Source organism: Elephas maximus, chromosome 8 (genome assembly GCF_024166365.1).
Source record: "Elephas maximus indicus isolate mEleMax1 chromosome 8, mEleMax1 primary haplotype, whole genome shotgun sequence".
NCBI classification, from domain to species: Eukaryota; Metazoa; Chordata; class Mammalia; order Proboscidea; family Elephantidae; genus Elephas; species Elephas maximus.
Genome location: NC_064826.1, coordinates 31,695,567 through 31,964,168, shown reverse-complemented (window position 1 = coordinate 31,964,168; position 268,602 = coordinate 31,695,567). Strand labels below are relative to the sequence as shown.

The window sequence follows — 268,602 nt, the reverse complement described above, 5'->3', positions numbered from 1 at the left end:
GCTAACCAAAAGGTTGGTGGTTCAAACCCACCCAGAAGCTCTGCAGGAGAAAGACCTGAAGATCTGCTTCTGTAAAGATTACAGCCTAGAAAACCATATGGGGCAGTTCTACTCTGTCACATGGGGTCACTATGAGTCAGAATCGACTTGATGGAACACAACAACAAGACAATGGCCTCTTGAATTGTTTTGGCATTAGCCATCGTTGCCAATAAAGAGGATTTACGGTTGTCAGGAGCCCACTGAGAAACAATTGAGTGGACTCAGGACTCAGCTCAACCTCCTAGGACTTATTAAATTATCATGCCACATATGCCACTCCAACATTCACAGCTGATAGAGGTATTTGGCCTTGGCCAGTGTTTTCTATTGGCAGTTGGCCTGGGCCATGATGAAGCCTAACATAGTATGAACAGCCTTCTAAGCCATAACAATCCACATCATTAAGATACATGTGCACTGGGGTCCAGGATTCAAAGCCTTCTCCATGGGTCATGACTACTTTCATACCAACTATGCAGGATCCTTTAGCAAGGATACCATTCTTTCATCCCATGCTTTTGCAACTAGTTGTTCAATTTTAGCCCCTGTTAGGTAGGGCTCACTCACTGTCAAATACATTCTGTAGAGCTTAGTGGCCTCTTTTTCATGTGGTTCCTGAGGGGGGTGGTCCTTAAGGAGAGCCTGGGCCTTTGAGTGAGAGAGAGGATGGGTTTCCTCCTCCAGCTGAAAACTGGCCCCTCCTTTCCTATTGTTGGAAACCTTGGTGGCTAGTGGTTAAGAGCTGCAGCTGCTAACCAAAAGGCCGAAAGTTCAAATCCACCAGGTGCTCCTTGGAAACTCTATGAGGAAGTTCTACTCTGTCCTATAGGGCCGCCATGAGTCGGAACCCACTCAACGGCAACGGGCTTGGTTTTCTGGTTTTTCCTGTTGTTGCGGGAGCCCTGGTGGCACAGTGGTTAAGAGCTCGGCTGCTAAACAAAAGGTCGGCACTTGGAATCCACCAGCCACAACTTGGAAACCCTAGGAGACAAACTCAATGGCAACGGGTTTGGGCTTTTTTTTTTTTTTCCTGTTATTAGATTCCATTGAGTTGATTTAAACTCATAGTGACCCCAAGTGACAGAGTAGCAATGACCTACAGGGTTTCCTAGACTGTAATCTTTAGAGAGCATTTCATCAGGTCTTTCTGCCGGGGAGCCACTGAGCGGGTTTGAACCACCAGCATTTATTTGGATTAGCAGCCAAGTTCTTAACCGTTGTACAACCAGGGCTTCTCTTTTCCTGTTGTTAGGTGCCATTGAGTCGGTTCCAACTCCCAGTGGACTTGAACTGCTGACCTTCCAGTTAGCAGCAGAGCTCTTAACCACTACGCCACCAAGGCTTTTCCTTTCCGAGCCCTCCCTTTTTGCTTTTTCTCCCTTTATCACTTTGTAGGTGATTACAGGCAAAGGAGAGAGTGAAGCAGACCATGCTGCTTCCTCCTCTGGGAAATCCTCCCTATGCCCCCAGTATCCTCCCCTCCTCTAGGCCCCTTGGCAGTTTAAACTCCTATACCCTACTGAAAAAAAAAGTCCAAACCCATTGCCATTAAGTTGATTCCAACTCATAGCGACCCTATAGAACAGAGTAGAGCTGTCCTATAGGGCTTCCAAGTCTGTAATCGTTACTTAACTGAGAAAATTCCTTGAATTTCCCTTAACCTTTCCTTGAAATTTTCCACAAAATTATCAATTCCAGAAATGAGAGAGGGAATCTTGTCTAAACCTCTGCCTAGAGGTAATTCATTTTGGAAAAATGATTACCCAGTTTCTTCAAGGCTCCCTCCTGAAGCCTCTTTATTAAATCTCCTTTCTGATTTGAACATTGATCCAAGTCATAAGCAGCCCACATTCCATCTTAATCTTACGTATCAGGATATGAGCCTTTGCTATGGATGTGAGGGTCAGTGTATGCAAATGCATATGTATATGAATGTGTGTGTGTGTGCATGTGCTGGGATGTCTGCAATGCTCTTTAGGTCTGATTTTTATGAATTTGCATAGTATTTCTATTTCTAGCGACCTGTGTGACCTGGGCAATGATTCATCTTGATTAATATTGTTTTAAAAAATGCTGTGCATTGATGGACAGCTCGAGAATTCCAGGAGTCTGCCCAAGTCCTAATTAAGATGCAATTCCCCACCTTTTATTGGCCAACATTTGTTAGCATTTTTTTTCCAAGTTTCCAGATTACTCATTTCAGAGCCCAATTACTCAGAAACTAACTACTGCCCATATGCACAATAAAAAGCACAAGAAGTTTCTGCAATAAAGCCTGTCAGTATGTAGGATAAGGGCTAGCATGTGAGGTGGTCCCATCTCTACTGTGAAACTGCACTAAAGTTAGGGAGGAGAGAGGCCAGCTTTCCTACAGGCTGTTGAGCAACTCCTATGGGATATCCCATCTCCCATCTTGACAACTTAATTAGTTGGGCTTCAAGATCACAAGGAGTCATAAATCACCACCTTCAGGGATGGGAGTTTATTATCAGAATATGTTGAGACCTTGAGGTAGGATGTGAAACTTCCTCATCAACTGCACAGTTCCTCCTGGTCTCACGGCTTCAGAACTGGGAAACACAACAGACCTAGCTGCAATCAAAGGCAGAGAGGTAACATGTTTTCTCTTTGTTCCCCTTGTACAAGGGAGAGTGTTTGATTGACTCCACTTTCTCCTTCTTACTAAGAGGCTCCCCTGCCAGAAATGGTCACCAACAAACCACGTCGGAGATGGGCAGCTTCCCTATCATCAGGATTTCTGAGTTGTTGGGGGTGGGGGTTGGCAACCATGAACCTTCTGGAATTATATGCCAAAAATGAGGGTAAGTATACATGGGCATTTTCTTGAGAGAGGATACGATCATATTTCCAATCCTTCGTCCAATTAACTGTGGCTAGTGTTACAGATTTTTTTTTTTAGTGTTACAGATTAGGGTTTTATTCACACCATGACAATGTAGGCAGGCAAGAGTCCATTTGAATCTCTCCAAGAGGTCTGTGTCCTGATGTCTTAGTTTGCTAGCACTGCTGTAACAGAAATACCACAAGTGGGTGGCTTTAAAGTGTAGAAGTTTATTTTCTCACAGGTTAGGAAGCTAGAAGTCTGAATTCAGCATGTTAGGGGAAGATGCTTCTGAGACTCCTTCTGCACCTGGCCACATATCACAATGTTGCACAAGGTACTTGCTCCCCAAAACTGATTTCTGAAACCTCCTTCAGGTTCTTCCGTTAGTCACAGAAACTCTCCTGTCTCCCCTGGCTGTCATGTGCTCATACACCACCCCCTGCCTCCATTACAGAATGTAGGAAATTTTTCTTGAATGGCTCTATGGCTAAATAAGTTCCTTTTATGCTATTCAAATGACCTTGGCAATGGGTTCAGTAGTGCTGTACTCAGTTCTATTTTTCTCCTAAGTGTTCAAGGTTGAATAAGCGAAAGGTATTCCAGGATCTCCACTTCGTAGAAAGCTGGCAGATTAGATACCAATCTTTCACACTTTCATTAAAAAATTCTGTGATAGCATATACAAACTTTAAGAATTTCAGGCAGTCCCACAACTCTATCTGGCCCAAACCTCTGTGCAGAGGTAAATTCTTAACTACCTTAACAGGGTATTCAGTATTTCCAGAGTTGACTCAGACCCAATCAACAGCAGCACCAAAACAAATGAACATCAAGTCTGAGAAGGAAGTTCAAATGCTGTTCCTCAACCACAAAGATGACATGAGTGACATGAATTTGTGTTGCTTTCTCAGTGGGTTTTTCTAGGTCAAATTCACTTAGTCACCGGATGTAATCAATAACTTTCATAGTGAGGGGCTGTGTGGGCTTTACAGCACAGAGTTGAAGCAATGGAAAGGAAGTTTGTGTGCTGTTTGGTTTTGGGGCAGTGCAATATGTGGCTCAAATTCATCTTGATCTCATAACTCTGTAACTGAATTAACCAGCTCCACCTACTAATGCCACCATGCCAGGAAAGAAAATTTATTTCACCAGTGAACGTTTTCCCTTTACTGAGGGACTTTGAAGACCCAATAATATGGGTAGATCATACGGGTCTTACAATTTTTGAAGACACTTATATAGAGAACAAGGGATGATCAACATTCTATTCAATTCCATTGGCATCAATGACCATTCCCAATCTTGTATAACTTTTTCATGCAAAGGTCACTGTCACTTGTAAGAAATCACCTATAGTTTTCATCCCTGGAGAAAGCTGAACTCTTTGTGGAAAAGGAATGAAAATTCATTCCAATCGACAAAGTATTTAGGGTTTCCATTTATATATTCTGCATTTATTTTGGAGGAATTTATGTATATTTATTAATATCAGCTGTTTTATATTTTATATGAACGAACAAATCTGTCTTGGAAGAAGTACAACCAGAATGCTCCTTAGTAGCAAGGATGGCACAACTAAGTCTTACATACTTTGGACATGTTGTCAGGAGGGATCAGTCTCTGGAGAAGGACATCATGCTAGGTAAAGTACAGAGTCAGTGGAAAAGAGGAAGACCCTCAACGAGAGGTGTTAACACAGTGGCTGCAACAGTGGGCTCAAGCATAACAACAATTGTAAGGATGGTGCAGGAACAGGCAGTGTTTAGTTCTGTGGTACGTAGGGTCGCTATGAGTTGCAATCGACTCGACGGCACCTAACAACAGCAACAACAACATATTTTATATTCTATCCTTTGAGGTTAAAAAAATAAACCAATATTCAACAACATGTTTTATACAAACCTTGAATAAAGTTCTGATATTAACATGTAATAGACTCCAGGAAAAGCACATAAGGCATGATGATTTGCCCTTTAGAGTTGGAAAGGGCTGGGGTAATGTTTAATTTGAAACTGGAAGAGACATTATCCACATGAAGAAAGACAGGTCAACAAAACCAGCTGGCATCATGTTTATCTTCTCAGCATTTCTTTCTTTATTTTTGGTAGATTTTGGCCCTGCTCTAACCTTTTATACTGTTGTTCATGTGGTTTTTAGAGGAGCTTAGTTATTTGAACACATACCCCATTTGTTGGATGAACTTCCATTAAATTATCTTGTCAGCTTGCCCTAAACTTTCTTTTCACGCTCTTGCTGTCTGGGTTGTAAGAAGCCATGGCAAACACGAGAGGCCCTGAAGGAATGCGTGCTGGATCTTCGTGAAACATTGCCTGGATCCTGTGAGTGCTTTGCCTCCCGAAAAGCAGCTGGGAGAAAGTAGGTTGGCCTGCATAGAGCCTGTCGTAGTGGATGAGTTTTTTTTGTTTTTTTTTTTTTCCTTTTTGGAGCAGCCATGTGAACTGGCAGTACCCCAGGGAATGATTAATATCATCTGAGGAACACAGAATGTCATTACTAAATGTGAAATGAGTGACTCTTCAGCAGGTACTTCTTGGATAGTGTTTATCCCTATGATTTTCATCCAGTGTTTCTTTCCCTCATCCTGTTCATTACATCCTCTCAGAGTCTAGAAAAGTTGCCTCCTTTCTTCCTCAGGTCAAACGAGCTATTGCTTTCAAACATTTTTTATATAAAGACAAAAATAACTACATCTTGAAGTCCCTACGTGGTGCAAACGGTTAACATACTTGGCACCTAACATACAGATTAGCAGTATAAGTCCACCCAGAGGTGCCTTGGAAGAAAGGCCTAGCAATCTACTTCTGAAAAATTGAAAATCCCATGGAGCACAGTTCTACTCTGACACACAGAGTCTCCATGAGTCGAAAATGATTCAAATGGCAACTGGTTACTTGTTCCTACATCTTACTTCCACAGTCAGTTCTATTTCCTTTAATGAATGATTATGGCAGTATGACTTTGAATACTGGATTAGGTTAGTGTGGGTGACAGGAAGTATGAGACAGTCAGCTCTCCCTAGGCAGCTGTCTGTCCTTGGAGGGCAGCCCCAGGAGGACAGTGGCATCCGTTTAGGCTTGCTTTAGTTGTTGAAGATACAGGGGAGAATAATGAACCTATTTTTTTATACTTCTAAAACTAAAAGGGTCATTTTAACTAAAATAACATAGTAAAATGAAAATTTATATTTAAAAAAGTGATTTACAACGTATAAAAAAAATGGTACCTCCTAGTTTTGATTAAAGCATTCCTATTCCTAGAATAGGAACCCTGGTGGCTCAGTGGATAAAGCTCTCGGCTACTAACCAAAAGGTCTATAGTTTGAACCCACTAGCCAGTCCATGGGAGAAAGAAGTGGCAGCCTGCTTCTGTAAAGATTATAGCCTTGGACCCAGATGTAAATCCACCCACCTATGGCCACCTGATCTTCAACAAGGGCCCAATGTCCATCAAATGGGAAAAACACAGTCTTTTTAACAAATAGCGCTGGCAAAACTGGATGTCCTTTTGCTAAAAAATGAAACAGGACCCATACCTCACACCATACACAAAAACTAATTCAAAATGGATCAAAGACCTAAATATAAAACCAAAAACTATAAAGATCATAGAAGAAAAAATAGGATCAATGCTAGAGGCCCTAATACATGGCAGTAACAGGATACAAACCATAGCCAACAACACACAAACTCCAGAAGATAAACTAGATAATTGGGATCTTCTAAAAATTAAACACTTAAGCTCATCAAAAGACTTCACCAAAAAAGTAAAAAAAGAACCTACAGACTGGGAAAAAAAATTTGGCTGTGGCAAATCTGACAAAGGTCTAATTTCTAAAATCTACAGGAAAATCCAACACCTCTACAATAAAAAGACAAATAATCCAATTAAAAAATGGGCAAAGAAAATGAACAAACACTTCACCAAAGAAGACATTCAAGCAGCTAACAAACACAGGAGGAAATGCTCACGATCACTAGCCATTAGAAAAATGCAAATGAAAACCACAAAGAGATACCATCTCACCCCAGCATTACTGGCACAAATAAAAAAAAAACAGAAAAGAACAAATGTTGGAGAGTATTTAAGGAGATTGGAACTCTTACACACTGCTGGTGGGAATGCAAAATGGTACAACCATACTGGAAAACGATATGACGCTTCCTTAGAAAGCTAGAAGTAGAAATACCATATGATCTAGCAACCCCACTCCTAGGAATAAATCCTAGGGAAATAAGAGCCATCACATGAATAGACATAGGCACACCCATGTTCATTGCAGCATTGTTCACAATACCAAAAAGATGGAAACAACCTAGATGCCCACGAACAACCTAGATGAATGGATAAACAAACTATGGTACAGGCACCCAATGGAGTACTATGCAATGATAAAGAAAAGTGATGACCCTATGAAGCATCTCACAACATGGATGAATCCAGAGGGCATTATGCTGAGTGAAATCAGTCAACTGCAAAAGGACAAATATTGTATGAGACCACTACTATAAAAACTCATAAAAGATTTACACACAAAAAGAAACAATCTTTGATGGTTACAAGGGAGGGGAGGGATGGGAATGGAAAAACACTAAATAGACAGTAGATAAGTGGTAACTCTGGTGAAGGGTAAGACAGTACAAAATACTGGGGAAACCAGCACAACTTGTACAAGGCAATATCATGGAAGCTCCATAGACACACCCAAACTCCCTGAGGGACCAAATTACTAGGGTGAGGGCTGTGGGGACCATGGTCTCGGGGAACATCTAGCTCAATTGGCACAATATAGTTTATAAAGAAAATGTTCACGTTCTACTTTGGTGAGTAGCGTCTGGGGTCTTAAAAGCCTGTGAATGGCCGTCTAGGATATTCCACTGGTCTCACCCCTTTGGATGCAAGGGAGAATGAAGAAAACTAAAGACACGAGGGAGAGATTAATCCAAAGGACTAAGGGGCCACAACTACCATGGCCTCTACCAGACTGAGTTCAGCACAACTAGATGATACCCAGCTACCACCACCGACTGCTCTGATAGGGATCACAATAGAGGGTCCCAGACAGAGCTGGAGAAAAATGTAGGACAAAATTCTAACTCACAAAAAAAGACCAGACTTACTGGTCTGATGGAGACTGGAGAATCCCCAAGAGTATGGCCCCCAAACACCCTTTAAGCTCAGTAATGAAGTTACCCCTGACAGTCACCCTTCAGCCAAAGATTAGACAGGCCCGTAAAACAAAAGGGGACTAAATGGGCACACCAGCACAGGGGCAAGGACTAGAAGGCAGGAGGTGACAGGAAAGCTGGTAATAGGGAACCCAAGGTTGAGAAGGGAGAGTGTTGACATGTCATGGGGTCCATAACCAATGTCATAAAACAATATGTATAAAAAAATAGTGACTGTTTAATGAGAAGCTAGTTTGTTCTATAAACCGTCATCTAAATACAATTTTTTTTTAAAAAAAAATTTATCATTCAGAAAAAAAAAATTATTACAGCTTTGGAAACCCTATAGGACAGTTCTACTCTGTTCTATAGGGTCACTATGAGTTGGAATCGACTTAACAGGAGTGAGTTTCCTTTGCTTTGGAATCCTAAAATTAAGAAGCACTGGTGGTCTAGGGGTTAAGTGTTTGGCTGCTAATGGAAAGGTCGGTGGTTTGAACCAACCAATTACTCCACAGGAGAAAGATGTGGCAGTCTGCTTCCGTTAAGATTACAGCCTTGGAAACCCTAGAGGGCAGTTCTACTCTGCCCTATAGGTCTGTCCTCTAGGTCACTGTGAGTCGGTATTGACTCAACAGTTATGGATTTAGTTTTGGATTTTGGGTAGCAAAAACAGGCTATTAACTGAAAGGAGCAGAGAACGAAGCCACCAGAGAAGTCCAGTCAGGATGTTGAACCATATGTAACAGCTGATATTTGACTATTTTGCCTTACAGAAACAGTAATTTCATATTGCTCAACACATTTGAATCAGGAACTTCTTCTGCAATGCAGGCTTTGACATTTTCTACTTTTCCTTTTTGCTGTGCATAAGCAGAAATTGCCAGAAGTGAGTAAAGCCTGCTCTTCCACTAGGAATATTTTTCTTCCCCCCATTCTTCTGCAGCATCAAGAAATGTCTTGGAGAATCCCACCAGTACTCAGCACCATGCCTCGTATTTCCTGGATACCAATTGTCCTCAACTTTCTCTCCTAATTAAGCCACATAAGTCTACTGTGGAGGGAGGGGTATATTGGGCTACATGTATAAAATTATTATCTATAGGGTGAGTTTAGTTTTTCTCAATTCTTCTTGTTTCATAAAGTCTTGGGTTAAGGAACTCCTTCAGGTATTAGTGATCTGTGTCTATAACCCCAACTGATTACTTTGGTGAAGAGTTTGGTATTCAATATGGATAGGCCAAGTAAGCATCACCCCTTACAGGATGCTGTTTAATGAGTGTTATACCTGTCTAGGTGTGTTACATGTTACACCTACATAAATTTTCGCTTTCTTAGAGGCTGTCTCTGGATATATTCACAGCTCTGGCTCAACTATTTACATGATCTTGGCTGTCTGTCTGCAAAGGTAATAGCAGCTTGTGTTTACTCACCTCACCTGCTATTAATTGGAGCTCTTTTCCAGTCACCTCTGCCTGGCATGGGGAAATAGCTTCTAATTTTTTCACACAAAGTCCAACAGGCCAGACCAGTTTGTAGTTAATCCCTCACCCTGGGCTGCCTCCTCCTTTATGGAATCTCAACATACAGAGTGGAGGGACTTCCAGATCACTATCAAGCTCTGTCTCTTTTGATTAGTAGCAATTTCTTAGAGGTAGTCTTGCAGATTTTTCTCCCTAAATATTCTAAATTTGTTTAAACAAAACTGAATATGTTTCAAACAAAAACATGTAAATAGACAATGATCACTGTGTCCCAAGCTCCACCAGCCTCGCGTTTATATTCATTCATTCGTTCATTTAACAAATATTTACTGAGGTTCTATCACATGCCAGGAACAGTGCTGCGGACACAGTAGTGAACCAGAGAGATGAGATCCCTGCTCTCAGGAAGCTTACATTATAGCTGGGAAAGAGATAAACAAGTATAATTTAATTGTTCATTCAAGCAATATTTATTGAGAACCAACTATGTATGTTCCAGTCACTGAGGATAAGAGCTGAGAAAAAAAGAGCAAAATCTATGACCTCATAGACCATACATCTATTGGTAGAGGGATAGCACATAAATAAGTTTATAAATAAATGAACAAATAAAATACTTTTAGCTAGTGGTAAGTGCTATGAAGAAATAAAAGGCGGGGCAGAGAAGTACAGGGTGAGAGGCTATATATCTTTTGATCTGAGCCCTGATGGAAGCCAGAGCGTGAGACTTGTGACTGTCTGGGTTTACTGTGCCTAGTGGAAGAAACTACACGCACAAAGACCCTGAGGAGAGAACCTTTGTGGTATATTTAGGAACAGGAACAGCAGGGAGGCCAGTGTGGCTTCATAGAGTGAACCAGGAAAGAATGGAAAGTCCAGGGTTGAGCAATAGCTTGGGGCTGCAATGGGCCTGGTAAACCCTGATGAGAGTGAAAATTCTGAGCGCTATGCAAGGCAATTGAAGCATTTTGAGCAGGGAAGTAACATGAATTGCTTTGAACATTAAAAGGGACCCCCATGGCAGCTGTGTGAAGGTAGTGAGCTGTAGGGAACAAGGGTGGAAGCAGGGAGTCTGCGTAGAGACTACTGGAATCACCAAGCAAGAGATGATGGAGCTCAGACCAGTGTGGCCAAAAAGAAGCTGTGAGAAGTGGTTGGGCTTGAGGTAGATTTGAACACAGAGCCAATGGGATTCAGAAAGTTAAAAGTTCTGTGAAGTAAAAATTAGGTGATAAAGAGTGAGGGATATGAACCAAAACAAAAAATAAAACAAACCCATTGCCATCGAGTCGACTCTAACTCATAGTGACCCTAGAGGACAGAGTAGAACTGCCCTATAATGTTTCAGGGAGTAGCTGGTAGATTTGAACTGCCGACCTTTTTGTTAGGAGCCAAGCTCTTAACCACTGCAGCACCAGGGCCTGGAGGCACATGAGGGAAGGTAATCACATGGGATAGCCAGGAAAAACTTTCCTGAGAAGGTGACTGCCATAGTCATCTAGTGCTGTTGTAAAAGAAACACCACAAGTGCATGGCTTTGACAAAGAGAAATTTATTCTCTCACAGCCTAGGAGGCTAGAAGTCCAAATTCAGGGTGCCAGCTTCAGGGGAAGATTTTCTCTCCCCGTTGATTCTGGAGGAAGGTCCTTGTCATCAATCTTGCCCTGGTCCAGGAGCTTCTCAGTGCAGGAACCCTGAGTCCAAAGGATGTGCTTCATTCCTGGCACTGATTTTCTGGTGGTATAAGGTCCCCATGTCTCTTTCTGCTTGCTTCTCTGTTTTATATCTCAAAAGAGATTGGCTTAAGACACAACCTAATCTTGTAGATTGAGTCCTGCCTCAGTAACATAACTGCCAATAATCTTGTTAACATCATAAAGGTAGGATTTACAACACATAGGAAAATCACATCAGATCACAAAATGGTGGACAACCACACAAGACTGGGAATCATTGCCTAGTCAAGTTGACATGTATTTTGGGGGGACACGATTCAATCCATAACAGTGATGTTTTAGCTCATACCTGAATGACTAGAAATTGTCATCCATGTAAATATCTTGGGGAAGCTATTTACAAGTTGAGGGAACAGAAATTGGAAAGCTCTAAGCTTGGGGTATTGGAGGAAAGAAAGAAGGACAGCTGAAACCTAGTAAGCTAGAAGATGAGCCTTAGGGAACGAAGGAAAAGAGGTAGGCAGGGCTGGATCAGGTGGGTCCCTGTGGATTTTGACTTAGTTGTCTGAGCTTCCTGAATGCAAGAAATGGAGGCTCTGTGGCTGCCTACCAGGAGCAGAAAACTTCACTGCAGTGCTGCAGGGGTGGTTGTTTGTGGCATGCTGCCTCCCACTGCAGTGCATGGTACAATGGTTTTGCAATGTGAGAGGGGGGAGTAACCACCTTCTACCACACATTCAGTCAGGGCATATCCTTCTGCAGTGTTATAGCTCTTAATTTAAAAATACCTGTGCCTTTTGGCACAGCAAAACCAGGTCTAGGAATCTATTCTACAGAAACAAAATTACATAAATATAGAATATAGAGGTTTTACTGTGGCAATAATCGTAATAGCAAAAACAACAAGCAAAGAACTGAAGCAACTCGAAGAAAGACCCCCATCGGTAAGAAAATAGATGGATAAATTATGGTACATATATGTGATAAACTTCTATGCAGCTATTAAAAGAACGAATTGCATCTCTATGTGTTGACTTAGAATAATGTTCACAATATTTTGAGTAGGAGACTGGGATATAAAATTAATATATAAATGTAGAGTGCAATAATATACAAAATGATTAAAACATAAAAACACCGTGAGGTGATGAACATGCTTTGTATCTTGATTGCGGTGGTGGTTTCATGGGAGTACACAGCTGTCCAAACTCATGGACTTACACTTTTAATGGATGTAGTTCATTGTACATCGATTATTTCTCAACAAAGTTGATTAAAAACTATTCTATCCCTAAAAGAACCTCTCTGTCTCTTTCTCTCTCTCATCCATCTATCTATCTATCTATCTATCTATCTATCTATCTATCTATCTATCTATCTATCTATCTATCTATCTATCTATCTATCTATCTATCTATCTATCATCTATCTATCTATCTATCTATCATCTATCTATCTATCTATCATCCATCCATCCATCCATCCATCCATCCATCCATCCATCCATCCATCCATCCATCCATCCATCCATCCATCTATCTATCTATCTATCATCTACCTATCATCTATCTACCTATCTATCTACCTACCTGTCTGTCTATCTATATCTACCTATCTATCATCTATCATCTGTTTATCTGTATTTGAGAAGGTTTGTATAAGCAAAGGAAGAAAATATAAAAAGATACACTGATTACTTAAGTGATGTGTTTGGAGAGGACGCTTAATTCTATAATCATGTAGTGTCCTTAGCCCCGAGCCCCTGTCCAGCCAAAGTGTCTTAATGTGAAGATACACATTTATTTTCTAAGGAGCAAAGCTAGGTAAATATTTGGGCAGGCTAAGCCGCTTCTATGCTTTTTTTTGGTGGGCATGGGTGAGAGGTGATTAGCATGGTGGTGGTCAGCAAAAATTAAACCTATGCCAACAGTTGGATAATCAGGAAAAGGATAGTTATCCCTTTACAGTATATCTTGGAATACAGCAGAAGAGCAAGATCTTTGAGGACATAAACACCTGAATCTGAAGTCCAGCCTTTTCCCTTCCCGGTAGAAAGTTCTGTATGGCTTTGGAAAATTAATTTAATCTTCTTTGTCTTCACTTTCCTCAAATGCAGAATAGTAGCAATCCCCATAAGGTTGTAGTGAAGATTAAATCAGATTAAGTAGTCACATGGCCATCTACATTGTAGAATGTCAGCACATGATATTATCTATTGTTGAAAAAAAAAGACTGGAAAGTTCCATGGATTGGTGAATTTAGTGTGCTTATTTGCATGGCTAGTGTCTTAGCCATCTAGTGCTGCTATAACAGAAATACCACAAATGGATGGCTTTAACAAGGAGAAATCTATTCTCTCATAGTCTAGGAGGCTAGAAGTTCGAATTCAGGGTGCCAGCTCCAGGGGAAGGCTTTCTCTCTCTGTTGGCTCTGGAGGAAGGCCCTTGCCATCAATCTTCCTCTGGACTAGGAGCTTCTCAGCACTGGGACTCTGGGTCCAAAGGACTCAGTCTTCTCCTAGTACTACTTTCTTGGTGGTACAAGGTCCCCATGTCTCTCTGTTGCTTCTCTGTTTTATATTTCAAAAGAGATTGACTTAAGATACAACCTAATCTTGTAGATTGTGTCTTGCCTTGTTAACACAACTGCCACTAATCCCACCTCATTAACATCATAGAGGTAGGATTTACAACACATAGGAAAATCATATCAGATGACAAAATGGTGGACAACCACAAAGTACTGGGAATCGTGGGCAGGCCAAGTTGACACATATTTTTGGGGGGACACAATTCAAAACATAACAGCTAGCCTAGACATTGTCCATTAAAAAGTACTACTTATACTCTGCCATGAGCCCACGATACAATACTGTGATTTGGTAAGATTTCAGAAATTGAATTGGTAATGACTTCAACACACTCTCTAATATCTCAATGAACTCATTGTCATATAAGGTCAGAGCAGTGTGTAATTCTCTGAGCTTTGTTGTGCAGGTTTCGGGTAGCCAGAACTCCCTCCACCAGGATTTCTTTGCAGCCAATGTAATTGCTGTGGTGAAATGACCTTCACGGATGTGCACGGCTATTAGAAGGATGACTCACTCCAAGGGTCCTCTCTGACTTGGTGCTGCAGTTGGTTGCTATCCAGGCAGACAATACTGCTTTCTTTCAGGTGACAAGCAGAGATTAAGTTGCCTTTTGATCTGTTTATACAGATGCTAAACTGTGTGCCAGATGGTGTTTGAGATTAAGCAGTGTGCTCAGAGACACAAGGAGCTAGGAAAGGAAACTTCCTTCAAAGATGTCCTTGTGTCTCATTGCTGTGGGACAGCCTCTATGGCAAGACCTGGCCTTCCTGGCATTTACTGTCTGCCAGCATTCAGTCGCGCTCGGGTAGTATGGGTTGCACTGCACTAATAAACCCAAATCCTGGGTCTACGTTTCCCTTTAACAATTGACGTGGTGGGCAACCTTGAGTTAATCACTCTGGGTCTAAACTACCCACTTGTAAATTGGGGATAAAGATTTAAAAAAAACTTGTTGCTGTTGAGTAGATTCTGACTTAGAAAATTGCCATATCTGCCTAGAGGCAGAGGAGTGAACAGGTGGTCCTTCCAATGTTGTTTAATCATTCCCAAATTTATGTATTTATCTATTTGCTTTTCTCTTGCTATTTTCTTCCTGGTTGCCCTATCCTTTTTATACAGGACACTTTAAATATTTCATCCTTCCCTGAAGTTAAGATGTAGAGGACTGAGTTCAGCATTTTATGCCAGAAACTACCGTCCATGCACGTTCTAACTTTTAGAGGGAAGAAATAAGCGTGACTTGTAGGTTTATTCCTTTATACTCCTGACAGCCAAGACAGGGAACCCAGGATAAAAACCCACGTGGGTAAGGGAGGAGGAATGAGTTCAGGTTTGCACATCCCAACTTTGAGGTGATTGTTTGACATTCATTTCACAGCCAATTAGATCTAAGAATTTAGAGTCCACCATGCAGATAGGAGGACCCCTGGCCGGGCAGTGGTTAAGAGTTTGCCTGCTAACCAGAGGGTCAGCAGTTCAAATCCAGCAGCTGCTCCTTGGAAACCCTATGGGGCAGCTTTACTCTGTCCTACAGGGTCACTATGGGTTGGAATCGACTCAATAGCAACGGGTTTTTATGTAGATAGAAGGAGCCCTGGTGGTGCAATGGTTAAGTGCTTGGCTACTAACTGAAAGGTTGGCGGTTTGAGCCCACCCAGCAGCTCTGTGGGAGAAGAGGCTTTGCTACTTGCTTCTGTGAAGATTACAGCCCAGGAAACCCTATGGAGCAGTTCTACTTTGTCACATTGGGTTGATAGGAGTCCAACTCAATGGTACTTAACAACAACATGAAGATAGGCATTTTTTGTAAACTTCAGCATATAGGTTGTTGAAACCACGGACTGGAGGAGATAGCTCAGGAAAAGTGCATTGAGTAGAAGAGGAAGTGTCAAGAGCAGGTGGGGACTGGACATTTGGGGTGAGCAGATGAAGAGGTTCCAATGAAGGAGGCTGAGAATCAACCATCAGAGAAGAGGAAGGAGACCAAAGAACTTGGTATCATGGGGACCATGGAAAGAGAAAGACTCATGGAGGATGAAGGGGAGGTACATGATCAATATTGTCAAATACAGCATGGAAATCTAGTAATTTAGGGCCTAAAAACTGCCCATTGGTTCTGGGAATTCGAAGGTCATTGGTGGTGTTGGGAAGAGCATTTTCACGAATTAAGCGGACATAGAGCACATTTAGTTAACTGAAGAATAGAGAAGGAGAGGAAGCAAACTCTTTTGAGAAGGCTGGTTGAAAAGACGTGGAAAGAGATAAATCAGTTGCTAGAAGGTGATCATTTTTTTTTTTTAATTGTCTTTTATTTTTTAATGGGGGCATACATGCAAGCTTAAGGAAGGATGAAAGAGACCAAGGACATCATTGAAGGTGAAAAGTCCTGGAGAAATTGCACAGATGAAAGTGAAAACCTCGACTTCTGGAATAAGAAGTATGTTGGTTTGGGTTCTGTGAGAAGCTGGCACCAAGATGTGATACAGTAGCATCACTAGGGTGTTGGGGGAGTGTGTATTGCCCTCCCTGATACTGTTAGAGGGGTGACACCAAAATGACCCCAGGGTCCATGGTGGCAGCGGTGGTAGGTGAGCCTGTGCTTCCAGGGGAGGGGCCGCTAAGGCAACGGCATCACTAGGGTTGGTGTCACCCATCACGCAGTGTGGTAACTCATCATCACTACCTCCACTCACCAGTCAGGGTGAGGGCAGCCGGGCTGTGGCTCCTGCCATTGGATGGAAAGGAGGGCCTAAGCCAATGGAAGAGGGGAAGAGCTGTGGGAGGGTGGGCAGGGCCAGGAGAGGTGGGGCTGCAGGTACCAAGCTCTGCCCTGCACAGGGCCAGGGACAGGTCATTCCACCCACAAGGCAGGGAGTTTCTGGGTCTGCCCGCCCACCCCAGACAGAAGGGAGGGGGAGTGACACTATGAGTTACCTCACTGAAGGACACCAACCCTAGTGATTAAGTGAATGAAATTTACATATTGAGGAAAAGCTTGTGAAGGATAAAGGTGGGAAGACTCTTTAGACACCGTTGGAGGTCTGATGCCTATGAAGGAGAGGAGGAAGGAAAGAGTATTTAGTAGGAAGGATCTTGGGCTATAGCACCTTTCCAAGGAAGCTTTGAGCAGGCCTATATTTTTGCATTTAATAAAATGAAGGACACGTTACTAATAACTTAAGAATTATAAAACTGAATTATATAACCCTGGTTGTGTGTGCAGGTCAAGGAAGGAGGCGACCAGGAAGAAAAGAGCCCTATTTATCTTTGAAGTAAGAAGTGTCATGGTTTAGTCTGGCTAGGCTGAGAAAAGAGAGAATAGACTTGGGGAAGGGACTTGAGTGATGAAAGTTTGGAATAGCAGAAACTGAGAGAAGATAAAAGATTTTGTGCCATTCCAGGATACATTGAGAATGGAAACTGTAATAGACTCTGATGTATAGTGGCATTAACAGGACATGGTTATGCATTTTCCTCTAGAGGGATGAAGTTAGAATAGAGGGGCTAGATTTTAGGACTGATCCCTTTTGTTAATGCCACTCCTGATTCCAAGGCTGCTTCAGTTTTATAATTCTTAAGTTATTAGTAACGTGTCCTTCATTTTATTAAATGCAAAAATATACATTTATGAGTACTTACTATGTATAAAAAAGCACAGAGGAAAACATAAAGATGGGTTTCTGCCCTAAAGGAATGTGTAATTTAGCACTCATAACTATAATGCAAGGCAGACTTTGATAGTTGGTGTAAGAGAGAGACAAATAATGCTATGAGACTTCGTAAGAGGTCTAGATACCTGAGTGGATGGTGGGAGTGGATCAGGAAAACCTTTGTGGTGATGGGTTTGGGTTGGAACTCATAGAGTGGGTGTAATTGTGAAGGTTTGTTCTCTTCAATATCTCATATTGTACCGGGCACCCTTCCTCTTTCCCTTTTTAGTTGCCCTATTCAGGGCCTTGCACTGGCCTGGATGGGTGACCACCTTATGCCTACATTACTCATCAGCCACTTAGTCACTCTTTAAATATACTCTATCATATGCTCATTACCCAAAAACAGTAGCGTAAATTATATTGTCCATGAAGCCTTTGGAGCTCTGGTGGTGCAAGTGGTTAAGCGTTTAGCTGCTAAACAAAAGTTTGGCAGTTCGAATCAACCAACTGCTCCTTGGAAACCCTATGAAGCAGTTCTACTCTGTCCAATAAGGTCGCCATGAGTCGGAATTGACAGTATAGCAATGGGTTTATGCAGCCTTTGGAGACCTTTCCTCTAGTGCCAGCATAACTGATGCTACTGCACTTTGTACTTTTATCTTAAGCCCTATGACAGCTTATTGCACAAAAGCATTTCCCTCTACTAGACTGTGATAACCTTGTGGGTGGGAAATTACACATGCTTGGTACACAGTAGTGTTGGGGCTTAGTTACAGCTTTTCCACCTGCCAAAGAGTAAGTCATAGTCAAGATCTAGGTTTGGAGGGATGGAAGTAGCCCTGCTATGTTAACTAATCTACCTTTACTGTAGACAAGCTGATCCTGAATTTCTCTTAATCCTTGTGTTGGTTTCCAATGGGTTGAGACCTTAACTGCTTGTAATATGTGGGATTGTTTAATTATATCAGCATTAAAACTATAATAACTTCCTCTTCCATTTTTCTAGTAACTTGGGGGTAAAAACCACTGGAAGATACAAGAGGTGCAACACCAAATAATCAGGGCCTAAACCTTGTAACCAACACCTGTCTGTCAGTTTGTCATAATGTGGTGGCATGCATTTTGCTATGATGCTGAAAGCTATGCCACCCATACTTCAAATACCAGCAGGGTCATCCATGGTAAACAGGTTTTGACACACTTCCAGACTAAGACGGACTAGGGAGAAAGGCCTGGTGATATATTTCAGAAAATTAGCCAATGGAAATCCTATGGATCACAACAGAATATTGTCCAATAGCGCTGGAAGAAGAGTCCCCTAGGTTGGAAGATAACTCAAAACTCACAGTGGCGGCAACAATGAACTCAAGCATACTAATGATTGTGAAGATGGTGCAAGACTAGGCAACATTTCATTCTGTTATGTAGAAGGTAGTCATGAGATGGAGCCTACTCAATGACAACTAACAAAACAACCACAAGTTTTGTATAAGTGTTTTGTCAATTGTTCTGGTAATTGTACTTATCATATAGTATGGAAGTTATTCAAAGCCACGTTCTTCAGGTGAAGCTGAATAGAGTCCATCAAGTAACTATGCCTAGCCTCATCGTCTTCATTGTTAATGCTACACAGTATACTCCAGTCAAGAAAACATGTTTGAGGCCTTTCACACTTGACTGATTCACTCTAGGCTTTCCAGTGTCATTCAGAAATATCAGTAAACAGATGTGAATGAAATTAAAGTCATGGAACCCTTGTCCAACACAATCCCCTCCAAGAGACTCTTCTGATGCTGTTTACTCACACAACCAATGCTTAGATGTGTCATGATTAATGGTTTTACAACCTTTCTGCAGGTTAATATATTGTTTTCCATTTAGACATAAATTCTGAGGGCGGTGATTTCAGCTCCAGTTTCTACCTATTAAATTGTTACCACTGGTCTACCAAGGTTCCTGTTCTTCAGAGGAAAAGACATCTTCTTTTAGGAAACTTTGTGAAGGTCAACAGAACACAGAGTGGATTTATTTTAATAATCCTTTTGTATTAACAGTATTTACTTTTAGGATTATGAAGATATATTTTTCCTCCCAGGCAGCAACCTGGGTTGTTGCCACTTGGAGGAAAAAAAAAAATGTGTAGTGCTTAGAGGTGAAGAATAGGCTAGAAACTTAATGCCATAAAAAAAAGATGTAAATGCACAGTTCCTTAGAGCAGGTAAGCAAAGGGCTGTAAGAGACCTTTACTGTCCTCTGTCAGATGTGCTAGAAACCCATGTGACAACATTCTCCGAGTTGAAAATTTTTTTTTTTTTCATTCTCCATGGTTTAACTCTAAGCTTTTCTTTACATTTTATTTTATTTTTTGAGGGCGAGGGAACTGAGATGTCCTTCCTTTGATTTTGATTTGAAGTTCTCACCTTTTTTAGCTTAAAATTCTCAGAGTCTCTGGCTATCTGGATCTGTACACAGAGGCCATTCAGTGCTCCATTTCAACAAGTGATTGCATCTTTGATCCAATAATCCTCTAGAACCAGGATTTGGCAGTACTTCCCTAAATCTTTTCCAAACAGTGCTTACAACCACCCCTTTTTATTAGGTAAGTGCCAAGTGAATAAACATGGCCAAACACTTTCCATGATGCCTTGGCAAGAAAACATCTAAGACGTGAGTAATTGATTGATGCATGGTTATAGGGGATTCATATAACAGTATTCAACCACCTCTCAAGTTTGCTTGTGAACTGCTAAGTTTCTGGTGACATTGGACTGACACCATACCTTTAGACTTTCTTGTTCTCATCTATAAAATGAGATAAAAGATTTGCTTGATCAATATCTGAAAATGTCCAGGTGATAGACTACTTCCTCATGCCCAAGTTCAGCCTTGAACTTCCTCATGCCTGCCTTGATGGCTGGATCCTCTTCCCTTCCCTTTCCTCCGGACTCACTTTTGGAGACCCTTGTAGTTAATTGAGATAAATGGCCGATTCTCAGGTCACGGGTTAGGCATTCATCAAAGGAATTTAAAATGAAGCTATTGAAGCTTAGGTTCGTGGACCTTCACTTGTACCAGCCCCTTCCAAGCTTTCAAAATTCTCCTCAGAAGTTGCAGGATGATAATGTAATCCCAACCCTGTGCCAGAGACAAAGGACACTTCCTCAGAAGCTCCGATGGTGATTTTAGACCAGCTCTACCTCCACACCTCCACAATGTGACCCTGGTAGATCTCATTCAGCATCAAACCCTATCTTTAGCCCCAAAGAGAGGGATCTGAATAAGTCACTGCTTTGCTCTCTGGTCTAGGCCACAATGACTCAGCATACATGGCCTTTTGGCCCACCCTGCCCATAGCCAGAAACACCACCTTAGGAAGGTATTTACAGGTGTGGTGTTACCAATGAAGCTGAAAAAATTTTTTTCAGAACTGTCAATAATCAAAATAAATTGTGACCAACTCTGCTAGAGGCAAGCCTGAATTACCTTTATAATCTTTTAAAGGAAGTTTTATAAAACCAGTGTCATAGGAAGAGTAAAACAATTGTGTGTAGCCTATGGAAGAGAAAGCGCAATTCCTAGATTGCGATTATTTGTTAGGTTTTTTTTTTTTCTTTTCTTGGTAACAGCTTTACTGAGATATAATTCACGTACATACAATTTACTTAAAGTGAACAATTCAATGGTTTTTAGTATATTCACAGGGCTGTACAACCATTGCCACAACCAATTTTAGAACATTTTCATCACCTCCAAAAGAAATCCCCTGTACCCCATACCCTTTAGCTATCATCCTCCAATCCTCTCATCCCCCTCAGCACTAAGCAACCACTAATATACTTTCTTTCTCTATATATGTTTTAGCTTTTAAAAAAGACACTTAGAATGTTCTATGGAAAGATTTTCTTAAAGGTTTCTTAACACATTCTCTGGCTTGAATTTCCCACTGTTTCAATATCTTAGTGTGGATAAACACACTGGGTCCTGTACTCTGCTCTCCAATTGCCCAGCATCCATAACTAAATTCACCATTTCCTTCAAAATGAAGGCAGAATAAAGGGCTTTCAACCACGAGAAACAGAAGTGTAACCTGACTCTACAAATGCCAGAAAATTTCTATTAGTCCTTAAACTAGCCCAAGCCAGATCTGGCCTGCCTCTCACATGCAGAAGGGTCAGCTGTGACAGCTAATTGACCTCAGCAGAGGACACAGTAACAGGAGGAATGAATCGGAAGGAAAGCCATTGCCTGAACCCTATTCCAAAGTGAGAGGTCCAACAAGAACCACATCACCTCCTGTTTCCTGGTCACTTTATAGAATTTTCCTCCCCCAGTATGCCGGTACAGCCACCATCTTACTGCCCAAATCACGTATAAGCCCTGCTTCCCCGTAGCTCAGTGAGTCGGTTCGGAGGAACTTCTGGCTCTTCGTTCTGCGCATTGCAATGAAGGTACTTTCTCTTCTCAAAGACCGGTGTCCAGATTATTGGCAAGTCTAAGCATGCCAGACAAAGACCCAACTTCTCATGTTTGGTAACAGAAGGGCAACTCACAATGGCTTAAGCAAAAAGAGGAAATTTATTGGCTCATGCAAGCCTAGGGTTGGATGTGACTTCTTTAAAACCAAATCAGTTTCTGTTGAGTCGATCCTGACTCATTGTGACCTCATGTGTTGCAGAGTAAAACTCTGTGCTCCATAGGGTTTTTTAGGCTGTGAACTTTTGGAAGCAGATCACCAGGCCTTTTTTCCAAGGTGCCTATGGGTGGGTTTTAATTACTGACCTCTCAGTTAGTAGTCAAGTGCTTAACCAATTGCACTAGCCAGAGACTCCATATGGCTTCCTTAGATGCTGTCAAATGTTAGTACTCAAATCCTATCATCCAGGCTCAATCTCATTCTGTTTTTCTTTGTGCTGACTCCATTCTAAAGCAGGGTTGTCCCTTGCATGGCAACATGGCTGCCAGTAACTCCAGGTTTATAATCTGCTCTCTTGGTAGATAATAATGGGGAGAATGCCTCTCTTTAAACCTAAACATGGTCCTATAATTGAGTATCTGGCTCTCACTGACCTGTACTGGGTCACACACCAGCTTTTAGTGCTCGGGAGGGAGTTAGGTCTACCTGTCCCACTTGGTTGAAAACAGAATGAATGGTTTCCCAAGGAATAATGTGGTGCGTTACCAGAAGAAGGGGTTTAGGGTATGAATTTTGGGCAGGCAAAACCAAAGGACTATGATGAAAGAATGCTGCAGTGTGAGTCATAAAGTTTGGGCTTTAGTCTAATATTGCCACTCAGTAGTTATATTACTTAAGCAAGGCAGTTAATCTCTCTAGGTTTTGGTTTCCAATTCTGTAAAATTACAGACTTGCATAAGATGTCCTTAAAGGTCTCTGCTAATTTAAAATTCTATGTCCATGATAAATTGACTAGTTATTTTAGCATTAAATATGTATGACTAAACCTGATTTTCTTTGACAAAACCAATACAATCATTTTCATAGAGAAGCAACACAGTCTACAGCAGAGTTATGACTGGAGTCATGAGGTTGTGTGTTGTCTTTGATACCAAGTGTTTCAAGGCTTCTAACTCATTTTTGAATTATCTAAGTTGTTCAGAGACATTTAAGCCCTTCTTTTCAAGAAATAGAAATCCTTAATGTCAAGCTGCTTCCAGTACTTTCTTCATGGTTATATTAACCCTTGTGATGTTACTTGGAAAGCCAAAGCATTCTTGGAAATAGCAGGAGACAATTAGAAAAAATGAGATTGAATCAGGTTGCTAGCATAATTGATCCTTCTGATAAATTAAAAGACAAAAAAAACCAAGAGAAAAACAAATAAACAAAAATGTGAGCTATTGCAACTTAGGAACTACAGAATTGAGCTGGACAATAAAGTGAGCCCAAAAGAAAGGTCTTGAGACATTTCATTAGTTGGGAAAACCTGGTGGCATAGTGGTTAAGTGCTACGGCTGCTAACCAAGAGGTCGGCAGTTCAAATCTGTCAGGCGCTCCTTTGAAACCCTATGGGGCAGTTCTACCCTGTCCTATAGGGTCACTATGAGTCGGAATTGACGGCAGTGGGTTATGGCTAGTAGACAATGAAAGCATCTAGGCTAACTCATAGGGTGATTGAGAGGAGCTGGGAAAGACCATGGGGGAGGGGGGATAAAAAGAATTCTTTTTGGGTATGGCATATGGGTTTTCTCAACTACAGATTCTTGCTTTGGGTATTAAAAGCCTTTTATTTTTATAATTTTTCAATCAAAATGCAAATACTTGAGTGCTCCACAGACTATTGGGACTTAGATAACAATTAAAAATAAAAAATCATGGCTGTCTTAGAGGTTCCATCACACCCTGTATGCTTCATCTGTCTTTAACATTGGCAATTTACATTTTGGCTTTTGGCTTTGGTATAGATGAGTCATTCATTTTGGGTTTCAAAGCAACAACTCTTTAATTCAGAGTAGGCCCTTCTCACCTTGAACAGGAATGATAGACACTCTGGGCATGGGGACATTTTTCACAATTCAAAGGAGGTACCATCCATGGAATTCCATGTGAATGGTGTCTCCTGAAGCATCGGTCTGTAGATGTCTCTTTAAAGAGGCTACACTGGTTGTTAGGCTCTATAATATACCAGTTGGCTATTCCCAATGAGAAATGTGTCTTGGTTTGAAATTAGAAAGCAGGCATTCCAATGATTAATCTCAGGCCTGCCTCGACGTGCTGTGAGATCCCATGAAATTCACTAAACCTATCTGAGCCTCATTTTTGAAAAATCTGAAGTGATTATGAAGTAGATCTGTCAGAGAGGTGTGAGAAAAAACAAAATAATGATCCATCTTGGCAGTGCAAATGCTCCAATAAATGGGGAAGTTGGAAGATACGAGTTTAACAGGGTGCAGGCTTAGTCTGGGAAAAAAAACCCAGGACTTCCATGACTGACATGACAGCCCAGTTGTGAACACTATACAAAGAATTAGTTGGTACAGTAATGCTCTTTGAGTATATTGGACAAATATTAGACTTAGAGGCAAAAGTACGTAATGTAAGAGTATTTAAAGTTTACATCAGGTATAAATTAGTATTTAGCACCTCAAAGGAAGGGAAAGAAGATGGTGCTGTGGGCCCCCTGCGGAGAAAATGGACCGCCCCCACAACCAAAACCGAGACTGATGATGCTACCCATACACCAAGAGGGTATGAACATTTTTTTACTCACGTAACGAGGTCTTCTACGGAGAGTAGGGCAGGCTCCCAAATAAGTCCAAAAATGGCTTAAGAGAAAAGGGAGGGGTAACTAGGTTGCGTTTTTATTGGTTTAGGGAGTGGGCTTGGGGTGAGGGTTCCCTCCAGTGGACCAAGGCTTGTGTGGTTTGAACTTCCTACCAGTGTCAAAGAACTTTCCAGGCTTTCTTAGTTGTAGGCACAGAGAAAGGGGAGTTGTAGGGCTTGAAAGCTGTCAGCAGCTAAACATCAAAAATGGAGTCAGACCCTACAATTCCCTCCTCTCCCTGCTCCGTCTCCCACAACATGTACCTGGGCAGCACCTGATGTCAGTCATCCATCCCCATTGCCTTTGTTCTGTTTCCTTTGCTTTAATGAAATATAGGGATCTGATTTCTGCTCCCTCAGGTATCAGCTAGGAGAAAAAAAAAAAAAAAAAGTTAATCTGCGATTACTTGAGGTGCCTGATTGGTAGAAGCAGCCCTGGCAGCACAGTGGTTAAGTGCCCGGCCGCTCATCGGTAAACCGGCAGTTCTAACCCACTAGCCACTCCACGTGAGAGGTGTGGCAGTCTGCTTCTGTAAAGATTTACAGCCTTGGAAACCCTACAGGGCAGGTGTACCCTGTCCTATAGGGTCACTATGAGTTGGAATTGAATTGACTCCGTGGCAGCGGATTTGATTTTGCTTTTTGGATGAATGGTAGAAGCAAAAAGTTTTGGAGTCAGCAGGTACCTTAGTCACAAATAAATAAACCTACACCCCAGAAAGCTAAGTGTCATGCGTCAATGCCACACAGATCTCTCTCAAGGGAGAACAGGGAGTTTTATTACTTTAATTCCTGTGCTCTAATCATCCTATCACAGAGGAGAGGACTACAGTGTATCACATTTTAATAAGACAATTCAGAAACTAGGAAGAAAGACTGAGGCAGTAACATCTCTTGCCTCACAAATTACACCACACAAGTGCTACATATTACCAAAAAACCAAACCTGTTGCAGGGTCGCTTTCAACTCATAGTGACCCTATAGGACAGAGTAGAACTGCCCACAGGGTTTCTGAGGAGCGCCTGGTGGACTCCAACTGCTGACTTTTTGGTTAGCAGCCTTAGCTCTTAACCACTATGCCACCAAGGTTTCCCACTACAAATTACACTAGTTCCTATTTCCTTACTCAGAAGACCTGTCTTGAAAATTTTAGGGTGAAGCAAAATCGATTGTCAGAAAGGTTGGAACAAAAAACTGGCTTGGCAAAACCAACTTGTGCTGCTTTTGCTTTAAACAAAATAGTGAAAATATTATTGTATTTGGACTTAAACACCACTGGAAGGATTTGTCAGGAAGAAAACAGAACACTGACTGTTTATACCCTTTGGCACGAAGACCTGGACACCAAATGAACTTGGTCCGACTGTTTTTATTTTCTAAAGAGAGTAAAGTGCCTCAAATCAACAGGTCACCAAAAATAAATAAATTAAAAAAAAAAAAAAAGGCATATAGCTGAGCCACAGTGACTTGAATATCTGTGTGCTGTCTCCAGTTCTGGGAGGCAAGCAGATATACCAGAAACTTCTGGGTTATAAAAGAAGTTACCTATATAATGAGCTTATTGATTTCTAAAATTAATTCCTGCTTGGATTTTGATTGAGATGGCTTTACATTTGTAGGTTTAGGGAGATGAGGTCAGAACTTGAGCTCCTGACTCCTGCTCTTCCAGTGTTACTTACCTTCACTACTAAGTGGACATAGTGCGTGACTCTGCATATCCCTTCCCAGTTTATTTCTGTAATCCTTTCTCTTTCTCAAGTTAACACTGAAAAGGCATCTTGGTCCACAAGTAAACATATTTAGTCATAGTTAAAACCAGACTAAACTAACAGAGGATATCTACTCACTCATTTACTACTTTGACAAGTGTAGGATGCTCTCTGAGAAAAAGTATCTTGCGAAGGGGTGAAAACAATTCAGAAAGCATCCTAACTTTAGACAGTGACCTTCCTGTAATGGGTCATACTTGTTGTGAACTGATATCTTAATAAGGCTAGGCTATAGCCAACTGAATTTAATTTTTATGAATGACTAAATGCATAGAAAAAAAATTGTACTTGTGTAAAAGAGACCCTATCAAAATTGGTTAGTTTTCTTCATTAATCATTCATCAAGGTTTATGCAGCCTCTACTTTTTATCTCTTACGTAAGCAATTGCAAAATGTATTAGGGTATTTTGCAGGAACTTACCTTCAAGCTATGTTATGGATTGAATTGTGTCCCCTCAAAATATGCGCTGTAAATCCTAACCCCTATACCTGTGGTTATAATCCCATTTGGGAATGGGGTTTCTTTGTTGTTAACGTGACAGTGACAGTAGAGTATAAGGTGTGCTTTAAGTTAATCTCTTTTGAGATGTAAAAGAGCAGATTAGGCACATAGAAGCAAGCAGACATGGGGGAAGGGGAATGCCAGACCACAGGAAAATCAAGGAACCAAGAAAGAGAAGCTGAAAAGAGACAAAGACCTTCCTTCAGAGTTTAGAGAAAGAAAGCCTTTTTCTAGAGATGGTGCCCTTAATTTGGACTTCTATCCTCCTAAAATGTAGAAAATTAATTTGTTAAAGCCACTTACTTGTGGTATTTCTGTCATAGCAGCACTAGATAACTAACACACCCTGTGACACATCTTGTGTTTGCAAGATACCAGCAGTTTTGCAATGTTTAATCCTGTATGAACGCAGGTGTAAACAACTATTCTGGCCAAAAAATGGATTTAAACACTCTTAAACAAGTAAATGATTCTTGGGATAAAACCATACTTTTTTTTTTTTTTTGGTATTTACGGAAAAAAGGGGGGAGGGTGGAAAATGTTTTTGTTCAGTGAGCACCTAATTCCTGGAGCTCCACTTAAATGTCTATTTTATTTTTATTTAAACCAATTACCTAACACTCCTGTAAGAGTGAGTCTGTGAACAGCTTGTTCTGTGAGGACAAGAGTTTTATGAATGTCTCTGAAGTTGCACACAAATATCTACCGCATGAATAAACTAAGAACTACAGATTGAAACTGCAGCAAAATTGTTTCACTAAGTCAGTATTTTATTTGATGTCAAAGCATCTCACCTCTGAGTTGTATAAGTAAAAGTGATTTTATCTGCAATTTTAGAAGAAACAGTTCTAGAAAATATCAGTTGTGCTACTAGAACTAAAGTTGAAGAGGAAGTTAATTCTGAATTAATTTATTGAAGTATTTATGAATGCAGGTATTTTTCATATCCATTTAGGTACAAAACTTTTGTAAGAAAGATAACACTTTTATTTCATTATAATTTCGTATTTTATAGGATTTATAATGCAAACTCGTTAAGCATAAATATACACGATGCAACTAAACAGCAATGTAACCATTAAAAGATTTAAAATGTGAAACTAGAATTTAACAGGCAAAATACTTAATATGGCTTGTAATGAAAAGAAACTGTTTAGAAATGATTTATTATTGCCCCATTCTAGTTATTCCTCATCAAGTGAACAGAGAATTATGATTTCCATTTAAAATGGTACATGTTTTCTAAGCCAATGCTGTACACATTTTGTAACAAGTAGTATACAATATGATTTACGGATTTTCTTCAATATACACATACATATATGTACAAATATATACAGATATACAGTACACAAACAACTCTGCTTTGATACCCCTGAACATCTTCATTAAAACTATTATAATTTTTCTATTATAAAACTACTTGAAAAGCTGGCGTAACTTCTTAGTATTGAAGTTTGACCCTACAGAATAAAAAAAAAAAAAAAATGCAAAAAAAAAAAGTTGGTTATAAATACATTCTTTACAAAAAATTGAATAGTGGTCCCGCACTCATACTTTATATCACAATGAAACACTAAGTTATTTACACATTCTTGTCCTTGGTTTGGTGTGAAATATACAGAAAAGTGAGAAAATTGTAGGCAGGCCTATTTGTTAGGTTTTTCTACTTGTTCATTTTTGCGTAAGTTCCAAATCTCGTCTTTTGAGTTGTTATTTATTTCTATTTGCCTTGTATTACTGCTGCTGCTGCTTCTTCTGGTGTTCTGGGAACACTGGGCGACTTTACTTCTAGGAACAGGAAGGAAAGATTTCACTCTTGAAACACCCAACTCGGTCTTTAATTTACTGTTGCTGCATTCTGTAGTTTGATGGCTGCTGAGAGGACTGACCTCCTGCAAGAGAAGAGAAACAAGACAATGGTTGTCACATTTGCCAAGCTTACCAACTTCCTCTCCTGTAATTAGTCCTAATTCTTCCTCTGAGCAAGCACAAAGGAGTTTCTCTCTAAACTCAGGTTCCCATGAAAAAAAAAAAAGATAAGAGAAAGGAGAACATACATGATTAATTTCTTGTAGACTCACTGCCTTATTTTCATTAGGCCTTTCCTCGTATCACATAAGTCTGAGACACAGGAGTCAGTGAATCAAATGCTGATGAATCTGGGCTATCCTTACCAACAGGAGCTTCACAAAATCCTGAATCTGTTGTTGTTGAGTTGATTTTGACTCATGACAACCCTATCTGTTACAGAGTAGAACTGCTCCATAAGGTTTTCTTCGCTATCATCTTAATGGAAGCAGATGTCAGGCCTTTCTTCCATGGTACCATTCGGTGGAGTCGAACTGCCAACCTTTAGGTTAGTAGTTGAGCACAGACCATTTGCACCAACCAAGGAGCCAAACAAAATCTTTGGCCCAAGGAAATCACCAAATTGGACTAGTCCAACTGACTAGGAGTAGACAGCTCTACAAATAAACTATGTCACTATGAGTAATTCACCCAAATTTTCTGCCTTTTATTTTCAGATCTGTAGAATGAAAATTGGACGACAAATAATCAACCAATATTTTTTGAGCATTTACTGTTCTAGGTGCTTGGCATATAACAGGCAACATAACAGAGAAACATTCTTCCTTTATGGAGCTTACATTCTAATAAATTAAGGCTCCTGTGCAGAAATTCTATGATTAGGTGGCTCAAGATCTTTTATACTTGGAAATAGCATGCTTTTTTTTTTTTTTTTATTTAGTGTCTCAGAACCTTATAATCACCTGGTGCCTGTTTCTTATTTTACCTACTAGAAAACAGAGGTAGGTAGGTAAAATAATATGCCCATAGTCACAGAGCAGTGAGGCTGAGATAAAACAGGCCTCCTAACTTTTACTCAAGGGCTTTTCCCCTACGCTACATTAAATTCTGCAAACTGGCAAAAGTGAAATTAAGCCTACTAAGTGAGCTGCTCCACATGCCTCTGAAGCAGTTGACATTGATTACTTTCCCTTCCGGAAACTCTCTCCAGCTCATCTTTGCACTCTGCTAGGTTTCTTCTTAAATTGGTAGTTCTAGACCTTGGCTGTGACGTTGGAATCTCAGGGGAAGCTTTAAATAACATTGATGACTGGGCCCCACTCCAGAGATTCAATTGATCTGGGGTGTGGCATGGATGTAAGTTTTAAAAAATCTACAATTGATTCTAATGTCCAACTGAAGTTGAGAACCTTGACCTTAACTCCTCAATGTCCTTTTTCTCAACTCTGTTCACTTCAGATCACGCAGTATTACTTGATGACCTTTCCCCTTTCTGCCCATTCTTAGTGTTTCAATTATCATCTCTGATCAAATAGCTCCCCAAGTTATAGCTCTGGTCCTCCTTTATCTACTGAGCTGGGAACTGCATTTCTAACCGCTAATGGATAAATTCATCTCTATGTCTGGCCTGTGCTTCAAACTCAATTTTTCTAAAGCCAAACTTTTATTTCCCCAATTCCATCCCTTTCTAAAGCCTTTCCTCTTGGCTTATTACTGGTTAATGATGCTGTCCCAGTTAATTCAGCTGGAGACCTCAGTTATCTTTAGCATCCACTTCTTTCTCCCCTACCCAAACCAATGTTGCTTTCAAAAGGGGCAGAGAATTACGGCTGTGTAGTGCAGACAGAAAGGAAGGGGATGCTTTCAGGCCTACTAACGCAGTATCAAATTCCTCAGCATGTCACTAAAGCCCTTTTTAAATTTGGCTTCAACCTCTCTTTTAAACCCATTTGCCCCTCCATTTCCATGTATTAAAATTCTAATAATTCTTTAAAGCCTAGCACAACACCTCCATTAAATCCCTAATCACCTAAGTAAAATCTGCTGACACCGGATCTTCAGACACACCTAATCTTAAATGGCAAGTCAGCTGTGCTACTCCAACATACTTTTGGCTAGAAGTTTCAGTGCTTTGAGTCTTCCCAAACATCAAGTATGTGTAATGAGTGAAGAATAAAGATGGGACAAGTATGGAATTTAGACTGCATGTATTTAGGAGAGAAGGATGGCTAGGCTGGAAAAGTTTGACTTAGAAAGGAGATAGCTTCCTGATAAAAGTTCCCTCATCAGGGAGTCATGAAACAGCTGGGTTCTGTCATGTTAGAAGGGCCAAATCTCTCCAAGGAAGCATAAGAAAGTGGCTGAGGTGCAGTTGCTCAAAGGCACACACATCTCAGCAGCCCCTGTCACCTCCCATTTGTACTTTACAACAGGTTAAGAGTCAATGGAAAGAAAACCAAAACACCTATTTTTGTTTTGTAGGGAAGCTTATGCCATCAGGCTACCAGAGAGAAAATCTGAGAGAAATAATTATATTGCTTGATGACCTGAGTTGCTGAGGTAGAGAAAAGGGTCACGTGCTGACAAATAACTGTGAAAAGATAGTTCAGATACCATAATCCAGCTCCATTTCGCTGTACAAGAAATTACTTAGCCATGGGCCTAGTTAGGCCAATCCCAACTTCTAATTTTGCCTAGAACACCAGCAAAGTCAGCACATACATATTACCCAAACATGGCATCTTCCTCTAATCCTGATGCCCCATTCTTCCTCATATAGACCAGCTTCTCGGATTATTCGTTCAGCATACAGATTGAATAGGTATGGTGAAAGGATACAACCCTGACAGACATCTTTCTTGACTTTAAACCAATCAGTGTCCCCTTGTTCTGTCTGAACAACTGCCTCTTGATCCATATAAAGGTTCCTCGTGAGCACAATTAAGTATTCTGGAATTCCTATTCTTCGCGATATTATTCATAATTTGTTATGATCCACAAAGTCAAATGCCTTTGCATAGTCAATAAAACACAGGAAAACATCCCTCTGGTATTCTCTCCTTTCAGCCAGGATCCACCTGACATCAGCAATGAAATCTCTGGTTCCACATCCTCTTCTGAAACCAGCCTGAATTTCTGGCAGTTCCCTGTCGATATACTGATGCAGCTGTTTTTGAACGATCTTCAGCAAAATTTTGCTTGCGTGTGATATTAATGATATGTTCTATAATTTCCACATTCGGTTGGATCACCTTTCTTGGCAATAGGCATAAATATGGATCTCTTCCAGTCGGTTGGCCAGGAAGCTGTCTTCCATATTTCTTGGCATAGACGAGCTAGCACCTCCAGTGCTGCATCTGTTTGTTGAAACATCTCAATTGATATTCCATCAATTCCTGGAGCCTTGTTTTTTGCCAATGCCTTCAGAGCGGCCTGGACTCCTTCCTTCAGTACCATCAGTTCCTGATCATATGCTAACTCTTGAAATGGTTGAACATCAACCAATTCTTTCTGGTATAATGACTCTGTGTATTCCTTCCATCTTCTTTTGATGGTTCCTGCATTGTTTAATATTTTCCCCATAGAGTCCTTCACTATTACAACTTGAGGCTTGTGCTTTTTCTTCAGTTCTTTCAGCTTGAGAAACGCTGAGTGTGTTCTTCCGTTTTGGTTTTCTATCTCCAGCTCTTTGGACACGTCATTATAATACTTTGTCTTCTGGAGCCACCCTGTGAAATTTTCTGTTCGGCTCTTTGACTTCATCATTTCTTCCTTTTGCTTTAGCTGCTCGACGTTTGTGAGCAAGTTTCAGGGTCTCCTCTGACATCCATCTTGGTCTTTTCTTCCCTGTCTTTTCAATGACCTGTTGCTTTCTTCATGGATGATATCCTTGATGTCATTCCACAACTCGCCTGGTCTTCTGTCACTAGAATGCAATGCGTCAAATCTATTCTTGAGATGGTCTCTAAATTCAGGTGGGAGATATACTCAAGGTCATATTTTAGCTCTAATGGACTTGCTCTGGTTTTCTTCAGTTTCAGCTTGAAGTTGCATATGAGCAATTGATGGTCTGTTCCACAGTCAGCCCCTGGCCTTGTTCTGACTGATGATATTGAGCTTTTCCATCGTCTCTTTCCACAGATGTAGTCAATTTGACTCCTGCGTGTTCCATCTGGCAAGGTCCACGTGTATAGTTGCCATTTATGTTGGTGCAAGAAGGTATTTGCAACAAGAAGTCATCGGTCTCGCAAAATTCTATCATTTGATCTCCAGCATTGTCTCTATCACCAAGGCCATATTTTCCAACTACTGATCTTTCTTCTTTGTTTCCAACTTTCGCATTCCAGTCACCAGTAATTATAAATGCATCCTGATTGCATATTTGATCAATTTCAGATTGCAACAGCTGATAAAAACCTATTTCTTCATCTTTGGCTTTAGTGGTTGATGGGTAAATTTGAATAATAATAGTCTTCCTTGTAGGAGTATGGATATTATCCTACCACTGATGGCGCTGTACTTCAGGATAGATCTTGAAATGTTCTTTTTGACAATGAATGCAACACCATTCCTCTTAAAGCTGTCATTCCCAGCATAGTAGACTATATGATTGTCTGATTCAAAATGGTCAATACCAGTCCATTTCGGCTCACTAATGCCTAGGATATCGAAGTTTATGGGTTCCATTTCATTTTTGACGATTTCCAATTTTCCTAGATTCATACTTCGTACATTCCAGGTTCTGATTATTAACAGATGTTTGCAGCTGTTTCTTCTCACTTTGAGTCATGCCACAACAGCAAATGAAGGTCCCGAAACTTGACTCTATCCACGTCATTAAGGTCGACTCTACTAAGGTCAGCCTTCAGTATGAATTATACCACAACATAAAGAAAACAAAACATAAAGAAAAAAAAATCCTCACAACTGGACCAATGAGCAAGACCATGATAAACAGAGAAAAGACTGACATTGTCAAGGATTTCATTTTGCTTGGATCCACAAGCAACAGCCATTGAAGCAGCAGTGAAGAAATCAGACGACGCATTGCACTGGGCAAATCTGCTGCAAAGGACATCTTTAAAGAAAAGAAAAGATGTCACCTTGAAGCCTAAGGTGTGCCTGACCCCAGCCATGGTATTTTCAATTGCATCATACACGTGTGAAAGCTGGACAATGAATAGGGAAGACTAAAAAAGAACTGACGCCTTTGAATTGTGGTGTTGGCAAAGAATATTCAATATACCATGGACTGCCAAAAGAATGAACAAATCTGTCTTGGAAGAACTACAACCAGAATGCTCCTTAGAAGCAAGGATGGCAACACTTCGGACATGCTGTCATGAGGGATCAGTCCGTGGAGAAGGACATCATGCTTGGCAAAGCAAAGGGTCAGCAGAAAACAGAAAGCCCCTAAAGGAGGTGTACTGACACAGTGGCTGCAACAATGAGCTCAAGCGTAACAACCACTGTAAGGATGGCGCAGGACCAGGCAGTGTTTCGTTCTGTTGTGCTTAGGGTCGCTATGAGTCGGAACCAACTTGACGGAACCTAACAACAACAAACATGGCATGCTATAAAGTAAGGATTGCCACTAGTTGATACAGAGAATCTACAGGTGTGTGTATGTAGATCCGATTGTAAATAATTTTGCTATGATCTTTGAACCTCCTCTGGAAATCTACATGGGCGGTACCAAGAACCAGAGACAGGAAAGGAGACGCACAGAGCTTTTTCTAGTCTGTTCCTTTCACTACAACATGAAGGTAAGGAGAATGCTCCTTCATGGTCTGAGGCAGGAAATGCCACACGAAATAAAGGACCAAGAAGCACCTGCAACAGTGAAAAATGTGGTTAGGGATACAGAGGCTGGATGTGTAGACCTGTGAGGCAGAGTCAGTCCCTAGATGCAGGAGGACAGAGGATGAGGAGGCATGATGAGAACGAGGAGAAGCACTTGGGCTTAGTGAGAGCCATGGCAATTCAAACCTGGGAGGGCAAGAAAAGAGCAAGTGACTGAGGGACAATGTCCTGAACCAGAGGGTGATGCTCCTGACACTCTGGCAGCCAAGCACAAGTTTGGAGGTGTTTTTCCCAAAGCTATGAGGTACCTGAGTCTGGGTGTAGGAGAGTTAAGGGCATTTCCAAACCCCCAAAATTCTCTGTATTAAACACATCAGGTTACTATCAATGTTGCTATGCATATTAAACTCCAAGATGAGGTATAATTTGTATAGAAAGGCACTGCCCCTGGAGTAGATGTTCTAGTTATTTAACTTTAAAGGGTTATTGTGAAGTCAGAACAATTCATTCATCCATTCATTCAATACTAAGTATCTGCTAGAATTTAAGAGGATACCGTAACTTCTGGCCTCTAGGTTGCAAAGCAGAAAGCACAGAAAGCACTGCAGAGGAGATGGTGTTAGAGGCGGGCCTTTAGGGACGTACATGATTGTGACAGGTGAGGAGGAGAGAAAGGGTCCTAAAGGAAAGGAACTATGTACGATGAGGTTGCCGGAAGAGTAAAAAGTAAGTTACATGTGAAAGGTTACAGTATCAACCCCTTAGAAGATACATTTGGAAAGAAAGAAATGGGATGGCAAGTGAGGAGGGTGATATATCAGAGCTGTGTTTTAGAGCAATGAGTCCCAGCCCTGGTTTTGAATGAGAATCACCAGGGAACTCGTAAAAAAATCCTAATGTCCATTATGAACCTCAGGCCAATTATGTCAGAACCTTTACAGGGTGGAAACTAGACATAGGAACTTCAAAAACTCCTCAGGTGAGACACACACAACAGGCAAATGTATAGAGATCAGAGTTTGACAGTGGTTAGCAGGGGCAGGCGGGAAGGGGAAAGAGGGGAATTTTAGTTTAGCTTTGAGCACTGGGGTTTAGCACTGAGCTTCCGTTTATGGGATGGAAAATATGGCAATGGGTGTTGGTTGTACAATATGATTGATATAATTGATTTCAATGAACTGTACAAGTGAAAATGTTGAACTGGCAAATGCTGTGTTATCTATTTTTACAACAGCAACAAAAAAAAATTCGTTAGAAAAAAAGAATTCCTCAGGCAGATTTCATTATAACGTCAAAGATGAGAACTCTTGCTTTAGGGAGATTAGTTTGCACACGTGGGAAGAAAACATGTTTATTAGTCTCTGCTCTTTCTATAGGGTTGCTATGTGTTGGAATCGACTTGATGGCAATGGGTTTGGTTTTGGTTTGCTCTTTCTATTGATGGTTTAAAAAATTGTGTCTGTGTGTTTAATTTAGAAGGCTGTCTAACATGCCATCTAACTGATAAACCCAACTACATTCCACTCCTGTTGGAGCAGTAAGGAGTTATACTACGGCAAGTAATGAGGTTAATTCACTCAGTGTTGCCTTCTAAAGGGTGATGGCAGCTGTAAGGCCCCTCTCTGGCGAAGGCATAGCCAGTCTCTTGCCATGCAGGAGAAAGTGGTTTCAAATAACCCAGAGAGCTCTTAGCTCTGAAGGGAGTTACTTTCTGATAACAGAAGAAACTGGGCATCTAACCAAGAAATGCTAGTTGAGTCAGAAGTGAGCCTACCTTCCCCAGGAGAGAAAAGGAATGAGCCCACCACACTTTGAGAAGGCTGCCAAATGAGTGTGACTTTGCCCTCTGCTGGCAGGTCTTGAGAAAAACATCTTCTACTCACTGGGGATGAGTCCCTCCAAGAAAGGGTGGGGGCCAGCGTTCAATGCATGCTTGTTTTTATTAATTGCTGTCCTATTAACTGCACATTTAAATAACCTGGAGTCCTTCTGTAAGAACCAGGCAGTATAAAGCTCATTTTTTAAAGATCGCTTTTAAAGCTGCCCTGAGCTGCACTAAGCTTACCCTACTTTCAGTCCTTTTTTAAAACTTTTTATGGACAGTACTTTCTTATAAAGGAGCCCTGGTGGCACAATGGTTAAGCACTCACTTGACTGCTAATTGAAAGATTGGTGGTTTCAACCTACCCAGTGGCTGCTTAGGAGAAAGACTTGGCGATCTGCTCCGATAAAAGATTACAGCCTAGAAAACCTTACAGAGCAGTTCTGCCCTGTCATAGGGGGTCACTGTGAGTCGAAATTGGCTTGATGGCACCTGACAACGACAATCTTATTATTGAAAACTCAACAGGGTCATGGGACAGAGAAGTAGGATACAAAAATGTATCTCATTAGATATTCACACAACCCAGCCAGTCACTGCTTGTCAACATTTGTGTACAGGACAGTGACTCGGCCCTTCTTGTTCCTCCTCCCAGACCTTCACAGCCCCTTCCACTATGATCCACAAGGAATGCTGCAGAACTGATGTGTAAGCTCAGGGAATGTGTTCTGGTCTCCAGTGAACCAAAGCTCAAGGTGGGCCACCACACACGGGCAAATAGTGGAGGCTTTAAAGATGGCAAGAGGCAACTCTTAAAGTATTTTCCAACCAGAATGCTCAGTAGAGGCCCCAGGTCACCTCTTTAGGTCATCTTCCCTAAAATGTCTCCAAATTTTGCTTTTGCTGAGCGTCTAAATTGTTCCCCAATTGAGGAAAAAAAAAGCCGACACTGTGATAGAGTGGGCCTGAAAGACCATGTTCTTCTTCAACACAGGTCATCATGTCGTGTATTTTTTACTGGGGGCCTCAGCCCTGCCAACTTCCCTAACCCCCTCCTTCCTCCAACACACATAGCTCGCAAAGTTTTACATGTAACTAGCAGGGCCTGCCATGAGACCAGACAAGGATTAATAATTTAATAGTCTCACTGTGCTCCATTATAACCCTGCTCTCTGCACTGCCCCCCGGCCCTGGCCTTTGTGTGCCACCAAGGGAGGAGATGGGAACAGGCTGTGAGCTGAATCGCTACGCCTTGGTGAATAAGCCACATATAATTAAACGCCTGCACGAAATCTGCATCCTCACAAAATAATTAATGGATAAGAAGTTGTTTTATTATTTCCATCCACCCAGGAGTACCATGCAGTGCCATCTCTTGCCACTTACTAACTGATCAATAATGGTCCAGCACCATGCAGTGGAATTTCTCTCAAGACGTTAATGAAGTCTATTTGAAGCCTGGCTTTTCCATTTGCTATTTTGACTTTGTCTTTAAAGGAAAGCCTCTCATTCAAACACATTGCATGTTATGACAAGTTAGGAAAATGAAAACAAAAATTATTAGATTTGTGTAAAATATCTTTATGTTACCACTCAGCCTGACTTTCCTTGGCTGTAATTAACTCCAATTTTCCAAAAATGCAGGAAATCTTGTTTTTCAGTTGAGGACTGAAAAACAACACATCTTAAAATGGAATAACCAAGAAAACCGAAGTTCTATTACTTCTAGTTTTGGCATGCTCCAATGAAAACAAACGGAGACCTTCTCAAAAGAAATGCACAGTTTTGGAGTAAAATCTTGGGCATCGAATAGAAAGAAAAAGTAATGCTTTTTTTTTTATGTCATTCTTTCAAGATATCTCAAATAACAATCTTTCTTTAATCTTGGTTAACTCTGAACATTTTTATCCTTATCTTATCCCCGTTGTTTTAAAGTACCTGTGTTTCACATTCAAAGTTCGTGAAGTCGATTCCAGAGCAATCTTTCTCGGCCCCATTTTGGGAGGTGAGAGACACTTACCTTTTGTGACACTGGCATTCGTGGATTATTAACAGTTGCTGAAAATGCAGGGCTGTTTCTGGAGCTATCAAATCTCCTTAAATCATCCCTGGAATCAGCAATCTGGAAAATACAGTTTATCAAGTCATGATCCATTTCTCACTCTATTAAAAAAGTCAAGAGAAGACCGGAAGAGTTTTATAGGAAAAAAAATATAACTAGAAAAGAGTGCAAGACTTTAATCACAGCCTTACTTCCCAGTGGACAATTATTTCAGCTCATTTCCAGCAAGGTTTAGGTAAGAGCATTGCTTCTACTTTGTTCCAGAGATTATGACTATTCATATACAATAGCTGAGTCTGCAGTGGAGCCTGCATTGGTTCTATCTTCTTACGTTCCTTTTCTGGTAAAAGGCATTTACGAAGGAAGCCTGGTTCAACTTGGAGATATCGGAGCACCAAAACAGGTTGAACTTGATGCTGTTAATGTTTTCTTTGGAATTTCAGGTCACTGGTTTTCATATTTGGATCTCAAATTTCACTGCTTACGGACTATGATTATATGCATTTTACAGGCCAATTCTTTCTATTGGTAAAGAAAGTTGTTGCTGTCGCAGTCTCCAACACAGGATTGCCATGATGCTTGCTCTAATTATCTCTTGCTCCTAGACGACTTATGTGCACAAAGTTAGGGATACAATAAGGAAAAAAAAAACCTGGGGAAACTCAGAGTGAAGCTCAGAAAAATGACTCCCAAGTGTGTTGGTGTTCTTTGTGCTAATCCAATTAACATACACGACATAAGTTTTAGGTCTTTCAGAGTGGGGTAAAACAAACTTTACCCAATCAGGCTGCCTTACTGTACAAAAGATATTTCAGAAGAAATGGCTATTCAAAGCAGGTGATGGATGGTTTAATTTCAAGCAATAAGGACTTTCTTTCAGGGAACAAGTGTTATGCTGTGGCTCCAGAAAGTCTCTCCATTGCTGGAGGGTCTCACTTGATGTCCACACCCACTGGTGTTGCTCACCTTGCTTATATCAGATTCAGATTTGCTGGAACACATGCTCTGAAGTTCCTTAACAAGGTCGGCTTCATCATCTGAACCCAGAGAGAGTCTTTGATCCAGATTCAACGTCAATGACAGGTCATTCTCTAAACACCTAACGTGAAGTTCAGAAAAAGGTTTTTAAAAGTGAGGGCAACAACCCAAGGCCCAATATGGAAATCTAGACATGGTACCTCTTTTCAGGATTTGGTGTAGATTGGGGAAAGGGTTTTTTAATATACTTTAAGGCATGTCATACATGCCATTTAGTGTAGCAACCCACTCCCATACCCTGAGAGCTTAGCATAAAGGGTTTTGATCCTAACTCCTACTCAAAATTCTCCTCAATGGATATAATTTTATTTCATATAGAAATCTACTTTGACTGATAACATTTCAGTTTTTTTCTTCTGTCTTCCAGATGATAAAACTAAGACAATAAACACTGTGTTGTATGGGGGCAGTGTGATATATTGGAGCAAACAGGAATTTCGGCTTGGCTCTATTACTTACTAGCAATATGGATATAGGTCCATATATGTACGTACACATACACACACACACAGAGCCCTTGTGGCACAGTGGTTAGGTGCTAGGCTGCTGACCAAAAGGTTGGCAGTTCGAATCCATCAGCGGCTCCTTGGAAACCCTATGGGGCAGCTCTACTCTGTCCTACAGGGTGGCTATGAGTTGGAATTGACTTGACAACAATGGGTTTTTTAGTACATACATGCGTGCATACATACATACTTATCTATACATCCATGTATCTATGTATGTACGTATGTATGTATGTATCTATCAAACATCTCAATTCCTGGTTTCCCTTGTCTATAAAGAGACCCTAATGCCCACATCACAGGGTTGTTGTGAAAATTATATAGGCTATTTTATATAAGATATCTAGCAGTGGGCCTGGCAGAAAGTAGCTCTGTGATGTAGTTTCCTTGTTCTTCCATCTCGCTCTTTACTTCTTCCCTTCTATAACGCTGAGAATGAGGGTACAGGGTCCTAAATGTTACCTGTCAAGCTGCAGGGCACACAATTTATCGGGCTACAATGGGGATGTATTTACAATTGCCCAAACATTTTTCTTTTAGCCAAATCATTCTTACACCTCAAATTTTGTAAGCTGAAGTAATCAATTATCTAGGAACATTATGAATAATAAATACGTAATGTAAAAAATAAATATAATTATCACTGTAAATATTTACCACTTAAAAACATGTCATGCTATATTTCTATAAATCTAGAATTTAAAAAAATCAGTCATCTAAGGCCTGTTTAAAAGATTATGAATGCATGACTTTACCATATCTCTTATCAAAGACATTGAGTTATTATTAACTTGATTAAAAAAATAAAGCCAGTAACAGTTCTGACCTTACAAAAAAATTAGGCAGTTTTATTAAGCTTAAGGAACATTTTTCAGATTCCATTCAAGTATATCAGCATTTGAATGGTCTCTGTTGCTTTTAAAAATATCACATTAACAGTATAATAGTTGCACAGACCATTAATAAGAGCATATAACTTGAAAAATAGTGACTTTAGTTACTTGATTAATCTTTACTGTTTGTTATGAAAGGGGAACTTACTTTTGTCTTGACAGAGAAGCATTCCTGTTACAATTCAGCTGTGATACGGTCTTATTTTTTATACCTGTTTTAAAAAGAACTGTAATTACTTTCAACAGAACAGGTGTTTGTCCCTGTGCATCTTGAACTCTGGTATTTATGAAACAGGTTGTGGGCTCTGCAGCACTTTTGTGCTGTTCCTAGATTAATATCCATCTCTTGAGGAGGTTCTCTTCGGGGCAGTGGCCCTGTGCGTAGCCTCCTGCACAAGCATTGTGGCTGGCAGGGAACAACTATCTTATTTACATTTGTTACTGAAGTCAATACAGCTAAGACCACCTGAAGGAACCCTGGTGGTGCAGCGGTTAAGCATTCTGCTGCTAACTGAAAGGTCAATGGTCTGAACCCACCAGCGGCTCTGTGGGATAAAGATGTGGCAGTCTACTTCCCTAAAGATTACAGCCTTGGAAACCCTATGGGGCAGCTCTACTATGACCTATAGGGTCGCTGTGAGTTGGAACTGACTTAATGACAAAGAGTTTGGTTTGGAGACCACCACAAATTCTCAACTTTGCTTGTATCAACTGTCCTCTTCTCGCAAGTCAAGTCCTTATTTCCCTACGTCCTTGTTCCCAAAGTACCAGAAATTGAGTTTAATAGCTGCCTTTTGATGATGGTATTCTCCCTTTCTCTACTTTTGTTTCTCCTCAAACACTACTATTTAGATCAAGCGTAGTTTTTGATCTGTGGGCCTATAATGGATAAATAGTGTGTGTGGCAATAACAGTGTCTGGTGTGGTTTGTGGTCCGGCATTAACAGAAAGACAGGTGGTTCAAATCCACCTGGTGGTGCTGCTGAACAAAGGTCTGGAGGATCTACGTCTGTTAAGATTACAAACATTGAAAATTCTACGGGATGCAGTTCTACTCTGAAACGCATGGGACACTGACTTGATGGCAGTGTTTTTTTCCTTTTTCTGTAGAAAATTAAGTTTTAATTATCTTTGTATATACAGAAAGTATAAATGGTACACAAAAAGGCATGAGATTTTAAAAATAATACTACCAATCACAGGAATGTTTTTCAGACTACAGGTTATGGCCCATTTAAAAAAACAAACAAACAAAAAATGAAACAGCTAATATTACACTGCATTATATGCAGTAAATATATTGATTAGTATCAATTATACATGTGTACAAATGAATAGGTTTGTGTGTACTGCTTATGATGTAAAACGTATTTCTCACTGTGGGTTATGGTCAAAAAGGTTTGAAAAACACTGTTACAAACCATTTTAGACTCTAAAAATATGACTTTCTCTAATACTTCAAATTTTATGGGCTCATTAAAACATTTAGTTTCTTCTGAGTGAATTCTAAAATTGTACGAATATTGGTAGTAAAATTTTCTCTAAAGAGTGTGTTTGGGAAATAAGTTGAGTTTTATATATCCTCATTAAATGTATATCAGCAGAAATAATGTCTGTACTAGTTTCTTTGTTGATAGTTTTATCATCATCAGAAAGCCATAATGAGTAAGCTCTCTGCTAACTACTCTATTGAGTTCATAGACACCAGTCCTGCCCTCCACAAGCCTGTGATCCAACAGAATTGACCTCTCTGTTTTAGGTGAGAAAAGAAATGGGTTGTATCTCTACCAAACTGGATACGTTTAAGTGATCGGCATGGTATGCAAAGGGGTTTCTATTTTGGTATTTTTTTCAACAATGGTGTCAAAAAACAAAATCGACGCAACCATTACTGGGTCCTGAAGATCTAAAATTAATTATATATGTCAGCAATCCACAACGCACATGGGGTTGATGCATTGAACCATCTTTTCATTCTTGTTCAAATATGGATTTCCTTTAGGGAGACTATTTATAATTCATATAATTGTTGACCATCATATTACCAAAGTCAAATAGATTAGGTGTAATACTGGTAGATGTGTTGCACCTTCTTTGTTAGAATGAATACTTAAGACATTACTCTCCTCACTCCCAATACTGTGAATCTGAAAAGTCTTATTTGCCATTCATTGTAGTTCAGCTTACATGGTGCTAAGGAAAGGTGACCTATTCTCTAATAACTTATCCATTCATAAATAAATATTTATTGAATGTGTATGTGTAAAATAAGTAAATATTTATGGAATGTGCACTATGCTCTATTCCAGGTAGTACAAATTAAGCAGTAAAAACAGTGGACGATCCCTGCCCTCATGGAATTTATATCCTAATAAGTCATTAAACACACTGCACAGGATACAATGTCATGTATGAAAAATAAATTTGTAAAATTAATGCTTTATAAAGGCTTTAAATTGTTATCATATAGGGTGTACTTACACTTTTAAAAATTTAAGGTTGCCTCAGGAAACCCTGGTGGCATAGTGGTTAAGAGCTATGGTTGCTAACCAAAAGGTCGGCAGGTTAAATCCAGCAGGCACTCCTTGGAAACCCTATGGGGCAGTTCTATTCTGTCCTATAGGGTTGCTATGAGTCGGAATCGATTTGACAGCAATGGGTTTGGTTTTTTTATTAGGAATGACACATAAAAGGAGAAAAATATGAGATAAAATGTGACAATTTTATTACATAAATTTAACTGTTGATGCCAAGTAAAACAAATTAAAAAAAATAAATGATCACTAACAAGATAAAAATAAATTTGATTTCAGGATTCTCATAAAAAAGATGTATTTTTCAGGTAGGATGCTCCTAGTATTTCTGAAAATACCACTTACTACACTCACATATACCAACAATCATGAAGACAGTGCAAGACTAAGCAACATTTTGTTCTGTTATACATAAATTCATCGTGAGTTGGAGCCAACTCAAACCCACTAACAACAATAAACCTACTACATACTTTGTTTATTCCTTGAGAACGTGCATTGAGATAGTCAGAATTTTGTGTTGTTGAATGCATAATGATAAAAATAAAAGTGCATCTGCATCCAGAAACCAGACCATGAATACAGACACTTCTAAGCAACATCCTCACACTGCCCTTACCTTCATCACTCAGGTCTGGCTTACTCCAGGTGGGTGAAGGGAAGCGGCGGCCAGACTTCTTGCGAGGACTGGTGCTCACCTTTCTCCAGGCACCATTCTCCCCTTTCTTCTTGCCACAACTGCTATAACTTGAAACTATGGATAAAGGGAAACTTCCTCCTTTGAACTCAGCAATATACTGGTCTAGCTCTGAAACAACACAGATCACATTGTGCCAAAAGGAAGGCAGTGATAATATCGTTTTATACAGCAAAGCAAAATACAGCATTTCCAATTCTCAAATAAATGGACTCTTAAACATCATGGGCCTGCACAATACCCAAACAGGGGTTTTATGAACCAGCACAAACTTGACTTGGAGGTAGGGAATTCAAATATGAGTCAACAATTACAAGTGGAGACCAAGATGTGGAACGAGGTCATGAAATGTCCATTAATGTGAAGATAACTTCTCTAGTTACCAAGAGGGAAAAAAGAGCTTCTGGAAAGAGTGTGACTTTCCTCTTCACCCAGCATGAGGTCACATACCTGCTCTTGGGAGGGGACAGCCGTGCAGAACAGCTTTATTAAGCAAGATGCTGAGAGCAGCTTTAACGACAGCCTGCTGTCCTTGGCTGGGGTGTTTTTTAGCATTTGTTTGTCCAAGGCCAGGTTGTCTTTTCACAGAGGCTTTTGACAATATTGCTTCTTGAACTCTGGGTGCAATAACGGCATTCCACAGCTTGGACATCCACCTTGCAAGAGAGGACCAGATTCACCAAAGTCAAGACCAGACCCTCATGAATTACACACAACTGTGAAAAGGTTGTAAGACCATTGTTTAGTAAAGAATTTACCCTTGTCCAAAAAGATGTCTGGCCTTTGCCCTTGGCTTCTGGGAGGTAATCTTTGTCTGGGGCCTTAGGGCCACCTGGTGTCAGTTTACCTGGAGACTGAGGTCTACCGCATGAGCAAAGAATCATGTTAATGTAATGGACCCCCAATAAAAACTGGACACTGAAGCTCCTGGTTGGCAATACTCCGGAAGTATTGTCACACATCTTCACTCCACGGGAAAAGCTCTGCTCTATGTGTTTCTTCCCTTGGATGATTTTAACCTGTATCCTTTCCTGTAAAACTGTCGTCTTGAGTGTAATAGCTTTCAGTGAGTTCTGAATCCTTCTAGTGAATTAATGAACCTGAAGGTGGTTTGGGGACCCCTCTTCCTGGGGATGGACTGAATCGTGCCCCCCCGCCCCCCACCGAGTATGTTAGAATTCTAATCCCTATACCTGCGGATATAGCTCTGTTTGGAAATAAGGTTTTCTTTGTTATGCTAATAAGACCATATCAGTGTAGTGTGTGTCTTAAACACAATCACTCTGGACTTATGAAAAGAATGGATTAGAAGCAGGGGCAAGCACATACTGAGGAAGACAGATGCCATGTGAGGGGGCTACCAACAAGGAAGGACTCTACATGGCTGAGACCCCAATTTGAACTTTTAGCCTCCAGAGCTCTGAGAAAATAAATTTCTGTTCTTTAAAGCCACCCACCTGTAGTATTTGTGTTACAGTAGCACTAGGAAACTAAGACACCCCCTGAGTTTGCAATTGGTATCAGAAGTGAGGAGAGCCTTGGGACTGTTCCCTCTAAGAGCACAGGTGGCCTAAATTCTTTCGACCATGGAAAATCATAAGTGTTTCTATAGACTTGCTACCTTTTCCAGGTAGTTTTGCAATAAGTAAGATTATCCAATAACGAAGTAGTTAAAATTTGCCTCAAAATATATACATTTCCAATGAAACTGACTGTTTACATGTCTCCTACTTGATAAAATCCTTGGGAGCAGGAATCAAGGCTTGCGTGTTTGTTAAATGAATGAATACATGAATAAATATACGGGAAGGAAGATAAACTTACAGATGAAAAAGGCTAGACAAAATTTCCTGCAAGTCTGTGTCTAAATAAGCATCAACTCATTTGCCACTTTTCCTTACTAAGACACACACATTTTATATTTAAGTATTTCTGAAGTTGGATGTAGTTTATAATTATTGGTAAATTAAATTTGCCTGCCCCTAGGCAAGGGATCACGGCTTGCAAGTAGGTGGGCTTAGCCCTGCAGAGAGGGGATATGGTAGACCAGCCATCTCTTCAAGCAAAATTTCTACATTAATGGCTGTAAGCAGCTATTAAGTCAAACCATCTTAACCTAGGCTTGGAGCACTCAATGCCAATTAAAATTCCTTCAAAAAAGATTACGCTTTGTTTCAGAATTAAAAAAAAAAATTAATACAATTAAAGGCTGTAGAAGCAAAAGCAAATCTCCTAGAATAGGAACGTTTTCAAAGCTATTACATATTAGCATAAACCATTCAAGTATTGTTACAACTACTACCCAGACATCAAACATCCACCTGTTGTAAGCTTCTCAGTTTAATTTCCAGTGATATGTAATTCAAGAAAAAAAATGAAACTACAATAGGGAATAGAGACGAAATTCTTGTATTCTACCACATGAGTCAATATTATTTTTTTTTTAGTTGTACTTTAGATGAAGGTTTATAGAACTAGTTTCTTGTTAAACAGTTAGTGCACATATTGTTTTATTAAATTGGTTAACAACCCCACGACATGTTAACACATTCCCTTCTCGACCTTGGGTTCCGTTTTACCAGCTTTCCTATTCCCTCCTGTGTTCTAGTCCTTGCCCCTGGGCTGGTGTGTCCTTTTAGTCTTGTTTTGTTTTACGGGTCTGCCTAATCTTTGGCTGAAGGGCGAGCCTTCATTACTGAGTTAAAAGGGTATCTGGGTGCCATACTCTCGGGGTTTCTCCAGTCTCTGTCAGACCAGTAAGTGTGGTCTTTTTTTGTGAGTTAGAATTTTGCTCTACATTTTCCTCCAGTTCTGTCTGGGACCCTCTACTGTGAACCCTATCAGAGCAGTTGGTGGTGGTAGCCGGCACCATCTAGTTGTATTGGACTCAGGCTGGTGGAGGCCGTGGTAGACATGGTCTACTAGTCCTTTGGACTAATCTTTGCCTGTATCTTCAGTTTTCTTCATTCTCTTTTGCTCCCAAAGGGGTGAGACCGGTAAATCAATTACAGTTATTCTTAATGGTGCTAATGGAGTAAAGATGACTCGTTCTGGTAAGTAACAAACCTGGCTGTTGGGGGACAACTATTCTCGGCACATGTGCACCAGCATCTTTTCAAGGATGTCAATACAGGTAGACCCTGACTTATGACAAGGTTCTGTTCCAATGATTCCATTAGTAAGTCAGCTCTACCTCATTTTTTGAAAATTTTTCATTATTACTGCCTTTTATTAACAGTATCTTTATAAATCCAGCAGTTTTGAACAAATCATAAAATTGAACACCTGCAAGTGAACACCTGAGAAACATCAGCAAATTACGTACTGCAACGTATTACTAATGAGATGTTAAAAAAAAAAAAAAAAGAAATGAAAAAAATGGACGGTCATAAGCAGCTTTTGATGTAACTCGCATACGTCATAAGTCAGGGACTACCTGTTTAGCAAACAGTCTTAGAAGACAGAGACAGTGCCTCCTGGAGTAGAGGCAAATTTGCTTCCTGATCAGGATAGTAAGGATAGTCTCTTTTTCCAGGGCAAATGGTGGGCAGATTCGCTATCAGCCCCTTTAAGAGACTTAAATATTTCTGAGCTTGGGGTTCCTCAGCCGTGACACAAACCTAGGATCCATCTGGGCTGTTCTGCATCACCCCCGGGGGACCTGAGGGCAGGAGAACTTATGAAACGTGAAGCTCACGCTGCCCGCCATGCTGAGTCATAAAGTCCTTTGTCTGAGCGTGGTACCCATGAAGCTGTGGCAAGCTAACCTGTCAGTGTGCAAAAGGGAAAATTCTCAGACTTCACATTCCTGACAATGACTGTGCTCATCTAGGAAAGGCCAAAACTGGTTCCAAAGAATCTTGGGACAAGATGCAAAAAGAAATTAGATTTAATTGTGATGCTGGTGAAGGGTCAAGTATATGAATAAATGTATTTCTGGTTTTATCAAGAAAATACTGTGTCTATTTAATATGGGGGCAGTGGTGGCTCAATGGTAGGATTCTCGCCTCCCATGCAGGAGGCCTGGGTTTGGTTCCTGGCCAATGCTTCTCATGTGCAGCCACCACCAGTCTGTCAGTGGAGGCCTGTGTGTTGCTATGATGCTGAATAGGTTTCACCAGAGCTTCCGGACTAAGATAGTCTAGGAAGAAAGGTCTGGCAATCGACTTCCAAAAATCAGCCAATGAAAACCCTATGAATCACTATGGTCCGATCTTCAACCAACAGAACTGGGCAGCGTTTCTTTTCACGTGCGTGGGCTTGCATGAGTTGGGGGCTGACTTGATGGCAGCTGACAACAACAATATTTAATATAGCACTCCCCACCCCCGCAGTTGAGCCCTGGTGGTGCAGTGGTTAAGTGTTCTTATTATAGAGAAAGAGAACATTTATCATAAAGATATATTATTTATATCATGTCTTCCAAAATGGATTTCAGCCCAGGAAGTACAGAATCACATCTAGTAGCTAATTATAAAAACCCTCAGTAATTGGCATGTTGACAAATTTTTTCTTCCTTTCAATTTGCTCCTGATTTTCTATTTCATTAACTTTGTTGTCTATACGCCTATTCTCATGAACTGCTTCAGAGAAAAACACAGTAAGTATGTAAGTCTCCTTAATAAATGGAGGAAGCCTTTTGCTTAATAACATGCAGTTTTTACATTTTTTTTCCTGGCATAAAATATTTGATGGAATTTCTCATGTGGAACACTGCCCGAAAGACAATGAACATGTCTTTGAACGTGTCAAAGCTGAACACAATTTTGGTGAGGGTTTTGTAATAGAGGGAAAACTCCTATCTTGTTTTTATCAAGAATACAGTTTCCTCAGGAGCCACTCAGCAGAGAAGTCATGGTTACCCTCTGCCAGGAGTGCAGAGCATTGTCATTCCACGTTGATGACAGGAGGTGGCACAAGGCAGACAGCATTCTCATTTGTAAAATAGGCCATGGGTCTATCTCAAGTAGGCAAACGAGGAGCAATGACACTTACTTCACTGTTGCTTGGGCATGTCCTGGGACGACTGGACAAGACAGGAAATACTTTGGCCCAAGAAGCGCTTCAGGTGTGCCCAAGCGGGCCAGGCAGGAGTTGAGCTGGCGCCAGACCGACAGGGCCCAGTCGACTGTCTTGCACACAGGATCTCGGGGAGAGGACAGCTTTCCTCGGAACTAGAGACAGGGAGGCAGAATGGAGGGCTTGACTCAGAGCAATGTTTCTATTTCTTTTGTTTTTAAAAGTCCAAAATTAGAAGTATAAACACTTAAGACTACGAAACAATTTAAAATGTAGCTGAATCTGATTTTACCTTCACTTGAGATGGCTGAAGGAGGGACAGCTAGTAACGTACAGTATTACGTGCGCTAACGTGCTAGTGTGCTAAGCGTTTTTCTCATTTAATTCTCACAAGCCTGAGGAAGGTATTTTCACCCCATTTTACATATCAGGTAATTGAGGTACAAAAAAGTAATAACTTGTCCACAGTCCCACTAGTAATATGAGAAATGACAGTCCTAGAGTTTACTTTTAATAGAAAATAGCAATAGGACCGAAAAAGAACATTGTTTGGCATTTAGCTGAAAGGATAAAGAAGCAGTTTATCAGATTTAAAGTAGAATTGGTAATAACTATTGTTGTTGGGCCCCATCACAAGTCGATTTCGATTTATAATGATTCCACGCAACAGAGGGGAGCTGCCCCACAGGGTTTTCTTGCCTGTAATCTTTACGAAAGCAAATTGCTAGGTCTTTCTCCTGTGGAGCTGCTGAGTGGGCTCAAACTGCCAATCTTTAGGTTAGCAGCCAAGTGCGAAACCATTTGCACAACCTCCTAATAACCATTAAGCTAGATAAAGAACTTCCTTTTCTTCCTTGAGTTTACCATTTCTGACGATCTCTATTCATGCTTCGCTCCCTATGGCCAGCCAGGGCTGAGGGGAAAAAACAGGCTTAGCTTTGGGGCAACTGACAGAGGGGGAGGTGTCTCCTCTGAATATGCCCTGGGGTCCCCCAGCTGCCTAGTCAAGGAGAATGATGACAGATCTTCCATTTTCCCTCAGTGCCCAGGGAAACATCATTCCTTCCTGGAAGACTGCACTGTTCTCTTAATGACTGTCTAATAAACTACTTCCAGAGACCAGACTATTAGGTGTACTGGTAGAGAAGCATATTTCATAATGCCCAAGGCAGGATGAAATCTGCCTGCCCTGCAGACATGAAGAAACTGGTAGACATCCCTTCTCTCAAAAGTACAGATGTTGTTTATATGAAATTTCTCATCTTGCGAGTTTGCTGTTACATGGAAACAGTGGTTATTATTTGAAAGTACATTAAAAACTGGTGTTTCCTTAAAGGGACTAGCCAAAAAATAGAATTTCTAGTTATTACAGGTTTTTACTTCCTTTTCTTAGTATATATTCATTTAAAATGGAGATAATTTTATGAAGATGTTTTGAGGTCTATAAATAAAAATACATTTATTTCCATATCCTCCTATTCCTGACTCTCCCCTTCTTTCTCTGATGCTCCAGGTGAATAGAGACCAATTGTTGTACCTCGGATGGTCGTTTACACGCTTTTAAGACCCCCAGCACTACAGAGTAAACTAGGAGGTAGAACAGAAGCACTAAACCCAATATTATGCCAATTAACTGGGATCTTCCATGAAACCATGACCCTAAACCTCCAAAGCAAGAAACCAAATCCCATGAGGTATTTAGTTATATATAAGCAGTCTCAGAAGCTGCTCTTTTTGTTGTTGTTGTAAACACATAACATTGGCCAATTCAATTTTTTACAAGTATACAAATTATTGATACCAACTACATTAGTCAGCTGTGCAACCCTTAGCCTTAATTTATTTATCACCTTCATGAACAACTACCTCCTTTGCTACAAATCTGGAAGAACTAGTTGGCACTCAGCTCCTATTACTAAGCATTTTGATCAAAGATTCTATAAAGGAGTTCTGATCAAAAGGGGGAAAGTGGTTCAGAATTTCAAATTCTCACAGGATCTAGATTTTCTGGAGCCATTGTGGCTGGATGAACCTCTGACACTATTGCCCTGAAATCATCACCTGAAGTCTTCTTTAAACCAAACAATAGTTCAACTTAACTCATAAAGAATGTCTGCCTTGAGCATTACGCTCTTTTAAGATCTAACTCTATGGGATCAAATTGACAAAAGCAACTTGAAAGATGAGACAGAGATCTTAGGGGGCAGTAAGACCATATTAACGGGGGAGGAACAATTTGGAAAATGAGGGTGAAAATGGTTGCACAGCTTGAAGAATGTAATCAATGTCACTGAATTGTACATAGACAAATGGTTGAGTTGGTGTATGTTCTACTATGTATATTTTCAGCAAAAATAATTAAAAATATATATATATATATATTGCATGCCTGATAATTATCACTGCTAAGAAAGAAGAGAGAAAAAAAAGCAAGACAAAGTTTATATACTCAAAAACAATAGAGGAGAAAACAAGAACAGACATGTCCTAAGGTCATGGAGAGCAAGGGGTCAGTGTTGGGAGGGTGAGATGTGATCTTGTAGAGCACGGGCAGGGTCCAGGTACTGTGAGTCCCTTCCATTTTCTTTCTTTCTTTTAAGTTGCACCATGTGTAAAATGAAGATTGAGGCAGGCTCATTATCGCTAAGGTCCCTTCCAGATTCAAAATCTTAAGTACAGATACAAACTGCTATGGGACTATGACTAAATCCTGAATGGTAAGGAAAGGTAAAGACGTGAGGTGGGACTTCAGCTGGGTCTCAAAGGATGTAAAGGATACTTATCTGGTGAGGAGGAGGCAGAAAGAGCATTTCAAGCATGGAATGAGGATGGAAATGTGGGAGAGGGGCAGGTGTATGCTGACGTTTACAAATAACAAAATGGGTGAAGAAATGACAAGGTGTACATGAAAACAATCCATTGAACGGTTACTAATTCAAGGTGCTGAACCTGACCTGTCCCTGCCTAGCTCTGCTGCGAAGCCCATAATTGCAAAACCACACAGTGTCCTTCAGTCTCCCCACACACCAAGCTCTTCTTCCCTGCAATCAAGATTTTTATGTGTGACTTTGGGGTCTGTTACCATAATTTCTCTTTTCTTCAAAAGAGGAGCAACCAACCAAAGACTCAAAGAAAAAACTAATCCACAGGACTAACAGTCTACATGAACCAAGGCCTTATCTATCTACCCTGAGACCTGAAAAACGAGATAGTGCCCAGCTACCACTACTGACCATTCTGATGACAGCCACAAAAGTTGGACTCTGATAGAATGGGAGAAAATTGTGGAATGGAACCTCAAATTTCTAAAATCAAGCAAACAAAAAAATGAGACTTATTGGACTGGTTGTGACTGGGGGACTCCCTTAGACTATTGCCCTGAGATACTCTTTAAACCTTGAAATGAAACTAGACCCTGAGGTCACCTTTTAGCTAAATAACAGATTGGCTCAAAAAATAAACAATATCACCCATGAGTACTGTGCTCCTTTAAAAAAAAAAAAATCATCTATGTAACACCAGTCAACAATTACTTAAAACAAAGATGAGAATGTAAGCGGGCAGGGAAATTGGATGAATGCAAACAGAACAACAAGAACGGAAATATTGAGAATGTTCATGCATTGTGCAGAATGTAACCAATGTCATTGAATAATTTGTGTAGAAATTGTTGAATGGTAACCTAAACTGCTATTTGAACCTTCACCGAAAATGCAATTAAAAAAAAAAATTTTTTTTTTTTTTTTTAAAGAGCAGCAATTCATCCACCTATGGTCACCTGATCTTTGAAAAGGTCCCAAAGTCCATCAAACAGGTAAAAGACAGTCTTTTAAACAAATGGTGCTAGCAAACCTGGATGTCCATCTGCGAAAAAAAAAAAAAAATCAAACAGGACCCACACCTCACACCATATACAAAAACTAACTCAAAATGGATCAAAAACCTAAATATGAAATCAAAAACTATGAAGTTCATAAAAGAAAAAAACAATCAATGCTAGAGGCCCTAATACATGGCATTAACAGGCTACAAACCACAAACAACAACATACAAGCTCCAGAGGATAAGCTAGATAACTGGGATCTTCTAAAAATTAAACACTTATGCTCATCAAAAGACTTTACCAAAAGAGTAAAAAGAGAAGCTACAGGCTGGGAAAAATCTTTTTGGCTATTACAAATCAGACAAAGGTCTAATCTCTAAAATCTACAAGAAAATCCAACACCTCTACAACAAACAGACAAATAATCCAATTAAAAAATGGGCAAAAGAAATGAACAGACACTTTACCAAAGAAGACATTCAAGCGGCCAATAGACACAAGAGGAAATGTTCATGATCTCTAGCCATTAGAGAAATGCAAATCAAAACCACAATGAGATTCCGTCTCACCCTGGCATTACTGGCACATATCAATAAAACAGAAAATAACAAATGATGGAGAGGCTGCAGGGAGATCAGAACACTTATGCACTGCTGGTGGTAATGCAAAACGATACAACCATTTTGGAAAATAATATGGTGCTTCCTTAGAAAGCTAGAAGTAGAAATCCCATATGGTCCAGCAATCCCACTCCTAGGAATATATCCTAGAAAAATAAGAGTTGTCACATGAATAGACATATGCACACCCATGTTCACTGCAGTATTGTTCACAATAGCAGAAAGACGGAAACAACCTAGATGCCCATCAAAAGATGGATGGATAAATTGTGGTACATACACACAATGGAGTATTACGCAACGATAAAGAACAACAACGAATCTGTGACGCATCTCCTAACATGGATGAATCTGGAGGGCATTATGCTGAGTGAAATAAGTCAATCACAAAAGGACAAATATTGTACGAGACCACTAGTGTAAAAACTCATGAAAAGGTTTACACACAAAAGGGAACAATCTTTGTTGCTTATGAGGGAAGGGAGGGGTGGGGATGGAAAAACACTTAACAGACAGCAGATAAGTGGAAACTCTGGTGAAGGATAAGACCGTACACAATACTGGGGAAGCCAGCACAACCTGTACAAGGCAAGGTCATGGTAGCTTCACAGACACATCCAAACTCTCTGAGGGACCAAATTGCTGGGCTGAGGGCTGTGGGGACCATGGTCTCGGGGAACATCTGGCTCAATTGGCATGACATATTTTATAAAGAATACGTTCTACACTCTACTTTGATGGGTAGTGTCTGGGATCTTAAAAGTTTGTGACCGGCCATCTAAGATACTCTACTGGTCTCACCCCTTCGAGAGCAAGAAAGAATGAAGAAAACTAAAGATACAAGGAAAAGATTAGGCCAAAGGACTAATGGACCACATCTACCATGGCCTCCACCAGACTGAATCTAGTACAACTAGATGGTGCCCAGCTACCACCACTGAGTGCTCTGACAGGGATCTCAATAGAGGGTCCCGGACAGAGCTGGAGAAAAATGTAGAACAAAATTCTAACTCAAAAAGAAGACCAGACTTGCTGGCTTGACAGAGAGTGGAGAAACCCTGAGAGTATAGACCCCAGACACCCTTTCAGCTCAGTAATGAGGTTGCTCCTGAGGTTCGCCCTTCAGCCAAAGACCGAACAGGCCCATGGAACAAATTGAGACTAAAGGGGCGCACCAGCCCTGGGGCAGGGACTGGAAGGCAGGAGGGAACAGAAAAGCTGGTAATAGGGAACGCAGGGTTGAGAAGGGAAAATATTGACATGTTGTGAGGTTATTAACCAATGTCAAAGAACAATGTGTGTACCGTTTGATAAGAAACTAGTTTGTAAACCTTCATCTAAAGTACTATAAATAGAAAAAAAAGCAGCATTATTGTATTTCTCTCATTTTCTGATATTCTTCCAGCAAGAATTCAGCGATCATATACTATAATTAATGATAGTTGAATATTAATTTCCTACTAGTAAAATTATTTCTTATTAAATACTAGTAGAAAGGCTATTGTCTATTTTCTTATATCCCTGTAAGAAACTCGAAGAACGAATTGTGATAAAGCGCTAGCGTGTTTTTCAGTGCTCCCAAAGACTTGGCTCTGTTCTGCAGTTACAAGATTTCTGATGTTTTGCAGTAGTAATTTATTCCCATTGTATGCTTGCCCCAGGAATCCGTTTTATAAACCTACTTGAATTGATTCTTGGTAAATGAAAGGCATTACCCCCTTTTTTTTCCCCCTCTCTATTCTTCACACAACACCCCATACTCCCATTCTCAAGCACAATGAAAAACAGAGAAAGCTTGGAACTTTCCTTTCAAAATAAGTAAAACCAACTCTTATTTTTTCCAGAAAGCTGGGGAGCAGCTAAAATAGCCCCAATTCTACAAAATGGTACCTTTTGTGATTACTTATATGAATTTTTTGGCAATGAGATATTAATAATGATGATGTTAACAGATGTATCAGTAATGTGAAAAGCTACAGGTCTATGACTGTCTTTACCTCACCTTTCTACCTACTCATTCGGTTCATGCAATGCCTTGACTGTTCTTTGACCAAAAGCATATATTTACAATCAGGCAACTGACTTAACTTGGGGTGGAAGACCTGATTAAATTGGGGATTTCATATACCAATTCAAATCACTAGTGGCAGGCACTTCCCCATACTTGTCCCCTCACCCACCAATATGCCTCACGTATAGCCACAACCTTTCAGTGGAGGCTTGTGTGTTGCTAATGTGCTGAACAAGTTTCAGGAGAGCTTCCAGACTAGGATGGACTAGGAACCGGTGGAGCTCAAGCCCAGATCTCCTGACACTAAAACCCCCTCTTCCAGAGATAGGGCCCTGCCTCCATGGCACAAGGAGACTACCTGGCTTGTTTGTTACCTTATTCACAGCTTTCCTTCTTAAGAACCTCTGCAGCAGACCCTGCATGGGCTCGCCATCCCACCGCAGCTGGACCCAGCGGAAATGCTGCTGCACCAGTAGGTCGGAGCCCTGGAGACATGCCTTTGCAATGGTTCCCATCAGAAAACAGTTCTCGTGGAAGTAATAACATTCAGATGTTCCATTTCCTAAAACAAACCAAATGCTACAGTCTATTCACGGCAAGTCATATTACGGCACAAATGCAAACTAAGTAAGTTAAAAAAAAGGGAAACGAAGCATGGCTTGTATTTTGGGGGCTAGAAAGTAGAATGACACTGCAGAAGCTTACTTCTCAGCATGAGCTCTTCATCTCTTTACCTTTTTGAAAAGTACAGGGGCTTTCAGTGCTGCGATTTTCAAGAGGCGCCAGAAAGTCCCCCAATAACTCAGACAATGACGATTTCTCCAAGTTCTCCAAGATGACGATGACTTTCTTGTTACCAGGAGATTGTTTCACTGGGATCAGACAAGCTGTGGTTGAATGGGAAATTCAGGCATTAAAGCTTTTACAAAAACCTACACAAGTCGGCAAAAATTTAAAAGTCTAAAAATATAGAGTTGGCAAAGATGTGGTGCAATGGGAACACTCTTAAATTGCTTGGGGTGGAGCAGGGTAATGACTGGAAAACAGTGTGGCATTATTTAATACAGTTGAAGATAGGTACACACAATGGTCCAGCGTTTCAAGTTCCATAACAGAACCCAACTGGAAACAACCCAAATGTCCATGAACAATAGAACAGATAAATATATAGGGGTATATTCATACAGTGGATGTGAAAGTCAACGAATTACAAGTATAGGCAACAACACAGAGGTCTGTCACAAGCGATATGTTAAGAAGCAAATCACAAAAGAATACATACAATATGATTTCATCATGTAAAGGCCAAATACAGGTAACAGTAAATACACATAATTTAGGGGTTCATACATGGGTAGCAAAACTATAAAGAAAAGCAAGGAAATGACTATCACAAAAACAATTACCCTGAGAAGGAAGGGGTCATAACCAGGGAAAGGGGTACATGGGCACATTCTAGAAGCTGGGAATGTTCTATTTTTTGACCAGGTCGGTGGCTAAATGGCTATTTTATTATTCATTAATCTAAATAGATGTAGCATATATTTTAAGTATATAGTGCTCACAACACAAAAGGTCAAAGTCCTTAAATGACCTTTACATTACACATGAATTACTACATAATTCCTTAGAATTATGTAGACAGAACCTCAGAGAAATAACCAGATCCTTGCCCTCACTTTGTAGAAGAGGAAACTAAACCTCAGAGAGGTTAAACAGATTTGACCAAGGATTCTGATACCGTGGTAGAGGAAGGATTAAAATCTAGAATTTGTGAGTCTTATTTTAGTGTTCCTCCCACTAAGAACGGGGCTGGGGGGCGGGGGGGGGGCACAAAAACTGATGGCATATCAACCCAAAATGAAAGATGGAAAGTAAACAGAAGATCATTATTATATATAGGAAACAAATAAAGCAGTGCACAGAACATACTTAACACCCTGCCTGGCATGTGGTAAGCACTCAAATGTTATTGACATTTTAATTAAAATATGCACAGCATTTCTACGTTTAAAAAAAAAAAGTTGCCGTCGAGTTGACTCTGACTCATGGCGACCCCACGTAACATAGTTACCCAGTGTTGCTGTAACAGAAATACCAAAAGTGGATGGCTTTAACAAATTTATCCTCTCACACCTTAGGAGGCTAAGAGTCCAAATTCAGGGTACCAGCTTCAGGGGAAGACTTTCTCCCTCTGTCAGCTCTGGGGGAAGGTTCTTGTCATCAATCTTCCCCTGGTCTGGGAACTCAGTGGCAGGGACCCCAGGTCCAAAGGACGCGCTCTGCGCCTGGCTCTTCTTGCTTGGTGGTAATGAGGTCCCCTTCTCTCTGTGTGTGCTTCCCTCTTTTACATCTCAAAAGAGATTGACTCAAAATACAACCTAATCTTATAGATTAAGTCCTGCCTCATTAACATAACTGCCACTAATCCTGTCTCATTAACATTATAAAACCGAACCCACTGCTGTTGAGTGGATTCTGACTCATAGGGACCCTACAGAACAGGGCAGAACTGCCCCACAGGGTTTCCAAGGAATGGCAGAGGATTTGAACTGTCCACCTTTTGGTTAGCAGCCAAGCTCTTAACCACTGTGCCACCAGGGATCCGTTAACATCATACAGGTTAGGATATACAGCACGTAGGATAATTACATCAGATCACAAATGGATGACAACCACACAACACTGGGAATCACGGCCTAGTAGGTGCGTATTTTTGGGGGACACAATTCAATCCATAACACCATGTGTGTCAAGAGTAGAACTGTGCTCCACACGGCTTTTGATGGCTGATTTTTCGGAAGTAGACTGCCAGGCCTTTCTTCTGAGGAGTCTCTGGGTGGACCTGAACCTTCAACCTTTCAGTCAGCAGCCAAGTGCATTAACTATTTGCATCACTTAGGGACTCCACTTCCTATATACCAATGAATTAATGAATTTATTTTGAATGTTTTGGAAGATTCTCAGATGCCACAGTCTTAGCCGACAACCTCAAAAGAATAAGACCAACTTAAAATACCTGAGAGAATTGTCAAGCATCCACTTTTCACTATTGGCAATGGGTTTGGTATTGGCTTTTCTGCTTGTTGCTATAGACACAATGTATTTTCACTCCTGAAAGAACTCCTTGAGCGTTTTAAGTCAATCTCTTCGGAGACTGAAATAGCTTTTTTGGATGCTTTAAAGCCTAGAAACAACAACCACTCCTCCTTTAGCTGCACCTATAGGGCAACTGCCCTGGTGTCTGCTGGATTTCCTTCCACATGGCTGGCTATTCAGTGAAGAGGGCTCTAATACAATGCTTCTCAGGGTTCAAATATTTCAGAAACATATTACAGAAATAAGAAAAACCTATATAGCTGGTTGAAACAATGACGACCTAACGAACTTTTTCTCTTCCGAGATAAAACACTGCCTAGGTTGAATGGTTGATGTATCTGATTCTCTGTAACTTGGGACTGAAGGTCTCCAGTTTTTCCTTGTTAAACATTTCACTAGTTTGAGTGGCCCTGAAGCTGCGCAACCAGCTCGAATGGATCTGCAGGAACGTTTAGCTGCATCTCGACAAATGTGTACCCAGCGTTGCCTTGCTGCAAGTCCAGGCTGAGTGCTACGGAATGCCAGAGGTGACTGATTTTAACTGCGGAATGTGGCATTTTAAGCTTGGCCTATCACGGGGAATGGCATTTTAACAGCCGGGCAGGTCAGATGAAGGTTTTCCAAGTTTAAGAAATGGTGCAGGTAAAAGAATGGATGCCAGGATACCAGCAGGGGTCAGTCCTAGGAGGGACGAGGCATCAAATCATGGCCAGAATAGTTACAAGACTGGCATGATAGTGAGCTCAGAGCCCCTAAGGACTAGGCTGAAGACTTGGGTGGCAGCCAGGTCCGTGGAAGGGAATTAAACAGGCCCAGCTGCAAGCACGGAGAGCGCTACAGGCAATGCCCTTATCCCGGGCTGTACAGTAGCATCACCTGGGGCCCATCTCCAGTGAGTCTGATTTAATTGTTCTGTGCTGGTCCAGGCACTAGTATTTGGAAAAAGCTCCCTGATGACTGTAATGTGCAGCCAGAGGGCAACTTGCTAATATAAAGCCTCAGAAAACCCAAGCGCAAACCAAACCAGTGTGTACTATTGCTTCTTATCATGTCATCCTTCATGTATTTACATACTGTCATTTACACACTTACTCAGTCTTTCTCCTCACATTAAACCAAAAACAAAAAAAACAAACCCACTGCAGTTCAGTCAGTTCCGACTCATGGTGACCCCATGTGTTTTCTTGGCTGTCATCTTTATGGGAGCAGTTTGCCAGGCCTTTCTTCTGCAGAGCCACTGGGTGGGTCTGAACCACCAATCTTTAGGTTAGTGGCCGACTGAAAGCCTTAGAACCCATTCAAAATGAAAAGTGGAAGACCCAGAATGCCATGTTAGGAAGGAGAACCTGCCAGCAAGGGGAGTCAATGAAGTCTTTGAGGAGGGGATAAACGGAATTTGACTCTGACTTTGAGATCCTCACTCTGGTGTAGAGAACTGACAGAGGGGGAAAGGAACAAGAGGATGCACCTACTAGGCTCTGATTGCTGTGCTTAGGGCAAGAGGTGATGGGAGCCTCATCCAGGGCCAGTGCATAGAATGAAAAGGTATTCTGAGACAGAATCAGGGAGACTCCGTGGTTGACTGCATTGAGAGAGAGGCAGAGAGGAAATATCAGACAATTCTGAAGTTCACCCCCCTTGGGTAGGAGAAGAGGTTGTGCTATCGACGGCGGCCTGAGTGCAGGAGCGTACTTGGGATAATGAGTTATTTTTCAGGCCTGATGTGGGTGAGGCATCCCTTCTGAGATGCCCAGCAGATGGGCGGGAGTAAGGAGAGAGGATTCAGGCTGGAGATACAAATACACGCTTTGACTGGAGTGCAGGAGGTCTCTCAGAAAGACAGTAAACTCATTTTCCTAAGTCAGCAAGCAAGGATTATATTGCTGATGAGTGAATTCCACACTTAATGGGCAGCTTGTGCCCCAGACACAAAGGGGTTACTGTTCTTCGAGGTTAGATTTCTATCTCATCTTTGTTTATCTTGACCTCCTAGAAGGTACCCATCAGGGGTAATACAGTATGGGTTCCTTTGATGAAAAGCTCTGTCTTCAATGTTGCCTGCCTCATTTATTTCCTCAATTTTCAGTAACACCCGTTTCTCCACTTGACCACTTAAGTTCAGCATCTTTATACAAGTATGTCCACAGGTAAGTTTTATTTTAGTTGAGAAATAGCATGTGTCTAGTTCGGGTCACTATGAGTCAGAATCAACTCGACAGCAACAGGTAGTTCAGGTTATTTAGCATAGTTTCAGGTTGAAAATTCTAACCAACCACAGAAGCAGTGACTCATTACAGTTTCAAGATTGAAGGATTCACCAGTCTCTGACCAGGATTTATGGAAATGTAGAAAGTGGCCACCCCATGTTACATAGCTAGAGAGTCCTTTTAACCCATGGCCAAAAAGTCAGCCACACTGGGATTCTCGTTGCCTTAGGCTACCTTCCAAGCCCTACTTCTGAAACTGGTCTACTTTTTTGGTCCTTTTTTCTTCCAACTTATGGCCTCCGTCAGCCCTGCCCCTATTCTGCAGGTTACTAATCTTAATAAAATACCCCTTTACTGGGCTGAGGGCCCAGTTTTGTACATCCTAGACAGTTCTACAGCAACGCCTGTTGGTTTAAAAATAATTAACATATCACATTTAACAGTTAACCCCAAACTCCTTTGTGTCTAAACAACAACAACAAAAAAACCAAACCCACTACAGTTGAGTCGATTCCAATGCATAGTGACCCTACAGGATGTGGTAGAACTGCCCCATAGGGTTTTCAAGGAGCAGCTGGTGGATATGAATTGCCAACCTTTTGGTTAGCAGCTGAGTTCTTAACCACTATGCCACCTTTGTGTCCAGGGTGACCCAAAATCTATTGTCTCCCCTTTGGGGATAAAAAGCAGCCCCTACAATGTCAACTTAAAACAAGGCTCTGTGGGGAGGGTGCTCTCAGAGGCCAGTGAAAATAAAGGGTGAGCCTTTAGGAACCTCCAGCAAAGCAGGATTCAAGGAGGTAAAGTCACTTATGCACATAACGATTGTCGTGTTCTCCTAGTATTACTACAGTAATTTCACTCATTAATTCTAAAAAGGAACGTTCTCTCAGGAATTCAAAGTATTATTTTAAAATAAAGATCTACTGTTTATTTAAACCACTCACTGCCACACAGAATTAAAAGTAGGTCTCTCTGTCTTGTAAGCCAACTCCATCTCTTACATAGAGGAGAAATTCAACCTGATTCTAACGTGTATTCATACCCTCCTTACCCAATAACAGAACCATGTGATGTCACTGTCTCTCACGAAAGGCAATATGAGAAGGAAGATGTTATTTTAAAACAAACACAAATCAACCCTTACTAGCATAAGTGCCATGCCATTCTTTCTGAGGTGTTCTTTTGTTCTACATTCTTTTCTTCACTGTCACCATTTTAATCTCCATGTAAGTTTCAGATTTTAAAACTGATTATTTAAAATACATTTGCTACTCCGCCTTGCACGTTTTGCTCGTACACCCCTTTCCTTGCTCTGTGACAGTCTTTGCTGGCTTTCTTCTACAGAGCTGTCAAGAGGAACAAATAAAGTAATATATGTCCCATGCTCAGTGGAAGATAAAGGTTCAACAATAGAATCATCACATCTACTCCAGCCCAATCCAAACAGTTCAAGGCTCTTTCTTTAGAGAAAACAAGGTTAACAACCAGGAGTAAATGTAGAATACCTACGAATCAGTGTATTCTTTATTTGTAGTAATGCGCTTTAATCAATTTAATTTGATTGAACAAAACAAAAACAAAAAAAACCTGAAGACAGTAGCTGACAAACACTTCCTGTACCCTCATAATTCCAAAAGTATGACTGGAACAGCCTAGGGACCCCTTTTTCCTTGTTCAGATCTCTGCCTTCTCAACGCTCTGTTCTTTTCCATCACCTCTTGACTTTGTTCATCCTTCAAAGGATCCTCTGGCTACGTGCTCTCTGCACATAGAAGAATTAACCCCACAGCCACTGATGGAGCCTTTCTTTTGGCTCACTGCTCAGCAGCCTCTCGTGCCCTTGCCTACTTGACTACATGTTTTCTTCGTTATCTCTTCGTTGCACCAGGCAAAAGCAGTGGGCCCTACTGAGGAAATGGTGATGGAGGTGGTGGGAGTCTTAGGAGATGAGGATGGACAACAGTAGAGACAAAATTAGAGGACAGATCATGACATCCTGGACATACATTCAGAGAACACTGGCTTCTATTTTGGAGCCATTGAAACACATAGCAGGGGGCTGTCCCCAGTGTTTTTGCATTCTAGAATGAATGCTCTGAGGCCCAGCAGAGGGCGGCTGGGAGAGTGAGACCACGGGAAATAAGATGCGTTAGTGATGTGATGAGGCCTTTTTTTTTTTTTTTTTTTTAGTGATGAGGCCTCTGCATTCCCTTGAACAAGAAATGATATGTGGTAGGGGGTATGGAGAGGAAGAGGTGGAGATGAGATATAGGATCAGATTCAACAGAATTAGGAACTTCAGGCTTTCCCTGTAGTTCCCAGAAGGGCAGAGGCTGGAGAATAAGGCAAACTGAAGAATCACCATGATTCTCAGATTACTCACCTGGGCAACTGCATTCGAGGACTTAACAGATAAACTAATATTTGTGCCTTAGTTTTGTTATTAAAAAGAGAAGGAAGATACTTCTTAAAAATTAGAAGTTTTAATAAATTACTTATAAATTTCTGAGCCAAATAAAGAATAAAATTCCCTTTGTATTTGGAGATGACACACCGTTTCCTACATAAAAAAGTAGTGATCGTGGAGACTCTTTAGCCTCAGTCTTTTACTGAAGAACCTCGTGTTTCAAATCCAATCCACCTTGACTATCATCTACTCCCTTATTAACGTCTGTCCTCGCTAATCTTTCTTCCTCCACTCCAAGCAAGACCTTCTACTTGCTGACATGAATGTAACTCAGAATTTCTTTATTCTTTCCCAAGTTATTTCCTGCATTGGGAAATTCACGCAGTCATTCAACAAATAATTATTGGGAATCAGTGTACAAGGCTAAATAGGAGAATAAGCTACAGTACTAGCTTTCAAGGAGTGCATCACGCAGCATGTATGTGGGTGGTAGCAAGACAGACAAATACTCCTCTCACTGCCTTGACCTACAGTCAGGTGGGGCACAGAGGTGTAAACAAAGTCTACTGCTGTTCACTAGAGAGATCAGAGAAGGCTTCGTGTGAGGTGGCCTTAAATTTGACAGGGGCTTTTCCTGTAGTCTCCAGAAAGGCAGAGACTGTGTCTATTTTAATCAGTACTGTACAACATAGTACTTTGAATGGTTCCTGCCAGGGGCAGTAATAATGTGTGTATGGGTTATGTTTACTTTGTGATTCCAGATGAAAGACGCGGCATAAGCAAACACATGGAAAGCGGGAAAGTAAAGGGCACACAGGAAAGAAATACTGTATCAATGAATGACTGGTTGACTTTTCTGATGTAGGAAAGAGCTGGAGCAGAGACACTTATTAAAAAGGGTCAGATAAGCCAAATACGTAGACCAATGCCCTAAATGGAAAGCTTTGAACAGCATGGACTTAATTCAGTGAGCAACAAAGGGATATGGGGGGGCAGGAATCACAGAGAGCTTTAAATCAGGGGCTGGGTGGCCTGTGACGTACATGCAGGGAAGGGAAGCAGTGGGCAGAGACACCACTTAAGGAAAGTAGATGAGGTATAGGAACCAACCAAGCAGTGGCTGTCAAGTCGATTCTGATTCATGGCAACCCCATGTGTTTCAGGGTAGAACTACGCTTTATATGGTTTTCATTGGCTGTGATCTTTTGGTAGTAGCTTGCCAAGCCTTTCTTCCAAGGAACTTCTGAGTGGATTCAACCCACTAACCTCTAAGTTAATAGCTGAGCACTTAACCGATCGCACCACCCAGGGACTTTAGGAAATGGGGGCATAAGCTAAGATGGTGCCAATGAGGATGGATGAAAAAGGAACGCTGAAAACAGACCTGACAGGGCCTGACCATGGACTGACTAACTGTGGGGACAAGGGTGAAGGATCCATGAAGGAGAGGACCTGGCAGTTCTATGTGGTCCTCATGTTACTTTTAAAAAATGGAAACAATTGATAACATTGCAAAAAAAAAAAAAACTAAGAGTTTTCATGTAAAAACCTGGATTTCTGGCTTCTTCCAAAAAGTTACAAGACTTCTAAACACTGGATCTACACTTCCGCCAGCAATAAGCTACCAGAGTGGAGAGCTCCAGCTGATGGGGACATGCCTTCCCAAACTTCCCCCAGCCCGCTTCACCCCTTAACATGGTCTGGTTGGCACTGGGGGCATTTAGGCTTTCAAACCTGCCAATAAAACCAGAGTTTTAAGTGTGGGTGGCCAAGAGAATTGTATCATTCACCAAAGCTGCGAAGTCAGGAAGAGGAACTCTCTTTGAGAAGATGCTAACCATAGATTTAGACATGCTGAGTTAGTCACCAAGGCACAAGGGGGCATGGTGTTGATAAACAATAATAAAATTGACTAAAAATTGCTCTGCTTTTTATTGTTGCCATGTTCCAGCAATTCTAAACAGCATTAATGATACAATATTCTGCCCCACGGGGTACAGGGGATGCATCTACCACCTATCCCCATAGGCATACCACTAGTGGCAGTTACACAGTACGCCCACAACAAATTATGACATAGTCAAAGAGAAGGAAGGACGAAAAGAAAATGTAGGTCGCTCAACAGATGCAATGATACATACATGAAAATACTTCCTTGGACGTGTTCACTTGGGTTCCCAATTTTTATATCCCACTAGCTGCTGAATAACTGAAAAGTTGACTTAAACTTATCCCCAAGCCACAAAGTGTATTTTTTTTTTAAGCATGCCTGGTTATCACAATCCAGTCCACCGAAACGGTCTTACCGTGTCTGATAAACAGGTCGACTAGCTGTTCCTTGGAGAAAGCAGCATCCACTTCAGCTCTCACTATTTCACAGGAGAAACCCACAGCCATTTGTCTGTGCTGTGATGAGAAAACAGACTGATTAGTTCTCTGCCCTCTCAAACTGTCAAAGAAATGCAGTGAGCATGCAAGTAATCAATACCTTCATGCAGAGTGCAAGCTGATGTGCTATGTAGTCTTGCAAGCTTCCTTCTGGGCCATGGAAAATGACGTTATGATATTGCTCGACCTATGGATAAACCAAGAGGAGAGCTTAGGTGAAAATGCTAAGCTGAGAAGAAGAGGGGAAAAAAGGTGGAATTCTCTTTCTGCTTGTTCCAAGCCTTTCAAAAGATTCAAAATAATCTTTTAGGAATTTGCTTTATTCACTGGGCACTTGAAGTCTGTCGTTGCAATGTGAAACAGTGGCGAAGTACAGTACTTATTAAGAGCTTACATTTTATGAAACAGCATAGCAGTACTCTTTCTGTTTTCTGCAGTAAGGTTGAGTACGTTAGGTGAGAAACATACTTCTTAGTGTATTTTGTCCCTTGCTGATGCTCTGTTATATTTTCCTTTATCATCCCTTTCAGATGTTCCTTGAATTTTTCCAACACTTATTGCACTTTCCCTTTTACTGGATAAAACAGTAATGCATTCCACTAGGTAAATTTTGGAAAATACAAAAACTTATAAAGAAGCAGAATAAAAATCACTGATAGTGTCACCACCCTGAAGAAACACTATAAATAATGGTTTTTCCTTCACATAATTGATGCTATATATTTGAGCTGTGTATTTGTTTTCTTAAAGAAGGGTACATGGCTGTCATCTTTTTGCAGCTAATGTATCCCAGAGAATACCTTTATGTTGGCTTCTTAGGCCTTGGATGGAAAGTCAATTCCTGTCTGTACAAGACAAAGGCAGTGATGTCTGGAGCCAGTGTGGGAGGGGAAAATCAGCCACTCACATCCGTTATTCCAGGGTGAAACCTCCACCCCCAGGCCATGTGCTTGGGAGAGGTTTTCTTCTTAGGAAGGTCTTGCAGAACAGGACCTGGGTAGGTGAAGCTCAAACATAACCAGTACTGTTGATGTCACTCATGTATGAAGATTGAGCCTTCCTGACTTAGGGAAGTGTTAAACATGAAAATGTTCTTTTTTTTTTTTTTTTTAAATAATTTGGAATGGGACAATGTAGGATATGTATTTGTATCTTTGTGCTGGTGATGATCTATTGTGCTCTCTGATAAGGCTATCCCTCTGAGATCACAGGGGAAGCCACATCCTTGTGGGTGGCTGGCATGGACTTTCAGGAAGAGAGTATACATGCACATGGTCCATAATTAGATAGGCAGATTATGAGATATGAAAGGAAGGCTGAAGGGGCAACCTTTAGCATGGAAGGCCACTGAACCCCTTCCTTGCCTGGAACCTTTAAGACCTGACCCTGGAATCCAAACAGACCAAGAAGGGCTTGTGGGAACTCCTGGAAGGTAGAGGAAAGCTAGGCTTAGCCACTGGGCATCAGGTCATGAGTTAGGGAGGGATGTGATCTGGACACTGGACTAGGGACTGGGTTTTTAGGTTTTAAAAACCAACATATCTGGTAGTGATTTTCTCTAATTTTGAATACCATTTCATTATTGTTAAGCCTTCAATAAAAAAGGGAACAGCTGATATTCACGTGTAGGCCAGGATGGCAATGAGAAGTGTGCCTTGGAAGAAACATGACAGTAGCTGCAGCTGGATGAATTCAACAGTGGCCTGGGCTGTATACTGTGGTAGTGGTGGTCTGCCAGCCCAGAAGTGGTGCAGGTGCAAATAAGGACCAAGACTGGGACAGGAGACTACCTCAGAGATATGGGGGAATAGAATACCCTAGAAAATTCAGCCAAGCTTCTGTTCCATAGTTGGAACCAAAAGCCTCAGATGTAAAGGATGTCCTCATTTGTACTTGAGATGGGGAAGCCTAGGGAATGTGCAGTTGTGGTTATAATTAAAAGATGTTACTCCGAATTGTCTAGTGGTGGCCTCTTTCTCCCAATCTTAATTGGAATATGGTAGGCCCTTTTGATATGCACATTAAGGCCTTTTTTGGCTTAGGATACTTTTCTTCAATTATGTTTTTGGTAATTGCTCCTATTTCCACTCTATTTATTCCTCAGGAACAGCTATAATGCTTAGCTTTCCTCTCTGCTCTCTGTGTGGATATCTATCGCCTTATCTCATTATAACAGATGGAATTGTATTCCCCAAAAATGTGTCAACTTTGTTAGGCCATGTGTGGTTGTCCTCCATTTTGTGATTTTCCTGTGTGTTGTAAATCATAATCTCTGCCTGTGGTTAAAAGGATTAGGGTGGGATGTAACACTCTTCCTCAGGTCACCTCCCTGACCCAATGTAAAGAGAGTTTCCCTGGGGTGTGGCCTGCACCACCTTTCATCTCTCAAGAGATAAAAAGTAAGGGGAAGCAAGCAGAGTGGGGGACCTCATACCATCAAGAAAGCAGTGCCGGGAGCAGAGCCTATCCTTTGGACCTGAGGTTCCTGCGCTGAGATGCTCCCAGCCCAAGGGAAGACTGATGCATCATTCAGACTTCTAGCCTATTCTACTGTTGAGAGAATAAACTTCTCTTTGTTAAAGCCACCCATTTGTGGTACTTCTGTTATAGGAGCACCAGATGACTAAGACGCTCATCATTGTCATAACTTTGTCCTTCTCTTCTAAATTCTAAAAAAGCCCCTCAGCTTAGTCTTTCACAACACTGAATACAATTTTCCCTCTCTCGCTTCGGTTCTTTACTGCCTCAAATACAACTTTAATTTTTCCACTGCATGTTTGGTTGTTCTTATAGTCTTCCTTACCTCATCCAGCTCCTTTTCCAACACTTTTTTTTTTTCCTTTTTAATGCAACCTGGACTCTACTATGGTTTCCTTAATCTGCTTCATCATCTATCCCCATTGCATTCTATGTTGTTGTTGCATACTATTGAGTTGATTCCAACTCACGGCCACCCTGTAGGACAGGGAGAAGTTCCCCGTAGGGTTTCCCAGGCTGTAATCTTTTACAGGAGCAGATGGTCAGGCTTTTCTCCCGGAGAGTGGCTGGTGGGTTCAAATAAAAAATGATTTTCCAAATTTTTTTTTCTGGATTTTCCAGTAAATAATTTTTAAGGAACGCTTTTCCTCCAGTCCAAGTTTTTGGAATGATATTCCTTTCCTCTGTCGTGCAGTATTTTTTCATAGGTACATGCTAATTTGTTGTTATAAGTTTTTATATACTAAGAAACCACAGGAAGAGTTCTGCAGTAAAGCGGGATATACAGACTACCACTGTCCTCACTCGCTGACCATTTTTTTTCTCTGCCTGAATCCTCTCCTTAGGCCACCAGGTGGGTGGCAGGCCGATGTCTATAGCCACTAGGTTAAACTAAGGAACCAGCAATGGCTGCAGTGGGAGGAATTCCTGCTGTCCAGCGTGGCAGACAAATGAATAAGCTACAGCCAAATGAAGCACTGCAGCCGAGGTACTTATGAGTAATACACCTTCAGGGATGCACCACATTCTCACCAATCCCACCAACCACCTGCTCAGGTCATTCTGGGAGTTGTGGTCTCTCAATGGATGTGAAAGGATTTGTACTGACAGAGGGCTGGAGGAGAATCTCATGGTGTGGCAAAAAAAATACAGCCTATGCGGTAAAGTCCCTGGGTGGTGCAGATGGTTAATACCCTTGGCTAGTAACTGAAAGGCCGGAGGTTCTAGTCCACCCAAAGGTGCCTTGGAAGAAAGATCTGGTGATCTACTCCAAAAAATCAGCAATTGAAACCCTATGGAGCACAGTTCCACTCTGACACACACCAGGTTGCCATGAGCTGTAGTTAACTCAATGGCTACTAGCTCATACAGCAGAAGGATCTATGTCTACTTGTCTAAGTGGAAAAATCTTCCCTTTTTTGAATCATCAAAAAGATGGCAAGAAATGGATGAAAGGACTTTCCTTCCTAATTCCAGGTTCAGTGTTGAATAAGTGGGTTTAACACTCTGCTGCCCCTAAACCAAACCGAAACCAAACCCATTGCTGTTGGGTTGATTCTGACTCACAGCGACCCTACAGGACAGAGTAGAGCTGCCTTGCAGGGTTTCCAAAAAGTGGCTGGTAGACTCAGACTGTTGACCTTTTGGTTAGCAGCTGAGTTCTTAACCACTATACCACCAGGGCTCCACTGCCCCTAAAGGTACTAGAAATATTTTTCCAGATTCTTGCCAAAGGAGAACACAGTTCTAATTTTCTTTATTGTGAGGTTTTACTTTTCAAAAGTACCTTAGTAGGAAATCGTATGTCTGGTACTAGCCAGTTTCAATTTTAAAGTAGAAGTCTTGAGCTCTTCAAATTAATCCCAAGGGGCCATGATTTATGGGGGAGGAATTCTCTCACAAGGAATGGATTGTTTCACACCAGTAAACAGGATCAAGATTTTCAAGATTTACTGACTATTCTACCCATGAGATTTTCAACTTGTACTGCTACTTAACCTTGTCTCACGTCTGAAAACAAGAGTGCTATAGTCGTTATAACCATGCTGTCAAACTGCCTACACACTCTTAAGATTGATTTTGTAATGACGAAACAGCAAGAGACCCAATTTCATAGATAAGCTGTCTTCAATTTCAACACCTCATTTGTTCTCAGATTGTAGGTTCTCAGGAATATAGACAGGAAGCATTTAATTTAGAATTTCATTGGAAAGGCCATTCACTAGCAATAAGCCCTTTGTGTTTACATAGTCTAATATCTGTTGTGGAATAAGGTCAAATATAAATCAGTAAGTGAATTAAGTATGTAAACAAAGGGATAAACAAATGCACAGATGGTTCCTACATTCTATGAGTAGGTTTCTCACTTCAGCCATTGTCCATTTTTAGTTAGTGATGTTTTGTTCTTTCTTCTCAAATAATATCGTTTACCATTAAGATCTGAACAACAACAACAAAATTAACTTAATAGCTGGGAGCCTGTTACTCTTCTGAGACTGGTGTGAACACGCAAAGCTCTGCCAAGAGAACATATTCATCCATTCTAGCATTGCCATATTACATTTCCCCAAATAGCAAGACCTTGGATATAAGGAATATACATGCCCCTGCTTCGAGCAGAGGGCTCTAAAGATATGTGTATGTGTGTATATATGTGCCTATATAAACCACACATACATATATGTTTATAAATATATTTTATATTGTATATATTAAATATTTCAATTGTGTTGAAAGGAGACCTCTGTTCTTTGAAAAAGAAAACTAACTCAACTTCTAAAAATTATGCCCTAAGTCATGCCTACAACATGTCATTTCTGTTTATTAGTGAAGGGACACTGCCTTCTTTATCTCAGTGCTATCAAATCTCCCTTATATTCTTGTTTTCACTGCCTATTCAGGAAGCTCATATCACATGTGAATTAGTGCTTTGTAAGGCAAATGATTCCGGATTAAATGGAAACAAATGACCTCAACAACGGACTGGCCATTCCTTTATTGCTATTTTTTTTCCTCCTCCATATTTTTCTGCAGAATTTGGTTTAACTAGAGGAGCTGGGGTTTCCACTATTTTCCATATGTTTTCAGACTTGGGAAACCCTGGTGTCATAGTAGTTAAGAGCTATGGCTGCTAACCAAAAGCCTGGCAGTTCGAATCTATCAGGTGCTTCTTGGAAACCCTATCGGGGTAGTTCTACTCTGTTCTATAGGGTCACTATGAGTCAGTATTGACTCAGTGGCAACGGGTTAACGGTTTAAGATTGATTTTGTAATGACGAAACAGCAAGAGACCCAATTTCATAGATAAGCTATCTTCAATTTCAACACCTCATTTGTTCTCAGATTGCAGGTTCTCAGGAATATAGACAGGAAGCATTTAATTTAGAATTTCATTGGAAAGGTTATTCACTAGCAATGGCATTTTTTACAATAAACCTCAACCTGTGTTTGACACTTCCCTTATCAATGTCTGAGTAAAGGCTTCCACTGTCCAAAGTTTTAGGCCAGGTTGTGCCAAGACACTGAACTCAAAAAAAGAATGAAAACTGGAAATGCTTTACCAAGCCGATAAAAATTGGTATGACTATAGCTTAAAGTCTCATGTTTTATAGCTAGGAATATCACTCCAGCTTCTTCTGACACTCAGTTTTAAAGAACTAATTTATTTATGACTTTAGAGCCACAAATGTCATAGTTACTGTCAATTTATTCATATAATATTCCCCCAAACAACACTGGCACATCAGCGTTCAGGATACAAAAAATGGGAGCCCTTTGTTAGAGAGGATTTTACGTATTTGTTGAGGTCCCTTCTTTACAGAATAGGTATAAGAGAGCAGTGAGAATTCAAGAGAAATTACAGTACTCATACACACAATTGCCCCATAGGGTTTCCAAGGTGAGCCTGGTGGATTCAAACTGCCAACCTTTTGGTTAACAGCCATAGTTCTTAACCACTATGCCAACAGGGTTTCCCACTAACACACGTATATATATATATATGTATGTTGTTGTTAGGTGCCATCTAGTTGATTTTTGACACAAAGCGACCCCATGTGACAAAGTGGAACTGCCCCACAGGATTTTCTAGGCTGCCCCGTTGGATTTTTACAGCTAAGGAAACCCAGTGGGGCAGTTCAATGGGGTCACTTTGCGTCGGAATCAACTTAAAGGCATCTAACAACAACATTACATGTATATTTATTCATTTGCTTTTTGTCTTCTCACCAGAACAGAAGCTCCAGGAATGTATTTAGGAGGCTCTTATTGGGAAAAAAAAAAAAATTTTTTTTTTTTTCAATAAAAGGCTGACAAACGAAGAACAAAACAGGATATAAAAACGCATAATACATGGCAGTGGTTAAGAGCTCAGCTGCTAACCAAAAGGTCGGCAGCTTCAATCCTCACCCGCTCCTTGGAAACCCTATGGAACAGTTCTACTCTGTCCTATAGGGTCGCCGTGAGATGGAATCAATGGGTTTGGGTTTTTTTTTTGTTTGTCACCAGTAGTTAAACTGTCTTATGCATAAGGGGGCACACATATATGTGTACTTGGAATATTCTACTCGCATTGTGACTAATAGACTCTTTTACACTGCATGTAATTCAGTGTCACTGCCTTTCTATTGACTTATCAGCTGCACGATGAATGGAAAGCCCTGGGCCATTTGTACAGAACCTTGTCTCCTCAAAGAAGCTGAGAAGGGAGAGAGGAGAGAAGTAGCTGTATCAGGTGATCCAGCTCAGGGCCTGAGGCTCACATTCCTGAAAACCAGTTGGTCACACCTTTCAACCTCCACTGAAGCAGAGGAATGAGATAGATCTGCTTCCCTTTCAAAGGTGACCCTCAGGCGTCCTTTGATGCTTGGGGGAGACGGGGGCAAACAGCAAAAGAAATAAAGTGAAAATAATCAGATTCAGAGCTCCATCTCTCCTGAATTTTAAGGCCTTTGAATGTTTATACACTACTGTGGCTGCTTTTACAAAGATCAACCCCAACTTTGTGCCTAGCTAGAAGTTCTATGGAATGGTTTTGAATACTTCTTTTCATCAGAAGAAAAAACAAAGACATCAATTCAGAGTTTATGGGAACAGCTTTCATAAAGGGCCTTAGTCCAATCCATTCACGTTTGTTTTTTTAAGACTTTACAAATTAAAGTGGCAAGCAAAAGTGTTTACTTAATGTTCTGTACCATCAATATTATCAGTTTTAGATAGAAACACACACGTATTATCAGACACACAATACCTGGCCTCATCACTCATTATCTGTATGGCCTAGAGGAAGTTATGTTACCTTTCTCTGCTTCAGTTTCCTCATCTATTAAACATGATACACCTACCTCATAGACATGCTTTGAGGAATAAAATAATACATTTAAGTGCACTTAGCAGATTGCCTGGCATACAATAATTGTTCAATAAATGCAAAGCACTGCATTTATCCATTTTGTATCTAGAATTTGCTACTTCCCACAATAATCATACTCCCCTTCTTCCTTATAGTAACAGAAGCACCTAGTTTTTAGCTCGGTGCATGGATACCCAACAAAAGACCAATGCCCAGTTAGGAGGTATCATGTGTCTAAATTCTGGCCAATGGGATGCTGGCATTAGGGATGTGTGCGACTTCTCTAGATGCAGGAGCCTGTCTTGTAGAGTCTCTTCCCTCAGGCAAGAATGGAGTGTAGCAATGCTGAGCCCTCTTTGACCAAGCTGACAAAGTCAACCCCTTAAGGGACAGCAGAGCCATGAAAGAGAAGGTGCTGGGTCCCTGAACCACTTACCAGAGCAGTCACCTGCCCTCCCTCTGACCCCTGGACCTCTCACCCACTGGGATTTCTGTGTATAAGAGAAATAAACTTCTATCCCTTAAGCTATTGTTGTTTGGTTTCTGTTAAAGTGGCCAAATCAATATGCTAATTAATGCTGCCATATTTATTCAATTTTTAAACTATACTGTATTTTACGCAAAGAACGCACACCATATTTTTTCCAACTGCACCCTCCCCCTGTGAGGTATTTTTGCGAACACGCTATGCTATTTTACAGCAACACATAAAAAAGAATTTCCACAGAGTACTTATGAAAATACCTTGGGCGGAGGGAAGGCATGGCTGGTAAAAAAAAAAAAAGTATAAAACACGTGTTATTTGGGTAAAAATACAGTATGTTTATCGCACTGCATCTTGATACTTATAGCCGTTCCCTTCTATGTTGATGATCATGTATCTGATGTCAAGTCTTTGTTCATGGAAGACAACCTCCTTCTGCTCAAATTAAAATATTCTGCAAGTCACAGGTTGTCTTTAGGGCCAGGCAATCGACATCTGGACATGACACTAACCAAGATCCAGAACTAAGTGATGAGCAGGGAACTGCTGGGGAAGGCAATGGTGCCAGGGTGCAGGGCACAGCATGGGTGGGGCTCACCCTCTTCTAAATATAAAAATAGGCCAGCAATACTCCAGTGTCAAGGATGGGAAACCTAAGACTCCACTCGGCAGCATGGACCTACCAGCCTGAGGTAGTTCTGCAGCATTGGAAGAGGGATCATAGATGCGTAAGTCACACTACTGAGGCAGCCTTCTTGAGGACCTGTAAGAAAAGAATGTGGAAGGAAAATTGTCTCTTCTTTGCTAAATGCAAATGATCAAAATCCAATAGAATCCCTCATGAAAGACACAATGTGTTTGTTGACTTATCATAGGCAGGGCTGATATTTGGCCAGGAAGCACCCGTAGGCCTTCAACACTGTGAAAATATTGAAACATTTCATACCACTTGGTAAAAAGCCACTGCTCCTGCCCTCCAAGAGGTCCCCAGCTACTCCTTCCTCTCCCCCAGGATGCCCACCCATCTCCTGTCAATCTAAGCCAGGGGTCTCTAGATCCCAGCTCCAATACTGAGGCTGGTATCTACTCTGATGGGTGGGTTCAATATCCTAGATCTGAGAAAGTTTTAGTGTTGCCCAGCATTAATGCACGGGTCTGGGGTATCCTTGTAGACGCCCTGTTGCCTTGCTGCCAAGTTCTGGCACTCTCTTAAGACACTGTTTGAACCTAAAGGAATTTTTTTTGGAAGATCTCACACTTTTTTTTTTTTTTTTTAATTTCAATAAAACAGTTTAAAGAAAGAAATAAAACTTTATTAGTTGAGACTGAATTTTTTTTTAAGACCCATTCACAATTATGGGAAATACATGTTGAAATCAGTAGCCTTTTCAAATCAAGGGCTGAGAACCTGAGAATTCCTATACCATTTACTAGCTGTATGATCTTAGGCAAGAAAATTAATCTCTCTGAGCCTCTGTTTCTTGTCTATAAAATGAGTATAAACAGAAATACGTGCCTCACTAGGTTCCTATGAGGATTAAATTAATTTATACCCATTGCTGTCAAGTCAATTTCAACTCATAGCGAACCTACAGGACAGAGTAAAACTATCCCATAGAGTTTCCAAGGAGCATCTGGTGGATTTCAACTGCTGACCTTTTGGTTAGCAGCCGTAGCACTTAACCACTATGCAACCACGGTTATGTAAACAACCTCTTAAAAACTAAACCCACTGCTGTCGAGTCATTTCTGACTCATAGCGACCCTATAGGACAGAGTAGAGATACCCCATAGGGGTTTCAAGGCTATAATCTTTATGGAAGCTGACTGCCACATCTTTCTCCCTCAGAGCAGTGGAGAACTGTAACCACTGTACCACCAGGGGTCCTGTGTAAACAACAGGGCCTAGCAAATAGGAAGTGCTCACTAAACATCAGCCTGTCCCATTATAACAGCCATATATACACTTGAGGAAATCCTGGTGATTAACAGCTCTGCTGCTAAGCAAAATGTCTGCAGTTCGAATCCACCAGGAGTTCCTGGAAAACCTATGGGGCAGTTCTACTCTGTCCTACAGAGTTGCTATGAGTGGGAACTCACTCAATTGCAACGGGTTTATATACACTTGACGGTAACAAAAGATGCTTGTCTTAACATGGTCTCTGTCACTCTCTTGTCAGCATGTCAGAGTGGCCTCTGATTTGTTCCTAATGACTGACGCAATCAGAATGGCAGGAAGCCGACAGTGGTGAGAGCCACACAACGTGATTCGTGTAATTGGTGGCACTGAGTTGTATATGTAAGAAATGTTGAACTGGCAAATGTGTCATGGGGACAGGCATCACCATAGGTGTCAGAAACAAAGGCTTTTAACTTCCCTCTCTTAATCAAGTATTCAAAAACCATCCCATTACTAGTAGGAGTCATATATGCACGGCTAGGGGTCACAGGACAAAAATATGCACATTTAAAAACTGGTACTGGGAGGCAAGCGTGTAGCACTCTTTAAATGTCACCTCAGTTTGGCACATCTTTACCTGACAAAAGCACAGTAACCTGCTCAGCTTTATTCTTCTTCAGAAAGTCCCATGGGGACTGGGCGAAGCTCTGACCAGGTGACCACGATACACTTCCTGTTCCAAAAAAATAGCCAAAAACAAAAAAAAGTTAATTTTTATCGTAAGTTAATATATGACATTCTCTGTGAGAATCCTAAAGAACCCAGAGCTTATGTTGTCAGAGGCAGTACAGAATATGTAAAGGGTCACATGAGGGAGTAATTCCCTTGTTTGCTGAAAGTCAAGAGGAAGGCCTTCAATCTACAGACTTCTCCAAAGCAGTCTTTAAGAGGGATAGAGAAAGAAGCCTGAAGAGTAAAAATATTTCTAGGGTTAAGTTTTCAAGAGCAAAGCTGATCAAGACCTAAAACTTTTCCGTGGCTCTTCCAATGACCACTTCACAAAGTCCAAGCACTTTGGAAGGGACATCAGGCCCTTTATGATCTGTTCCCTGTCACCTTTTCCAGCTTGAGAGAGAACAATTTTTTATAGTCCAGAAAAACCAGGTAACTTGAGGTGCTCAGAATAAGGTAAGCTTTTTCATACTGTGGACCTTTTGATTTTTCTTGTTCAGGATGGGTCTCACTCCAGAGATGTCTTCTCTAAGGGCTGTTGTTAGGTGCCGCTGAACTGATTCTGACTCATAGTGACCCCACGTGATAGAGCAGAATTGCCCCATTGAGTTTTCTTGGCTGTAATCTTTATGGAAGCAGACTGCCAGGTCTCTCTCCTGTGAAACCACTGGTCGGGTCCAAACTGCCAACCTTTCTGTTAGCAGCTGAGTGCTTAACCTTGGTACCACCAGGACTCCTTTTTCTCTAGGAAGGGATTAGTAATATGTATTTGGTCTCACCTCTTCTCTTCTACAGATCGATTCATTAGATTCCTATTGTCCACACGCACCGTAACACATATGCAAACGCCCTATAACTCTGTTTATCTGTTGGTCTAAGGTTCTTTTAATCTACCTTAGGCTATCGAACCAGCAAAATCACATACATGCATATATCAATAACAATAACACCATAGTTACCAGTTATAGTCAGGCATGAAGCTAAGCCTTTTACCCACAAAACTTAATAAATTTTAGATCTGAAATACTACTAGGTTTCAGTGTATAATTGTATACCTCTACACTGCTGTGATAAGCATGGATACTGGACCAATCAAGCCCTAGCATCCATTACTTATAGGGGTTAATATGTCCAATGGTAGTGATTGCTCATTTACTTTTTCCAGTCTCCAGTTGGCTGAGTGCTCACTAATGCCTAGGATATCGATGTTTATGCTTTCCATTTCATTTTTGACGATTTCCAATTTTCCTAGATTCATACTGCATACATTCTAGGTTCCAATTATTAATGGATGTTTGCAGCTGCTTCTTCTCATTTTGAGTCATGCCACATCAGCAAATGAAGGTCCCGGAAGCTTTACTCCATCCATGTCATTAAGGTCGACTCTACTTTGAGGAGGCAGCTCTTCCCCAGTCATCTTTTGAGTGCCTTCCAAGCTGGGGGGCTCATCTTCCAGCGCTATATGAGACAATGTTCCGCCGCTACTCATAAGGTTTTCACTGGCTAATGCTTTTCAGAAGTAGACTGCCAGGTCCTTCGTCCTAGTCTGTCTTAGTCTGTCTGGAAGCTCAGCTGAAACCTGTCCTCCATGGGTGACCCTGCTTGTTTCTGAATACCAGTGGCATAGCTTCCAGCATCACAGCAACACCCAAGCCCCCATAGTACAACAAACTGACAGACATGTGGGGTGAAATGGACTGGTATTGGCCATTTTGAATCGGACAATCATATGGTCTATGCTGGGAATGACAACTTGAAGAGGAACGGTGTTGTATTCATCGTCAAAAAGAATGTTTCAAGATCTATCCTGAAGTACAACGCTGTCAGTGATAGGATAATATCCATACACCAACGAAGAAGACCAGTTAATATGATTATTATTCAAATTTACGCACCAACCACCAGGGCCAAAGATAAAGAAATAGAAGATTTTTATCAGCTGCTGCAGTATGAAATTGATGGAACATGGAATCAGGATGCATTGATCATTAATGGCGATTGGAATGCCAAAGTTGGAAACAAAGAAAAAGGATCAGTAGTTGGAAAATATGGCCTTGGTGATAGAAACAATGCCAGAGATTGAATGACAGAATTTTCCAAGACCAAAGACTCCTTCATTACAAATTCCTTCTTTCACCAAAATAAACAGCGACTATACTCATAGACCTCGCCAGAAGGAACACACAGAAATCAAATTGACTACATCTGTGGAAAGAGACAATGGAAAAGCTCAATATCATCAGTCAGAACAAGGCCAGGGGGCTGACTGTGGAACAGACCATCAATTGCTCACACGCAAGTTAAAGCTGAAAATGAAGAAAATCAGAGCAAGTCCACAAGAGCCAAAATATGACCTTTAGTACATCCCACCTGAATTTAGAGGCCATCTGAAGAACAGATTTGATGCACTGAACACTAGTGACCAAAGACCAGGCGAGTTGTGGAATGACATCTAGGACATCATACATGAAGAAAGCAAGAGGGCATTGAAAAGACAGGAAAGAAAGAAAAGACCAAGATGGATGTCTGAGGAGACTCTGAAACTTGCTCTCGAACATCGGGCAGCTAAAGCAAAAGGAAGAATTGATGAAGTAAAAGAACTAAAAAGAAGATTTCAAAGGGCAGCTCAAGAAGACAAAGTAAAGTATTATAATAACATGTGCAAAGAGCTGGAGATGGAAAACCAAAAGGGAAGAACAAACTCGGTGTTTCTCAAGCAGAAAGAACTGAAGAAAAAGTTCAAGCCTTGAGTTGCAGTAACGAAGGATTCTATGGGGAAAATATTAAACGACCCAGGAAGCATCAAAAGAAGGTGGAAGGAATACACAGAGTCATTATACCAAAAAGAATTAGTCAATATTCAACCATTTCAAGAGTTAGCATATGATTAGGAACCGATGGTATTGAAGGAAGAATTCCAAGCTACTCTGAAGGCATTGGCGAAAAACAAGGCTCCAGGAATTGATGGAATATCAATTGAGATGTTTCAACAAACAGATGCAGCGCTGGAGGGGCTCACTCATCTATGCCAAGAAATATGAAAGACAGCTTCTTGGCCAACTCACTGGAAGAGATTCATATTTATGCCTATTCCCAAGCAAGGTGATCCAACTGAATGTGGAAATTATAGAACAGTATCATTAATATCACACACAAGCAAAATTTTGCTGAACATCATTCAAAATCGGTATATTGACAGGGAACTACCAGAAATTCAGGCCGGTTTCAGAAGAGGATGTGGAACCAGGGATACCATTGCTAGCGTCAGATGGATCCTGGCTGAAAGCAGATAATACCAGAGGATGTTTACCTGTGTTTTATTGACTACGCAAAGGCATTCGACTGTGTGGATGATAAAAAATTATGGATAACAATGTGAAGAATGGGTATTCCAGAACACTTAATTGTGCTCATGAGGAACCTTTACATAGATCAAGAGGCAGTTGTTTGGACAGAACAAAGGAATACTGATTGGTTTAAAGTCAGGAAAGGTGTGCGTCAGGGTTGTATCCTTTCACTATACTTATTCAATCTGTATGCTGAGCAAATGATATGAGAAGCTGGACTATTATGAAGAAAGGGGCATTAGGATTGGAGGAAGACTCATTAACAACCTGTGTTATGCAGATGACACAACCTTGCTTGCTGAAAGTGAAGAGGACTTGAAGCACTTACTAATGAAGATCAGAGACCACAGCTTTCAGTATGGATTGCACCTCAACATAAAGAAAACAAAAATCCTCACAGCTGGACCAGTGAGCAACATCATAATAAACGGAGAAAAGATTAAAGTTGTCAAAGGTTTCATTTTACTTGGATCCACAATCAACAGCCATGGAAGCAGCAGTCAAGAAATCAAAAGATGCATTGCATTGGGCAAATCTGCTGCAAAGGACCTCTTTAAAATGTTGAAGAGCAAAGATGTCACCTTGAAGACTAAGGTGCACCTGACCCAAGCCACGGTATTTTCAATCGCATCATATGCATGTGAAAGCTGGACAATGAATAAGGAAGACTGAAGAAGAACTGACGCCTTTGTACTGTGGTGTTGGCAAAAAATATTGAATATACCATGGACTGCCAAAAGAACGGACAAATCTGTCTTGGAAGAAGTACAACCAGAATGCTCCTTAGAAGCAAGGATGGCGAGACTGCATCTTACATACTTTGGACATGTTGTCAGGAGGGATCAGTCCCTGGAGAAGGACATAGTGCCTGGCAGAGTACAGGGTCAGCAGAAAAGAGGAAGACCCTCAACGAGGTGGACTGACACAGTGGCTGCAATGATGAGCTCAAGCATAACAACGACTGTAAGGATGGCTCAGGACCGGGCAGTGTTTCGTTCTGTTGTGCATAAGGTTGCCATGAGTTGGAACCAACTTGAGAGCACCTAACAACAACAACTGACTGAGTGAGGGCTGATGCACATGGCCTGCTGACTTAGTTTATGAGACCCTGGAGCAAGACCACACCTTGAACAATACTTTGTTGTATGGGCAAAAAGGGTTCCTGAAAACCATTTATGATTTATTTTTCTTAATGCAATTATTTAACAGTATAATAATGCTTCTTTAAAAAATTTTTCATGATCATACCAAAGATCTGTAAGTTGTAACAATCTGCTCTAAAATTGTGTGATATTAGCACATCCAGCAAGTAAACAGAATAAAACACTTTCTTATATAATAAGCTGGTACGTTAATAGCATGCTAACAGGCTGCCCTTCCTCCAACTTGGTCATTCTTCTGCAATAAAGTGCAGTTGAAAGTACACAGGCTTTCAGATCAGACACACTGTGGTTTGAATCCTGGCTGCTTTGCGCACTAGCTGTGGACTTCGGGCAGATTATCTCGTAAACTGCCTAGTTATCTGTACAATGAGGCTGTTGTAAGGACTCACTGAGGTCCCATTTATGGAGTGCCCAGCACAGTCCTGGCATAGCTATAGGTGTCCCATGGATGTTAATTCTTCTGGTGCAAGAGGGAAGAAACTAACCAGGGTCAGCTAACATTTATAGAGCACTTACTTTTCTCACCCAAAAGCAAATCTTATCTTTATAAGTTCTTTGGGGTCTGTTTCATGGTATCTACCCAACAGAAATAACCAGTTGTCACCCAACTCGTGCCATGTGGGAGTTGTGAATGTATCATCATTGAGGTGCTTCTTCCAACTCTAGAAGAGGGCTTCTGTCCTAGAGGTGAGGTGTCAATGGACTACGGCACCTTGCATGGCCCAAGGATAAATCTGGGGCTGTGCTCTGAACTTGTGTATTAGAAAGCAGCTGCAGTGTGATTCATTTCTTGCATTTATCTAGAATAGCAAGCACAATCACAAGCCTCATCAAGGCCTTTCATGTTCTTTACTCTCTGCATATTATTTGAGGCATGAAAGCCAACAGACAACATTACGTAATGGCTGCGCTGTGAATATTCAAGTGTTTCAGCACCGGCAGCTGCCACAAGCGAGCCTTGAATGTGCTTAATCAATGAACTAAGTATCACGTTATGTAGCCCACGAGCATAAATAAACCCAGAATTTTAACTGTTTTCACTGCAGGATTGCTGATACCTAGCATGATGGATAGTACGCTGCTTGCACCGAGGCCGATGCTGGATTCAGTGGTGTTATTAAACGTCACGTCTTCCAGACTCCACCACCCATCAGAAGAGATTGCTTGGAAATGATTTGTCAGAGCTTGAATCACTCCTTTTGAAAAATCATCCCAGGATGTCTGTCTGCGGATAGTTAAAGCCCATATTGTGTTTTCGCATTCGAAGTCATCAGAACCATAGCTGTCTCGTTGGGTCTCACTCATTGAAATCCTTAAGGGTATTTTAAGAGCATCTGTTGAAAGAATAAAAGAATTAGAAATTTAAAAACAAAACAAAGCAAAAAAACCCTGATAGCAAGACAGCAAAACTGTTATATAAAACAGATATGAACATTTTTTAAAACAAGCCAAAGCACAGCTATCTTATTTCTTTAAATAACATTAAATAGACTGTTCTTATACTGGAGTAAGTTTTGGTCTCTGAACCCCTTCCCAGTTTCTCTGCTACCATGTTGCATGAACTCATTTTCTTTGTGTTTTTGAGCTCTTCAGCTTCATTGACCCTTTCCCTTCAACAAGATTTCTCAAATTCTCAAAAAAAAAAAAAAAAAAAAATTGGAGAAAACCAGAGCCCTCCCTTGATCCTGAATCCCCTGTATTGCCGTTTCTTTCACTTTCAAAGACAATGTCATGAGTGAGACAGCTTATAGCTGGACAGGTCAGTAGGCTTAGCATGGTGGCTTCAGAATCACACAGAGATGTGCACCAGGTCAGCCTGCTACTGGTTGTGTGTCTTGGTAAACTGCCTCAATCTTTCTATCCCTCAACTTCTTTTATAAAATAGAATATGTATTGAGTTGTTATGAAGAGTAAATGAACTTATGTTTACAACAGATTTAGCACACTGTTACATGGCAAGTGCTGCTGTTGTTAGGTGTTATTGCGTCGATTCCCACTCATAGTGAATCCATGTGACAGAGCAGAACTGTCCCATAGGGTTTTCTTGGCTGTAATTTTTATGAATTTAAGCCCTTAAAACACTAGAAATCATAGACAATACATTAAAGGTGTGGTTTATTTTAAAAAAGAATATGTGGAACTTCCATCAGCAAAACCGTATAAAGCAAAGACTTCCATCTAAAAGTGGGTGAACTACTTTGTATGTTTTAAATTAAAATAAAATGTTTAAAAATGTGTATTTTTATGATTCTCTTCTTAAACCGGCTTTTGCAGTTAGCTGACCGACTACCGGGTTATTTTATTCTCAGTTCTCCGTCCTCATCTTTCTTATCAACAGCATCTGAAGCAACAGGTCTCTCTCCTCTTGATAAATTTCTTTCTGATTTCCTTGTACCTCATTAACGGCTCTTTAATTTTACTCCTTTACTGGTCCTTTCACTTTTTCCAGATCTCTTATTGGTAGAGTGTTCCATGGCTCATTTCTTCTTTTTCTATGTATATTCTCTCCTTAAGTGATCTCATCCAGTCTCATGACTTTAAATATCTATAGATGGATGACTCAAAGTTTACATATCCAGTTCATACTGGAATTCCTGCTGACTTGACATCTCTACGTTTCCAGATATCCTAAGAGCCATCTCAAATTCGTACATTCAAAACTGAACTCCTAACTTTATTTAGCAATGCTTGCTTCACCCATAGCCTTCCCCTAGCAGCTGATGGTATCTCCATCCTGGCAAGTACTTAGGCCGAACACACCTCAGAGTTACTTAGGAAGCCCTAATCCCTCATACGTCACATTCAATCCAAAAGAGGTCTTTTTGGCTCTACTACTTCAGCTATATCCAGAACCCAACCACTTCTCACTGCCTCCACTGCTCTAAGCCTGGACTGCACCACCATTATTCTCTCTCATCTGGAAGACTATGGTGATGTCCTAAAAGGTCTCTTAGACTCAACTCTTTCTTATATTGAATGTGAAGCCTGGTGGTATACTGGTTAAGAGCTTGGCTGCTAATCAAAAGGTCTGCAGTTCAAATCCACCAGCCGCACCTTGGAAACCCTATGGGGCAGTTCTACTCTGTCCCATAGGGTCGCTATGAGTCGGAACTGACTTGAAGGCACCTAACAACAACATTCACAATCTAAAAGAATAAAAATCTACGTGTTTAGTTGAAGCTAAAAGCATTTCAATTTTTAACCCTCTGGATATCTTAAAGTAAAATTACTGATACAATTGGCTGATTGGGTAGACTGGGCGATAATCTTGATATAAGAGGTCAGAATATTTGGTATGATCTAGCCCACCATATTCATAAATCCACAAGGAAATCTTTCATAAAATGTGTTGAGGAACATATACTCTTAGAGCTGGAAGGACCCCAAGATATCGTCAATTATTTTGACGTATAGGTACTCAATGAGGTCCTGATAGGGCAACTGACATGCCTAGGTTCATAGGATCAGCTGATGGCAGAGTACTCAGCTCTGATTTCTCATGCACTGCTAGTCTAATCTGTAGAAAAAACAATCCAGGTCAGAAATAAAGAGTAGTAATTATTTAAAATGCTCTCTGAGGTCAGTAAAATGCAAGAAAGATCTAGCATTATTTGAATACCAGCTAATTCTGCAAAGAGAGTTGCTGAGTGGTACAAACAGTTAACGTGCTTGGCTGCTAACTGAAAGGCTAGAAGTTCAAGTTCACCCAGAGGCATCTTGGAAGAAAGGCCTGGAGATCTACTTCCAAAAAATCAGCCACTGAAAACCCTATGGAGCACAGTTCTACCCTGACACACATGGGCTTGAAATGAGTCAGAACTGCTTCAATGGCTGGTGGTGGTGATAATCCTGCAAAAAGCTATAAGCTACTCCACATGGAAAAGGAAATAATTACCCCATTTATAATCTATAAAGTGTTTTTCTAATAGTGAGGGTTCAAATCAGGTTATGAAGCAAATAAGAAAACCGCAGTTGCACCATCATATTCTTCCCATTGCCCCAGGGGCCCACCAGCGTAGGCAAATGATGAAGCTGTAAACGCCACTCACTCAGATTCTCCAGCAGATGCTTGCAGTCATCAGTGGCAACGTCGTGAACAGTCCGATTGCACTTATCTTTCCTTTCAGGCTCCAGCCCTCCATGCTGACACAAGATTTCTAAGCAGTTCTGTAAAGACAAGAGCTCTGTCACCTCCAGCTCAGAATCAGCTAACTGGGGCCAAACACCCAAGAAAAAGTCAGTTGCCTGTAGCAAGCCAATCAGGAACTCACAGCAAAAATTTTATTTCAATTCCAGCAACCCCAACGCACTAATTAAACAATGTCTAGAAATGGAAAGCAAAGAATACTTCATTTCAATGCGAGTCATAGGATCAAAACATTGTGCCACAGAATAGTCTCTTAGGTTTCAAAAAAAGTTAGCTTACTAGTTACTCGGTTTCCCAAGGGAAATTAAGAAAGAAACTGGCTTCATCAGACAAGATACTTTTACGGTAATTTGGCAATATAAACCAAAGAGACTTCTGCTACAAATAGATGCTTCTTGCTCTCTTCTAGATTATAGCTATTAACTGCTTCCTGGTAGGCGAAGTGCCGACTCCACTTTAACAATTACATCCCAGAGTCCTCTTAAGAACAGTTATACTTAGATTGTATGCTGCCTTATTTGAACACCTTAATATGAACACCATGTTGATTGAGCCTTTAGAAAAGCATTCCCAATAGATGTTGAAAACTGTGTTCCTTCTGTTTTTCAACTTTTTCCTCCTCCGTGCTCCTTAAGGAAACCCTGGTGGTGTAGTGGTTAAGTGCTACAGCTATTAACCAAGAGGTTGGCAGTTCGAATCTGCCAGACGCTCCTTGGAAACTCTACAGGGCAGTTCTACTCTGTCCTACAGGGTTGCTATGAGTCGGAGCCGACTCGACGGCAGTGGGTTTGTTTTTTTTTTTTGTTTTGTGTTCCTTAAGGAAGTTTCCATTTAAAAAAAAATCAGTGACCCAGGGACTGAAAAGTCTTAGTTCTTCAGATTTTTTCAAATGCCAAGGAGAAGACAAAATAAAATGCATACATTTTCTAATAAATAATTGCACAGCAGGATGCTCCATCAGGATATTTACCAAGGAACTCTGCTCTGTCAACTTTTATCACTTCATGGTTTGTTTACTGATTCTCCATAAGAAGAAACACAAAACAGACCGGACTGGAAACTATAAAGGAAAAGCAATGTCCTTCCTACCACTAACCCCAATTACACACACATATGTACAGACACACGCATGCACACACAGGTTCTGACAATATAGTAAACCAGGCAGTCTGAAAAGCCTACTCTTACTATAAAACATGCAATGCTGCAAAAATGGTCAAAAAGGTATTTTTCCCTTTTTTGTAAATATTTTTACTGAAGTATAATATACATGTGTAAAAGTTCACAAATAAGTGCACAGCTTGAAGAATTCTCACGAAGTGAACATACTTGTGTAAGCAGCAATCCAGAACCCCCCTTTATGCTCCATCTCAATCACTAGATCGCCCTTCTGCCCCCAGAGGTAACTACTGTTCTGATTTCTAATACCAGATAGTGGCTTAGCCTGCTTCTGAACTCTATAATAAAGCAAATAAGTGGAATCATACTTCGGGTATTTACATGTACTTCTAATTCAACACAACATCCGTAAGATTTATCCATGTGTTGGGAGTACTCATAATCCACCCCCTTTTTTTAAAATTTCTGTATGGTATTTCATCATATTCTATATTGAATGATAGAATTTTGCAAGACCAATTGACTCCTTCATTTCAAATACCTTCTTTCACCAGCATAAACGGCGACTATACACATGGACCTCGCCAGATGGAACACACAGAAATCCAATTGACTACATCTGTGGAAAGAGACAATGGAAAAGTTCAATATGATCAGTCAGAACAAGGCCAGGGGCTGACAGTGGAACAGACCATCAATTGCTCATATGCAAGTTAAAGCTGAAAATGAAGAAAATCAGAGCAAGTCCACGAGAGCCAAAATGTGACCTTGAGTACATCCCACCTGAATTTAGAGACCATCTGAAGAACAGATTTGACGCACTGCACACTAGTGACCAAAGACCAGACCAGTTGTGGAATGACATCAAAGACATCATACATGAAGAAAGCAAGAGGTCACTGAAAAGACAGGAAAGAAAGAAAAGACTAAGGTGGATGTCAGAGGAGACTCTGAAACTTGCTCTCAAATGTTGAGCAGCTAAAGCAACTGACTGGAAGAGATCCATATTTATGCCTATTCCCAGGCAAGGTGATGCAACCGAATGTGGAAATTACAGAACAATATTATTAATATCACAAGCAAGCAAAATTTTGCTGTAAGATCATTCAAAAACGGCTGCAGCAGTATATCGACAGGGAACTGCCAGAAATTCAGGCTGTATTCAGAAGAGGATGTGGAACCACGGATACCATTGCTGATGTCAGATGGATCCTGGCTGAAAGCAGAGAATACCAGAAGGATGTTTACCTGTGTTTTACTGACTATACAAAGGCATTCGACTGTGTGGATCATAACAAATTATGGATAACAATGTGAAGAATGGGAATTCCAGAACACTTAACTGTGCTCATGAGGAACCTTTACATAGATCAAGAGGCAGCTGTTCAGACAGAACAAGGGGATACTGGTTGGTTCAAAATCAGTAAAGGTGCGGTCAGGGTTGTATTCTTTCACCACACCTATTCAATCTGTATGCTGAGCAAATAATCCAAGAAGCAGGACTATATGAAGAAGAATGGGGCATCTCATTAACAACCTGCATTATGCAGATGACACAACCTTGCTTGCTGAAAGTGAAGAGGACTTGAAGCACTTACTAATGAAGATTAAAGACCACAGCCTTCAGTATGAATTACACCTCAACATAAAGAAAACAAAAATCCTCACAAATGGACCAGGGAGCAACATCATGATAAATAGAGAAAAGATTGAAGTTCTCAAGGATTTCATTTTACTTGGATCCACAATCAACACCCATGGAAGCAGCAGTCAAGAAATCAAAAGACACATTGCACTGGGTAAATCTGATGCAAAGTGTTGAAGAGCAAAGATGTCACCTTGAAGACTAAGGTGCGCCTGATCCAAGCCATGGTATTTTCAATTGCATCATATGCTTGTGAAAGCTGGACAATGAATAAGGAAGACTGAAGAAGCATTGACGCCTTTGAATTGTGGTACTGGCAAAAAATATTGACTATACCATCATGGACTGCCAAAAGAACGAACACATCTGTCTTGGAAGAAGTGCGGCCAGAATGCTCCTTAGAAGCAAGGATGGCGAGACTGCGTCTTACATACTTTGGACATGTTGTCAGTAGGGATCAGTCCCTGGAGAAGGACATCATGCTTGGCAGAGTACAGGGTCAGCAGAAAAGAGGAAGACCCTCAATGAGATGGACTGACACAGTGGCTGCAACAATGAGCTCCAGCACAACGACGACTGTAAGGATGGCTCAGGACCAGGCAGTGTTTTGTTCTGTTGTGCATAGGGTCACTATGAGTTGGAACTGACTCGACGGCACCTAACAACAACAATCTCATCATATGTCTATACCACAATTTATTTATACATTTATACATTTATACATTCTTCTGTTGATGGACATTTGGGTTCTACCATAAATATTCTTGGACATGTCCTTTGGTGAACACATGTCTGCACATCTGTTGGGTATATATAGCTGAGCTGGACTGCTGGGTCATAAGGTACATGTACTATGCGAGATTCCACTTAGAACCCTAGTTGAAAACTTGCATTTCTAATAAGTTCCCAGGTGATGCTAGTGCTGCTGGTTAGGGACAAATTTTGAGAACCATGAGTAGGGCAATGGTTCTCAAAAATTTATTATACATAAGAACCACCAGAGGCTCTTGTTAAAATGTAGATTCTGATTCAGTATACCTGGGATGGAAAAGCAAATTCTCTGCAGAGGTTTGAACTGGAATGAAACGATCTGAAGCTCTGGTTCTATGTTAATAGATACTGCAGAGTTTTCTTAAGTGGTTATACCAATTTCCACTCCCATCAGCAGTATATGAGTTTCAGTTGCTTCATCTTGCCCCCCTAAACATACTTTTAGATGCAATAATGAGTTCACAAGAAAGTACAGAAAATTCTCAAGGGCCAGAAAGAAAAATAACGAGTAAGCTGAAACCACCAATTTAGTGAAACTGGAACCAGGAAGCCAGTGCTGGTTTGAAGGCAAAGATGATATGGAGAACCTAGCGTTTTGGGGATTAACGGACCCTGGGGAGATGGGAGACTGACTAGACTTTTTGCCCCACAAAATGGGGAAGCTCCATGAGGGGATCTCTGACTAAAGCCAGGGAAGTAGAGAAAATCTGCCTACCTACAAAGGGAACCAATGAGAACATCTGCTTCTTACTACTGGCCTGCTCAGGTTGCAGGGATCTGCTTTAAAAACTGTAATCAAAGTCTGGCTTCCATGGGCCTGGAGTTACATGTAAGAAATCACTAAGCTAAGAAGTTAAGTGATAACAAAGCCAATATATAAATAACAGCTTTTATCAAGCAGTTGTTTTTTTTTTTTTTTTTTCAAGCAGTTGTTACCAATTTGTACAAAAATCAGTAAATCAATGATAAGATACTTAATAGGACAAACAATGTCGATTTAGAATGGAACTCTAATAAGAGGATTAAATAGAATGCACTAAACTTGTGAATTCCCAAAATGACAAGAGATAAAAATAACACAACTATTAGGCAGGTTAGCGCTCGTAGCAAAAGCAGGTAAAAGCCAAACAGGCTTAGATTCCAATCTCACTTGTACAAATTATTATGTAACCTTTTGTAAAGCATTCAACATTTTCTGCTTCAGTTTCCTAACAGGGTTGTTATGTGACAAATGAAACGATGCATATAAAGCTTATTCTTGGCACATTCTACACTCTCAATATTTATTAGCTGCTGTAATTATTATAATCAACATCATCAGCATCAATTAGCAAACAACCCAAACATTCAGTTAATTGGGGAGTTATGGCACCTCTCAACAAATAGCACTGATCGCTCAAGATAATTCTAGGTGATGTTACTTCACAAACTACCAACAGAGATGACAAAGGACACAACAGATGTCTGCAATTCTTCTGAATTAAGATTCTTTCATTTCTCACCTTCAAAGTGGTTACTTCTAATTTTTATTACACTGAGGTAGGTCAGTGGTATACGAGCAGTGACTTCCTCGTTAAGGAAGCATGAAATGTCAGTCCCCCAGGGGTAATGTGTATCCACACACTGCTTCAAGTGTGAATTCTACAGCACTGTGCTGGGCTCCAAGGGGAACACAAAGAGGATTAAACTTTAACCAACTGAACAACAACAGCTATGACAACTACTGAGCATGTCCTAAGTTCCAGGCACAGTTCTAACACTCTGCAAGTATTTAAAGTTCACTTAATACTCACAATCATTTTATGAAATTAGGGCTAAGCACCTCTGTGCCAGGCACTGCGCTCAGGGCTGTGATAATGATTAAGATATAGTTCAAGTCTCAATGGAGCCCTGGTGGCACAGTGGTTAAGTGCTCAGCTGCTAACTGAAAGGTTGGTGGTTCGAACCTACCAGCCACTCCATGGGGGAAAGATGTGGCAGTCTGCTTCTGTAAAGATTACAGCCTTGAAAACCCTATGGGACAGCTCTACTCTGTCTTACAGGGTTGCTGTAAGTTGGAATCGACTTGACGGCAATGGGTTTAGTTTTTTTCCTTTTTTCCATTTCTCAGGGAGGAACTCAAAGTGTAGTCAAGAGACATGGGGAAAAAATACATAAGAAAGGGTGTTGAGGTAATGAGCAAAAATTCACTACGAGGAGGAGGAAGAGGGATGGCGGAGGAGTGGGAGAGGGAGAGCAAGTTGGGGGGGAAGGTGGAGAAAAGTACCTAAGCTCTCTCCTTGAGATGTGGGATTGCATGACGAGGACAAATGCTATGGTGCCAGGCACTGCTTTGGGAAACAGATTCCCAGGAGGCCTAAACTGGGCAGGGTATGGCAGCAAAGTGATGTGAAGCAAGGATACAGGTATACCTTTGATAACAAAGACTTAAATAATGCAATAGCTTAAACTACAGCTTTTACTTCTACTCACATCCCACTGGCCAGAACTTAGGTACACTGGTGGTTACCTGTAATGGAGGCTGGAAAATATAGTCTTAACTTGGGTGGGCATGGGCCCAGATGAAAACTGAAGGATCCATTATTACAGATAAAGTGTAGAAGAGATATTGAGGGACAATGAGAAATCTCTGCCAGGGACCTTTAGGGAGAGATGAGAAGCAAGGTACCAATGCCAGGGAAACTAAGTAGAAACCCCAAGTCTAAAAGGCTAGAGATAAAATCAAAGCCAGGGCAGGGTGCCAAGTTTAGAACAGGGCAGAGAGAGAAAGTGAAAGCAGGTGGGGTGTGGGTGTACTTGATGTTTTTGCAAAGGGAGGCTGGGGGGCTGGGAGTGCAGAGTGGAGCACTGGGGGGCTGGAAGACACTATAATGGGAAATAATGGCATAAGCAAAAGGGTAGATTTTAGTGTGAGCAGCCAGAGATGAAGTTGGCTGAAGTCAGCTGTGAAGGGCTAAGTGCTAAGGAGCTTTTCTGTAGGTGTGGGGATGTGTATGAGCAGCAGAGTACCTTGATCAACTCTGTTCTAAACCAAATGGTGCATAAGGAAGGTATACCGGTGAGGACAAGGGTGATGTGAAGGAGACCAGCTAAGAGAGAAATCAGTGTCATCGTCCATTTATTCATTGATCCAATAAATATTTAGTCTTCTTGGCTCAGAGACTCAGTAGGCCACGGCATATACAAAGATGAAAGAATATTTTTTGAAGGTGGAGAAAGGGACAGAGACATGCAACCAATTACAATACACTACGAGTTCTCTAAGGGAAATGCGGAGAGGTGCCCTGGGAACACCTAATTCCTGGAGGCCAACACTTAAGCTGAGTTGTTTTCCAGGCAGAGAATGGTCAGGACAGGCAAAAGGCCATTTGAGGTAATGGGAACAACAGATGCAAAGGCAGGTAGAGAAGAGCGAGCACAGGTGTTTGCCCAGCAGCCTGCAGTGAGTGGTGAGAGCACAGGTGCGCCAGGGAAAGAGACAGAAGTATACCTCTGGAAGTAGACACAGACCAGACCAGGAAGGGACATAGCTATCACAGTAAGTGCAAGGCACCCTGGAGGGGACAGAGCCTTAGAAAGATGTTCAACAGGTAAATGGCGTAACAATATTCACCTATTAGAAAGTCCATTCTCTTGGCAGTGGAGGGACTAGAGACAAGGAGACCAGGAGGATGGTCCCGCAAGAATCCAGGTAGCAGATGATGAGGGCTTCCCACGGGCAGTGCCCATGAGACTACAAAGAGGCAACACAGTCAAAAATCCTCTATGAAAGTTATAAAATCTAGAGCTGTATGATCACTTAAATGTATTAAGTTAGGGAGAAGGAGCAAGGAAACATGACATCAGGTGATGTTATTGGATTAAGAGAGGAAAAAGAGGAGATGGAGCTCAGTGGTTAGGGAGCATGAATGTTGGAGCCCAAGGATACACCCATGAGGAACTCTCTTGTGGAAGCAAAAATGAATATGGGCATCAATGGGGTTGCCATATAATTTTATTGTCAAAACTGGGACAATTTTAAGAGTAAAAGGAGACACTGTTAATATTTGCACTGGAATAACAGAAATAAACAGAGAGTATAAAGGAGGATCTCCCAGATAGACTTCCTGGAGAGACTCAGGAAGAGGTTAGGAAGGGCTAGAGATAAGATTTGGGAATCACTACAGATTACATTCAGGGGATCAATAAGATCACTCAAGGGAGACAGTATAGAGTGAGGGGAGAGGAGGATCAAAACCCCGTACCTGAAAGGTGTTGGTGGAAAACAGTAGTAGGTCCATGTCTTGAGTGCAGGGTGGGCTCTGGATGGCTAAGTTTACCTTTCCTCCAGGGTTCTGTCAATCATATCTGCCCAAATTAAGTAGGGATGTAATACTCTGTACTGCACATTCTGGCTTGTGGATAAAATTACACTTTCCTCTGTTTACCATACCACAGCCAAGTTAGCTTGGCTTTCTCAAAAATAATTTTACTAAAAATTAAGGAAAAAAAAGAAATAATCACAGAGAACCAAAAGCACTAAAACAGGTTCCAAAGAACATTTCTATCTATCACGGCTAACCTCCAGTCCCAAAGACTTGGTTCAACTTTGCAGGCATCTTATCTGACTTTCTCTTCTCCTAGACAGGGACCTAACTCTGCATGACAAGGAAAAATTTCAATAGCTACTCTATCTTGATTTTTTTGCAGCAAGATTTAGGAAGGGGGAACCCAAATCTCAGGGTTCCATGTGGGTTTTGCATGAGAGAGAGAGGCTTCATTCAGACTGCTTGGCGAGATGGGGGTAAATGCTACAGCACGAGAAGAAACATCGGACTCTCACATGGCAGAGTCTAATAACACGTCAGGCAGACCACAACCCGCTGCTGTCGAGTCGATTCCCACTCATAGCAGCCCTATAGGTCAGAGTATAACTTCCTTATAGGGTTTCCAAGGTTGTAAATCTTTATGAAAGTGGACTGCCACATTTTCCTCCTGTGGAGAGGCTTGGTGGGTTCAAACTGCTGAGTTTTTAGTTAGCAGCAGAGTGCTTTAACCTCATACAAGAATGACCTACAGGTGGTGACCAGAGGGCCACTGCCAGACGAGGGGAGGGTGGCCTGCCTAGATATGACGTCTAGGATGCTGGAGATAAATGTCTGGAACACAGAGAAAAAGTCAGGGCTGGTGATATGGGTTTGAGACTAGTTAACATAGAAACCCAAACACACTGCTGTAGAGTTGATTCCGATTCATCGTGACCCTAAAGGACAGAGCAGAACTGCCCCATAGGGTTTCTAAGGAGCAGCTGGTTGACTCGAACTACTGACTTTTTGGTTAGCAGCCACAGCTTTTAACCACTGTGCCACCAGGGCTCTGTTATCATAGAAGTCACCGCTAAAACCAAAAAGACTGGATAAACTCTTAAAAAAAAAGGAGCTGAGGTCTAAGAATGAAGTTTGGGAGTTACTTAGAGTTAAAACCAAAAGAGAAAAAAATCAGTTAAAAAAAAAAATGATGATGAGAATGCCTATTCAACAAAGCAGGAGAAGAAGTCAGGAAGCCTCAGTGTTCTGGAAGCCCGGGGAAGGTTTGTATTAAATAGTCAACATGTTAAACAACTCAGAGAGACTGAGGAAGAGCATGCGTGGTAGAAAGCTACTTTCTTTGGCAATATATAATTTAGAATTACAATCCACTCTTGTAGTCAAAAATACAAGTGGTCCATCAAAAAAATTCCTGGGTATGAGAGCTTCGACAACAGAGATGCTCAAATCCAGTCTCCCTAATTTGTTTCTGTTGCAGGAACTTCGCGTGTCAAGTCTCACGACAGAGCACAGAGCTTCACTAAGAAAACCCTTCTATTCACAATGAGTGACTAAAAAAAGATTTATCCTTAGTGATTACTAGTTCAACAGTCTCTCTGGAGTAGTCACAGGCCAGCTTTAGCAAGAGGTACTCCTAGTACCAAATGCTAGATGATGATTTATATAAATTTCTTAACTGTTGGGAAAAAGACCAAAGACTACAATGGAAAAAGCACCGATTTGGGAATCTGATCTTCTATGACTCGACCTTGGGAAATGAGTTACACCATTTTAGAGACTTAGTTTCTTCATCTGCAACATGATGTCAGACTGGATGAGTTATAATGTCCGCTCAAGCTCTGAAACTCCACTATTCTCTACTGAAAACAATGTGGAAACTGAAGTCGTCTTCCTCTTGGGTGGCAATGGTGCTACCACCTCATGAATAAAGGATACATATAAGTTACTGTCAAAAGAAAAAAAGTAGTTTTTAAAGTCCTACTTGTGGTCAGTGTATAATCTTTTCACCAATACAATGGTTAAGTCAGATTCATTATTTTTTCAGAAAACCAGCCTTAGTAATTTAGTTGTAAGTGGACCGCCTTTCTTGAGAACTATCTCAACCAGAATATAAACATTAAAAGCAAACAATAAAAAAATATTTTCCAATATGTTTAAGCAGAAAGGCAGGCAGCATGGTATAGTGCAAAGAGCGATAAAGTCAGGCAGTCTGGGCTTCATTCCCAACCTCTATCTAAGTTGGTGATTTAAACCTCTCGGGCTTAAATGCGCTAATCATAAAATGATTACATTAGACTGGAAAATTAAATACCCACTCTGGGGCTAAAATATCTATTATTTTAATAGCTTAGCAGTGTGACAATGTTGTCATGCTCACTTTTTAAAATCTCTCTATTCTTGTCCAAAATTCATCTTACTCCTCTTAAAATAAGAGAGTATGGAAGAGTCATGTTCTATGAGAGTGAGGTCTTGTATTTCCCTTCACTCAATAATGACTGACCATTCATGGGGTGCCAGGGGCCTGAGCATCGATGATGGTACCATCCTTGATCATAATTAAGTTCATAATTAAGGAGCTGAACAACACCACAATTACTTTACACTGCAGAGGGACTCAATTCTGGGGAGTGGGCTTCACTTTCTGCCCTAAGGAGAGAGGTTCAGTGGCTGAACATCCTAGACGAGTAAAGCTCACAACGCAATCCACTCCTCTTGGTAACATCTCTCATTACACTCAGATTTTCTTGCAGGGGGGTATGCAGGTAGGTTGCAATCTACCCCTTCTATGTACCTCTCTACCATCAAGAGAGATTCACTATCCTAGATAAACTGCATTTTCACATTTAAACTTCTCACATTTCCCATCCTTGTCTTCTAAAAACTTTGATGTCAAATGCAATTGCATTCCATTTAAATCAATATACGATATGCCAAGTTGCCAGACTTTCTTTGTTTAAAATGGACAAAACCTAATGCTAACAAACAATACATCTACACTGAACTGAGTCATTCCTTTTCTTACTTTCTTAGTTTTTAAAATCTAAGTCCAAGACGAACAGCTTCTGCTATTGATCACGACAACAGGAAATTGCCCAACCAGGAGCTCCAAAAAACATTTCCAGCTCTTCCCAGCTATTTCCATCTGGATGAAGAAACTCAGTGTGTCTAAAATCCCATTCTATCTTCTTGATCACAATGGCGCTGCTTCCTTTCTCTTCCTGAAAATATTACTATCTTTCTACTCAGCTCCCTTATTTCCCATATGTAATCGGTGTTCAATTCCTAGGCATTTCTAGTCCATAATAGCTCTCATTACTCCTACTGCTGTCATCCTTTACCTAGTCTCTCTCTCCTGCCACCAACATTTTAATAACCTCAAATCTTCTAAATATTATTGCTAAATCCATCATTTTAAACTATAGAATCAATTATTTAGCTCCTTTGTGCAATGGCTTTGTTTCAGTAGCTTTGTTTGCCTACTGAATTAATTCCTTAATTTGGCATGGAAGGTCCCACGTCCCATACTCTACTAATAAACCCCTAGTCTGGTCTTATTTCTCACCACTCCTTACTAGTTCAAATGGAGCTGTTATCCACCTCCCTGCTTCCTTATCTCTGTTCCTGCTGCTCCTGTCACCTGAACTGCTCTCTTTCCAGTGCGGAATGGGAAATCTGCACCACACTGCAAGGTCCCCAAAAATTTCCACTGCCTCCAAATGAGCCATTCCTGGCCTTCACATCCCTGTAACTCTGCCCTCTGAAATACATGTGTTCTATTTTACACACAACTATAGCATTTTTATACTGTATCAATATGTTACTCTTGTGTTAATTCTTTGTGCTTCTCTTAACCTACACTTGTACTTCTCACCCCTGCCACTGGACCAGAAGAACCTAATGGCAGAAACAATATCTGCAAATGTTAGCACACACAGTACCTTGCACCCCTATTCACACCCACTGAGTCGATTCTGACTCATGGCGACCCCATGTGCTTCAGAATAGAAGTGTACTCCATAGGGTTTTCAATGGCTAGTTTTTGGGAAGTAGATCACCAGGCCTCTCTTCCACAGTGCCACTGGGTAGATCTGAACTGCCAACTTTTCAGTTAGTAGTCAAGTGTAAACCTTTTGCACCACCCAGGGACCTTGCCTTGTACTCAGGAGCTTCCTAATAGCGTATTATTGCTAATGCATTATTATTGCTAAAATGATCTAAACAAAAAAGTATGAGTGAATGACATGCTATAGCATGTTGTTTCTTTAGGAATCAGAATTTTTTTACTCTGATGACTTTTGTTGTTCATAGAGTCGCTATGAGTTGGAACCAACTCAACAGCACCTAACAACAACAACAACAACAACTGATGAGTGAAAGCTAGTGCTTCCTCTTACATATCAGCAAGACAGCACAGGTAGGACATAAGTCAGGCAGCTCAGGGCATGAGGAAGAGCGTGAACTCCACAGGTCAGGTGCGGATCCTGGCCCTACCCCTAAGCAGTAGTGTAATGAAGCAAACAACCCAATGGACTAAATCACTACCAATGTTCTGCTAATTGTAGATAGGATAAAATATTTGAAATTACCCTCACATTTTTTTTACTGATAAACTCCAAATAAAATGAGGTTTATGAAAAGTCTCTTATTCCCTTCACCATAAATATCTTCTGAATAGGAAAAAAGTCAATTCACTCTGGTGGCCAATAATCTTCTGCAATGGTATCACTCATTTTCCAATTACTCAATTTAAATATGCTCAGTCAACAGCAGACGACTTTGCCACTTGTCAAATTATAATGGTAGGATGAGGCAGGTGCTAGCAGACACACCTTAAAACCTTTTGAGGCAGCAATGTGGGCAGCAGTCCAGCCTTCTCTGTCAGCATGGTTAATGAGGTCTGCAGGAACAACAGGCTTGACTGTGCCTTCAGGACGTTCTCCTCCTCCATCCAAGTCAAAGACATCAGACTCGGGCTCCTCCTCGTTCAACCTGTCTCCACAAGCTGGTGCTCTGTGGTACATAAGAAGCTTGAGGCTATCCACATTACCAGTGTCCACAGCTGCGTGAACTGGTGTCCAGCCATCCTGAAAACAAAGTGACCGGGGGGAAGGGGTGATTACATTAAGGTTGAGAAGAATGTTCTTTAAAGTTCACCTCTACTGTTCTTGGGCATGGATCATTGAGCTGGGAAAAGCAGGCATTCAAATCCTAAATACGGCCTGTGAGCTGAGTAACGTTCCTTGACCTGAAAATTGCTATATTTCTATTTCTATGGCTTAAGTTTGATATTCTGTAACCATTTTTGCCCAAAAGCTAACCATGTGAAGTCAGCAGGCATCACCTAAGACCTTAACATTGTGTATGGTAAACCAAAGCCTCAATTTAATACTAAGGAAGAGAACAAACTTTAGCATAAAGAGATTTTTTAACACGAATAGACATATGCACCCCTATGTTCATTGCAGCATTATTCATAATAGCAAAAAGTGTCCTAAGTGTCCATCAACGGATAAACAGATAAACAAATTGTGGTATATACATACAACAGAATACTAGGCAACTATAAAGAATAACGATGAGTCTGCAAAACATAACATGGATGAATCTGGAGGACATTATACTGAGTGAAATTAAGTCAGTCACAAAAGGACAAATACTGTGTGGTCTCACTTTTATAAAAAGTCAAAAATAGGTATACATAGAGAAAGCAATGTTCTTTGATGGTTACCAGGGATGGGAGGAGAAGGGAGAGGGAATCGCTTTCTAGACAGCAACCACTTGTTATCTTTGGTGATGGGAAAGGCAATACTCAATATGGGTGAAGTCTGTACAACCTGACCAAGGTAAATGAAGACAACAAGAAGTACGCAAGAATAATGGCAACTTCAGTAAATGCTATAACATAAAATTTTGCAACAATAACCAAAAAATATGTGGTTACATGGGTAGATATGTATGTATATGTGTGCATAGGGAGGCATATGTGAGTACGTGTGTGCATGCAGAGGTATACCTGTAGGCATATATATATACATGTTTGTATGTGCTGCATATGCACTCATATATATAATAAAGCACATGGGGGCATAGGAACGCAGACTTCCTAGACATATCCAAACACCTCGAGGGTTTGGGCAACTGGGCTGAAAGGCTTAGGACCCCAGACTCATTGGGCGATTCGGTCAATTGGCATAGCTTAGATCATAAAGATAATGTTCTACATCCTAGTTTGGTGAGTAGCGTCTAGGGTCTTAAAAGCTTTAGAGTGGCCATCTAAGACACAACCAGTGTCCTCTACTCATCAGGAACAAAGGAGAATGAAGGAATGAAGGAAATCAAAGACTCAAAGTTTCAAAGAAGAAACTAGTCCCCAGGACTAATAGTCCACACAAACCACGTTCTCATCTAGCCTGAGACCAGAAGAAGTAGATGGTGCCTGGCTACCACTATCGACTGTTCTAAGGAGGGACACCATAGAAGGTCCCAGATAGAATGGGAGAAAAATGTAGAGCAAAGCTCAAATTCCTACAAAAGGCTTGCTGGACAGATAAAGACTAGAACCCCTGAGACTACTGACCTAAGATACCCTTTGAACTTGGAACTGAAGCCACTCCCAGAGGTCACCTTTCATCTGAACAATAGATTGGCTTATAAAATTAACAAAATCACTTGCGAGTACTGTGTTTCCTTAAATAATCAACTATATGAGACCAAATGGTCAATATTTACCCTAAAACAAAGATGAAAAGGTAAGAAGGGGCAACTCACTGCCCTCGAGTCTATTCCTACTCATAGCAACCCTTTAGGACAGAGTAGAACTGCCCCCGTAGGTTTCCAGGGAGCACCCGATGGATTCAAACTGCCGACCTTTTAGTTAGCAGTCGTGGCTCTTAACTATTATGCCAGAGTTTCCAAGCTAGATTAATGGAAACAGAACAAACACAATGGAAATAATGAGAATGCTGACACATTGTAAAAAACATAACCAATGTAACGGAATAATCTGTATAAAAAACGTTAAATGGGAATGTAACTTGCTGTGTAACCTTTCATCTAAAACACAATATTATATAAGAAAGGTTTTAAAAGTATACATACATGTATGATGTCATTATTAATGTACTAAAAGAATGCAGTTATTGTTAATGTATTAAAAGAATGTTTTTATAAACCAGTTTTACTTATAAGGCACTGTCCCAACATTACTGATCTTAAAATTTTATGCCAACCATTCCAATAGGAAAGTTTCCATATAATAAGAAAAAGGTGGACATGCAGGAAAAAAACAAAAGCCAAATAATTTCATTATTTTCTATAAGTCTCTACTAAGTATTCTGTGACTGCAATGGGATATTGATAAACACAAACTTAGAAAATGTTCTGACTAAAATTATCGAGCTCATTCCCTATTATTTCTTTGGAGACTCCTCACGTACTTAGCCGGCTGCTAAAGTAGAATCACATCTGTTTTCTAGAGAAGTTCTCAAAGTGTGGTCTTCAGACCAGTGGCAACAGCTTCACTTGGAAATACATTAGAAATGCAAATTGAGTCCCACCCCAAACGTACCTACTCAATCAGAAACTCCCGGGGCGGGGCCTGGCAATCTGCCTTAACAAGCCTTCCAGGTGATTCTGATGTACTAAAGTTTGAGAGCCACTATTCTAGGGAAAATCTTGGTCCTTTCTATAGTCTCTCATTTTTATACAGAGATGAGTCTGCCCTCTTTTCAGGTGCCCAACTTCATAAGTTTTCTTTATTTTTGTAAAAGATCTGAGCCTAATTCTGGTGATTTGTATTTTGGCTTTATTTTATCTTTCTACTTTTATTTTCCCTTTGGTGTATTTTTTCATGTATTATTTCATATTGCTATACTAAATGCATTTCAGTGAGCTACAGCAAAGCTTACATATATATATAATCAAAAATAATATATATATACTCCCACACACACACATATATAATGGGGTGGAAGACAGAGAGAAAGACAAATTGTAATGATCTAAACTTAGACTGAATCATCTGATCATTAGCTAAAGCTGTGCTGGGCAGTAAGGGCACACCGAGCATGTTTCCCGTGCACCAGTCAGGTAAAGCGGTTTCATGGCTTGTTCTTTACTCGGCTGCTGATGACTTGGCTTGGGTACCAGTCTTCTACAGGCACCAAAGTATAAGTTGTCCACTCCAAGTGACGGTTCCCTTTCCCCTCTCTATTTTCTCCACATCATTTTTTAAACATCCAACTTACTATCTAATTCTTGCTCATTTGTTTGCTGTAGATTCTCCCCCTCCCTGCTAGGATGTAAGATCCATGAGGACAGGGGCTGTTTTGTTTACTGCTGTTGTCTCTGGTCCCCAGAATGGCTGGTGCTCAGTAAGTCATGTTGAATGAATAAAAACATACCGATATCATCTCTCTTAATTCTGAAAGTAGGGCAAATAGAAAATACACCATTACAGATGAATGACCTGAGGCTCAGAGGTTAGAGGGCTGGCTAGGCTATTGGACAAGGCCTTAATTAGCAGAGAAGAGATGCAACCAGAAGTCAGGCATTTCCCAAATCCATATCCAAAAAGTAAAACAAAACAAAGGAACCTCTGTTTTAACACATTTTGTTTTTCTAGTTTTAGAGTTTTGCAGGCACACTATAAATTGCATATACAGAAAAAAATCACAAAACTGGTACTCACTCTGGTTTTTACACTTCGGTCAGTTCCAGCTTCCAACAAGAGTTTAATACATTCTTTATTTCCATTTTTACAGGCCAGGTATAGAGGTGTCTGTCCTCCATCAGCAGCATGGTTAATGTTAGCACGATATGCAATTAGTAATTCTACACACCTAAACACAAGATTACAATTAATTTCATAAAAACAGAGTTTAACCTTTGAAGTATTTAAGATACTAAATACAGAAAAACGCAAAAGTAATCCTGCATTTTTACATGTATGCAGTGTCTGTGTGTGTGTATACATACATTCATATCTCAATTATTGTGGATCTTATATAACCAAAAAAAAAAAAAAACCCTGTTGCTGTCGAGTCGATGCCAACTCATAGTGACCTTACAGGACAGAGTAGAACTGCCCCATAGGGTTTCCAAGGAGCAGCTGGTGGATCTGAATTGCTGACCTTTTGATTAGCAGCCGAGATCTTAACCACTGCACCACAGGGCTCCGGATCTTATGCAGATACTGCTATTTTAACAGGAGGGGGTGACCATGAATTGGAGTCAACTTGATGGCAACTGGTACTGGTTTTAGTATTTCAACAAGGCCAGGAAATCTATTTCAACTGCAAAACTTAACTACACCCATGAAAATTTAAAATAGCAGCTTTGATCAAGTGCTAAGCCCTAGTTTGTGACATTTCTCTGTAACCAACTTGTAAAACTGGAGTCCTTGGAATATCTGTTTGACTTACTGGAATGAACGGTTTAACTGTGCTTGACATATATATTATTTGCGGTTCAGTATAGTTTGAACCTTTTTTAAAAAGTCAGGCTGCTGAGTTATTCTGAGATTTCACTTGAGAAAATAATTATAAATAGCGTAGACAGTAGGGCACCCGTGCTCCGCTATAAAAGGCAGAGAGAGGCAGAAAAAAGTGCTGCCCTGTGGAGCAAAGGCGGCAGAGGGTGTCCTCTCCTGCGGGGGGCTAGTTTACAAGGCAAGAGACACAGCTAGGCAGAAACTCACTGCCTGAGAATCAAAAAGGGAAGAAATGAGGTAAATCCAAGACTTCATGGTGCTTACAGTAACTACGTAAACACCAAGAGCTTAAGTTTGTAAAATTAGTTGAGAATAAACTTAGCAAGGTGGGCTAAATCATAAGCAAATTAGAAAATAATCCACAACATATTCATTTATTTTACTTAAATGTATGTCTTCCCTTCCCTTGGACTGCCAACTGATTAACATATATTTTTGAAAAATAAAATATGTTACATGTTGATCTATGTGAGGTATGTCATAAACCCAACCTTACACATTTAAATTAATCAACCCCTGAATTCCCCAGGTTCTCCCTTTTTGCAAAGCTATTCATGCCTCTGTGGTTCCTGGGTGGTCATTCAGTTAATGTGCTCAGCTGCTAACCAAAAGGCTGGACATTCCAGTCCTCCCAGAGGTGCCTCAGAAGACAGACCTGGTGATCTACTTCTGAAAAATCAGTCACTGAAAACCCTGTGGAGTGCAGTTCTACTCCGACCCATATAGGGTTGCCATGAGTTGGAATTGACTCAACAGCAACTGGAAAAAAGAGGAAGCAACATAGCTATATTTTATTATTAAAATAGAGTTCTTCATTTTAAGTCATGCCTGTATTCAACTGACTTAGTAAGCTACCAAAGAAATAACTACTCAAGTTATACGTATTTTAATGAAGAGGCTCTTTTTAGTTTTGTGCTTTTACTATATAAAGCCCCTGCTCCATTGTTTCAAATGGTTAAAAAAAGATGTGTATTTAGAATGTAATACTGAAAAAACTGCCTCTAGGGAGTTAAGATTATTACAAATAATGTTAATTCTATGCTTTATTTTGGAAACCCTGGTGGTGTAGTGGTTAAGTGCTAGAGCTGCTAACCAAAAGGCTGGTAGTTCAAGTCTGCCAGGCGCTCCTTGGAAACTCTATGGGGCAGTTCTACTCTGACCTACAGAGTCACTATGAGTTGGAATCAACTTGACGGCAATGGGTTATGCTTTATTTTTAATGCCATTACAATCTATACACACACATAATTTTGGAGGGTGTCACAGCAGTGGAAAATAGTGAATGACCAACTCCTTAACGTTCTCTTCCATCACTCTGTGATGATATACTAGAAAGAGATTATCTTCCTCAGGAGAGAGTTCATTTATGTGAGGTTTTGACACCGTATATTTCTCTTCTTCACTTCCCTCTATCCAACCATTTATCATTAAGAAGAGCAAGTCTGGATTCCTACTTTGAATTTAAACCCTCAAATGTGTTTAGTAAACTGATTTGCCAATGGATTTGAAGCACCAGTTTACATAGTCAGCCAGAACTAAAACATGTGCAGAAGTATTTAAAAAGGTTCTTCTCATAGAAAAAAAAAAAAAGAACAAAGAGCATCACTTACTTGTCATGTCCCTGAGCAGCTGCGGCACACAAGGGTGTGAAGCCGTTTTTATCAGCAGCGTTGACTTGGGCTTCTGCATTCAGCAGCAATCTCACACAGTCTACGGGTTGTAACGGGAAGCCATTGTAACTCCTTGCTTAGAGTTAGCTGCAGAGAGATTCTGCATCCACAGGAACTCTTCCCTGCACAGCTCACCTGACAACTCTGGGGATGTGGGACTCCACAGACAATTCTACCTAGAAGGATAGCCTCTTTTCCTGATGATAATACCCCAGACTCACCAAGGCATGATTTTGTATGTGTGTGTGTGCGTGTTTGGAATGAAAGGAATGTGAGACTTCAGAAACTGCTTTACCAGACTTTTCCACCAGCCTGTCTCAGAATATAATGTATTTGGATAGAGAATCAAATCCATTCACCAAATCAAAATGACATTCTTTATATTCAAATAGTTTAATTCTAATTTTATATTTAATTTTAATCTTTAAAATGCTTTTGTGTGGTAACCACCTTATACTCAACTCCACGGATAAGGATAAAACAAAGCTTACAGAAAACTCCCTAACTCAGGCATAAATAGCATCCAGATCTCGTGTTCCTCATGCTATTTACTGGACTTAATTTCTCTATATTAAAGAGTATATCTACGGTGGTCTAGAAGTAAAGGAGAATTCCAAAGTACTTTAAAATAATGAGCTATCTTTCCAGCTCGTTAGACTCTTCCATTCAGTCCACTTTAACACAGTGAAGCTCTGAAAACTTTTAAGGAAGCACAAGATTGAATTCATTTACAATCATATGGCTTGCACATGTAATGCTTTTTGACTGCATTTGCAGTCAAATCATGTCTTTTTCCATACTACCATATGTTTTAATATATTTGACTACAGAATTTGCATTTTAAGGAACAAGAATAATCCCCAGACTTCATAATCAGTCACTTATAGTTACACAATGTCTCAGTTTTCTAAAAAAAATCCAAATAACTATAAATTGTGCCAATGACAAAACAATTTTAGACTCATGGCCTTTCCTAACTACTAAAATTTTACCTTGCTGCAGCGTGTGCTAGAATCATGATGCTTGACTTTAATACACATCAGGTATTTCTAACCCACAAATTAGGGCTATTTTGTTCTGACCAAAGTGGTCACAGATGGAGGGCTTTATTCTAAAACATGCTTTTTCAGTTCCAGAACCACAATTTCTACATGCACAATACATTGCATTGTGCATAACACAAAGATACTTTATACTAGCTGCAATAAAATATTTACATTATCAAGGACTGAACAATTTGGATTTTGTTATGTTTACAAAAACTTTAAAGCTCATGAAAATAAATTACCCACCACTACCTGTAAGAGAAAACTTGAAACCAAAATGAACTTTGTAACAACGGTTACAATTGCTTTTGACTCTCCATCCTTTAGCAAGTGTGAGTACAATGAAATAAGATGTCATCATCTTTACCTGTATGTCCATTCTTAGCAGCAGAATACAAGGCAGAATGGCCATCTTCACAGGAGTAATTAATGTCCAGTCCTTCTTCATTAAGCAGCATTGATAATAAAGTGACATTTCCCTGGGCAGCAGCTTGCTGAAGAAGGGTGGGCCTGCCAGCCAGGGGGGCAGGACCACCACTCATTAGCAAAGGGGTTAGGGAGGGTGACCAGCCTGTGGGTTAAAGTGACCCCAGTTAGAGAGTAGAAGCAGACACACAAGACAGATATTCTCCTACTCCTTTTTGAATTATACACACACACACAAACATATGAACATGGAACTCAGAGGATTATGTGGTTTCTAACATTTTCAATCTGTTAATATTGACTTAGCACAAGTCTACTGTTATTTCAGGTCTTACATCTGCTGCTAATTATATTTACATGGTGACAAATTATTTTTAGTTGTCAGTCTTGCACAGGTAAGTGTTAAGGTGGTGACTGGTTTTAGGAAACTAAGATGGCTGTCTAATGACGGCTGTCTGGTTTTAAAAGTTTAAACTCCTTTTTAGGATTTCAAAACAATTTGAATTTTAAAATTATGTATGTTGTTGTTTGATGCTGTCGAGTCAATTTTTGACTCATAGCGACCCCATGTGACAGAGCAGAACTGCCCCCACAGGGTTTTCTAGGCTGTGCTCTTTATGGGAGCAGATCGCCAGGTCTTTTTTCCCATGGACTTGCTGGTGGGTTTGAACAGCTAACCTTTCATTTAGCAGCCCAGAGATTACTTGTTATGTCACCAGGGTTCCTCAATTACAATAACAATCTGAAAAAGTGAACCAATGTGTTTAGGTATAAAATAGAAATAATTGTGAGAAATAGAAATTTTCATTTTTCAACGTTTCCTAAGAAATTACTTACGTATTTTACAGTAACTATTAAGATGGACCAAATACTATGAAGGAGTCCATTTACATTCTTTGAAATCCCCTATCTGGGAATAAAAATAATGGGGGCTGACTACTATTCAGTAGCAAGAGCTAATAAAACCAGGGCGTGTGTAACTGAATCTAGACTGTACCAGCACAAATATCCACTGCGCCGCAATGTTAAAAACGCTATCATCTGGCCATCTTTACAACAAGTCTAACAGAAACTTTTAATCAGCCAACAAAAACAGGACACTCTACCATACAGTTTTAACAAAAATCATAAGAGTTATCAGTTAGATATTTCTCATCAGTATTTAGCAGCTTTAGAAGAGAATCTGTTAAGTGTGTGAAGTCGACTGCATATAGCATGGAAAATTTTCTGAATTCTTCCTTGATCAAAAGGCTGTAAAAACAGTAAAGTAAAAATGTTTATTTAATGTGATACACAGTATTTCTGTATTTTAGGCTTAAATACAGTTAATTTTCAAAGTAAGTCCTTTTACTTTTTTTCCCTGGTGGTGCCCCGAATCCATCTCAGTAATACTGGTGTGCATACGTGGGCATCTGTATATATATTCATTCACCAGGTACATTTTCTACATATATTCCCTGTAATAAGCTATAACAGACGCATGCTTTATATTCCCTGCGCACTGGTATCAGGACAGTATTCTATGAATGTAGATATCAGTATGTACCTAATACTCAGTTCTTATGGTTGAACCTTAAATTCCTGGCCTCAATATTCAAACTGTACACACATCAAAGGAATTTGTCCATATTTTTAAAATCCTAGGTACAAAAACCAAACAAATAAATGCAGTTTGTACAAATGAAACTAAGGTGCTTATTAAAAGCTAGATGTTCTATCTCCATAATCACTTATTTGGGGCCACGAATAATTTATCATTTTTATCCTATTAGATTGCAGTGACATACAAAATTCAAATGCTCATAAAAATTAAATATTTATCTAAACTTTATGATATTTTCCCATTGATATTCATTAGTTCTTCTTACAAAAGTAGTATTTTTACTTCATACTTACAAGAAGGCTCCTCTCTGGTACATTTTACCTTTTGTATTTTCTTAAAAACAAACAAAAAAACAAGCCCACAAAAATTAAATCAGTACTTATTAGAAATGGATAATAAACAGAGAAGTTATAAACACCAAGGTAGAAAGCCTTGGCCACAAACAAACACAAAGGCAATAAGAAGGCACTGCATTCCAGCCCTCTCTGGTATAGGAGGGTACGAGGCTCATGCCATCCGTCCATCTCCATCTTTGCTCCTCTCACTCTGTATTTAGATCTCTTCCAAGGGGTTTTGATTATTGATATTCTCTTAGGAATATCTATAGATGTATATTAAGCAGTTTGCTATTCTTTTGGTCTTTGCTTTCATTTTTTCTTTTTCACCACAATTCTAGGCTTTCCGGGAGACAATTTAAATATACTTTTTCAACTGCTTTTTATGGAAATATTCAACTATAGATAATATTTCCAGGGAAGTTGCATTTTTAACATTAAATTATCTAACAGATAAAATATCTTATTCGAAAATTTTGTTGATCTTAGATCAGTTAGTCTGATAGCTCTCTACCACACAAAGCTATAGAAAAAATATATCAATTTCCTTATTTCTTAGAGGACTGCAATATATTTAAAAAAAATCTTTTACAAAAGAAAAATACTTTAAAAATGAAAAGGTTTTTGAACTTTAGATTTTATGTCTTCACTATCATTTGCAATTTTGTCTAGCACTAACAAACATTATTTTGATAAATCTTATTACAAATGCAGAAAAATAAAATTTCACAATGATATTTTATTCTTCATTTAACATTCCCAATAATGATAAGAATGGTAATAGTTAGTTGATAGACCCATATTCATACAGCTCCCCTGGTGACATTAGAAAAAGGTCATGCAGCTTTGCAGTGTCATATGCAAACATTAGCAGAGGTGAGCATCTTGCAGAACATGCAATGATGAACAGAATATACAGAACAGGCAATGGTGAAGGGAATACACAGAACGTGCAGTGACAGAGGGAAGAGGCATTGAGAACAGCTTCCGGCATCAGCTTCAGAGTGTGGAGAAGGTTAATGTCATAGCCCAGGATCAATCTTGTTTTCTGATTTAGCCTCTAAGTCAATCATACATGGAGAATAATAATTAAAAAAAAACACATGTTTAACGGAGGAAGAAAGCCTGAACAAAGATAAATCAATGTAGCAAAAAAAAAAAAAAAAAAAATTTCCTAGGGTATGGAAACTCAGTTGCTGGGAGTGATTCCTGGTTCAGGCTTCTGTTCATCTAACATTTGATATGCGTTCATTTGGCAAGTTCAGGAGAAAGAGGAAATTCTAATTCACTTGGAATTTAAAACGTTATTTAAAAATTTTAAATTCAGGCCATAAAAGCTGCTAATAGATTTATAGTTATTTACAACACAATTTATTAAAATGGTATCTGCTGTCATCTCAATTCTCCTCAGTGCTATAACCGAATTATAAGTGTCATAGATATAAGTTGACACAGAAAGGCAAAATTTTAGATTTTCAAGGAGACTGACTGAAGGATCACGGGATCTAGTAGTTCTTTAAGGGGGGAGAGGCAGTGAAATGCTGTTGAAAAGTCAAGTTTACTAATTCCTTTCGATTTGGAAGTTTTTTTTTTTTTTTTGGGTTCAATGCTTCATTTTTAGGTGGGAAAGCTAATACCTGCCAAAAAAACATAGCTGAGAGAAAATCTGTGCTTTAAGGTGACACCTAGAAAGGGCCAGATACGGACTAAGCCCGCCTCCTTCTTCTCAGTCCAGCGCTCTGAGTGAAAATGGAACAGACATCCTGTGAGGTATTGGCAGACAAGCTCTGTCCCCGTGCCCTGCTCTGAACAACCACGACGTTAGTGGCTGTTTAGAAGATCAATGTCCTTCAGTGGGCTTATGACCTCGAGGGGCACGAAAGCACTTGGGCACAACCAGGTTGAGAAGCTAATGGAAGGAGCTCTGTTGCTCCCTAGTTGCAATGTGGATGGCAACAAAAATAGGGACAATTTAAACAGAAACAGAGCTGGAAGTTCAGGCTCACCTACACCTAGGGTTGACTTATACACCTCCATAATGTGGTTGTGATAAAGCTTCCATTCCCTGAACACACTACCAGTTGCTGCCATGTCAATTCTGTCTCATGGTGACTCCATGTGTGTCAGAGTGGAACTGTTCTCCACTGGATTTCTGACCTTTCAGAAACAGATCACCAGGCCTTTCTTCTGAGGTGCCTCGGGGGGGTTCAAAGCACCAACCTTTCAGTTAGGAGCCTAGTGCTTAAGCATATGTGCCACCTAGGAACAGACTAGGTGCTCAATAAACACATGCTGAATGACTAAAAGACCCCCATTCCCTCTCCTCCCCTGATAAGTCATATCTCATAATCAAGAGGCATGGAGACCTGTTATCCCACAAAAGGTAATCCTGAAGTCCTGAGGGTACGCTGGCCAAACTGCAAAATCAGAGAGCAGAAAATGAGGGACCAGTTCCATTCATCTTCAGTGATTGCTATTTCTTTGGTCCTGTGATTTATACTCTTCTGGAATCAGGGCACAAGCAAAGGGCATTTTTTCTGAGGGGTTTCTGCTCCTTGATCCAAAATTCCACTGTTCTCTCGACAGGCAATGCTAGTGAATATATAAAGGACTAAGAATTCTCTCTTTAAAGGTTAACTTAAAATCTTGCTGACACAATGTTCCTCAGTCGTGGATCCTGGTTTTAAAGCTCCTTCAGTGAGTCCAAAGGGCACGTGCAGCTGGTCCCTGGACCACAGTAATGATCAAGGAAACAACTGGCAAAGGATCAAGGTATGGAAGCAAGCAAGGCTTTGTGTTTTCAAAAACTGACAGAATTTTATATCCCAGGGAGTGTCTGTTTCAGTCTGTACATTTATGTCATTAGCATTACCCTGCTCCAAACAATTCTGGAAGCTGTATTTTGCAACCGTTTTTAAGATGTTACAGCCCTTTCTTTGAGTCTCCTGAATAGTAGCAAAAATTCCTCCTCTGAGAATAGATTTGATTTTTGGGAAACGGCCAAATGCCATTCTGGGCCATGAGAAGGGTTGTCCAGCTGAGTGTTACCATTTTGGGTCAAGCATATGGAATGCTGACTGCTGGTAAAGGCATCACAACATAATACCAAAGTCAACTTTGAAACAAAATTCTCAAAATATATTAAGCTATGATGTTACTGAAGAAATAATATCTCCATTTATTGATCACTTACACTGTTCTAGACTTTTCACATATTCAATCCTTCTAACAGCCACCTGCATAAGCTCCATATTAAGGATGAAAAAATTTGCTCAGTTAAAGAAAGAAAACCTCAGACTCGCAGAGCTGTAAATGACAAGAGGCTAAATTCCAATGCAGATGAGTCTTGACTTCAAAGTCCATACTATTTCCAATCCCCAATTTTGCCCTTCAAAGTATGATGAATATAGCCTCTCCAGGAGCTTAATTTCAGAGAGACAACTAATAATTGGATAAATAAGTCCTGGTGCACTGCTCTCACTACTTGATAATTAGCAGGTATAGTGTTACCTGTTTTTCTCATTCCCACACTCTCCACTAAGTTTTTAATATAAAAAACCAGCTTTTTTTTTATGGAGTCAACCTTGACTCATGGCAACCCCATGTATGTAGGAGTAGAACTGTGCTCTGTAGGGTCTTCAACGGCTGACTTTTGGGAAGTAGACCATCAGGCCTTTCTTCCAAGGTACCTCTGGGTAGACTAGAACCTCTGACCTTTTAGTTAGCAGTTAAGCACATTAACATTTTATACCACCCAGGGTCTCCAAGTTTTAAATAAACCTACTAAAACCTTCCTTTCATTCCAAAAGTTCCCTCCTGCTAGAACAATGGTCCCTGCAAACCACTAAGATCCCATGGTAGGATAAACTTCTCCAAAGCTTGAGGAAAACTTCAGCACTGTAACACTATTACAGAGCCATGTTTACTCAGTGAAGAGCTCATCCAGCACAAATAAAAAGCAAAGCTTCCTCTGGCACTGTACTAAAAAAGAGAAAAATTCAGTTCCTTATCGGCTTCTTTGTATTAAAAAAAAAAGGGAAAAATCCAGTTTTTTATTGGCCTTCTTTGTTCAAGACATCCAGGTTCACTGACTTCATAAACCACATCTGATGTGGAAGCCTTCTCTAATATAGCCCACATGCCACGCTAGCCATCTGTGCTCAAGTGTTGGAAGACAACATCTCTACATAGGGTAAACAGCATCTGAAATAAACTGAACTTAGAACAGAGATTTATATATACACTCCAGTTTTGAAGTTAAAAAAAAAAAACCTTAATCCCAACCTGATATTAAAATTTAGAGTCTACCAATTATAGAACAAATCTAATCAATTTGATAATTCAAGGTTGTCTGCAGTTTTATTAACTAGTTGAAAGGATTTTTCTTGCTGTCATCTCAGAAGAGATAAAATTAAACCCATATTGCTTGGTGATGACCCACTCTTACTGAGGTCTTGTGAGATAAATATTTAATAAGAAGGATACGCTTTCCTCTCATGGAAATGTTTTAGTCTCTCAAAATTAATGGTGCTCCAAACCACTATTTTCAACTTGTTTTGAAAGAAGGATGCACTTAGCATAATAAAACCACAATTTATATAGCAAAATGAATCACCATACCCTGGAGGCTTTAAGGAAAAATACGAGGAAAAAAAAAAAGGTGAGGAAAGAAATAGAAAAAAAGTATCAAGTTAAAAAAAAAAGAAAGGTTTCAAAGCAATGTGAAGGAAATCAAAGCAAGTGAGAGGACAGGCCACATTCTTAGAAGAGGGTATAATATTTCAATCCCTTTACCTGATGCTGTTACCAGGAGGCTGTCTGAGGCACCTGGTCTACAGGATGAGGCACTAACAGGGTTTATGGAAGAGCAAAAGGCAATGGTGGTGGGAATGACAAGGGAACTGTCTGAACATGCAGGTTGGTTCAGTCCAGGGGTTTCTGCACTCCAGGCACCCACCTGAGACGTGGCCAGGGCCGAAACGGCACAGCCTGCAGGTGCCACAGTTAAATCTATGGATGGTTTTGGTGGCAGCTGAGGGGAGGATGACTTAGGGAGGTTCTCCTCATTTATTACCCTGTTCCCTTGTGGCAAACTGGTAGGAGGCGAAGCCACAGTTTTATCAACTTTGGCCCCTGCATTTGAGGCCCTGCTGCTATCCATAATAACCTTGAGTTGGGGGTGCGGTGGAGAAGGAGTTTGGGAGAGCCCTGGCTTTTTTGGAGGGATGGGAGGAGGATTTCCTCTGTCAACTCGTGCTACACCAGAAGTCTTTAAACTGGTCCGACCAACTGGGGGGTGGGTGCTGATGTCCCCCGTGGTGGGTGCTCCAGGCCTGGCAGAAGCACCCACTTGAGGGCCTGTAAATCTTGACAGCGCTTGGGTCACAGTATTCCGAGCGAGCTGTTTGGCCACTAGGTTGTCACGACTTGTAGGAGACACATCTCTTGATGGAGGACTCTGCGTCGTATTTCCATTTTGGTCTTGGTCATTAGCATTGCCCTGAAATCTAAATCTAACTGCTTGGATTCGTGGGTTTACACCTGGATGCAAAGACGCGTTGGCACATGGTGAATGTAAACTGTGCAAAGAAGAAGCCTGCGAGTAGTTCTGGGATGCTATGCTTGGTGGCTGAACGGCGGGAGGTGCAGTGTTATTGGGAAGAGGGGGTGTGCTGCTTGGTAAATCTGGTGTTGACCCAGTACTCGGTCCATTCTCCTCAGTTTTGTTCACACTTGGAGGTGGGACAGTGGGTACAGAAGACAAAATCAAGTCACCATGGGAAGCCTGCCTGTCAACACTGGGCCTGACCACATTCCCTTTTGCACTGGCAGAAACAAGGGGGCTCCCTGCAGAAGGCTTGACAGGTACAGTCAAAGGCAACTTCTTCACGTGGTCAGTGCTTTCGACCACTAGGTCAGTTTGGCAAGCAACAGACCTTGTCACAGGTCCTTCTGTTCCCACTGATACGGAAACCAAACGCCTATCTTTCACCTTCCGGGGAAGAGAGAGGCTTGGTTTGCTGTCATTTCCCCTTTTCAGTTGCTCGATCATCTTCTTCATCTTGTCTATCTCCTCTTTGAGGTCAGTCGTGTGTGCTTCCTCGCGGTTCAACTTGGCACGAAGCTGCTCCCTTTCGGTATCAAACTCAGAGAGCTGTTTTTCCATCTGAGCCTCCATTTCTGTGCTTCTTCGTTTCTCAGTGGAGAGTTCCTCTTCTAATTCATTCGTCCTTTTCTTTTCCTCTTCCAGTTGGGCCATGACTTCTTCTACCTTCTGGGCCTCTTCAATGACTTTGCCTGAGAGCTGCTTGCACTCCTTCACCAGCATCAGGACAACGTGCTTGTTCTTGCCACGTTCTTCCTCGAGGCGGGCGGCCAGCTTCTTGTGCTCCTGCTCAAGGGCCTGGAGCTGAAGCTTTTCCATTTCCAGCTGAAAGACATCCACAAGACAACTCTAGTTAATAAATAACAACAAAAAATTCTTTTAGCTAAAGATGTGCCTTTTGTGACATTTTTATTAATTTCTAACAATTACATGCTTTTGGTTAGCTAAAATGCCGTATTTCCAAAATGTACTATGATATGAAAGATAATATTTTAAAGATTCAGACTTTTATTAATTTTCTAACAATTATATGCTTTGGGTTAGCTAAAATGCCATGTTTCCAAAATATGCTGTGATATAAAAAGCAACATTTTAAAGACTCATTAAAAATGAAACAATGGATGCACATAGTTTTATGAAAAACGCTTTGTTACATCAACAGAGATTTTTAAAAATCTATGAAACTACAGAAAAGGAGAATAATCTGATTAATTCAAATCACGACACTGAATTCAGAAATGTCTGCTTTTGTAAAACTAGAGCTCTGTGAGGAAACTGGTGATGTTAAAAAAAAAAAGACTTTATGCTTTAGATATTACTAATCTTCGAGGTAAAGTACAAAAAAAACTGCTGGAAACAGGTGGTTAAGAGTTTGGCTGCTAACCAAAAGGTTAGCCATTTGAATCGACCAGGCACTCCTTGGAAACCCTACGGGGCACTTCCACTCTGGCCTATAGCATCCCTATGAGTCGGAATCGACTCAAAGGCAATGGGTTTGGTTATGGTTTTCAGATAAATTCTAAGCTCCAATATCTGATTACTGTATTAGCTAAGGAATTTAAGTCTTCGAGCTTCTTAAGATGTGCTGCTGTGGAAATCACAGATGAAAGTTCTCTGAAAACTACAGCACTGAAGAAATATAAGATTTTATAACTAAAATCAGCATCTGGCACAGTGGTTAAGTATTCAGCCACTAACCAAAGATTGGCAATTCGAACCCACCAGCTACTCCTTGGAAACCCTATGGGGCAGTCCTACTCTGTCCTATAAGGTCGCTATGAGTCCGAATCAACTGGACAGCAACCAGTTTGGTCTGTTTTGGTATAATCAGCATCGGTAAACCCAAAGTCTGATCTCATCTCCTACTTTAAGCCCCGCTGCTCACTTAGCTTCACTACACTGGCCCCTCTGCTATTTCTTGAACACTCTTGAACATGGTCCTGGCCTCAGGGTCTTTGACCTTAGTTTTCTCTGTCTAGAACTTCTTCCAGCACACACTTGTAGGCAGGACTCTGTGTTAAGCAGTCTGTGAACTGTACAAGAGTGACTGGCAGGAGTGGTGAGTGGGAGCTAAAATCCAGCCCTCTCCTAACTCGCTGAGCTGTGTACCCAGGCATGGGCTGCACCTGCCAAGAGACAGGCACACCTTTGCACCTTTTCCCTCCCCAAAGGCACTGTCTGCTCACCAAGCCGTAAGGCTGGGACTTTCTGTAGAAGAAACATTTCTAATTGATCAACCTATCAACCTGGAGAGGAAACTTTTAAAAACTTCTCCCTCGGGGGGTGGGGGGAGAGTGGTGGTTTCTCATATGCACAAAAGCACCTGACAGCATAACAGGCTGGTGCCCTTACTTCCTACAGGCCTCTGCTCAACAGTCACCTTTTCAGGAGCCCTTCTTGAACCACCCTGATAAAAATAAGTTCCTCCCACCCCTGTACTTCCACCACCTGTCTGACAGTTTGTCATACTGTGGCGGCCTGTGTGTTACTGTAATGCGGAAAGCTATGCCACCGGTATTTCAAACACCAGCAGACTCACCCACAGTGGACAGGTTTCAATGAAGCTTCCAGACTAAGACAGACAAGGTAGAAGGGACTGGTGATCTATTCCCAAAAACCAGCCTTATGGATCACAACAGAATACTGTCCAACTAGCTTGCATTGGATACGTTATCAGGAGAAATCAATAGCAAGAGGAGGACATCATGTTTGGTGAAGCAGAGGGCCAGCCAGGGCAAGGAAGACCCTTGGTGAGACGGACTGGCATAATAGCTACAGTGATGGACTTGAACATGTTGGTGATTGTGAGGATAATATGGGACCAGGCAATGTTTCGTTCCACTGTACACGAAGTTGCCATGAGTTGGAGGTGACTTGATGGCAGCTATCTATCTACCCATGTACTTGTGACATCTGTTGGGTACCTGCCTTCGCCCACTAGTATGTGACTCTGAGGGCAAGCAGGTGTCTTCTTTGCTACTGTGTCCCCAAGACCCAGAACAGTGTCTGGCACACAGTAGCGCTTCATAAAGTGTTAAATGAACGAATAAAATTAATACAGCTCGACAGAAACAACTTCTAGACGCTAATGAACTTTCTGAGTAGAGCTCTATAGATGCACTACTCTAACACGTCTGTAAAGGTCTCTCCCTTCTCTCCAGGGGAACACCCACCATGAGGTGCCTGTGGAGGGCCCATGCCATGCACTGGGATGCAGCTGTCAGCTGGCCCACAACCTTACCTTCTCAATCAGAAATTTCCACTGGTGGTGCATACAAGACCTTATGGGCCATAAAAGTTAAAGTAGGTCCACCTGATTATAGACATGGAAAGTACTTTTTTTTTTTTTTAAAGATGCTAAATACAAATATACTCTCAAGAGAGTCAGCACTTATCTAACCCCATTTTTAGTCATTACTAACAGTGGACAGAGGGCTCCCAGGCTACATTAGTTGTGAGGTGTACTCCTGTTCTGCACTCTGCTGTGAAAATCCATTACTCTGTTCATCACAGTCAAGCAGTCGTGGGACCAAAAGGAGAAAGTAGCTCACTGCCCAACCAGGCAGTCAGAGATATTATTCATTTATTTTGGGATACTTCCTGCTTTGAAGAATAGTTGCTGAATAGAATTGGGATGCGTCCCATGCATAGGTGACCAGAAATATAAATAATTCCCCCAAGAACAATGAGGACAGTTGCTTATTAACCACTACCCAGGTGGTGTAGTGGTTAAGAGCTCGGTTCCTAGCCAAAAGACTGGCAGTTGGAATCCACCACCTGCTCCTTGGAAACTCTATGGGGCAGTTCTACTCTGTCCTATTGGGTTGTTAGGAGTCAGAATCAACTCAATGGCAATGGGTTTATATGAAATTTTGGGGGTGACTTCAACAGATTAGGCAAGATTTGGGGAACGACAGTGCTGTCATATATTAATTCATGTTGCATTTTATTCATATAGGTTCCTCACAGAAAATTGACTTTGCAATAATTAAAGCACATTTAACTCTTTCGAATGCATCAAATAAGAAGCTGTTGTTAGAAGACATGCACAACTATTAGGAAAAATTTAAACTTATATCAGTGCCAACAAAAGAAAATTCTCACAGCAATGGACGAAAAAGCACAAACTACACCAATTTTCAGCTTACCTTTAAAATATAGGTTTCATGATGTACCTTTGAAGGTGGGAGGAAAGATGTGCTGTAGAATTTTAATTTTACAAAATAACTAACTAGAGGCCAAGTGAGTTAGTGATTTCCCTGATGTCACCTAGGCAATCGGTGTCAGAACCACAGCAATCACTCAGGGTCTCCTGGTCTCAAGCTTTTCTCACCGTATCACACATCCTGCCCACAGTACTTCTTCACTATGAGTCATCATATTTACTTTTTAAATGACAACTTTTACCTTACACTTTAGAATCAAACCGAAGAAAGCCTTCCATCAGAAGATCAACTCAACTAAACTCAGAATTTATACAGAAACTGCAAGAGCAGCCACCAATTCTGCTGCTGCTTTGTCCTTTCTTCACTTGTGCCTTATAAATCCCTGGGTCAGGCTAATACGTGTCTTCTTCGATATGTGTCACAGTTAGCAGAGCACAGAGGAACCCACACAACTGATGCGTCTGTAAGCACATGGCTCCCAAACTCAGCTGAGCTCTCAGCCCAATCATAAATCACTTGACTTTGTTTAGTTCCCTCTACCATTTACTTCAAAGGATGTTTCAAACCTCTGCCACTGTCCCCCAAACCTCACTCAATACCCACCCAAATGACTCTCAGTCTACCCTTACAGATTCTCTCATATAGAAAATTCAGACTAACTCCCTCTAAATCCTGTCTCCTCCCTCAAGCTTATGTCCTTCCCTTCAATCTGAGGGAGAAAGGCTGAAGGTCAGACCTTACTTCAGCAATTAACCTTATTCTCTCTTGTCATCTTTGAGACCTGCTCCATCAGTTATCACATTGCTCTTTATAAATATTAAACATCCCCCTCTCCACCGATTCCTTCCCATCAGCACATAAACGTACTCTCACACTTCAAATTTTTTTAATTAAGGAAAATATTCCCTGACCATTCCAGTCCAGAAACAAATAAAATTAATGTGCTTAAGAGACTAAGAGATGTAGTGCTGAGTTCTGATCCCAGATTTATTAGCAATGTGACCTTGGTTATCTTTCTACAGATCAGTTCTACTCAGTTCCCTTACATGCACATGCACAGTAAGGCAATAATAGTAATTATAAGATTTAATGAGAAAATATATGAAAAGTACTTGGCATAGTGCCTGGCACTAAACAAAAATTATGTTTTCAATTCATTTAATAGCTATCTGTGTTATTTGAAAATGTATTGACTTCCACAACAGTTTTTCTTCCTATAACACATTTAAGGGCAAAAAAGGATGTAAAGGATAGACCATATTAAACTTACAAATGAGTATTTTTATAAGTAAGTAGGGAAGGGGATAGAATTCAACAATTGCAAAGCACATCAGAGAAAATCCCACTGCCGGTAATGGTGGATTAACTTTTATTAGATGAATTCTCCTGCAGATAATAATCATAAATCCTTGACAAATATAAGAAAATAACTATTTGAAGGCTCTGGAGGGCAACAAAAAGAGATAAAATTTGTATTCCTCAATCTTAAATAAATGATCTGAACGAATGATATAAATTCAAGAAGAATCCAAACTACTAAGGATTTTCCATTTTTCTCACATTAAGGAAGAGCACAATAAACTTAAAGAACACTTGCCGAATAAGCCAGAGATCTTAGCTCTGCCATCAAGTGGCCAAATAGCCTTGAAACATCATAGCACAGTGGTTGAGTTTTGGACTCTGGAGGCAGACTTTCTGTGTTCAGATCTAGGCTCTTCCACTCATTAGTTCTGCAAACACAGGCAAACAGCATTGCTCAAATCCTCCACTATCTCATGTTTAAAATGGAGAAAATAATAGCACCGAGTGCATCATATTCTAAGGATCAAATGAGTTATTTCAATAGGTCATGCCATACACTAAATGCTCTCTGAGCATATCATCATCTCAGGGAAGTCCCTTAATTTCTCTGGATTTGATCATATAATCTTGAAACCACACCCCTCGTCTCTACCAAGAGTCTTTGAGTCTGTCCTGCAATTTTTCACTTTTTCTCTCAGCAATAATAAATTTTTAAGATTGCTCAGGTCAACATACCTAAGTGGCTAAAATTTGTTTAAGCTGGAAGGCACCGAGTATTATGTTCATACCCATTACGGCAAACTGCCTACTATGTACAAGGTACCATGCTTGATATTACGACCATAAGCAACTTTTATGCAATTCTGGGACTTTCTAAATTTTGTTAAGAGACAATCCGACAACAGGACCACATGGTTCTACAATAAAAAATAGGAACCACAGCCTCCTGTTCACGGAGATTACAGAGTTCCAGTGGACTTTGCTGTGCTCTTGTCCAGGCAATTTATATCTCCTCATAACCACTTTCATTTTTTTTTTTTTTTTTTTAATTTCATAACCACTTCCAATTAAGGGCTGAGGGAAATCTCTCATGGAGCAGTACCATCAAATGCCTTCGCTAAGAGGAGTGGATTGTGTGGAGGAGCTCAGAACTGACACAGCTACACTGGTAGTGAGAAAGTGGGTGGTTGTTCCAAGAATAGCACCCAGACTAGGAGACATGAATGAAGAGTCAACAAATACATGTTTTCACAGAATCAAAGGCAAAACTACGTAGGTGGGAACAGAGCAGCAACGTAAAGACAATTAGTTCTAATTCATCACCGAAAACAGATAAGAAAGCAGTCATGGTCATTTATAAAATGGAAACACAGACAGCGTATTTGTCACAACCACAAAATATTCTTAGGGCACTTCTCTATATTCTTTATTGCTTCCCCAAATCTTCTATCACTCATTGTATCCTTGTCCCTGTCTCTACCTGGTCACTCCACCCACCTGCCCAATCCTTATCTGCACAATAGGGCAATAATAGTAACTACTTTGTAGGATTAAATAAAGTAATGCATGCAGAGCAGAACATAAGCCAATGCATAACAATACATATATTAACAGGTTTTTCTTTTTTGGGGGGGTGGGTCTCATGGAACTGTAGCTATTAGTCAGCAGTTTGGGCTCTGCAGTTCTCATTTGTTCCCTCTTCTTAATCTAGAGCTTCAAGAAGGGGAAGGTATAAATGAAAATGAGTTTGTTTTGCTTGCATTTACATGGTTTGAGTCAACTGCACTCTCCTCGAAATCACTGCCCAGAGTCACAGACCTCAGTCTGCAGCTTCCCTTTTTAATCACTATGTAATGATTTTTGGTTTGTTTTTTTTTAATGATCCTGGGGGAGTCAAAGCGCATTCTGAAATATACAGTGAATTATACAAAAAAGAGTCAGGAATGAGCCAAAAATAATCATTCATGTGCAAAACATCCTAAATATTGTTCCTAAAAAATGTTATTACTGAAGACTCTCTACCATGCTATTTCTTAGGTGCCCATCACTGCAGCCATCGTGTCAGTCCAACTCATTGAGGATGTTCCTCTCTTTTGCTTACCCTCTGCTTTACCAAGCATGATGTTCTTCTCCAGGGACTGGTCCCTCCTGATAACATGTCCAAAATACGTGAGATGAAGTCTTGCCATCCTTGCTTCTAAGGAGCATTGTGGCTGTACTTCCTCCATGACAGATTTGTTCATTCTTCTGGCAGTCCGTGCTATCTACAATATTCTTCACCAACACCATAATTCAAAGGTATTAATTCTTCTTCGGTCCTCCTTATTCATTATCCAGCTTTCGCATGCAAATGAGGTGAATGAAAATACCACAGTTTGGGTCAGGCGTACCTTAATCCTCAAGGTGACATTTTGTCTTTCAATACTTTAAAGAGGCCTTTTGTAGCAAATTTGTCCAGTGCAATACATCACTTGATTTCTTGATTTCTGCTTCTATGGGCATTTTAGCCCATAGACACTATTGGACACTATTCTATTCTATTGTGATCCATTGGCCAATTTTCAGAAATAGGTTGCCACGCTTTTCTTCCCAGTCTGCCTTAGTCTGCAAGCTCTACTGAAATCTGTCCACCCTAGGTGACACATGAGATACCGCTGGCATAGCTTCTAGCATCACAGCAAAAGACAAGCCACCACAGTTCGACAAACTGACAGGTGGCAGAGTGCCATGCAAGTGACATAATTATCCCAAGCTGACACCTAGAAGGAGCCATCTCTGATACTCAGAGTTAACCTTGGCTTTTCTCACCGGTGAAAAGGATTGCTCCCCACTGAATTTCCTAGTTATTTTTGGCTCCTTACTTTTAAAGGGTCTGCTCAAATTAAAAAGTTTTTTCCTATTGCAGAGCTAGAAATTATGCTTTTTAAGTGTTAACGAGATGTTTGAAAGAATATTTATTTCCTCCCTAGTGTTCAAATAAATTAGGGTAGAAGCTCTATTAACAGATAATGTAAATGATAAAAAACCCTCAGGTGTCCTCCTACCTTGGGCTACTGGCTCAAAAAGGGAAGTACATCACCCCAGGCAGAGTTCCCCATTAGCTTATTCAAAGTAGTTTTACAGACTCAGTCCATTTGCCAAATTGGCTCTTGCCCGAGTTTCCCTGGCACACAAATGACCAAGCAGTTAACCCTCCTATTAGTAGTGTCAGCAGGAACCAATGCATGAATGAGCATGGCGTCTCTTCTCCCCCCCTCAGAGGCCAACCAGAGCAGCGTTCAGGCCAAATGTCTTAGCATTACCAAAGAGATAGGCCTGGTGTCAGATCATAAATACTTGAATTGTAGATAATGTGGCCTTTGCTTCCCCAGACTTTTGCTCTCGCGGTGACTTAAAGAACTAGACTCACTTATAAAAATGAAAATTTTTTTCTTACTGCTTTTAGATTTTTAAGTTGAAACCTAATCTGGATACAAAGGAATTGAAGATATTTGGATAAAATATTTATTTTCAGGACTAAAAGTCACAGGTAATTTTGTTGTTAAAAAAAAAAAAAGATAGCTTTGATGTTTCTGGTCCCATCAGTTGATGTGGTATTTCCTTTGTAATAGACAGGGCAAGAAATTGTAATGCTTCTCACATGCTATAATTTGTCAGAATATCCTTTAAGGACTTCCTATCAATGTGACCCTACACTGAGGCTACACAGCCAGTGAGTTCAGCCATAAAGGAGTCCTGTATCCCCATAATGTGAAGGAGACAGACCACTGGCTCATTTCACATCAGGCTCCCAGGACCCATAGGACACACACAATTTCCTTTCACTCCCAGCCAGGTCGGAAATGACCCAGTCATTCAGAAACAAACAGGATGTAAATTGACTTAAAAAAAAAAAAGTTACATAATTAAACCTTTCATTCAACTAAAAATTAGTTTCATCATCTTCTTTTTCCCTAAAAGAGAAATGATAAATAAAACGGAAAACTGAAACAAAAGTTAGTAAAGGATGTGTTTCTTACAGAGTAAACGAAAAGAAAAATATTTCCTTGATTTTTGATAACACAGCATAAAAGCTTTATTATGAAATAGTTCATCTGACATGTTAAGAGCATAATTGAAATGCACCCAATCCAAGGAATACAAACGAGTTTCAGTGACATCAGCTGAAACACACTGGCTCTTGGTTATGTGGTTTGTGGGGGGTTTTGCAAACCTCCAGAAACCTCAGCGGTTTTCTGCAGGGCTTTGTAGAACATTTTCAAAGTCTGAAGTAAAATTATTTGATTACGGTTCATATCCACAGAAGGCCTTCTCCTCTTCCGTCCTATTTTATCCAGTGCTTTCAGCTCTGTACCATGTGACATACTGAGGAAGAGGTTTGCTTTTATTCAACACCTACACCAGGACGTTGGTGTACATATATTTATGCAAAGATACAATTACAGGGAAGAGACACACACAGACTATATGATGGTGTATCATAACCATTCATAGTATAGTATAGTACATTCAACCAGGTGTTTACTGTAAGATATATAGAGTTCTCTAAAAAGACCAAATACAAGGAACATCTTAATTCATACTTTAATAATTTTTGAAAGAGCATATTCATTTGAATTCTAATACTAGACAGCATTAACTTCTCTGACTTCCTCACTCCCTTTTCAAACAATGGGACTTAATAGTCTCAGCATCATATCAGAAGCACAAAATTTATTCTTCTATAACGTCATGGCTGATCTCAATAAGTTTTTATGAAACTTAGTACTCTTTGAGCTATGTACTCAAGTGCCATAAATATGTGTGTATTGTTGGGGACAGGGGTGGGGGAGGAGGTTGGTTTAAAGGAAACACATGTGAGCAGGAGCCAGGAGGTCTGCAGTCTGACACTGCCAGGCAGATCTCAGAGGCACGTTTGAGACTAACCAGGACTTGAGGCTGACAGGTTGCAAGATGGATATACCAGGCAAATTCTCATTCTATTCTCCTTGTGCTATTTTTAAACTCCAAATGAAATGAAATGAAAAAGTGAAGTAAAATAATACAGTGATTTCTAATTGCAAAGAAGCATTTTAGACAGAAGCCGGATGAAATAACATGGGGATGCTACCACATGATCAGTTAATCCTGAGCAAACTGCTGGGTTACCCACCAAACAGCTAAGCTCATGGCATTAAGAAAGGGGTGTCCAAGAAAAAAAAAAAAGATTCATATTTTAAAGAAAGCATCAAAGTAATCATTAGAGAAAAAATACCTTTGTGAATACTTCCTTTATGGCTTAGTGCTATTTTTATCCTGAATTATACTTTTAAAAGGATACCAGGATCTTCTCAGCATTTTGCACTTCTAAGTTCTTCACCCTACACATCCTGAAAATATTTTAGGACAAGCAACAAGCTCAGTTTCTTCATCCTACATTGAGTTATGGGGAAAATATGGTTTATAAAAGCTGCAATACCTTCTTTTGCCTGCTCTCAGCAGCAGCCAGCTGTGTGGACATTCGCTCCTGCATTTTTCTGCAGTGGGCCATGACAGCTTCAAGGATGGAGAGGGGGTTGGTACAAACCGGCTTTTTCTCTTTCTCCCTGGCACCTGCTTCATAGTCCCTCTGCAGTGCCAGGAATGGGTCATTTAAGTTAAATCTCCCATACCGTTCCTGGATAAATACCTCCTTCCGGCGAGCCTAAAACAAAACCAGAGAAATGCACTGAAGAAAGGCATGAAACTACATGTAACGATATTTATAAAGACTGCTTTAGGATTACTTTTCCAAATGGTATTTACAACTGTAATGGTTTAAGATGTCAGGCTGTGAGTGAGGAAAATGTGACCCCAATACCCAAGACCTGACATACCATTCGGTCTACTCTCAAATGTTCTGCCTTTAAGAAACCACCAGCTGCCAACTCATCGTGACCCCATGTGCGTGACAGTAGAACTGTGCTCCATACAGCTTTCGATGGCTGATTTTTTGGAAGCAGATTGCCAGGACTTTCTTCCAAGGAGCATCTGGATGGACTCCAACTGCCAACCTTTCAGTTAGCAGCCAAGAGCATTAACCATCTGCACTATTCAGGGATGGCTGTCTTTTAAATTACAAATAATGCAAATGTCGTTTTTCCCATCATGTGCTTCTCCCTTCAGGGTCTGATTTATAGGTGTAGTCTCTTCTAATTTAAACTAAATTCAGAAATATCAGCAGTTAAAACAACTTTTAGAAAACACTCAAACATAAAACAAAATTAACTATGTTTATGGGAGCTATCATATTTCAAATAACAAGTATTATCCAGTTAAATCCAAAAACAATAAATCCCCAACAAGTTTTGTGTGACCAGAAAGACATTACCAAGATGTCTGCTAAAGAAGAAAATACTTTCTGAAATATTTTATGGAAAAAAATCACAATATTCACATTTTGTAAAGTTTGATCTATTATAACAGCCTTCAGAAAATTTAAGAAAATGTAAATATTTCTCATCATTTAGGGGCTGACACAGTTCACAGAATCTCAGTAAAGAATGCAACCTCATATTACTCTAAATGTCATCAGCATCAGAGTTAATTTTACTCCCATATAGTAAGCACCAAGGCACTAGGTTTTTGTTTTTGTTTTAATAGTAAGCACCAAAGGTAATTTTCTATAATTAGCCTACAACAGTCTGCATTAAAATGGGAAACAGCAGCAGACATATATTGAAAGTCAGCCACATTTTCCTAACTTTGGTCATTCTGGAAAAACCAATAGAAAAAAAAATTCTCTGTCCCTGCCAGTGGAAAAATGAAATTACAATAAAACAAGCTTAACTGTCCAAAATGTTCAACATGTTTTCTAAAGATATATTACATACAGTTTCTCACTTTATAAGCAATTGCCCTGAACAACTAAGCTTTTCCATTTTTAGATGACTGTCAGTAATCCAGCAACTAGATAAACATAAGTTACTATGACAATTGGGAAAATCTAACATTTCTCTTCCTATTACCAAATTGGATTAAGAAATAAAATTACAATAAGGTTCCACTTCACCATTGCATTTAGGCTAGATGATTTTAAATTTAAAAGACTGCAAAGTTTATAAGCTTCTAGATTCTTCAAATTCAATTATGTAATTGATACACTGAATGAGTCTCACTCGAGAAATTAATTTCAAAGTAATTTTATTTTGTCCTTCACTTTTCTCTCACAATTTGTTCAAGGTAGTAGTTCTTCCCCCACTTCTGGATGAAAACTTGAATAGCATCATGTTTTCTTCTGACCACTTTTTGTTAATAAAAGTCCTACAGTCACTTTAAGTCAAAAAACAGTCTCAATTTGGACTTAGAATGTCCACCTTCCTTCAGTGGTATAGCAGCTTCCCTTCCCCAGCCAGGATCTGCTTCAGGCTAATGTCTACTGCCTGATAATGGAGTGTGTATGACTACTTCTATTTATGAAAACTTTCTGCCCTCTTTCTAAGGTGTTTATTCCCCTCTGGTTTGGAAGGGACTGGAGGTAGATGATGGACAAGAGGTAAGGAGAACAGGAACATTCACCTGGCTGGTTCAGTTGGTAGGTGCTTGGTGACTTCCTTAGAGAACCACCCCTTCTCCCACTGATGGAGCCCCTTCATCTGGCTTCTTCTATGTAGACCATAAACTTAGGACAGCCTACATAATTCGTGTGGCTGAGTGCAAAATGAAAATGTGGGGTCTGTTAAAAAACGGTTAAGCATTTCAAGATGGCAAAAGCACATCATTCAACCAAGAATGGGGCCCTGTGTCACTGCACAAGTTGCATGCCGTTAAGCCAGCCCTGCATACCCTGTTTCTGCCTACTCCTTAGGAGCTGGAATTGACTGGATGGCAACTGGTTTTTTTTTATGTAGCATCTAGAATCCAGGTTTTGTGGGCCAAGACTCTATCTTCTCTCCAGACTTCTCTATTGAATAGATTCTTATACAACCTCATTCCCACTCTTTGATGCCCATGGCCCAATGTGGCCTCCAGGAAAGACTCATTCATCTTTATCTGAACAAAGCATGGGAGTGCCAGATGACCACTGCAACTCCCTCTCCTGCACCGCACAGAAGGGCTGCTTTGTCTCAGTCCCATCCCCATTCAGCTCACCAAGACCTGCAGGAGAAACCTATTAAGTCCTCAAATCATCTCCTTGAAGCCCTTCTCTCTTGACTAGAGAAAGGAACAGAAACTGGATGGGGCAGGAAACCTTTATCTTTAATATCCAACAACCGGATTTTTTATACCCTCAACGTGGGTTAAGGGTTTAAAAGTCTTAAAATAGGATTTACTTCTGAAAATTTGCATCTTGGTTGTCACTTTAGTATCTGATACTTATCACAGGCTCCCTGCTGAAACTTCCATTTAACAACCCATTATAATTACCTGGTGTCTCCCACTCAACCAACATACTTTATGATGTATCGTACTTGTAACACTAACTTAAGCCATTTCTTGACCATACCAGTCTATTCTTGAACCAGAGTGAACTTCTGAAAAATGAGTTAAAATTAATTTTATGCATGATGTAAGAGGTAAGTACATATATCAAGGACCTGTATGCAGTTTTGTCCAATAGATTTCAGGGTCTGAAAATGTTGAATACCATATATTTTCTCTACTAGCACAAAAGAGTTGTATGTATTTTATTATTTGTTTTGTTTAAAAAGTACTAGCTGTAATTGTATACATTGTACATTGTAAGAATGCTAAATCAGGACTTTTTGTTGTTGAAAATATTTGTATAATTATATGTGCACAGGATCATAAACACGAAACTGCCATTTAACCTAAATACTAGGATTCGTCTTTATAATGAAGTACCAGGTACATACATTGTTGTTGTTGCTATTGTGTGTCCTTGAATCAATTCCAACTCATAGCAACCACGTCTGAGAGTAGAACTGTCCCACAGGGTTTTCTAGGCTGTATTTTTTTAATCTTTACGGGAGTAGTCACTAGGTCTTTTTTCCATGGATCTGCTGAGTGGGCTCAAACCCCCAACCTTTCAGTAAGCAGCCTAGATCCCTTTAAAGGTAGAAACAGTGGCTCTATATTTGCTGTTAAACAGCTACGCGACTATGTCCCTGATATTTTTCATTTTTTAAATGAAAGAAGAGAATAGCCTCACCTGTTCTCTAAGATGCCTTCCATTAGCCAACAAAGCTAATTTCATTTTTCCTAAAAACACGGAAACCTCAAGTAAATGAATGTCAAAAATGGCATCCATTCTATTTACATTAAACTGACCCCTGAACCCATGTAATAATTTTATTCTAAGACCACACAGGAATTTGTTTGTATGTTTTATATATGTTCAAAATGAATCTGTGATATTGTCTTACAAGCAGCGTTTCTAGAAACGAGCAGTTCTAAGGCTTCAACTACGCTTTTAAGTCTACAGCTTTTCTATCAGGCTTATAAATAAAAATTCAATTTCCCATCTTGATTCTACAGCTTAAAAAATCAGTTCAAGAATATGGCATGAAGAAAGATGCTATAAAGTCAACTCAGAGCATTCATGACATGGAATATGGCAAATTACCCACTAAGATCTGATTTTTTAATTTCTTTATAAATTTAGTATTCAGCAACAATGGGTTTGGTTTTTGGAGCCTGGTGATGCAGTGGCCAAGAGCAATGGCTGCTAACCAAAAGGTCAGCAGCTCAAATCCACCAGCTACTCCTTGGAAACCCTGTGGGACAGTTCTACTCTGTCCTATAGGGTTGCTATGAGTCGGAATTGACTCAACAGCAATGTTTTTGTTTGTTTGTTTATATATTTAGTATTACAGTAAAATATGCCCATCAAGTTTTTCACTGATTCTTACCAGGGAGAAGTAGAAAATGATTTTTCTATATTCATATACCCTATCCCAAGTGGATTAGAGTTTTCCCAGTTGGAGGAAGAGAGAACATAAGCAGATCCAAATATAAAACTGGGAACTTAAGGCAACTGGGAAATTTCAAGATCCAACAGCCAACTTCTCCATCATCAGGATGCGAGGCAGTGGTGACACACTCAAATGCCTACAGGAGCCAGTGAGTCAGAATCGACTCAACGGCAATGGGTTGATTTTTCTGTTTGTCTATAGTATGCTCTAACAAAGGGCATTCAAGTCTTTAAAAAATTTATGACACTTTGCCAAACAAAATACGACTGGTAGGCTTGGATTGGTCACAGAGCACCTAGCTTGTGTCTGATTTATGGGGAAAGTCCAGTCAGTCAGACTCATCTGGGCTATGTCATCCCCAAAACATTTTGCTTTGAGCTCCTTTCAAGTAGGGACACTTTGACTCAGCTGACACCCTTCCAACCTTTCACAGGACACACAGTGGGGGTGTTTAACGCATACTTGTTGAGTGAATAAATGTAACATCTAACAGACTTAGGAAAATAGAATATGTAGCCCAGAGGCCCCTAAGGAAAATGCTCAGACCATTCTTCCCTGTTGGAGGAAGCAAAGTCTCTTCACAAGTGGACAATCTGACCAGGAACCTAGGGAGGAAAATAGGCCAATGCCAGACTCCTCTATGCAGAACTAATTCTAGAAGACATGATGGCCAAAGATGAGTATACCCACTGTCCAAAGCAGAAATAAGGGATCCCAGGAAGGACTCAGTTTTAATTCCCCAGTCTGAAGCCAGGAGGACCATAGGGGGCTGTGTGGGTAACAGCCCTGAAGTGGTGGCAGTCAGTTTTATATGGTGCTAGTGGGGAATAATTCAGGATTCTTTGAACTGATTATTGTTCTTTGTGCCCCAAACTTGGATTGACCACCAAACCTCATGGCCACCTTCTCCTTTTTTGATCTCAAAAGGTTGAGAATTTAGCTTATTTGGATTCAGGGAAGCATCTATAACTGAACACGTCTGAGCCATCCGAATTCTCTTACTTTACCTACTTTAAACTAACAAGATGTTTATTCCTTTTAACTTCCTTATAAAAAAAAAAATTACCTTTCTTATGTCATTTTACTTTGTAACAGAGTTGTTGTTTGTTGCCATCCAGTTGATTCTGACTCACGGTGACCCCATTTGTGCACAGTAGAATTATACTCCATAGTTTTCAACGTTGCAACCTTTCAGGAACAGGTCGCCAGGTCTGTCTTCAGAGGTGCCTCTGGATGGATTCGAACTGCCAACCTCTTCAGCTAGTATAAAACCAAACCCACTGCCATCCAGTCCATCCTGACTCGAGAGCTTAACTTTGCACCACTCAGGGACTCCTTTGTAACAGAGTACTTACTTTTAATGTACATTAGTTTTAATAAGGGCAGATCAACAAGACAGTCATACTTAAATACATGTCCTTGTAACAAAAAAGTGACCTGAAATATTTATCCTGGGAGGAAGGAGGCCTTTTCCTACAGAAGGGAGAGCTGAATATGCAGATGGCTTCTTAGTCTATGGAAACCCTGTTGGCGCAGTGGTTAAGAGCTACAGCTGCTAACTGAAAGGCTGGCTGTTCAAATCCACCAGGCACTCCTTGGAAACCCTATGGGGCAGTTCAATTCTGCCCTGCAGGGTTGCTAAGAGTCAGAATCAACTGGACGGCAACGGGTATGGTTTTATTTTATTTTTTCCTTAGTTATGCATCAGGATTACTTGAGAATGACACGCATGTCAGGGAAATGAGTCATTATGAAGACAGACTATAATTATAAAATAGACTCTTAAAGGAATTTTTTAACCTATCATATTTTTACACAAATAATATGCACTTTCTGTTTGTTTGCCAGCCGTGCCCCTCACCCACAAGTATTTTCGTGAGTGCTGCTCTGTCAACTTTTATTTACATGTTGCTTTTTTCACATGTTGGCATAGTGGTGCTTACAAAAATACCTGGTGGGAGGGAGGGCGAATTGGCAAACAAACATAGATGGCATGTGTTATTTGCATAAAAATATGGTACACTGATAAATAAAAACAGAATTTCATCAGATTCTGAAGTTTTATGAAATTTTACTGAATCACAAGCAAGAAGTAAAAATACAGCCATTAGGAGAGGATCTGACAGATAAGAGCTTCCACCTCTGGTTTTCATTGTTTGATAAAATCAACCTAAGTAGGTTGGACATGATCAGTGTAATGGTTAAGATTGTGTCAACTTGGCTGGGCTATGATTCTCAGTGTTTTGGCAGTCATATAATGTTGTGATCACTTCCCTGGTGAGACGTGATATTCGATTACCCCCATGATGGGATCTGCTGTGAGTAGCCAATCAGTTGAAAAGGAATTTCCTTGGGCATGTGGCCTGCACTGAGTGTGGGCAGACATTCTGGTAGGGCTTGGGGGCTTTTGCTCGTTCTAGATCCCGCAGCTGGCTCCTGTGGGTCTGACCTCCAGTTCCTGGGACGTGAGCTAGCAGCTTACCTGAGGTCTTGCCTGCCGATCTTGGAATTCCTTGATTTTCACAGCCTGTGAGCAACACCCCTGCTCTCTGACCTGCCTATCTTGGGTTTGCCAGCCCCTGCGGCTATGTGAAATCAGGAGAAGCCTCTATCCTGAGCCATGGACTTATGGACTTGGGACATTCCAGCCTCTACAACTGCGTGAGCCATTTTGATATAAATCTCTCTTCATACATATATTTATACGTTTTACTGGTTTTACTTCTCTAGAGAACCCAGCCTAAGACAATTAGGAACACTAAAAGCAATATATGCCATACGAGTTGTACCGAGTCACTTCTGACTCATGGTGACCCCGTGTGCAGCAGACAAGAACTGTGCTCCATAGGGTTTTCAAATTACAGATATTTTGGAAGCAGATTGCCAGGACTTTCTTCACAGGAGCCTCTGGGTAAACTCAAACCTCCAACTTTTTGGTTAGCGCTCCAGCATATCAGCCATTTGCATCACCCAGGGATTAAAAAAATAAATAAAGACAAAGGATACTTTAAATATCCAGCTCTTCCCATACCATGTAAATTCTCTAAGAAAAAGAAACTAAAACTTGCATCGTGGGTCACAATATAAATGACATACATAATATAGTGCCAATCCATTTTAAAACATACTGACAAACTTATAGCTGAAACAGTTTTATCTTATGAAAAGCTAGAATGAAACATTTAAAAAATAATACTAATAAAAATAAACTTTATCAAGAGCTTGTTATTTATTGCTAGGTGCTTTATATTCATTTTCTCCTAACAATACGTCCAACAGATAGCCATTATTTTAATTCACATGTTACACACGGGCCAACTAAGACTCCGAAAGATTAATTTACTTTCTTGAGGTCATTTCAGTAGTAGCTGAGATTCAACCTACACAGCTTTGCACCAAAAGCCTACACTTTCAAGCATTCACCTTACTAAGTATGACTAGAGTATTTTGGAACACAAAACTAAAATGGTTTTTATATCAATATTCAAACTAGTATTTTAAAAAAATGAGGTTTAAAAGAAAAACAAAAATATGATGTAATGTTCTTAAGAAGTTAAGAATTTTCTATATGCTCTATATGTATTTTCATTATTATTTGCCATACACTAACGTAATTTAATCAGACTGAAACAGGTTTTTGGGAGGATGTATCATTTCAATGCAAAATATAATTGATATGCTTTTCCCAAACTACCAATTACCTAAAACTTTAGAACAATAAAAAAGAATACAGATCTAAGTGCTGTTCTATGGAATTTGCAAGAAGGCTGCTGATGAATTCTGTCCTCAGCTCCAGCCTACTCAACACAGCTGTCACCATCTTGGGTGCCAATGACACAAAGCCACAAGGAATGGCAAATTTAGGATGAAATGATTGAGTCCAATCTGACAAGACAAACTTTCACAGGAATAAATATGAGTCAGTTCTTGAGTACAAACACAGAAGCAAGTATAAAAAATATTTTGGGATTTCAACCAACAGTACACTCAAAAAGTGAAAAATGTAATAGAAACTGCCCCCTACACCTCAAAAAAACAGCTCAATTCCAGGCTTCACTAATAAATTGAAAAGAGATGCCAGAACCAGATGATTCCTGAATTACTAGGCTCCATCTTTTAAGAAGTATTTTAAAAATGACTAATAAAAAGGGATTTGAAGACTAAAGAGAAAGAGCAGAAGGAACCAGGGATGCTTAAAAGAGGAAACTTAAATTCTTTCAATATCTGCAGGCATTACTTGATGAAGAGGTATTTGGCAATTTATTTACATGCCTCCCAAGGAATAGAATTATGACCATTATAATAATTAATATTTAAGGGTCAAAGCTGTTCCAAAGCAACAACGGGCTGCCTCGGGTGGGAATGAAATCTCTGACTTTGGCTGTTTCAAACACAGGCTGAAAAAAATGTGGTGCAGAAATCAGGAAGGTGGTTGGCTGTTATGCTCCCTTCAAACCCTGAAATACCATGATTCAAAATTAAGAGGAATGGAAAACACATAGATTGTTCTAAACAGTCAACATAAAAATTAATCTATCCAGCCCTAAATCTCTGACTTAGTGGTTGTTGTTGTTAGGGGCTGTCAAGTTGGTTCCAACTCATAGCGACCTTATGTACAACAGAACAAAACACTGCCTGGTCCTGTGCCATCCCCACAATCATTGCTATGTTTGAGCCTGTTGCAGTCACTGTGTCAATCCATCTCATTGAGCATCTTCCACTTTTTTGACCACTACTTTACCAAGTATGATGTCCTTCTCCAGCATCTGGTCCTTACTGATATCATGTCCAAAGAACATGAAACAAAGTCTCACCATCCTCACTTCTAAGGAACATTCTGGCTATACTTCTTCCAAGATAGATTTGTTTGTTCTTCTGGTAGGCCATGGCATATTCAATATTCTTTTTCAACACCTTAATTCAAAGGCATCAATTCTTCTTCAGCTTTTGTATGCCTGTGAAAATATCATGGCTTGGGTCAGGTAGGCTTGGGTCAAAGCTGTGTAGGTTGAATCTCAGCTACTACTGAAATGACCTCAAGAAAGTAAATTAATCTTTCGGAGTCTTAGTTGGCCCGTGTGTAACATGTGAATTAAAATAATGGCTATCTGTTGGACGTATTGTTAGGAGAAAATGAATATAAAGCACCTAGCAATAAATAACAAGCTCTTGATAAAGTTTATTTTTATTAGTATTATTTTTTAAATGTTTCATTCTAGCTTTTCATAAGATAAAACTGTTTCAGCTATAAGTTTGTCAGTATGTTTTAAAATGGATTGGCACTATATTATGTATGTCATTTATATTGTGACCCACGATGCAAGTTTTAGTTTCTTTTTCTTAGAGAATTTACATGGTATGGGAAGAGCTGGATATTTAAAGTATCCTTTGTCTTTATTTATTTTTTTAATCCCTGGGTGATGCAAATGGTTGATATGCTGGAGCGCTAACCAAAAAGTTGGAGGTTTGAGTTTACCCAGAGGTTCCTGTGAAGAAAGTCCTGGCAATCTGCTTCCAAAATATCTGTAATTTGAAAACCCTATGGAGCACAGTTCTTGTCTGCTGCACACGGGGTCACCATGAGTCAGAAGTGACTCGGTACAACTCGTATGGCATATATTGCTTTTAGTGTTCCTGATTGTCTTAGGCTGGGTTCTCTAGAGAAGCAAAACCAGTAAAACGTATAAATATATATTGGGACCTTAGTCCTCAACATGATATCTTTGCTTTTTAATACTTTAAAGAGGTCTTTTGCAGCAGATTTGCCCAATGTAATTATATCGTTTAATTTCTTGACTACCGCTTCCACGGGCGTTGATTGTGGATCCAAGTAAAATGCAATCCTTGACAACTTCAATATTTTCTCTGTTTTTAGTGGTAAGGGGTTCAAATACAATCAAGATTAAGTAAGGCTGAAGTTAAGAGCTCTTCTAAGAAAGGGGGGAAATCCCACTTGTAAATAAAAGAGAATGAATTAGAGAGCAGGAAAAAGCATAGGAGTGAGTTTAAACACACACACACACACACACACACACACACACACACACAGTGGGTAAGAAGACAGGTGGATTAGAAAGAGTAGAATAGAAACACAAAAATTTCACAGTCTTCCAGAGAGAAATAATCACTGACCTTCAATGGTCTAGACAGCTAGGTAACTCACTAGCCAGAACCAAAAACAACTTCCTGAATTATGACCTAAATGCCGAAAGAATCCAAAGGGTTCATCTCAACAAACATATTTCAGAGACTGCTTATAGATGAGAAGACATACACAGGCAACAGACATGAAGGGGAACATCATGGCATCACATGATCACCATGAAATACTACAGCAGTGCGTTAGGGAAGAGGCGAGTTCTTCCTTACTCTCTTTTCCCTTTCTACCTTCATCTCCCAATCATTCTGCCACCTTCAATATTCTACCTCCTAATAGACATAATCCCCCATGTGTCTGTCAGTTTGTCCTACTGTGGGGGCTTGCATGATGCTGTGATGCTGGAAGCTATGCCAACAGTATTCAAATACCAGCAGGGTCACTCATGCTCAACAGGTTTCAGCTGAGCTTCCAGACTAGCACAGACTAGGAAGGAGGATCTGGCGGTCTGCTTCTAAAAAGAAATAGCCAGTGAAAACCTTATGAATAGCAGCAGAACATTGTCTGATATAGTGTCAGAAGATGAGCCCCTCAGGTCAGAAGACATTTAAAAGATGAATAGGGGAGAGCTGCCTCCTCAAGACAGTCAAAACTTAATGACATGGATGCTGGAGTCAAGCTTTTGGGACCTGCATTTGCTGATATGGCATGACTCAAAATAAGAAACAGCTGCAAACACCATTAATAATAGGAATGTGGAATGTACAAAGTATGAATCTAGGAAAACTGGAAATCATCAAAAATGAAATGGAACACAACACATAAACATTGAAATTCTAGGAATTCTAGGTATTGGCCATTTTGAATCAGACAATCATATGGTCTAGTATGACATGAATGACAACTTAGAGAGAAATGGCATTGCATTCATTGTCACAAAAGAACATTTCAACATCTATCCTGAAGTAGGATGCTTTCCATGATAGGATAATATCAAAATGCCTACAAGGAAGACCAGTCAATACGACTATTATTCAAATTTACTCACCAACCGCTAAGGCCAAAGATGAAGAAATTGAAGATTTTCACCAACTTCTGCAGTCTAATATTGATCATACATGTAATCAACATGCATTGATAATTACTGGTGATTGGAATGTGAAAGTTGAAAACAAAGTAGGATTGGTTGTTGGAAAACATGGTCTTGGTGACTGAAACAATGCTGGAGATTGACTGACAGAATTTTGCAAGACCAACAACTTCTTCATTGCAAATGCCTCTTTTCAACAACATAAACGGTGACTACACACCTGGACCTCGCCAGATGGAATAAACAGGAATCAAATAATCTACATCTGTGGAAAGAGATGACGGAAAAGCTCAATATCATCAGTCAGAACAAGGCCCAGGGGTCAATTGTGGAACAGATCAATTGCTTATATGCAAGTGCAAGTTGAAGCTGAAGAAAATAGGAACAAGTCCACAAAGTCAAAGTACGACCTTAAGTATATCCCACCCGAATTTGGAGATCATCTCAAGAATAATTTGACATGTTGAACACTAATGACCGAAGACCAGACAAGTTGTGGAATGACATCATACATGAAGAATGCAAGAGGTCATTAAAAACACAGGAAAGAAAGAAAAGACCAAAATGGATGTGAGAAGAGACTCTGAAAATTGCTCTCGAACCTCAAACAGCTAAAGCAAATGGAAGAAATGATGAAGTAAATGAACTGAACAGAAGATTTCAAAGAGCGGCTTGAGATGACAAAATATTATAATGACACATGCTAAGATTCGGAGTTAGAAAACTAAAAGGGAAGAACTCACTTGGCGTTTTTCAAGCTGAAAGAACTGAAGAAAAAATTCAGGCCATGAGTTGCAATGCTGAAGGATTCTACAGGGAAAATATTAAATGACACAAGAAGCATCAAAAGAAGATGGAAGGAATATACAGAGTCATTATACCAAAAAGAATTGGTTGACGGTCAGCCATTTCAGGAGGTAGCATATGATCAAGAACCAATGGTACTGAAGAAAGCAGTCCTAGCTACATTGAAGGCACTGGCAAAAAACAAGGCTCCAGGAATTGACGGAACACCAACTGAGATGTTTCAACAAACGGATGCAGTGCTCACTAGTCTATCCCAAGAAATTTGGAAGACAGCTACCTGGCCAACCAACTGGAAGAGATCCATATTTATGCCTAGTTCAAAGAAAAGTGATCCAACAGAATGCAGAAATTATTGAACAATACTATAAATATCACACATAGGTAAAATTTTGCTGAAGATCATTCAAAGGCAGCTGCACCAGTACATTGACAGGGAACTGCCAGAAATTCAAACTGGATTCAGAAGAAGACGTGGAACAAGGGATATCATTGCTGATGTCAGATGGATCCTGGCTGAAAGTAGAGCATATCAGAAAGATGTTTATCTGTGACTATGCACAGGCATTTAACTGTGTGGATCATAACAAATTATGAATAATATTTCGAAGAATGTTATCCAGAACACTTAGTTATGCTAATGAGGAACCGCTACATAGATCAAGGGGCAGTTGTTCGTTTAAAACAAGGGGATACTGCATATGGTTTAAAGTTAGGAAAGGTGTGCATCAGCGTTGTACGCTTTCAGCATACTTCTTCAATCTGTATACTGAGCAAACAACCCGAGAAGCTGGACTATACGAAGAACAGGGCATCAGGATTTGAGGAAGACTTGTTAACAACTTGCGTTATGCAGATGACCCAACTTTGTTTGCTGAAAGTGAAGAGGACTTGAAGCACTTACTGATGAAGAAAAAAGACTACAGTCTTCAGTATAGACTAAACCTCAACATAAAGAAAACAAAAATCCTCACAACTGGACCAATAAGCAACATCATAATAAATGGAGAAAATATCGAAGTTATCAAGGATTTCATTTTTACTTGGATCCACAATCAACACCCACGAAAGCAGCAGTCAAGAATCAAACCATGCATCGCACTGGGCAAATCTGCTGCAAAAGACCTCTTTAAAGTGTTAAAAAGCAAAGATGTCACTTTGAGGATTAAGGTGCACCTGACTCAAGCCATGGTGTTTTCAATCACCTCATATGCATACAAAAGCCAGGCAATGAACAAGGAGGACCAAGAAGAACTGATGCTTTTGAATTATGGTGCTGGTCAAGAATACTGAATATACTATAATCAAAAAAAACCAAACCCACTGCCGTCGAGTTGATTCCGACTCATAGCAACCCTATAGGACAGAGTAGAACTGCTCTGTAGAGTTTCCAAGGAGTGCCTGGCGGATTCGAACTGCTGACCTTTTCCTTACCAGCTGTAGCACTTAACCACTACGCCACCAGGGTTTCCACTGAATATACTACGGACTGCCAAAAGAACAAACAAATCTGTCTTGGAAGAAGTACAGCCAGGAAGGAAGGATGGTGAGACTTGTCTGACACACTTTGGACATGTTATCAGGAGAGACCCATTCCTGGATAAGAACATCACCCTTGATAAAGTAGAGGGTCAGCGAAAAAGAAGACCCTCAATGAGATGGATTGACACAGTGGCTGCAATAACAGGCTCAAGCATAACAACGATCATGAGGATGGTGCAGGACTGGGTTGTGTTTTGTTCTGTTGTATGTAGGGTCGATATGACTTGCAACTAATTTGATAGCACCCTACAACAACAACAATGTGAATGATATATGAAGACTGACTTAGATTTATTTGGTCCCTGAGGCTAAAATCTGGAAGACATATTTCAATAAACCGTGCATTTTCTCTTAGAAATGTAAACCATCGTAATGGAATCCACATAAAATGGCTTGATTTCACAGAAGTCTCAGCCAGCAGTAATTGTTCTCTCTGGCAACTCCCAGTACTTTATGCTGACCTTGTATGTCACTGACTCATCCATCAGAGCTCATCTCAGCCAGGTAAGGGGGCCAGGTTCATCTGTAAAAATAAGATTACTTTTATTCCCTAACTAGGTCAAGTACGGCACACAAGCGCCACAATGTTCCACTCTCGTGCCCAGAGGAGAAACTATTAAATTATCAGCACACTTTAAGCTAAACCCAGAATGGTCCCACAATTTGTCTTAATACATCACTCTAGGCAGCCACCATCCATAAATCAGAACTGGAATACAGATGGAACTTACCTGCCATCTCTGCCCTGGGCATTTAATAGCTATGATTAGCTCTAGGCACCCTCTACTAAACAGTAAAAACCATGCCTTTCACATCTTTGTAACTTACAGAGCTACTTGTCAAGTCAATTCTGACTTATAGTGACCCTACGTACAATAGAACGAAACACTGTCTGGTCCTGCGGCATTCTCACAGTTGTTGCTGTGTTTGAGGTTTTTATGACGGAAATTAATCATTCCTTCTGACATTGGTTAAAAACACACCTTCCATACTGAAGATCAAAATGAAGTAATATTAAATTTCCTGAGAGGTAATATTATTCAACATCAGTAATAAAAAAACGAAGTCTACACTTATTCAAATCTATAAGCATATTTGAAATATTTACATTTTTATTCAAAATGGTACAGGTTCACTAACCAACATGGGCAAATGCTGATGAAAAAGAAAATAGAAAAAAAAAAATCCATAATTCAGTCACCCAAATGTAGTCACTAGTAAGTTTGACTTGTATCTTCAAGTTACTTTTTCTAAGCCTGTATTTTTATATTCAGAACAGTTATCAAGGTCTCAAGGAAATATGTTTTATGTGGCTGTTCCCATTTAAATTGCTGAGTATTTCACATTTCAATAAATAAACACTATCAACATTTTTAGGAGACCTAGTGACACAGTGGTTAAAGCACTCGGCTAACTGAAAGGCCAGCAGTTCAAATCCACCAGCTGTTCTGCAGGAGAAAATATGTGGCAGTCTGCCTCCAGAACAATTTACAGCCTACTTTTTATTTTTAATAAAAGCTTTAATTCTGCTATTGCATGTTAAATTCTCATTGATAACCACAGTAGGTAGTGTTATGGGTTAGTCTGTGTCCCCTAAAAAGGTATTTTCAAGTCCTAACCTTTGATACTTGTGAATGTGATCTTAATTGGAAACAGAGTATTTGCAGATGTAACTAGTTAAATTAAAATGAGGTCGTACCAGAGTATTAAATAAATAAATAAATAACCAAACACGTTGCCATAGAGTCAATTCTGGCTCATAGCGACCCTACAGGACAGAACAGAACTGTCTCATAAAGTTTCCAAGGAGCACCTGGTAGATCTGAACAACTGACCTTTTAGTTAGCAGCCATAGGACTTAACCACTATACAATCGGGTTTCCTACCAGAATAGGGTGGGTCCTAATCCAATATGACTGGTGGGACACCAGTGACAGCTATGAGAAGACAAAGGTAGAGATTGGTGGTATGCTGCCACAAACCAAGGAATGCCTGGGGCTACCAGAAGCTGAAAGACACAAGGAAGGATCCTTTCTAGAGACTCCAGAGACAGGGCATGGCCCTAGAAAAAAAAAAGGCCACCATAAATTCACATTTCTAGCCTTCTGATCTGTGAGAGACTAAGTTTCTGTTCTTTTAAGCCTCTTGGTTCGTGGTGGCACAGTGGTTAAGAGCTACAGTTGCTAACCATAAGGTGAGCAGTTCGAATTCACCAGCCGCTCTTTGGAAACCCTACTGCAGCAGTTCTATTCTGTTCTATAGGGTCACTATATGAGTTGGGTCGACTCAGCGGCAATGGATTTGGCGTTTTTTTTTTTTTTTTTTGGTTTGTGGTACTTTGCTATGGCAGCCTTCGGAAAATATAAAGGTAGTTACTGTTATCTGCCTCATTTTACAGCCAGGGAAACAGAAGTGCCAAGAGGGTAAGGGATGTGCCTAAGGTTTCCAAGCTAGAGGTGGTGGAGTCAGGACTCATGCCGGCAATCTGCCTCCAGAGTCCATGTCTCCATCTGTTTTCCTCCCCAGCTTCTCAGCCAGTTCTCCCTTCATCACACTCTGCCTTACCTCACCATTCATTCTTAAAGACTGTACTTCCTTGAATTTTAAGACACAAAGCAGATAGTATCAAAAATTACTTTCTAAAATGTGTTTGTTTCTCTTAATAATTTTGTCAAAAGCAGGTAAACCCTTCACACTTTAAGTCTTATGTTATTTTCCTTGTTTCATGACACAAAATCTTTCATAGCCCCATGCTTCATTTTTTCGTGTTTACTCCATCCTTGCACCGGTAGGAGTCAACCCAGATCCGGTGTACATAAGCAGGGCAGGTAGAATCTCCTTCAGTATCTTTGATCACCAGCTGACTGCCATTAAAATGCCTCTCTAATACCAGGAGGGGAGCTCCTGTAGCACAGTGGTTAACTGCTCGGCTGCTAGCTGAAAGGCTGGTGGTTCAAAACCACCAGCTGCTCTGCAGGAAAAGATGTGGCAGTCTGTTGCCGCAAAGATTTACAGTCTTGGAAACACTATGGGGCAGTTCTCTTCTGTCCTATAGGGTTGCTATGAGTCAGAACTGACTCGATGGCAATGGGTTTGGTTTTTGGTTTTAATATCAGGAGGCACATGCAAATTTATACAGCAATGCTCAGAGACGAGCAAGAGGCAGTCAGAGCCATGGGCAGGACTTGCAAGGAAAATGGGCTCCTCATGGGTTTCCCTCTTCTGTTAAGGGTGTGCAATCTCGCTGGCTGTCTCCCCACTAGGTATGAGGACAGGTCTGTGCCAGTCTCAGTCCTGGCAGATTATCAGGGAGTGGCCTTGATGCCCAGCTGTTTTGCAGCTTCTGTCTGAGCCACATGACCCTTGTAATGGTACATTCCACTGTTTCGCCTTTCCAGTACCAGAAAAGATTTCAAGCCGTAATAGTAATCTCCTTTCCTCTCCCACAGTCTGGTCTTGCCTCTCCAGACACAAAAAGGCGGGAGTGGAGAGCTTCAAGATGGGATCTCCATGAGTGGAAACTGACTCGAACTACAGCTGGTTTTTTGGTTTTATTGAGTCTTTGGGGCTCTAGAATCCCAAATAATTACCTTCCAACCTATTGTGCACATTGATTTAAAGCATTCAAAATGCTCTTTTCCTTAACTCCATTCAAACCCAATACAGTACCCAATACTGCCATGCTACTCTCCCATCCACACAAGTGTAGCCAGGAAGTTCAGTGTTAATACACTCAGCCACCTCCTTACACCCACCATTCTGTCCCTAACCCACTGGGGTCACCTCGGAGACCCTGCAGAGGGACTGGGGGAGCTGGCAACTTGGCTTCACCGCCCACGTGCCCACCACAAGATCAGAGTTAAACTCCTTAGGGGTCTTTTCACCAGACACCCACGGTAGTGCTAATCCAGCGGTGTATCAATGCCATGTACTAGATTAAAATATATGTGATGAAGTGTAAAAAGTGTATTTTACAGCTCCGGTGGTTAGTTTAACATGTTTTGTATATATGATTTTTATAAATCTATTAAAATTGGCTTTAAATTACAAAAAAAAAAAAAAAAGGCGGGAGTCCGTGGGGTCTTTTCAAGTTACAGCTCCACCTCCTGTGAGTATCCCAGGTCCTGGGAAGTGAGGCGGTTCTCATTTTTCCCTCCGTCTGGCCATACAGACATTACATCTAGCAGATATTCCTTTATTTCTGCATGACTAGTACAAAAGTTGGGAGACTGAACTCAGAAATCAGATAAACGTGGGTTTGAATTAGACTGTTGGGAAAGAAAACTGAATACACCATGGATTGCCAGAAGAACGAACAAATCCAACTTGGAAGAAGTACAACCAGAATGCTCCTCTTTAGCAAGGATGGTGAGACTTTGTCTCACATACTTTAGACGTGTTACCAGGAGGGATCAGTCCCTGGAGAAAGACATAATGCTTGGTAAAGTAGTGTCAGTAAAAAAGGAGAAGACCCTCAATGAGATGGATTGACACAGTGGCTGCTACAATGGCCTCAAGCATAACAACGATTATGAGGATGGCACAGGACCAGGCACTGTTTCATTCTGTTGTATGTAGGGTCACTATGAGTGACAGCAACAACTTAGAAGTTCTGTAAACATGAGCTGGTTGCTTTACCCGCCTGGGTCTTCAGCAGTTAAAGTACCTAACCCAGGTTTGTTTTGTTTTTGTATTTTTAGAATTAAGAGAAATAATACATAATAATACATGTAGCACAGTACAAGTGCCTGGATAACACTACACGTGCAAAAAATGATAGCTGTCATTATAATTATGATGACACTCGTTTGCCTTGTTAGTGTAGGTTTTCCTCTATTTTTATATCCTTTAGACTATCTCATTAGAGTGATGGGAAGTTGGGAGTCAGACACCAGTGCCAAAGTCTCCATGTTATTTAGAACTTTTTTTTGTAATTTTTATTGTGCTTTAAGTGAAAGTACATACTCCCGATTACTCTCCCCCTAATGAGACCAAAAAAAAAAAAAATGAGAGTCTGCTCTGTCCCTCCACTCCCTCTTTTCATGTCCATTTCGCCAGCTTCTAACCCCATCTACCCTCTCATCTCCTCTCCAGGCAGGAGATGCTAACATAGTCTCAAGTGTCCACCTGATCCAAGAAGCTCACTCCTCACCAGCATCCCTCTCCAATCCATTGTCCAGTCCAATCCATGTTTGAAGAGTTGGCTTTGGGAATGGTTCCTGTCCTGGGCCAACAGAAGGTCTGGGGGCCATGACCACCAGGGTCCTTCCAGTCTCAGTCAGACCATTAAGTCTGGTCTTATGAGAATTTGGGATCTGCATCCCACTGCTCTCCTGCTCCCTCAGGGGTTCTCTGTTGTGTTCCCTGTCAGGGCAGTCATCAGTTGGAGCCAGGCACCATCTAGTTCTTCTGGTCTCAGGATCATGTAGTCTCTGGTTCATGTGGCCCTTTCTGTCTCTTGGGCTCATAATTACCTTGTATCCTTGGTGTTCTTCATTCTCCTTTGATCCAGGTGGGTTGAGACCAATTGATGCATCTTAGATGGCTGCTTGCTAGCATTTAAGACCCCAGATGCCACTCTTCAAAGAAGGATGCAGAATGTATTCTTAATAGATTTTATTATGCCAATTGACTTAGATGTTCCCTGAAACCATGGTCCCCAAACCCCTGCCCCTGCTACACTGGCCTTCGAAGCATTCAGTTTATTCAGGAAACCTATTTACTTTTGGTTTAGTCTAATTGTGCTGACCTCCCCTGTATTGTGTGTTGTCTTTCCCTTCACCTAAAGTAGTTCTTATCTACTATCTAATTAGTGAGTACCCCCCCACCCTCCCTCCCTCCCTCCCTCCCCTCTCTCGTAACCACAAAAGAATGTTTTCTTCTCAGTTTAAACTATTTCTCAAGTTCTTATTATAGTGGTCTTATACAATATTTGTCCTTTTGCAACTAATTTCACTCAGCATAATGCCTTCCAGGTTCCTACATGTTATGAAATGTTTCACAGATTCCTCACTGTTCTTTATCGATGCGTAGTACTCCATTGTGTGAATATACCATCATTTATTTATCCATTCACCCGTTGATGGGCACCTTGGTTGCTTTCATCTTTTTTGCTATTATACACAGTGCTGCAATAAACACGGGTGTGCATATATCTGTTTGTGTAAAGGCTCTTATTTCTCTAGGATATATTCCAAGGAGTGAAACTGCTGGATCATATGGTAGTTCTATTTCTAGCTTTTTAAGGAAGTGCCAAATCGAATTCCAGAGTGGTTGTACCATTTTACATTCCCACTAGCAGAGTAAAAGTGTTCCAATCTCTCCACAGCCTCTCCAACATTTATTACTTTGTGTTTTTTGGATTAATGACAGCCTTGTTGGAGTGAGATGTAATCTCATTGCAGTTTTGATCTGCATTTCTCTAACAGCTAATAATCGTGAACATTTCCTCACGTATCTGTTAGCTACCAGAACGTCTTCTTTAGTCAAGTGTCTATTCATATCTTTTGCCCATTTTTTAATGGGGTTGTCTTTTTGCAGTTGAGTTTTTGCAGTATCATGTAAATTTTAGAGATCAGGCGCTGATCAGAAACGTCATAGCTAAAAACTTTTTCCCAGTCTGTAGGTAGTCTTTTTACTCTTTTGGTGAAGTCTTTGGATGAGCATAGGTGTTTGATTTTTAAGAGTTCCTTTTTTTAGTTATCTAGTTTTTCTTCTGCATTCTTAATAATGTTTTGTATACTCTTTATGCCACGTATTAGGGTTCCTAACGTTGTCCCTATTTTTTCTTCCATGATCTTTATTGTTTTAGATTTTATATTTAGGTCTTTGACCCATTTTGAGCTCGTTTTTGTGCATGAAGTGAGGTATGGGTCTTGTTTCATTTTTTGCAGATGGATATCCAGTCATGCCAGCACCATTTGTTAAATAGACTGTCTTTTCCCATTTAACTGTTTTGGGGCCTTTGTCAAATATCAGCTGCTCATATGTGGATGGATTTATGTCTGGATTCTGAATTCTGTTCCATTGGTCTATGTATCCGTTGTTGTACCAGCACCAGGCGGCTTTGACTACTGGGGCAGTATAACAGGTTCTAAAATCAGGTAAAGTAATGCCTCTCACTTTGTTCTTCTTTTCCAGTAATACCTTATTTATCCGGGGCCTCTTTCCCTTCCATACGAAGTTGGTGATTTGGTTCTCCATCTCAGTAAAGAATGTCATTCAGATTTGGATTGGAACTGCATTAAATGTATAGATCGCTTTTGGTAAAATAGACATTTTTATACTGTTGAGTCTTCCTATCCATGAGCAAGGTATGTTTTTTCCACTTATGTAAGTCTCTCTTGGTTTCTTGCAGAAGTGTACTGTAGTTTTCTTTGTATAAGTCATTTACATCTCTGGTAAGATTGATTCCTAAGTATTTTATCTTCTTGGGGACTACTGTAAATGGCATTGATTTGGTGATTTCCTCTTCAATGTTTTTTTTGTTGGTGTAGAGGAATCCAACTGATTTTTGTAATGTTTATCTTGTATCTCAATACTCTGCTGAACTCTTCTATTAGTTTCAGTAGCTTTCTGGAGGATTCCTTAGGGTTTTCTGTGTATAAGATCATGTCATCTGCAAATAGAGATACTTTTACTTCTTCCTTGCCAATGTGGATGCCCTTTATTTCTTTATCTGGCCTAACTGCTCTGGCTAGGACCTCCAACACAATGTTGAATAAGAGTGGTCATAAAGCGCATCTTTGTCTGGTTCCCATTCTCAGTGGGAATGCTTTCAGGCTCTCTCCATTTAGGGTGATGTTGGCTGTTGGGTTTGTATAAATGCCCTTTAGTATGTTGAGGAATTTTCCTTCTATTCCTATTTTGCTGAGAGTTTTTATCATGAATGAGTGTTAAACTTTGTCAAATGCCTTTTCTGCACCAATTGATAAAATCATGTGATTCTTGTCTTTTGTTTTATTTATGTGGTGGATTACATTAATTGTTTTTCTAACGTTGAACCATCCCCACATACCTGGTATGAATCCCACTTGGTCATGGTGAATTATTTTTTTGATATGTTGTTGAATTGTATTGGCTAGAATTTTGTTGAGGATTTTTGCATCTACATTCATGAGGGATATAGGTCTATAATTTTCTTTTCTTGTGGTGCCTTTACCTGGTTTTGGTATCAGGGATATGGAGGCTTCATAGAATGAGTTTGGTAGTATTCCGTCCTTTTCTATGCTCTGAAATACCTTTAGTAGTAGTGGTGTTACCTCTTCTTTGACTGGTAGAACTCTGCAGTTAGAACTCTTAAGAGTAGTTTATCATGCATCTAATAAGCTGAGTGCCCGTCCTCCACGTGTGCATCCACACATTTACAACTTTTCTGTCTCTTCTACTGCATCAAACTCCTTAAGGGAAATAAGCCCTGCCTACTAACTGTCCATTAGCCTACAGGTACCTCAGTATGTGCAGAAGTCCAAGTACTGAGGGTGCACTCATGAAACATTAAACATGAAGTTAGATACAATCAACATGCCTGTGGATGGAAATGAACTCATCAACATTCAACACTTATGGGAAAACACACAGCTACGAGAGTATGATACTCCATGAAGAGAGAAAATATAGTGAATTATTTTAAAAGATATTTTTAAAGGATTACAGAGCAAAAAGCAAAGACAGAAAAAATACAACAAAATCCTATTTCAATACCACTTTTATACATGAAATCATGTAAGTCAAATGATGTGTTTCAAAGCATAACACTTAAGAGAAAGGAAATATTGTTATGCCATTAACTTTATAAGCCTTGCCCTTATTTAGTGGGTGTGTTTTTTGGCTTTCAGGCTAAATTTAGACATGAAACATAAAAAAAAAAAAAAAAATTTAGTCTATAGCCCTAAAATAACAAATGGAAAAAAGCCATTCACTTGCTTAGGTTCTAAATCATATTCTTTATATTAAGTATTCTAAAGCTTAATCCATCTTGGAAGAAGTACAGCCAGAATGCTCCTTAGAAGCAAGGATGGCAAGATTAGGTCTCACATACTTTGGGTATGTTATCAGGAGGGATCAGTCCCTGCAGAAGGACATCATGCTTAGTGAAGTACAGGGTTGTCAAGAGAGAGGAAGACCCTCAAAGAGATGTATTGACACAGTGGCTGCAACAATGGGCTCAAGCATAACAATGGCTGTGAGGGTGGCAGGACCAGACAGGCAGTGTCTTGTTCTGTTGTACATGGGGTTGCTATGAGTTAGAACCGACTTGACAGCACCTAGCAACAACAAATCTCCTAGATACTGAATAAGTTGGTACACTTTCCAATGAAACAATCTAATCATAAAATTTCCCAAAGTTTGTCACATTATAAGGAACTAGCAAAATAATAAACCAAACCAAACCTGTGGCCATCAAGTCAATTCCGACTCATAATGATCCTAAAAAAAAAATTTTTTTTTCCCTAGCTCCTGGTAAAAAGATGATTTAAAACATTTGTTTAAAAAAAAAAAATGCTTCCAATGATTCAAAAAGAGTTAAAATTTTATTTGACTACTGATTTAAAATTGTTTGAAAAAAAGGCTTCTCAGAGTGGTTTGATATTGTCCAAAGATACAACTGCCATGTTTTGGGATATCCCTGGATTCAGCGCAGAGACAGGGACTTGGCAGGTAACGCTTTGTGTTTGTTGGACCAAGTTTCTGTTCTGAAAATTCCCAAACAGACTTTTCCCCACTTGTGTGTTGTTCACATCTTCAAGACTGCACGCAAGTATATTCTTATTTGGCTTTAATCATGTATTTATCACCTAGAACCTTTTGACTCATAGCAGGGCAAAAAAAAAAAACAGCATTAAACTTTCGCCTAAAATGAGCATATAAGCAGGTATCTAAATAAACAAAAAGCCTCAAGAGAATGTAAGGTAGTTTCCTTGATATATTTTAGAATTTGGGGAATAATGTAGTTTGCAAGTATGATAGATAATTCCGGAAATGCCTACTTATTTGTTACTTGAGGAAAGAAATGTGGAAACAGTAGTGGGTGTGGGAACAGTGCTAACATAAGCATCTCCACACCCACAAAAAGTGGAAAACAAAGACATTAAGGCAGCATCTTGTCTACTGGGGATAATATAGCAGATAATTTCTCTGGTCAAGTTGTGACTAAAAATGTAAAATGGGAACACTTTTATATCTTCAGGAAAAATAAGTTGGCTTGGTTAAAAATGAAAATTCCCCCAGATAGAATGACAGAAACAGTTTTGCTCTTGGTTTTGAGCACCCACCCAGCTCCCTACTGAAGCAACCTCGGTCACTGAGGGACAGCTCACCCATCGCGAGAGCAGCTGAGTATCTGGAGAAAGAAAACAGGAAGATTTTAACACCCTCATCAGCTACCAGCTGAAGGTGACTCACTCCCTACCAAAAACAATCAAGAGAAAAGGAACGTCCATGGTTTAAAAGCAGTCTTTATTCAAATTCTGGCAGTAATTTTACCACCATTACAAGTTCCCCAGTCCTTGAAAGAATGCATCCCTCCTGCTATGCACCATGGCAGATCAGGAAATCTCTGCAGCTGGCAACTAAGGGTCACCACACAGATCATGGGGTAACCTAACCCAGGGAGAAAGCAGAGCCTTTGAGGGGAACTTCATCATATTCCTGCAACAAAGACGCATGACCCTCAAATTGGGGGAAATGTAGAAACCACAGGGGACGGGGTGAGAGGAGATAGTACTTGCTACCCTTAAGTCAGAGGTACAGGGACCCAGGCAAAAGAGGGAGAGTTGATCTTCCTCAAGGGATAGCAGGGCAAGCGTCACTTGCAGGAACAAAGTTAATCCACTTCAGATCATGTAGTTTTGTCCTCCTTTATTGTATCTGATGCAAATAACAGCTGTGAAAAATGCTTTATAAACCATCAAGTGTGGTGGATAGGTTAGTTGATATTATTAATATGATAATGTTGAATGGGCCATTTGTCACAATCTATTTATGTTGGCTCACACTGTTGAAAATGCTCCACTATGTTTCTGTTAGCCTTTTCTTTTTATGTTAAATAATTTATTCAATGAAATTCATTAAGCAATGTCTGTGTGTGAGCCATTTTTCTCCAGCTGCCAACGCCCCTTGTCGTCCCTATTGTATGGGGCATTTACAGGCAGGATGAGAACGGGTAAAGTATTTTAATAGTTCTAATAAATCATAAAAAAATAGAACCCTGTAAACATGTGCAACACATTATGAAATAGTTAAGTATGGCCTCTCCTCCAAAGAAGTTTAGACTAAGACGAATGGTAATCATTTCCTGAGTCTCCTACGTGATTTATGACTGGCTGGGATCAATTTCTGAAAAGAGTAAACCTGAGCTATATTTTTAAAGTCTATTCTTATAGGAATCTGTTTTCTCTTCTCCAAACAATGCCACCCACTCTCTAACTGAAAGTAGAGCATGAGTCTGAGAGCCTTGGTGCCCTCAGACCAGATGACACCATCCTTGTGTAGGTGGTACATTGCAGTACTGGCTGGAATTTGCTGCAGGAAGGGGATCAAGACCCTGCCATTCCCACCCCCTCTATCCTGGAGCAGCTACTGAAGGCATCTGTTTCTGTCCTTTAATATCCGTAGTCTCCCATTAATATTCCTAGAGGACACAAAGACAGTAAAAATGACAAAGTTACTTAGGATGGAACTAAGGGCATTACGTTTGGTGGAGGGTCAGTTAAAAAGAGAAAGACCCTCACCAAAATGGATTGACATGGTGCCTGCAACAACGGGCTCAAGCACAACAAAGACTGTGAGGATGGCACAGGACAGGGCAGTGTTTCATTCTGTTGTATACAGGGTCACTATGAGTAAGAACTGACTCAACGGCACCTAACAAAGACAACGACAAGGTCCTCACCCTCTGCCAAAAACATCTCAGTTCCTAAAACTGCAATCAGTTACACAGAAGTGTTACTTAATAGAACAAAAGGCTTGGTCACAGTCCCTCTACCAAAGTAGACAACCTTAACAGTTCAGACAAAAGGTAATTATTTCCTTCTCATTTGAACACTTTTGACTGAATACAGGCAGATAATGCTCTGGACCTCCCCAGAAGACATGCATCCCTGGGAGCAATGGGTCTAGGAATGAGGCATCCACATGTACTTCTTCCCTCATTCCTGCTTGTGACTGTCTCACCATCTGGCTCACCAGTGGGAAAGGACTGATCTCTGTGCTATTCCTGGGTGGCGCAAACAGTTAACGCACTTCGCTGCTAACTAAAAGGTTGTAGGTTTGAGTCTACCCAGAGCTACCCTGGGAAAAATGTTTGGTGATCTACTTCCCAAAAATTAGCCATTGAAAACCCTATGGACCACTGATGAACAGAGTTTATTTCTCCTGGAATCCAAGATTTCTGGGGTCAGTGGAGTTGGGGTAACTCACCCAGGCTACTACCCTGAGATCTTCTTTTGAATCCTGAGAAAACTGGTTTCCTAAAGTCACCTTTAAGTCAAACAACAGCCTAGTAAGACCGTTTTGCCTCTAGCATTGTGCTCTCTCGAAGAATTATCTGTGTGAAATTAGTTTTGAGAAACAAACTCCAAAGTCAGACTACAAGCTGTGCTTTAGGATAAACTGTTATTATATAAACACTGTTCTGGCCCTGTTTCCATGGCAATGTCGATAACATGGGGTATAAGAATCTTTGGAAGTTTTTTTAATCTTTGGAACATTTTTGGCTCTATAGTCGCAATGTTACCCTGATTCGCAAATCATGTATTAAATAAACTTCAATTTCTATTATTGGCTTAATATGATTTTTGTTTCAATAGCATATCTACTCTGATGTACATGTGGTCGGCATGAGTCAGAACTGACTGCACAGCAACTGGCTTGGTGCTATAGTAAATGACCAAACCAGGGGTCACAACCACAACCCCAGTCACAAAAACACCACGCCCACACAGATTGTTCTAAGCGTACGTCAGAATTTATGAAAGAGGAGTTGTCAGATACATATCAAGAGTCCTGAGAGCTGTCTGAGCAGTTACGTATTTAGAAGATCCTGCTCAGATAATATCATGCCTGCCAGGGAACGCACAGGCAGTTTTGCCTGTGTAGTCTATTTTTAAATATTGGTACCAGGCACCTGGAGACCTGCAGCTGTGTTTGAGAAGTGAAGAATAACATGTAGTTGAGAATTAAGCCTGACATCCATAGAAACAATTCCTGCTCCATCCGCTATCACCAGATGAGTCCACTAAAATGACATTTTTTTCAAAGCAATCTACGCAAGGAAAAATTAATAGCACATTTCCAGGGAAACTTTTTTAAGTTGATTTAGTATTAGTTAACAGTCTTAATTTTATTACTATGTGTCAATGTTAAAATGACTCTTAACAGACAACGGATTTTTAACCTACACACTTTCGGAATGTATGAGATGTAGTCAAATTCTCTTTAGATCAAGGAGGATAACAATTGAAGAAATACTTCTCTAAAGGTGATCTATGTTACAGTGCTTTTGTTATAATTCTGTTGAACCACAAAGTCACACTACAATGGTTCCACAGTGATCTTCTAAGGTCAAGAAATTCATCAGCACCATGATAACTAAGAATCTACCCTAGGATTAATAAACTCATAAGCCATCGTCTGAGTAAAACCCAGCAGGGACATACAGGTACACACCATGCATCTGGCATTCCTACTCCTTCCCTCTGATTCTTCCAGTGTCAAGAACTGGATTTGGAAATGAGAGTGAAGAAGTAGAAAGTTACACATAGAGCCACCAGGAGAAATGTTCTCAGAACTGCTACATTATTTGAGGGTGAAGGGACCTACGAAGACATTAGAGTCACTAAACAGCTGATGGTTTTGCATCTGTTTGACTCTTCTTCCTTCATGACAGATGCCTCCTCAGTAGAATGAACACCAGTCTTCTCTGGCTATTTGGCCCTGGAGGCCACTTGCTCCTCACAGGAAATTTCTCCATCTAAATTAATTGAAGTAATGACTTTTTACTTCACAATGTCATACAGGAATTTATATTTAAACTACCCTTTGGGAATAAAAGCCAGGAAAAAAAAAAAAAGGTCAAATGATACTATTGGCTAGAAAAAGGCTAACGATGTTTCCATATGTAAGCTTTTTTTTTAAGTAAATGAATTTCAGATTGAGGAACAGTTTAATTCTAACTATGGACAAAATGTTTATTGGTTGTTACACTCATATTTTAAATGCCAATGGAGAAATATAAAGCCTATAAAAGGCTCATCTAAGACTTTAGTTCCAAAAAATCAGCCATTCAAGACTCTGTGGAGCACAGTTCTACTCTGACACACATAAGGTCGCCATAAGTTGAATCAACTCAACAGCAACTGGTTGCTGGTTGGTTATTCAATGAGAGCTTCTGTCATTATCCAGGAGGCCATGAAGCATGCAGTTATTAAGCAAAAGAAACAGAGGTCACAGTGTCATAATATCCTTGGCTCCAACCGCCTTCACTAGAGCTCTACCTCAACATTCTTTATGTCCAGAGTTCCTGGTGGTACAGTTGTTATGAGCTTGGCTGCTAACCAAAAGGTCAACAGTTCAAATCCACCAGCCTCTCCCTGGAAACTCTATGGGGCACTTCTACCCCATCCTGTAGGGTGACTATGGGATGGAATTGACTCGATGGCAACAGGTTTGGGGTTTTTTTGGTTTTTGTTTTGTTTGTTTAGATACAAAGAGTTCAGCATCTTTCTTTCCCCTCAGTTCATCTCCCACTCCCCAATCACTTTTTCTCTCCATCCAGCATAGAGCTCATAACATTTCTCCAGATGATTCCATTTCTTCAAACCATTATTTCTCAATCCTGTAAGCTTGGGTCTATCCAGAATCTGTCATCTATGCTTGTTCAGGACGCTGAACAGTGTTATCACACACACACAGCACATTTTAAAGCCAATACACACTTAAGGTCTCCAAACTCACCAGTACCCAGGCAGCAGAGACTACAAATGCATCAATGAGTGGTACTGGCTAGAAGGAAGCCTATTCTCCTGTATGTCCCTGGTTTCCATGTGGACATTCCAAGACTTCACTTTGCTCCTAACCCATCCTTATCCTCCTTATGACATTCAGCCTTGCTTTCCTCCTCATACGTGTAAAATCATTAAAAAAAAAAAAAAAGTCTCAACATTCTGCTCCCTCCTTATGTTTCTCAAGGGAAACCATTTCTTTGCCCCTCTCTAGAGTTTTAATTCTGTCTACACCTTTCTTTTCTTCTCTATTTCCTTTGATCTCTAAGCCTCTAGAAATGGTACTCTGTGACCAGAACTATTTCCTCTGGACCCTTATATTCAAATGCCTGTTAAACACCTTGCCCTGGGTGTTTCAACAAGCCTCTAAAACTCAATACGTACTAAGTTGAACTCTTTATCTTCACTACCAAACACCTTTTACCTCATCTATCCCCTGCCCTGGCTGTGGCACCACCACCCTACAACTCACGAAGGTCGGAAACTTGAAGAGTCGGCAGAGACATTACCTTCACTCCTCTCTTGCCCACAGTATCAGTCAAGACTTATCACTGCTATGTCTTAATTACTGCTCATAGTTACGCCCTCCTCTCAATCCCAAACACCTTTGTCATCTGTAATACTTTTTTTTTAAGTATCAGTCTCCTGCTTGGTGTCCATGTCTCCAGACATGACATTTCTCCAAATAATCTAAACACAGATCTAAACAAACTGATCTCTCTATTCTTCCCCACAAGAGATTAAAATATCAAGTTTAAGATTTAAATACTAAGTTGTTAGAATATAGCTAAACACATAGTTTGAGGAAAGAAAGTATCTACCTACATCAATTTATTGAAAAACTACAATGAATCTAATATTTAAAAACGAATAAATATTACTTTTTAAAGTGGCGATCCCAAATCCCCCATCATTAAATGTGAAGAAATCTCATTTAGAGCATTCAAGCTGACTGCTTTCAAGAAGCACTAGGATTTTATAATTTGTTCTATTTGGTTCTGAACACAGGGACATATATTAATTCTATAGTCCACATGGAAAACACTTAGTTGGGTTTATTTATGTTCTCAAAACAAATGATTCTGGCCCTTCAAAAGCTACCCAAGCAAAAAGGTTCAGGTCTTACTTGTTTATGTAGAGGTACCTCTCGGAAACACCTCAAAATTACGCAACCGTTCCAATTTTCCTCCTCTCGGCAGATAATTGCCAGCATCAATATAAAGAAAAACAGCTTACAATGCTTATATCCTGAGGTGGAATTCTAACCCAAGCAGGCCAGCTGTCAAGCATAGATGGATGCTCTAATTGCCAAGCCTCCCACAGAGGATGGATGCAGGAGCATTTTATAAGCGTTTGCAGGAACAATCCTCTCTCTGAGCCCCAAGAGCAGCAAGTTGAGTTACCACTGTGTCTTGTCCGCATGAAGATACGCACACTAACTCAGGTGTAAGTGAGTCTTGCTTAAAGCTTGAGGATCTGGTTAAGCATCTGGAAAGGACTGAAGTTTACAGGGATGAAGAATCATGGGCTTCAGTCCAAAATGGAGGCTCTGTATTCCACTTGTCTAGATTTGAATTCTGTCTCTATAATTTATTAGCTCTATGACCTTTGCAAACCTGCCAACTATGCTAAGCCTCAGATTCTCATAGGTAAAATAGAAAAAGTAATATCAAAGTCACATGGTTGTTTTAAGGCGTAAAGAGATAATTAATGCATGGTTCATACCATGTTGTCTGACACAATGAAAAATGTTCAGTTCTGTTGCTCTCAGGAAGAGAGGATAACTGACAGACCATTTATAAACTACTCAGAGTAAGTCTGAGCTGGAGGGTTATATGGGACTTCATTACTAGGACTGATGTTTCTATACTCTTGCTACTTCAAGTTTCAAGCACAAACCATGTTCTTGGATTAGCAAGTAAAGAAATACTGCTAAGTTTGTGTTATTTGTTTTCTTTTCATATATTTCTCTTTATAAAACTGAAGAGAATGGTTCTAAAGAATACCGACTGAGAGGTGTCTTAGTTTTCTAGTGCTGCTATAACAGAAATACCACAAGTGGATGGCTTTTTATTAAAGAAATTTATTCTCTCACAGTCTATGAGGCTAGAAGTCCAAATTCAGGGCACCAGCTCCAGGGGAAGGCTCTTTCTCTCTCTCCCGGATCTGGGGGAAGGTCCTTGTCATCAATATTACACTGGGTCTAGGAGTTTCTCAGTGTAGGGACCCTGAGTCCAAAGGACACACTCTGCTCTTCATTCTTGGTGGTAGGAGGTCCCTCTCTCTCTGCTCACTTCTCTCTCCTTTTATCTCTTGTAACATAAAAGGTGATGCAGGCCACACCGCAGGGAAATTTCCCTTAGATCAGGGCTGTGACCTGAGTAAGTGTGTTGCATCCCACTCTAATCCTCTTTAATATAACCTAATCTTGCCTTATTAACCACAGGCAGAGATTAGGATTTATAACACATAGGAAAATTACATCAGATCACAAAATGGAGGACAACCACACTATACTGGGTATCACAACCTAGCCAAGCTGACATATTTTGGGGGGACACTATTCAATCCATGACAAGAGGGTTAATAAATAAGTCACTCTCGTAGAAGAGGCCTAATCCTCCAATTACACCAATGTTGTACCTTTCAGAGACACCAGGCCCAATTTTTGCTGAGGGGAGTTAACCTGAGGAAGTCAAATTGCAAGATGAGGAGTGAGAATGAGTTCTGAGTAACACGATTTGAGTCCTTGCACCCAGTCATATCTAAAAGCTAGACTTAGCTCTGAAATTTTTCAGGTACATGAGCCAATATACTCTTTTGAGAAGTATTTAGTTTCTGTCACTTGGAACCAAAGAAAATCCTAAATAACAAGGCACTGAACTACACAACTTTTGTGGCAACAAAATAATGTCTAATAAACTTTAATTGTTTTTCTCATCAACACTAACCACACTGACAGCATGCTTTCCAGTTTCCCTCTGATTTCTACTTCATACTTGGTATACTTCTGCTGACTTCTTTGCTCTTATACTTTGTCATTTGTTCTAACACAGCCTCTCTCAGGTAAGAAAATACCACATACCTGTATCTCAAGGTTTGCCTGGAGGGCCCAGAAAGGTACCTCTACCTGAAGCCTATGGTCCATGTGGTCCTTCATCATCTGGCCTCTGTCCACCTTCTCAGCCCCACTCCTGGTACCCTATCCCACATTCTGATGAGCTACAGATTCTCATCTAGTAAAAATGGGGCCTGTTAGAAATAACACATGGCACAAAACATGAAAGTGGTCTCTAGAAGGTAATGTGGCATACAATGCATGCTAATGTTATTAAAGACTCTAATATGACACCTTGTTTGGAGGCATAACTTAGAAAGGCTACACACAATTCTCTTCAGACATGATTTAATCATTACAGAAAGAAGAATTTTAAAAATGCACTAAAATATAGTAACTCTGTGTTAATCATAGGCCCAATCTTTGAAAACTATCACAAATATTCCAAAGATTTATAGACCTGAACCCAGTCTTCTTTAAAAGTGATGAGCCATTTAATGAGTGATCCATCTTAGAAGATTTGGGGGTGGGAATTCTCCAAATCTACCATTTCATTTTGGGAGTTCAACTCTTATATACCACCTTTGATTCTGCCTTTACAAAAATGTTAATGAAAACAATGACATATAAAATACTGAAGGAAACCTACACTAAAGATTTCACGATTTACTATAGTTTATCTGGGCTTCTATCTTTCAATCTTTTATGTATCAGCTGGAAACCCCGGTACATTTCTATTTAGAATTTCTTCCTTTTTTGAAAGTGTTTTCCACATTTTTTTTTTAATAATGTATATGAATATTCCAAATGGGGGATTTTTAAAAAAACTCCCAAAATGTAATTTCCACAAGTTCATGGTCATTTCCCATAAAAATGTATTAACAATCATTTTAACGCCTTCTCTAACCATCTTGCTTAAAGTAGGGGCCTTCTTGTTACTCTCTTATTACAAATTCTTGTCAAAATTTGTAATTATTTTCATCTTCCCCTTCTTTTTTTTTTTTTTTTCCTACCTCCACACCTGGGACATCATAAGCACCAAGGAAGTATTAGTTGTTAATGTTAGAGTTTACATCCACAGCCTCATGGAAACCTGACAATAAGATATCTATTTATACTCCATTTGCCAGAGAAATAAACCGAGATTTAAGGAAAGAGAATATATATCCTAAAGTCACACAGCTAATAAGAAGCAAGGCTGAATTTAGTCCCAAAGCCCTATATTAAAAATCACAGTATTGCTTTAATAATTCATCTAGTAAAACAAACAAACAAAAAACCGTTGCTGTTGAATTTGTCCAAGGCAAGGTGAGAGAAGCTCGATAGACACATCCAAACTCCCTGAGGAACTAAATTACTAGGCTGAGGGCTGTGGGGATCATGGTCTCAGGAAACATCTAGCTCAACTGGCATAACATAGTTTATAAAGTAAATGTTCTACATTCCCCTTTGGTGAGTAGCATCTGGGGTCTTAAAAGCTTGTGAGCGGCCACCTAAGATACTCCACTGGTCTCACCCCATCTGGAGCAAGGGAGAATGAAGTAAACCAAAGACACAAGGGAAAGATTAGTCCAAAGGACTAATGGACCACAAGTATTAACAATTTCCACCAGACTGAGTCCAGCACAACTAGTTGGTGCTCGGCTACCACCACCGACTGCTCTGACAGGGATCACAATAGAGGGTCTCGGACAAGGCTGGAGAAAATGTAGAAAAAATTTCTAACACACACACACATACACAAAAGACCACACTTACTGGTCTGACAGAAACTGAAGAAACCCTGAGAATATGGCCCCCGGAAACCCTTTTAGCTCAGTAATGAAGTCACTCCTGAAGTTCACCCTTCAGCCAAAGATTAGACAGGGCCATAAAACAAAATGAGACTAAAGGGGCATACCAGTTCAGGGGCAAGGACAAGAAGGCAGGAGAGGACAGGAAAGCTGTTAATACGGAACCCAAGGTCGAAAAGGGGAAAGTACTGACATGTCGTGGGGTTGGCAACCAATGTCACAAAACAATACATGTACTAGTTGTTTAATGAGAAACTAGTTTGTTCTGGAAACATTCATCTACAGTACAAAAAAAAAAAAACAGTTGCTGTTGAGTCAATTTCAACTCTTGGCAACCCTATATGTGTCAGAGTAGAACTGTGCTCCATAGAGTTTTCAATGGCTGATTTTTCAAAATTAGATCTCCAGGCCCTTCTTCCAAGGTGCATCTGGGTAGACTCGAACCTCCAACCTTTCAGTGAGCTGCTGAACATGTTAACCATTTACACTACCCAGGGACTCAATGCATCTAGTAGTTTAGTATAGTCCTCTTGTAATGGCTGAAACGATAAAAATTAAGTGGAAAACTTCAACACATATTTGTAACATGACAAGTTATTGTATTTAATATGCCAGGAGATCATTCATTTTAATGAGATCCAGGAGCTTTTACTCTTGCTAATGTGTGCTTATGAGCATTTCAGTCATGTGGTTAATTTAATAAAAATGTTAATTCTGTCTAAAGAAGGAACAAGCTCAGATCTCTGACTTCAGGAGCCTCAGGGTAGAGTGGCAGGAACATGGAGTCTAGTCCTGGTTTCTACTCCACGGTCTTTGGCTGACTTCTGTATGACTCTGGCCACACTGCTCTACCACCTTGTACTTCAGCTTTGTCACCTACAGTATGATGACCTCAGGCTTCCTGGAAATTTCCCCAAAACGGTTTTAAAAATAGGCTTTATCTATCGAATGGTTTTATGAGGATTAGCTACTCTCTTCAGCAGTAGTAGTGGTGGTGGTGGTGGTGTTAACAATTGTGATGATGATGATGAAATCTGATTAACCTATATTCCCAAAGTTGTGGCTCAAATTACTTCCAGACTTTGAAAAGATTCACTGTTCCAAATTTATTTGGAGTAGAAAAATCAATGCATAAACTTATACACATCTGTTTATATATGTATATGTGTACATAAGTATACACAGATATACATACACACCTGTTCATACAATCCATAAATATTTAGGGCATATGTTAAAGCTTGTTGAAGGCTGAAAAGTATAAAACCTTAAGTAAACATCACAGTTTTATTGAACCCGTAGGCTTTTGGAACTTTTTTTTAGCTCCTGAAATAGCCTAGAAGGGAAAAAACAATCTTTTGTGAGAAACGGCACTCAGCAACAACCAACCAACCAAAAAAACCAAACCCGTTGCCATCGAGTCGATTCTGACTCAGCGACCTCTGTCAGAAAGAGCCAAGAGTAAGGATATTGCTGATTCCTGTCAGCATCCCCAGCACCAAGTTGGCGTCAGCCACATCACAGGACACACAGAAATTCTTACTCCCACACATGTACGCTATAACCACACAGGTGTATCATTTACAGACACATGCTCAGGACACTGCAGTGATCTACACAGTTTGCTTGCAGGGGCTGCAAACGGTATGGTTTTATTTCTTTGGAAAGGAGTCTGGGTCTCTCCCGCGGGCAATTATTTCTAGTATCATTAGGAAATGTTATGTTCTTAGGCAAGATATCTGAACAGAGGGACCAAAATATCTCAGCGTGGGCTCTGGAAGGGGACTGGGGCTGGGCAATGGGACATGACTGAATATGAGTAAGCTGTGTTTCAAAAAGCCAAATTCTCCAGACTAGTAGTTCTCCAACTTTTTGCCCTTTATACTTTTAAAAGTGACTAAGGACGCCAAAGGGCTTATGCTTAAATGGGTTATAAAGCTATTGTTAATTTACTAAAAATTAAAACTGAGAAATTTTAAATACACCTATTTCCAAAGACCAGGTTGTTATGTGAAAATTGGCCTTATGTGAAATACTCTTTCCTGCCCTGGCCTCCCCTCCTCCCTGGCTCTAGCCCTCCCAGCTGGGTGGCCGAGGCCCTCAGTACCTGGGGCAGTCGTGGGATGGTCCTCACTCCGCTCGTGGAAATCTGAATCCGTGCTGTTACCTTAGCCCCACTCCTGGCACCCACCAGCCAGTACCCGCATGTGAAGCAAGCGTTGGGTGGAGGATGGGCACGTGAGGAGAGCCAGGAGGAGAAAGGGGAGGTGCACACAGGTGAAGCCTGGGAGAAGCAGAGCATGGTGTGCCCCGCAGGTTCCAGACTGGGGTTAAATACCCCGGAGGTGCTGCCGCTCTAACCTCCACACACCCTGGACAAGCTTTGTGTAGGTAGGGTGTGCATGTTGGTGGTATATTTTTTACTATTGTCTTAAATGTGAGATATCAGATAGCAAGATAGTTGATAAGTGAGGAATAGTTGTATACTTAATTTATTAACTTATTTTAAAACAATAATAAGCCCACTTTATTGTACTGTTAACACAAATAGGTTTTTATTTAAAAAAAAAAAAAACTATTTTCCAAACCACAAAAAATTAAGCAAGCAAAATGGCATTGTTTTATATTTCTACAAGTTTCTTTAATGTCTGATTTAATAGAAGACGGCCAGGTTCTTGTCTTGGTTTTTTCATTAAATCTATCACAGAATGATATGGCATGTAGCCTCTGGAAAAAACCTCAATGTACACTAATGACAAAATCAGAGTGAAAAAAGCAAATAATGGCTTATCGTAATTAAGAATATTGCTAAATTATAAAAGCAAAGAGAATCCCTATTGATCATGTGGGACAATGGAACATTCATAAAACCTCAGTTGATGAGGTGCCACTGGAAAATATTCCACTGAGATGTGAAGAACTGCAATGCTGTGAAGTTCTTTACCTTAATAAAGATGAGCCTCTGAACATGGTAACAAATAGAACATAGTGCTTGAGAGTGAAATGGTTTGCTTTCAAACTGATTCAGAATGCTTTAAAAATTTTATTGTTCTAAAAATACAAAGACTACAGCATTTGCCGGTTCAACATCTTTCACACATACAATTCAATAAAACCAATTACATAAAGGAAAAAAAAAAAGATGAGCCTCTGAAGATTTACCAAAAAACAAAAATAATATTATTTTGACCTCCTGGATGAGTCAGAAAGGTCCTGGGTATTCTGGGGCCCCTGGCCACCCCTTGATACCCACTGATATAGACTCTGCTACTCTGTCTTTATTTTCCTTCCATCCCCACATTTCATGAAGTCTTTTGGAACATTTCAGCCTTATTATCAGTTAAGCTACAGAGAATAAAGAAGCCCTCTGTATACACTTGGGTCAGAAGTTAATGAGAGAACAGCAATTCCCAGACATCAAATGTCAACGAGCTGGTAGCCTCAGGACCCAGAAAGAGTTAGCCTCATCCTTCTCCAAGGATAAAGTAAGTCTCTAATAGAGTTACAGCCTTTCTGTTGAACCCCTCGTTCCCATCAAAAATTGCATGCAATAGAAAGCAAAAGGAAAAAAAAAAAAATGATTGATGAATACATGATCATATGTTACATCACTGCCCCATGCAGTAAGTTACTGACACTCAGTGGTGTGGTCAGACAAAATACCACATTTTTTTTTCTCATTGTTTATTGGTAAGTACCACTGGGCCAATCCCAACAGAATGAAACACTACCTGGTCCTGCGCCATCCTCACAATTCTTGCAATATTTGAGCACCCTGTTGCAGCCACTGGGTAAATCCATCTCGTTGAGGGTCTTCTTCTTTTTCCCTGACCCTCTACCTTACCAAGCATGATGTCCTTCTCCAGGAACTGGTCCCACCTGATAACATGTCAAAAGCACAAGAGACAAAGTCTCACCATCCTCACTTCTCAGAAGCATCCTGGCTGTACTTCCTCCAAGGCAGTCCATGGTATAGTCAATATTCTTAGCTAAAACTATAATTCAAGTGCATTAATTCTTCTTCAGTCTTCCTAACTCATTGTCCAGCTTTCGCTTGCATATGAGGTGAAAGAAAATACCATGGCTTGGGTCAGGCGCACCTTAGTCCTCAACGTGATATGTTTGCTTTTTAACACTTCCAAGAGGTTTCTTGCAACAGATTTGCCCAATGCAATATGCCATTTGATTTCTTGACTGCTGCTTCCATGGGCATTGATTGTGGATACTAGTAAAATGAATCATTTCTTTTTCATGATGTTGCTTTATTAGTCTAGTTGTGAGGATTTCTGTTTTCTTTATGCTGAGGTGTAATCCATACTAAAGGCTGTAGTCTTTGATCTTCATCAGTAAGTGCTTCAAGTCCTCTTAGCCTTCAGCAAGCAAGGTTGTGTCATCTGCATTTCACAGGTTATAAATGAGTCTTCTTCCAATCCTGATGCCCCATTCTTCTTCATATAGTCCAGATTCTTGGATTATTTGCTCAGCATGCAGACTGAATCAAGTTTGGTGAAAGGATACAACCCTGATGTATCCTTTCCTGATTTTAAACCACGCAGTATCCCTTTGTTCTGTTGGAACGACTGCCTTTTGGTCTATGTACAGGTTCCACATGAGCACAATTAAGCGTTCTGCAATTTCTACTCTTTGCAACGTTATCTTATTTGTTATGATCCACACAGTCTAATGCCTTTGCATAGTCAATAAAACACAAGTAAACATCTTTCTAGTATTCTCTGCTTTCACTCATGATCTGACATCAGGAATAATATCCTTTGTTCCAAGTCCTCTTCTGAATTCGGCTTGAATTTCTGGCAGTTTTCTGTCGATGTACTGCTATAGCCGTTTTTGAATGATCTTCAGCAAATATTACTTGTGTGTGATATACATGATATTGTTTGATACTTCTCCATTTTGTTGGGTCAACTTTCTTTGGAATGGGCACATTCCAATGGATCTCTTCCAGTCAGTTGGCTAGGTAGCTGCCTTCCAAATTTCTTGGCACAGACAAGTGAGCATCTCCAATGCTATATCCATTCGTTGAAACATCTCAGTTGGTATTCAGTCAATTCCTGCAGCCTAGTTTTTTAACAGTGACTTCAGTGCAGCTAGGCCTTATTCCTCAATACCATTGGTTCTTGATCATATGCTACCTCCTGAAATGGCTGAATGTCAACCAATTCTTTTCGGTACAGTGATTCTCTATATTCCTTCCACCTTCTCATACTTCAATCTTCTGCCCACAGAGTCTTTCAGTATTGCAATGCAAGGCTTGAATTTTTTTTCTTCAGTTCTTTCAGCTTGAGAAATGCCAAGTGTGTTCTTCCCTTTTGGTTTTCTAACTCCAGATCTTTGTCCATTTCATTAAAATACTTTAATTTGTCTTCTCAAGCCACCCTTTGAAATCTTTTGCTCAGCTCTTTTTCATCATTTCTTCCATTTGCTTTAGCTATGTGACGTTCAAAAGCAAGTTTCGGAGTCTCTTCTGACATCCATTTTGATCTTTTCTTTCCTAACTTTTTAATGACCTTTTGCTTTCTTCGTGTATGTCCCACAACTTGTCTAATCTTCAGTCATTAGTGTTCAGTGCTTCAAATCTGTTCTTGAGATGGTGTCTAAATTCAGGTGGCATATACTCAAGTTCGTACTTTGACTCACATAGACTTGTTTTAATTTCTTCAGCTTCAACTTAAACCTACATATAAGCAATTGATGGTCTGTTCCACAGTCGGCCCCTGGCTTTCTTCTGAATGATGATACTGAGCTTTTCCATTGTCTCTTTGCACAGATGTAACTGATTTGATTCCTGTGTATTCCATCCAGCAAGTTCCATGTGTATAATCTCCATTTGTTATTGAGGAAAGGTATTTGCAATGAATAAAGTTGTTAATCCTGCAAAACACTATCATGTGATCTCTGCCATCACTTCTATCACCAAGGCCATATTTTTCAACTACTGAGTCTTCTTCTTTGTCTCCAACTTTCCCATCCCAATTACCAGTACTTATCAATGAATCCTGATTGCATGTTTGATCAATTTCAGATTGCAGAAATCGGTAAAAATCTTCAATTTCTTCATCTTTGGCCTTAGTGGTTGGTACATAAATTTGAATAATTGTATTAATTGGTCTTTCTTGTAGGTGTATGGATATTCTGTCACTGACAGCATTGTAATTCAGGACAGATCTCGAACTGTTCTTTTTGATGATGAATGAAATGCCATTCCTCTTCAATCTGTCATTCCCGGCGTAGTAGACCATATGATTGTCCCACTCAAAATGGCCAACACCAGTCCACTTCAGCTCAATAATGCCTAGGATATCGATCTTTATGTGTTCCACTTCATTTTTGACAACTTCCAGTTTTCCTAGATTCAAACTTCGTACATTCCACATTCCAATTATCCAATTATTAATGGATGTTTGCACCTGGTTTCTTCTCATTTTGAGTTGTGCCATATCGGCATACGAAAGTCCCAAAAGCTTTATTCCATTCACGTCATTAAGGTAGACTCTACTTTGACAAGGCAGCTCTTCCCTAGTTGTATCTTAAGTGCCTTCTGACCCAAGGGGCTCATCTTCCAGCACTTTATCAAACAATGTTCTGCTGCTATTCACAAGGTTTTCACTGGTCAATTTTTTTTTTTTTGGAAGTAGATCACCAGGTCCTTCTTCCTAGTCTGTCTTAGTCTGGAAGCTCTGCTGAAACTCATCCACCATGGTGGTATATGAAATACTGGTGGCATAGCTTTCAGCATCACAGCAACATAAAAGCCACCATAGTATGACGAACTGACAGACAAGAGGCAGATAGAAGCGCTGTTGTTGTTGTTGTTAGGTGCTGTCGAGTCGGTTCTGACTCATAGTGACCCTATGCACAACAGAACGAAACACCACCCAGTCCTGAACCATCCTTACAATCATTGTTATGCTTGAGCTCACTGTTGCAGCCACTGTGTCAATCCACCTCGTTGAGGGTCTTCCTCTCTTCCACTGACCCTGTACTCTGCCAAGCATGCTGTCCTTCTCCAGGGACTGATCCCCCCTGACAACATGTCCAAAGTATGTAAGAGGCAGTCTTGCCATCCTTGCTTCTAAGGAGCATTCTGGTTGTACTTCTTCCAAGACAGGTATGTTCATTCTTTTGGCAGTCCATGGTATATTCAATATTCTTCACCAACACCACAATTCAAAGGCGTCAACCCTTCTTCGGTCTTCCTTATTCACTGTACAGCTTTCACATGCATATGATGCGATGGAAAATACCATGGCTTGGGTCAGGCGCACCTTAGTCTTCAGGTTGACATCTTTGCTCTTCAACACTCTGAAGAAGTCCTTTGCAGCAGATTTGCCCAATGCAATGCGTCTTTTGATTTCTTGACTGCTGCTTCCATGGCTGTTGATTGTGGATCTAAGTAAAATGAAATCCTCCACAACTTCAATCTTTTCTCCGTTTATCATGATGTTGCTCACTGTTCCAGTTGTGAGGATTTTTGTTTTCTTTATGTTGAGGTGTAATCCATACTGAAGGCTGTAGTTTTTGATCTTCATTAGTAAGTGCTTCAAGTCCTCTTCACTTTCAGCAAACAAGGTTGTGTCATCTGTATAACGCAGGTTGTTAATGATATAAACACTAAGCATGTAAAAATATATAGCATATATATCATATCTGATGGTGGCTAAGTGTAATGGAGCTAAATAAAGCAAGAAAAGGAGATAGGAAGTGCGTGGGTGGGGCTTGAGGGCAATTTTAAATAGGATGTTCAGAGGAATTCTCACTATGATGACATTTCAGCAAAGACCTTAAAAAAAGGAGGGAACAAGCCACACAGACATTCAGAAGACTTTTCCAGCCAGAGAAAATAACTGCAAAAGAGGCTAAAAGAAGGAAGGAAGCCAGTAGGACTACAGAGGAGTAAGTGAGGGGGACATATTAGGAGGCCATAGCAGAGGCATAAGGAGGATGACGGTACAGAACTGAGCCACTGAGAGAAATGATGGTTGCTGGAAAGTTCTGAGCACAAGGGTGTCATGATCTGACTTCTGTTTTAATAGAAATATTTTGGCTGCTATAGAAAGTACAGACTGTAGTGGCACAACGGCAGAAGTGGGGAGCAGTTAAAAAGACTACTACAACAATACAGGCAAGAGGATTGTATTAGAATAATAGTCCCTAAAGATATCCATGTCCTAGTCCCTGCAATTTGTGAACATGTTACCTCAAATGCAAAAGGGATCTAGACATAGGAAGATTATTAGGGATTATTCAGGCAGGCTCAAAGTAATCACAATGATCCTTTAAAAAGGGAGGCAGAAGGGTCAGAGTCAAAGAAGGAGATGTGATGACAGAAGAAGAGGGGGTGGGGGAAGAAGAAGAGAGAGGGAGAGTAAGAGAAAGATATTTGAAGATGCTACACTGATGTCTTTGAAGACGGAAGACGGGGCCACAAGGCAAGGAATGCAGGTAACCTGTAAAAGCTGGAAAAGTCCAAGTTTGTTTTTTCCTGCCAACTACAAAAACAGATTGACTTTCAGCTGGCAAAAGCCTGATTTCAGCGGGTTCAGGGGACAATAGAAGAAAAGGAAATGGAGTTAGCCAGGAGACAATGATTTCAAGTCATTCTGGTATAATAAGGAGGAAGATAAAGGTGCTGTGATGGTTAAGGTTGCATGTCAACTTGGCCGGGCCATGATTCTCAGTGGTTTGGAAGTTATGTAATGATGTAGTTTGGCAGTTATATAATGACGTAGTTTGGCAGTTATGTAATGATGTAATCTAGCCATTATGTAATGATGTAGTCATCCTCCATGATGGGATCTGATGAGATCAGCCAATCAGTTGTAAGGAGAGTTTCTTGAGGGTGCTGCCTGCATCCAATATATACTTGGGCATTCTGGCAAAGCTTGCTTATTTGCTCTGGATTCTGCATCTGGCTCGTCATCATCTGACCTCCAGTTCTTAGCACTTGAGCCAGCTGCCTGTCGTACTGCGTGCCAATCTTGGGATTCAATGGCCTCCATAGCCACTGAGCAGTGGCCTGCTGCATTGCCTGCCAATCTGGGATTTGTCAGCCCCTGTAGCTACGTGAGTCAGGAGAATCCTCCAGCCTGATGCCTGGCCAATGTACTTGGGACTTGCCAGCCGCCACAACCACGAGCCATTTCCTTGAGATAAATCTCTTTTTTTAAACTATACATATATATACAAACACACACACACACACACTTCACTGGTTTTCCTCACCATCATTAGCTATTAGAGAAATGCAAATCAAAACTACAATGAGATACCAATTTCACCCCAACAAGGTAGGTAGGTATTAATCAAAAAAATACAAAATAATAAATGTCAAAGAGGTTGTGGAGAGACTGGAACACTCATACGTTGCTGCTGGGAATGTAAAATAGTACAACCACTTTTGGAAATCAATTTGGCACTTCCTTAAAAAGCTAGAAATAGAACTACCATAGGATCCAGCAATCCCACTCCTTAGAATACATCCTAGAGAAATAAGAGCCTTCACAAGAACAAATACATACACACCCACGTTCATTACAACACTGTTCACAATAGTAAAAAGATGGAAACAACCTAGGTGCCCATCAACAGACGAATGGATAAACAAATTATGGTATATTCACACAATGGAATACAACCCAACAATAAAGAACAATGAGGAATTCCTGAAACATCTCACAACAGGGATGAATCTGGAAGACATTATGCTGAGTGAAATTAGTCAGGTGCAAAAGGACAAATATTATGAGACCACTATTATAAGAACTCAAAAAAAGGTTTAAACACAGAAGAAAACATTCTTTGATAGTTATGAGGGTGGGGAGGGAGGGAGAGAGGAACTCACTAACTAAATTGTAGACAAGAATTATCTCAGGTGAAGAGAAGGACAACACAGAATACATGGTAACTCAGCAAAACTGGACTAAACCAAAAGCTAAGAAGTTTCCTGAACACAACCAAACTCTTAGAGGGACAGAGTAGCAGGGGCTGGGGCCTGGGGACCATGGTTTGGGGGGACATCTAGGTAAACTGTCATAACAAACTTTATTAACAAAATGTTCTACACCCCACTTTGGTGAGTGGCGTCTGAGGTCTTAAAAACTTGCGAGTGGCCATCTAAGAGGCATCAATTGGTCCCAACTCACCTGGAGCAAAAGAGACTGAGGAACACCAAAGACACAAGGAAAATGTTAGCCCATGAAACAAAAGGGCCACAAAAACCAGAGACTCCATCAACCTGAGATCAAAGAACTAGATGGTACCTGGCTACCACCAATGATCACCCTGACAGGGAACACAATGAGTCCCTGACAGAGCAGGAGAAAATATGGGGCAGAATTCAAATTCACGTAAGTCCAGGCTTAATGGTCTGAGTGAGACTAGAAGAACCCCAGAAGACATGGCCCTTGGACTCTCTGTTAACCCAGAACTAAAACCATTCCCGAAGCCAACTCTTCAGGCAAAGATTAGACTGAAACGATACTCGTGAGGAGTGATGTTCTTAGTTCAAGTAGACAGAGGAGACTAAATGGTCAGCTCCTGTCCAGAGGCAAGATGAGAAGGCAGAAAGGGATAGGAGCTGGTGGAATGGACACAGGAAACATGGGGTGGAAAGTGGGAGTGGGCTGTCACATTGTGGGACTGTAACGAGGGTCACATAAAAATACATGTATAAATTTTTATATGAGAAATTAACTCAAGCTGTAAACTTTCACCTAAAGCACAATTAAAAAAAAAAGAAAAACAGGAGAACAGGTGATTAAAAGCACTAGGAAAATGTAACACAAAGGTCCAACAGAATACAATCACAAATTTAAAGAGGGACCAGTCAGCATCGCCTGCTTTTTCTACAATCTTGTTCAACCCTACAGGTGTGGGCAAAAGGTGAGCAGAGAGGTGAATTTAACCATCATCAGGGTTTTAGCAAGTAAGGAGGACAAACTGAGAGGATGGACAGAGTTAGGGGCACACACAAGGGAGGGATTCAAGGAAGAGCTCAGGGGACCTAAGATGGGTAAGGAGATGTCTGACTACTGAGGTTTCATGACATAAATGATATGCAGTGATTAATAATCACAAACGAGACAACTAATGACATGTTCACAATATACTGAGAAGGCAAATAGGCTACACAAATTACTATGTACAGCATGATCCCATTTTGAGAGATACGCGTATTGATTTATACAGAGAAAAATGATTACTTCTGAACAATGGAAAGTTTCCTTCTTTGTGCTTTTTAAAAATATTCTACCACGAACATCTATTGCTTTAATAATTAGAAAAAAAGTATAAAATGTTATTTTACACAGCACAATTGTTAAAATTCCTGGCAAATTATGTCATGTAAAATTGTACCCTACCTGAATCACAGGTTTTATTTCATATGAAGAGGTCACCAAGAATCTTAACAGGTGCTATCAATCCTCATTAAAATGACACAAAGAGTTTTACAAGAAAATGCATCTGACTGGGCTACTGTCCACTGGAAGAGTGTGCTGGCTTTCCAAGCTAAAGCAATGTTAAAAAATACCCATAGCAAGGGCTGATGTTCAGCCAGTACAAATCAAGATGGTGGAATGGATGTAATCTGTCCTGGTCAGTCAAGAGACTTTTCTGATTCACTAGAGCCTGTATGGTTTCTGTTGTTAAATATTTTGAATACTATCCCTATTTATAGCTAACAGAAAAACAGCTGATGAGCAAATATAGAGGAACAATTAGATTTTGGTTCTTCAATCATGTGAAATACTGTATAGCCAAGAAGGACATAAATTATAGCTCATGTAGTTTATGAACTCTAGAAACATTAGAAATATTTGATACATTTGATTTAAAAACAATGAAGTATAAAACCGTACTGTATAATTTGGTTACAACTCAGTTATGGTGGTAAGATTATAGGTAAATTTTTAAGTCAGAAACTTAATAATCAAATGACAGAAATTCTCATCAAGAAAAGGAAGTACTGGAGAATGCTTACACATTTCAGGGATTACAACCAATGTCACAAAACTGTTTCTGTATAAGTTTTTGAATGAGAAACTAATTTGTGTGGTAAACTTTCACCTAAAACACAATAAAATTTTTTTAAAAAAAGAGACTTCAAGGTTCTAAATAAAAAAAAAAAAAAGGAAGTATAACTTTCTGGTACTTGAAGGATCAACTGGTTATTGAGGGGAAAACAGGGCCATGGAAAAAGACTAATCTCACCTGGTTCTCCTAGTCAAGTACAAAATTAAAAAAAAAAAAAAAATTCAATGTAATGTGATTAAAATATCACACAATCCTATCTATACCAGTTACCAAGACAAAGATTAATAAACATTTAAATAGCCTGTAGGGCAAATTCTTACATGTTACAAAGCTGATATGAGAATTGATACAAACTTTCAAATTCTCAAAAATAAATCTTTTTACTAATAAAATCATAAAATGTATCTCATTATTATTGCTTTCTCACAATCTTCACTTAAATGTATCAAGATTTAAGTTGGGTTCGGGAACACTGTGACAATTCTTTCTTAACCAGATATTTATATAATTTAATATTGTCCCACAACTATAAGTACTCTCATTTTTAAGGGGTAGCTGAAGTTGCTAAGAAACACAAATGGTAGTGAACGTTCACCAAAAGTTACACTCAGAATTTAAAAATGAAAACACCAAAAAGGTAGCAACAAGGTCCTATACAAATCAATATAGCATTCACTGGTAGGAAGAGCTGAATAAGAAAATTTTAGATTATAGCGTTACCAAGATGCTTGACATTTTAAATCATTTGTGATACACCAGAAAGAACACAGCACAAACTGGTTTTAAAATCAATGAAAAAAGAGAACAATAAAGGGAGCTGGACAGCCCAAAAAGAAGCCTGTGGAAAACTCAGCTTTCAAAGTGATGAACTTTCAAATTAAAGTTGATTAGAGAAAAACCTTAACAAAACTATTACAAAGTTATAATAAAATGTCATTTTACAAATGTCAAATGACAGTACTTACACTATCTGGCAGATCCATAAATTTGTAATATTACAAATATTTGTGTTACGGGCAATCATCATGCATTCTCAGAAAAAACGTTATAAGCCAAAATTTTTTTTACAACTTGCATTTTCTTTTGGAAACAGTGATATAATTGTTTTCATGCTTTTGTCCCATGCTCAAAGTTTTATGGACAGTCGATTGCCTAACCATATTTGAATATGAATGATATACTTGTTCAATCTGAAAAAGGTGTACATAAACTAATTAAACAAAGAAACTTAGCAGATGATATGAGATCATATTGGCAAATGGTTTGAAGGTCTCACAGTCCATCTGTTACTATTTAGATGATCTACTGAATGCCTAGTTCATAGCAGACCATCAGGACGTTGTGCATTTAAACCCCTGCTGCCTTGCCCCCTATCGTTCCCATTATGCTGGCTCCTTCACCTAAGCATCCTGCCTCTTAATTCTGTCGTATGTACAAATACCATTTACACCCAGCTAAAAAAACGAAGATGTCACTTTGACGACTAGGGTGCACCTACTGAAATCCATGGTTTTTTCAATCACCTCATATGGATGTGAAAGCTGGGCAATGAAAAAGGAAGACAGAAGAATTGATGCATTCAAATTGCAGTGCTGGCAAAGAATACTGAATATACCATGGACGGCCAGAAGAATGCACAGTTCAGTCTTAGAAGAAATACAACCGGAATGGTCTTTAGAAGGGAGGATGGTAAGACTTTGCCTTATTTACTTTGGACATGTTATCAGAAAAGACCAATTACTAGAAAAAAAATCATGTTTGTTAGAGGGTCAGAGAAAACGAGGGAAACCTTCAATGAAATGGACAGATACATTAGCCACAACAATGGACGCAAACATATCAATGATCATGAAGACGGCACCGGCTCAGGCAATGTTTTGTTCTGTTATACATAATGCTGCCACGAGTCAGCACTGATTTGATGGCAAATAACAACATCATATTTTTATGTGGATATTGTTAAAAACATTGCCCACATTACCCAACATATCCCCCATTTGAAGAGGCACAAATAAAATTTTAGACCTCAGTACCAGGAGTTTGCATTCCCTAGGGAAGTTAATTGCTATAGTTTTTTTTTTTTTTTTTCCTTATGAACAACACAAATCACATGTCTTGTCTGTTACTGCTTTATTTCCCTATCAGAAAGCTCAGAGTACCAACCTTTGCTTTACCCCAGAAGTTCAGTTCCTGTTTTATGTCCTAGGCCTCAAGTAAGATTTCATTAGAAGAAAAGGACCCATTGCTACAATGTTTTAAGCCACTGTTACAGTCCCTAATCTTGATTTTTATATATTTACATTTTTCCCTTTTGCTGTTTTATTCTCGTAAGCCACCTCAAACTTTCTGTGGAACAATCTCTTGTATAAAGAAGTTAAAAAAAATTATCAACTATAATAGAATATTAGTTTATGGCACACAGTTCTTAATGTCTCAATAGTTGATGCTTTATATTAAGCCAGCAATTCAAGAAAGCACCTCTAGCACTATTTCCACAGGCTGCTTTGAGAGCACGTCTGGGCTGAGTCACTCAGAGGCACCTGATGGCTTTTGGAGAAGAGGACCTGAGAATAGCCGTTTGGCTGTCTTCTTTTTCCCACTGCAATCTCCTTACAGCTAGAACCAGCATCAGCACCAATCTACTGGCCGTTCTGTTTACTGAGTGAAAGCTTTCCAGCCCTGACACCTCATCAGCACCAGGGATGCACCCTGATGTTGGGTCATACAGATCACACCTGCCTTATAATGAATGAATAGCCCTCCAGCCAGTGGTTCCCAAACTTAAGCTCCCATCAGAGTCACCTGGAGGGCCCGAGTGAATGCAGGTTGCTGGGCTCCACCCTCAGTGTTTCTGAAGCAGTTGGTCTGGAGTAAAAACAGGAAATTGGTGTTCATAAAACAAGTTCCTAGGTGATGCTGCCGCTGCTGGTCTGGAAAGTACACTTGGAGATCCACTGCTTCAAATCATGCCATTTTCCTGCTCAAAAATCTTCAGGGACTCCACCCTGTGTATCACAGTAAGGATACAGATGCTTCAGCTCCACCTTCAAAGCCCCCTAACAAAGCCTGCCCTACCTCCCACTCCACCTGCTCATACACCTGTCTGTGCTCTATCTAGTCCCACCTAACCTCCTTTCTTCCAACGCACCTCTGGGTAGAATTGAATTGCCAACCTTTTGGTTAGCAACCAGACACATTAACCATTTACACCATGGACTCAGTAGATAATGGTATCCATTTTCTGGAGGTTTTAAATCATAATCCCGAAACCCTTTGACAATCCTTTCATGTGGTCAGGTCTATGTCTCTTACCCCTGAATCAACTCTGTGACTGCCTGACCAATAGAATACAATGGAAAGTCACTTTCCCTGTTGTGTCAGTTTCCTCACCCAGGTTTTAAGAAGCTGGCATTTTCTACTTCTTGTCTCTTGGGATGCTCACTGTTGGATTCGAGCCACCTTGAAGAGGAATCCCAAGCAGCCCACAGAGAGGAACCCATGCCCCAGTTCATAGTCCCCACTGAGCTCCTAGCAGAGAGCCAGCACAAGAGGGCACTATCTTGAAAGAAGACCTTCCAACACCCCCTTCTCCCCTCATGACCACACAGAGCAGAGGTGATCTGTCCCCTCACCCCCAGCTCAGCTTAAATTGCAGGGTCATAAGCAAAATAAATGACTGTTGTTTAAAACCATTAAGTCTTAGGGTGGAATGTAACACAGCTACAGTCTTATCTTTAATTCCCTTCTCCTATCTAGCAGAGAAGGCCACAGATCAGTATCCTAACCATCGTTTATCACTAGATTCAGACATTTCTGAAGGGAAAGGCCTCCCAGGGGATCTCTTTTTTTGCAAGTAAACACATAACTCCCTGGAAAAGAATTCATTTTAGGGCAAGAGAAACCAACATTAATCCTTACTTTCCCTACCTGCCACTAGAGTTCTGCCAGAACCCCAAGGAGCTGAAACTTGAACAGAGTTATAACAACAATAAACCCTCTCCAAAGTCACTGGTGCAAAGACAGCAATAGTGCTTTGCAATTTCAAGTAACTCAATGAATTAGAGAACAAAGAGGGGAAACTGCCCATCCAACCTAAAGGCAAAAAATTCACGAGGCTGCCATCTGCATTGGACCCGAGAGATAAGGGAAATGGGGCAGAGCAGCTGGTGCACATTAAGAAACAACTTTTGGGAAGTCCCAAAAAACTAGGGAAATGTAAGTAGATGGGGATCAAGCCAGAGAAACCTGATTATGTTTATTTGTGTATAAAAAAGTTGATATTCTGGTAAGTTATTAGTATTCTTACTTTGACCTTATTTTTATAATGCCCTCCATAGTGGGTCTTAGGAAAGTATCAGTTATGGTACGTAATCTTAATGCCTCATACGTTCTCTTTGCTATACTTATCACAAACGGAATTGTTAATTATGGCTAGTCTCCTTTCCCAGACAGTAAGTTCCAGGAGTACAGGGACTGCTAGTTTACACTCTCTTCCCATGACCAGCAAAACAGCTGGCATTATAGCATACACTCAATAAATATTTGTTGGGTCAGTGCCAAATGACTAGCACTAAAAAGACTATTAAGAGAACCGGAGCTGATGCCTGAATTACTCTTGCGCATGAATTCACATGGAGCATAAACACAATGCCCTTAAAAAAAAAAAAAATCTATCTTAACACTAAATTTGCTTTAGAAATAATTGGCTGTTGGCAGAAATTGGAAAAAAAAATGCATTCTTAGGATGGAGGAGTTATTTTTATTAACAATCCCTCCTCCATCTAGTCAAATGCTGTTAATAACCACCCCGCCAACAACACGTCCCCTACGCAGAATTCAGAGCTTTATGGAGACATACTTCAATAAACGTCAATTGTGACTGCTTCCTTGATCCACTTCCTCCCTTTTTCAATTTCTTCCAAGAACAGTTAACATAATTCCCCTTAAACACTGTTTTAATCATATCCCTTTCCTACCTCAGAGCCTTCAGCGAATTCCAGTTTTCAACTGCTAGAAATTTAAACTCTTAATGGGTTTCTAAAGCTTTTCCCATTAATTTTCCTACCTACTATCCCAGCAACCCAAACTCACATCTCATTACCATCCTCGTAACAGTCACAGAAAGTCATGGAACCTACAATATAGTGAAGCAGAGTTGATAGAAGGTTCCTTCTTAACTACACCAGTGAGTTCTCATTATCCTGTCAAGCCATCCCAGAAAGAAGTCCAAGGCACTTTTGTGAATATCTACTCAAGATATACCCCTAGTTACTCATCAATAGGAAATCACTGCCATCTCCCTCTAAGTTAATTTTCAGGAATTATTTAAAGGTTTATTTAAAACAATCTTCTTTGAAGTGCTCAGCAGCCACATGAGGCTGTTTTGTTGTCAGGTGCCCCTGAGTTGATTCCAACTCATAGCAACCCAATGTAATAAAACTGCCCCATAGGGTTTTCTAGGCTGTCATCTTTAAGGGAGAAGATCGCCAGGTCTTTCTCTCTCAGAGCCACTGCAAGGGTGCAAACCACCAACCTTTTGGTTAACAGCTGAGTGCTTAACTGTTGCAGTATCAGGGCTCCTCCCAAAATAACGTTCTAATCTAAAAATCTTAGATTCTGTCAAGGAAACCAGAACTTTCTAACAAGGACAGTGATACAGCTGCATTTAAATATACTAATTATTAAAAATACTGAGCTTTTCTTTAATAGTGACTCTTATCATTACCCGGGCTATAAAACCCACCCTCATGAATTCACAGTAACTTTAATGGACTGGAGAAAACCAAGACTACATAATATCAAGGAAGTAGATACAACAGCCTTTCACGGGAACTAAATTCATATCTTATGACTCAATTTACTCCCTGCCGATTTTTTTCAAATACAATAGAAAAACATTTTTATCAGATAAGCCAAAGAAAAGAAAAAAATGAAGTGTAACTACAAGAGATAGATTTCATAATGACTGAAATACGTGAAGATGGTCGGGTGGAAACAGCAGTTCCTTAGCTATTGAATCCTTGTCCATTTCAAAAATCTCCCCCATTTCCTTAGAGAAAACTTGGGTCGTCGGTATTCCCATACGCACCAACACATTCTCATCCAGAGATGAAAGAATCATATTCTAAAGACAGAAAACTACAAATTTTCATATGCTAATTACGGAGAAGAAGAAAAACTTAAAAACCAGTGACACTCTTCTACATTATTATAATTGTCATTCATTAAGATCCTGAAGCCTTGAAGCACTGCCTTCTGTTTATAATCACCTGCAATCAACTGAAAGCGAGCAAATCAATGATTAAACATAGAAGACTGTCTAACAAATCATTTCTGTGTAGCTTCAGAAATGTGTTGCAATATTAACAATTGGTAACAGGTGTATGGAAATGTTCTGGGAATTCACAACACTAAAAATAAAGAACCCAGGAGTGACAGTCTCCAGCTCTAGGAAAAGGCTCGGTTTCATTAATGTTGCCTTTCAAGAAGGAGGCATGGTGAGGCCAGAGGTCAGAAGTCAGACAGAAAATGGCTTATTTATTCTCTGAGCCTCATTCTCCATTCCTCAATGGGTACTATCACTGATCTCAAGGGATTTCAGCGGGATGACATAAAATAATGCATGCAAAGCACCGAATATATAATTAAAGCCCGACCCTGTTAACCATTCCATCTCCACGACCATCTCCTGCTCACACTCGGCCTGCTGGAAATAGCAGCAGACCTCATGATTCCTGTGAACCACATGCCAAGCAGAATTGTCCCTTTTCTCCATTTTAGTTTACTTAGTTTTTTTAACCCACCATTATAGGGCAGGGGGAGGAGGAAGAAGAGAAATGAAGTGTTACAGTTTCAAAGGAAAGGACTTTTAGACAGCCATCTAAAGATACGGTCAATATCAGAATTATTCAAGCAAAGTTTAAAACAATGCCATCAAAAATGGAAAGTAAGACTTCACATCATAAAGATTATGCTGCTTAAATATGAAAACGACAAGTGAAGAATAGACTGGTAAGCAGGGGGATATGCATTTAAAATAATTCACAGGTCTAATTTTCATCCACTTATGAGGATTTTTTTGGTCAGAACTAAGGTGCACCTGATCCAAGTCATGGTGTTTTCCATCACCTCATATGCACGTGAAAGCTGGGCAATGAATAAGGAAGACTGAAGAATCAACGCCTCTGAATTATGGTGTTGGTAAAAAAATAAGCAAACATACCACAGACTGCAGTAAGTCTTGGAAGAAGTACAGCAATAACGCTCCTTAGAAGTGAGGATGGCAAGACTTCCTTCTCGTGTACTTTGGACATGTTATCAGGAGGGACTAGTCCCTGAAGAAGGACATCATGCTTGGGAGAGGGTGAGTGAAAAAGAAGATGACCTTCAGTGAGATGGACTGACACAGAGGATGCAACAACAGACTCAAACACAGCAACAACTGTGAGGATGGCAGAATCTTGTTCTGTCGTACACACAGTTGTTATGAGTTGGAACCAACCTGATGGCACCTAACAACAATTTTCATCATGCCATTCCTATGTTCTTAAAAATCACTTTTTAAAAAATTAATAATATATATTATACTATTCCAAAAGTACTTTAGAAGTTTCCAAAATTCCTAAGTCCTACCCTGGTGGCGTAGTGGTTAAGTGCTACGGCTGCGAAGCAAAAGGGTGGGCAGTTCGAATCCACCAGGTGCTCCTTGGAAACTCTATGGGCAGTTCTACTCTGTCCTATAGGGTTGCTATGAGTCAGAATCAACTCAACGGCACTGGGTTTGGTTTTTGGCTTTTCTGTGGAGGAGGGTATAGTTTTGCTCTAGAAAACACTGTTGGTTGGAAAATACCCTCCAAAGTCACTTCTCTCCCTCCAAGGCCCTTTTTCACCATGTTCCCACTTGCTGATGGCTACCTCTGAGATGCCATACTGTGGTGACTGACCACTCAGGGTCCTGCATGAGCCCATGGGTGTGAGGCTGACCCCAGCTCATTATAGCCAGAGGTCTGATCATCTATAATAAACACCTGATTTCACTTTCCTGCTGAATTTGCCTTAAGTTCACATCAGAATAATAATAGAGCTGAGAACAATACAGCAGAGTAGCTTCAGCTACTCTGCAGTTCCATCTAACACCCACTGCCTTCAGGAGTGTGAGCTCTAACATGCAGAAAAAGAGGAAACACCAACTCCAGAAGACAGGAAGCAAAGTGACCAAAAGCTGTCATACAACTTGCAAAGTGTAAACAGAAGGAGAAAGTTCAGGGGAAATCTTCATTATCAAGGAAAGTTTAGATTTGAAATGCTGCAAACATTTTTTTGAAGCACCTACTGAGTGCCAAACTGTGGGCTAGATATATACAGTTCCCCACCTCTATGGGCTACATATATACAGTAGGTGCTTGAAAAAAATGTGTGTGATACACACACACACATATACACACACATCACATATTATCTTATTTAATCCTTACAAAACAAACTGATCTGTGACTGTGCATTACGCCAGAGAGGTCTGAGAGTAAAGCATCTACCCAACCCCATTTACCTAGAGGTTTAATGGCCACCTTAAAGGCAGAATGGCTTCAAGGCTCTGACCCCAGCACACAATCTGATTTGGCGAGCTGCCACCTTTACTGTCCATAAAGATCACTGCACCAGCTGGAATATACAAAACCACATCTGACATACTTTATGGAGACATTAAGAGCTTCCCAAGGGTTTACTACCTGCAATATTTTAATCATTAGCAGCTAATGCCCTAAATTACTGAAACAGAATGTGAACTGTAGGGGTGTACAGGGCTGTGTACGGGACACATGCAGAAGCAGGAAGGGGTGGAGTAAGCAGTCTTGTATGGTTGAGGGCTAGGGTGCATGGCAGTGAGGGCAGAAAGGGGATGAGGAGGCTGGAAAGAACCTGGTACTAGATTGTCAAGAGCCTTAGGTGTTTTACAGAGGACTTGGGGTGAGGGGGACCAAAACCCTAATGCTTATATGAGATACTACTACACTTTGATACAGGTAAGGTACCTAGTACCGTGCCTGGCACTGTCAGAGGGCACTATCCATGGTCTATTTTCCATTAGAAGAATTTCATCAGAAGGGATCAGGGCTGCTGAAGAGTTTGTCAGCACTTACATTTTATTTTAGTTTGAGTTTTATGGTAAAGTTAATTAGGTGAACATAAACACTGCAATGGTCCACTTATAAAATAGGCCAACATGGATGTATTAGAGCAGAACCAGTTCAGACACTGTTAAAATATATTTTACATTCTTGCCAGATCACTTGTAGCACTATTTGAAGCTATCTCCTGTGGTTAAGAGCTACAGCTGCTAACCAAAACGTCGGCAGTTCAAATTCACCAGGCACTCCTTGGAAACTCTGTGGGGCAGTTCTACTCTGTCCTATAGGGACGCTATGAGTCGGAATCAACTCGGTGGCAACAGGCTTCATTTTGGTTTATGTCCAAAAAAAAAAGCAGTGGTTAAGAGTTCGTTGCTAACCAAAAGGTCAGCAATTCAAATCCACCAGCCACTCCTTGGAAACCCTCCGGGGCAGTTCTACTCTGTCCTAGAGTAGCTATGAGTCAGAACTGACTCGACAGCAACGGGGTTTTTTTTAATGTAAAAAAAGTTAAGAGAATTTGATTTTATAACATATGCTTTCAGAGATATGCAGCAATATTCAGTTCTGAGTGCAGAAGGCTTTTAAAAATATATTTAATTTAAAATCTGAACTGAGATGAACTGGACTGAAGAAAATAAAACTGAAGCCAGATTTTGCCTTTCCAAAAATGTCAGGAGAATTTACCGTACCAACCTTATTTTAAGCTTATTAACACCTTAACTAAAAACCATTATTAGCTAACCACAATGGTTTGCAGAAAAACATGACTCACTGTAAAGTAACAAAGTGATAAGGAAGCATATTTTCCATGTCTTATTAAAGGGCAATAGCTATAAGCATCTGAGATGTTCACATTTATTATATAACCACTGATGACATTCTGCTTCCACGCTTGCTCTCCTACAATCCTTAGTCCACTGAGCAGTAAGGGTGGTCTTTGTATCATACTTCTTTGAAAATGGCAGTATATTTTACATATTTACATTTAATCAATTAAAACTTTTAATGCGAAAAATAAAATGCAATATGATGTGCTACCAGAATGATCTTTTTCTAAAATGCCAACGAAATTTCTGGCATTCTCAAGTATAAACACTTCAATGGCTATCCATTTGATGCCAGATGAAATCCAACCTCGCCACGGCCTTCACCACCCAGCATGGTCAGGTCCTGCCTAGCCCTGCATCTGGCTTTGTGCCATTTTCTTCCCTGCTTTCTGACTTCTTGCAGTTCCTGTAAATTGCTAAGCTCCTGCCTCTACGATGATCTTCACATATGCTGGCCTCTCTGCTTGAACACTCTTTCTCTTCATCCATCTGTGTTCGCAACTAACACCAATCATTCTTTCAAGTCTTGGGGAGTGTCACCTCCTTAGAGAAACCTCCCCTGACTCCCAATCTACAGTATCACTCCACTCAGTTTCTCTCATAGCATTCTCTCTGCTTTTCTTCCATAATCATAATTTATACTTACATGCTTTTGTTTATTGGTTTAATGTCCATCTCTCCCATTAGACTGTAAGACTCATGAGAAAGAAACCATGCCCCTTGTCCATCTCTGTACCCTCAATGCCCAGGACACACCTACAGCATCCAAAGCCATTGTATATCTGTTGAATGAATAAACACATGGGTCCCCTCCCTTCTTTCCCAACCCAGTTAAAGTACCATTTAAAATATGGGAAATAGCCTTTTCTTTCTTATCTCATTTGTTCAGCAACTATTTACATTTTTACTCAGTACATTGGAAAGGTAGAAAATAAAACCTCTTAATTTTTCTTTCTAAAACAACTGCAACCAAAGAGAAGAAAAGTAGAATTTTCAGAGTACTACTTCAGTCTCCTTGTTTCAGCTTATAATCAAGACACAAAATTAATCATAAACGTGGCAAAGAAAATTCCCACAAGAACCCTCGCCTTGCAGCTTAGCCACTAAGTGTGGTGACAAGGTGGTCAAAATGTTATCAAAATGCCTCAAAGAAATAAATGCCCTGTACTTTCTAATCACATGGAACTAATTCTAAAAAGGAATTGTTAATTGAAATAGCAGTCCCTACAATTGTGACAACCTTCAAACGGTACAAAAATGTAATCTGGGTTTTATTCCATTCATAATCCTCATCTTTAGTATGTTCTCCTTTCAGATATCCTGATAATTTATTAATAATAATCCACAAGAAAATGCTGTTCAAGCAAAAAATGCCCACATCCACCAGAAAAAAGGAAATAATAAAGATCAGAGCAGAAACGAATGAAATAGAGAACAGAAAAACAAAAGAAAGAATCAATAAAACCAAAAGTTGGTTCTTTCAAAGGGTCAACAAAATCAACAAACCATTGGCCAAACTGACAAAAAACAGGAAAGGATGCAAATAACTCAAATAAGAAGCAAAATGGGGGACATTACAACAGACCCAACCGAAATAAAAAGGATCATAACAGAGTATTAACAAAAACTAGACTCCAACAAATTTGAAAACCTAGAGGAAACGGACAAATTTCTAGAAACACACTACCTACTCAAACTAACACAAAATAATGTTGAAAACCTCAACAGACGCATAACAAGAGAAAAGATTGAACAGGTAATAAAAAAAAAAAAACTTTCAACAAAAAAGCCCCAGCCCAGATGGCTTCACTGGAGAATTCTACCAAACATTCAGAGAAGTGCTTACACCAGCACTACTCAAACTATTTCAGAGGACAGAAAAATGAGTGATACTTTTGAATTTATTCTACGAAGCCAGCATAACCCTGACACCAAAACCAGGCAAAGACTCCACAAAAAAAGAAAATTACAGGCCAATATCTTTCAAGAATATAGATGCAAAAATTCTCAACAAAATTCTAGCCAATAGAATTCAACATCATATCAAAAAAAAAAAAAATAACACCACAACCAAGTAGGATTCATACCAGGTACACAAGGATGATTCAACATCAGAATACCAATTAAGGTAATCTACCACATAAATAAAAGGAAAGAATCACATGATCATCTCTATCAATGCAGAAAAGGTATTCGACAAAGTCCAACACACACTCCTGATAAAAACTCTCAATAAAATAGGTATAGAAGGGAAATTCCTTGACATAATAAAGGGCATCTATAAAAAACCAATGGCCAACATCATTCTTAATGGAGAGGCTGAAAACATTTCCCTTGTGAACAGGAACAAGACAAGGATGCTTTTATCACCACTCCTATAGGGTTGCTATAAGTCAGAATAGACTTGACGGCAACAAGTTTTGGTTTTATCTAACATTGTGCTGGCAGTCCTACCTAGTGCAATAAGACAAGAAAAAAGAAATAAAGGGCATTCAAATTGGTAATGAAGACGTAAACCTGTCCCTGTTTGTGGACATGATGCTATATATAGAAAACCCAGAAGACTTCACGAGAAAACTACTAGAACTAATAGAAAGATTCAGCAGAGTAGCAGGACACAAGGTAAACGTAAAAAAATCAGTTGGATACCTATACATCAATAAAGAGAATGATGAAAAGGAAATCACAAAATCAATACCATTTATAATAGCCCTTAAAAAAATAAAATACTTAGGAATAAATCTAACCAGGGATGTAAAAGACCTATACAAAGAAAACTACAAAACACTACTGCAAGAAACCAAAAGAGATCTATATAAATGGAAAAACATACCATGCTCATGGATAGGTAGACTCAACATTGTGAAAATGTCAATTCTACCCAAAGCAGTTTACAAATACAATGCAATCTCGATCCAAATACCAACAACATTCTTTAAAGAGATGGAAAAACTTATCATTAACTTTATATGGAAAGGGAAGAAACCCTGGAGAAGTAAACCGCTATTGAAAAAGAAGAATAAAGTAGGAGGACTCACACTACCTGACCTCCGAACCTACTATACAGCTATAGTAGTCAAAATAGCCTGGTACTGGTACAACGACAGATACATTGACCAATGGAACAGAATTGAGAACCCAGAGGTAAATCCATCCACCTACAGTCACCTGATCTTCGACAAAGGTCCAAAGTCCATCAGATGGGAAAAAGACAGTCTTTTTAATAAATGGTGCTGGCAAAACTGGATGGCCATCTGCAAAAAAATGAAACAGGGCCCATAACCGTACACCATACACAAAAACTAATTCAAAATGGATCAAAGACCTAAATATAAAACCAAAAACTATACAGATCACAAAAGAAAAAATAGGATCAACACTAGAGGCCCCAATACACAGCCATTAACAGGACAAGGATACAAACCATAACTAACAACACACAAACTCCAGAAGATAACTGGGGTCTTCTAAAAATTAAACACGTTCATCAAAAGACTACCAAAAGAGTAAAAAGCGAACACATAAACACATTCATCAAAAGACTACCAAAAGAGTAAAAAGAGAACACATAGACTAGGAAAAAAAATTTGGCTATGACAAATCTGACGAAGGTCTAATCTCTAAAATCTATAGGAAAATCTAACACCTCTACAACAAAAAGAGAAATAATCCAATTAAAAAATGGGCAAAGGAAATGAACAGACACGTCACCAAAGAAGACATCCAAGTGGCTAATAGGCACATGAGAAAATGCTTGAGATCATTAGCCATTAGAGAAATGCAAATCAAAACCACAATGAGATACCAACTTACCCCAGCATTACAGGCACAAATCATAAGAACAGAAAATAACAAATGTTGCAGAGGCTGCGGGGGAGATTGGAACTCTTATGCACTGCTGGTGGGAATGCAAAATGATACAACCATTTTGGAAAATGATATGGCGCTTCCTTAAAAAGCTAGAAATAGAAAATAGCATATGATCCAGCAATCCCACCCCTAAGAATATAACCTAGAGAAATAAGAGCTGTCACAAGAACAGACATATGGGCACCCATGTTCACCGCGGCATAGTTCACAACAGCAAAAAGATGGAAACAACCTAGATGCCCATCAACAGATGAATGGATAAAGAAACTGTGGTAAGTAACACACAATGAAGTATGACACAACGATAAAGCAAAACAATGGATCTGTGAAGCATCTCACAACACAGATGAATCTGGAGAGCATTATGCTGAGTGAAATAAGTCAATCACAAAAGGACAAGTATTGTATGAGACCACTACTTTAAAAACTTACGAAAAGGGTTACGTACAGGAAGAAACAATTTAGGATGGTTACGAGGGAGGGGAGGCATGTGGATGGAAAAACACTAAATAGACAATAGATAAGTGGTAACTTTGGTGAAGAGTAAGACAGTACACAGTACTGGGGAAGTCAGCACAACTTGTCCAAGGCAAGGTTATGGAAGCTCCGTAGACACATCCAAAGTCCCTAAGGGACCGAATTGCTGGGCTGAGGGCTGTGGGGACTATGGTCTCAGGGAACATCTAGCTCAACTGGCATAACATAGTTTATGAAGAAAACGTTCTACCTTCTACTTTGGATAGTAGTGTCTGGGGTCTTAAACGTCTGTGACCGCCCATCTAGGATACTCCACTGATCTCACCCCTTTGGGAGTAAGAAAGAACGAAGAAAACTAAAGACACAAGGAAAAGATTGGTCCAAGGATTAATGGAACACAACTACCATGGCCTCCATCAGACTGAGTCCAGTACAACTGAACGGTGCCCGGCTACCACCACTGACTGCTCTGACAGAGATCACAACAGAGGGTCCTGGACAGAGCTGGAGAAAAATGTAGAACAAAATTCTAACTCAACAAAAAAGACCAGACTTGCTGGCCTGACAGAAACTGGAAAAGCCCCAAAAGTATGGCCCACAGACATCCTTTTAGCTTAGTGATGAAGTTACTCCTGAGGTTTACCCTTCAGCCAAAGATTAGACAGGCCCATAAAACAAAACGAGACTAAAAGGGCACGCCAGGGCCAGGGCCAAGGACTAGAAGGCAGGAGGGGACAGGAAATTTGGTAATAGGGAACCCAAGGTCAAGAAGGCAGATTTGTTGTGGGATTGTTAACCAATGTCATAAAACAATGTATGCTAACTGTTCAATGAGAAGCCAGTTTGTTCTGTAAACCTCCATCTAAAGTACAAAAAAGAAAATATTGTTCAAATGACTTCAACTGTTTATTACACACACACACACACACACGAAGCCGCTGCCATCAGGTTGACTCTGACTCATGATGTCCCCACGTGTGTCAGAGTAGAACTGCGCTCCATAGGGTTTTCAATGGCTAATTTTTGGAAAGATGATCACCAGACCTTTCTCCTGATGCACCTCTGGACGGCTCCGAACCACCAACTTTTCAATTAGCAGCCAAGTGCAATAACCATTTGCACCATCCAGGGACTCCTCAGCTGATTATTGGATGAGCCAAAAACAGTGGTGATAAAACACTTCCACTTCCTGGCATCACTGCCTCCACTCCCTAATTTATAAAAGAGCATTATTTTGCCTGGCATTCTGTTTTTCTTTCTTCGCTAGTGGCAAATGTTCATCAGGGAAAACAAAAATGCTCTGAAGGGAAGAAGATTCAAAATTGTTATTTCCTGTGTTGAAATGGGGACCTTACTGGACAAAATACAATGCTATTTAAAAATCATCAGCTATTTGAATTTGATGAAAACAGATTTGCTTGCAGAAACAATACAATGTCTGGTCAGCACTCCTCTTCCTTTCTCTAGACATGGAACAAAGGTGTTATCTCAGCAGACAGAGAAGGAACCTTAAATTAATTTATGTTTTCTTGAATTCAGCTCTGTTCAGCAAATTCATTCATTCATTCATTAAAATGAGCAGCAGGAAAAAAAACAATCATGTTTTCGTCAATCCACTGCCTGCAATCACAGGACGATTCTGAAATAAAAAAAGGCTGCTTGTTTTACTTCGTGGAAGCTAATCAAAAACAAGAACATCCCTCTTTTATCATTATTTAGCAGACATGTCATATGAGGAAAACCCTTGCAATACTCTGTAGTATACCAGAAGTTGTTTCTAAAAACTAAAGTGGAAGCATTGTTCTATTTAAAGAGATTGTCTCTGTTCTATGTAAAGATTCCAGCACTGCGCCACACAATCCTAAAGGTTTTACAGTTGGAAAAATAAGGCAGTTAAGTTCTGCCAAAAAAAATCTAGCATGCATATTTAAATAGTAAAATATGTGGGGCGTTTTGAAAGAGTTATGAAATTTGTTTAAAATAGGCATTTTCAGATTAAATTTGAACTCTGACGTGAGGGAAACATTTCATATGAAAATCATTGTATCATAAGACAACGTATTAAAATTATTTGTTAGTTTAGCAACCTTATATTAATTTTTAAAGGTTAAGTGCTAGGTGACACAACAGTTAAGTGGAAGGCTGCTAACTGAAAGGTTAGCAGTTCGAATCCACCCAAGCGTCACTGTGGGAGAAGATCCGGTGATCTGATTCTGAAAGATTACAGCCAAGAAAACCCTGTGGGGCAGCTCTATTCTGTCACATGGGGACACTATGAATTGGAATCAACTCAATGTACACAACATATTAATTTTAGTAAATAGTTTTAAATTGACATTTCCTTTACCAGTTTTACTTTAAAGCAGGATTTTCCAAAGGGGGGAGATAACCCCCCCCCCACATTACAGTGAGTACATGATGGCTTCCACAAGTATACGAAGATAACATTATTATCTGCACTTAAAAATACAATCATATAGAGAGAGACAGAGAAAGAGAGAAGAAAAAGAGAGAGAACACAATTCTCAATTTAAAAAAAACAGTAAAAAGCTTTAAGAATCTCCAAACAACACTGTGCTCTACATGGGAGGCAGGGAGAAATGGATGGAATGCTGTTGACTGGGTTTCTACTAAAGCTGAGGAGGCCACATTTGTGACCTCAGATAAGTCACAATCTTTGGAGGCCTCTTTTTTGGTTGGTTGGTTTTAATCTATAAACAAAGGAGTTTAGCCTGGGCCAGTGGTTCTCCAATGAAGCAGTACCCTAGGAGGTATTACGGCAACATGAGACAGCATTTTTAGTTTTGACCGGGGCTGACACTTGGGGGCAAGGCCAAAGGTCTGTGTGCTCCGCCACACATCTAGAAACTGTCCTGCATCCCATACAGCTTCCACCTTTCCCTCTGTTCATTCCTTTCATGACAATCTCCATTACAATGACCTAAGCCTAGACCGTAACTCCTCTTTACATAGAGACAAGTTTTTATAATCCAGTTGCAACAACACGGACATTTATATGCAACTCCCATATAAATGTCTACTTTTGTTTGGAACTTTACCCAGAGTCATTCACCATTTCAAGAATCACCTCTCCCATGGCAAATCCACTCTCTGCATCTGAGTCTGCAATGTAACAGGCCTGGATCAGTATTCTTTGGCAGCTATTGCACTTGGGGGTGATGCTGCAAATAGGTACAAACAGCCACCTACTTTATCATGTCTTCCAGTATAGTCATGCCTGAACATTTATTTATTGAAATATACATGCTATTTTATTTATGCATTACTTTCCAGCTCTTTCTCTTTTATATCAAAATTAGGGCAATGTACTGTTTGTTTTTTAAATATAACCTACATACACATGCAATTATCTACAAATTTCATTACAGGATAAAAAAAGAGTGATACAAAATATTTTATCAAAATGAGACACCAGATCTGATAGGGATGCAAACCACTTAACTAGAATATCACCTACAGCTCCTTGTAATTCTAATGTTCCCTGATTCTGTGAAGAACTTTAAGTTTGGCAAGCCCTGATCATTAGCAAGCCTTTACCTCTACTCTTACATCTAAAAGTACTGCAATTAAGTTAAAAAGAGAAATGCATGTGGTTGCTCAGGTGATACATAAATGCAGACTCTACTAAATGCTCAAACATTTGTGTGAGCACTGGGAAATTCCACGGTGCTGATGCCTTTTACAAGTTAACAGAGAGAGATGGGAAAATACCAATGGTGGAGGTGGTATGTGTGGTCTCAAAGGGCTCACTATTGGCCTTGGCAGTGGACTGTGCCCTTGTACTCTCCTCAGGCAGGCGGTCACACATTATGGTGATATCCTGCCTTAACATTTCTCCCAAAAAGTTCACTCAAGAAAATACGTATTAGCAAGCAATGTAAATGTTTCAAACATGGACCAGGATAAACATCTCTCACAACGTAACTGTGCTAACATCTCCTGAGCAAAACTTGTCGCCAAAAAAGCAACACCTTCAACTCAACATTGGCTTGCAGGTGGTGTACCTACGGTCCCATTTTTCTGATGCAGTTGTTCTCTGTCATCAAATTTTAGGTTTGTGACAATGAACCAAAGACATTATTTCAGGAGTTAGCTCCCTCCTCCCCACACAACCGTCCTCTCACCACGTCTACCTTCTCCATGGTGTCTGACCGTGTCCACCATTACTACATCTTTCCCTAGAGGCTCCTGTCACTAGCAATATGTCACAATAAACTCCCTCAGAAAAAGTTTAAGGAAATATACCCTGGTGAAATAAGATGTGTCATATATAATAAATACATCCCTCTTGCTCAAATGACCAAGAGCCTGGAAATTCCTGATTACATACAAACAAATAATTAAAAATAAAAAAAGGAAAAAAAAAACCTTTAAATTTAATTTACACACCAAAACAAGTGCGATATCAAAAATACCCAATCAGCAAACTCTGCATCAAGATAATTTAATCATATTATTAAAAAAAAAAAAAAACTTTATTAAGGCATTTAAGTAATACATAAGAAGATGTTAATTCTTGGCAACTGCTTATAAAAATGTTTCAAAATTACTGGAAGACTAGACAAAAAAACTCTTTAAAACTATTTAAGATATATGTGTGTGTATATACTTTTTAACTATTATGAGCTTTGGAAAATAAATCATTTGTAATTTACATTGGACGAAAAAAGATCTATCACCAGCACTATCATTTATAAAAGATTCCCTTAATTTTCCCTCCCTGTCCTCACATACTTGCAGGATACCAAATTCCCAATATTCTGAAAACATATGTCTCTAACCAAATAAACACACAAAGCATAAAAGGATATCTGAGCCTTTACGGTTTACTTCTCAAGGTTTCTATATTAAACAGTTTAGTCTCAGTCCCCATCACGTCAATGACCATCCAATTCCAGGTTTTATTTGGATTATAAAAGTTAGGGGTTGATGTTGGGGTCAGGGGTGTGGGGGAGAAAAACACATTTTAAGCTGATGTAGCACTTTAAACCTAATTTGACTTAAAAAAAATAAGAAGAAGAATCTTTGTCAACAGCCCTTCGAAAAAAGAAAACAACAGAGTTTGGCAAAGCAATGGGATCCATCCCCCAGAAGGTCCTTTCTTACCCTCAGGGCCTCGATGACAAGATCTCTGGCCTCTAGTTCCCCTTCCATCACACTGAGGAGCATCCGCAGTTCGGATTTACTGAGCGTGTCCACATCAAACTCTTTTTTCTGCAAAACAAACAAAAAAAGCAATAAAGAAAGCTATTCCTAAGAACAATGCACAGGTCCTATGAGTACACAACAGACCATTTTTATCCCTGTTGCTCAGCCATTCCAAGGGGGCATTGGGGCACTGCTCGGCATCCATCTACGAGCTCATCTTCCAGGAGGAGAGGTAAAAACCACAGTGCCCATCTCCCCGAATCTCTCCTTTAAGATGATTTATTTTCCTGGCCTGTACACCTGGATTCAGGGTCTCCCCAAATTACACAACACAAACTTAAAGTCCCAGTGTCTGTATCTAAACAGGCCCAGTACATGTTGGGGAGAAGTTGCATGTGTGGTAAAGAACGCCCCGATGTGCACCCAGAAGGGCCCCATTGTAAAGTCCCCTGGGAGGTTATTACGAATTCCAGGACATGCAATAATAACAGGTCATGTTTATGAACATTCTACAGCAGAGGCCACGAGCTGGCAGCTCTCAGGCCAAATCTGGCCCACAGATGTGTGTAGCTTGGGCCACAGGGTGTTTTGTTTTTGTTTGTTAATTTGGCCAGCATTTAAAAAAGTCTGAAGATATCACCAAAAAGTCCAGATCCCTGGCTTCTTGTCAAAATTCTGATTCATATTCCCACAGGGGTAGCCTCAGATTCACATTCCCACAGGGCAGTAATCCACAGAGCCAAGGAGCATATGCCTTTCACTTTGCCATCAAGTACCACCCCCCCACCCCCACAAAACACACACATGCACTTTTAAGAGGCCCATCTCACCACCCACATTCAGTCATCTGGATCCTATGGTTAGCTGAGTTTGGAACCCCTGCTATATGGTTATCAAAGATCTTTCTCATGCAACCTATCTGTAGCTTTTCACTGTTCTATATGGCAGGATTGTAGGGACCATGCCTGTCACACAGACAGGGAGCTGAGGCTAGAATAAGAGAGCCTGCCACTGACCTTGAGGTGGCAGCACCAGAGCCCTGGGGGTTGTAATTTCTCACCCAATGCTCTTCCACTTTGCCCTCTTCTCCTGACACAGCTTCCTAGGGTGACCTCATCCAATCTCATTGCTTTAAATCCCACTGATATGCCACTGGCTCTCAACTCTTTTGTCTTCAACCCTGAACTCTCTCCTTCAACATTACGAGCAGATCTTCTGACCTCCATTTTACAGAAGCTGAGAGGACTGGCTCCCGTTGACCCATTGCTGTCAAGTGGATTCCAACTCATAGCGACCCTATAGGACAGAGAACTGCCCCATGCAGTTTCCAAGGAGTGCCTGGCAGATTTGAACTGCCGACCTTTTGGTTAGCAACCGTAACACTTAACCACTACACCACCTGAGGACTGGTTAGTGTGTTCAAATCTGGACCCCAGTGATGCCAAAGTCTAAGCTCCTTCGACAACACACATTCTGTTCCTCCCTTTTGTGCAATCATTTTACAAACCCAGTCACCATCATAGGAGGAGAACACACATTTGTCCCCAAATGTCTCATTCCCAACCTGAAAGCCATCCTGAGAACATTCTGGAACATTACATTTGAATAGTACTCCACGGTTTCCCAAGTATTTTCAAAGCAGCATATTATCATGGCTCTTTTTTAGTTAAGAAAACCGCAACTCAGAGAAGTTAGATAACATACTCAGAACACATGTTGTTGTTTGGTGCCATCAAGTCAGTTATGACTCATACATAGCGACCCTATGCACAACAGAATGAAACATTGCCCAGTTCTGCACCAGGATATCAAACCAATAATATAATATGTCTGTACATTTTATCAGTACTCTACCAACATTCTAAAATAAGTTCCTTGAGATGAAAATAGTGCTGTTCTATCAATAAGCCAAAAAGAACTAGTTTAGCACCTATACGTTTGACTCCACACTAGCCCTATGAAGACATAGGAGTAAACATAGCAAAGCCCACAAATGATTCCAGGGGCTTTCAAAGAGGCATGTTCCAGAACTGGCCACTTGTCAGTTTCAAAGGAACCTCCTGGAAGGAGATACTAATGGCACAAAGGGAAAAGGGTACTAATGGTTCTCTGAAGAAAGTTTTTTTAAAAGATCTTCCTCTTAAAATTAGTAGTTTTTCACATACATTAGACTAAGCAGTTATTTGGAAAGGAAGGAGCTAAAGATGGAATAAAAGAAAAACCTATAGTAAGTTTATAGGATGTGTAGTTCTGGGAGGCCCCTGCTTAAAATGTTACCTTAGAGCTGTTCCCTGAATAGTCAAGTCCAATATAAAAGCCTGTTGCCATTGAATCTATTCCGACTCATAGCGACCCTACAGGACAGAATAGAACTGCTCCATAGAATTTCCAAGGAGTGCCTGGTGGATTCAAACTGCCGACCTTTTGAATAGTCGTTGTGGCACTTAACCACTACGCCACCAAGGTTTCCAAAGTTCAACACACTAGGACTCAAATTCTATTCCCACTGTGTAATGGTGTCACATAAGTTCTTATAACCCAATTGTTCTCAAACAGAGTGGTACCTAAGGATCACCTGGAGATCTTGATATAATACCAACTGCTGGGCCCCACCTTTGAAGAGTCTGATTCAGTAGGTCTGAGAAGAGGCCATGAGTTTCCTTTCTAACAAGCTCCCAGTGATGCTGATGTTGGTGCAAGGACCAGCCTTTGAGAAGTCCTGTTATAACCTAAGCAGGTCTCTGTTTTCTCGTCTATATAATGGCAATCTTAACTCTACCCTGCAGAGTTCTTGCGAGGATTAAACAAGAGCACATAAGTGAAGTAAATGCTAAATAAAGGCAGGTGTCTGTGATTACTAAAGCTGAGAGCACCCAGAAGTTTAATACAGAGAGGAATGGGATATTGGCATAAGTCTATGTCTTTGAAAATATACCAGCCCAAGTCCATTAAATTCAGTTTACTGACTATGATGAATGACAGGCTCTCTTATCCTGGTTTTTCCCACCGAGATGGGGTCCAAAACCCAGTGCCGTCGAGTTGATTCTGACTCATAGCGACCCTACAGGACAGAATAGAACCGCCCCATAGAGTTTCCAAAGAGCACCTGGAGGATTCGAACTGCCGACGCTTTGGTTAGCAGCCGTAGCACCTAACCACTACGCCACCAGGGTTTCCTGAGATGGGATAGTAAGCTGAAATTCTAAAGTGCTTTAGAGGGTGATGTTTTACTAATGTTGCTGCTGGTTGTGCTAAAGATTTTAATTAATTGTGTATTTTATTGTACTTGTTTCCCCAAAGCTTCATAAGCAAAGCACTCCGTTTTAAAAACGAATAAGTTATGAAAGACATTGCCAAGGCTGGGATTTGTATTAAAGTCAGGGGAGCTTGCCCTGGTTCCATCATCATCAACATCACAACATGCCACCTGCAACCAACACTTCTGTTTTTCTATGAATCGCCATCAAAGGGAAATTGATTAAAATAAAACACTGTTACAAGGGTTCTCGCTAAGCTCTAGATTATGCTACAATGTTTAAAAAAAAACCTGTTTCCCAGCACCACACATTAAGTGATATATTTTTTTAAATATATAGTATGCCTGCCTGCCTCTCTCTCTCTCCTTTATCCCGTTCCCACCCTCCACTAAAACAACTAATTCCTGGTCTTCGATAATAAAACTATTATGATAATATTTATAAACTCTCATTCTCCAATCCCTGTATTCATCATCTATCCTGACAAAATGTGGTAAAAAGAAAGCACATGAAAACATGCTAGGTTTTCAGACTCCAGATATTTTATAAATAAATTCAAAGTATTTGGGTATTTTTAGAAAAATAAACAAATCCAGAAGCAAAAAAGTCACAATTAAAAACAATATTCTTATTTCCTATAAAGTGACATTTATCGGACTTAATTACTGTAACACTCCTAAGAGCACTCAGATGTAGGAAAAGTTAGTATTCTAGTTGCTTGGTGTCAGGGCAAAAGGAGGTGTTCTAAACCATGCAGTGTTTTATAAGACTATCTTAGAATCTACTTTTCAAAAGAAGATAACAGAACAGATTCAAATGGTGCCACTCATATAAAAACAATTAAGATCTCCAACAAGGCACCCACAGTCTCCCCCACTGTCCCCCCCAGAAAATCACAACAAAAATATTCAGATTAAACTTTATTATTGCCGTACTTGTGTTTCCCAACTTAAAAAACAACAAAAACCCAGCTCTCATTTTTAGTGATGGAAAGGCACTTAAAAAGGAAAAATTAAAAAAAACAAACAAAAAGCCAAGCTGCTAGATTTTAATTCCATAAGCCACTCCTACCTATCACATTTGTCAGGAGAAGTATGCAAGGAAAATCACTTCTTTAACACCTAGTTTTAAAAACCTGGCATAGACATTTAAAACTAATCCAGAGCCTGGTTAACAAAGAGAGGCTTCTCTGGGAGATAACAACAAGAAAATATATTTAAGTATATAGACAGACATAGACAAACAGACAAGACACAATCCCAAACTATTACAGCACAGCCGTTTCCAACTGCTGAATTACTTGGGGTGGGAAGGGCATTCTTTAGGCTTTTCTCATACAAGCCCAGTTAGAGAGCAGACAAAACAGAACCTGGCTGGATTAAGCCATCTTAAACTGCCAGAACTGAACACAGGCCAACACCAAGTTTCTCCACCCCACCCCTCCTCAAAGAAAAAAAAACTAAAATACTGGGTTTATGTGGGGAATTCAACAGTCACAGCCAAACAGGGTCAGAAGACCCTCACCCCACAGCCTTTAAGAATTAATGGAGTCAGCACACAAATGGCTGCTGAAAGACTTTAGGAGATATTAGGAGGCAGAAGTGCTTCATGGCTTTGCTTGATATAATGCATGAGTTTGTTCTATCAGGGATGCTTGGCGAAAATTTGGTAACCCAACACGAAGCCTGGTTAGTTCTCAATGTATTTCCCTAAGCTTGGAGAGCCTCTTCTCCAGTCTGAAATCCAATAGACTGTGTTTACATTCGATGAACGTATTTAACATGCGAGGGAGGTGGGATACTTAAGCAGCTGACTGGACTGGAGGCCAGCCACGCTAGGAGAGATGTAGTTGGCCAACAACCAGCCATGTGAGGCAAAGTCGTTTCATCCCTTTGGGTCTCATTTTTCTCATCAGTAAAATGAGGATGTTGTACTAGGTGATCGCTAATATTTCGTCTAGCCGCCAAATGTCCTGATTTCATGCACCATCAGGACAACTGGATTAGAGGACTGAGGAAAATTCAGGTCATTCCCTGAGCCTAAAGGCCTTTGAAAAGCAGCTGTGGAAAGCTGATTTTGCCTCTTTGCTCAGAAGTTACAATAACTTCTTTTCCTCCCAGTATAAAATAGTGCATGCTAATAATTAATAGTGCATTTAGAACTTTCTATGTAAGCAAGATTTACGCTTTGGGGATGAATAAGAAGGGCTGTAAACAGGCAACGCAATGAAATGCATCTTCAAATTTCAAAAGGATCAAATTTGAAGATGGTCATTAGCATAAGAACAATTAAATCAAACTTTCCAGGTATACAGAACATTGACTGCCTTAAGAAAATATGAATTTAGCCAGTTACAAAGGTTTTCATAAGAAAGTACACGAGGAAATGCTCTCAAAGTATTTTCAGATCTCTTAAATTACTTCTTGCTTTGCTATCATTATTCGTATTTTTTGTATTTCCCTCTCTACCAGGAGGAAAAAGTTTCAGGAGTGAGTTTGATCTTCCTAATCCTCCTTTCTCCCCTCATTCATCTGGACCCGTATTTCTTTAGGACATAGTTCAAATCTCACTTTCATATGCCCTTCCAGACTCCAGAAATCTCCTGTTCTCTCAATTAAGAGTTTTTTCTATTCCTTTACTCGGCAATTAATCATGTCCTGTGCCTTGTGCGTTCTTCACAATATTAAACATACTTATCTTTTTTAACTATTTTCTTACCCCTCTAGACGTGTCAGGGCAGCAAGAGTTATTACATCTTTACATGACTTTATCTAACATGCTGCCCCATGCCCAACTTTTAGTATAATGTGTCCATTTTGCCCAGAAAGCCTGCAAAAGGTGTCTCAGATAGGCCAGTCTTACTAAGCTACAATGTTACAGCCCACTCTAAAAAACAAACAAACAAACAAAAAAATGGAAACCGTGGTGGCATAGTGGTTAAGTGCTACGGCTGCTAACCAAAGGGTCGGCAGTTCGAATTCGCCAGGCGCTCCTTGGAAACTCTATGGGGCAGTTCTACTCTAGGGCAACTAAATAACTGGTCATTCCTCATGCATTCATTCTTTCAAAGATCACTGAGTAATCCAAACTAGGGAAGCAGCTTGGGTGTGTGCCTTTAAAACAAAAAATACTGTACTGAGAAGGTGGAGGTCCATTTGATGTCAGCTCTCCATGGCCCTGCAGCTCAAATCAACCTCACAGCCCACCTAGGGTCTTTATTCAGGTGACAGACAAGCAACTCAGCACACTGGAAGGAGATGTAACCGAGAAGGAAATAACAATGTCAGGAAGGAAACACGGAAACAAGTGTAACTAATTTTAAAGAAGAGAAAGCTGGAATGAAAATGCAGAAAAATGGCTCAGTAAGGGGTGGCAGCCTCTGATAATTAAGCCCAGCTACCTCCTTTTCCTCCTTTAAGATCTCTTCACTGTCCCCATTACCTCTTCGGAAAAAAAGGACCACAGCTCAGATAAAAGCCTATTTCCAACCTAACTCAGCTTTTCAGTGTTACATCAACCCTTCACGGGCAGGTTCAGCTCCACATGCGAGCTGGCATTTGTCCTTTAGAAGCTTATATCGCACTGAGGAAGATCATCTTGATTCTCTGTAGGTGGCAAAGGTCACCATGCTGATTTTCGAATGAAGAGACTGAGACAAGGGCATCCTGAATAATATTCTTAAAATTACAAAGCCTGTCTGTGGGAAGAACTCAGGCCTTTGGAATCACCTTGTTGCCTTTTCAATAAAATATGAAAACATCAAAACAAAATCATTAGCAACCAAGTATCCATGCCCCATAGCAATGTTAAAGTGGCTATACTGCATTTGCTATAATCTTTTTAATTGATTCTAAAGGTATTGGCCGTTTGCTAACAATTTAAAAAATGCAATTTTTCCTTCTAAAATCAGGATTTCTATATGGAAAGCATTATGTTGTACACAGCATTAGTGATACGATCTCATGGTTTTTGTACAGGTTATTTACAACTGATTAACTGAAAACTGTAAAATCCTTTGCTATCAATTTATCATTGCTCTTTTAACTGCTGCTCTCCATTTCTGAACCCAGCCACCAAACAGAAAAGACAATTCTCCTTTTCCATGTTATATAACCCTTGCAAAGGAGTGCTAATCAAGAATAATATACCACATGCATTCAAATAAAGAACGTCTCCTTCCAAAGAATACTCAGGTTAAGGTGGAGCTTTCTCAGAGCCTCTAAATCCGCTGCCGTTGAGTCGACTCTGACTCACAGTGACCCTACAGGACAGAGGAGAACTGCCCCATAGAGTTTCCAAGGAGCGCCTGGCGGATTCGAACTGCCAACCTCTTGGTTAGGAGATGTAGCTCTTAACCACTACATCACCAGGGTTTCCAGTGAGCCTCTAAAAAAGCAAAACACAACCCATTGCCAGCGAGTTGATTCCAACTCATAGCGACCCTACAGGACAGAGTAGAACTGCCCCCATAGGGTTTCCAAGGAGTGCCTGGTGGATTCAAACTGCTGAGCTTTATGGTTAAAAGTTGTAGCTCTTAACCACTATGCCACCAAGGAGGAGCCCCTAGGTGGGTTTAAATCGCCAACCTTTCAGTTAGCAGCTGAGTGCTTAACCACTTGGCAACCCAAGGACCTTCCCCCCACTCCCCCCCGCCCCAACACCACCTGAATTCTATCCCCACACTTCTGGGCAGATGAAGAATATTCTCAAGTCCTGCCTAACCTCCTTCTCCCTGCCCTACTCCCTTTTTTTTTTTTTTTTTCTTTTTCTGTTTCTAAATTTCTCTTTAATGCCCTCTCATTTGTCGCCTCCTCACACTCCAGTGGGTGATGCAGCCTTGACTATACCTGGGCAAATCAAGATGAGTGGGGGCTAGTTACCATCCTACCACCATCCACAGCCTCAATCACTGTTTTGAAGAGAATCTACACAGAAAACAAATAGTGTTTAAAATTAAAGAAACAGACACACAAACAAAAGAAAAGTATGAGATATTAAGAAGCCCGGAAAGGAGGCAATATAAAAAAATAGGGGAGGGGGGACCAGGGTCATCTTTCTAAAACAAGAAACGGTCTGTAATACCTACAATGTTAATTACTGCGAATCACACGGCGATTGTTTCACTATAATCTCAACATACAAAATAAATTTTCCAATTGGCAGATCAACATTAAGCGTTTCAACACAAGTTCTTGGTGGCCTTTCACTTCGTTCATTCATTCAGTATTTGTGAACTGCCTACCATGTGCCTGGCACTTTGCTAAACAACCTTTGCTTTCTTTTACTAACAAAAACGACACAAATTTTCTTGAAGGAGGAGGCTATTCTCTCCTACCCAGGGTCTTGCTGTCCACACGATCACCAGCATATATTTATAAATGACTGACTAGGCCTAAGGCTGTGAAACATTTTCTCACCTCATAAAGTTAAGCAAAACACAGTAGGATGGAACAAACTGGCAATCTAGCCTTGGTATGGATCCCATCACAGGGATGACATAAGTTTTTCTCCAAATAAAATTGCTCCTGCAAGAAATGTTACAACAACAAATTCCAAAAATGGAGCCCTGGTTTTGGGAGACTGATTCCAACTCATGATGACCCCATGCATGTCAGAGTAGAACTGTGCTCCATAGGGTTTTCATTGGCTGAATTCTCACAGGTAGACTGTCAGACTTTTCTTCCCATGCCTCCGGGAGGATTTGAACCACCAACCTTTCAGTTAGTGGCCAAGCTCAAATCATTTGTCCCACCAGGGACTCCTGTTATAAACACAGAACCTATTATTTAAGAAGAAAAAAGTAAGGAGTGAAAAGTCTCACAACGAAAGCCTAATCTTCCAGTGCTATTTCAGTCAATTTTCTCAACTTCTAAGCTATTTTTCTAAAGTGCACACCTGAGACTGAAACTGAAACCTCTAAACTCAGCTTCTAAATCCCTCCCTATATCCCCCAGGTCCTTTCACATCTCACAGGCAGAGGCACCAGCTATACCTGGACACTGCTTCCTCCCTTCTCCCAATTCGGGTCCTGCTTATACCTCAAAGCCCAGTTCAAATGCTCCCCTTCTGTGGAACATTTCCAGATCCTTCCACCAGGAACTCCATGATTCTCCCTCACTAGATTCCTAATGCAAATCATGTGTGCCTCTCATGACACCACCCTCTCCTCTAATTTGATTTCCTGGTGGATGTCAGTTTCTACTACTGCAATGTGTTACTTTAGGGCTGCAAAGATGTTACTCATGGTGCCTCCATCTCTGTAAGTGTTCAGTAAATGTGTCTTCAATCTAGATTATTTACTATTTAAAAATTATGCTGTGAAACTTTCAATATCCCACAGCTGCTGCATAACTATAATTTAGTTTTTTTGTTTTTTAAAAGGCCTAGCAAACTTGGCCAAGAAGGTTTTTTTACTGCATTTACATTTAATACTGTCACCTGGAAAACAAAAATTTCAAAGTGCCAGCTGTTATTTTAACATCGCTGTTGCATATTTTTAACAAAAATCACTGTCCAAGTTTTTCCTTGTCACAATCACCGTGACAAAATTTATTCCTACTTTTTGCATATTAACTGCCCCAGAAAACCCAGAATGGCAAGAATGTTGGTTGGCTTCCCAAACACAGCTCTAAAAAGACCTCCATTTTCCTTTCACTCCAAAATTCCCTGATGACAATAAAAAGCAGGAAGATTTCTGTTTTCCATACTGCCTTATCCATTAGGGCTTATTTTCAGAGTAGAAATAGCAATATGGCCTATAAAAGTCATCACATTTGGCTAAGGCACTGAAAATAACCCAGGTCTCCCAGCATGGTTCATAGCAAAGACTATTTATATGAGCCTACTGAATAATGTAGCTTTACACTTGGGATGCCTTCAGGATTTAAACAGCTAAGAACGAGGACCACAAACTAAATTTAAAACATGTCACTAAAAATCATATTAAACTGAAAACTATGAAACTATAAATTAAACTTGTTTCTAAGCAACAATCTAAATAGTCAAAACTTAGTGAAAACACTCACTTTCAAAAATAGCCTACTGCTTTGGAGGTTCCATTGGCTCGTTATTGCCAAATGTATATATAAAAATGAATATACAAGCAGATTTGAAATGAATCAAATCGCTAAAATACCAAAAAAAAGAATTGTTCACTAAAAATACCCAAAAATTGTTTTAAGCCATCAGTTGCCAAAACCCCAAGATGCATAAAAATGCCTTTGATTTTTAATCATTAGGTAAGGAGCAGTTATAATAACAAATACCATGCCTCTACCCAGCTTTTCTTTAATGTAAAAATCAGCCTATAGGTCAAAGTGGCTGATAGGACAGGATCCTACCTTACGAAGTCAAAGCTTTTTGGAAAAAATAAAATGGTCAGTTTACAGCCTAAGAAGTCACTGTCAAAATTTTACTAAACAGCCAAAAGTTTAAAAAAGCTACTATATTAAGAATCCTTATTGCATCTTGGGACCCTAAAGGATTCTGTGGAAATAACAAGAGGTCGGCTTTCCTATTTTCCATGGCTGTTCCCATTATCACAGGTGAATGATCAAATCCCCGAAGTTCAGTAGTGAGAATCAGACTTCTGAAAATTTTACACAGCAGAGACGGAACCCTGACCTTGTTAACACGAAATCTGCCCCACGACCAAGACTCTCTACAGTCTAACCAAATAAAACTACATCATCAGCTACAGACCATAAACCAGATGTTTGTGTTTGGTTTAATTGTAAGGAGGTGATTAAAACACTGAGGGCAGTAGAAAAAAGGCCCATTCTAAACAAATTAAACATACAAATGTAACCTTCCTGGGGAACAAGAAACACACACAAGACCTCTTTCTTTCTCCTCCCAGTCAGTGCCTCTCGTCATCATCTCCTGGGGAGGAAGACACCCAATCATTTAAACTTCCCAGAGAGGCTTGCCTTAACAGCTAGCTTCCTTATTGTACCTCGCGGGGGGCGGGGGGATTCACAGTATCACAAGTGGGCAGGTTTCACTTGAAATCTTAAGTTCTCATTTTCCACGCAAGAAATGAAAAAACAAAATAAATTTTCCTAAAAGCTGCAAATCAAAACTTGCCAGTTTCACAAGTGCAAATCAACAGCCCTCCTCCTCCGTTTTTCTCCCCCCTCCACCCCCTCTTTCTCTATTCCTTCCCAAGCTCAGCTCCTCTCACCCCCAAGTACCTTCCTCCCCATCTCTCCCTCTCCAAAAGCCCTACCTCCAAACCCAGGGAGGAGGAGGAAGTTAAAGCAGCCCTGGCTGTTTACGCCTGGCCCTGCCCTCTGCTGCTCGCGCACCGACTCCGATCGGGTAGTGGCAAGGCCGGAGGGGGCGTCCACCCTCGGCTCACTCTATCCCACCGCGGTCTCCAGCGGGAGTGGGCCAAGGGTGGGAGGCGCTCCCGGGACCGCCTTTCTTTGCAGATCCTCGCAGCTCCAGCGAAGCCGCTTCTCAAACCCTGAGCACATTTTCCACCCTGGACGGGGAACCAACCCTCCCCCAGGTAGGGGCTGGAACCCACCAGCGAGTTTCTGTGCACAGGAATATTTAGGGATTGAAAGTGGGGACCAGGGATGGATGGTAGCGCATTTGGCGTCTAGAACCCAGCGAAGGAGAACAATGTCTATGATACTCGGTGATGACCCTCCACCTCGCCCGGGCATCGCCTCGGAAGAACGCGATGACCCCCCGCCTCCCCAGTGAGGGGGCTGCTAAGACCAAAGTCGCCGGCGCTTCGCGGCGACAGCGCCCACAGCTGGGCACCGGTCCCTCCCCAGGGGCCCCCCAAAGGCGCACAGACACACAATAGGCATCCCCACACCTGCTCGGCGGCGACCCGCACCCCCCCTCGCTGTTTCCTAGGTCTGCTGAGACGTGCCAGGCACCCCGAGACGCACGCTCACAGCCACGCGTGCAGCTAGAGGCGAACAATGGGGGGTCAAGTTCGCCAGCAAACACCCCCAGGCCAAACCCGACCACCGCGGCACCGGCGTCGGGGTCGCGAGGAGGGCGGGGCGCACGCATGGAGCGCCAAGAACCCGGAGGCCGGTGCTATTTCCCTGGAGACTCGGAACGGGCAGGAGGCGTCCCCAGCTTGGGCGGCCTCCGGCCGTGGGGCAGCTTGAGGAGGGGGCGCCCCCAGGGGGCCCGGACTGCGGAGCGCCCAGGGGACTTGGAGCTGCGCCTGGGCCCGCGTCTACACTCGCAGCGCGCCCGCACCGGGAACTCGGTTACCGCTGCCTCCGCCGTAGCCTCCGCCGTAGCCTCCGCCGCGTCCTCCGAGGCGCGGGAGAAGTCGGGTTCGCAGCTCGCGCCGTCCGTCGCCATCTTCCTGCGCTAGCGGATCCGAATGCGAGCTCGAAGCGGCGGCGCCCGGCTCAGCCCTCTCCGCGCGGGCGGCACTTAACCCGCTGCTGGCCGGCGGCGCGGCGTTCGGGCCCGGCCGCGCTCCGCCTCCCTCCCGCCGCCCCCGCCGCCTTAACCCGCTGCGCGCCGGGGCCCGCGCGCCCGGGCGCCCGCCCCCGGGGGGCCGCGCCGCCCGCCGCCTCGCCCAGCCCCTGGGCCATCCGGTGCGTCGAGGTCCGAGAAGAGGGCACAAGCCCGGGCCCGGGGCTGGTCCTTCCCGCAGATGGGGGAATCCGAAAGACACCGGGCGAGATGAAGGAGAGAAAGAGCTCAAGATGTGATACGACCGGCCAAGCCCCACGAAGCCGACCCTGGAGAGACCGGATGAAATGTCGGGCTTCCTAAATCTTAATTTTCTGTAAGATCAAGGAAACCCTTCGCTCCATGCCCATCTATCCCACCGCTAGGAAGGACATAAGATACTCTTTTCTTTTTTCTTAAATTCCAGGTTTTTTGGTTTTTCAACACTGCTGCCAGGGTGCTTTTACCCCTTCCTTCTACGAAAACCATTAACTAAATTCACAAATCAAAATGAATAATGTGTCCGCTTTTATTACATTGTGCCCCAGTCCCTCAGTTCTCATCTTTCTGTAAAATCTCCTTTTCAGGGAGGGTGGCGCGGGGCCCATTGCTGTTCTTTGACTCCATGACTGAAGTCTTTTCTAAAGGACTAACCAAGAAGTGTTAAATGTCATCTCTTTTAAAAGGAAGCTCTCTACTTTCAGAGAGAATACGCAAGTAAGAATACGCAAGTACACGTACTAAAAAAATCCTTTTAAAAATTGACTTCATGGGAATTATAGGTCTCAGGTTTTTCATGAGATGAGTGACTTAGGCTCAAACTCTATTTTCCCTTCCTTTCATCTGATTCAGTTCCTACCCTTTTCTGCCAGTTCCCAGGATGTGAAAATCTATCACCTTCTCAAGACCATATGGTACCAGCCCTTCTCAAATCACCAGATCCCTAAAACTGTCTTGAAAGCACAAAATCAAGTCGCAGCATTCAAACTGTGTCTCAAGGACGTAAAATGAAGCGAAAACCAAATCCTAAACTTGAAATTCAGGAAGACGAATGACATGGAATGTTCAATTCAAGGGCTACAGATAAAAGCTCATTTTTTTAAATGGCAGACTCCTAATGAAAGGTTTTGGCACTTTAATTGCTCCATTTTCAAAACTGGATCCAAATAAGACACAAATCAGGACAGAGAAAATCTTTCCTTTGAAGACCCTGAATGGGGTTGATTTAAATCATTAGATAAGCAACAATTATAATGACAAATACCATTCTTCTACCTAGCTTCCCTTTAATTTAAAAATCAGTCTATGGGTTAACTGTGGAAAGTTCTCTCCCAGAAGACAGCTACATCAAGAGAGAACTTTCACCTGGAATCCTGGGGTTAAGGGTCAGAGGCCTGGAAGTCACCTCTGAGTTATCCTGTAAGCAGAGGTGCTGGTTGATTTATTTTCTTTGACTTTACTCTCACAGCTACCCCCTTTCTTAGTTCTTTAGTGTCCATTCCCGTTCATTACACTGTTTTCTTTTATCAACTATTCTCTCTGAAATTACTCAATATTAGAATAATCAAGCTACTTACAAGATGAAAGCAAAGCATTTGACAATAAAAGTTGGACCCTGATCTCACAACATGGGTGAATCCGGAGGGCATTTATGCTGAGTGAAATAAGTCAATTACAAAAGGACAAATATTGTCTGAGACCATTACTCTAAAAAATCATAAGGTTTACACACAAAAAGAAACAATCTTTGATGGTTATGGGGGAGGGGAGGAGTGGGGGATGGAAAAACACCAAATAGACAATAGATAAGTAGTTAACTTTGGAGAAGGGTAAGACAGTACACAACACAGCTTGTATGAGGCAAGGTCATGGAAGCTCCATGGGCACATCCAAACTTCCTGAGGGACTGAATTGCTGGGCTGAGGGCTGTGGGGACCATGGTCTTGGGGAACATCTAGCTCAATTGGCATAACATAGTTTACAAAGGAAATGTTCTACGTTCTACTTTGGTGAGTAGCATCTGGAGTCTTAAAAGCATGCTCCTGTTGGAGCAAGGGAGAATGAAGAAAACCAAAGACACAAGGGAAAAGATTAGTCCGAAGAACTAATGGACGACAACTACCATAGCCTCCACCAGACTGAGTTTAGCACAAGCAGATGTTGCCCAGCTACCACCACCAACTGCTCTGACAGTGATCACAATAGTCTCTGATAGAACTGGAGAAAAACATAGAACTAAATTCTAACTCACACACACACAAAAAAGAACAGACTTACTGGTTTGACAGAGACTGGAGAAGCCCCTAAAGTATGGCCCCCTGAAACCCTTATAGCTCAGTTATGAAGTCACTCATGAGGCTCACCCTTCAGCCAAAGTTTAGATAGACAGGCACATAAAATGAGACTAAATGGGCACACCAACCCGGGAGCGAGGATGAGAAGGCAGGAGGAGACAGGAGACTTGATAATGGGGAACCCAAAGTTGAGAAGGGGAGAGTGTTGACATGTCACGGGGTTGGCAACCAATGTCACAAAACAATATGTGTATTAATTGTTTAATGAGAATCTGCTCTGTAAACCTTCATCTAAAGTACAATTCAAAAATTCTAAAAATACTCAAAAAAGGACAAAAGAATTGCTTTAAATAGACATCAAAATACATTATAAAGCTACAATAATTAAAACTAATATTTGCTTCAGATGAACTAAATAAATGGTCAAGAAATGAAACCAAGAATATTTGTAAATTGAAGATACGATAAATCTGGTGTTGAAAATCATTGCATATGATAAAAAGGAGAGGCAGCTGGCTTTACCCTTCACCTTTCCCATTCTTCCTGCCTAAAATGTGGATGTGATGCCTAAATGCGCAGTAACCAACTTGCAACCAGAGGCAACAGACATGGAGATTAAAAAAAGGCAATGTTAAAGATGGTGGAGCCAAACAGATATAGCCTGTGGCATCATGGAACAGCTAAAGGGACTCCAGAAGTCGCTTAGTTCTAGAATTCTTGTTATGTAAGAAAAATAAACCTATAAGTTAAAAAAAAAAAAAAGCTAGATGTTGATAGTAAAATTTAAAGTTGGAACAAAAGTATTCCTTGTTCTTTTCAAAATGCATTTTCACACATCACAAGGCAATAAATTTCCTTAATATTGGCATTAAATTAAGAAATTAACTGGCTCACCACTGGGGAATAAAATAACAAATTTCACTTAGGTTTAAGCACTAGGAATATGACATGATAATTTCTCTGTGAAGCAAATCCCGTTTATTTTATACATGCAGATCAATTTAAAAAAAAAAAAAATGTTGTGAATAAATAGCTTCTGCAGTGACCCAGTAGTTAAGAGCTTAGCTGCTAACCAAAAGATCTGCAGTTTGAATCCACCAGCTGCTCCTTGGAAACGCTTTGGGGCAGTTCTACTCTGTCCTATAGGGTCGCTATGAGTCTAACAACAGGTTTGGTTTTTTGTTTATTAGTCAAAATAAGGAGCTCTGGTGGTGCAATGGTTAAGTGCTTGGTGGCTAACAAAAAGGTCTTTGGTTCCAACCCACTAGCCAGCCGTTCTGCGCTCTGCAGGTGGAAAGCCCTGGCCATCTTCTACCTTAAAGATTACAGCCTAGAAAACTCTGTGGGGCAAATCCACTCGATGGCACCTAACAATGTAAGTCTAAATACAATCAAAATACAATCAAGTCATAATCAAGTAGATCCCTGAGTGAATTCTTTCCCCTCTCCCCCACCCCACCGCCTTTTGTGTGTGTGTGTGTGAAATGAAAAATAAACAGGTGAAAAAAAATCACAGAATAGCATATTTTCCTACTGCCAAAATCCAGGACCTGGGAAGGAGAATAAACAGTATTTGTTTCTACCTTAAAGCTGCCACTGTTGCCGGGTGTTGACTGAGCAGCTGGCCTCATTGCTCAGAAGCAGCGCATAAGGAGTTAACTCCCTCACAGAATAGCCCAACCTTGAAGCTGCTTCTCCCCTGGGACACTCCAAGTTTAAATTCCCTCCTGAGAATTAATCTCTGTTGAGATTGCAAATTAACTCTTTGTGAAAGACATTCTTTGCACAAAGACAGGCTCTATTAGAGTCGAACCAAACAGATCTGCAAGGGTACTGATTTGATGGCTCCAGGAATTAAATCTTTTGAAGCTTCGTTAAACAGCTAAATAAACAGAAAAAAAAAAAAAATCCCAGGGCTAGAGTGAAAATTTCTGAAAGGCAGGGTAAAAGAAGAGAGATGGAAATACAATCAGGAGGAAAAGAATTCCCTACAGGATCGCTATGAGTCGAAATTGACTGGACGGCACCGGGTTTTTTTCGGATATAACAAAAATGAATCATGATTCTGAATCAGTAAATTTCTTTTAGCATTAAGGTGGAAGGAGAGATAGTGAATGTATTGCAAACGGAGAAGGCCATTGTTTACATCATCTTTTTCTTTGAACCTAATGAGGACGTTGATGTCCCACTGACAGAAGTATTTGAGATTTGGATTATTTTCCAACCCCTGGAATAGAGGGGTTTGTGCCCAGCCATAGCACACTCTTCAAGAGTCTCTTTTAAGACCAGTGAAATGGGTGGCTGAAGCTAGGAATGCAGACTGGTTGGGGAGTCAAGTGGTTTTCTGATTAAACCATAGCCTTGGCCTCACCAGCCGCATCCTTCAACCCACTAAACCAAGAACCCAAAGAGTTATATATGCTGCAACAGGACACTTCCTTCTGTATGAAAAGGTAAAGGTACATATCTTAAAACGGTTTCTTTCACGGGATAAGAGAATCCTCTGTTTCAGTCAAATGATAACACTTACTTTAACTCCAAAGAGCAGACCATATGCCATCATGTCTTAGTATTGCCAAATGACAAAATTACTGAGTAGCAAATCATTTCTGACTGTATCCACAAGGTTATACTTACACAATTTAAATATTCCAGACCATGCTAATCCCTGTCTACACCACGGTAACCAACCTAGTAAACCCCAAATCTTGACATCACTAACTCCAACAAAGAACACAGATGAGCTCTCAGGGCCGTATATCTATCTCACACGTTTTCAAAACCAGGACATCGTCAGAAATGAGTTTTCGTATGACCCAACTATATTCCCACATAGTCAACTTGTCACTATTTACATGTGCTTTAGGCTTTTTGTGGATTTTACTCAATAAATTTAATCCTAATCTAGTTAACCACTCTTGTCAACAAGCTATGGTTTTAGAAGGTCACCTCCACCAACTGCAGTTGGCGTGTGCAAAGGGAAGGCAAGCTAATTTTACCTAAGCTAAAAAAAAAGCAAAACATAATTAGGAAATTAAATCTGCTATGTAGGAAGGAAGCCAAAGCTAAACATAAATATATCATTATAATCACTCTCAGCCCCTTTAATACAACTTTTAACTGGAAACTGTATTTGGACATTCAATTGCTAAAGTGATACCCACATGTAAGATTTTATCAAGGGGTGAAGGATATAGTAAGAGCAATATTCCCCAGCCCAGTCACTCTAAGAACAGAAACTGGGGCTGATACAGCATTGACACAGTGCTGGTTCAGTTCTACTGAATGTTTTAAAAATTATAAGCCATTACTCTTTGGGTTGGACTCTTGTCTGCAGAAGTCATTTACAAGAGTAAGCTCTAGTACAGAAGGATGCTTTAGTGCAAAGATGTGATGGAAAAACAATTTTAACAAAGGAATCTATCCCACTGCTGCCCCTCATCCACCTGAACTGGAAATGGATCTGAATATTTCCCTTTACTCAGCCTCTTTAGAAACCCCACAAGCCTGCAGTATGCAGTTACTAGGCAACCACTAAAGCAGGGGTGTTTATACCATTAGGCATTAATTATAGCAGAGCTTTATGTTTCTTAGAAAGTTTTAAAACTATATAAATAGGTAGTGAGATCAGGCCCCCTTTCACCTCTGACTAGGAACTGCAGCCTTTAACATGTAGAGACAGTTATAAAACGAAATCTGAGATTTTCGCAGTGGTTAAGAGCTAGGGCTGCTAACCAAAATGCCAGCAGTTCGAATCCACCAGCCACTCCTTGGAAACCCTATGGGGCAGTTCTACTCTGTCCCACAGGGTCGCTATGAGTCGGAATTGGCTTGATGGCAATGGGTCTGGTTGGTTTTTTATGGGTTAGGTATTCTTCAATACAAGGAGAAATGGAATGTTCAAAGAATTGATAAGGAAATTAAAGATGGTGCCCTTCAATTTTAATAAATATGCAGATGGCGTTTATGATTGACTCAGTGAGTATTAACTTAGGATACAAAAAGCAGAATAAAAGCCTTTAATGTATAGTTCTCCCATGTAAAAGTTATGAGGTAAACCAATATGTCAACACTTCCCAGACAATCATAATCATTAGCAGTACATAAGTTAATGGAATTTCAAACATCTCTGGAATTTTTGAGACATAAATTTCACCTCGCACTGCCCCAAATTTCACTTGGTAACAATAGTTTTTTTGTTCACCAAATAATTTTTTTGGTTAATTCAAATCAGTTGAATCCATTTAAAATCTCCTGGAAATATGATTCCATTATTTGAAAGGAAATAATATAAATATATATCATAGAAGTTAATCAGTTAACCAATAAATACTAAATATAATTTCCAGTATCTATAAAACAATGCCATTACTAGACATGAAGGCTTAATTATGTTTATGATTCAAGAACTGAAAGTGGAAAAAAAAAAAAAAACGCGATTGCTATTTTCATTCCTGGGAAGATAAACTCACTTGTAGAACAATCAAGAACGGTACCTTTGACAAATCGGCATTAAGGTTTAGGAGTCTGAAATGCCTTATTCTGGCAATTAAAGGGACATGGAACTACGGAAATAGTTTTATGCTAGCAGTACAATATTTTTTCCTTATGGAAAAACAAAAACAGGTCAACACCCCCTTTATCATTACATCATCACTTAATGCCATCGTTTATCACTTTCAGCATCAACATCTTCTTTACCAAGAATCAATTCAGTTGATATGTATTTTACCACTCTCTTTTTCTCTCTTCAATTTTGCTAAGAGCCTTCACCTCCTTTCCATTGACTGCCCAAAAGGCATGATGCCATCTGGGTCACTGATGTCCGTTGGGATGGTGATGGGAAACGTGGCTCCGAAAAATTAAAGTGGTGCAATGTTGGAGTTGAACCGAACCTGCATAAGACCCCCTGAGTTTGAGCAGTGGTGAAAAGGAAGCCATTTACAAATATACGTTGTATGATCTGTTTTCCTTAGTGAGTCAGTTTTAGAGCTATACAAACCAACCAACCAGCCAGCCAGCCAGCCAGCCAGCCAGCCAGCCAGCCAGCCAGCCAGCCAGCCAACCAACCAACCAAAACTGAATCATAAACTTAAATGTGGAAGATAAAGCATCTGGAAGGAAACTATCATCATGAATTTGTAAATCAGAACATAAGTTCTTAATTTTAATGGAGTCTAATTTATCGGCCCTTTTCTTGTATAGTGTTTTTGACGTCCTATTTATGATATCTTTGCTCAGCTCTTCAGAAAGAAATAATTTATTGGATTTAATAAAATGATTTTACAACTACACAATACTCCTAACAATGCTATTGTATAATTTTTTAAATTTTAAACCAAATATCCCAAGATTTTAAATTAAATATTTAAAACTCTCAATAAGTATTTGTCAAAGTCATTACAGAGAAATTTAGAATGCCTGGTGTCTTCACCTAGTGCTGCCATGACAGAAATACTACAAGTAGATGGCTTTAACAAAGAGAAATTTATTTTCTCCCAGTCTAGTAGGTTACAAGTCCAAATTCAGGGCATCCGCTCCAGGGAAAGGCTTTCCCTCTGTCAGCTCTGGAAGAAGGTCCTTGTGCTCAATCTTCACCTGGTCAAGGAGCTTCTCACGTGCAGAGATCCCAGGCCCAAAGGACTTGCTCTGCTCCTGGTGCTACTTTCTTGGTGGTGTGAGGTCCCCAATTTCCTGCTTGCTTCCCTTTCCTTTTATCTCTAGAGAGATAAAAAGTGATGCAGGCCACATGCCAGGGAAACTCCCTTTACCTTGGATCAGGGATGAGACCTGAATAAGGGTGGTGTTATAATCCCACCCTAATCCTCTTTAACATAAAATTACAGTTACAAAATGGAGGACAACCGCAGAATACTGAGAATCATGGCCCCACCAAGTTGATACACATATTTGGGGAGGGGGGACATAATTCAATCCATGACACCTGGGTCATATTAATTGGAAGGTCGAGTTGGTTGTTGCTACATTTAGGGCACACCATTTTCATGAAGTGAAGAAATTAAGTTTAAATTAATAGTACATGGTATTATTTAAAAAATAGAGCTGGGGTCATAAACTTGTATCTAGTCTAGGCCATTGGATCCAAATCCAACCTAATCCAAGACCACAAACTGAACTCAGTGGGCATCTTTTGTTTTGCTTCTACAGTATTTTCTTTTTTAAAAAGGAAATTAACTGTCAACTTTTAAAATTTAGGAAATTTTGTATAAAGGCTCGGCTTTCCAACCTATCAGAAATTCAGACACTGATACCACCAGGCTCGCAGTGAAGTGGAGCAGGCCCTGGGAGACCCACATGCCCCCTCCAGCTGGCTATACTTCTCCACCTGCCCAGCTTTACTTCAGTCATTGCCTTACTTGCTTGTTTCCCACCGTGCTTTACACATGTGATCCCTAATGCAAAAACATTACAGGTTTAGGTGATTTCAATGAGATTTAAAGTGTCTTATTCATTTCAACAAAGGAGCCTCGGTGGAGCAGTGGTTAAGCTCTCAGCTGCTAAACAAACGGTTGGTGGTTCAAACCCACCAGCTACTCCATGTAAGAAAGATGTGGCAGTCTGCTTCTGTAAAGATTACAGCCTTGCAAACCCTATGGGGCAGTTCTACTCTGTCCTATAAGGCCACTGTGAGTCAAAATCAACTTGATGACAACTGGTTATTCATTTCAACAAAAATAAAGGGGAGAGGAAAAGAAACTTGGGCTTGAAAATGCATCTAAGTCCTGGTGATGCAGGTGTCTTGCTATCTACAGTCAAAAGACATGCTAAAACTAGTTGCCATGTGTCCCTGTGTGTGTCAGAGTAGAACTGTGCTCCATAGGGTTTTTGATGGCTGACTTTTCAGAAGTAAATCACCAGGCCTTTCCTTTGAGGCACCTCTAAACCAAACATGTTGCTGTCAAGTCGATTCCGACTCATAGTGACCCTGTAGGACAGAATATAACTGCCCCATAGGGTTTCCAAGAAACGGCGGTGAATTTCAACTGCTGACCTTTTGGTTAGCAGGCAAACTCTTAACCACTGTCCTACCAGGGCTCCAATGGAGGCACCTCTGGGTGGACTCAAACTTCCAACCTTTCAATTAGCAACTCAGCACATTAACACTTTGTACCACCCAAGGACTCCAAGACGCATGCTAACAATTTATATGTCCTTTTTGAAAAAGATGGGTATTAGCCTCTGTTCTGAAAGAACTCACTCTTCTCTGCACTCCAACATGTGGCTCATCCCTAGGGTAAGCACTCATCTCTAGGGTGAAAAGAAGTAACAGATGACTTAATGCAGTGAATGCAGTGTACCTCAGTGCTTCTCATACAAGTGAGCCAACATAACTGGCTTGTTCCAATCAGTTCTGAAGTTTGTCAAAAGCAATTTATCACTAATAATAGGCATAGTACTGAAGCTTGCTTTTTTTTTGGTACTGAACATGAGACCAGATTCAAGGTCATTCCTCTATCATCTCACTCACTGGATCTTAAGTATGTTTTAATGAGTCTGAGAAAAAAGAGGATTTCTAGTCAGCCCACCACAAATTGCACAGAGCTTGCCGCATGTCTTATTTATGCCTGCAGCATACCCACATGTGAACATTTCCCATCAACATGCCAGGGCCCAGAGCTACCCGCACTGCACAGCTCCAGGGGGCACTACTTACCTGGTGTCTATGTAAATGGCATTCCCATCTTCATCTGGAAAGTCTGAATAAGAAGATTGAAAACCACTGGTATAGTTTAAAGTACAGGGAATTTAGTATGAGAAGACCTGTTTGAGTAAGATTTCTGTTTAACCTAAAGCAAGTCACTCATCTTTCATCTCTATAAAACAGGAATGATCATTTCAACACTTACTTCTTGAGGTTGTTGTGAGGATTAAACGAGGTTAGTATGTATGAGGGCTTCTAATGCTGAAAAGAACGATGCAAATAGTATTATGAACTTGTGTTACCTTCTAGCACTCAGATTCAAGGATTCTTTCAGTTGGATGCCTCAGCCACATCATTCATAATCACCAACAGTCCTTAGTGTGGCCAGACCACTTTGGAACTTATGTCCTCTATACACCCGCATATTTCTGAGCTCTGCACTTAATAAAGTGCCTCTGGAGTTTAGCATGGAAGGAGCTTTTCTTTCCCGCATTACCAGGTTTTTTCTTAAGTGAAATTTCCCCTGTCAGAACACATCAAGATACCATGGTGACAATTGCTATAGAAATGCTAGATTTAGTAAGAAAATACTTAAGGTGATTTCAATTCTGTTTTCTGCTATCCATATTCAACATCTCAAACCAAGCAAGCTCACATAGGCTAGATCACTGAAAGTGACCCCTGCCCTAAATATCTTGACCACTGCCTGAAACTCCCACTTCCTAAGACCTTTCAGAAGATGGCCCTCAATTTAGGTCCCTAATGCTACCTGGGACATAAATTACATTAGCAGACTTTTTTTTTTTTTTTAATATGTGATTATCCACTTGAATCTAGATCATGGGTCATTAAACCAAATGATCACAAGGGCCAGGCATGTAGCATATCTACATAAGGCTGATGAGGCTATAAGACAATGGGGAGTACTAGAGACTTAAGCCATCAGGAGCCCACAGATCCCACTCAACTAAGAGAAAAAATTCCTTGTATTGAGTTAAGAAATACAGATGTAGTGATGTCAGAGCTTTTAATTTCTCAACAGAAAGAAGAAATTCAGACGTTAATGGGAAATTGCTGAATTTTTAAAACATAGTCAAATCAAGCAAGTCAAATCTGGCACGGCTGCCAGTTTTTAACCTCTGATCGATGCCCTGAATACAGGAATTATCTCCCCCTTTTTTTAGCATTAATGTTTCCAACTTTTGAAAGTTGGAAACGAAGAGAAGGATCAGTAGTTGGAAAATATGGCCTTGGCGATAGAAACGATGCGGAGATCGCAGGATAGAATTTTGTAAGACCAAAGACTTCTTCATTGTAAATACTTTTTCAACAACATAAATGGCAACTATACACTTGGGTCTTGCCAGATGGAATACACAGGAATCAAATTGACTACATCTGTAGAAAGAGACAATGGGAAAGCTCAATATCATTTGTCAAAACAAGGCCAGGGCCCAACCGTAGAACAGACCATCAATTGCTCATATGCAAGTTCAAGATGAAAGTGAAGAAAATTAGAATAAGTCCATAAGAGTCAAAATATGACCCTGAGTATATACCACCTGAATTTAGAGGCCATCTCAAGAATAGATTTGACACATTGAATACTAATGACCAAAGACCAGATGAGTTGTGGAATGACATCAAGGACATCATGCATGAAGAAAGCAAGAGGTCATTAAAAAGACAGGAAAGAAAAGACCAAAATGGGTGTCAGAAGAGATTCTGAAACTTGCTCTTGAACGTCGAGTAGCTAAAGTGAAAGGAAGAAATGATGAAGTAGAAGAGTAGAACAGAAAATTTCAAAGGGAGGTTCAAAAAGACAAAGTAAAGTATTATAATAACACTTGCAAAGACCTGGAGATCGAAAACTGAAAAAGGAAGAACAGGCAGAGTATTTCTCAAGCTGAAAGAATTGAAGAAAACATTTAAGCCTCAAGTTCCAATATTGAAGGACTCACAGGGAAAATATTAAATAATGCAGGAAGCATCAAAAGAAGATGGAAGGAATACTCAAAAGTCACTATACCAAAAAGAACTGGTCAACATTCAACATTTGAGGAGGTAGCATATAGTCAGGAACCGTTGATACTGAAGGAAGAAGTCTAAGCTGCACTGAAGGCTTTGGCAAAAAACAAGGCTCCAGAAATTCATGGAATACCAATTGAGATGTTTCAACAAATGGATGCAGCACTGGAAGTGCTCACTTGTCTATGCCAAGAAATTTGGAAGACAGCTACCTGGCCAACCGACTGGAAGAGATCCATATTTATGCATATTCTCCAGAAAGGTGATTCAACTGAATGCAGAAATTATCAGACCATATCATTAATATCACAAGCAAGTATAGTTTTGCTGAAGATCATTCAAAAGCAGCTGCAGCAGTATATCAGCAGGGAACTGCTAGAAATTCAAGTCGGATTCAGAAGAAGATACGGAATGAGGGATATAATTTCTAATGTCAGATGGATCTTGGCAGAAAGATGTTTACCTGTGTTTCATTGACTGTGCAAAGGCATCCGACTGTGTGGATCATAACAAATTACAGATAACATTGCAAAGAATGGGAATTCCAGAATACTTAATTGTGCTCATGAGGAACCTTTATATAGACCAAGAGGCAGCTGTTCGAACAGAACAAGGGGATGCTTATTTGTTTAAAGTCAGAAAAGGTGTGTGTCAGGGTTATATCCTCTCACCATACTTATTCAATCTGTATGCTGAGCAAATAATATGAGAAGCTGGACTTTATGAAGAAGAACAGGGCATCAGGATTGGAGGAAGATTCATTAACAACCTGCATTATGCAGATGACACAACCTTGCTTGCTGAAAGTGAAGGGAACTTGAAGCACTTACTAATGAAGATCAAAGACCACAGCCTTCAGTATGGATTACACCTCAACATAAAGAAAACAAAAATCCTCACAACTGGACCAATGAGCAACATCATGATAAATGGAGAAAAGATGGAAGTTGTCAAGGATTTCATTTTACTTGAATCCACAATCAACACCCATGGAAGCAGCAGTCAAGAAATCGAATGGTATATTGCATTTGTCAAATCTGCTATAAAAGATCTCTTTAAAGTGCTAAAAAATAAAGATATGACTTCGAGGACTAAGGTACATCTGATCCAAGCCATGGTGTTTTTAATCGCCTCATATGCTTGCAAAAACTGGACAATGAATGAGGAATACCAAAGAAGAACTGATACCTTTGTATTATGGTGTTTGCAAAGACTATTGAACTGCCAGAAGGACGAACAAATCTGTCTTGGAAGAATTATGACCAAAATTCTCCTTAGAAGCAAAAATGGTGAGACTGGCTCATGTCCTTTGGACTTGGTATCAGGAGGGACCAGACCCTGGAGAAGGACATCATGCTTGGTAGAGGGTCAGCAAAAAACAAGAAGACCGTCAAGATGAATTGAAACAGTGGCTGCAACAATGGGCTCTGGCACAGCAATAATTGTGAGGATGGGGTAGAATTGGGCAGTGTTTCATTCTGTTGAACATAGGATCACTGTGAGCCAGAACCAAATTGATAGCACCTAACAACAACAACAAGTAATTGAAAAGTTGGTAGTTTGAACTATCCAGAGGTACCTCAGAAGAAAGGCTTAGAGATCTACTTCCAAAAGTTCACAGCCTTGAAAACCCTATCAGTGCAGTTTTACTCTGACACACATTGGGTCGCCATGAGTTGGAATCAACTTGACAACAACTGGGCTTTTTTGGTTTGTTTGTTGTTTTGTTGTTTAGCGTTAATGTAGAGTTCCTGGGTGGGGCTTAACTACTAACCAAAATATTGGTGGTTAGAACCCACCCAGAGGTGACTTAGAAGAAAGACTCAGTGATCTACTTTTGAAAGATCACAGCTACTGAAAACCTGATGGAGCACAGTTCTACTCTGCAATACATGGAGTAGCCATGAATTGGAATCAACTTGATGGTGACTGGTCTGGTTTTTTTTTTTTTGGTTTAGGTTTATTGGTAAGAAAACCACCTGGGAACTTGCTAAAAATGTAGGTTCCAAGTGGCCTCCTCAGCCCCACTAAGTAAGCTCCTCTTGAAGCCTAAATAGTTGTGTATTTTAATAACCAACACAAGAGTTTCTGATGGAGGTCCCTCAAGGACTACCTTTTAGGACGCACTGCTAAAGACAGCAAGGTACCCACAAGCTAATATCCATCTTTCTGTCCCGGGGCCTTGCACATTATCAGGTACAATATGTTATAGGAGTGAATGAATTTCTTCCTAACTTAGTGCCATGTGATAACACTAGTAGATATTTAGTAAAAACTGCATCAACTCATTTTCATAAATTGTCTTCAAGCAGCTAGCAAGACCGTCAAGATACAAGATACAGAGAAAATACAGGAAAATAAACTTGGAGAAGAAGAAGGAAAATTCTGGAACACGGGGCATTGTTGGGGAGGAGAGGACTGGGCAAGTGGCCTACAGTGACTAATCTCAGGGTTTCTAAAGGGCAGGCTCTCAGGCACTGAGGAGCGTCTAAGCACGCAAAACTGCATGAAACCATTTCACCACAATTGCAAAGTTTTACTCAGTGAAAAATAATTAGGCCCTGAAACTGTAGCAACTGCCATTTGTCTTCAAATATTTTCACTTGTCAAAATTATGGTGGTTAATAAAAAACATTTATGAAATAAGGACAAACAATAATAGAAATCTCTCAATCAAAATATAATAAATATTGATTTTTCAATTTACATTCTCCTATCTTAATTTTTTTTATCTTAATATACCTTGTAACTCATTTATATATTCCTCTCATTATCTTCAGAGAGTATCACAAATTTTCATTTATTAAAAATATCTATGCAACAATATTTCCTGCTTCTTCAGAAGATGGGTGGTGGAGAATTTTCAATTAATCTTGATTTTGGAACACCATTGTGAAGAATATTTGAAAGGATTAGATATTCCGTAATAAATTATTTTGAGGGCCAGCATAGTGAAAATGATAAGAAAAAGAACATAATAAATACAATATGCAATTCCTTTCAATGTCTTCTCACTAATTATAGACTGACTCACTGGAGTCTCCTTGCCTTCCTCTCTGTTTTGAGGACACAGCTTCAGGTACTCCTAAAAGCTTTCTCAGGCCAGGCCTTTCATGCCAACTCTAACAGCACTTGAAATTAATCACATTTTTCCTTGTACTTTTTAAAAATTTTTCTAATATGGGGATTCACAAACTTTTTTCTGTAAAGGATGAGTTAGCAAATATTTAGGCATGCGAGTCTTAGGATTTCTGCTGTAATTACTCAACTCTGCAACAGGAAAGCAGCCACAGATAATATGTAAATGAATGGGGATGGCTGTGTTCCAATAAAACATTATTTACAGAAACAGTTGTCAGACTAGATATGGCCCATGATCTATATTTTGATTACTCATGTTCTTATAGAAAATTATACACTTTTTATGATATTTATAGTATCTCACCTTGCCAACATCGAAGTCTGTATTCTGTATTTGCAACGCATATGAAACTTGTACAAAATATGAGCTTGATAAATGTTTGTTCATTGATTGTTAGCTAATTCCATGATGTTTTAGTGGAAAAAAAAAGTCTGAGAAAATCATAGATTTTTTGAACCAAAGAGACCTTGACTATTGTCCATCCTCTAACTTTATGGATGAGACCAAAGCCCGGATGGTCTTGTGATTATAACCATAAAGCAAGTCACATATTATCCCTTCAAACATAAATGCAACTCTAGTGCTCCCAACATTATCAGTCCTCTTTTAACATCAAAATAAAATAATTTGCAGCCTCATTCCACACAACTCCGGTATGTCCAGTACCCTCCTGCATATTTCTAGGGATTTCTTAGAGGTATTTTTAGTCTCCTTTTTTTTTGATCTTATTCCCTCACTTGGTGCTCTGAATTCTCACCTTTTGCCCCAGTGACTACCAGATCCTCCCAATCGCTCACTTCTTTCTCTGTCTTCTGGCTCTTGCTCAGAACCACCAAACCCCACTTCCTGTTTCATCAGGGAGAGCACTTACCTCTTAACCTAGAAATCAAAAACGTCATGCCTAAGCACTCTTTCCAATTCCTGGCTATGTTCAGGGATTTTTTTTTTAATAACCATATAACCATTTAAGAATGTGCCTAAAGAAAACTCTAGGAATTCTTGCCTGGTCTCACTGGGTCCAGTTCTCAGGGCAGTCCTAGGAGTAGACGCTCCCTTGTATAGCACAGATCCCTAAAGGAAAAGCCACATCAAGGAACCAGTGAGACCATTTCCTCCTTAAGACCTTCTGTCAGGAGAGCCAGCCTGCCAAACCTGGCAACCAATAAAATGTTGTCACAGCCATAACTGTAGCTGCTGCTGCATTTCCGTCAGAAGAGGTTCACGCTCTGCTCTGATGGTCTTAGAATCCAGGAAAAGTGATGTGGTTTGTCATAAGATTAGTCAATCTTGGGGAAGACTGATAAAAAGATCTTGGATTGACGAATCCAGAAGAGACATTGGAGAAATTAGAACACACACACACACACACACACACAAACAAAAACAACAACCACTACCTCCAAAAAAGAAAAGAAAAATAGCTGAGGGCCAAAAAAAAAAGGAGTTTACGGTTTACAATGTATTAATCACAGAATATGGAGCCCTGGTGGTGTAGTGGTAAAGGGCTCAGCTCCTAACCCAAAGGTCAGCAGTTGGAATCCACTAGGCGCTCCTTGGAAACCCTACGGGGCAGTTCTACTCTGTCCTACAGGGCCGCTATGAGTCAGAATCGACTCAATGGAAACAGGTTAGTCATAGAATGGTTAAAGTGATATCCTTAGACAACTAGTGTAAGGGGAGACATTTACACAGCAAGCGTGATATTTCTTGGAAAGTGTCATAGTTTTCTTTTTCGGTCCAGTGGAGAATCTATTCTCAGCTTTCTCCTTAATAAAAAACAAAAACCGCACATTTTAAACCCAATACCACTTTGGATAAACTTGAAAATACAATCCCTTACTGATTCAGAAATGCATCCTTCCACCCTGCTGACCATCTCTGACATTTGTATATTCCCAGCTGCCAAGAAGATGGTTAAATTTTACTTTCAGAAATTTGAATTATGAAAACAATTGTAGTACAAAATATAAATTTGCATTAGTATGCCGAATATGCTTTTTCATACTACATCTACATACTACATCTCTGGCTGTACCCCCAGAGATTCTAATTCCCACCTCCAAATCCAGAAATTCATGCCTCCTTGGGGAGAATCACTGCCCTCAAAGGAGCAAAATATAGCTCCAACCTGGACAGAAAACTCAGGGTAAATTTACAGAGTGAGAAAGCTCAGATTAGAGAGAAAGGAGGAGATTCTGGTAGCATCCCGCTAATTGTGTAGGTTTCTGGTATCATCCTTTACTTGTGTAGTCTTACACGAAGCAGGCAGCCAGCTTTACATAGTTCATTAGTGGGAGGGAAAGCATCCTTGGCACCCCTGCTGATAAAGAACTGATGCTTAAAGTGATCTCAGACTAGGCACAGAATCAAAGAGTTAAGATACCCAGCAAACAGCAATAAGGGCTCTCATCTAAAGAAGCAGCATCACAGTGCAGATCAGCGAGAACAGTAATGGTGTGAGACTCCAAAGTGCTTTAGTGGAATTGCAGGTGGGTGGGTGGGTACCAGGACAAAAAAAGATGGCCCAGAACAAAGGGTATTGTCTTAACTATGCCTGCCTAAGGATAATCATTAAATCCTCATAGGGAATGATTTAGAATAATTACCCTAACCTACCACATATTATTTGGGGCTGTCAAATAATAATATCGGAATAAAATTCTCATTCCACACCGTTTCCCTAATTCTCAACTAATCCTTTTGCTGCATCATCCGGGTATTATAGCTATCTAAACTGGGGAACAAAACTGGGTAATAACCTTTAACCTTTAAAAATACATATATAGTTGCCAAGTAGATTAGATTCCAACTCATGGTGACCCCATGTGTGTTAGAGTAGAACTGTGCTCCGTAAGGTCTCCGGTGGCCAATTTTCTGGAAGTAGATCACTAGGCCTTTCTTCTGAGGCACCTCTGGGTGGGCTCAAATCTCCAGTCTTTCAGTTAGCAGCCTAGTGTGTAGACCCTTTGCACCAACCAGGAACTCTTTTAATCTTTAATCTATAATATATCTCCATATGCAAGTGTTACATATTATATTGGATATTTATCCAATATAAATCTTGAACCCCAGACAAAACACTATAAACAGGTTTTGGTTATTATTTTTTTTTAATGATCGTTTACACAATAGAATAAAAGTCCAGGAGAGGAAATGCTATAAGTCCCCTAATTCCTGTTTGACCACACAGGAAGATGGCATTTCCCAGCCATCTGGTACTTAGGGGACAAGTGGCTAGTTCTGGTTGTTGTTGTTGGGTATTATCAAGTCTATTCCAACTCATAGCAACTCCATGTGACAGAGTAGAATTGCCCCATGGGATTTTCTTGGCTGTAATCTTTATGGAAGAAGATTGCCAGGTCTTTTTTCCACAGAGCCACTGAGTGGGTGTCTTAAGCTGGGACTCTAGAGAAGCAAAACCAATGAAGTGTGTAAATATTCATAGAGATAGATTTATATCAAGGAAATGGCTCACGCAGTTGCAGAGGCTGGAAGTTCCCAAGTGTGTAGGTCAGGATAGAGGTGTCTCCTCACTCACATAGCCACCGTAGCTGGCAAACCCAAGATTGGCAGGTCAGAGAACAGGGCTCTTGCTCATAGGCTGTGAAGATCGACGAATCCCAAGATTGGCAGGCAAGACCTCAGGTAAACTGCTAGCTCAAGTCCCAAGAGCTGGAAGTCAGATGAACAGGAGTCAGCTGCAGGATCCAGAGCAACCAAAAGCCCATGAGCCTTGCCAGATGCCTGCTTATATTCAATGCAGGCCACACACCTGAGGAAACTCCCTTTCAACTGATTGTCTACTCACAGCAGATACCATCATGGAGGTGATCATATATATCAAATTCATCATGGAAGTGATCACAACATCATACAACTGTCAAACCACTGAGAATCACGGCACAGCCAAGTTGACACACAACCTTAACCATCACCATACTCGTTGCCGTTGAGTTGATTCTGACATAGCAACCATCACAGTGGGTTTGAACCAACAACCTTTTGGTTAGCAGCCAAGCGCTTAACCAGGGCTCCTTTAGTTCTGGTTTGTTGGCTGTAAACAGAAATGATATATGTAACTTCCAGGCCAAATCATAGAAAAGTGGTTGTAAATATTTCCTGATTTCTCCGCCACTGCTCAGGGACCTAGAAGCCACCAATTCCGGATGGCATATCTACAAGATGGATCCAGGAGTCACCGCCTGGATGAGAGGTGCCTTGGAAACCCATCAGGCTCATTGTGTGATGCCACTGAGATTTGGGCAGTAGTTTTTTTACCATAGCATCACCTGACTAATATGAAAACTGGAATTAAAAATGAAATAATTAAACTGATATTTAAATTGGAAAAATTCTAAAAACAAAATTACATATTTAAAAGTTTGAATTAAAGAATATTTTCTAAGGAATGTTATTTTATGACAGTTTGTGATATTCATTAGCTAGGAGTAATGAACTGAATTATTTTATGTAATCACAATAATCAGATTACATAAAAATTATCCAAACAATACATTTCTACAAGTTGAAACCAAATGTAAGGAATCCTTAAGGTTTATGGCTTTACCTTTAAAAAGCGACTGATGCTAATAGGATTTATTTCATTCATCAGTAAGACCCTAAAAATTACAGAAGATACACTAAACTGTTTACACTATAAACATGGAGTTGATTCTCATTCATGTCTACATTATGCAAATTGAAATATATAGAGTCTACTCTTTATTAACATCATGACCCTTCCCCATTTCAAAGAATGTTGTGCCTTCCAGTCCTCTACTTGGGGTTGGCCAGGGGTTTTCAAGCTACAGCTTGTGGGCCAAATCGGTTCTGCCACTTGTTTTTGTAAATAAGCTTTTATTGGAACACAGTCATGCTCATTCATTTATGCATTGTCCCTGGCCACTTCTACTTTACAACAGCAGAATTGAGTAGCTGCAACAGATACTATATGGCCCCAAAAGCCTAAAATGTTTATTGTCTGGCTGTCTTAGTTATTTGGTGCTGCTATAACAGAAATACAACAAGTGGATGGATTTAACAAACAGAAATTTATTCTCTCAGTTTAGGCTAGAAGTCCAGACTCAGGGTACCAGCTCCAGAGGAAGGTTTTCTCTCTCTGTCGACTCAGGGGGAAGGTCCTTGTCATCAGTCTTTCCTTGGGTCTAGGAGCTTCTCAGCACAGAGACCCCAGGTTCAAAGATATGCTCTGCTCCTGGCTCTTCTTTCTTGGTGGTAGGAGGTCCCTTTCCCTCTGCTCGCTTCTCTCCTTTTATCTCTTACAAGATAAAAAGAAGATGCAGGCCATAAAAAAAAAAAAAATTCCCCTTACATTGGATCAGGGCTGTGACCTGAGTTAGGGTGTTGCATCCCACCTAATCTTCTTTAACATAACCTAATCTTGCCTCATTAAACACAGGCAGAGATTAGGATTTGCAACACATAGGACAATTACATCAGATCACAAAATGGAGGACAACCACACAATACTGGGAATCATGGCCTAGCCAAGTTGGCACATATTTTTAGGGGCACAAATCAATCCATGACACTGGCCTTTTTCAGAAATATTTTGCTGACCTCTATTCTAGGAAAAGGGAGGCCACAGCAAAAATGCTAAACACACAAGGAGTTTTAGACTTTGATTCCTAAGGGGGCTGCCCATCATATTTTTAACTATGTGCAATTTCCATGTTAACATGTTGACCTGAGAACCCATACCATGCATAGGATATGAAATCATATGCCTGGTCTAGCTATCTTAAATTTCTGAATTAAAAAAAAAAAAAAAAATTCTCAAATTCTGAATTAGAGGAGGAAAAATTAGTTTAAATTTTACTACATAAAAGGTTCATTCATCTTTGGTATATGACTGTGTTGCATCTAATTTCCTCTTTGAAATTCTCTTGCACATTATTTTCAGAACAATCTTTTTCATTTGCTGGTAAGATTTCCAATATGTAGCACTTTCGTATTGTCTCTCCCCTTTGATAACATTGAATGGCTTCCTATCGTCCTATGTATTGAGAATAGATTCTCTTGCTCTCCACAATCTAACCAGCCTTTCCAAGGCAATCTTATTTGCTACCACTCCATAACATTCTTTCTGTGTCTTTCAAATACAATTTTTGATTCTTTTCTTCATATACTGTATCAAGGAGGAAAACATTTGGCTGTAAGTAACAGAAACCCTGACTATAATGGCTTAAGCAAATAAGGGTTAATTTTTTTCCCCCATACAATAAGAAATTGGGAGGTGAGTGGCTGCTGGTATTCCTTTAGGAATTCAACAATACTAGAGTTTATATTTCTTGAATTCTCCAGGCTTTTTCCTCAAGGTCACAAGGTGACTGCTGAAGCTCCAGTTATCATATTTATTTTCAAGGCAGGAAGAAAGTAAAAGAGGAAAGGGTAGTGTGAGCCATACCTGTCACTTTTACCAAGAAAGGAAAAAAGTTTCCTAGAAACCCAAGCTGACTTCCGTTCATATGACTTACTGTCCAGAAGTGTCTCATGGTCACATGATCACCTCTAGCTGCAAAGTAACATAGTAACTTCTCTTGATCCTAAGTACAGGCAGACAAGAACAAAGGGGCTGGAAAAGTCTATTGGATAAGCCATCCAACAGTGTCTGTCACATACACTTTAAGCTTACTTCAGCCTTCCTGTGTTTGCATGTTCTTCCTCTGCCTGAAATACTCAGTGGTTAAGCACTTGGCTGCTAACTGAAAGGTTGGAAGTTCAAACCTACCAGTAGCTCTGTGGGAGAAAGACCCGGTGATCTGCTCCCTTACAGATTACAGCCTAGGAAACCCTACGGGGCAGTTCTACTCTGTCCTATAGGGTCACTATACGCCAGTATCGGCTTGACAGCACACAACAATGATGACATCTCTATTTACTCAAAAATCTATTTTTTCGGTGTCCAGCTTTACATTCCTTCTTCATTTATCATGCTCTGAAACTTCCAAGCACCACGATCTTTCCTTTCTCTGAATGCTTTCTTTCTTTTTCTTTTAATTTTTATTGAGCTTCAAGTGAACATTTACAAATCAAGTCAGTCTGTCACATATAAGTTTATATATACCTTACTCCATACTCCCACTTGCTCTCCCCTTAATGAGTCAGCGCTTCCAGTTTCTCCTTTCATGACAATTTTGCCAGCTTCCAACCCTCTCTACCCTCCCATACCCCCTCCAGACAGGAGATGCCAACACAGTCTCAAGTGTCCACCTGATACAAGTAGCTCACTCTTGATCAGCATCTCTCTCCTACCCACTGTCCAGTCCCTTCCATGTCTGGTGAGTTGTCTTCGGGAATGGTTCCTGTCCTGGGCCAACAGAAGGTTTGGGGTCCATGACCGCCGGGATTCCTCTAGTCTCAGTCAGACCATTAAGTCTGGTCTTTTTGTGAGAATTTGGGGTCTGCATCCCACTGACCTCCTGCTCCCTCAGGGGTTCTCTGTTGTGCTCCCTGTCAGGGCAGTCATTGGTTGTGGCCGGGCACCATCTAGTTCTTCTGGTCTCGGGATGATGTAAGTCTCTGGTTCATGTGGCCCTTTCTGTCTCTTGGGCTCTTAGTTATCGTGTGACCTTGGTGTTCTTCATTCTCCTTTGATCCAGGTGGGTTGAGACCAATTGATGCATCTTAGATGGCCGCTTGTTAGCATTTAAGGCCCCAGACACCACATTTCAAAGTGGGATGCAGAATGTTTTCATAATGGGATTATTTTGCCAATTGACTTAGAAGTCCCCTTAAACCATAGTCTCCAAACCCCCACCCTTGCTCCGCTGACCTTTGAAGTCTCTGAATGCTTTTTATACACACACACACCATGTCAGGTTTTTAAAAATCAAATTATGTTTTAATTATATCAGATGTGCTTGTTGTTGTCTTACTAATTAAGTATACCTACGTTCTTGATGGCTATGCTGTCTTCAGTGTCTCCTACAAAAGATAGCCTGTTTTAGATAAAAGTAGATAGTCTTCGAAAGATAAACTCTTTTTATTTAACTATTTTGTAGCTATGCACCAGTTCTACTCTGTCCTACAGGGTTGCTATGAGTTGGAATCGACTCAATGACAATGAGTTTTTCGGTATTTAGTAGCTATCATGTCTTAAAGGACTTTATAGAGTTTATCAATCATTACTTTAAAAACTCGGTTATATGAACTCTGACTTTATAGTAATGAGACTGAGCCCTTAAACAAAACGGAAGTGTAACTTTAGGGTCACCACTTATAATTAACATTGTTGATTAGATGAAAGACCTTGAACTTGAAATGCAATGTGTAGTTACATTGAAAAATCATTGATGTGACTATTTAGAGGCTATTGATTGCTTTGCTTACCAAACTGTGGGTAAGAACCCTAATTCACATATACTGTGTAGGAGCTTACTTTACTGGTAGTTACTTACTGGCTAAATGTGAAGAAGCCAGTAATTTAAGCAGTTACTTGGGTTCTTAAGTAACTTCAGAGGTTGGAACATTCTTTTTTTTTTTCCTTCCTTTTTAAAACTCTTTTCCAGGGCCCATAATCTAGGTTTTAAAAGTTTTAGCTTGGCTTACAGCACATAATTCCTGAAGAAATAAGTCTCACATTTCTCCCCTCTCTTCTTTAAGGCTTTAGTTTTCTTTTCGCAACTAAGTACAGTCATGTGTTGCTTGATGTCCACTATTACATACTGTGAAATAAGACGTTATATGATTTGGATGTTGTCTGAACACAGTATTATATACTTAGCAAAGCTATATGTGATACATTTTGTTTCACTTCCAAAGTGATACATCTCCTTTGCTTCTTCCTGCCACTATCGCTAGTACTTTACATATTTTCAAAAGAAAATTAAACAGAGTGATAACACTGCAATACTCAAGAGATCTGCAATACACGAGATTAGATGCTGCTGCTTACAGCTGAACTATATACTGTTATCTGGTAAACTTTTTATTCGTAAGTAGGGAAAGTTCACATTAAAACAACAATAGAAAGTATAGTACAGAACATACATACATAAGCCAGTAACATAGGTGTTTACTATGACTATCAAGACATACGTGTTACAGCTTCTGTACCATTAAACACCTGGCAGCACAATCGTTTTGTATACAAGAGATGTGAGATACACGTGTGTATGTGGGAAGCTGTTGCATTCGCTATGTCCAGTTATGTCTGCTATGTCCCATTCTCGGATTCGGATTTCTGAACTCTGTTATAACCTTATAGGACCACAGACATATATGCGGTTAACATTGCCCAAACAGACGTTATGTAGCACATGCCTGTATTTTCAGATTTGCATTTTCATGTGAAATACGTGTCTTTCCCTCACACAGGAACAATTCGTTCTCCAGACAAGCTACCAAATGATGTGGGAATTGTTTTAATATCTTGAGTGGAGATTTGAATGCCTGCATATAATTTACAACAACTCATGTCATCGGAAATGGTACTTCCTTACTGAAAGGAATCCCTAGATAATTTTAAGTGAGTCTAAATATTAGGTGGAGTCCCTGAGTGGTGTATATGGTTAACGGGTTTGTCTGCTAAATGAAAGGTTGATGGTTGGAGTCCACCCAATGGTACCTTGAAAGAAAGGCCTTGTGATCTACTTCCAACAAATTAGCTGTGGAAGACTAACGGGCACAGTTCTGCTCGGACACACGTGGGGTTGCCATGAGTCAAAATCAACTTGATGGCCAACTTGTCTGGTTTTAAGTATTCGGTACTATTGTCATCTTAGAAGAAGCTGTGCCACTGGTACAAACATGCTCTTGAAAAGATACCGAGAATCTGAAGTAGGAGACGCTGTGTGACTATAGAGTGTAGAGGATTTGACTTCAAAAAACCAGAAGGGCCATTGGAAGAGATGAGAGGATACAGCTTCGCAGAGCCCTGCTCCAGCCCCCCCGTGGCCTGCCCCTCAGGGAGTGGGCTCTGGCGTTGAGAAATAAACCGTGCAACTTTTGAAGTTATGCCACATCAATCATGGGTCTTTATATACTGATTAACTGCTTCTCAGCAAGAAGGATGAGCCACCTTGCTCTCTCAGCACAAAAGAAACCAGTTTTGCAGCTTATGAATTAACCCTTCTACTGCCAAATAAACTATTTTTCAGAACAATGAAAACAAAGAAATAACATGTTTCAAATGATTTGATGGCAACAATAAATAGTATCTATCTTATGCCTAAACTTGTGCTGGAAACTCTACAATCGTTCCCTAATAACCTAGAATGGCCACTAAAAAGGCTGAGGTGGGACAGGATGCAAGAATCAATAAAGAAAACAGCGTTCCTAAGAATGCAGTTGGCAGCAACCTGACTCTATTTGAGAAGCCAAGGAACCAAAATAGACATGGATTCACAGAGGACTATCACAGACTCAATGTTTGGAAGAACTGAGGTGCCTGATTTCCCTTGCAGGATTTGCTATTGCAATGCCTCTGTAAACTTAATGTGCCTACATATCATTGGGGGATCTTATTAAAATGCTGATCCTGACTCACTAAGTCTGAATAGGTCCTGAGATTCTATATTTCTAATAAGCACCCAGTTGATGTTGATGCTGCTGGTCTATGGACCACACTCTGAAGTGCATGATGCTCCTGAATTCTTAGCCTTAACTTACCAGTCTTAACCCATGCTCCAAAGCAATGGTGTAACCTTCCTTTTCCTAAAACATATAAGGTCTCTATACTTCTACCACCTCTCCTACTTTTAGTCCCAGACTAATTTTAAGGGATTAGTGGTATTTTTTTAGTGGTAGCCTTCCCAGGTGTGGTCTGTCACTAGATTACCTGTAGGTAGCTGGTGGGACACAGGCCCAACTGTATTATTTTCCAACCACATGAACCAAAAAGCAAACCGGTTACCATTGAGTTGACTCCAACTTATGGCAACCCAGGAGTGTCAGAGTAGAACTGTGCTCCACAGGGTTTGCAATCATTGATTTTTTGGAAGTAGATTGGCAGACTTTTCTTCCAAGGCACTTCTGGATTCAAAGCACCCACCTTTCTGTTAGTAGCTGAAGGCTTAACTGTTTGTCCCACCCAGGAACTTGTTCAAACCACATACGGACTGCTTTATTAAAACTTTATGTAAACTCAAACATGTCAAACATAACAACTAGAGAGAGTGAGAGAATTTTATTACATTAAAAAAAATTCATCTAAGCATATGAGTTTCCTGACTTCTTTTGGCATATGTAGAACATACTTTAAGCAAAATACGATTAGAATGAATTTGCATGCAGGAACATATTTGTGATATCAAGCAAGTAACCTACCCAGTTCTGCCACTTGGACAGGTGCCCAAACAAGGAGCAGTAATGATACCTTACTTTTGTGTATATAGTTACAAAGCTCTGCTGCACGCATTATCTCTTTAATCCTTATAATAACCCTCTGATGTAGGTGTTATTCTTATTTTACAGAGGAAGAAACAACAGAAACTAGGAAGTTCTGTGCCTAATTTCCAAGCTACTAGGTGACAAACCTGGGCCTTAAAACCAGGTTCCAAAGTTCACCTCTCCTTTTAGCACGCTCTGCAGTGGTTCCCAGTCCTGGTTGTACATAGTTGAAAAAATGCTGATGCCTGCGTCCCAACCCCAGGCACTCTGAACTGATTGGTCTGGGGCCTCCATGGCTTGGGCCTCAGGATTTTTTAAAGCTTCCAGGTGATTCAAATGCAGGGCTTCTCAACCTTGGCACTGTGAACATTTTGGGGCAGATAATTCTTTGTTGTGGGGGCTGTCTTGTGCATTGTAGGATATTTAACGACATCCCTAGTTTCTGCCGTCTAGATGGCATTAGATGGCATTAGCACCTCCCCAACTGTGACAACCAAATGTCTACAGACATTGCCCAATATCTCCACGAGAGCATTAGAAACACAGCTCTAATGTACCACCAATGTCGGGAACCACTGATAATTACATACATTATCAGCAGCCACTGAAAATTTAATTATCCCACTCATGTCCAGGAAGGTGGAATAATTCCTTATGTTTGCCTTTTTCTAGTTTCATCAAAATTAGGAACCAAAACTGACAAATATTTTCAGAAACCTGTGTTTATTTATCTGATATCTAATCTAAGGAAGAAAAGTCCTGGTCTTCTTTTGTTTTTGTTCCCTGCCGTCGAGTTGGCCCCCAACTCATGGTGACCCATAGGTAGTTTTTTAAAATTAATTCAATTGCATTTCTTAGTGCCACTACCAAGGTGCCCTGGTGGTACAGTGCTTTAAGTGCTACGCTGCCAACCAAAAGGTTGGCCGTTGGAACTTACCAGCTGCTCTGCAGGAGAAAGACGTTGCGGTCTACCTCTGTAAAGACTATAGCTGTGGAAACTCTCTAGGACAATTCTACTCTGTCCTGTAGGGTCTCAAAGAGTTGGACTTGACTCAACAGAAATGAGTTTTTTTTTGGTTAGTACCACTATGTGCTAGGCCAGTATTCCCCAATCTTGCATGATGAACGGAATCACCTGAATTGCTTGATGAAGCAACAGAACTCTACGGCCCACCTCAGAGCTACTGAATCTGAATTTACAGGGAGAGGTTGGATAATTCAAATTTTAAACAAGTGCCCTGAGAGACTTTTGGGAAAAACTGGGTAAGGTCCAGGGCTTCTAACTGGTTCTTTCCAGTGTGAACCCCTGCTGAGAATTTGCATTTCCACCCCAGATATATTGAATCAGAATCCAGAATCGACAGACAGTTTAACAAGATCCCCAGGTGATTCTTATGTATAATAGAGACCCACTGCCCTACTGGTGGTTCTCCAATTAGCATTGCCTGGGAGCTTGTTAGAAATGCAAATTCTCAGCAGGGTTTGGAACTGGAACAAACCTGTTCTAAACCCTTATAAGGCCTGGGGGATACAAAGATGAATAAGACGCAGCCCCTTCCCTCAAGGCGAATGTCGTCAAATAATTATAATGGGGGCAGGTTACCCAGTAAGCAAGATAAACACAGGCTTACTTGTGTTTATTTACTAATCCGTAGTGACCAGTTTCACGTAGGTTTCACCACATCAAAGAAATTGGTCACTACAGAGTAGTAAGTACACATGAGCAAGCTCATGCCTACCTTGCTTACTGGGTAATACGGCCCTGTCAGGGAATGTAAATTTGAAGAGGCTTTATTTCTGTAGGAAGATGCTATGATGTTGGGAGAGAGAGAGATGCCAGCCATACCTAGAAGCTGAATCTTTGATGTCGTGAAAAAATGTGAAATTGTTCACTACGAATGATTTGGTAAGCAAGGTAGGCAATGTGCTTACCTTGCCTATTGGCTAATCTGCCCCTGCTTATAATTCATGATGATAAGAGCAACAATATAAGTGTGTACAAGCCTAGTATGGTATGGTATGTACAATCCTGTACATATCAAAACCAAAACTAAACCCACTGCCGTTGAGGCAGCTATGACTCATAGTAAACCCTGGTGGCACACTGGTTAAGTGCTCAGCTGCTAACTGAAATGTCACCTGTTCGAATCCACCAGCTGCTCCACGGGAGAAAGATGTGGCTGTCTGCTGCCGTAGAGATTTACAGCCTTGGAAGACCTATGGGGTACTTCTATTCTGTGCTACAGAGTAGCTGTGAGTTGGGTGGTGATGATTTAGCACACAGGAGGGAGCAATTAATATTATTTTGGCTGAGGAGGCACTGATCAGAGAAGGGTGTATATAAGAGACCGTGTCTGACTTTGACTCTGAAGCATAAATAGGAGCTTCCAGGTGGACAAGGTTAAAGGGGCATTCCAAGCAGAAAAAAAGCAACTGGAGAAAATGTTTCTTGCTTAGTTTGTAGTTACCTAGCCTGTAGCCATGTACTTAGTAAAAAAAAAAAAAAAATTTTTTTTTTTTTTTTTAGGTGCTCAATAAATGTCTATTCTTTGGTCAACCTTAAACCTACTATTCATTTGCATAGTGTTCTCTTGCCAATAATGATTCCACACACCAGGTATTATACTCAAGTGGGCATGAGAAAAACTTGGCTAGGCTAAAAGGTTTCCAATTTTGCATCTCATTTGAGCCCATGTTCCCAGATTTAATTCTTAAATGTTTTCTCAGAATTAACTTTCCCACTTTTGCCTAACAGATGTTGATTTTTTTTTTTTCTTTTTTAACTTATTCCACAGATCTTTGTGGAAGATGAATTACTCTGTGCTTATTTTCTTTTACTGTGTGGGCATGAAGAGACTCAACAAGCTCTTAGAGAGTATAACGAGAAAATGAAGAGCAGCTGCAGATTGTGTAGAAGAGCTAGGTCAGACTGGTGGTGGCGTTGGCGTTGCAAGCCAACCTAAAATCCTGAAGACATCTCTACATGGTTCTGCTCCTAATTAAGGCTACTTTCCTGAAAGCCTGATACGATGCGACTGGTTCTATAATTAGGAGGCCAACCCTGATGCAACCTCCTCAGAATGGCTTTCTATGGCTTCCTATTCATTTCCTTCATCCTTCTTTCTTTTTTTTTTTTTCCACAGCATTTATCATTCCCTGACATTATATTATTTATTTGTTGCTTTTCTTTCCCCTACTAGATTTTAAGTTCCATGAGGTCAGGGACTTTGCCAGTTTGTGACTCGTAGAGTTTTCATTGGCTGATTTTTGGAAGTAGGTTTCCAGTCATCGTTGACTCAATTCTGACTTACAGCAACCCATGTGTGCAGTGTAGAACTGCTTCATAGGGTTTTCAGGGCTGTGACCTTTTGGAAGCCAATCACCAGGTCTATTTTCTGAGTCCCTCTGGGCGGGTTAGAACAACCAACTTTTCAGCCAGTAGTCAAACGTTTAACTATTTGTACCACCCAGGAACTCCTCATACATAGTAGCTAGCCGTTAAACAACTGTTGGATATGTGAATAGGTTGTATGTTCATCTAAATCCTGGTTTTCTCTTTGGGTGCAACTTGCTCATTATCAGTTGTGCAATGTCTAATTTTCTTTCTGGGCTGTAACATTCATCAGGGCAGGGATGGTGCCTATCTTGGTCTCTATTTATCCCCCATGCCCAGCATGTAGTAAATGCTTAATAAATATTTATCGAATTAATAGATGAATAAATGAATACATGAATCAAAATAGAAGGCCAGCACTAAATCACTAGAATCTCATGAGTCCCATTACTCTAATAGGAGACCCACCAGCAGCATAGAAGTTTGCTTCAGGGAATTCTTGAAATAAACAGCCCTGATTATGAGAGCAGTCAGCTCTTCCTGGGAAGTGGGAAGACTGACACAAATGAAATGGCTAATGGGCAATACTCCTCCAACACTTTAGGTAAGAAATATCAAAGAAGGGAAAATCTATACATCACTGACAGGGAACTTGTTCGAAATAGCTCATAAATACAGGTGAAACCTGAGGCCACAGAAGCTAAGAAATGTGGGCATCTGGTGAGAAGACAGCAGAAGCAGGGGAGCCCAGTCTAAGTTATAAAATGAGTCCTGCAAGCTCAGTGGAACCCATAAAACCAGTTGCTGTCCAGTTGACTCCAACTCATGGTGATCTCATGTGTGTCAGGGTAGAACTGTACTCCATACGGCTTCCAATGGCTGATTTTTTGGAAGTAGGTTGCCAGGCCTTTCTTTCGAGAAACCTCCAGGTGGACTTAAACCTTCACTCTTCCAGTGAACAACCAAGCGTGTTAACCCTTTGCACCACCCAGGGACAATGGAACCTATAGATCGTTCTATCCCTAGAGTTCTTGTTTGTATAATATTGGCAATTAGGCATTATACTCCAGGAAGTCACTCACATCTTAAAAAAGAATTCTCAATTTAAATAGTGATATCTATTGACACTACTAGGAGCTCTGGTGGCATAATGATTAAATGCTTGGCTGCTAACTGAAAGGCTGGCGGTTCAAATACACCCAGTGGCTCAGCCAAGGAAACCCTATGGGGCAGTTCTACTCTGTCACATGGGTTCACTATGAGTCAGAATTAACTGACAGCGCCCAACAGCTACAACACTGACATCACCACCTTTAATCTGAAATCTGCTTCATGTTCAGCGCACACCTGGGTATGGAAGGAGAGGAGAGCACCGTTCAATTTTTTATGCTCAGAAAGGAACTCTCATTTTTGTTGGGCAGTCATTTTAATGCCGGAGGAAACGCTTCTGAAGTTTTTTTTTTTTTATGCCACATGTAGAGAGAGAGAAAAAAAAACTCAACAGCAATGGGTTTGGCATATGATCAGGAACTGATGGTATGAAGGAAGAAGTCCAAGCCGCTCTGAAGGCTTTGGCAAAAAACAAGGCTCCAGGAATTGATGGAATATCAGTTGAGATGTTTCAACAAACAGATGCAGCACTGGAGGTGCTCACTCGTCTATGCCAAGAAATGTGGAAGACAGCTTCCTGGCCAACTTACTGGAAGAGATCCATATTTATGCCTATTCCCAAGAAAGGTGATCCAACCAAGTGTGGAAATTATAGAACATATCATTAATATCACATGCAAGCAAAATTTTGCTGAAGATCGTTAAAAACCAGCTGCAGCAGTATATTGACAGGGAACTGCCAGAAATTCAGGCTGGTTTCAGAAGACAAGGTGGAACCAGGGATATCATTGCTGATGTCAGATGGATCCTGGCTAAAAGCAGAGAATACCAGAAGGATGTTTACCTGTGTTTTATTGACTATGCAAAGGCATTCAACTTCGTGGATCATAACAAATTATGGATAACATTGTGAAGAATAAGAATTCCAGGACACTAAATTGTGCTCATGAGGAACCTTTACATAGATCAAGAGGCAGTTGTTCAGACAGAACAAGGGGATACTGATTGGTTTAAAGTCAGGAAAGGTGTGTGTCAGGGTTGTATTCTTTCACCATACTTAGTCCATTTGTATGCTGAGCAAATAACCTGAGAAGCTGGACTATATAAAGAAGAATGGGGCATCAGGATTGGAGGAAGACTCAACAGCCTGCGTTATGTAGATGACACAAGCTTGCTTGCTGAAAGTGAAGAGGACTTGAAGCACTTCCTAATGAAGATCAAAGACCACGGCCTTCAGTATGGATTGCACCTCAACATAAAGAAAACAAAAACCCTCACAACTGGACCAATGAGCAACATCATGACAAATGGAGAAAAGATTGAAGTTGTCAAGGATTTCATTTTACTTGGATCCACAATCAACAGCCAGGGAAGCAGCAGTCAAGAAATCAGAAGATGCATTGCATTGGGTAATCCTGCAAAGGACCTCTTCAAAGGGTTGAGGAGCAAAGATGTCACCCTGAAGACTAAGGTGACCCAAGCCATGGTATTTTCAATCGCATCACATGCATGTGAAAGCTGGACAATGAATAAGAAAGAACAAAGAATTGACGGCTTTGAATTGTGGTGTTGGTGAAGAATATTGAATATACCACGGACTGCCAAAAGAACAAACAAATCTGTCTTAGAAGAAGTACAACCAGAATGCTCCTTAGAAGCCAGGATGGCGAGACTGCGTCTTACATACTTTGGACATGTTATCAGGAGCGATCAGTCCCTGGAGAAGGACGTTATGCTTAGCAGAGTACAAGGTCAGCAGAAAAGAGAAAGACCCTCAACGAAGTGGATTGACACAGTGGGTGCAACAATGAGCTCAAGCATAACAATGATTGTGAGGATGGCTCAGGACCAGGCAGTGTTTTGTTCTGTTGTGCATAGGATTGCTATGAGTCAGAACCGACTTGATGGCACCTAACAACAGCAACAACAATGCCACATGGTGGAAACCAGATGGTGGAGTAGTGGTTAAGAGCTACGGCTGCTAACCAAAAGGTCAGCAATTTAAATCCACCAGATGCTCCTTGGAAACTGTATGGGGCAGTTCTACTCTGTCCCGTAGGGTTGCTATGAGTCGGAATTGACTTGATGGCAGTGGGTTAATGGGTTATGGCACATGTAGAAAATGATAATAATTTGCAAATGTGTATTACCATTTTGGAAACCCTGGTGGTGTAGTGGTTCAGAGCTATGGCTGCTTACCATAAGGTTGGCAGCTTGAGTCCACCAGGCACTCCTTGGAAACTGTATGGGGCAGTTCTATTCTGTCCTGCAGGGTCACTATGAGTTGGAATTGACTAGATGGCAATGAGTTGCTGTTACCATTTTACAGATGGTAACTTGAAAGACAAAAAGATTACCTGGCTTAGCTTTAGTCACCGACTAACTGCCACAGCCCTTCACTTTGTTGGCACATGGGGAACAGGTAGGAGGGAACCTATTTGGACTTTGCTCCTTGTTCACTCAGTCACATTAACCAGGGTTCTGAGTAAGGATTTAAACCCATCCCCTGAGGACACTGGTATTTTCTCCTCATTGGTAGACATTTTTATTTCTCTAAACAAAAAAAAAACAAAAACAAACGGAGCCCTGGTGCCACAGTGGTTAAGAGCTACGGCTGCTAACTAAAAGGTCAGCAGTTCGAATCCACCAGCCACTCCTTGGAAACCCAATGGGGGCAGTTCTACTCTGTCCTATAGGGTGGCTATGAGTCTGAATCAACTCAACAGCAATGGGTTTTTTTTTTTTTTTTAACAAAAATTGTCAAATCCAATTCATTGTTTGCTCTTCAAATTTCAGAACATGTGACAAAGTTTGAAAGCTTTGGAATCAGATACCCCAGGATGAAAACCTCACTTGACCCCTTGGAAGCTGTGTAGCCTAGAGCTAGTTAAACTTAAATTTTCTGAGCCTCGGTTTCTGAAGCTTAAAAATGTGAATAATAATACCTACTTTATCAGGTTGTTGTGAGGATTATCTAGAATTCTCTAACAGCAGACTCACCATCCACACAGGAGTTTCTTCAGTGAATTCTGGGGATAAGCAGCCCTGATTATTAGAACAGTCAGAACTTTCCGCGATGGAGTAAGACTAAGACTAGCATAAATTAAATGGCTCATGGACAATAATCCTACAACCCTTGAGGTAAGTACAAAAAAGTCATAGAAGAAAAAAACCCTTGAATGAGCTTATTCATGTTATCCTTACATGGTCCACTAGACCCTACATACATGACTTGCCCCAATGCTAGCTCTCTTTCATCCTACCATAATTCTCCTTTCTCATTCCAATCCCTGCACACTCATCTCCTTACTGGTCCTTAAGCATGTCAAGTCTACTTCCACCACAGAGCCTTTGCATTCGCTGTTCCCTATGCTTAGCACCCTCTTCCCCTGATATCTACATGGCTGTCCTGCAACTCCTTTGGATCACTGCCCAAATGTCACTTTACCAGAGAAGCCTACTATGGTAGGCAGGTAATTGCCCCACAAAGTAGGTGACTAAAATTAAGCCAGGTAATCTTTTTGTCTTTCAAGTTACCATCTGTAAAATGGTAATACAAAGATGCAAATTTGCCTCCCTATTGATAAAATAAAAAGGAGAAAGAGAAAGAAGCAATTCAGACTAATACACATTTTTAAAACAGAAAACTAGGGTTTTATTTGTGGCATTAGAAGATACTTTGCTTTAGGAAAAGATTATGCAAAGCTTTCTTTGTAATAGTGAGTCCCCCAATTGTGTGCACGTGCATGCAAGTGTACACACATGTTTTTTGATATTTGATTGACACACAACTGATTTTAGAAAGGCACTGTTTATCAAAAGTGCCCTTATTGCACTTTGTATATATTAGTTCTTTGCCTCTAGCTCCCTGATAAAAGATGAGGGATCATCTTGGGATGATTTTTCTTGTTGTGTACCTGAGGGGCTCCTGGGAAGAATAAAAAGGTTTCTGTAGTCTTCTTAATCACAGAAAAGATTTTTTTCCTACTTCCTGGGGCCCAGTGCTCAGTAAGTACAGTGTGTTCAGCTGGAAGTAGGGCACAGTGTAGAGAGCATTGTTGCCAGAACAGTTCAGCCATTTGGACTATTAATAAAATTGTATGTTTATAGAAAATCAGGCAATTTTAAAGCAGAGCTATGTGTTCCTTTCCAAACACCTTCTCAGTTATTTAGAATAGAATTGTTAAGTGTGTGAGCTGATTCTTTCAATTCTGGTATTCACAGCTCCCACTCAAGGCTTTGAAAATTCCTTTATGGCATCTACTTACAGTAGTGAAATTGCAAAACTTAAACGATACACATCAAGAAAAAATGGACCCCCACAGCCTTTTGTGCTTTTGTCATGATCTTGGGAGTCAAGGATCACAGAGGGAGCTGCATTGTCTATATAGCCGAGTGTTTGCCTTTACGGGAGCTGTAGAAATAATACACAGGTTAGAAATCATCAAGGCTCTCCCTTAACGTGATCCGTAGCATGGCTCCCTGCTCTGCCAGGCTGTGCCTCCCATGCCTCCCCCACATTCCATTACACATGTAGTAGCCCTGTGGAGGAAGGGTGTCCACATCACGTGTGGTAGCCCTGTGGAGGAAGCATGTCCACATCACGTGTGGTAGCCCTGTGGAGGAAGCGTGTCCACATCATGTGTGGTAGCCTGGTGGAGGAAGGGTGTCCACATCACATGTGATAGCTCTGTGGAGGAACAATGTCCACATCATGTGTGGTAGCTCTGTGGAGGAAGGAGGCCCACATCATGTGCAGTACTGCTGTGGAGGAAGGAGGCCTACATCACATGTGGTAGCCCCGTGAAAGAAGGGCCTCCATATTAAGTGTGGTAGCCCTGTGGAGGAAGGATGCCCACATCACTGTACTGGAATATTCAACCTCTCACATCACTCTTCCCCTGTCCCCAGGTGAGTGATTTCTGAACCACAGCGTTGCCAACAAAGAACAACAAACCTGAGCAACCAGGACAAGTCCAGATGAGGACTGAAAAGTTTCCTATTGGAAAAATTTGGCCTTGCAGCATCCTCAGTGAAATTGCACAATGGAGCCAGAAAGCACCACCATGAGGGGCCTCTTATGAAAGCAGAAAGCTATACAGGTGAGAAAATTCCACATTTAAAGATACTTAGTTAATCTGTTATTATAACTACAATATCTCAATTTATAGATACTAAAGATACCTGGAACTCAGCTTTTAATCAAAAAGTCAGCAGTTCAAATCCACCAGCTACTCCTTGGAAATCCTATAGGGCAGTTCTACTCTGTCCCATAGGGTCACGATGAGTCAGAATTGACTCAAAGGCAATGGGCTTAATGATACCTGAAGTGAGCAGAACATGCTCCAGTCACTTCAGGAAGTGACCAAGCCTCATCTAGTCAACTGACTTCAGAATCCAGGGGAGCCACCTCTTCTTGGAGGGGGAGAGGACTGGGAATAGAATGGGGAAACAATAAACTTGAGCTTAGATTTTTTTCTAGTTAGTAGTTCCGTGAACTTGGAAAGCCTGCATAGCCTTCTGAATCTCAGTGTACTCATAAGCAAAATGGGCATAATAATGTTTCTTTTACCAGATTGCTGTGAGGCACATGTGAGAACAGGCATGGGGAATTACTTTGTAAGCTGTTTTAAAGTGCTATACAAATATAATTTGCCAGTATTAATAATGGAAAAACCAAAATTAGTGCATTGGCCTTGCAGGCATCCAGTTTCTTTGTTCTGTTTAAGTGTGGCGGCATCTTTTAGAAAGTTCAGACATCCTGTCAATAATTGGTGTCATTAGAAACTCATTGCCAATATTCTTTTCAACAGGCTGGTACCCACCTACTGCCTTGAGTCGATTCCGACTCACAGCTGGTAGTAATGTAAATTTTAAAAAGTGATTGACTTGCATTATATTTATAGAGAGAAAATCTCTTTGAAGTAGTTGTAAAGTATGTAAGATTTAAAAACTATGGAGCTGTTTTAGACAGCTGACTGAGGAGGAGGGTTGGTTGAGATTGAGCTGAGTACTTCCTATCACAGAATTGGGCATGCCTGTCTGCAAAATGGAAACCCTGGTGGGGTAGTGGTTAAGTGCTACAGCTGCTAACCAAAAGGTCGGCAGTTTGAATCTGCCAGGCGCTCCTTGGAAACCCTGTGGGGCAGTTCTACTCTGTCCTATAGGGTCGCCATGAGTTGGAATCAACTTGATGGCAGTGGGTTTTGGTTTGGTCTGCAAAAGGGCTGATTTCTTCAAAGGGAAACTAATGTCTCTTAGACCCAGGCAACTCTGTGTTATGGATTGAATTGTGTCCCCAAAAAATGTGTGTCAACTCAGCTAGGCCATAAGTCCCAGTATTATGTGGTTGTCCTCCATTTCATGATCTGATGTACTTATCCTATGTGTTGTAAATCCTAACCTCTGTGATGTTGATGAGGCAGGATTAAAGGCATATATTAATGAAGCAGGATGTGTCAATCTCTTTTGAGATACAGAAGAGGAGGAAGGGGATCTCCTACCACCAAGAATGAAGAACCAGAAGGAGAGTGGGTCCTTTGGACCTAAAGTCCCTGTACTGAGAAGCTCCTAGACCAAGGAAAGATTGACAAGGACCTTCCTCCAGAGCTGACAGAGAGAGAAAGCCTTCCCTTGGAGCTGGCACCATGAATTTGGACTTCTAGCCTCCTGGACTGTGAGAGGATAAATTTCTCTTCATTAAAGCCATCTACTTGTAGTATTTCTGTTATAGCAGCCCTAGATGACTAAGACACTGTGTAATTCTAGTCACGATTTAAAAGTAGCACCAAATATGGCTAATGGCATGAGTAATATGCTAACTCAAAATGTTTTATGCTGTGTAATGATACTTGCTGATATGTATACGATATATTCAATTTCATTATTTCAGTGTTTTCTTTGGGAGTAGGGGCCTTCCTCTTCATTTTTTCTTTCTCTTGTTTATATCTTTTTTTCTCTTCTCATTTCTTTTCCTCCTTATCTCCTTTTTTTTTTTTTTATTCAACTCTTTGTCTTTCCAAGACCACGGAAGACTTATAATTGGTTGCATTAAGCCAAATAGACTGCTTTAGACAGTGTATCAGACATATGTAATATACTTTGGCTGAACCCCTTTTTCTTGAAATCCTAATCTCCAACACGATGGACCTGATTTATATTATTAGGCCATGCTACATAGGGGGAGAATTACTTACAGGCACTTTTGGGAAAAGAGCAAAAAATCGTGTTAGGAAAAAAACGAGGCAAGCACAGTCACCAAGTCAACAGGCTCCCAGTTGTACAAGAAAGGACAGGAAAGTTGTTTGACATCCTAGAAATATGTCCAGGTAATCTAGCAAAGAAGACATGCTGGCATTGTAAATTGATTGAGTGACCTTTGGTGAGAATTAAAATGCTTGGCATGGCCCTAATTGAATATTTTTCATTTTGTCTTGTTAGTCAGGTAAATCTGTGAGAAGACAGAGATGTATGTAACCTACATCTTTACCATTAGTATTATTGTGGCTTTCTGAGTTTTCCCACTAATTAGAGTGATTTTCTCCATATGCTGAAACGGTCAGAGTATGAATAAGAGAAAGGTCTTAATGACATGATTTATTGCAGCAGCGCAGAATGTCTAGAAGTAGACAGCAAAGACCTTTGGTATTTTTTCAGTTTTCACGACCAAGCTTTCAGAAAAATAGAGGCAAACCATTCATATTAGCTTTCCTAGGAGTAATAAACCTCGGCTGCTATTTTTGTTGCTTCTGCATCTCTAGTTCCTGGAATAATATATGCTATCTGCTTCCCCAGCATACAGAACTGGAGTATAAATTTGATTCTTATATTCTTAACATCTAAGGACTTTCCATATTCTCATCATATCCTTGAATTCAATTTTTAAAAATGGAATCCCATCAGGCTTAAAAGGAAACACAGTAGTATCTTCGCTTTGGTTGATATGTTTTCTTTTTTACTCCTGCAGTAACTTTTTTTTTTTTTAACCTGCCATGAAGTGTAATATCAAGTAGGTGGCAGTTGGAGAACCCTTTGTAATATGTATTAAATCTCCCATAAATAAACATACATATAAAGGCATTTTAATAGAAAAATACAGATTCACCTTGATTTAAAATGAAAGCAGATTCCATTATTTTGGTGAACTGTTTTTGAAATTACTAACAGAATGTGTCAGGTAATGCAGACAAGTGTTAACAGAAATACTAACCTCAGAAAGAATACTTTTAAATACATATGTTCCCCTTGTAAATATGGAGATCTGTGTTTTAGACTGGCTGGGTATAAAAATAATTTTTTTTGTTGTTGAAAAAACAAACGGATTGGTACTTAAAATCAGACTTGTCTTTCTAGTGTAGATTGTGTAGATCCTCTCGGCTAGGACCTGAGTCACAGTCATTTGCATTTATTCAATTATTTTTGTTGTTCTGTGCTGTCAACTCGATTCCGACTCATAGTGACCTTATAGGACAGAGTAGAACTGCCCCACAGGGTTTCCTAGGCTGTAGTCTCAATGGGAAGGATCCCTTATGGTGCAGTGGTTAAAGCGATTGACTGCTAACTGAAAGGTTGTTGCTTGGAAACCACCAGAAACTCCGCAGGAGGAAGATGTAGCAGTCTGCTTCCATAGAGATTTACAGGCTTGGAAACTTTATGGGGTCGCTATGAGTCAACCAAGACTCGATGCAGTGGGTTTGGTTGGTAATCTTTATAGGAGCAGATCGCCAGGTCTTTTCTCCTGCCGAGCAACTGGTAGATTTGAACCACGGACCTTTCAGTACCAGACAAATTAGCTCAGTTGGTTTCTGATAAATGCTGTTGAATTGCTAAATGGGCTCTGCTGACTTCTTACCCTCCCCTGTCTTTCAGCTACAGCCTCTGTCCTCTTCCTGATCTCTAAGGAACCTGGGTTTTTTCCTCTCTCTACTGCCCTTTTTGTCCTTTTCTTGCACCTATCCCAACCCATTCAGTGCTGGCTCAGACTTGCCTCAGAGACGTGAAACTACCCAGGTCTGGCCCCAGGGAAGACCCTGGCTGAGGCTCTCTGTCCTGGCTCTGTACCTTCAACACCTCCGCTCATGGAGGAGAATCAGGGCTGAGCTGGTTGCAGGAGAGAGCACATCTGAAGAACTGGGCTCCCCTGAGAATCTTCTCTCTTAGAAGTGCTGTTGCTTGTAGAGCTGCTCCTTGAAGGCTTGACCTCTAGTGTTGGTTGAGCATCACCACACATTTCATTAAATAACACACTTCATTAAAGGGCACCCCATTATGAAAAGCAGGTCTCCATGTATTGATAGGCTATGATGTATCTTGAATCACATAAACCGTGTTTATGAGCTTCAGAAAAAACACTTCCATTTTTTTTCTCAACTCAGAGAGGTTCTACTATTCAAAAGCCCCTTATGTTTGGCAAATCAGCTCCCTTATTTTTATCACAACAAGACTGACTTAAAAATGCTACTTGTTGTTGTTACCTGCCACTAAGTTGGTTCCGATTGATAGCGACCCTATGTACAACAGAATAAAACAGTTCCCAGTCCTGTGCCATCCTCACAATCGTTGTTATACTTGAGTCCATTGTTGCAGCCACTGTGCCAGTCCATCTTGTTGACAGTCTTCTTCTTTTTCACTGCCTCTCTACTTTACCAAGCATGATGTCCTTCTCCAGGAACTGATCCCTCCTGATTACATGTCCAAAGTACGTGAGATGTAGTCTTGCCATCCTTTCTTCTAAGGAACATTCTGGCTGTGCTTCTTCCAAGACAGATAGATTTGTTCGTTCTCCTGGCAGTTCGTGGTATATTCAATATTGTCAATTCAATACGTTGTTTGATTTCTTGACTGCTGCCTCCACCTTGTCATGGATTTGTGTCCCCCCAAAATATATACATCAATTTGGCTAGGCCATAATTTCCAGTATTTTGTGATTGTCCACCATTTTGTCATCTGATGTGATTTTCCTATATGTTGTAAATCCTATCACTATGTTGTTAATGAGATGAATTAGTGGCAGTTATGCTGATGAGATCTACAAAGTTAGATTGTGTTTTAAGGCAATCTCTTTTGCGAGATAAAAGAAAGAAGCCAGCAGAGAGACAGGGGGACCTCATACCACAAAGAGAGCAGTGCTAGGAGCTGAGTGCATCCTTTGGACCTGGGGTACCTGGGCCTCAGAAGCTCCTAGTCCAGGAGAAGACTGATGACAAGGGCCTTCCTCCAGAGCTGACAGAGAAAGCCTTTTCCTGGAGCCAACGTCCTGAATTTGGACCTCTAGCCTACTAGACTATAAGAGAATAAATTTCTCTTTGTTGAAGCCATTCACTTGTGGTATTTCTGTTATAGCAGCACTAGATAACTAAGACATACCTTTCTCCAGAAAGTCAACAAATGGTCTCCTAGGTGGAGTGCTACAGGTAATTTTCAGTCACCTGCATCATTTCAGTTTTGTTTTAGGGCCTCTTATCTTCTTCTACCACACTTTCCTTGCATGTTTTCCTTCATATCTACTGTCATGGATTGAACTGTGTCCCCCCAAAATATCTGTCAACTTGGCTAGGCCATGATTCCCAGTATTGTGCGATTGTCCACCATTTTGTCACCTGATGTGATTTTCCTATGTGTTATAAATCCTATCCCTATGATGTTAATGAGGCAGGATTAAAGGCAGTTATATTAATGAGGCAGGACTCAACCTACAAGATTAGATTGTGTTTTGAGTCAATCTCTTTTGAGATATGAAAGAGAGAAGCAAGCAGAGAAACAGGAGGACCTCATACCACCAAGAAACTAGAGCCAGGAGTGCATATCCTTTGCACCCAGGGTCCCTGCACTGAGAAACTCTTAGAGCAAGGGAAGATTGATGACAAGGACCTTCCCCCAGAGCCAACAGAGAAAGGAAGTCTTCCCCTGGAGCTGACACCCTGAGTTTGCCTCTAGACTGTGAGAGAACAAATTTGTCTTTGCTAAAGCCACCCATTTGTGGTATTTCTGTTATAGTAGTCCTAGATAAATATCACCTAAATACCCATGACTCCCAAATTTATGGCTTTAATCTAGACCTCTTTGCTGGCCCCCAAGCCTTCATTTATTTGCCTATTAGGTATCCCTACATAGTTAGATGTACTATAACAGTGATGTCCCCAACAGAATTCAACATCTTCTACAATGATCCCCAACTCTAACACCACCAAACCTTCCTCTCCTGTATTACTTATCTTGTTGCCAAAGCCAGAGGTGAGGGTATCTTCCCAAATTACTATTCTGCTTTAAAGGCCGCGTCTGGTCATTCTGTATGCTCCATTGATGCTGTCTTCTAAATCATTCTTGTTTTAGACCCCATCTCTACACATTCTCCTCACTTACCCACTGTCTTGAATATCTGCTATTTTGCATTTATGGCAATAGTAAAAAATCTACCATCCAACTATTTTTTGTATTATCGATGTACGCCTGGCAGTAACAAACGCCAAGGTATGAGGTGAGAGTAATACTGGCTTTGATGGTTAAGGTTATATGTCAACTTGACTTGGCCATGATTCTCAGTCGTTTGGCAGTTATGTAATCACGTAATCTGGTGGTTATGTAATGATGTTGTTATCCTCCATTTTATAATTTGATGTGGTCATCCTCCATTTTCACATAATACGGATTTCACACACTGACCTGGTCTTTGGAAACTGACCACGCCAGGTAAGTGAGAAGAGGGTGTGTTTCTATGGCCATGCATATGATTCATGCCTTGGGCATCACTTAGCCATTTGTCATAATAAGCTACTTTCTTATTGCTTTACTTTTAGCCTTACCTCACTATCCTTCACAAAGGTGCTGAAATGACTTTTCTAATGTGAAAATCTAATCATTCCTTCTCCAGCTTAAAATTCTTCTGTGGCTCCCAATTGTCTTCAGATAAATCTGGAGTACTTTGCTTGACAAAGTCTTCCATGATCAGGCCTCAACTCCCATCTGTTCTTGTACCTCCAGTCTCTTTCACCATTAACTCTAGAGTATTGAGCCACTTCTAGTTTTCCCAAACATTCAGTAGTTTCCACACTGCCCGGCTTTGGGACATGCTGTCCTGTTGCCTGCCATGCTTTCCACATTTGGCTTCTCATTTGTCAGCACTCATTGAGGCACTACCTTTGTGTAAAACTTGTCTTCCCTTTTCCTGGAAAACATGTTTCCATTGTCCTTAGGCCTTACTTTCGTTATACCAGGAAGAATTTTTTCTGTTTATCTCTGTCTTTCCAGTAAACCTTATTGGAGACAAATTTATGTTTTCATCGGTGTATCGGTATCACATACCAGTGTCTAACACACAGTAGGAACTCAATAAATATTGGTTGAATGAGCGAATAACTGAATGAACACATGAGTGAAATTACTAAAACAAGGGCATTGAAGCTATGTGATGCCAAATATACCTCTATAATTTTTTTTTTCCTGTTTTAGCTTTTTATTTTGATTCTGCACAGACACAGCACTAATTAAATTCTGGGTGCATGACAAGCCTTATACGGTATGATTAGGCTTCTATCTAAGACGAAGATAAAAATATTTGTATGTAAATGAGACAATATCTGGCCTCAGGGACGCACTCTTTCTCAATACTTCAGATAAACCCCATTACCAGTTAGGAAATAAATGGAAATGAATCCACTGCAGTAATGGGTTTTTAGACCAATTTTCCAAGCAAGAGATCATTCTAGCTGAAGGTAAATGTGCTTTCTGAGCTTATGAAATCAGCTGTTGCTTATGTGTACACACGCACTGAGGATGAACTCACATCTCATTCAAGGTCTGCAAGGTTCGAAATGAGCCCTGAGTGTGAGCAAGACATCTGTGGGTACTGCAAATTGCATTTGCTCAAATTAAACAAGTAAGCCCTTAAGTTTTAAAATAATTTGAGTTACCTAGGCACCTCGTACTTGATACATTTGCTCTTGTCTCTAAATAGACAAATGTTTCTTAACTGTAGGTATTGAAGTATAAACACAGTAAAGACAAAAAAACATGCCCTCATTCTTTTGGTGGTTTTAATCCTCTATTTCTTCCCTTCCTTACCCATTCCCTTCTTATGCCTCTTCAGTTTCTTATGTCACCAATGGCAGGCACCATTTGCTAGGCGTTGGGCTAACCACAACTATTTATAATTGAATCTGATCCCCTTAACAACCCAGTGAGATAGATACTATTATCAGAATCTCCATGTAACAGAGGAGGAAACTTGCTGAAGCCATACAGCTCATAATTGGTAAAGCCAGGGCTTGAACCCACATCAGATTCCAAATTCTTGCTTGTAACCCTTTGTGGCCTACCTCATCCGAAGTATGGTTAAAGTTTGTGAGATGAAAAATTATTCCAGCTCCATTTAAACTACCTCACACTCTGTCTGACAAGAATTACACGTATTCACTGTTCACATAGTGCCTTTTTTCATCTGCTTTATAAGGAGGCAGGTTTACAGCTAGTGATGCCGACTCTAGTTTGTGAGATATAATAACTGGTTCAGAGGGATTAAGTGGTCCAAAGAAAATGAAGGGAGCAGAGATCTACTTCCTGATTATGTTATTGAGAAATAACAAAATAAAGCAAAATCCAAGAAAATGGAGAAATTTCAGGTAAATTGGAGGTCAGCAATTTTTTCTTAAAGGGCCAGATAGTAAATATTTACAGCTTGTAACTCACCCAGTCTCTTTTGCAGCTACTTCACTCTGCTCTTGTAGCGTGAACGCAGCCGTAGACAATATGTAAACGAATGAGTGTCGCTGTGTTCCTATAAAACTATTTACAAAACCAAGTGGTGAGCCAAACTTGGCCCAAAGACTACAGTTTCTGTTTTAGGAACTGACTATAGCTCTGACCTCTGCTTTAAAGCATCCCGATATATTCCTTACATTGTGTTTTCAATCCAGATATTTGGAAATACCTAGATGTTTAGCAGGATATAGATAACCTAAGAAGAAAGCTAGCATTTTAGTCCTATCCAGATTATTTTTATGTTACATAGCAGTAGCTCCACTATTTAAACTGGATGCTCTCAGACTTCAAAGTTAAGCAGGCTGTCTGGCAATTCATGGCATCAAAATGTGAAGGCTTAGAAATGTTTTTGACAGCTATGAAACTGGGGTTTCTAAACTTTGGCACTGCAGTCTTAAAAGGGGGAATTTGGATTCAGATTCAAATACAGTTAAAGCAAACATGGACATTGTAAGTCTTTGCTATGGAACCAGCAAAGTTGGACACAGCAATTTCATTGTTGAACTCGATAAATTAATATCCCCCCACTAGAAATATTAGAAACAAGGAAAACCAAAGTACTATATACTTAGGTTTCAATTTCTTGGTGCATTATTAAGTTCTGTTTTATTTAAAGATGGCAAGCCTATTTAAAGATTGTTGTTATTGTTGTTTTGAGATAGATGTAGAATGGTAGAGAAGACATCTATGGAAAACAGAGGATGTAAGTTGATAGCTCCACTCCGCCATATCCTAGCTGTATGCACTTGAGCAAATTCTTAAACCTCTTTAAGCCTTCACATAAAGTACATGTGAACATGTATGTGGGAAATTTTCAACAAATGTTAGCAAAAATGACATACTTCTTCCCCTTGACTTCCTCTGCCATAAGGTGTGGATCTCTGCTTTATTACAAATAAAAAGGACTGGATTTGGATGTTAAACTCTAACACTGGTTAGAATAGTAAAATGGAAGACTTTTATCTAATAAATGATCACATCATTTGCAGACATTCTCAATCATTCAATCATTCCCCGTCTCCTCTCAAGCCTTTCTGTGATAGAAAAGAAAATGAAATTCCCTACTTATGACTTTCTAGTGTGATTAAATAGATAACATAATAATTTGCCCACTTCGCTGATGTGTCAGGAGAGGGAAATATCAATGTACTGCATAGCAGAGACCTGCACATTCTGGTTCACTCTATCTCTGCTTTAGGACTAAAGGAAGAAGTTCCCAAACCCTTGCATTCCAACTCCAAATTCTATAGGGTTGAGAGACAGACAAATAATTAAACAATGGACAACTACATTAAAAAAGACAATTACAGGATGTGAAAGGGTTGATCAGGAAATAGACAGGAGGATGTAATAGGGACTATGCTTGTTATTTGCCATTTGCCACCCCCACTCCAATCCAATCCCTGCCTATCCCTTGCTATCTGGTTTCAGGTTGGATTCAGCCAATGGGAGGGATTGAAGGATGAGAAGAAATAAATACCAACTTTAGCAGTATCTACAGATTTTGACATGTTGTCTTTTAATTTTCATCAAGTTCAAAATATTTTTTAATTTCCCTTGAGACTTCCTCTTTGACCCATGGATTATTTAGAATTGCATTGTTTGATTTTCAAATATTTTCAGATTTTTTTCCAAACAGCTTTCTGTAATCGATTTCTAGTTTCATAGTTTTATGATTTTAATTATTTTAAATTCGTTAAGGTTTGTATTATCGTCCAGAATATGGTCTTTTTGGTGAATATTTCATGTGCACTTGAAAATGATGCAAATTCTGTTGTTGTTGGCCCAAGTGATCTTTAATTATCAATTAGGTCAAGTTGGTTGGTAATGTTGTTCAGGTCTTCTACATTCTTTCTGATTTCCTGTTTATCAATTACTGAGAAATGAGTGTAGAAGTTTCCAAGTGTAGTTGTAAATTCGTCTATAAAAAACCACATCGATTCCGAATCATAGCGACCCTATAAGACCAAGTAGAACTGCCCCATATGGTTTCCAAGGAGCACCTGGTAGATTTGAACTGCCAACCTTTTAGTTAGTAGCCATAGCTCTTAACCATTACACGACCAGAGTTTCCAATTTGTCTACATTGCCTTTTAACTCTATCAATATTTGCTTCATATATTTTGGAACTCTATTATTCGGTACATACATTTTTAGAATGGTTATTGCTTCTTGATGAATTGACCTTTTTATCATCATGTACTTTCTTCTTTATTTCTTGTAATTTTCCTTGTTATGAAATCTTTTTTGTCTGAATAGTAATATAGCCACCGCAACTTTTTTACTTTTGGATTAGTGTCTGTATGGTATGTTTTTTCTATCATTTTACTTTTAATTTATGCATATCATTATATTTAGAGTTTTTATAGACAGCATATAGTTGGTCATTAAAAAATTCAATCTGACAATCTCTATTTCTTACTTGGTGTTTAGGTCATTTACATATAATTACTAATATGGTTATTTTCACTTCATTTTTGTCCTCTTCAAAATCTTTTCCCTTGTGTCAGCTCAGAAATGCATTTAAAAGATGTTTATTTTTTATATTTTATCCAGAATTGTAGTTCTTTCAATTGGGGTGGCTTGCAGGGTATCTATCCTATCAAACTGCCAGAAACAGAGCCCATGTTTTTTATTTCATGTTATATTGCCTACTATTTTTATTTGTCTCATTTTTTGTGTGTGTCAAATACTAAAATGTATACCAGTGTCTTTATCTTATACAAATAGATCATATTTATATAGCAACAAGTTCATCTGAATAACTTCATGAGTAAAGCATTCTGTTTCAGAGAGGAGGAAATAGACTCACAGAGATCTACTTATCCAGGGTAAGTATGAGGTAGAGTTAGAATTATCATTTAGTTCACTTTCAACTCTACCATATTGCATTTAGGATGGTCAGATGGGAATTGTATCCTATGCCTGAATCTCGAGAAGTCAATTTGAGGGGGCTGGACAATGGGGCAACAAATCGGAGTTTCTTGACATTGATATTTCAGATCCGTGTTGATGTTTCGTTCTACTGCTGATTGACTGTCCTAGTTTAGGAGCCTTGGAGATGGTTGACCCCAAAAAGGGATTATTCTTTCTGTTTTGCTTGCTGCAGTCAAAAAAAGGAGTTTCTTGGTTCAAAGGTCTTGATAAATGTTCTCAAAACCCCAAAGACTAGAGAAAAGTGGAATTAGATATACAGAGACTACCTTCGACTCTGAAATAGTAATCAGAAAAAGGTGCTGGCTTTATTTTAGGTATAAAAAAGGCTTAATTTCATTGACCCTTATGTTCAAAATATAATTTGTGTGTCTTAAGTCTAATAATTTTTCATAAGATGGATTTTTTTACTATCTTGATAATTATGTTAAAAACCCATTTTAAAATGAAGCTATATAAACTGTTTCTTAAAAATGCAGTATACTACCAAGTAAAAGAAAAATTGTTTTATTAAACAAATAGAGATTGACTCCTTCGATGATCTTTGGGTAATTTAATGATACTGTGACTTTCCTCACTGTCTTCACCAAAAAATACCAGGAAGACAGTAGCTTGAGAGAAGCAGAGCACATCCACCTTTTCTTTGGCTTGGTGCTAATTTATCAAGCGCTGTGACATTTTGAAATATAGCTGGATCAATAGCATTGGTACATTATACTCAAGCTATTAAAAATTGACATTTGGTTAAAACACTTATCTTCAGTTTTGATCAGCCCTTTTATGGTTTTTATAAGTCTAGTTACTTGATGATGCCTAGAAATTTTCACGGATCTTGACTCCAACTCTACTACTGAGATTAAACTCTCTATAGCTTTAAAAAAAAAAAAGTTGCCATCGAGTTGATCCTGACTCATAGCCATCCCATAGGACAGAATAGAGCTGCCCCATAGGGTTTCCAAGGAGTGCCTGGTGGATTTGAACTGCTGACCTTTTGGTTAGTGGCTGAACATTTAACCACTGTGCCACCAGTGCTCCCTCTATAGTTTAGTGCCGTATGTGTATATATATATATATATATATATACACACACACACATACATTCTCACTGCAGTTATAAATAATTCTCCAAATTCCTTCTTCAAATGTCTTTTAATGATTCCACCTATAATTCCAAACACATTCACCCTCTCCCCTGTGGGATACAACTCTTATTTCTTCCCAGTTAATGCAGCCATCTCTGAACCATGATCTCTGGATAATGTCCATCCTTCTCAGTCATGTCTGGATATGGCTCCATGTGATTCCTGCTATTATGTTCCAAATTAGAAATTTAACTCCGCCTAACACATGCACTATACAAATGGAAGAAAAAAAGGTTAAGGAAAAAAAAAAAAACCAGCTTCCATTTAAAAATGTTATTGTGTAGGACTAGGGGCAGTGAGCAATCCTAGATTCCTTTAACCAAGGCTTGTTTTTATTCTTGTGTTTTGTTTGTTTATTTAGGGGAGGCAGAACAATAGAACCTTCCTAAGATCCCAGTTGGCTGCCTGTCGAATATCTTTCAGAATTACTTTTGCTGGTAACTCATGCCAGTAGTCTTGTCTCTTGTCACATCAAGATATTTGATTCTGGACCACTCCCCTTCACAGTTTCAGTCTTTTCTTGACGTTTCTGGGATTCTGACCATCCTCCTATGCCTCATTTGTGGGTTTTGTTTTGGTCTCTGTCTTTGTACTGTGGGCTACAGTGGTAAGGCAGGATTTAGCCTTCCCCTGCCTCAGGGCCTCCTAATATGATTCCCAAGAATTACTTTCACCAGATGGGAGTGACATGGGGGGAATCTCTGGGAGATCTGGCTTCTCCATTCTGGCTGTACACTGACTTGTTCCTGGTGCTGAGCGTTGCCTTATGAAACCCAGAGCATCCCCAGTGGCAGAATGGCCTCTTTTCATACAGCTGCTGCTGTTCTACTTTCACAGGGCTCTCCTTTTTTTTTTCTTTTTTCCTTTTCCTCTCTTGCATCTTATCGAAGCCTGCAAGATATAGCCAATACCTCCAAACTTCTGCTATTTTTTCTACCAAGTCTTGTAAAGCTATAAGCTCAGTGGTGATAGGCACATGACCTGAATAACAATAAACACCCCGTAATGATTTTTTTTAATGATTAACTCCACATGGGCCTGCTGTGAATCGGCGTCCACTCCATGGTGCCTGGTTTTGCTACTAAGTTTCCTTACTCACGATCCACAAAACTGCCCCGCCTCTTTTGCACCTGGACACAGCCAGTTCCACATTTTGGATCTGTCCGTTGCAATAACTCTATTCCAGTTACCAATTTCTGTAGCAATTAGAGCTCTACTGGTGTCCAATGGCATACGCACCACTCAAAGTAGCTACACAAATAAACTAAAAACAAATTCACTAAAGAACAGTGCTATTTTAACAGAAATATAATTTGAGGCTCATATGTAATTTAAAATTTTCTAGAAGCCACCTTAGCAAGTAAGAATAGGTGAAATTTATTTTAAAATGTTTTATTTAGTCTAATATATTCAAAATATTATGTCAACATGTGATAATTACCCCCCCAAATCATTACTTAGATATTTTCACTTTTTCTGTTTGTTTGAAGTCTTTGAAATCTGTACATTTCAATTTGGACTATTTCAAGTGCTCAGTAGTCACATGAGGCTGGCCAGTGGCTGCCATATTAGACAGCACAGCACTGAAGCACATTAGCGTAGTTCTTAGAATTGAAGTTGTTATTTGACAGTGGCCAACTCTCTTTCTGTATAATGGCTTTATTTTTTCTGTCTTCTGTTCTGCTTTCTCTGTGTGTCTGGGCACATGGCTGCCCACTTCTCTGGACTCACATACTCACAGCTTTACCATCAGAGAGAAGACTCCTCTTCATTTCCCTATCATTGTTTCCCTAACTACCCTAGCTCCGGTTCAAAAAAATCTTTGCGAAGAACTCTGACTGTCACCATTTCCAGGCCTATCAGGTGATTTGTTGAGGAAGCAAGGTACTATAATTGGTCTAGCTTGGGGCAGGAGGTGGATTCTCTGATTGGCAGTTCTCAATAAAACCTTATGACTAAAGTGGGGAAAGAAGAGCTCTCCAAAAGAAGAGGGGTTGCTGTAAACAGAAGAGGAAGAGATGTGCTAGGAAGTCAAAGCATACTTATATCTAAAGAAGAACAGAAACAACTGTTTTAGACAGGTAATATATGTAACTATTTATTCTTGGATGAAGAACACTTAAGTATAGCCGGTAGTATATGTGCTCGCTATGTAAATATTCAGTCACCAGGTTTGGCATTTCAGGAAAATAAAAACTGCAGCTTTATTTAACAACTAACTCTTTAACTAACCTATTACTCACACTTATTTTTCTTCCTTTGTTAAAAAATAATTAGGAAGAGTGATACATTGATTTGGTAGTTTAATATTAGGTCAGAAAATATTTTCTTCACTAGAAATAAATGTGTGGAATGTCTGAATAAAAAAAATTATTAGGGATCAATACCATTTGAAGAACATTGTCATGGTGATTTTTTTTTTTTTAAATAAAATATAACAGAATGCCATAAAACTCTGATAAGCAACAGACCTTAGATTCCAGACCCTTGCCGATAACTGTCATTTTTCAAAATCCTTCCTGGAAAGATTGACTGATATATAAGTGAGTCCTTGGATTCTTTTCATATCAAGACAGAATAGAAGCTGCTCTGGCAGGTGACCATTTTAAGGTTAAGGATGACAACGATTTATCTTAATCTACTGGGACCCATCAGTTGCTTTCAACATTGTGACTGTATGATGCTAGCGTTCCTCCTAAATGTTCTGGCTAACACAGAGAAGCCAGCTTTCTCTAGGGTAAATACAGTCCTGTCTAACGCACTGTAACTGAAGATGTTCTGATGCTGGCCTAAATTGGTACTGACTACAAGGAATGCCTTGAGAATTGATGGAGTTGAAAAAATACCCATTATATACATATATATATTTAATCTTGAGTTCCTCCTGCTTCTTCCAAGAGGCTCTGTGATACCAAAAGCAATGGATGTTCACCACAATATCTTCTTCATCACTAGTTCAACTATTTTCTAAGTTCAGTTTGCATCACAGTCATCTAGGTGCTGATCAAAAATGTATCTCACCTGATTCCACCACTAGCAAATCCGATTTGTCCGTGCTGCGACTGAGAAATACAGAGGTGTTACAAGCCCTGCAGGTGATTTTAATCTAGATCATACTTGAACAAAACTTACTTTAGTTCATGCATTGTGTCATTCTAATTCTTCGTTCTGATCACATATAAAGGAATGAAATAAAATAACATGTTAGTTCTTTTTATATTAGGCTCTTGTTTAAAACTTTTTTAATCCAGGTGTTCCCAGGCTAGGTGAAGGGCCTGGAGGAGCTCCAGGTATTTGTGAACTTTCTAAGATGGTATGTGACATTTTGTATATGTGCACTTTTCTGGAGCACTGCATCCACAGCTTTTACCAGATTCTCAAAATTCTCAATCGCTGCATTAAGAGCTCATTCAGGGCTCAGTTAAGTATAAATCCCTCAACCTGGCACTTAAGACATGGAGAAAACGATCCTAAATTGCCTTCCTAATTTTTTCTCCCACTCCTCTGCATGTACTCTAGTCTGTATTCAAAGAGAGTATACATTGTGCCCTGAGTATGTTCCTGTTTCTACACCTTTGCCCATGCAGTTTAAGGAACTTTCATTGAAATCTACAGTCATCCATTATCCTTGTTAAATCTCATTTCGACAATTTGAAATAGATCCTCTCATTTGGTTATGATTGCTTCTTTTTCTAAGACCCCAAGACATTTTGTTTGAGTTCGTTTAGTATTAGTTACTTGTTTCTTATTTTCTACTTCTTTCTAGATAATACTGAATACTGCTCCTGAATTATTTCTGTAACCGCTCCTACTTCCAGCCCTGCACTTAGCAAAATGTATACTACCAAAAAAAAAAAAAAAAACCCCAAACCCAGTGCCATCGAACAGATTCCGACTCATAGCGACCCTATAGGACAGAGTAGAACTGCCCCATAGAGTTTGCAAGGAGCGCCTGGGGGATTCGAACTGTGGGCCCTTTGGTTAGCAGCGGTAGCACTTAACCACTATGCCACCAGGGTTTCCATGTATACCATATAAGACACTAAATAAATATTTGCTAAGTTAAATTAAACAATGTCACTTTTGGATGTTATATGCTTATTTCAACAGGCAAAACATTTTTACAAGACTTCTTTAGGAACTAAGGGAAAAAATATGTAGCATTTTGTGTGTGTGTGTATTCCCAACGGTGAAAAATCGTTCTTTGCGAGTGAATTAATATTTGAAAACAATAAAAAAAAAAAAATTCATCTCAAGTCAGTTTTGGTGTCCATGCTGAGTAATGCAGCTGAAAATAAACGCGACTGATACTTACAGTTCCAAATACTTGCTCCAAACATTTTAAGCAATAGTTACATAAATCAGTAGCACCGTAAGGTAACACGTTTTAAAGTCAGGTTTATTGAGATATAATTTATATACAGTAAAACTCACCCTTTTTAGATGTACAGCTTTATGAGTTTTGACCAAGTGACGCAGCTGTGTAACCATCACCACAATCAAGATGCAGAGCATTTCCATCATCCTCGGCAGTTCCTTGTGCTCCTGGTGGGCGATCCTCTCTCCCCACCCCCAGCCACTGACTGTCACTAATCTGTCGCCATAGTTTTGCTTTTTCCGTAATGGCTCATGGATGGGATCATAGTGTATCATAAGTGAGTCTGGCTTCTTTTACTTAACATAAAGCTTTTGGTGACTTTTAAAAAAGAGAAGATCACTATTTTGTGCTTATACTTTTTCCACTGCATAGTGACTATGCTCTCCTTTCTTCCTGGTTTCTGGGCCTCAGCTCACTTTCCTGCTTCACCATCATAGCAGCTGCTGCCACGTGCTGTCTCTTTGAGTCTCTTCTATAGCTTTCTCCCTTCCTTTCTGCCTCCCACCTAGTTTTAAGGGTTTTACTGCAACTTAGTTCCCAAATACAAACGGGATAACAAATGTAACCAACACTGGGATTTCGCAAACATTCCCAGAAGTTTGCAAAATCTTGAGTCATAATCCTTGATTTACAGTTCCTGGCTCTGCCTGAGACAAGAAATTGGAGCCTTGAGGCTTCTATTACTCTGAGGGAGGGACTCACTGACCACCACTTATATTAACCCCTCCCTTTTGTTGAAGGTTGAACAGAGGCAGAGCAATGGATTTCTCTTTGTCTGGGGTGAACAATCCTCTTCTCTGCTAAGAGATGGCTGAGTCCCTAAGTATTTTCTCACCTGTTTTTATCCGATAAGTAGAATTATGTGGATTTTAGATTATAACCAGTTTATACTGATAATAAGTAACATTTTGTTCTAGTCCAATAAGATGAATATATTTCTCTTAATCAAGAGTCAGAGCATGAATGTTTATCATACCCAAGCTCATCACCACTTATTTCATTTCTAAAGGTTCATTTATTTAGTGTGATTGAAAGGAACTTTTCAAAATGAATGGTTCATGAATGCTAAGGGAGTAGGCTGATTAAAATGATCCTAGAGAGAATGGTCAAAATCTGCCTTATTCCCTGTCTCTATATCAAGAAAGACAATTTTATTGCAAAGAAATATCTGTCAGAAAGATGTTGTTAAAAAGAAATGTAGAAGCTCTGTATCTTTTCATGCTATCTCCACTATATGAGTCTCAAACCTTTAAATTAAAAAAAGATTAGTATCCTAGCACTTCAAACCAATAGTAAGTAATATGTTCAGAATTTATCTTTATAGGCCCCATTTAAGCTTAAAAGGCAAAGAAGTGCACAATGACCTAGTAAGTCCTGGGATTTTGTGACACAGATAAAATTGGATAAATCAGCCAAGTGTGAATATTTTTTATCTGACTTTTCTGTGTTAACTACGAAAATGAATTTCTGTGCCTGTGATGATGGTCCAAGATCCTATGTATGTCAGCTATGTAACCACACATGTCTCATACAGTGTTAAGGAAGGAAAAAAGTATTGCATGATAAAAAAAAAATGCAATTTACTATTTTTCAGTCTCATAACTGTCCCTAAATCACTTGCCTCATCCCTTTCTAACAGCTATCTTCAAATTTGGAGAAAATGTATATCCAGGAGAAAATGAAAACCAAGGTTTTCAAATGTTCCTCTGGGAACTCTATATAACAGAGTTCCTTCATGTGGATCATTTATTGTTTAACTTTGAAACTTAATACATTGATCAGACCTATAAAACTTGATATGTAGCTGGATCTTGCACTTACAATGATGATTATAATCAAATCTCCCAAATTTCTAAAAAGTTTGGAACATATGCTTTTTGAATAGCTAACTTTTAATGATGAGCACATGTGAAAAGAGTTCACTGTTGTAATAAAATAAAAATCTATTTACTCATTTATCAAGTATTCCTTACTAATTCTCTGACATTAGGCAAATCATGTAACTTCTATGAGTTTCAGTTTTCTTGTTTATAAAATGGAGATAATAATAAAATATATAACTCAAATGATTTTTTTGAATTCACTCAGTAGGGCACCTGGCATATCATTGGCACTGTTAGCTCCTGTCATTGTGGACATCATTAGTACAGTTCATTTCTATGTGCTGGGTGACCTCCTAGACATAAGGCATGGAAAGAATAACTCAGCCATGGTCCCTGCTCTTGAAAAGTTCTTTATCTAATGGGAGAAAAGGCATATAAACAAATAATTGTGCTTCACTATTATGCCTGTCCCACGCATCTGTCAGTTTATTGTATTGTGATGGCTTCGCTTGCATATTGCTGTGTTGCTGGAAGTTATGCCAACAGTATTTCAAATACCAGCAGGGTCATCCATGGTAGACAGGTTTCAGCGGAGCTTTCATACTAAGACTGATAATGAAGAAGGACCCGGGAGTCTACTTCTGAAAAAATTGGCCAGTGAAAACTTTATGAATAGCAGAGGAACATTTCTGGTATAGCAATGGAAGATGAGCCCATCAAGTTGGAAGGCACTCAAAATATGACTGAGGAAGAGCTCCCTCGTCAAAGTAGAGTCGACCTTAATGATGTGGACAGTGTCAAGCTTTTGAGACCTTCATTTGCCCATGTGTCACAACTCAAAACAGCTGCAAACATCCACTAATAATCAGAACACAGAATGTACATAGTATGAATCAAGAAAATTGGAAGTCATCAAAAATGAAATGGAATGCATACAGATAGATAGCCTAGGCATTAGAGAACTGAAATGGACTGGTATTTGCCATTTTGAATTGGAAAATCATACAGTCTACCATGCCAGGAATGGTATTTATCATCAAAAAGAGCATTTCAAGATCTATCCTGAAATACAATTCTGTCAGTGATAGGGTAATATCCGTATGACCACAAGGAATACCAGTTAAATGACTATTATTCAAATTTTGCACCAACCATCAATGCCAAAGATGAGGAAATTGAGGATTTTTACCAACTTCTGCAGTCTGAAATTGATCAAACATGCGATCGAGATGCATTGATAATTACTGGTGATTGGAATGTGAAAATTAGAAACAAAGAAGGATAGATAGGAAATATCACCTTGGTGATAGAAATGATGCTGGAGATCCCATGGTAGAATTTTGCAAGACTGATGACTTCTACATTACAAATACCTTTTTTTTTTAACAACATAAATGGTGGCTATACACACGGAAAAAAAAAAAATTTTTTTTTTCAATACACACGGGGCTCACCAGATGGAATACATACAGGAGTCAAATTAACTACATCTGTGGAAAGAGACAATGGAAAAGCTCAATATCATCAGTCAGAACAAGGCCAGGGGCAAACTGTGGAACACCATCAGTTGCTCATATTCAAGTTGAAGGTGAAGAAAATTAAAGCAAGTCCACGAGAACCAAAATACAACCTCGAGTATATCCTCCCTGCATTTAGAGACCATCTCAAGAATAGATTTGACACATTGAACACTAATGACCAAAGACCAGACAAGTTGTGGAATGACATCAAGGACATCGTACATGAAGAAAGCAAAATGTTATTTAAAAAAAAAAAACAGAAAGAAAAGACCAAAATGGATGTCAGAAGAGACTCTGAAATTTGCTACTGAACATGGAATAGCTAAAGTGAAAGAAAGAAATGATGAAGTAAAAGAGCTGAACAGAAGATTTCAAAAGACGACCCAAGAAGGCAAAGTATTATAATGACATGTGCAAAGACCTGGAATTAGAAACCCAAAAGGGAAGAACACAGTCAGCATTTCTCACACTGAAATAACTGAAGAAAAAATTCAAGCCTTGAGTTTCAATATTGAAGGATTCTTCTCTCTTACGGATCAGAAGCTGTTTATGCAAAGTGACCAGTATGGCTGTTGGCACACTGTAGATATGCATAAATGTTTGTTAAATTTAAATACGGGCAGTCCCTGGGTTACAAACGAGATCTGTTCCTAACTGTGTTTTTAAGTTGATTTTGTAAGTCCGAACAGTTGCATACGGTTTTTATTTAGCCTTTAGTGCAAGAAAAGGCTCGAAGTTTTTTCAATGATTTAGAAGATGCACGTGCTGCAAGTGAAGGTGACGTGATGAAGAACTTGTGAGTAGGGCTGGTTCAATTGCTTCAAAGTGAGGGCAAATTTACAGGACATTAAAGAGCAAGTACGAGTTGTTTGTAAGTTGGACATTTGTAGCCAGGGGACTGCATGTACTAAAGGGTAAAATACTCTTATAAAATTATTTCCTATTTTGTTATAGAACATGAATGTGGTAGATGCAAAAAATAGGATAGAGAAAAAGATGCAGAAGGCAAGCTGTCCATACGTCATCCCTGTGCATCTAGAGACTGTCTGCTAGTACCTGCTCACAGAGAGATGAAAGTTGCACACGTAAGGGTTTGATACCCCACTATATGGCCATAGTGAAGCATACAGACACCTTTAGGTAGTATCTGCTAGATATCTATGCCCTTGCCAACATAAAATGTATAACTCAAATGTTTTTTTCAAACAGTTTTAAAAGACACAAACTCATTTTGAATGTTCAATTCTCCCACATTTTTGTGGTCAAGGCTTTTTTGCATAAAGAAAACATATGACACTAGTGGAGTCTGGTGGAGTGATTTAGGGAGGTCAAAACTAACATTTCATTTAATGACCTTCAACTCCCTTTCCAGAGAGCTATCCCTGGAATTCTTTCATATTGTCCTCCCACCCCATCCTTTGAGTTGTGAAATGGTAGCTATAAAAATGTTCGATCTTTGCCCTCTAGGAATTTATATCCAGTTAGAGAAGAGACTTTAAATAAGAAAATTACAATATAAGGCAGAATGTGATGGGTGACCGATGAGTGATATAGGCCATCGGCTCCAGTCATAAGCAAGTATGAACCGAAAACTGAGCTGGTAAATAATGATCTAACCATTGATCTACTGATCAAATATTCTCACTGTCTTAATGGTTAGATTAGCTCCAGGAGGACAGGGACTCTGATAATCTTATGTACTGTCATACCCCAGCTCCTAGTCTAGTGTCTAGAACCCAGTAGGTATTCAACAAATGCTTGTGGATTGAAGACTGAATCATTCCCTATTCAGTGAAAAGGTTTTGGTTTCTTACCAGCCCATCATGATGCTTCTGTAGATCCTTATAAACATATTATTTGTCCAAGGGCTATTTTAGTATTCAGCAGTCTTCTATAGTTTGTGTGTGTGTGTGTGTGTCCCAGAGGAGATGTATTATAAAGAGTGGGATGTGGTGGAAAGAGCACTAGGTTTATAATCAGCTTGGGTTCCTGATTTAGCATTCTTGGATGAGTGACTTCAGTAACTCCCTTGACATGTCTGAGACCCACCCATAAAGTAGGAGCAATTCCTCTCCTTCTGTCCTCCCAAAGCTGCTGTGTATGAAAGGGTTTGCAAATTATTAGGCAATATAACAAATGTAAGTAACTGTAATGCCAAGCCTAGATTCAGGACTGATCGAAATGGAGGGGTTCCTGCAGTTGGTGGTGAGCCTTCTTGACCACTGGGTGCACCACAGTTCTTACCTATCAGGTCACTTAGGAAGGAAAATGCTATTTGCAGCAGGTCCAGTTCCTACAGGAGGTGGGTAACATTACATCGCTGGTGGGTCCTGGCCATGAACACATAGGCATCATTGTGACTTTTCAGGTTTGTTTTCATATTTTTACTTTTTAAATCTTTGGTACCTCTTGCACATATCGTTTGTCAAGAAGGCCTCAGAGAGAGACTTTCAGCTCTGCTCTACTGAGGAATATCTAGAAATGTAGGGCCACTTCCTAAGGCAGGGTCAACCTATGATTCCCTTATGTGCTAGCTATGAATGGTGTTAGCAGCTTCACAAGGGATATAAGTCCAGATGTAACAAGAAAGCCATAGGCAGACTCCCAAATCAATCCATCCTTTTGGCTTGAAGGTGAAATGTAAACACCCATCAGAGAGTGAGCAGTCAGCGGTTAAGAGTTATCAATCACATATGTATGCATGAATGCATCAGCTCCTCTCCTGACAGGGAACGAATGTAATAGAAGGAAGGAATGTGTGGCGGGAGGGAGCCCTCAAAGCAGGGAAGGATCACAGAAAGACAGTACAGAGCCCTAGAAGATGAAGCCTATTAAAAGCTGAAATTATTTTAGTTCCAATTATTGTGCCAACTACATATGTGAATTAATTGTCAATTATAAACTTAGTTTAAAAGTATAGGGAGAACCTCCATATTCAAGACATCTCCTTTTATGTTTAAAAATAGAGGAGAAATTTAACTGATATCACAAACTTTAATAGCCAATTTCTTTCATTACAGTTTCTTGGTTGCTCAAAATTCCTTCCTGCTCGTGCACCAAAGACTCCTGACTCTAGATTTCTTCATGAATTATTTTCTTCCTTTTGTGAAGTGTGATTATAGAAGTGACAGTTAGTTGCTGCCTATATGACCAAAACATTCAATGTTCTTGCAAGTACCTTTGGCAGAGTCTTCATGTTGGAGAATGAGGGTTTGAGTAGGCATCCTGGGCAAGAGAATGATACGGTTCCCACCAGAAGTCTTCTTTCTATTAAGGAGAGAAACAACTATCTGTATAATGCCAGCTTTTATCCAACATTCCTCTGCTGTCCCTTGAAAGATATTCAGTCTTTAACCAAGTTGAGGTTTTCTGGGATTTACAAGACTGTTTGGAACTGTGACAGAAATGCACTAAGAAAAACATTTTATCCACTAGTTGATGGCATATGAATATGCAAAGTCAGAATCCTGAAAGTTTAGCCCTTTAGGGAATGAATGGGTAATGGAATGTTTGGGAGGTACTGATTATGACCATGAAAATCAGAACATAATAGAGATTGAAACAGCTGGGTTTCTTAGGTGAAAATAATAGAACCTCATCATGCTAGTTTACACAATAAAGGAATTTATTAAAGGATATTAGGAGGTTCACAACTCACTAGGAGATCTAGGGAATGGGTGTTGGGTGCTGTGGGACCACAAACAATGACCAAATCATACCTTGAGATTAGTTCAGCAGAGCCTCTGCAGCTTTTGCTGCTGCTATTCAACACAAATACAAAGTTGCCTCATTGCTGTTTGTCACCTGATGCCAGGATCCCGTTACTGCTGCTTCTGCAAGCTGGGTGTCTCTATGGTCATCTTGGATGACCAGACATTGGCTGCCCATTGTAAGCTGTTTCTTCATGTTGACTTCTTTCTATACAGCGGTCTTATGCTGGTATAGCTGACTCCTTGCACCTTAACTGCAAGGAAAGCTTGGGAAAAAGTTTCTAACTTAACCCTAAGGAGGTGGGATATCATAAGGAAACACTCCAAATAACAGAAAGAAAATTCAAAAGATACTGGACAGTCATATTCACGACAAAAGTACATAAAATATATTACTCAATGGAGCCAAGTGTTTACTTGCCCTTTCTCTCTTAGCTAACTTCAGTATTTCACGGGGTCTCCAGATGAGTCTCATACATGCTCATAAACAAACCTAGGCCATTAGGACCTGGGGATAAAGTTGGGCACAACGTCTCTTAACTCTTCTGGTGTTACATTTTGTTAAGAGTGTCCAAGTAGTCTTGATTACTTCCTAAAGTCTCATACAACTTTGGGTAAAACATATCTTTCAGTTTTTAATTACAACCAAGTCTGTCTTCATCACTGGCTTCAGATATTGAATCCCAAGGAAGATGGGACCTATGCAAAATCTAAGTGACTGTACACTGCACTTATAATAGTACTGCCCCACTCTCATTACTACTGAGCTTTACTACTGCATCACTATGCTCTCTCTTTTTCTTCAGATGCCTTTCTACTAAAAGATACATTGGCCACTCCTGCAAGTAGGCTTCTAGATGACCTGCCCTGCAAATTTTCCAAACACATCAGGCTATTGGAAACCCTGGTGGTGTAGTGGTTAAGTGCTACAGCTGCTAACCAAGAGGTCGGCAGTTTGAATCCACCAGGTGCTCCTTGGAAACTCTATTGGGCAGTTCTACCCTGTCCTATAGGGTCACTATGAGTAGGAATCAACTCGACGGCAGTGGGTTTGGTTTGGTTTTATCAGGCTATTGTGTATACCTCCCAAGATAACAGCATGCTTTTTTCAGTTTTATTTCACCTTCATGTTTGAAAGAAATTTTTACGGGGTGTAGAATTCTAGATTAATAGTTATTCCTTTCAATAATTGAAAGATGGAACTCCATTTTCGTCTGGCTTGCGTTGTTTCTGATAAGTCTGCTGTTATTCTTACTTTTATTTCTCTGTACATAATGTGTTCTCCAGCCCCTCCCTACCCCTTTTAGATGCTTTTAACATTTTCTTTTATCACAAATTTTTAGTAATTTAATTACAGGTACCATGAAGTAATTTTCTTGTATTCATTGAGCTTCTTTCAGAAAATAAGATGAAATAAAGACATTTTCAGACATATAAAAGCTGAGAGAATGTATTACTTAGCAGACCTGTGCTAAATTATGTGCTGGAAAATGTTTAACAATCATCTTGCCAGGAAGACAAATCCAGATTTGTAGCACTTTATAATTTTCATGGTGTACATACTCTCACCATGGCCATTTTCAAACTAGTAGCCAAACATCTCTGAATATAGAAGAGGGAAGAGATGCACACAATTGGCTCTTGTTAGCCTATGTGAACTGGTTGGAGTACACTACTGCCTAAACTATAAGAAATGTTAAAGAAAGTCTTTCCGGTAGAAGAAAAATAATAGATGAAAATTTGGATGTATTAAAAGGAATGAAAAGGATTAAAAAAAAAGAAAAGGATTAGAGATGAAAAATACGTGAGCAAATACAAAATACCTTTTTCTAATTAAAATTTTTATTTTAAAAGATAATTGGCCCCCTAAAGCAAAAATATTAACAATGTGTATTGTAAACCTGAGAGCAACCACTAAAAAGCAGTAACAAAAGAGGTACAGCTAATAAACCAGTGATAGACAGAAAGTAGAAGTATGTATAAATTGCTTCATTAACACCCTCAAACCAAAACCAAACCACTGCTGTTGAGTCTGTTCTGACTCATAGCAACCATGTAGGGCAGAGTAGAACTGCCCTGTAGAGTTTCCAAGGCTGTAATCTTTATGGAAGCAGTTTGCTACATCTTTCTCCCACACTGAGTCTGGAGGGTTTGAACTGCTGACCTCTCAGTTAGCAGCTGAGCAATTAACTGCCGTGCCACAAGGGCTTCTTATTAACACCCTCACTACCCTCAAGAGAGACAGGGATAGAGAAAAAAAGAAACAAAAGAGGGCAAGAGAACTTTTAATTCCTGACTATATTGATAATTATACGAAATGTAAATAGTGTAACCATTCCATTTACAAGGCAGAGATTGTCAAATTGTATGAAAAGGAAGACCCAACTATATGCTGTTTACAAGAAGCCCACTTTACATGTAAAATCCTAACATTTGAAGAAGGTTTATAATCTATCTTTTCAATTTAACAGATAGTTACTCAATTTGTTCCACCTGTAAGAAGTTCAGCTAGGGGCTGAACTTAAGGGTCACAAGGAGTTATAGCATGTTATCCCTAAATTTAACAGTGGTCTGAATTAATTATATTTGTAAAGAGTTATGGATTTTCAATCAGAACATCTGGGCAGGGACCCCCAGTTCAACATCTTAATAGCTGTGTGGCTTTTGCCAAAGCATACATCTCAAACTTAATTTCTTTATCAGTAAAACAGTGGTCTCTCTAGGGAGATGAAGGGGGTAATTTATTAGAATTATCCAATGAACTTTTAAAACATTCGCGTGAACTTTTAGAACATTTAAAACCTTCCCAAACCCTAATATACTCTCTGGCTGATTGGGGGAATTTCCAGGTAGCCTGTATCTATCTTTTGAAGAAGTTCCCCAGGGATTCCAGTTAATCCCCTTGCCCCAGACTACCCACTAGTTGAAGATCACTGAACTGGATCATTTGTCTGTTTTTTTTCCATCACTGGTATTTCATGAATCTCTATTTTGAGCAGAATTAATATTTTGGTGTTCATCAGTTACCTCAAATGGGCAGCCACCTACTTGGCCTGCACTAGAAGCCTCAGACTTGGCTCCTTAGCATCTTGCCATTTCAGTTGGTGGATTAGTAATGACACTCTGTTACTATGTCAATTTATCTACAAATATTTCATTTCAGAGTGAATGCATAGATCCAAGAAGGAATACAGTGCAGAAGCACATACGTAGTTATCTATGCCATTCAATTCGCCTTAGCAGAAACTGCTCAGGGACTGTTCAATGATGTCTTGGGTTCAGGGTGGCACTGATTTGTTTGGAAAATCAATGAATTTTGGGCTTTGGAAAAGACAGCATTAAATTAGCTTTACTTGTTCTTGAATCTAGAAAGTAGGTCAGTGCCCGACATTCTAGTAACTGCTGCTGGCTGTGCAGCAAGCTCAGGGACAGATACTGAAGGGCATGACAGCCACCCAGAGTCCTCAGGTCAGGAGGAATGAAGCCCTGAGATCCCAAGAGGGGGCTAGCTCAGCCTGATCTTCAAAAGGGAGGGGAGGAGCTTCCCATTCTGCCAGGGCTAAAGCAAATAATTCTTTGCCACAGCATGTGGTTTGTTTTAGTTTTAATATGCCAGAAATGTTTCCTTTAATTATTTTCCTGTTACTTTTTTTTTTTTTTAATACTTCTCCCCAATCCTTCCGTGAGAGTGCTTGAGGACTCTGTGTTATTTTATTTCTGACATGTTGCATTTCAAAAGGCCCACAGAATTAAATCTTGGCAGAAAAATACGGGGCTAATTAAACAATAGTGGGCCATGTTCTAATTTCCAATTCTTAATCAGAATGAAAGCCTTTTTAACTGTAAGGCTCAAGTTAAGGAAATAAAAAAATAATTCTAATAATTACGAGCTTCATCCTGCCATACATAGGTCAAAGGAGAGATTCATAGAAATCCCACTGAGGGAAGCCATTGCTGATTTCATAGGGAAGGGGACAAGAAGGAGAATGACAAGTGGTGACGGGCAGGAGTGAAACAGCTCTGGTTATGGCTATCCCATGCCCATTTTCACTGGCATATTGTAACTCTTGTGGTCCTTGATGGAGACCTGGACTAACAGATTTATCCCAGGTCAGACCTTAATAAAATAAAGAAATAGGTGAAATATTTTCCCTCTTGCTTCACCTTTCAGTTCCTCTGTTCACTGTCCTAACTTCCAATTTCTACCTTCCATTCTCCTCTCCTATCCAAAGGGAAGGCTATCTATCAATGAGGCCACCACATACTATAATCTCATGAGGCCCCATTTAGAGAAGCCATTGGCAGTGATGCCTGGATATGGGCAACACTATGACTCCATCGCTTTCATTGACAGATCAGAAAGTCTCCAAGACTACTCCCCACAGGGGAGCATCAGGAAACTTGGCATGGGAGAGATAATTGAACTGATATTTGATAGTTTTCTAGCATCTTCCCATTTGTAAGGGATTGTACACCATAAAAAACAAACAGGTGCCATTGAGTCAAGTTGAACTCATGGCAACCTCATGTGTGTCAGAGTAGAACTGTGCTCCACAGGGTTTTCAATGGCTGAGTTTTCACTAGGCCTTTCATCCAAAGCAGAAACCCTGGTGGTGTAGTGATGTAGTGGTTAAGAGCTATGGCTGCTAACCAAAAGGGTGGCAGTTCAAATCCACCAAGCACTCCTTGGAAACTCTATGGGGCAGTTCCACTCTGTCCTGTAGGGTCACTGTGAGGTGGAATTGACTCGACAGCAACAGGTTTAGTTTTTTTATGTTCTTCCAAGCACCTCTGGGTGAACTCAAACTAGTAACTTTTCAGATAGCAGGAAAGTGCTTGCTTAACTGTTTGTGCATAGACCCTGTCGATGATCCTAGAATATATTTCCTAGAGAAATTGATGGAGAAAGGTAAGAATTTGCAAATAGATATCTTGTGTGATTTGTAAAGTGCTCTGACATATGTTCTTTCATTATGGTGCTAGAAAAATCAGGCATTATTATCCCTACTGTCTTCATTCTCTAGTGCTGCTATAACAGAAATACCACAAGTGGGTGGCTTTAACAAACAGAAATGTATTTTCTCACAGTTTAGGAGCCTACAAGTCTGAATTCAGGGTGCAGGCTCTAGGGGGAGGCTTTGTCAGCTCTGGGGGAGGGTACTTATTCCTTGTCTCCTTGGTAATCTTCATGTGGCTTTGCATCTCTCTTCCCTCATCTCTGCTTGCCTAATCTGCTTTTTTTTTTTTTTGAAATCTCTATTAAGAGATTAACTCAAGACACACCCTACACTAATCCAGCCTCATTAATTTAACAGCAAACTCATTTCTAAATGGGATTTTAACCACAAGCAAAGAGGTTAGGATTTACAACACTTATTTTGGGAGGACACAATTCAATCCATAACACCCACATATCAAATGAGAAACAAAATCTGAAAGACCGAACTACCCATCATACCTGTTGCCACTGAGTTGATTGCAACTCATAGCGATCCTATAGGACAGAGTCGAACTGTCCCACACGGTTTCCAAGGAGCGGCTGGTGGATTTGAATTGCTGACCTTTTGTAGCGTTTAACCACTGTATCACCAGAGCTCTGAAAGACCAACCTACATTCCTAATATTCGCAAGCAGGGCTTTGAACCGGAACTAACCAGTGCAAAGGCCTGTCCACAAATCAGTTAGTTAAGCTAGACTGGAAGTCAAGGGGCCTGACCCATAATCCATCATAATCCATGTTGAACCAAACTTTTTTCTGTTTTTTTTTTTTAATTTTTGTACATTCCTTTCACAGTAAACAGTTTCATTTTAGAGTAGGTTTTTTTAGGACTATAAAATAGAAGCCAAAACAAACATACATAGCTTTTTGGTCTTTTAGCTCTCAGGTTTTCTAGAAAACAGAGCTTGAGGCAAAAGCTTACATGTTAATACTTTATTGGAAATGCAATCTCAGGAAACTAGAAGTGAGAAAAGAAGGAAGTGAGGCAGGGAAGGTAGGAAAGTTTAGTAGATGCTTTGATGCACCACCCAACCCTCACTTCAGGAATGATGGACTCATTTCCCCT

At 40.2% G+C, this 268,602-nt stretch overlaps 1 protein-coding gene across 5 annotated transcripts; it reads right to left on the bottom strand.

The window, feature by feature from the left end:
• Window positions 1–28,002: 28,002 nt before the first annotated feature.
• Window positions 28,003–202,341, bottom strand: CTTNBP2 (cortactin binding protein 2). Of its 5 annotated transcripts, none has more exons than XM_049893336.1 (23): window positions 202,146–202,341; window positions 189,619–189,726; window positions 124,315–124,539; window positions 112,578–114,213; window positions 105,787–105,990; window positions 104,314–104,413; window positions 101,903–102,053; window positions 98,043–98,297; window positions 85,274–85,391; window positions 82,283–82,558; window positions 76,620–76,715; window positions 74,766–74,845; window positions 65,871–65,957; window positions 65,689–65,788; window positions 56,401–56,553; window positions 56,041–56,228; window positions 49,189–49,367; window positions 44,644–44,849; window positions 44,116–44,304; window positions 41,111–41,174; window positions 39,492–39,624; window positions 38,484–38,585; window positions 28,005–28,922 (listed from the first exon to the last, which is right to left on the bottom strand). In XM_049893336.1, the coding sequence occupies exons 1-23, from the start codon at window positions 202,251–202,253 to the stop codon at window positions 28,677–28,679; spliced, it is 5,004 nt and encodes a 1,667-aa protein (XP_049749293.1). In that variant the 5' UTR covers window positions 202,254–202,341; the 3' UTR covers window positions 28,005–28,676. The 5 variants fall into 5 exon arrangements, with proteins under 5 accessions (XP_049749296.1, XP_049749295.1, XP_049749297.1 ...); XM_049893337.1 differs by having other exon boundaries at window positions 202,161–202,341; XM_049893339.1 differs by lacking the exons at window positions 112,578–114,213; window positions 124,315–124,539; window positions 189,619–189,726; window positions 202,146–202,341 and adding an exon at window positions 124,111–124,307 and having other exon boundaries at window positions 28,003–28,922.
• Window positions 202,342–268,602: the final 66,261 nt, after the last annotated feature.

Bases quoted from the DNA above. Each gene is read 5' to 3' on its own strand.
- CTTNBP2 (XM_049893336.1), bottom strand. From the start codon at position 202,253: ATGGCGACGGACGGCGCGAGCTGCGAACCCGACTTCTCCCGCGCCTCG. The intron at 105,991-112,577 runs GTAAAGGGATTG...TTTAACCCACAG, and splicing joins CCTCCTGGTAACAGCATCAG to GCTGGTCACCCTCCCTAACC. The intron at 38,586-39,491 runs GTGAGCAACACC...TGTATTTTCCAG, and splicing joins CTGAATCTGATATAAGCAAG to ATTGCTGATTCCAGGGATGA.